The 288,358-nt window shown below is 36.3% G+C and overlaps 1 pseudogene; it reads right to left on the bottom strand.

Annotated features, from left to right (window-relative positions):
* Nucleotides 1-96,506: 96,506 nt before the first annotated feature.
* Nucleotides 96,507-215,095, bottom strand: LOC145127457 (patatin-like protein 2; annotated as a pseudogene).
* Between the last annotated feature and the right edge of the window lie 73,263 nt (nt 215,096-288,358).

Here is a 288,358-nt window from a genome sequence, read left to right as displayed (position 1 = left end):
TACACTTCAAAGTTTTACAGCTCCACCAACAACAACTCCAGTTATCGTCTCATCTGAACCTATCAGTGAAGGTCCTAGTACCTTCTATGAAGCTGGTGGCTCTTCCTTCCCCACGGATTTCTCTCCTCCCAGGCCAGAGCATGATGCTGCCTCGGTTAAGTTAGCCAGGCTTTTGGCCAGAGAACAACTCACAACGCCTCCCTCACGCGGCAAAGGAATTTCTATTGGGGGTGGCAGCTCCGGAGAAGAGAATCCTTCACTTCTTGGACTCCAGAAAGAGATCGATGCTCTGAATCAGAAAAATATTGATTTAGATCAGAGAAATATTGAGCTGGATATCAAGGTCGCAGACCTTCAGACTGAAAATACAAAGCTCAATATTCAAGTGGCCGAACTTATCGAAGATAAAGCTCTGAAGATGAAACAGATTACGGATCTTCAGACATATTTTGGCTTACTGACCGCCAGCTACTACGATCTAAAGAAGAAGATGGAAGAAGAATTTGGCGACAAATTCAAGTCATCCGTTGACGAGCCAAAGATCTATCTTCCCCACCAAGATGCTCCTACAGTACAAGAACAACCACCGTTGTTGACCGTTTTGAAAAGGAACCGGCTCAGGCTCCAAGTATAATGGCATTAAAACGCGCTAAATTGGCCAAGTCAGTTGAAAAGGGTCAACTTCTATTCAAAAGGAGCGCAGATCATAATGGCCCCTGGGATCAACCACAGATCATTGTTACGGATCTGGGCGAACATCGTTTCAGAGACGTTTATGGTGATAGGTCAGGAATCATCTCGTGGGGATTCCATGACACTATGAATATGTTTATGGTGAGAAGAAAGAGCGGCAATACTGAATTATACAAAGATGCTCACAATTTCCATTCCTTTACCAGGTATGATCTTACAGAGCTGTCTAAAGCTCCTTTCTCAAATCCATCAAACAATCCCAGGGCGACTCAGTTCAAATCATTTTTGGAAGATCAAGTAGCTAAGGGTTTACCTTCAATGAAGACTGCAGAGTCTATTATCAAGATTTATCCTAGCGTCATTGATCCCAAAACAAGTCAGCCACTTCGATCAGTGATGTGGCCCGCTACTGCTCAAGTAAAGCAGGTTCCCGTTCTTCAAAATTATCCAGATGGATCTCTCGCATCCATGCGATACTGGGTGTTTGATGAATCTGCTGCTGTTGCTGTCATCAAGCTTAAAGACGATTGTATCTGCTTGTATGACAAGAGGGATTTGCTTCAATTTGGCAAGTGGGACATACATCAGCTCTCCATTCATCAGATCAAGGTGGCTGAAGACATTTTTGAGCCCATTGCAAAGGAATACACTTCGATGGTTGCTGAGATTATCGAGAAGGAGATGTGGAACGGAGCTATGGGAAAATCTGATGTGCTGGTGGTCGAAAAAAGCTGAGTCCAAGCTAGCACCAAACCAAGGGGGAGATTGAAAGGTCCAGTTAATGTGGTTTGGTCTAGGCTTTCAATGTAATAGTTCAGTATGAGTCTGTAATACATTTTGAGAGTTGTTTAGGTGTTTACTGTTGGAAAGTGTGTTTACGGCCGTAAACAGAGTTTACGGCCGTAAACATGTTTACGGCCGTAAACCCAGTTTACGGTCGTAAACCCTGTTTGCGGTCCTGTCTAGTATAAATAGCAGAGGTATAGGTATATGTGTGGTTGTTGATGCCATTGCGTTTACAGAGTGTTCCATCGAGTTGTACCTGACGTTTTTCTGAATATAAACGTGTGCAAGCTCGATTTCTTTTCTTCTTATTCTTCTATCTGTGATTGTTTGTTGCTTGATCATTGGTAAAGATCCTTTTCAGGACCTTACAGAAAAGGACTAGAATCGGTTTTGACTAAAATAATTAAACAACTATCAAAGGACGATCCAAAGTTCGCTGAGGATTGGTCACTTGTGAGTAGTTGGAAGTATAGTACTGGATGGACCATATCGGCATTATTATGAATATATAAGATTCTATTTAGAATGTGATGTCATATGGCAAATATGGAAATGTTTCCATTAATAGGAGTTGGATATTAAGAAATATGTCTAGATTAGAAACTTTTATGCGAGAAGGATGTTCGAAGGAATGTACTTTGAATGTGAGACTTCACGTCTATGGAATTGTCTTGTAACAATTTCTGATAGAGTACCTTGTGATTTCATTGGCCGAGTCTTTGTGACTTTTGTGTTGTGACTTCACAAAAGGATCGTTGCATAAAATGTTAGAATCTGACATATTCTAAAAGTGGCAAGAATTTGGTATTCTTATACTAATAATAAGGATGGGGGATTGTGAAATGAGTTTCATTGGAAAACTTTTTCAATTGACCTATTTCACAAAGTATGGACCATAGGAAACCAAAGTGTGCATGCTTGGAGCATGGGTCAATTATGGTTATAATTCGAGTAATAAGTTGATTTTCTGAAACGGTAAGCAATGAATAATGAGTAATCAATATGGTGTTTAAATAAAAGTGTTTTTATTTACGCTCAAAAGTTTTGGGGCCATATAGGATTAATATTATTATTGCGTTTCACTTTGCATGTTTTGACTTCCAGAATAACTGGGTTATTCGAATCTCCACAGTCGGTCATACGTTGGAAGTAGGTATGAAGAAAGACTGTCATGAATCTGTCTGCAGATTGTCTAAAGTGTTTAGACATAGCACAAGTTTGTTGCAGAGTTCATGAGTGCTTTGGTAAGATTAAAGTATTGGATTAAACCCACGCTCACTTGAATCACTTCATGGATTTATCACGGGTGATTAGTGAGACGATAACATTGTATATTCTTGAAACCGAGACGTGTGAGTTGTTATTTGCTGGTCGGTTGCACATTGATGATAAGTAAACGCACCAGTAACTTGGTGTTATAAAACTTATTGTTGTGTGTGATTCGATTAGTAGGTGCAAGCAAGCATTTGAGTCGAAGTTTATCCATTCCTTTTACCCAAAGTGGGATAAAAGCGATATCTGTGGGCTCCTCGATGATTTAGTGATGACACCTAAGCGCTTGGCTAAGCCGGGACTAAGTTGATGTGTTCAATTGTAGTCTGTTGTCAGTCGTCATGAATCGGAAGTCGGGAAACAATACATAGACAGAGAGAATGATTTAACTCCATGTCTCATGTCTATACGATATCTTGAGAATGGAGGAATATATGATCCCTTATCTAAAGGACACGCGTATCTGATAAGATCAGAGTTGAGAGCGGCTTTTGAAAGCTACGATTGCTGATCAGGTTCTGAAGTTATGCAAAATAGTTATTAGACTTATCCAAGTGGGAGACTGTTGGATTAGTGTCTAAGTCCATAACTATTTTGGTATGTACTTGACCCGATTATGAGCATGGTCCTTTTGGGTTGCCTTCACCATAGCAATATGTAGGATGAATTAAGGAGAGAAAGGTTTAATTATGATTTATTAATATATTATAAGAATAACATATTAAAGGAGAAATCGTATTGTTTAATTAATATTAGTCAAGAATTAATTAAGAATTAATTTTGTGACTAAAAGAGATTAATTAAACTTAGGGGACTGGAATTGTAATTATAGGATAATTGCAATTGGGCTATGGATCACCTTGGAATAATAGGTTGGACGAATTCTATGGGGAAGCCCATTAGAAATCGTCCAAGGCATGTTCCAGAAGGGTCTATGGGCTGCTTAGGGCTTAAGCAATCAAATTAGGGTTTCCTTGTTGGATAACCCTAATAGCCTAAGTATATAAGGAACCCTTGGGCACCAAAAACGTGGCTAACACTTGGATTAGGGTTTCCAGCCGTTTTTTGGTGCCTCCTCTCTCTTCTCTCCTTCATCCAATTGCTTAGTGGTGTTTGTGACTCCATTTGAGGTGCAACACTTGAGGCACTAAGCTTTCTAAAGCCAATCAAAGCAAGGAATTGATTGTTATTACTATATAACAATCAATGGTAATTACTAAACCCTTATTTCAGTTCTTATATGATAGATCTAGGGTTTATAGCTTTGGATATTCAATTGCATGTTCATTAGACAAACTAGATCCAAAAGCTATTAGGGTTTGCATGTACACCATAGGAATGATGTATTGCTCGAAACCCTTCACATCTTTCATTGGCTGCTATGAAGTGTGCACTCTTAGTGAACCGATCAACGACCACCCAAATCATGTCATGACCGACATTCATTCTAGGCAGTTTAGTGACAAAATCCATGGTAATGTCTTCCCATTTACCCATGGGTACAGGTAAAGGTTCTAAACTCCCATACAGTTTCTGATGTTGTGCCTTAACTCTCGCACATATTACACACTTGGCCACATACTTTGCAACATCGAGCTTCATCGTCGGTCACCAGTAGTAGGGTTTCAGATCCCTATACATTTTAGTGCTGCCGGGATGAATCGAGTACATGGTCTTGTGAGCTTCTTCCATCAAAAGATATCTTACTCCTCCTATCTTAGGTACCCAAATCCTATCTTGGAATACCTTCAATCCTTGATTATTTGTACCGAACACCAACATTTTGCCCAAACGTTCTTCCTTTCGGTGATAATTCTCTGAAGCTTCTTCCTGAGCTTTCTTGATGCTTTCCACAATCGTTGAGACAACTTCAATTCTTAACGCTCTTGGCCTTCTCTTTTCAAGTTACTTTTCGACTTAGAGCATCATTTACAACATTTTCTTTACCAGGGTGATAAAGTATCTCACAGTTGTAATCCTTGAGTAACTCTAGCCAGCGTCGTTGTCTCATATTCAATTATTTTTTTTATCAAAGAGATACGGGAGACTTTTATGATCAGTGACGAGTTTGCACTTCGTGCCGTAAAGATAACGCCTCCATATCTTTAATGCAAATACTACCACTGCCAACTCCAAATCATGAGTGGGGTAGTTCTTCTCGTGCTCTTTCAGTTCTCTCGATGCATATGCTATCACCTTATCCCTTTGGGTCAGAATACAACCTAACCCAACTCTAGATGCATTTCTATAAACTGCGAAGTCTTCAACTTCGTCAGGTAAAGAAAGAATCGGTGCTTCACACAACTTCTTCTTTAGCTTCTTGAATGCTTCTTCGTGTTTCTCACTCCAAGTATAAGTAGCTCCTTTACGTGTCAAAGCCGTTAATGGAGCATCTATCGAAGAAAAGCCTTGGATAAATCTTTGGTAATATCCAGCTAATCCCAGAAAGCTTCGAATCTCCGTGGGGCTTTTTGGTCGTTCCCACTTCATCACAGCTTCAATCTTTGCTGGGTCAACCATTATTCCTTCTTGGTTAACCACATGACCCAATAATTGGACTTCTCGAATTCAGAAATCACATTTGGAGAACTTTGCGTACAACTTCTCATTCTTCAAAACTTCCAACACTTCTTGCAGGTGCTTGCCATGCTCCTGCTGGCTCTTTGAGTAGACCAAAATGTCATCTATGAACACAATCATGGATTTATTGAGGAATGGTTTACAAACCCCGTTCATTAAATCCATGAATGTTGCTGGAGCATTGGTTAGTCCAAATGACATAACCAAGAACTCATAGTGTCCATATCTCATTCTAAATGCGGTTTTCTCAATATCCTGCTCTCTTACTTTCAGCTGATGATATCCTGACCTAAGATCGATCTTTGAGAAATAGCTCGAACCTTGCAGCTGATCGAATAGGTCATCAATCCTTAGAAATGGATACTTGTTCTTCACCGTTGCCTTGTTCAGCTCTCTATAATCTATGCACATCCTCATGCTTCCATCTTTCTTTTTCACGAATAACACCGGAGCTCCCCAGGGTGATTAACTAGGTCTAATGAAACCGTTGTCCAACAACTCCTGAAGTTTCATCATAAGACTCTTCATCTATGTCGGTGCTAATCGGTATGGTGCTTTCGCTATTGGCGTTGATCCTGGCAACAATTCTATTCGAAACTCTATTTGTCTATCAGGGGGCAATCCAAGAAGATCTTTGGGAAAGACTTCTGGATAGTCACACACCACTGGTATTCTTTGCATCTCCTTCTTCTCCTTCTTAGCATCTATCACAAATGCCAAGTATGATGTGCATCCTTTAGAAAAACATTTTCTTGCTTTCATCAGGGAAATGATTCCAGAATTTACTCTGCGTTTGTCCCCGTACACCATAAATGACACTTTTCCAGGTGGGTTTACTCTCACTATATTCTTGTTGCACAGTATCTCGACATCATTAGCGCTAAGCCAATCAATTCCCAGTACGATGTCGAAACCATTCAACTCAATGGGTAACATCTCCTCATGGAATTTGTTTCCATTCAAGTCAATGACGATGTTCTTAATGCAATCGCTAACAGTTATGAATTTTCCACTGGCAACTTCTACAACTAGAGCATTATCAAGTTTATCTACAGGTAATGCTAGTCTTCCACCAAACTTGTGTGATATAAAGCAGTAATTTGCTCCAGAATCAAATAATATATTGGCAGGCAGTCCATTTACAAGGAAGGTACCTGAAGCGACATCTGTTGCATCCTTTGCGGCTTCCAGGGTCATTTGGAAAGCTTTGGCTTTCGGCTTCGGTGGAACATTGGGCCTTGCTGCCTCCTTCTTCTTCGGACAGTCTTTCGAAATGTGCCCTTCTTCGTTGCATCCATAGCACACCTTCTTTTTGGATGTGCACTCATTGGTGTAGTGCCCTGTCCTTCCACATTTGTAGCAAGTCACCTCATCACTACATTTCCTAAAGTTTTTCTTTTTACACTTCTCACACCACTTCGCTTCGTTTCCTCCTCCTCCAGACTTCCTTGAACAAGACTTGCTCTTTTTGTTGGACCTTGAAGATCCCTCAAACTTCCTCTTTTCGGAAACCTCAACCTTGCTGGCGGCTCTTCTCTTGATCATTTCCTCAACAAACTTGGCAGCCCAGATAGCTGCCTACAGAGTAGGTGCCTGACGTACTGGCACTGCGTACTCCCATGTAAGTCCCTTTGTGTACTTGTCGACTTTCGTCAGCTCGTCTGGGATGATGTGCAAAGTAAACTCCCTTTTTTCTGTGAAGGCATTGGTGTATTCATCAATGGACATGCTTCCCTTATTTAATGTCAGGAATTGGTTATCTAGCTCAAGAAGATTTTGAGTCGAGCAGTACTTGCGCTTGAAGTGCACTAAGAACTCTGCCCAAGTCAGTTGCAGGGGCTCATTGGGGGTTATGGTCTTCCCCAAAGTGTTCCACCAGCGAAGAACGCCACCTCTGAACTGACGCACTACAAATGTGGTTTGTAGCTTGCCTTTGCAACCACATGTCATGAAGGTTAATTCCATCTCCGAGATCCAATCCATTATTTCGATGGGATCCTCCTTTCCAGTGAAAGTTGACGGCTTGCAAGTAGTAAAGTCCTTCTACTTGCATTCGTTCCTCTCGACTCCGTCCTCTTGGTTATTCCTACCAACCACTGGCTGTTCAGGTTGACCAACGGTCCTACTGTGACAACCCGAAACTTTGTCCGTTTTCGTTACGCGATTTCCGTTAATAAAATTTCGAATTCATTAACTTTTCCGTCAAACTTCTTGGTTTAGAAAATAATCTAGTTATATATAATTAAACTATTTACGAGTCGGAACCAAAAATCGCACGGAAAACCGAATATCTCGAAAAATCAATCAAATCTGGCCTAAGTGAGTTTACAACCGTAAACTCGTTTACGACCGTAAACTCGTTTACGACCGTATACCTGTTTACGGTCAGCAAAGGGTGGACCCCCCACCACCGACCACAAAACCACTATAAATATGAGACCTCCACCTTCATTTGAACATTTCTGGCCAAAAACTCTCTCCCTCTCTCTCTCTAAGAACCTTGACCGTAAACACCTAAAAACACCTTCAAACTTCGGGAAACATCGAGAAACACCGTTTGGAGCCACTTCGGAACGTCTGGAAACGCTTATCTCTTCGAAATCAGCACCATTGTTCTTGAGTTTACGGTCCATCTTCAAAAACCGTAAACCCTGTTCTTGAGTTTACGGCCGTAAACTCACCAAGCCTTCAGAAACCGTAAACCCCAGTTCACTGCCGTAAACCCTGTTCACGGCCGTAAACTATCAGTCGACCGTAAACCCTTGTTCACGGCCGTAAACAGCTTTTAAGTGGTGCTTTTGGCTGAAAACCCACTTTCATCGATTCGATGAAGTCCCGGTAACATTCCTCAACCGAATACAAGTGTTCTTCTAACACTTTATCTAACGAAATCGCTAATTTAGATACATATATATATTTATTTGATAATAGGATTTCGTTAAGTGTCACGTGCAACAACTCGAGGATCTTCATTTCAGTCAGCGCTTTCACGCAAGAACTGTGAGTTCATACCCCTACATTTTCTGTATTTTTAATGTTTTCAGGGGGGGGGGGATACAAGCTAAACATAAATGTTTTCAAAAACTTGTGCAAACCTCATACTTTAACCCTTTTGTACTGTGTTGAGCATTAGGGACGTTTTCACAAAAATTGCATAGTTTTTCCGGACACGCTATTCGCTACGTTTTACATGCAAACTATAATCGGTATAGTTTGGAATTTTTCTAAAACATATCAAGTATAGTAACTTTCACTACTAAACATATGCACTAAGACAGAAATCGTTTACAGTTTACATCACTACTTTATCATGGTATTCATAACGGTAACTATCACTACATACAGTATACATACGGATTTTCACTACGGTAGAACGCTACTACACTACATGTAAACTAGATTGTACGATACTGTGAGGCGCTACTTCACTACTGTACCCTTAGGTGTACAGGGATAAATCCTACCATAGTATAACCAAAGTCTCCTGGAGGGAGAGCGTGAGATTTGTGAATAGATCTATTCGAGACTGACAATCCCACATCTGCACTGCTAGCTACAGTTAGGCGGGCACGCCTGACATGTACAAATGTCATTTAACTCGACGCCTGAAGAACGTTGGAAAGGTCTCTAGTCATATCAAGCATGGTTATACGACTCACAATATGTATAAATCACCTTTAGTTTACAACTTGACACTCTTCAACATTTTTATTTACACTAAATAGAACTAATACACACTTCAACTGGAAAACTTTCAAAGTTTACAAAAAGAACTAAACATACAATGGTTTCACGTACGAAATAATTATACATCATGATTAGCATTTGCTAGTCACATGAAGTATTACTTTCGCGCATCACTACAGTCTTCAGTAACAAACATTCACGATTTCATACAGAATTGAGAACACTACATTTTCACTAAAGAAAATATCGGATTTTCTTGAAATTATACAAAACACTTTTACGAACTCATCAACGATTTTCATTACAAACTACCGCTTATGAACTCACCAGCTTTATGCTGATATTTTCAAACTGCTTGTATTCTCAGGAAATCAGTAGACAGGTATTTGCTGGATTTTTGAGGAACTGGAGCAATAAGAGTTTATGTTTATACTATACAGAGCTATTGAATGTAATTCAAACCAAGTTTCAGACAAAGTTCCAAACTGATGTAAACATTTTTATTTAAGCATTCAATGTAATGGTTGTGTTGCTATGATTGCTATTATTCATTGGTTGTGATGCTACACATGACGTCCTCCACCCCAGAACGTTTCCGCCATTCTAGTTTTGGGGTGTGACACCTACCGTAGTTCCCTTCTTCCGACTGTCCATCATTCAGTTTGGGCTGTTCAACAGGTATCAAAGGTTCATCCCTATTATTCAGCAACATTTGCCTCATTTCTGCCCTATGTTCGGCCATCATAGTGTAACATCCCTAAAATTCATGAAAAATTTTAAACTTTTCAAACAATTTCAAACCATCCATTATTTACAAATTGTTTTCAAAATAGTTTAACATTAGAGAAATCCTAGAAATCATAACATAAAATATGAGGAGGTGCACGATCAAGCCTTCGCCTTCCCCCGATCATCAGATGTACCTGAAACAAAATCCACAATTGTAAGCTAGAAGCTTAGTGAGTTCCCCCGAAATAATCGCACAACAATAACACACATATAATAACAACATACTATGGGCCCAATCAACCATCGGGTTGGAATGCCCCAGGCCCTCAACCATTGGGTTGGAATGCCAACATACTATGGGTCCAATCATCCTCGGGATGGTATACCCTCGGCCCATAACCATTGGGTTGGAATGCCCACATACTATAAGTCCAATCATCCTCGGGATGGAATACTCTCGGCCCACAACCATCAGGTTGGAATGCCCACATACTATGAGTCCAATCATCCTCGGGATGGAATACTCTCGGCCCACAACCATCGGGTTGGAATGCCCACATATTTTGAGTGTAATCATCCTTGGGATGGAATACTCTCGGCCCACAACCATCAGGCTGGAATGTCCCGGTCTGTTGGCCCATACACAAAGCAGAAAGGCCTCAACCACCAATCAAACATATGCACATATATCAGATAATCATATAGCAATCTACAGACAGTCAAACCGATCTACAGATCACTAAGCATAGCAATATCCTATCTACCAGGATACCGATCTAACAGATCATAACCACATAGAAACATCCTATCTGCCAGGATAACGATCTAACAGATCATAACAGTAATAAAGCAGGATAACAATCCAAAGGGCCGGCCTTGGTGCCTTAGAACCTTGAGTATAGTGAGGAAAACTCACCTCACAATGTTGAACTGAACTAAAAACCTTCGGCTGCTGACTCACCGAAATCCCGAACTATCACAATAACATACACTAATCAACAGTTGGAATATCAATCTTGGCTAAGGGCCCAAACATAGGGTAATAGTCTATTTTACCCTTTCCCTAATTTGGGCCAAGGCCCAACTCCAAATCCTTAATCCAAAGGTCCAAATATACAAGGCCCATAATTGGCCCAATTTTCTACATTAGGCACAACTCTTTAATTGGGCCTCATCCTAACGTCTATTTCCATAATTAGCCCAAGACACTTCTATTTAGAAAGTCCAGCAAGGGCCCAAGCCAAACTGGCCCAAAGATAGCTCAAATCCAAAGCCCAAATCACAAAAGCCAAACAGAGGGCGTACGTTGGGTGTACCCCTGAGTTACGCACCGCGTACGCGAGCCTTGCGTTGACTGGAAAACGGGACACTAACTACGTATGCGGGGCGTACTGCTCTCTACGCGGGGGGTACCCTCGTTGTCTTCAATACTCCAATAAGTGCTTAATGACTTAAGCACTTAAGCCCAAATTCCAGATCCATTGACCAAATGCATCTCAGAACCATAAAGTCTCAAACTTTGAGACTTTGGATGTCCAGAAAGTCCTTAATAGATGGTCTTAATCCATTAAGACCTTTCTACCAATTGCATGGGACATTTCTAGCCATTGGGACTTCATTTTTATCACTTAGAACCCTTCCTAGGGTCTGAAAGGACAACTCAAAACGTCCAAAATGAATCATGCATTATAATGGGACTTTATGGGACAAAAGAATGCAAATAAGCTACCAAGGAGAGATCTAGAAAAGATAAACACAAATGTAGCAACTTTGTACCTTCTAGAGCTCCTAAAACAGATGATGAACCAAGATCTACAAGCCAATCTTCCCTCCTTGACTCCTTGATGCACAAGCTTCTCCTTTAGGGCACACAAAACACACTTATAAGCTCAAAATGCTCACTATGAGGCTAGGGTTCTCTCAAGACGGCTAAGGGAGGTTTGGAGGATGAAAGACTGAGCCACATGTTCCATAATGATTCTTAAATACCCCACAAACCCTAAAAATTAGGGTCTTATTCGGACACACGTACGCCCAGAGTACATGAGTGTACGCCCAACGTACTAGGGTGTGCCCTAATACGTGTGGCGTTCCCAAATGTACGCCTAACGTACTACTCAACTTCCCAAAAATTACCTCTTTGCCCCTAGGGCTACGTTCAAACCAATATCATGGGCCAAAATTGACTTATTAACATACCAAGGAAGGATTCAAAAAAATACCTGAAATCCAGAATGTTACACATAGCCCGAATCATGGCTTGTACTCCAGCCATCGTGACTGGCTAAGGTGCAACTTCTACTATCGGCACCTACTCAATCCCTTGGGGATGAGGCTGCTGATTTATGTTCCTATTTGCGTTTCCGAGTCTACTTCGGGTTCCCACCATGTTGATCTATACACCAAAGTAGGTGAATTTAGATCTTTATTTTTGATAGACGTTTAAATCCTCCTTATCACTCTGAAACATTACATGCTAGTTCTAATATCGTAATCGAACGCTTAGAATCCTGAACACATAAGATTTCCAAATCCGGTTGGAAATAGACCATAGATCCGAACAAATAATTGCATATAAGGAAAGCATAAAGCATTTAGCACATAAAAGCATTTTAGGCATCGTTCCGAAAATAAACTAGTGTTCATGTCTAAAATATGGTAGACACTCATCTCACGATCATCGCTTAACATTCTAAGTTTAAGTATATAAATCCTATAAATTCCTAGTTCGCTTAAACTAATATTCTAATACGAACTGTGACATCCCCAAATTTCACTGCCAGAAAAGACCAATTTATTTATTCTTTATTTAAAAATCAGAGTATACTTTTAAAGAAAAATGTTGTGGAATTTGTTCCCAAAAGAAAATATGATAAAGATTTTATCTGTCACACCCCCAAACCAGAACGGTGGAAACGTTCGGGGGAGATCATGCTTAGTATCATAACCATAGTGAAGAAAGTAAAACACAACCATCATAGATATAATTTAAAAGGTTACATTGTTTCAAAAATACATGTTTCCAAATAAATTACATATGATGATAAAATGTAGAAAAAGAATATACGCCTTAGCGTCTTGACTTTAAAAATCTTGTGGTTATCTGTATTACTGATTACCTGAGAATACAAGTTGTTTTGAAATAGTATCAGCATAAAGCTGGTGAGTCCATAAGCATTTTATGAAAAATGAATGTTTTTTCCTTAAATTTTGTTACAAGTTTGTTTCCAGAAAATCCAATATTTTCTAAAAGGTTTGTTGTAGTCTTAACTGAAACAAGGCTTAATATGTAAGTAAACCGTCATACTTATGTGTGTGTTTTATATTTAAATAAAACTCATTTGTATAAAGCCTTAGAATTTCCGTGAACTGTATGTTTTGTTAATACCCCATGTGAGATGTTATAACCATACTAAAGACTAGAAGGCCTTGTATGCGACGTTCTTCAGGCGTCGGAATGTTACGACACTTGTCACCCCAGACCTGCCGGTCTAGCCGTTGCAAGCAGCTTAGGTGCGGGTTTGTCAGACCCAGTATGGATCTATACACAACTATCACGTTCTCCTTCCAGGAAATTCTGATTTTAACTAAAAGACTTTTCTGTGGTGTTAACACTTGAGTTTAGATGGAATACTTACCAAAAAGTGCAGTAGCAACTCAAGAACACTTTCACAAAGTGGTGGGAAGTAGAGAGAAAATGAAGTTCTCAAATATAATAGTTTGGAATGATCAAGTAAGCCAAGAAGTTCTCCAAGGACTTCTATATATATTGAAGGTTGCTGGAGCAACTTGTAAGTTTGAAGTGATGTTTACATTGGTTTGTGTGATGTGGATAAGGTTGGCTAATGAGGAGATGACACATGGAAGGCAAGTGGGCACACTTGACCCACTTGTGGGGTAAACATCTTTAGATATTTATTTTAATGTAAAATATTGATTTATAATTAATAAATCCTTGAGAAATGAATAAAATATGAGTTTAGGGGGTTAAAAATGGTAAAAATATGAATTTGGTGAAAAATCCCCGTCAAAAAAGTCAAAACGGGCTTAGGAAGCGAAAGTAGTCGAAAACCGGGTATTAAGGACCGAACCTGCGAGGTTCGGCTCTTAGAAGATGAGAACGGAGAGTGGGAGAAGGAAGGGACCGAAGATACGAGAGGAGGAACCGAAGGTAGAGGATCGGTCCGAAATTGCTATGGAACCGAAATGGACCGAGGGCTCGACCTATTTCGGTTGTAGGAAGGTTTCGTTCCTGCATGCTTAGTTCGGCTCTCAGGCTTCGGTTCGGATCTTGGGTAGTTCGGTTCTGAGGAGCTTCGGTCCTAATAGAAGGGTTTCGGTTCTAAGAGGTTCCTTCTAAGAGGTTCGGTTCCTAAGAGGGGTTTCGGCCCTATTTAGCTCTTTTTCGATATAACTCCCCGATTCAAGCGATTTTTGGCCAAGTTAAAGGTCGGGATGACCCGGATGACTATAAAAAGTTTGAGAGAGATTTTGGGAGAGATTTCACATACTTGGAGAGATTTGGGAGAGATTTCACATACTTGGAGAGATTTGGGAGAGATTTCACATACTTGGAGAGATTTCATATACTTGGAGAGATTTGGGAGAGATTTCACATACTTGGAGAGATTTGGGAGAGATTTCACATACTAGGAGAGATTTAGGAGAGATTTAATCTTAGCCATTATTATCGTATAATCTCGTAATGCAAGGTTCGTGAACCACGTTATGCTTCGTTTATGATTGTTTTAAGTTCCCAAAAGGGTCCATAGTCGTGTTTTGATGCGTTTTACTCCCTTTTTAGGGTTTTTACATTGCTAAACACATAGATTCTCCGAGACACTTGAATTCTTGACATACAAATGCACATTTTTTTTATACATAGAATAACTTTTAACATACAAGTACTAGTTAAGTTTGACCGGTTTGACTTGTTGACTTTGGCTTTGACTTGTTAACTTTGACTTGTTGATTTTGACTTTGACTTGGATTTGACGGTTGTCACATTATCCCCCCGTTAGAAGGAATTTTGTCCCGAAATTTGCATTTTGAGTGGGACTTCAAGGGTTGGGGAATAGATGTGGGTACTTTTGTTTCATTTGGTCCTCACGTTCCCAAGTAAATTCGGGTCCTCGCTTGGCGTTCCACCGGACCTTTACGATGGGGATGCAGCTTTGTTTCGTAGATTTGACCTCTCGGTCCATAATTTCAACAGGTTCCTCTACAGAGTGGAGGTTCTCGTTGATCTCAATTTCTTCCAAAGGAATGACGAGGGTCTCATCAGACAAACATTTCTTCAGGTTTGACACATGAAAGGTAGGATGAACATGGTTGAGTTCCTGTGGTAATCGTAGCTTGTATGCCACCGGGCCAATCCTGGTGAGGATTTCGAATGACCCGATATACCTTGGATTTAATTTCAGACGTTTTCCAAAACGTATTAATCCTTTCCAAGGTGATACTTTCAGAAGTACTCGATCTCCAACTTGGAAATCCAAAGGTTTTCGTCTCTTATCCGCGTAGCTCTTTTGTCGGTCTTGCGAAGCCTTCATTCGCTCTCGAATTTGGACGATCCTTTCGGTTGTTTCCCTTAAGATTTCCGGGCCAGTAAGTGCGCTGTTAGGGACTTGCCCTCTTGCTAGTTGCGTCTCACCCACCTCAGCCTAGCACAGGGGTGATCTGCACTTACGGCCATAGATGGCTTCGAATAGAGCAACTTTGATGCTAGTGTGATAACTATTATTGTAGGAAAACTCAATAAGAGGTAAATGAGTATCCCAAGCTTTACCAAAGTCTATCACACAAGCTATTAGCATGTCCTCTAACGTTTGAATGGTTCTTTCACTCTGTTCCTCTGTTTGTGGGTGGTAGGCAGTGCTCATGTCCAGCCTAGTCCCCATAGCTTTCTACAGTGACTGCCAGAATCTTGATGTGAATCTACTATCTCTATCGGAGATAATGGATATCGGTACTCCGTGAAGGCGCACTATTTCTTTAATGTAGATCCTTGTCAGCTTCTCCATTTTGTCTGTCTCTTTTATTGGTAGGAAGTGTGCGGATTTGGTTAATCTGTCAACGATTACCCAAATGGTGTCAAGTCCACCCGTGGTCTTAGGTAACTTGGTAATGAAATCCATTTTAACCCGCTCCTACTTCCACTCGGGTATCTCTGGCTGTTGAAGTAGTCCCGAGGGCTTTTGATATTCCACCTTAACCTTGGCGCAAGTCAGGCACTTGCCCACAAAGGTAGCTATTTCGGCTTTCTTGTTCGGCCACCAATACAACTTCTTGAGGTCTAAGTACATCTTGTTTGAGCCGGGATGCACGAAGTAGCGAGTTTTATGAGCTTCGTTCATGACAACGTCCCTGAATCCACCAAATTTTGGTGTCCAGATCCGGTTCATGAGACAACGAACTCCGTCATCCCTGACTTCAAGATTTTTGTCCATTCCTCTCAATGCTTCACTTGCCACGTTCTCTGGCTTCAAGGCTTCTTCTTGTGCTTCCTTGATTTGTGCGGACAGGTGTGAGTGGATGGTCATGGTTAATACCTTTACTCGGCGGCTCGAATACTCCTTTCTGCTCAAAGCGTCTGCAACCACGTTGGCTTTTCCGGGGTGATAATGAATCTCACATTCGTAATCGTTTAGTAATTCCACCCACCGTCTTTGTCTCATGCTAAGTTCTTTCTGATTGAGGATATGCTGGAGGCTTTTGTGATCGGTGAAGACGGTGCACTTGGTGCTGTAAAGGTAGTGCCTCCAGATTTTCAGGGCGAACACTACTGCTCCCAATTCAAGGTCGTCCGTCGTGTAGTTTACCTCGTGCGTCTTCAGTTGTCTTGAGGCGTAGGCAATGACTTTTCCTCGTTGCATTAACACACACCCTAGACCTTGGTTTGATGCATAGAGTTTGTTTTAGTGTTTGGAATGTAGCCTCTTGCTTACCTCCCCAGACGAACGTCACTCCTTTTTGAGTCAAGGTGGTGAGGGGTTTTGCGATTTTGGAGAAGTTTTGAATGAATCATCGATAGTAACCGGCAAGTCCTAAAAATTGTCGGATTTATGTGGGTGTTCTTGGTGCTTCCCAACTTTTGATTGCCTTGATCTTCGAAGGGTCCACATGAATCCCTTCCTTGCTAACTACATGTCCAAGGAAATTCACTTCTCGAATCCAGAAGTCGCACTTTGAGAAATTCGCGTATAATTTCTCCGCCCTCAGCGTCTCAAGGACTTGGCGTAAATGCTGGCCGTGTTCTTTCTTACTTCAGGACTAGACTAGTATATAATCGATGAAAACAATTACGAACTTGTCTAAGTAAGGTCGACACACCCGATTCATCAGGTCCATAAACGCTGCGGGTGCATTTGTTAAGCCGAAAGGCATCACTACAAATTCGTAGTGACCATAGCGCGTTCTGAAAGCTGTCTTGGGAATATCCTCCTCTTGAACTCGTAGCTGATGGTACCCAGATCTAAGGTCAATCTTCGAGAAGAAACTCGCTCCTTGTACCTGGTCGAAGAGGACATCGATTCGAGGCAAAGGGTATCAGTTTTTAATGGTGAGATTGTTTAGTTCGCGGTAGTCAATGCACATACGGAACGATCCGTCCTTTTTCTTGACGAACAAGACCGGTGCTCCCCAAGGTGAGAAGCTTGGTCTAATGAAACCTTTGCTTAGTAGTTCGTTTAATTGACTGGACAATTCCTGCATTTCGGCTGGGGCTAGACGATATGGCGATTTGGCTACGGGGGTAGCTCCAGGAATTAAGTCGATTCGGAATTCGAATTGTCTAGCAGGGGGCACTCCTGGGAGGTCTTCCGGGATACATCAGGGAAATCACAGACCTCCGGAATGTCCTTGATGTCTTTCATTTCTTGTTTCTTGTCTACGACGTGGGCTAGGAAGGCGTGGTACTCCTTACGGAGATACTTTTGAGCCTTGACACAAGAGATGATCTGAAGGTTTGAGCTAGGTTTGTCGCTATAAACGACGAGAGTTTCGCCACTTGGCAGATTAAGGCGAACAGCCTTTTCGTGACATAGGATCTCAGCTTGGTGAGCGCATAACCAATCCATGCCAATGATCACATCAAAACTTTTTATGGTGACCGGCATCAGGTCAATTTGGAAAGAGTGATTGTTTAAGGTGAGGGTACACCCGATGTAAATATCGTTAGTGTTCTCTGTTTTTCCGTTGGCCATTTCTACGGTGAATGTGTCTTTTAGTGTTTGTGGTGTTTGATTGAGCAAGCGTTTGAATTGGTCGCTCAAAAAGCTTTTCTCCGCGCCACTATCGAAAAGAATGTATGCATATTTATTGTTGAGGAGAAACGTACCGGTAACCACAGTTGGATCTGCGACGGCTTCCTCATGACCTATCGCCAGAACTCTTCCCACTTCATCGGGGTTGGGGTTTCTTGCCTTCGGGCAGTTACGTTTGAGGTGTCCTGCTTCTCCACATCCATAGCAGGTTCGGCTTGCTCCGGCGTTGGCAGCTTGTGCGTTTTGTTGGGCTGGAGTTCTACAGAATCGGGCGGTGTGCCCCTTTTTGTTACAGTTGGTGCAATGCATTTCACGGAATGCACCGTTGTGGTGGTAGCTGCATTTGTTGCACTTGGGCAGGTTCCCGGCGTATTGCCTTATCGGAGTGGGGTTGGCAGTGGTTGTGGCAGTGTGCACATCAACCACTTGTTGTTTCTTGGCAAGGTCTTGAGTAGGTTGGCCCTTCTTCTTATCCTATAATTTTCTTTTGTTGTTTCCCCCTTTTGCTTGCTCAGAGGTGGTCGTTACAGTGTCATGGCTGGCGTTATGGTCAATGAGTTGTTGTGCCAGTTCCTTGGCACTGTCGAAGGTAATTAGCTTTGAGGCCAATACGTGTCCTTGGACTTGGGGAGAGAGTCCCCATATGTACCTTTCCACCTTCTTGCTTTCCGTCGGAACCATTCCGGGACACAGCATGGCCAGATCATTGAACCTTGAGGTGTAAGACAGGATGTCAGAGCTTGTCATTTTGAGACCCCAAAATTCTTCTTCCAGCTTCTGTATCTCTCCCCTGGGGCAGTACTCATTCATCAACATGGTTTTTATATCTTCCCATGTTATTGCATTAGCCACCGGGAGTGTTAGTGCTTTGACATGCCCCTTCCACCAAGTGAGGGCTCTTTCGGAGAATGTGCATGCAGCAAATTTGACCTTCCTTGCCTCAAGGCATGTGCATATTTCGAAGATGGTCTCGGTTTTCTCGAACCATTGCAGCAAGGCTATAACACCTCCGCTTCCGTTGAAGGTTTTGGGTTTGCCGTTCGTAAAGTCTTTGTAGGTACACTCTCTCGAGCGTCCCTGGCCGTCCCCGTTGTTAGAATTCGAGGCACCACTACGCGCACCGCCAGAATTAGTGGGGTTGATTTGAGCTATCGCGGCTGCCACTGCAGCCGCCACCGCAGCCTGGAACATGGCTGGGTCGAACTGAGGAGGTGGGGGGGGGGGGGGTGGTGCAGTCCCAGCTGCGCCGTCGCGTCTAGGATTTCTACGAGGTGGCATTTTCTGCCATTATCAAGAATGAAAAGACAATAAGTCTTTGATACAAGTCGAGTGTTAAACTAAACATTATTAGTTCTTTATATGTGTCATGATTCCGACTTGTAAAAATGTTGTAAGAATCCATTCATACCAGAAGTCTATAAATATAGACTTTATGAATTTTGATAGTATCGATTCTCGTGAAATGTATGTAATAGTATCCATACCGGGTCCATCCAACAATCGCTTGATGTATAATATTTACATGTAATTAAGATTTAATAAACTTTCAAATCTAATGGGTCTGCCCTGGGCCCACAACCAAACAAGGAACAGGATCCAAGGCGGAACCACCATTTCTAGGTCGACATGGTCTCAATTACGTATAACTTTGATTTATACATCGGGCGATCATAGGTTGACCACCAATAAATTTTATCTGAAAAATAGTTCACGTTATGATTTTTGGATGTAGTGTTATCAATAAAACAAATAGCGTGTCAATGTTATTGATATAACTTAGTATACAATACTTGGGAAAATTTGACCCTACTAGGATCTACGCTACATCAATGTACGGAAAATTTTGACCGCCTAACAGATCCCGAAAGGGTAAACACTTAAATTGTGGGATCGGACATAAAATTCTAGAAAATATTAGTAATATTTATCCGCAAACTAGATTAAACTGAAGCGAGCAGTGCAAACACTACTTGCGACGGTTGAAGTTCTGAGGATCACGAAGTGAAGACACGAAGTTCCTCATTTCGGCTCTGGACTCTGCCGCTTGGCGCTCCGCTTCTGCTAGGCGTCCTTCAAAAGTGGCTCGGTGTTCTCAGATTTCATGCACTTCGGCTCGGGTCGTGGCCATTTCCCGTCAAAGAACCTCGGTGCGATCTCGAGTTCGATCGTGATCATCATCCAAACAACGAATGCGAACGGAGTTAACTTGGCTGGTTGCGCCAACTTCCATGAGGTGGCGAGTGTTTACCCTTGTTTGCTCCTCGTGGTGTGCGACACGGCGAACCATGACAGGGAGGGCTCGGTCGGCTGACCCTCCTCTACTGAGGTCGTAGAAACTTCGTTCCATGCCATAGGGAGGACGTTGACCTTGTTCTCGGCTCCATCGATGTATAGTCTCGGCCCATTGGGGCGTCGGGCCCTGGAAGTGTTGTGGAGGGATAGGGGCAGGGTGTGGATTGTAAACTTCGGGTTTCGAATTGGTTCCATCTGAGTCTTCTTCTTCTTCTTCACCGTGAACTGATTCTTCCTCTTCCATGGGTTCCTCATCTTCCATGGGTTCCTCGTCTTCCATGGGTTCCTCTTCGGGATCTTCCTCTGGGTCTTCCACAATCCAGCCGACATTCCCTTGGTTGGGGAAATAGGGATCACCCGGCAAATGAAATCCTGCCATCGTACCTGTGGGAGAATAGGGATAAGGAGGAATGTCGCGAGAAACTTTAGGAATAAGAATTTAGTTATCGCAGTTGTGATTATTACGACTTTTTGTGTTAAAATACTCCTATAGTATTTTTAAGTTTGATTCTTGAAATCTTTGGTGAGTTGTAGACTTGTTGTTCATCATGATCCTTCTTCGGCATACATTGGTCCTACCTTGGATAAATATAGTTAATCAGACTATATTCATTCAAGATCTGACTACATACCCCGAAGCTGAGTCATGATGTCCAACTTGTCTCGATACTTTTATGTTATTGCCTTTATGATACTGAATTAATGAGTGCGATTGTATGTGTACTTTTTACAAAAATACAAATTTTTATTTTTAAAAGTACTTTTGAAAAGCTACGTCAGAGAATTTGTCGTGTTGTGTTTATAGTTTGTATATCTTACGTGGTTCGATATACTTAGTTCACTATAAACAAAGCTCTGATACCAATCTGTCACACCCCCAAACCCGAACGACGGAAACGTTCGGGGGCGGAGGACGTAATGCTCATTATCATAACCATAGTGAAGAAAGTAAAACACAACCATCATAGATATAATTTAAAAGGTTACATTGTTTCAAAAATACATGTTTCCAAATAAATTACATATGATGATAAAATGAAGCAAAAGAATCTACGCCTTAGCGTCTTGACTTTAGAAATCTTGTGGTTACCTGTATTACTGATTACCTGAGAATACAAGTTGTTTTGAAAGAGTATCGGCATAAAGTTGGTGAGTCCATAAGCATTTTATGAAAAATGAATGTTGTTTCCTTAAAGTTTGTTACAAGTTTGTTTCCAGAAAATCCAATATTTTCTAAAAGGTTTGTTGTAGTCTTAACTGAAACAAGGCTTAATATGTAAGTAAATCGTCATACTTATGTGTGTGTTTTATATTTAAATAAAACTCCTTTGTATAAAGCCTTAGAATTTCCGTGAACTGTATGTTTTGTTAATACCCCATGTGAGATGTTATAACCATACTAAAGACTAGAAGGCCTTGTATGCGACGTTCTTCAGGCGTCAAAATGTTATGACACTTGTCACCCCAGACCTGCCGGTCTAGCTGTTGCAAGCAGCTTAGGTGCGGGTTTGTCGGACCCAGTATAGATCTATACACAACTATCACGTTCTCCTTCCAGGAGATTCTGATTATAACTAAAGTACTTTTCTGTGGTACTTAGAGTACCCCGAAGTAGAATGTCTCATAAATATTCATTAACAAGTTCACTTAGCGTGTAGTGAAATATTCGTTTTGTAAATCGATAGTGTTACCGTTTTCTTTGTTAAATGAAGTGTTCAAAACTATACCTATTATAGTTTATCAAAAGTGTTGTATGATGGTATGACACCTTGTTATGCGTGTCTATGTATTTCAATAATATGACATTGAAAATACTAAGTGTAAATCTTACACACCTTGCTCAACATGTTACAAGGTGTGAATAATCCCTTTTTGTTTGTTTTGACAGTTTTACCCTTAACTGTCACTGTTTTTGAGTATTTATAGAAAAATCATCGTAAGTCAAAAACTGCATCCGTAAACTCGGAGAGTTTGGAAAAAGAGTCTACTGTGTTCATAAATTTTCCCATAATTTTTGGTGGTCTCAAACCAGTGTGAAAATGTTCATCTTTACAACCTGGTCCGATTTTGTTGCTGCAGTGATAGGCAGTTTTGTTTAGAAAAATCGTATGGAGATGTGAAAGTAGTCTTTTTCAAGGTATAAACCTCAACTACTTGCATATTAAACAGTTTTGAAAAATATTAAGTTTAAGTTGAGTAAAACAGTTCGTGAACAGGTCACAACTTTACTGTTGTAAGCTGTCAAGTTAAGTTTTGAATATGTTTTGGTTTTTTAACTTGTATCCCCCCCCTGAAAACTGAAGAAAACTAGAAAATGTAGGGGTATGAACTCACCTTGAGTGATTTCTTGAAGAGTGGAAGGTTGAAGACAAGGAGTATCAAGTCAAGAACACTTGATGAACACGTGAAAGCTTGGATGATCCTAAGAACGATTTTTGGTGTTAAGATATGAGTCAATGATCCAAGAGTGTTATGAAATTATGGAATAACACTTGAGTTTATATGGAATACTTACCAAAAAGTACTCCAAGGACTTCTATATATATTGAAGGTTGCTGGAGCAACTTGTAAGTTTGAAGTGATGTTTACATTGGTTTGTGTGATGTGGATAAGGTTGGCTAATGAGGAGATGACACATGGAAGGCAAGTGGGCACACTTGACCCACTTGTGGGGTAAACATCTTTAGATATTTCTTTTAATGTAAAACATTGATTTATAATTAATAAATCCTTGAGAAATTAATAAAATATGAGTTTAGGGGGTTAAAAATGGTAAAAATATGAATTTGGTGAAAAATCCCCGTCAAAAATGTCAAAAACGGGGTTAGGAAGCGAAAGTAGTCGAAAACCGGGTATTAAGGACCGAACCTGCGAGGTTCGGCTCTTAGAAGGTGAGAACGGAGAGTGGGAGAAGGAAGGGACCGGAGATGCGAGAGGAGGAACCGAAGGTAGAGGCTCGGTCCGAAATTGCTATGGAACCGAAATGGACCGAGGGCTCGGCCTATTTCGGTTGTAGGGAGGTTTCGGTCTTGCATGCTTAGTTCGGCTCTCAGGCTTCGGTTCGAATCTTGGGTAGTTCGGTTCTGAGGAGCTTCGGTCCTAATAGAAGGGTTTCGGTTCTAAGAGGTTCCTTCTAAGAGGTTCGGTTCCTAAGAGGGGTTTCGGCCCTATTTAGCTGTTTTTCGATATAACTCCCCGATTCAAGCGGTTCTTGGCCAAGTTAATGGTCGGGATGACCCGGATGACTATAAAAAGTTTGAGAGTGATTTTAGGAAAGATTTCACATACTTGGAGAGATTTCACATACTTGGAGAGATTTAGGAGAGATTTCACATACTTGGAGAGATTTGGGAGAGATTTCACATACTTGGAGAGATTTGGGAAAGATTTAATCATAGCCATTATTATCGTATAATCTCGTAATGCAAGGTTCGTGAACCCCGTTATGCTTCGTTTATGATTGTATTAAGTTCCCAAAAGGGTCCATAGTCATGTTTTGATGCGTTTTACTCCCCTTTTAGGGTTTTTACATTGCTAAACACATAGATTCTCCGAGACACTTGAATTATTGACATACAAATGCACATTTTTTTATACATAGAATAACTTTTAACATACAAGTACTAGTTAAGTTTGACCGGTTTGACTTGTTGACTTTGGCTTTGACTTGTTGACTTTGGCTTTGACTTGTTGACTTTGACTTGTTGATTTTGACTTTGACTTGGATTTGACGGTTGTCACATTATCAAAGCATTTCCGAAGAAATGTGTTTTCATTACATTACAAACCTCGGGATGCCATTGTTAAAACAGATCAAAAGCATAAACAAAACAACATCGGGCTTACAATATTCTGTTTATTTCTACTAGCCTATAAATCCATAATCTCTCATCAGATCTTCGCAGCTATGCTCTTGTGTCATGACCTGTAATACAAGAAACTGAGTGGGTCAGGCTGGGGAGCCTGGGGAGTACATAGGGGTTTCAACCCACAATAAATAAGTTTATTATTTTTATCAAATCATTCAACCCGATTACTCGTTCCCGTTATCCTCAATTTACATCTCTAAAGCATCTATTATAAGGGATCTAGCCTAAGGATTTTTCATTGAGATGGACAACATTGCTTAGGGGATTCTTCAACAATACATGTCAAATAAGGGAACCATGTGGGGATGGGGTACATCTGGTGAACACGTAGTTCAAATAAACAGTACAGGTTGCGAGCCTGCTAGCGTTCCACTAGACTGTCTAGAAAAGTTCATGGTCGTCATCCATACTCCGCTAGATGACTGGATCATCGTCAACATTGAGGCCTATCATTATTTTATTTCATCGCACGTCAACTATTTCATCTACCCATGTTTTACCCAACATATTTGTAGATATAAAATACATATATAGTCTAGATCTGAAAAACAAAGTTTAAATCTTTAATCCGACATAGATCTCAGGATATAAAATACATATACAATTTAGATCTAAAAAAGTTTAAATATTTCATCCAACATAAATCTTAAGATAGACAAATAATATGCACACATAGCACGTAATTTTTATAAAATACTTCATATCTATGTGTAAGATGAAAGTAACTATGCACTCACTTGATAAGGTGGTGATTCAACTTGGACAGCGCTTCGCTTCGACGAAACCGGGGGGGGGGGGGGGTTGCTTGAAAACCGGGCTTTGTGGGGGCAGTGTTTCTGAACCGAAAAACTCTTTTTATCGGAGCCTCCAGGCACTCCGGGGCTTTCTTTAAGTGCTAGGGAAGTTTCCTAGGCTTTTGGGGGTGTTTTGCGAGGTTTAGAGAGCGAGTAGAGAGAAGAAGAATGGGTTTAGTGTGTGAAAAATGAGGAAACTCTCGGGTTGTATTTATAGGATGAAAAGTGATGAAATCGTCGAGTTTCTGGCCCAACTCGTCGATTTTCTGGCCCCCAACTCGTCGAGTTGGTGCCACGTTTCGTCATCTGGTGGGGAGAAAGCAATGGCTCAGATTGCGCCATGTCATCCACTTCGCTGCAGCACCCTTGCGACTTCTAAACCCCGTAACTTTCGCATATAAGCTCCATTTTTGATGTTCTTTATATCCACGCATAGGTATTGACAAAGTCTATAACTCTCCTTTTGACTCCGTCAGCTAACTCTCCACCGATTTTAAATTTAATAGTCTGAGAAGATTGCACTGTTTAACGACCGTGTAAAATTCATAACTTCTACATACGGATTCCATTTTCGACTGTCTTTTTATCGTTGAACTCCTATTAATGAGATCTTCAATTCTCATACGAAGTCAGATTTGAATGTTCTTTTTATGCACGCTCTCAGTTTAACGTATACTATGACTTTTGTTTAGATCGCTAAGGCTAAAAAGAACTTTATCGTAAACTAACTTTTTACGTCACACAGCGTCGTGCCGGTTTTGTCGCGAAACTTCGACAGATCATAACTTCTTCGTTACAAATCGGATTTCGGCATTCTTTATATCTTCGGAATCCTTGTCACGACCACTACAACTTTCTTCATAGATATCGGGTTTATCTATATTTTTATTTTTGGCTCTTATTTTCATTCTTATTTTATTATATCTTATAATTAAATAAAATGCACATAAAATCACATAATTCAAATAATATTCAAGTAATTCCTCTTTATTTCATCAAAATGAGTTACAATTATTGACCTTAACTATTACATCATCGTATTAATTCTTAGCCTCTAAACATGGGCGTTACATAGCTTTGGCGCCAACTTTCCTCAACTATATAAGGAGCCTCCTAGCCCCTTGATTTCGTGACTCCTTCTCTTCCTAAGGCTTGGACGAAATCTTGCCTCCCCTCTCCTCTATTTTATATTATCCTCTTGCTAGCTTGGGTGTGATTCCATTAGAGGCACGACACTTGTGGTGCTTGCTTCCAAGAGATCGACAAAGAGGAATTCTAGTTTGTGACATCCCCATTTTCACGGCCAGAAAAGACCGATTTGTTTATGCTTTATTTTTAAAATCAGAGTAACCTTTAAAAGAAAACTGTTGCGGAATTTGTTCCTAGTAAAACATGATAAATACGTTATCAAAGCATTTCCGAAGAAATGTATTTTTTTATTCATTTTTAAAAACATTTGGGATGTCATCGTCAATACAGAAACATAAGCATAAACAGAACTTACATTCATTTACACTAGTGATCTACATCTCTTTTAAATCTCTCAGTGTAATGTAACTTCATATCGACACCTATGATAGAAATAAGCTGGAGTGGGTCAGGTTGGGAAACCTGGTGAGTACATAGCGATTTCAATCCCACAATGTTATATCATATATATAATTTAGAACTCACAAAATATACAATTTCACCATATATATAAGCAATTCTTACCCCACCACGTTAATCCTTACAACGAGGCTATCCATACTCTCGGACCTTCAATTTTACCTCTTACTTAACCCATACTCTCGGATCTAATTTATGCTCTCGGTTCAATAATTGTGCCCATTCCATACTCTCGGATTAGGAACAAGTGTCTATGTGAAATCCATTCTCCCGGATTAACGACGAATGACTATGTCCTATCCATACTCCCGGACTGAGGACAACTGACTGCGTCTTAGTCCATACTTCCGGACTAAGGACAACTGACTATGTCTTAATCCATACTCCCGGATTAATGATAGTTGGCTATGTCCAATCCATACTCTCGGACTAGGGACACTGACTATGTCTAATCCATGCTCCCGGATCAATGACATATACTAAAGTTCTATTCTCTGAGTATAACTCACTTGTACTCGTAAGAAAATACTTCGTTATAACTCGGATTTCGGCGTTCTTTATATTTACGGAAACCTTGAGACATATTCTACAACTCGGTTAATATTATTTATTCTAAATAATATTTTGTCGAAAAGTCGTTTTTGACCCCTATTATCTCTAAATTGACTAGCCCGGATCTACAGGCGTTACAATTATCTCCACCTTAGGATGATTACATCCCGGAATCATCAACGAAACAGGGCTCACATGATGACTCCATATGTTATCTCTTCATCCTAAGTAATAACCGTAACTTTTATCTTTCTTCGAACAAATATCGAACTCTAAGACTTCCTAACTACAGGCGGTGCCCGATCTTGGACCCGCTCTCTATCTCATGTTAGACTTCCAATCCTCATCTTCATGTCACGATCTCGATCTTTATTGGAGACTCCTTCTTTAACAAACTTGAGATAATTTTCTTCCTTCGATCATCATAATAGAACGATGGGCCATGTTCTAATGATCTCTCATCGTATGATGCATTGCTTGGACTCAGGTCTTTTAGAGTCAAATTCCAGAACTGACTATACCTTCCTTCATGTTCTATTCATATCTTAAATGTTAGCATTTCTAGATACAAGCAACTATTGCAATACCTCTACCGATCGCTTTGATTTATCTTTTATTTCAATCTTCCGGCATAAGTCAGATGTTACATCAAAATTGGTTCTCCGAACCACGTAACATACTCCTCGTATTCAGACTCAATTCGATATGACCACTAGGGTCGGAATAACAACCATCTTCTTAGTCATTACCGAAACGATGGTAACGACATACTTGAATAAAACGAAAGCAATTACTAGCTCCTTGATAACCTTGTGACTTTCCTTGATCCAAGTGTGAGTCCTGTGCTTCCGGTAGTATAGGCCTCTACTACCATTCACACCTACTCATACTCGTCCCAAGTATTGTCTCGCAGTCCCCAAGTTCTTATTTCTTAAAAGCACAAAACAATTTAACACATACGAATGTGTCCAAATAATCATAAATATTTCCCTAGACTCTACTAGGACTTCTTCCATGCATATCTTTAACAACACTTCTGCTTCAACTCGGTTGGTGATGGAAACATCAGACGATAGGACAACTTTAGGAATTACACCAGTCGTTCTATCATCCCACCAATCAAATTTGTAGATTCGTACGTACCATACTCCTCTATACATAACGTTATTTTATCAAACGTATTCTAAAAGAAAGATACCACTCTTACGATATCTTCCGATAGGTATCATTCACTATTGTAAGCCTTCTCATTTCCTCCATTTATTTAATTCGCTACGAGTCCTCACCATGATGTTCTGTACACCAAAGCAATCGTTTGGTGTATTGAGACGAGAATAAAGATAGAGGAAGGTTTAGACGCGTATTCCTCCTTATTACCTCGAAAATTTATATGCCAGTTCTAATATCGTAATTAAACGTTTAGAAATCTGAACACATAAAATTTCCAGATCTGGTCGGCAACAGACCAAAGATCCGATCATATAATGCATATCATAAACCATTTAGCACATAAAAGCATGTTAGGCATTTTCCCTAAATAAGCTAATGCTTGTGTCTATTCAGGTGTATTACCTGCATTTTATTAGACACACTCTTCACAATCATTGCTTAGCATTCTAAGTTTAAGTCTAGAAATAAATCCATATTCCTAGTTCGCTTAAACTAATGCTCTGATACCAACTGTGACATCCCCATTTTCACGGCCAGAAAAGACCGATTTGTTTATGCTTTATTTTGAAAATCAGAGTAACCTTTAAAAGAAAACTGTTGCGGAATTTGTTCCCAGTAAAACATGATAAATACGTTATCAAAGCATTTCCGAAGAAATGTATTTTTTTATTCATTTTTAAAAACATTTGGGATGTCATCGTCAATACAGAAACATAAGCATAAACATAACTTACATTCATTTACACTAGTGATCTACATCTCTTTTAAATCTCTCAGTGTAATGTAACTTCATATCGACACATGTGATAGAAATAAGCTGGAGTGGGTCAGGTTGGGAAACCTGGTGAGTACATAGGGATTTCAATCCCACAATGTTATATCATATATATAATTTAGAACTCACAAAATATACAATTTCACCATATATATAAGCAACTCTTACCCCCACCACGTTAATCCTTACAACGAGGCTATCCATACTCTCGGACCTTCAGTTTTACCTCTTACTTAACCCATACTCTCGGATCTAATTCATGCTCTCGGTTCAATAATTGTGCCCATTCCATACTCTCGGATTAGGGACAAGTGTCTATGTGAAATCCATTCTCCCGGATTAACGACGAATGACTATGTCCTATCCATAATCCCGGACTGAGGATGACTGACTGCGTCTTAGTCCATACTTCCGGACTAAGGACAACTGACTATGTCTTAATCCATACTCCCGGATTAATGACAGTTGGCTATGTCCAATCCATACTCTCGGACTAGGGACAATGACTATGTCTAATCCATGCTCCCGGATCAATGACATATACTAAAGTTCTATTCTCTGAGTATAAATCACTTGTACTCGTAAGAAAATACTTCCCAATATTCCTCATAATTAATTTAGGTTTACTCTTTATCCTAAATCATCATATATAATCAGGTATGTTCTTTAACACGTATTTCAGGCAACATCAATTAACTCACACATAAACATATAATTAATACTTCAATCAATACTTGTATTAAAATCATGTTCATGAAAGGGACTATGCACTCACCTGATAAGGTGGCGACTCGGTACTCGGACAACGCTTCGTTTACTTAAAACAGCTTCGTTCGACAAATCCTAGTATCATTACCACTAGGGTTTAGTCTAATATTCACCAAGACTAATTAATAGTCTAGCTATTATTACTATTATATAAGCATTAAACAACACTCTTATATAACTCTTAATAATAGCCCAAATAATTATTTTAAGGTCGTAATAACATTACTATATTGAAACATAAGTTATACTAAAGATAGGTTAGGCGTAGCTCACTTACAACAGGTTTTTCTCAAAACCGGGCTCCGCTGGAGCAGCATTCCCGAGCCGAAAGGCTCTTCTTCTCGGAGCCGTCGGGCGCTCCGGGGCTTCCGCCTCGTGCTAGGGAGGCTCCCTAGGCTTTTCGGGGGGTTTTAGGGCTAGAGAGAGGTTCTAGAGAGAAAGGGAAGTTATGGGAGGTGTGAGGAAGAATGGAGGCTTCAACTCTTATTTATAGGGGGCTGGAGGGTCACTCACGTCATGACTTTTATGATTCTCACGTCGTGAGCCAACTTGGGCACCAAGTCACAGCCTGGTGCTGACACGTGGCATCGCACACATGGTGGAAATCAACCGATTTTCAAAAATTCATAACTTTCGTATACGAGCTCCGTTTTCGACGTTCTTTATATCCACACGTAGGTAAAAATACGATCTACAACTTTCATTTTGACTCCGTCGGCTAGTTCTCGACCGATCTTAAATTTAACAGTAGGAGGAGATTAGACTGTTAAATGACCGCGAAGAATTCGTAACTCCTTCATACGGACTCCGTTTTTGTCTGTTTTTTTATCGTTGAGTTCGTATTAATGAGATCTTCAACTCTCATTTAGGTCGCGTAAGCCAAAAACCGCTCGAACTAAAATTTGAGTTTCGGGCTGTGCACTGCTATGCCAAATCTTACAAAATTCATAACTTCCTCATACGAAGTCAGATTTGGGCGTTCTTTTTATGGATGCTCTTGGTTAAACATATTCTACAACTTTCGTTTAGATTTCTAAGGCTAAAAAGCCCTCTATCGTAAATTCACTATTTACGTTTCCCGGTGCCGTGCCGGTTTTGCCGTAAAACTTCGACGGGTCATAACTTCTTCGTTATAACTCGGATTTCGGCGTTCTTTATATGTACGGAACCCTTGAGACATATTCTACAACTAGGTAGATTATTTATTCTAAATAATCTTTTGTCGAAAAGTCGTTTTCGACCCCTATTATCTCTAAATTGACTAGCCCAGATCTACGGGCGTTACATAGTTGTTTGTTATAACAACTAAATGGTATGTAATCCTAAAACCCTCTCATTTTAATTTCTAAAATACCCTAGGGTTTCCAGATTTCTTTTTGGTGTTCTTAGTTATAGGTTCAATAGAGAAAACATAGATCCTATTTAGGTTGCATGCAAACTTAAGGGTTTTAATTTTGTTTGTTTACCTAAATCCCATCAATAACAACATACTTATGAAAAAAAATACAAACTAAACCCTATGAATCAAAATCCATGGTTAAGAATACATACCTTTTGTTGATTCTAATCAAGTTATTCAAATCTTGTTGTGTCCTTGGAAAACTTAGCTCCAATAGTATGCGAGCCTCTAATCTTTCACACCCACAACACAAGAAACCCTCAGATTGAAGGAGAGAGGGGAGATGAGGAGGATAATTTCGTTTGAAGGAGAGAGAGAGGAGATGAGGAGGATAATTTTGTTCTCCACCTTTAGGTATGAGAAAGGAACGAAATTAAGTGTATGAAGAGTGCTATTTATAGTTTAGGTAACTTGCACATGAATCCAAATTTGAATAATAAATAAATTATTTAATCCCAATTTGTATGTTTTCCTTATCTGTTATCAGGATCCTTCCAGAAACCCTAGGAAAGCCTTCAAAATCATCTATACCATGGATGGTTCTAAAATTGCTTATTTTATTCAACTATTGAACAATTACAATTCACCCATTTCACTAGTACAAAAAGGACCTATGGCAACGATTTTAAAAAAAGGGTGGTCACGGTTTTGGTTATTTGTGTCACCAAAGGTCATTATCAAATTCTAGTAATGTTTTGGTCACATATTAACTAAAAACCATCACACAATGTTACCAACACAAGTAAAAAACGTCACCATTGCAAACTATTTTCACACATTTTGTCATTGTTTTACATAAAAAAATGTGACAAATACTAGCAAATAGTCACGGTAGATCATTGTGACTGTAAGTATTTGATTATGACATTTTAAAAAAACATGTAAGTATAAGTGTTTTATGATAACAATTTAGTTTCATATGTATTGCTAAAATTAATGATTTTGAATATAAAAGAATAACATCAAGTGACTGTAAGTATTTTATTATAACATTTAAAAAACATAAAACATGTAACTAAAAGTATTTTATAGTCACATTTTATTAAATGTAAAAAATAGTAACAATAAAAAGGAAAAACAAACCATGCCATTATTTGGAGTGAGTTTAATTTTTTCCATAATCTAAAAATTTTCAATTTCCCTCTTTATTAAAATTTCATTATTTTTTACCTCTATACCAAAAATTAAATATTTTTATTTCTCTCTATCTTAACAAAAAATAGACCTAATCCCTTCTTCTCTCTATTGCAACCTTCGTCCACCAAACCTTCTATACGCTCCATCTTTTTTCTTCTTCGTCATTACAAACCCTACACATCTTGAATCCATTTTTTTTTGCCTTCTTGCTTCGACTGAAGAACTGTACAGCTTGGAAATTATTTTTTGCTACTACATGTAATCACACGAGGATAGGTTGTATGTATGTGAGAGGCGAGCGTCTGCCTCCAATCAATTTGATGTCTCGATCAATCGCTTCAAATCTACAGGTAAGATCTACATGTTAAGGTATATAAGATGGGCGAATTTCATAGGTCTACTGTTTCTGACTTCTTTGTAAACCATTTACACACCTCATTCTTTCCTGCTGCCAATGTATGTTTCTCGCTTCGCTTTTCATGATTAGAGGTTCGGAACCACTGAAGTTAAAAACAGAAAGTTCAAAAACCAGGGGTTTTGTTTTGGAGATTTTCAAATTAAATCTAAGTAAGGAGTCAAATCTTTTCTGTTTAACTACATACATACAAAGTCTTTAATGAATTCAATATTTTTTTCATCTTAGAGAAACAAAGCATCGATATGAAAGAAAAGACCCTCAATTTGATCAATCGGGTAAACTATTTGATTATAACATGTCGCTTTTGTGTTTTGGGTTTGGTCTCAAAAGGATATTTAGTTACTTTGTTGTGTAAAGGATATTTAGTTACTTTGTTGTGTAAAGATAATAACTTCATTTATGTATTACTCTTTTGTTCAGATTTACAGGTCTTCCTTGCCTATTGCAGCCTGCATCATTTAATCTTAACCTAATTGATGTTCAAGGGGCATAAATTCAGGATTCCATGCTTTCATATGAAACATATGCACAGTGAGTTGGAATTACTTGAGCTTAGTAGCCATAAATTAACTTCTCTGTTAATTTATGACAAAATGCTTTTATAACACTTTGTTCTGTTCAACCACCAGGGGATGTGATTGCATTCTATATTTCCTAATTGTATATTATTATATGAAAAAATGTTCAGGGCTAGTGACAATTATAGATAGGACGAGTGGAGAAGCCTTAGTGGTGATGATCTAGTAGAGGCAATGGGGACAATGGGGTCTAGTTGATCACATGGTAGTATTCCTACACAGTTCACTCATATTTTCATACGGGTGTTCAATCTTGCATTGCCTTATTGACTATTGTTGGCCTTGTTGAACTAGAAAAGAAAAAAGGACAAAAAATCTGGTGAATAACTATTCTTTATCAGTTATTATTGTTATTGTTGTATCAATTTTTACTAGTGTTTGAGATTTTTTTTTATGTTTTTTTACAGTGAGCTAGATTTCTTGAAAGTAATTTCGTTAAAAGACATGAAACAAGGTCATTTAACACATTGGTGTCATTTTGGTCAATTTGAATCTCCTTTGTTACATGATGATTGAACTTGGACATCATTATCTCTGACAAAATGCTTCATGTTTCAAACTCTACACAGGAATAAAGAAACAATAACAATCATGTATGTAAGTTTTGACTAGAAAATGGTACATATAGAAAGGTAAGTACTAGGTAGCTCACACAATCAACCCGTTGCAATTATGTGTAAAAGATAAAGTACGTTGCTTTTATTGGAAAAGAGAAAGTATGTAGCCTATATGAAGTGATTAATTTTTTATTTTTTTGGAGTTCATGCATATGCATTTATTAAAAGGACTAATAGGGATGGTGTATATGAATGTGAGTCCATTTGTAATATTGCATTTGTACATGTTATGGCTTGACAGTTGGAGCAACAGTTGCTATTATCAACTTAGGGATGGTGCTTGTGACGAATAGGCTGAACTATGGACAAGTACTTGTATTAGATAGTTGTTATCATTTTTATTGAACTTGTATTGGATTTTTTTAGATTAATGTTTACTATCATTGTGGTTGAAATTGCAGTTAGTTTTTTATATATTATATTTTTCTGTAAAAAAACTTGGCAAAAAACCATGTGACTAAAGGTGGTTTATGGTCATTGTTTAATATATTAGGTGTCACTAACAGTGAATAATAGCCATGAAAAATGAAAAAAATTGTGACTAATAATAGTTTATAGTAATGTTTTAATATATTATGTATCGCTAAAAGTCAACAATAGCCACTTTAAATGAAAAAACATGTGATAAACATTAGTTTATGGTCACGTTTTAATATATTACGTGTCACTAAAAGTCAATAATAGTCACGAAAAATAAACAAAACATGTGACTAAAAGTAGTTTATGGTCATGGACTAGTAGAATAGTTGTCACTAAAAGTCAATAATAGTCATGACAAATGAAAAAACATGTGACTAATACTAGTTTATGGTTACGTTTTAAATATTACGTGTCACTAAAAGTCAGCAATGGTTATGAAAACAAAATAACTTGTAAGGGAAAGTAACTTATGGTGACAGTTATCAAAAAATGATTGAAAAAACTACAAAAGTTGATAACCTATGGTGACAGTTTTTACCTATAGTAACGGTTTTTACAGGTTATAGTTATCACAATTAAACGTCATCATAACTTTACCTTTAATGATGCAACCTTTCCTTTCACATTGAATGAAGAAAATATGTCATAAAATGTCTATTATGATAGGTTTTTTGCGTATCCAAAGACCAATTTTGTACTAGTGCTTGCACCTTGAATTAATTTCAATTAATCCCAAATTGAATCCAGATTAATGATGATTAATAATTAATCAATTATGACTATCTTTAATTAATTCATATTAATTATTAACTATTTCTAATTAATTTATTAATCATATAATAAATTAACAAATCATTTATTTCTCTCTTTTGATCAATCTAAGCCATTTCTTGGTTATGAGGGCAACCCAAAAAGAACTTTACTTTTATTCATCAACATTATACTAATTTAGTTGGCACCTTAGACACCTTAATCCAACAATACTAACACTGCCCTTCAGAGTTAGAGGCTCGATGTGGATGGACAAGGATGTGTTGAGCCACGGGGGTGTGGGATACCAGCTTTGATACCATGTAAATATATGTGGAGCCCAAGATTATCTCCCCAAAAGAGCCCTTGTGGAGAGAAGGGGGACACCAACATATATAGTCACTTATAAGACTGTGTTGCACCGATGTGGGATATACTAACATTTATAACAACATACTTTTTATGTATTTTTATATAAGCCTACTTTCTATTTATGTCATCTTATCGTAGTTGTTGCTTTAAATAGAAAGTAGGTTACTATTATTGACTAAATTGTTCTGTTTTATATCATTTTATAGTAGCATACTTTTCATTTATATCAATTTATAGCAACTATCATTTTATAACAAATTATATACTCGAGCGGATTATCATATAGAAGAGTTATATTATGATGGAGCATGTCACCAAAATTATTCATGATCAAACAAAAATCATCATCCACGGGAATTTTGTTGTGCATCTATTAAATGGCGCATTCTTTAAATGAACTCCATATCTTAGTATGACAAAAATTATGAAGAAATTAAACGAATCCATATATAAAATATACTCTAAAAGTGACTACAACACATTTGATTTACTTACGTCATTAATAGGAAATCCAATTAAAGTACCCATCGATTAGCCATAAAAGATTCTGAAATTGTTAAAAATTAATTTCATATACCAAGTGTGTACGCATTTATCTTTAATCTATTTTAAACGTCATTTATCAAGACATATTTGATTAAATTAAAACAATAACAATGTACTTTTAACTCATTTGTTTATAATAGCATTCTACTTTAACTTTCCTATTATAACATGGTACTTTGTAAATTTATTCCAAATATATCAATTTCTATTAATTACAAATCAATTTTAAACTCTATAAGAGGGTCAATTTTGCAATTAGAATGGTGAAATAACGTGAAAACATCGTGTTCTCGGGTATAATAGATGGATGTTAGTTGTCCCAGACCTCGTCTCCGATATACAGTGAGGAAGGCGAGAGATCATCAACGATGTTTGGGGTGAAGGGGATTACAAATTAAAATTGATCTTCATCCTGTTAGCCTAATAAGATTTTGGGCTTTATCTTGTATTGGGTTTTATGATTGGGACTTTTAGCTAGGAAACCCTAATTAGCTAGTCTATAGATTATGTCGTTCCCTTTCATTGTATTTGTACTTCTATTTGATAATAATACGAAACCCTAGCCGTTATATGTCTTTCACTTGTTAGTTTACATGGTATCAGAGCATGTAACAAGACGTTGGTTGTCGATCTTTTACAGAATCTGAGTATCGAGCCATGACTATCGCCACTTGTGAGATTATTTGGTTGAGATGGATTCTTGCAGATATGGGCATTCGCATCTCTCAACCTACCCCTTTGTATTGTGACAACAAGAGTGCGATAATGATTGCCAAGAATTCAGTGTTTCATGAGCGCACAAAGCACATTGAGATTGACTGTCATTTCACACATCATCATCTCCAGAAGGGCAATATCTCCCTTCCTTATATTCTTTCCTCTTTGCAGATTCCTGATATTCTTACGAAGCCGTTGACTGCTCCTCGATTCCATTTTCTGTCTGACAAACTCTCAATGCTTATTACTGTTGCATTGTGAGTTTGAGGGGGGATGTTAGCCTAATAAGATTTTGGGCTTTATCTTGTATTGAGTTTTATGATTGAGCCTTTTAGCTAGGAAAACCTAATTAGCTAGTCTATATATTATGTCGTTCGCTTTCATTGTATTTGTGCTTCTCTTTGATAATAATACGAAACCCTAGCCGTTATATGTCTTTCACTTATTAGTTTACACATCCCATGAAAATATTCTCATTTTGCCTTTGTTTTCCAACCACTTCACACACTCATACATGTTATTCCCCATTACCGCGTATAGTTGACACCGCTAAGAAATTTATTTTCAGGTTATAAGGTAGATTATAAAAGTCGGCATATCGTGCAATCTCCTTGAATGGTTAGAACAAGGATTATGCAGACCCCATAAGTGAAGATTATTAAGTAGTAATAATAATAATAGTTAAGAATATACATACATTACACATACATACCTGGAAATGTATTATTTGGTCTGGGATTGCAAAGTTCTTGATTAGTCAAAAATGAAGCAACTCTTCTTATATTCAAACCACCTACAAGAACCGTTGTTGTAAAATCGATAGAGAACGAGGTAAATCTGTAAAACAAGAAAAAACTAAATACACCAACAAACGTCTTTTTGAGTATAATTATTTTATGTTATATACCACTAATCTTCGACAGGTGGAGGGTTAATCTCTTCAAATTTCTTAATAGGGAAGAAAATAAACAAAATCAGTTATGCGAAAGTCATTATGATTAAACAAGGAATTCAATAAAAGTAAGAAATTTATTCAAGGGTTCGGTTTTTAATCAAAACTTGTCTTTGTTGTTCAAGCTCATTACCGAGAGTAGAGAATTCTTTGTAACCTCCAAAATATAATTTTGCTCAAGTCATCTTCTTGATAGCAGCTTTATGAAAAAGTTTGCAATAAGGAATTGGAAAAAAATAAGACACATGGGAAATGGGAAATTGACTTGGAATTGATTGCAAAATGTGAGGCTATTATAAGCAAATAAATATAAATATTTAGAAGTATCTATGGTTAAATAACTTAATTCACATAATAATCAATAAATGGCCACATAGATATTGTATAATCAAGATTTCAATGTATTATCTAATTACCTTCATTGGTAACTTGTTGTTAATGTAATAAGCTACTTACAGTACACATTGGTCCTTGCTTTTTTCCATAATTATCTTAATGCCCTTCAATTTAAGCAAATACATTCTGAAATTTCATTCAATGAAATAACCTAAAAAAGGGATTCCCTTGTGAAGCTTTGATTTAGAAAAACGGGAAAGTAGACACGTCGAGGCATCAGATGTGACAATACAAATATCTGAAAACTTAACATAAAAGACTCGGGTTTTTCTTCAATTGAAGATGAAGTTATAACACTTATTCGTTGATTTTTCTATAAAAACACGAATCAAATTCTGATTGAATGGAAAAATATTTTCGTCAACTTGATAGTTTGAGAAAATAATACGATTGAAAAGTTTGATGTGATATGTCAGGATAACGACATTATAATGTATGTTTGATAAAGTCGCTTCTGCAAATAATTCTTTAACATGTTTATGTAGATATACTCAATCCTATATTTGTAGTCATGTTTGACTAGCCTTCGAGTTAATCAATACCTAGATGTTATAAGCAAAAATTTAGACACTGAAAAATAAAGGGTTTCGGTCATTTTTGGTCACTTAACTTTTGGTTTTGTGCTCATTTAGTCACTTAACTTCTTTTACGTTTTAAAAGGTCATCAAACTTTTGGTTTTGTGCTCATTTAGTCACTTAACTTCTTTTACGTTTTAAAAGGTCATCAAACTTTTGGTTTTGTGCTCATTTAGTCACTTAACTTTTGATTTGGTCACATTTAGTCATCTAACTTTTAAAATTGTGCGCATTTAGTCACTAAACTTTTAAATTTTTTTAAAATTTTTGTTGACTAAATGAGCACAATTTTAAAAGTTAGGTGACCGAATGAGCACAAATCTAAAAGTTAAGTGACTAAATGTGACCAAACCAAAAGTTAAGTGACTAAATGAGCACAAAGTCAAAAGTTTGATGCCCTTTTAAAACTTAAAAATAGTTAAGTGACCAAATAAGCACAAAACCAAAAGTTAAGTGATCAAAAATGACCTAAACCCAAAAATACACACAAACATTTAAAAAAAATAACTTTATGGCCAAGGATGTTAGTTTCAAAAAAATTGATGGAGTCTTGTGTTTCCCATTCTTCCCCATCACATATATATATATATATATATATATATATATATATATATATATATATATATATATATATATATATATATATATATATATATATATTATAATCCGTGAGAACCATGATTATAAAATTAATTAAACTTTCATATTAAAAATTTAAAATTATTAATCAATGATTTCAAATAAATTATTAATTAAGAGATATTTTTTAGCTATATAAAATTATAATCGTTAATTTAAATAAATACATGAAATTATATCACCTTATAATATATATAATTTTATTTTCTTTTTTAATCCAAGGATATTAATTAAATGTGATTAAAGCGTAAAATTTGAATTTAAATTTGAAATGAAGAATCAATTATCAATTATTAATTTAATATAATTAGAGTGAGAAATTTAAAATTTAAAATTTAAAATGGACAATTAATAGGTTGACATATGGCATATAATATTAATGAGGATTTATAATATTGTGACACTTGTCAATATGGAGATAAACTTATTCATTTACTAGGTTATAACCAGGCCCGTCCCAGAAGGTAGGCGATAGGGGCGACCGTCCATGGCCCATCTTTTAAACGGGCCCAAATTTTTTATGGAAATTGTTATATTTAAAAGATTGTACAAGTAATTTTCTTTCAATTATTGAGTTATTATAAAAAACTTGATGACATTTGTGTATTTTAAGAGCCCATTTTTTTCTCTCGCCCTGGACCCAAAATATGTTAGAAACGGCCCTGGTTATAACCCGTGGAAACCACGGTTGTCAAAATAGACAATGTTATTAGTTCAAATTCATAATCATTAATCAATTCTTTTGAAACACTTATTATTTAACATATTTATATGATTTGTGTTTAACTTTATAATGATTTTATTCAAATTAATATGTTAAATGTTTTGAAAATACGGGGGACATTCTTTATAATAGTTTATTCAAATTAATATGTAAAATGTTTTATTCTTTATGTGTAAATTAATGAAAAAAATGATGATATTGTATAATGAAATATAAAACTGAATAAACTAAAAAAAACAACCACAATCAATCATTGAAATGCAATTATTATATGGAAAATTAAAATTTAAGTTACGAAATATATATATATATATATATATATATATATATATATATATATAAATTGGGATAAAAAATGTCATGGGAAATGCTCGACGTAATAGGCATGGTCATTTATTGTCATGGTTATTTATGGATTTCGAATTATAGCAGTGTACTTTGAAAGTACATTGCTATAATTGGGATATTCTTTGACATGGAGATTTTTTTTAGAAAAAAAAAACATGTATTTTATTTGCTATTAAAATACCCACAAGATATTCATATTATGGATACCTAATTATAACAATGTAAACAGAATGTAAAATAATCTATATGCTTCGTCGCCAACATTAAACAATATTTGTAATCTTAGAAAACGTGGATTGAGGAATAAATATGGTTAAGATATGCCATATATTGGATAAAGTTATCAAGTATTTAAACTTTCGAATTTTATATCTGGATTTAATGGTATTTACCAAAACTAACGGGATTTTATAATATATTAATGATAGCTGTCAAATTTGTGAAGCAAGAGAAAGGAAAAATTGTTTAAACGGTGGCTTGATTTAATGTGATTTTATCCTTTATAAACCGATATAGCATTGACATAACGATTTAAAGGGTATTTTGAATAAAATAATAGAAAATGGTAAGAAATCAATGTGTCTTAAATTAAGGGGATTAAAATGGAAATAAATTAATTGTCAAAGTATGTTTAACAATGAACCAATAATTACGCAAATTAGTTTTTTACAATTATACATATGATGAGGCTAGAGATAGAAAAATAATTTGGGGAGCTCTAAGAAAATGCCACGTGACAGAAAGGGTTTAAAAACATGACATGTGGCACTTTAAGTTTCATTTATTCGAAAAGGTATATATATATATATATATATATATATATATATATATATATATATATATATATATATATATATATATATATATATATCGAGAACATTTTTTATTGCGAGAACATTTGAGAACAAATTTGGATCGCATAAAATTTAAATTAAAGTAAAATAATATTAATATAAATCAAAAAATAAGTAAAAAAAATTAAAAAACTCACTAACCAACATCACTCACCACCGAAATAACACCACCACCCACCTCCACCACCACCACCCACCCCCACCCCCACCCACCACCATCATCACCACCCGCCACCGCCAGCCACCCCTCCCGCTTACCACCCACCAAAACCACCACCTGCCACCACCACCCACCACCTACCCATCACTATCACCCACCCACCACCCACCATTATGACCACCACCCGCCACTACCACCACCCACCACTACCACCAACTGCCACCTATCACCACCACCTGTCTCCACCACCCACCACTCACACACCGATTCCACCCAACACCACCACCCATCACCACCACCCGTCTCAACCACCCTCCATAACCACCCTACCTACCACCCACCAAGACCACCACCACCTACCACCATCACCACCAAACACCACCACCACCCATCACTACCATTATCCACCTCCAACGCCTATCACCACCACCCACCACCCATCATCACTACCACCCTTCACCACCCCTCACCACCACCTACTAACACAACTACCCACCCACTACCATCATCCCTACCACCACCTACCAACATTACCATATGTAACGACCACTCATTGCCACGACCTTATATCACAAACCCATCAACACTACCACCACCGACCCACCCACCACCTATCACCCCCACCACACTTCACCACCACTACCACCCACCACCCATAACGACCATAAACCAACTATCAGCCACAACCCTCATCACCTACGACCCACAACCACTACCCTCGCCCACTTCACCGCCAGACACTACTACCCATCTTCACCACACTACCACCACCTACTATATGCAACCAAATGTGATTGAATGCATATAATCACATAAATCATGTTTGATTATATATATTTAGTCACATACATTACATGTGATTGAATACATATAATCATATATGATTATATGTATCTAATCATATATGATTTATTTAGACAAGATTCAATTTCACGTTTTCCATTCAAAAATTTTTTCTCATGTATTAAATCAAATCTGATTATATAATATTTAATCACATATGATTATTGTGGAAAAATATTTATTTTTGCCTTTTTGATTAAATAGTTGTTCTCGTGTATGTAATCACATGTGATTATATATATTTAATCACATATGATTTATATTGGCAATATTCCTTTTTGTCCATGAAAATCATATGTGATTAGATTCATATAACCACATATGATTAAAGTTGACAAAGAAAAATTATTAAATCAATAACGCGATAATGAATCTTGTCCACATAAATCATGTGATTGGATAAATATAATCATATGTGGTTATATGCATTTAATCATATATGATTTATATGGACAAGATTTGTTTTTGCGTCATTAATTAAATATTTTTTCTCGTGTATATAATCACATGTGATTATATGCATCTAATCACATATGATTTATATGGATAAATTTTGTTTTTTCCAAATAAAATCATATGTGATTAGATACATATAATCACATGTGATTAAATGTATTTAAGCACATATTATTAAAGTGTACACATAACAATTATTGAATCGAGAACGTGAAAATGAATATTTTCCACATAAATCATATGTGATTGGATACATATAATCACATGTGATTAAATAACTTGTACTTGCATTGAATGTGATTTATATGTATATAATCACATAAGATTTATATGGAAATGATTCGTTTTCATGTTTTTGATTCCATAATTTTTTTTTCTCATGTATTTAATCACATCTGATTAATATGGACAAAAAACAACTATTGAATCGAGAACGTGAAAACGTATCTTGTGCAAATAAATAATATGTGATTAAACATATATAATTACATGTTATTAAATACATATAATTACATGTGATTAATGAGGAAAAGATTTCTTTAGGCCTTCTTAGTTCAAAAATATTTCGCATGTATTTAATCACATGTGATTATAAATATTTATTTTCGTATTCTCAATTCAATAATTTTGGATGTGATTTATATGTATCTAATTAAATATGATTTATATGGACAATATTCGTTTTCGCATTCTAAATTCTATAAATTTTCTTATGTATTTAATCACATGTGATTTTAAGTAAGTATTTCATCACATATGATTAATGTTGATAATGTTTGTTGTGACATTCTCGATTTAATAGTTGTTATTGTGTATTAATCACGTGTGACTATATGTATTTAATCACATATGATTTATATAGATAAGATTATTTTTCGTGTTCTCGATTCAATACTCGTAGTCGTGTATTTAATCAAATGTGATTATATGTATTAATCACATATAATTATATGTATTTAAAAATTAGTAATTACATTTATATAATATCTCTTTTATAGATGCAAGCTGTTGCAGAAATGGTGTTTTCTATTTATGAAAAAAAAAATTGAACGAATATCCTATTTAATGTATATAATTTTATTTGTCTTATTTATTTTTCAAAATTTAAATAAGTTTAACTGTTTGAATTTATTAGTAGTTCGCTATAAAAAGACGTATATCATAAATAGTTGCTCTCATTATTGATATTCAAATAGTGAAGTTATACATGTCCAGTTTATAAAAATTCGTATCATAATAAAAAAAATACAAAAACAATAATTATACTAATATGGATATGAAAACAAAGATTAGATTACGACTAAATAAAATATGATATATCAGTAATAGTAGTTTTAAAAAATAATTAAAATAGACAAAAATACACTCAACATGACAACACATGAGAAAGAGAAAATGGCATAATACAATAGGAAGTCTAGGAGAAATAATTAAAAAATATTTTAGGCGTTGTTGTGACTGGCTAGCAAGTTTTCGAAGAAAGCAATCCTCGAATATATTATAATAACAAATTAAAGCAAAAAGTAATATGAAATCCAAAACAAATTAAAGTAAACAAAAGAAGAATTAAAAAAAGCGGTACCTTCGTTACAATCATCTTCATGACAAGAAACACACAGTTCCGAAATAGAGCCGGGCCGACATGGCGACTTGGGAAGCAAAAAATAACGAAACTGGAGACTCAGATCCTCCTCGAACTTCTTCAGCTCGTCGGTCTCATGTAGCTGCCTGAACTCATCCGCACCTCAGACATACCTACCGCCGATGAAAACCCTAGGTACAGTTAGTTTGGTCTTTTCGATCTCGTCGTCACCGCCTTCAGCTATGATATTCTATATCTCGTCTAGGAACCGGAAGTCCATCGATAGATCATGCTCGATCAAGAAACGAAACCCTCGTAAGATTGATTGAACGGTGTTGCAAGCCTCGAATGTCGGTCGGACCACACGAAGTCGCATCATGCATACCACCACTTGCTTTTTAGCTCTCGAAATCAAAATCACGTAGTTAGATCTCCCCAGTTTTACCCCCGACGTTACAACATTTAATTCCGATGGACATTTCTTCGGATTCCCGATCTGTATCATGGACACCGCGAACCAGATCTGGTGGCCTTCAACTTCAAATCCAGACCCGATGAAACTAGATATGACAGGCGGTTCAGATGAGACAATGAGGTGAATCAGATTTGTAGAGAGTGGAGAAACAACATTTTCGGCAGTGGTCCGACAGTTAGACGGTCGACGGTGGCGATATGGCGGTTTAGACAGATATCCGGTGTTTTTAATGGTCGTCCGGCGAAATGAAAGGGATGTAACATCTATACTGGTGGAGTGGGTGGAGTGGAGTTGGGGGTAGGTAGTGTAGATAGTTTTTATTTGTTTATTAATAAATTATAAAATTATAATAAATAATTAACAAAAGAACAAATAATAGATTTTTTATAATAATACTTAAATTAGTGGTCCAAAACTGTTCTCAAATGTTCTCACAATAAAAAATGTTCTTGATTGAACATATATATATATATATATATATATATATATATATATATATATATATATATATATATATATATATATATATATATATATATATATATATATATATGTCGCACCCCCAAACCAGAACGACGAAAACGTCTGGGGGCGGATTACTTCATTTACAGTATCATAACAATTGAATAGTAGCGAAATAAATCATTACAACCAGTGCATTGAATATTTAATAAGTTACATTGTACTCAAAAACATTGTTTTCTTGACATCAAATGTACATGACAACATAAATAATGTGATGTGACGACGTCCCATCCACCAAAAACTTCTGAGGTTACATGTTTACTGATTTCTTGAGAATACAAGTGATTTTGAAAAAGTGTCAACAATTAAGTTGGTGATTTCATAAGCATTTTGTATGCGAATGATTTCGTAACTCTTTCGTGTAAAAATGATAGAATATACTTCCAGAAAATCCAATATTTTCTTAAAATGAACTGTAAGTCTTAATCCAAAGACTAAAAATGTAAGAAATGTTGTACTGAAAACTTAGTATTATGAAGTTATTTCTTTATATAAAACTACTTGAATGTATGTTAACTCGTAAATCAAGTGTGTTGTCGATACCCTATGTGAGTTATTATAACCATACTAATGCGACTAGTGGCCTGCACGACGTGCTTCAGACGTCGGAACTGTTACGACATTTTTCGCCCCAGACCTGCCGGTCTAACTGTAGCTAACATTTTAGGTGAGGCGTTGTCAATCCCGTGTAGATCTATACACAAATGTCACGCTCTTCCTGCAAGAGACTCTGGTTATAATGCAGGTCTTAGTATGTGTACTCTGGTAGGTACGGTGAAGCCAATTGTCTCATAACCAGTATCAATCGATTTACGTGAACTGAAAACTCATTTTTCTTGTAAATGGAATAATTATACCTTTAAATAGTTATATGTTTCTTTTGTAACGATAGTATCGTTTTGTGACTCCCAACCTATATACCAATTACAGTTTATCATGTTTGTTTGTCAAGAACATTTATATAATCATTTATATAGATACATAGTAGTCATCTTTTTTAGTTTCAAAATGTAAGATCAAACTCCATATTTTTGGGTGGTAACCCACAAAATAGTGAAATAACTAAAATGTACTCCTTTTTCTTAGAAAAGGTATATTTTGGGAAAAAGCTTCCATTAACCTTATAGTTTTACAAATCAAAATTTTTCCCATGATTTTTATAACATAGATCATGTTTTATTTTTGTTAGTTTTGCATTTGAAAGCTAATATATCACAATTATTTGTACAAAAGCTAGTAATAATCACATCATATGCAAATAATGGCTTATACTTTAACATAAAGATGAAACATGCAATTATTTCTGCGATAAACTGTCAGTCCCGATCTATAGATCCAAATCAGTGATCAATGAATTGCAAGCAATCAATCAGAGTGTAGAAGGAGTAGAAGAAGAATTAATCCAAGAATGCACACATCTATTACGTATAAATGCCAGGTACACCTTGGGAAACACACACACATACGTCACTACATACGTCCCCTAATACTGACACAGACACCTACTATTTATAGCACACCCAGCAGCACACCAGTGTACAGCCACACACGCGTGTGCGGCCGCACACAGGGTGTACGGCCACACACACATGTACGACCACACACAGCCACACAAATGTTACAACCACCATAACAAATCCCAAAGCCTACCAAGACCTATACAAGATGAATGCCTAGCTCAAACCACAAAATTGTGACCTAACAGTCTCCCCCTTGGTTTGAGCTAGCATGGACTCAGGTCTTCTTCGATCAGAAGCACGTCAGACTTATACAGATAAATGCCTAGCCCAAACCAACAAATTGTGACCTAACAGTCTCCCCCTTGGTTTGAGCTAGCATGGACTCAGGTCTTCTTCGTCAGTGTCACAAGGATGTGTATGTATCGCATCCTGAACTGCAGAAGATCCTTAGCATCAAACAAGACGAATAGCGCAATCGCTATCTTGAAACTTGATCACTGTAGTGGCACACGCCTCTTCGATTGTGGTCTTGAACTTGTCACCAAATTCTGCAATAAGCTTGTTCTTCAAGTCAAAGTAGCCTGCTGATAGGGCACCAAGATTAAGCTGGAGATCGGAGATCTGTTTAGACTTCTGAAAGTTTTCTTTTTCAAGCTCGGAAACTCGAATATCGAGGTTTCAGATCAGAATGTCTTTCTCGATGATCTTCTTTTTAAGAGTAGTGATCTCCTCCTTGAGCTCTAAGATAGATGGGTCTGCTCCCCCTGAACTTCCTTCACTTGGTCCTTTTAGGGTCGGTTGAGTTGGTGTAGCAGTTGTGGCGGGTTGTTGGACTGGTGGTGCTTGTTCTTGGATAATTGCTCCCTGCCTCGGATCAAGTTGTCTTCTTTTCACAAGAGGCGGGAGGTTTGTGTCAGTATCTGATCACTCATCAAATGGCAATGAAGTTGGAATAGCAACTGGAGGGGGAGGAATCCTTGATGTTGTATCCATATCGGTTGAAAGATGTCGGCCATCTGATCAAAAGTTGGAGACTTCACTTTGAGAACACCACTAACTCATTCTTTCTAGGTTGCACAACATCATGTACATTATCAAAGAAAGCATCGAGGTCTTCACTGCTTAACCTTATATCATTATCCGTAGTCCATAAGCTGATATGTGAGACACTCAACAAGCTACATTTTAACTCAAGAGCATATATGACGTTCTCAAAACTCAGCACTCCATTTATAACTATTCCTTTTTTAGTGATCTTCCCTCCATATCCTCCCGCGAAGGAAACATAGCCCCCATTAATAGTCTGAATGACGTGCAGTTGGGAGATGTCTCCTGTCAATGTGCCTGGAACAACCGCTGTCGACGTACCAAGGTTTGACGACATTCCTCCGCAGCTGTTCCTGCACAATGAGTGGGATTATTTAGGTTTGGGAACCCAGGTCATTACAAGCCTAGGTTGACCAACAACTGAGAGGGTCTACGGCCGCACAAGGGATTACTGCCGTACACTTGATTACGGTTGTACACGGGTGTACGGCCGTACACCCGTGTACGGCCGTGGACCGGATCACAACCGTACACGCCAACCGTACACACCCAACCGTACACACTTCAACCGCACACACCAACCGCACACTCAACCGCACACTCCAACCGCACACTCAACCGCACACTCCAACCGCACACACCAACAGTACACTCAACCGCACACTCCAACCGCATACTCAACCGCACACTCCAACCGCACACACCAACAGTACATTCAACCACACACACCAACCGCACACGTTCAAAGACCTAACCGCACACCTTCAAAGTCTCAACCGCACACCTTCAAAGTTCCAGCCGCACACCCAAAAATACTCAAAAACAACAACTATCTTCAACCGCACACTCTTATGATTCTTCAAATTGACACTGATTAGGCTCTGATACCAATTGTCAGTCCCGATCTATAGATCCAAATCAGTGATCAATGAATTGCAAGCAATCAAACAGAGTGTAGAAGGAGTAGAAGAAGAATTAATCCAAGCATGCACACATCTATTACGTATAAATGTCAGGTACACCTTGGAAAACACACACACATACGTCACTACATACGTCCCCTAATACTGACACAGACACCTACTATTTATAGCACACCCAGCAGCACACCAGTGTACAGCCACACACGCGTGTGCGGCCGCACACAGGGTGTACGGCCACACACACATGTACGACCGCACACAGCCACACAAAAGTTTCAACCACCATAACAAACCCCAAATCCTACCAAGACCTATACAAGATGAATGCCTAGCTCAAACCACAAAATTGTGACCTAACATAAACAACATTTGACTTGTATCCCCCCCTAAAACATGAAAAACTCGAAATGTGGGGGTATCAACTTACCTTGAGTGGATTTGTTGTTTGTTTGTGGAGATAGTGTGAAGATTTCCTAGCCTAAACACTTGAATGTCGTGGCTGAACTTCCTTGGAAAGAATATTATCCTAAGAGTTTTAACACATAATAATATGTGTGAATATGATGAAACTGTTGGATTAATGTCTAAGTCCATAACTATATTTGGTATGTACTTGACCCGACCCGGCATGGTCCATTTGGGTTGCACTTCACCAGCACAATTTATATGGATAGTCTTTTGAGAATAGTATATTTATGATTTATATTAATATATTATAAGTTCTAATATATTAATATGGAATCATATTATTTAATTAGTATTGATCAAGAATTAATTTAGAATTAATTAAGTGATCAAAAAGAACTAATTAAATATGGACTCTTATATATATATGGAATGGGCCAAGTTCATTTAGGTTGGGCTAAGCTTTCATGGATGGTCCATGGAGCTTTTAACCCATGGATCCTATGTAAATGAAAGGTCATGGGTATTAGGGTTTACATGGATGTAACCCTAATCCTCCATAATATATAAAGGGGTCCTTGGCTCACAAAATTGGCACAAGTGTGTGAAAATAAGAGTGGGTCGATTTTAGTGTGCATACATATTCTCTCAAGTTCTTCCAAGGTGTTTTGGTGATTTGTGATTCCATTTGAGGCTTCCACACTATTAGGGCTAAGCTCTTAAAGCTTGAAGACATCAAGCTACATCAAAAGGTATGTCATCTAACTAGAACTTTGTAGTATAGGTGCTTCATAATATGCTAGTTAGGATGAAACCTTGGAATAGTTAATATTTGCATGTATAATAGAGAAAAACATAGATCCAAGGTTTATAGGGTTGCATGTACACCATAGGAGTGTTAGAATGCTCAAAATCCAACAGTGGTATCAGAGCCATGGGTTGTTTTCTGTTATATTAATGCAAATGTTTTATTTTCAAGTTGAAAAAAAAGGAAAAAAAAAACATGACGTTTGTCAAATTTTAAGATAATTACTTGTTTTGTGAAAAACGAATTATTTGTAAAATTTGAATCATTTGTTATATGAGTTGAATTAGGTAAAATTTAGTAAAAGATAAAATGATATGATTATTTTATTAGTTTTAAAAGTTTGATCTAAATGTTTTAAGGAGTTACATATTTTGTCATAAAATTTTGGAGCTCAATTTTTTTTTTTAGAGTTGTGATCTTAAGGGTTTTTAAACTTCCATAAATTATGGATATGAAAGTTTTTTTTAAAAAAAAAAATTTGATTCAAAGTTTTTATGGAGTTACAAAATTTGGTGTTAATGTTTTAAAGAATTTCATAACTTGTTCTTAAGTTATGGAACATGGAAAGTTTCATCATAAAACACCATTAATTCCATAAGTTATGGAATCCAAAGGTTTTCAAGAATTACAAAACTTGCCCTCAAGTTTTGGAATTTGAGAAAAGTTTTTTATGAAAAAAAGAATTGAATTCTAAAACTCTTGGGTTCATAACTTAAACAATTAATTAAATGGTTTTAATTTTGAGTTTAATAATTGGAATTATGATGTTTTGTTGAATAGTTCAAATTAACTCTTATGGACTTTATTAATAGTTAATTAAAAGAGTACTATTAATCCATAAATATATGGTTTGAGTTTAATTAAATTAAAAGTCTAGTTTAATTTATAGATTAAACCACCAAGTATTTTAAATGTCTAAAATACACCCTTATACTATTATAATATTAAAAGTTTAATATATTATATGTATAAGAGCAAGTCGTCTTACCATTAGTAGGCCTCATTCACGAAGCCAGTCTATAAGGGGGTATAAGGTTACTGCCTATAAAATGGCAGTTTAATGGGTGTCCACTCTCACTCACCGCTTCCTTGACCGGTGGAGGGTCGTTAGCCGAACAGGTAGGACAAGGACTATAATTATCCCTTCATTATAAGTATAATGATAAATACTAAGTAACTAAACACTTATAAATTCACAATCTTAGTTACTTAGGAAAATGTGAATAAGGTGCTAATCCATGAAATTACACTTTGCACTTTGTTTAAGCTGTTAGTGGAGCGTGTGTGGTTAACCGGCACACTAACCTGGACTTAACAAGGTAGGCAAAGGGTAACTTAATGTTTATCATAGTATCATTGGAGCGTGTGTGGTTAACCGGCACATCGATTGAGGGGTAAATATTAAGGGTACCAAGTATATTTGCATGGTTACTTCACACCTTGTTTTGTGATCCTTAGCATCCCAGTCACAAAACCTGAAGGGCACACTCGAGATTGAAACATGCCATTGAAAAGTTCAATGAATCTCAAAAGAATCTAGGAGTTTCAAAACCAATTAAAACCTAATAATACATTTCGTTTATCTTGGTGGAAATTGGTGAATCGTCATTCACCTACCTTCAAATATTTTATAGCTTGGATTACGGCATCCCTCTTCCAAGTTATAAAATAGTTTGTTGGGTCCTAGCCTTAATATATCATATTGGGTGTTATATTAAGGACTTAAATCAACTTTACGTGAATTTCTCCCATTGTTGATGTCTGGTTTAGACAACAATGATCTTCCCAAACCAAGCTTTCCTAATGAATATGACTTCCCGAGTTTGGCTCATGGAAGTCATACTTCTCTTTCTCCACCTCCTCCAATTATTCTCCCTAACCCACAAGTTCAAGGTCACTCAAGCCCTAATGGCAAGCAAGGTCTATGTGTGATCACATCTTAGAGATGAAGTCACATATTGACAAGCCGGGAGAGTTGGGTGTCAAAGTCTTGAGAAAGTTGGATGTTCAATCACTTTCTAAGTCACATAGTGAGTTCCTTTGGGACTACTATGAAACAGACTATGACATGAACCTTAATGATCATATCTATTTGCTTGGTGCTGCTGAATCAGCAATGATTTGGAACGATAGTAAAGCAAATTTGATTAGAAGATCAACTTCCCAAAAACTTTATGGACAGTGACAATGGTGACACTGGAAATCCAGAAAAAGCATTCTCTTCCCAATGGAAAGGGATTGGTCATAGTCAACCCGGTTGACCAAATGGTAAAGAGAAAGGCTAAGTCTGAGATAGTCCCATTACCAAAGGGTCCATATGTTTATTTTGCCAAAGGAAGGGGCGTTGATTGCAAAGCTGCCAAATTTACCTAAGGATGTTAAAGTCAATAAGTTTGACTCTACATCAGGTAGAGCCCATTATCTAACTCTGTTAAGTTCTATTCTGAGATCCTCATTACATGATGTGACTGGGTCACATGTTGATGTTTTAAGAATAAAAGAATAGAGAGAAATCTTAAAGGAAGTATATGCTGATTCTGATCGCGAAGGTGGATTTCGATCGCATCAGAATTTTGAGCAGTTGCTTAAGAAGTTATGATATATTGCTAAGGAATAGATAACAACAATTTTCCATGTGGATTGTAAGGATAAGTTTTTCCGCAAAGTTTTAAAATAAAAGAAAATTGTTTAATTTTATTTATTTGAAGTATCCTTACAATGGCATTTGTGGAAAATTGTTGCTTAATGATTCCACTGACAGCAATATTGGAAAATGGATTTGATTCTTTCATTTGTGGTAGTGTCTAAATTTACCAAATCAGGAAAGTTCCTCATCACCCAAGTTTCAATTGGACCGAAACTTGGAATCATGCAAGTTGAATAGTATGATGAATGAGAACTTTCAAGCATTGGAAAATTAAGACTAATTACTTGTTCACATGGATGTATGAGTCAAGTGAAGGACTAAAGGGATCGAGTACACATTCTTGTGCACTGGTCATGTCCACCACAAAGCTCGTTAAGACTATTTGATTTACTAAAGTTTAGTAAATATGGTTATACTTACAAGTTTAAGTATAATTCTGAAACATTGGAAAAGTCTCAATGTATGGCAGAACGAATGGGAAGAATCAAATTAGGCAGAAAGATAAAAGTTTCTCAAATCTGAAAAGATGGGAGAGTACTTTAGTATCATGTTTGTGATCATCTTAATGATTTAGAAATCATATCACAATTAGTCCTCTAAAGGTCATCTTAGTGCATTCTTATGACTAAGAAGAGGAGTCATGAATTGTTGAAATGGTTAGATCAGGAAGATGAGTCATACTTCGTTCCAAAACAATTCTTAGAGTCATACTCCAAGATTGTAACTTGAGTGACATATCTTAAAGAAAGGTTTAAAACACTTGTCAAATGTAAGAGTAAAAGTGTCATACTCTTGTACATATAAAATTGGTAAGTTGTGATGTTTTGGATAAAACAAAGACCAACTAAGGCCAATTGTGTGAAGTGTTTGTCTTGATAAAGAATCCGCACTATCTCTTGAATATTTGGCAAGATAGTCTTATATGTCAAGAGGATAGTGGGAGTCTTAAAGATCCTAAAAAGAATTTCAAGAACTAATCAAGAATAAAACCTGAGGTTCTTCACTAGCACACGACTTGAGGTTTATAACCTATCGTGTTGACATATTCTGTGCCCATTCCAGTTAAAGTTGGCTTTGCATAGGAGTTCTGAAAGTTCTCAATTGGATGCATAACAACTTGGAAGCAATGGCAGGCCCTGTACTGCCAGGTGGCAAGAAGTTAAGATTGCATAAGTTCAGTCCATATGAGTTTGGATTTGTCATTATCCTTGTCTTGTGACTATGGTTTTGACGATTCACATGGATAAGAACACATACACCATAAAATCTAAGGGTCATAAGGTTTCTCTCCGATTCATGAAAATGATGGTGAGGAAACACTTCCACCAAGTAGATTTGAAGCAGATGGCAAAAGGTCTAAACAATTGAGACTATGATTACGGCATCCCTTTTCATAGTTCTGAAATTGTTTAGACACACATGCATGCTATCTAAGGAAAGGTGTATGATTTTGATAAAGTTTTATCAATGCATCTCGTATCAGAAATCTGAACTTTGGTAAGAAAGTCAATAAAGTATTGATTTCTAGAAGTCCAGCTGATTTCTGAGTACATGTCAAAGCTAGTGGGAGCATAAGTGTTATGCTAATAATCATCATGTTAGTGGGAGCATGATAATTATTGTTAGTGTTGCAAGTTAGCAATGTTAATTATAGAAAACAAAAGTTTCAATTTGTGAGGCTGCAGGGATTGAAAAAGTTGTTTTGCTATAATTAAGGGAGAGGATATACTTCATTTCAGTTCTAAAGGCTTAGATTGAGACCTTAATTATCTTTAGTCAAGAATATATATATGAATTTCATGTTGGATTGGTTCAACTTAAGGAAATTCTATATATTGCGTTCTCAAAATTCGATTATGATTACGGCATCCCTCTTCATAGTCAAATTTTGAAAACATGGCAAATAAAAATATTGTAGCAAAAGACTGGTCTAGAATCATGTCTTTATGTGAGACATCATGAATCGTGTACCATTTGCTTTGGGTACAGGATCGATTGCATGTGCTATAATATTTGTCATTTCTAAATTTTTCCAAATGCCCAGAGGCATTAAGAAGGGAAAAGGTCTAGAATTGGATATGACTAAAATGATTAAGCAATTGTCGAGGACAATATGAGGTTTACCAAATATTGGTTGCTCAGGGGCAGTTGGAAGTATAGTGCTAATTTTGGAAGGACCATATTGACATATTCTGAAAAGAGGCATCTCTTGTTCAGAAGTGATAGTCAAAATGAGAATATGGAGTTGTCTCCATAGGTGGAAGTTATCTGTGTAAGATTAGAAAACTTAATGCAAGAAGCATGTCTAAAGCAATATACTTTGAATATGAGACTTAGTTTCCATGGGGTTGATCTCCATTGGAATACCTTATAATGACTGTTGACAAGTCTTTGTGACTTTGTACATATTCATTACAGGAGGGTCAGTGCATATAAGTTTAAAATCTAAACAGATTTCGATAAATGATAGGAATTTGAAATTCTCACATTTTTCAATAAGGATTTGGGAGTGTGAAATTAGAATCATTGAAATTATGTTCAATTGGTTTATTTCACAAAGTAAGGATCATAGACAAACATAGATAGCATACTTGGTGTATGGCAAAGCTATTGTTTAAGAAAAACATAGTGTACATGCTTGGAGCATGGGACAACTAGTGTTTTTAATTCAAGTATAAAGTTGATAAAACCGAAACAATGAATAATGAGTAATCAGTATGGTGATAAATAAAAGTGTTTATTTATATTCATAGGGTTTGATACTATATTTGATTCATTTATTCTTGTGTTTCACTTTGCATGTTTTGACTTCCAGAATAACTAAGTCGCTCTTCCTGAATGATTAAGTTATTCAAACCATCCACAGTCGGTCATATGTTGGAAGTAGATATGAATCAAGACTGTCATGGGTTGGTTTGTAGAGGTCCAAGTTGGTGGACAAAGTGGTGCTACAACACTCACGAGTGCTCATAAGTTCTGAGTATTGGATTCAACCCGCGCTCATTTGAATCACTTCATGGATTTTATCACGAGTGATCATGAGACGATAATATCTTATATTTTTCAAACCTAGAGATATGAGTTGTTACTATGAGTTGGTTATACATTGATTGCACGAAAACGCATTTGGTAACTCGATGTTATAAAACGTGCCTTTGTGTATGATTCAACAAGTAGTAGAACAAGCCATATGAGTCGAAGTTTATCCATTCCTTTTACCTTCGGGATAAAAGCGATATCTGTGGGCCCCTCGATGATTTAGCGATGACACATGTGAGTGCTTGGCCAAGCCAGGACTGATTTGATTTGTTCAATCAGTCAGTCATCATAAATCGAAAATCGGGAAACAACAAATGGACAGAGAGAATGATTATAATCCATGTCTCAGTCCATATGATATCTAGAATGGAGGAATATATGATCCCTTATCTAATGGACAAGTCATTGACAAGGTCAGAGTTCGACAGCGGCTTTAAGAGCTACGATTGCCAGTTAGGTTTTGAAGTCATACTCAATAATAGTTTTAGACTTATCCAAGTGGGAGACTGTTGGATTAATGTCTAAGTCCATAACTATATTTGGTATGTACTTGACCCGACCCGGCATGGTCCATTTGGGTTGCACTTCACCGGCACAATTTATATGGATAGTCTTTTGAGAATAGTATATTTATGATTTATATTAATATATTATAAGTTCTAATATATTAATATGGAATCATATTATTTAATTAGTATTGATCAAGATTAATTTAGAATTAATTAAGTGATCAAAAAGAACTAATTAAATATGGACTCTTATATATATGGAATGGGCCAAGTTCATTTAGGTTGGGCTAAGCTTTCATGGATGGTCCATGGAGCTTTTAACCCATGAATCCTATGTAAATGAAAGGTCATGGGTATTAGGGTTTACATGGATGTAACCCTAATCCTCCATAATATATAAAGGGGTCCTTGGCTCACAAAATTGGCACAAGTGTGTGAAAATAAGAGTGTGTCGATTTTAGTGTGCATACATATTCTCTCAAGTTCTTCCAAGGTGTTTTAGTGATTTGTGATTCCATTTGAGGCTTCCACACTATTGGGGCTAAGCTCTTAAAGCTTGAAGACATCAAGCTACATCAAAAGGTATGTCATCTACCTAGAACTTTGTAGTGTAGGTGCTTCATAATATGCTAGTTAGGATGAAACCTTGGAATAGTTAATATTTGCATGTATAATAGAGAAAAACATAGATCCAAGGTTTATAGGGTTGCATGTACACCATAGGAGTGTTAGAATGCTCAAAACCCAACGGAAACTAATATGAAAGTGTATAAATACACTAGATTAACAAGGAAATCTTACCAAAATTCTAAGGATGAACTTGGGGAATTTTGAACTTGGAAGCTTGGAGTTTATTTTTCTTGAGAGGGAATAGAGTAATCTTTAGAGAGAATGGAATGGGTGGGGATTTTAGGTGCTTCCTGTTGTGTTTAAGGAGGAAGGGTGATGGGACTTTTACTTGGTTAAATGTTGGATAATTGCTTGGATATATGCTGGGTATTGTTTTGCATGGGAAAAGAGTGAAGTTTATAATCATAAAGTCAACTTCTTATCCCTTTATGCTAACCGAAATCACCATGGAAAAACTCACTGGAAAGCATCCAAGACACATGAGATTCCAGCCATGTTCCAACCGAAATCACATGATGATTTCGATATTATGCAAACCGAAATCACATGTGATTTCGGTCTAGGCAAACCGAAATCCCATGTGTTGGGGTCCTAGACAAAATCTCCACAATGAAATGGTACCATTCTTGATTTATTCTAGCTTGTTGACTTTTCAAAGGTTAATTACAATATTCACTTATATAATTAATACCCCTTTTGGTTTACAAAGATTTATTGCAACAAATTACATTGTAATTTCACTTGTACACGATTACAATTTAGATCTTGCTTGTTCCAAAATTTTCCAGTTGTCACATCATCCCCCGTTGGAGGGAATTTCGTCCCGAAATTTACATCTTGGACGAGTTCTTGAAACTAGCAGAAAAGTTGTGGGTACTTCTGCTTCATCTGATCTTCCCGTTCCCAAGTGAATTCAGTCCCTCACTTGGCGTTCCAGGGACCTTCACTATTGGTATACGGCTTTGTTTCGTTCTCTTGATCTCCATGTCCATTATTTCCACAGGTTCCTCTACGAAGTGTAAACTCTCGTTTAATTCGATTTCGTCGAGTGGGACTACAAGAGTCTCATCTGACAGACACCTTTTTAGGTTGGACACATGAAAGATGGGATGTACGTTGCTGAGTTCCTGTGGTAGTCGTAGTTTGTACACCACCGGGCCGATTCTAGCAAGGATCTCAAATGGCCCGATATACCTTGGATTTAGTTTTCCACATTTCCTATAACGTATCATTCCCTTCCAGGGTGATACTTTCAACAGAACACGGTCACCAACCTGGAATTCCAAGGGTTTTCGTCGCTTATCAGCATAGCTCTTTTTCCGATCCCGGGATGCTTTTAATCGTTCTCGGATCTGAAAGATATTTTCTGTAGTTTCTCGTATGATTTCTGGGCCGGTGAGTGTGCTATCCAACACTCGTCTTTTTGCCAGTTGCGTGTCAGCAACCTCAGCCCAACACAGAGGGGATCTGCACTTGTGTCTGTAGAGGGCTTCAAATGGTGCGACTTTGATGCTAGTGTGATAGCTGTTATTGTAGGAGAATTCGACGAGTGGTAAGTGGGTATCCCAATCCTTACCAAAGTCTATCACACAAGCTCTCAGCATGTCTTCTAACATTTGTATGGTTCTCTCGCTTTGTCCGTCATTCTGAGGGTGATATGATGTACTCATGTCAAGTTTGGTTCCTAAGGACTTTTGTAGTGATTGCCAAAACCGTGAGGTGAATCTACTATCATTGTCAGAGATAATAGATATTGGCACACCATGTAGTCGTACAATTATTTTTAATGTAAGTCCGTGTGAGCTTCTCCATCTTGCCGGTCTCCTTTATTGGTAGGAAGTGTACAGATTTGGTTAACCTGTCAACGATCACGCAGATGGTGTCAAGTCCACCCGTCTTCTTGGGAAGCTTAGTTATGAAGTCCATGGTTATCCGCTCCCACTTCCACTCGGGTATATCCGGTTGCTGAAGCAAACCCGAGGGCTTTTGATATTGTACCTTGACCTTGGCACAAGTCAGGCACTTGCCCACATAGGTAGCGATCTTTGCCTTCATGTTTGGCCACCAATAAAGTTTCTTTAGGTCCAGATACATCTTGTCTGAACCGGGATGAACGGAGTATTTTTCTTGTGAGCCTCGTTCATGACAACGTCTCTGTACCCGCCGAATCTCAGTGTCCAGATTCAATCCATGAAGTAACGAGTTCTGTCATACCTGACTTCGAACTTTTTATCCATTACCCGCAATGCCTCACCTGTGACGTTCTCGGGTTTCAATGCTTCTAACTGTGCCTGCTTGATTTGTGTGGACAGGTGTGAATGGATAGTCATGGTTAATGATTTTACTCGGCGGCTCGAGTATTCTTTTCGACTCAGGGCGTTTGCTACTACGTTGGCCTTTACCGGATGATAACGAATTTCGCATTTGTAGTCATTTAGCAGTTCAACCCATCGTCGTTGTCTCATGTTAAGCTCCTTTTGATTGAGAATTTGCTGAAGACTCTTATGGTCTTTGAAGATGGTGCACTTTGTGTCGTATAGGTAGTGCCTCCAGATCTTCATGGGAAACACCACTACTCCTTGTTCGAGGTCGTGCGTGGTGTAATTGACCTCATGATTCTTGAGTTGTCTTGAGGAATAGGCCATGACCTTTTTGATGGGTTATGAGCATAACATCAATCCTATGGTGTTCATGCAACCCTAATTGCTTTGATCTAGGTTTTTCTAATTTGAACATACAACATTGAATACCAAAGCAATAAACCCTATGAACTAGCATATAATTCGAAATTGACATATGATTAGGGTTAGAAACATTACCTTGATTGTTATGTAGCAATAACAATCACAATCCTTCTTGATCTTGACTTCTGAAAGCCTAGTGCCCCAAGTGTTGCACCTCTAATGGTGTCACAAACACCATTAGCAACAAGGATGAACAAGAGAGATAGGAGAGGCACCAAAGCCGTCCAAGATACTCTTAGGAATGCTTAGCTACGTGTTTGGGAGCCTTAGGAGTCCTTATATAGTTGAGGCTACTAGGATTTTCAACTTAGAAACCCTAATCCAGTTGCTTAGTCCTTATGCAACTCAAAGATCCTTCAGAAGGCTCCTTGGACGATTTCTATATGGACTCCCATATAGAATTCGTCCATTGCTTCCTTATGGATCTTAAGCCCATCTCTGTAACTATCTTATAATTACAGTATCAGTCTCCTTAATTTAATTAATCTCTTTTGACCATAAAATTAATTCTAAATTAATTCTTGATCAATATTAATTAAACAATATGATTTCTCTTTTAATATATTATTCACATAATATATTAATAAATCATAATTAATCCTCTTTCTTCATAATTCATCATATCAGTTACTATGGTGAAGGCAACCCAAAAGGACCATGCTCATAATCGGGTCAAGCACATACCAAAATAGTTATGGGCTTAGACACCTAATCCAACAGTCTCCCACTTGGATAAGTCTAATAACTATTTTGCAAGTACGACTGCAGAACCTGATCAGCAATCGTAGCTTTCAAAAGCCGCTGTCAACTCTGATCTTATCAGAAACGCGTCCTTTAGATTAGGGATCATATATTCCTCCATTATAGATATCGTATAGACATGAGACATGGATTATAATCATTCTCTCAGTCTGTATGTTGTTTCCCGATTTCCGATTTCTGACGACTGACAATAGACTAGAATTGAACACATCAAATTAGTCCCGGCTTGGCCAAGCGCATAGGGTGTCATCACTAAATCATCGAGGGGCCCACATATATCGCTTTTATCCCACTTTGGGTAAAAGGAATGGATAAACTTCGACTCAAATGCTCGCTTGTATCTACTCATCAAATCACACACAACAATATGTTTTATAACACCAAGTTACTGGTGCGTTTACATATTATCAATGTGCAACCGACTTGTAAATTACAACTCACATGTCTCGGTTTCAAGAATATAAGATATTATCGTCTCACTAATCACTCGTGATAAAATCCATGAAGTGATTCAAGTGAGCGTGGGTTTAATCTAATACTCAAATCTTATTTTAGGAGTACTCGTGAACACTACAACAGACTTTTGCTATGTCTAAACGCTTTAGACAATCTACAGTCGGATTCATGACAGTATAGCTTCAATACCTACTCCTAAAATATTTATCGACTGTGGATGGTTTGAATAATCTTATTATTCGGGAAGTCAAAACATGTAAAGTGAAACACAAGAATAATCGAATCCAATATGGCCTCAAACGTGTGAGTATAAATAAAACACCTTTTATTTAGTCACCATATTGATTACACATTATTCATTGTATAATGTTTCGAGTAATCAACTTATTACTTGAATTATAACAACAGTTGTCCCATGCTCCAAGCATGCACACTGTGTTTACCTATGGTCCACGCTTTGTGAAGTTGATCATATTTCCAACGATACTCATTTCACAACTCTAAATCCTTATCGTAAGTGTAAGAATACTAAATTCTTGCCACTATTAGAATAAGTTAGATTCTAACATTTTATGCAACGATCCTTTCATAATGTCACAGCACCAAAGCCACCAAGACTTTGCCAATGATATTACAAAGTGCTCTATTGGAGATTGTTACAAGGCAAATTCATAGATATGAAGTCTAACATTCAAATTACATTCCTTTGAACATCCTTCTTGCATAAAAGTTTCTAATCTAGACATAGATTCTTGATATCCAACTCCCATTTATGGAAACATTTCCATATTTTCCATATGACAACTCATTCTAAATAGAGTCCTATCTATTCATAATAATGTCAATATGGTCCATCCATTACTATACTTCCAACTGCCCACAAGGACCAATCCTTGGCGAACTTTAGATTGTACTTGACAATTGTTTAATTATTTTAGTCATATCCGGCTCTAGTCCTTTTTCCCTCTTAATTCCCTAGGCATTTGGAAAATCAGAACGGACGAATATTACAACATATGCAATCGATCCTATACCAGAAGTGTATGGGACATGATTCACGAACGTGATACTTTACCAATTTCTTGCTATAATATTGTCAAATATAGAATTCCCTTATGTTGAATCTTTTCAACATAACATCCATATATATATATATATATATATATATATATATATATATATATATATATATATATATATATATATATATATATATATATATATATCTTTTGACTAAATTTGATTAAAATTTCTCGATCTAAGCTTTTAGATTTGAAATGAAGTATAATATTCTCTCCCTTAATTTTAGCAAAACAACCTTTCAACCCCTACAACTTTGCAAAGTGAAACCTTTTGTTTTCTATAATTAATATTGCTAACTTGCAACACTTAAAATAATAATCATGCTCCCACTAACATGATGATTATATCCTTACCAGCATAACACTTATGCTCCCACCAGCTTTGACATGTATCCAGAAATTAGCTGAACTTCTAGAAAACAATACTTATTGAATTTGTTAACAAAAGTTCATATTCCTGATACGAGATGCTTTGATAAGCCTTTATCTAAGCTTCTTAAACTCATACACCTTTCCTTAGATAGCTCATATGTGTGTCTAAACAATTTCATCATTTATAGAAATTAGTCTTAAATGTTTAAACTAATTGCCAAATCTCATAATTCGAACTATGAAGAGGGATGCCGTAGTCATAATCGAATTTGAGAATGCAAATATCACAAATGCTATTTTCTTAAAATCTCTCTTAGTGAAAGCGTTTCCTCACAATCATTTTCATGAAAATGGAGAGAAACCTTATGAAACTTAGATTTAATGGTGTATATGTTCCTATCCATGTGAATTTTTCATAACCATAATCATAAGACAATGTTTGTGACAAATCCAACTCATATGGATAGAACTAGTTCATCCTTAATTTCTTGCCATCAAGGGTCCCACCATTGCTTCCAAGTATTTGAGAAGCTCACCCTACCTATCAATGTACTTTCCATTGATCAGGGTGCCTTACCTCTATGCAATCAATTGAGAAGTCATAGAACTCACATGCATAGTTGACTTAAACTGGAATGGCACAGAAACAAGAACATGCCAACACAATAGGTTATAAACCTCAAGTCGTGTGCTAGTGATAGACAATAGATTTACTCTTGATAAGTTCTTGAAATATTTTTCAATATCTTTAAGACTCCCACTGACCTCTTGACATATAAGATTCTCTTGTCAAGAATCATTTCTTGATAAACAAATATTCAAGAGTTAGTGCGGATTCTTGTCAATATTTAACACTTTACACAATTGGTCTTGGTTGGTTTTTGTCTTATCCAAGACATCACAACTTACCAATTTCAAATGTGCAGAAATAAGAAAACTTTTCCTATTCCATATTTGATAAGTGTTATAAACCTACTTAAGACTATGTCACTCAAGTCACAATCTTGGAGTATGACTCTAAGACTCGATATTGGAACGAAGTATGATTCACCTTTTGATTTAACCATTTTAACAATTCATGATTCCTCTACTTAGCTACACTAGTGGACTAAGTTGTCCTTGTAGGATCAATTGTGATATGATTTCATAATCATTCAGACGATCATAAAACATGATACAAAAGTACTCTCCCTTCTTCTCAGATTGGAGAAACCTTTTATCTTTCTGCCTTATTGATTCTTCTTATTCGTTCTGCCATACATTGAAACTTTTCAATGATTCATAATTACACTTAATCTTGTAAGTATAACCATATTTACTAAACTTTTAGCAAATCATGACGAATAATCTCATCGTTCTTTGTGGTGGACTTGACCAGTTCACAACATTGTGTACCAGACCCTCCAGTACTTCACTTGACTCACATTCTTATGTGAACAAGGAATTGGTCTTAATTTCCCAAATACGAAGGTTTTCATTCATCACACAATACCAGTTGTATGATTCCAAGTTTCTGTCTTATTGAGACTTGGGCGATGAGAATCTTCCTTATTTGGTAAATTTTGACACTACCACAAATAACATAACTAAGAATCACATCATTTTCAATATTGCTAACAATAGAAATATATAAACATCAATTTTCATAAATGTCATTGCAAGGAAATATAAATAAGACAAAAAACAAAATTTATTTTATTTATAAAAATACGGAAAAAACTTGTCCATACAATGCAATATCAAATGAAAACTATGTTACTAAATATTCCTAAGCAATCTATCATAACTTTAAGAAGCAGATCAAAAATCCGATCATCGAATCATGCGATCGAAATCCATTTCTTCACGATCAGACCCAACTCACTTCTTCCTTTAAGCTTCTGTTCTTTTCTTCAATCCTACAACACATCAAAATGCAATCTTATCACATCATGTATTAAGAATCTAAAATAGAAAATTTAATAGAGTTAGATAGTGGGTTTTACCTGAAGCATAGTCATACATCTTGACTCTCCCATCTTCACGATCTGTCAGGTAAATCTGGCAGCTTCGTATCCAATGCCCCTTCTCTTGGCAATAGAAACAAATGGAATCTTTTGGAATGGTACATGGGACAATCTCAGACTTAGCCTTTCTCTTGCCTAGAGAAACCTTTATGGACTTCCAATGTTGCCATTGTCAATGTCCATGGAAGTTTGGTACATTGATTTACCAGACAGATTTGCTTGACCAGTGTGCCAAATCATCGTTGATTCATCAGCAATAAGCAAATAAGCCAAATCAATGAGGGTCATGTCGTGGTCCATCATATAGTACTCTCTAATGAACTCACTATATGAGTCAGGAAGTGATTGAAGAACCCAGTCAACAGTCAACTTCCTTGAGACTTCGACACCCAAGTTTCCCAATTTGTCAAAATGCAACTTCATGTCCAAGACGTGAGCACATACAGACTTTCCATTTTCATGTCTTTTTGCCAATAGGGTTTGAGTGATCTTGAAATTTTCAAGTCTTCTAACTTGTGGGTCAGGGAGAATAGTTGGAGGAGGTGGAGGAAGTGAAGTTTCACTTAACCATAAACAAGGGATTGATCTTTCACCTTGATCATTACGTGGACTTCCACTTTTATGAGGAAAACGTTTTTCCAAAGGATTTGGGAAGACCATAGTTGTCAAAACTAGACATCTACAAGGGGAGAAAATTCAAGTTAGTTGATTGAGTCCTTAATAAAACACCTAAATGAGATATTAAGGCTAAGACCCAACACAATATTCTACAACTTGGAAGAGGGACGTCGTAATCCAGTTGCAGAATATTTGAAGGTAGGTAAATGACGATTTACCAATTTCTACCATGAAAAACGAAAGAGAATTTAGGTTTTAGATGAATTGAAACTCCTAGATCTTTTGAGATTCATTAAAATTTTCAATGGCATGTTTAATCTCGATTATGCCCTTCAAGTTTGTGGCTGGGATACCGAGGATCACAAACAAGGTGTGGATAACCAAGCAAATTAGCTTGGTACTCTCGAAGATGTCTATCACCTAATCAATGTGCCGGTTAACCATACACGCTCCATTGATCTATGATAATCTACGAGCTACCCATTGCCATCCTTGATTGGTCCCATATTAGTGTGACAGTTAACCATACACACTCCACTAACGACTAACAAGATGCAATGTGCAATTTCATGGATTAGCACCAACTCCACATTTTTCCTAAAGTAACTAAGATTTGGGAATTTATAAAAGTGTTTAGTTACTTTGTATTTCATTATACTTATAATGGAAGGTTTTGTCTTATCCTACCCACTCAGATAACGACCCTCCACTAGTCAAGGGTGCGGTGGGTAAGAGTGGATACCCATTCAATCGCCATTTTAGAGGCAATTTTCTTAAACACCCCTTAGAGACCAGGTTCGTGAATGAGGCCTACTAACGGTAAGACTGATTCTTTACTTATATATATATAATATATTAAACTTTTAATTTTATATAGTATAAGGGTGTATTTTATACTTTTAAAATACTAGGTGGTTTAATCTATTAATAAATTAGACTTTCAATTTTATTAATCTTAAACCATATTATTATGGATTTATTAATTCTCTCTTTTAATTAAACTTTTAATTAATCTTAATGAAATCAATAAAGGAGTAATTTTGAACTTTTCAAAATTCTAGGGTTTTAGAATTTAATATTTCAAAATTAACACCTTTTAATTAAATTATAAATTCCAAAACATGAGGACAAATTTTGAAACTTTTCAAAATATTAGGGTTTAACTATTTAAATTTCAAAAACTAAAACTTTTTAAGTTCAAATTTAAACTATAAAACCTAAATGGTGTAAATTGAAACTTTTCAAGCTTACTAGGCCAAATATTTGAATCATAATAATCCTATATTATCCATATGTAACCAAATCCATTAATTTTGATAAGGATAACCATACCAAACATGAAAAAAAGATTTTAAGAAAGAAAAACGAGTTTTGATAATTATCCTTAAAAAAATCTGCTCAAAAAATCGAAAATCCCGTCAACAGCACCCTGGACTCGCTGAGTTCATGCAACTTGCCGAGTCCACTGATGGACTCACCGAGTCGGCTTCGCAGACATCAAAAATTTGATTTTTGGATCAGTTGGCAGTTCACTTTTGCATCTATTCAACTAGAAAAACAACCAGGCTCTGATACCACTGATGGTTTATGAGCATAACATTAATCCTATGGTGTTCATGCAACCCTAATTGCTTTGATCTAGGTTTTTCTAATTTGAATATACAACATTGAATACCAAAGCAATAAACCCTATGCACTAGCATATAATTCGAAATTGACATATGATTAGGGTTAGAAACATTACCTTGATTGTTATGTAGCAATAACAATCACAATCCTTCTTGATCTTAACTTCTAAAAGCCTAGTGCCCCAAGTGTTGCACCTCTAATGGAGTCACAAACACCATTAACAACAAGGATGAACAAGAGAGATAGGAGAGGCTCCAAAACCGTCCAAGATACTCTTAGGAATGCTTAGCCATGTTTTTGGGAGCCTTATTGGTCCTTATATAGTTGAGGCTACTAGGGTTTTCAACTTGGAAACCCTAATCCAGTTGCTTAGTCCTTAAGCAGCCCAAAGATCCTTCCAGAAGGCCCCTTGGACGATTTCTATATGGACTCCCGTATAGAATTCGTCCATTGATTTCTTATGGATCTTAAGCCCAACTTTGTAACTATCTAATAATTACAATATCAGTCCCCTTAATTTAATTAATCTCTTTTGACCACAAAATTAATTCTAAATTAATTCTTGATCAATATTAATTAAACAATATGATTTCTCTTTTAATATATTATTCACATTATATATTAATAAATCATAATTAATCCTCTTTCTTCATAATTCATCCTATCAGTTGCTATGGTGAAGGCAACCCAAAAGGACCATGCTCATAATCGGGTCAAGCACATACCAAAATAATTATGGGCTTAGACACCTAATCCAACACTTTCCTCTTTGCATAGTCACACACCCTAGGCTCTGCTTGGATGCATCACAGTAGACCACAAAAGTCTTCGGTCCCTTTTGTGAGAGGCAAAATTGGAGCGCTGCACAGAGCTTGCTTAAGCGTTTGGAAGGCAGTTTCTTGTTTATTCTCCCAGCTAAAATTCACTCCCTTCTGAGTCAAGGTAGTGAGCGGCTTCGCGATCTTAGAGAAGTTTTGTATAAATCTTCGGTAGTATCCATCAAAACCCAAAAACTGGCGGATCTCTATCGATGTTCTTGGTGTTGCCCAGTTTTCAATCGCCTTGACTTTGGAAGGGTCCACATGTATCCCTTCCTCACTGACTACGTTCCCCAAGAAGTCAACTTTTCGAATCCAGAACTTGCACTAGGAGAATTTTATGTATAGCTTTTCTGCCCTTAACGTCTCCAATACCTGTCGTAGATGCTGACTATGTTCCTCCTTGCTTCGTGAGTAGATTAGTATGTCGTCGATGAATACTATTACGAATTTATCAAGATAAGGCCGGCACACACGGTTCATTAAGTCCATGAACACCGTTGGTGCATTAGTCAGGCCGAATAACATCACCACAAACTCGTAGTAACCGTAACGAGTTCTGAATGTCATCTTAGGAATATCCTCCTCCCGAATTCGTAATTGGTGGTACCCCGACCTTAGATGAATATTTGAGAAGTAGCTTGAGCCTTGCAGTTGATCGAATAAGTCATCGATTCGAGGTAGGGGATAACGATTCTTGATAGTGAGCTTGTTTAGTTCTCGATAGTCTATGCACATACGGAAAGATATGTCATTCTTTTTCACAAACAAGACCGGTGCTCCCCAAGGTGAGAAGCTCGGTCGGATGAATCCTTTGCTGAGTAGTTGGTTCAGTTGGCTGGACAGTTCCTGCATTTCAGCCGGTGCTAAATGGTATGGGAATTTGGCTATGGGGGTGTCTCCGGGGATTAAGTCGATTCTGAACTCGACTTGGCGTACGGGTGGGATTCCCGGAAGGTCTTCTGGGAATACATCGGGAAAGTTGCAGACTTCGGGAATATCCTATATGTCTTGCACTTCTTGTTTCTTATCAACAACATGAGCTAAGAAGGCGTGGTATTCATTGCGTAGATATTTCTGAGCCTTGATGCAGGAGATGATTTGTAGGTTCGCGCCGGGTTTGTCGCCATAAATGACGAGGGTTTCATTATTTGGTAGGTTAAGGCGAATAGCCTTTTCGTAACATAGAATATCGGCATGGTGAGGACTCAATCAATCCATGCCTATGATAACGTCAAAGCTACTTATTATGACCGGCATAAGGTCGATTCGGAAGGAATGATTGTTTAGAGTTAGTGTGCATCCTACGAATATATCTTTAGTGCATTCTGTCTTTCTATTGGCCATTTCAACGGTGAATGTTTCATTTAGTGTTTGGGGTTTCTGTTTGAGTAAGTGTTTAAACTGGTGGCTGATGAAGCTTTTCTCCGCACCACTATCAAATAGTATGCATGCATATGAGTTGTTTAGGAGGAACGTACCAGTAACCATGGTGGGATCTCTCACTGCCTCCTCATGTCCCATTGTTAGAACCCTTCCTACACCTCCATTATTCCTGTTTTGTGCCTTCGAGAAGTCCCTCTTGAAATACCCGGTTTCACCGCAACCGTAGCAGGCGCGGCTCACCCCAGCATTAGCGGCCTGGGTGGTTTGTTGTGCCGGTGCTTTGCAGAAATGGGTTGTGTGCCCCTTCTTGTTGCAATTGTTACATTGCATCTCTCGGAAGGCTCCGTGGTGGTGGAAATTGCACTTGTCGCATTTTGGGAGAGTTCCAGCATATTGCTTGGCTGGTGCAGGAGCAGTAGGGGCGATAGGGGTGGTGATTGCATGGACAACCACAATTTGTTGCTTCTTGGTTGGGTCTTGAGCGGGATGACCCTTCTTTTTGTTCCAAAACTTCCTCTTGTTGTCACTTCCCTTTGGCTGTTCAGGCGTGGGAGTTATGATGCCTTAACGAATTCCCTGATCGAAAAGAGTTTGTGTCAGGCGCTTGGCACTGTCGAGGGTGCTCGGGTTGGCAGATATGACCATCCCCTAGATCTGAGGGGATAGCCCCCAAATGTAACGCTCCACCTTCTTGGCCTCTGGAGTGACCACTCCCGGGCACAGAGTTGCCAATTCGTTGAATCGAGAACTGTAAGTGGTGATATCAGAACCCTTCATGGAGTGTTCCCACAGTTCTTGTTCAAGCTTCTGCATCTCGCTCCTTGGACAATATTTCTAGAGCATCATTGATTTCAAGTCCTCCCAACTCATAGAGTTGGCAACAACTAGAGTCAAAGTTTTAACGTGGCTGTTCCACCCCGACAAGGCTGAGTCCGAAAATGTACATGTGACATATTTGACCTTGAATTCATCGGGACATGCGCAAATTTCAAAGATAGACTCAGTTTTCTTGAACCACCTTCTCAAAGTAACAACCCCGCCGTTGCCATGATACGTCCTGGGCTTGCAGTTCATAAATTCTTTGTATGATCACACTCGCTGGTGCCCTTGGTTTTCTTCCTGATTGGCACTGTCAGTCTCGGTTCCGCTTCCATTGTTATTGCTGCTGATTTGGGCCACAATGGCTGTTACTGCAGCCCGGAACAGAGCAGAATCCATTTGTGGAGGTGGTGGTGGTGGTGGGGCTGTTAGTGTGTTGTTCTTGCGTGTTTTTGACTTCCTTGGTAGCATACTTTTTCCAAAAAGTTTAAAGGTGGAATGACGATAAGTCTTTGATAAGAGTTATGAGTCGGACATTACCGAAATGAAATGCCTTGTTTTGTATATCAAGTCTAGTTGTTATTGAAATTTGCAAGTAATTCATAATGAAATTTACTATAACAAGTAAACAATTGCATAACAAATAACAACATCCAATGAAATAAAAATGCATACCCATTTCATTGATATTATAGTACTAGTACATCGTTTTTGAAAATTTGACCTTTAAGAAGGTCAACATAAAAGAGTAGCACTAACGCTTACTCATAAATAAAAAAACAAGATATGAGTAGTACATGCCCTACTTACGGCGGGTAGTCTTCTGTGGGCCAGAGGATGAAGTCGAGGCTCCCTGTAACTCTGCTATCCGACACTCAACTGTAATCACCCTTTCCTCAAGAGTCGTGTGCCTCTCTTGATACTCTCGCACTTCTGCTTGAGCGGTGGTAAGGTCCTCACGAAGACTGTCAATGAGATGACATACTCGGGGGTAGTCCCTCTCCAGAAATCGAGCCCGTGCATCAGTGACCTCAGTAGCGGCCCCTAGCTCCATGATCCGATTGGCCGACGCCCTAATCTGATCTCCGAGGTGTGTGATTCGTTGAACCATGACAGGGATGGCCCTGTCTGCCGGTCCTCCATGGCTGAGGTTATAGAAACCTCGATGCATGTCGTATGACAAGCGCTGGTGTTGTTGCCTGCTCCACCTCTCCAAGTCTTCCGCCCAACGGGGCGTGGGTCCATGGTAGCCCAAGCAGTGTGCGGGAACTTGGGCGACGTAAGGAGGATTTATGACTTCGGACTTTGCGTCCGAGTCCTCCTCTTCCTCTTCCTCTTCCTCGTCTTCTTCTTCCTCCACCCCTGGATCCTCTTCGGGATCCTCTTCTGGTTCTTCCTCGGGTTCTTCTTCCATTAGTTCCTCAGGATCCTCTTCGGGATCCTCTTCGATCCACCCACCATTTCCCTGGTTAGGGAAATAGGGGTCTCCGGGCATGTGAAATCTTGCCATGAAGTCTGTGCGAGAATGGAGATATGAGAAATACATGAAAAAGATTAAGTGTATGATTTTGTAGTATTCTAAAATACTCCTATAGTATTTTAATCTTTATGTTTGATTCTAGGGTTTCTTGGTATTTAGGGTTGGTAAGTTTTAGATTTGTTGCCCACCACGACCATTCCTAAACACATGTTGGCCATATCTCGTATAAATATAGTTGATCAGGCTATATTTATCCCAGATATGACTACATAACTGTCTAGGCTTAACCGTAGTGTTTAATTCCACTAAATACTTTTATACGGTTCGTATTATGACACCGTTTCTAGTATGTATGCACGTACGTATACTCTTGTGAAAATACTTATATTTTAAAAGTATACTTTTAGTCAGAGTGTTTTAGCCCCCATTGTATTTATAGTTTTATATCTTACATGGTTTGATATACTTAGTTCACTATAAACAATGCTCTGATACCAATTTGTCACACCCCCAAACCAGAACGGCGGAAACGACTGGGGGCGGATGACTTCATGTACAATATCATAACAATTGAATAGTAACGAAATAAAGCATTACAGCCAGAGCATTGAATATTTAATAAGTTACATTGTACTCAAAAACATTGTTTCTTGACATCAAATGTACATGACAAAATAAATAATGTGATGCGACGACGTCCCATCCACCAAAAACTTCTGAGGTTACCTGTTTACTGATTTTCTGATAATACAAGTGATTTTGAAAAAGTGTCAAGAATTAAGTTGGTGAGTTCATAAGCATTTTGTATGAGAAGGATTTTGTAACTGTTTTGTGTAAAAATGATAGAATATACTTCCAGAAAATCCAATATTTCCTGAACAATGAACTGTAAGTCTTAATCCAATGACTAAAAATGTAAGAAATGTTGTACTGAAAACATTGTATTATTATGTTATATTATTATATAAAACTACTTGAATGTATGTTAATTCGTAAATCAAGTGTGTTGTCGATACCCTATGTGAGTTATTATAACCATACTAATGCGACTAGTAGCCTGAACGACGTGCTTCAGACGTCAGAACTGTTACGACGTTTGTCACCCCAGACCTGCCGGTCTAACTGTAGCTAACAGTTTAGGTGCGGGGTTGTCAATCCCGTGTAGATCTATACACAAGTGTCACACTCACCCTACATGAGACTCTGGTTATAATGCAGGTCTTAGTATGTGTACTCTGGTAGGTACGGTGAAGCCAAATGTCTCACAACCAGTATCAATCGATTTACGTGAACTGAAAACTCATTTTTCTTGTAAATGGAATAATTATACCTTTAAATAATTATATGTTTCTTTTGTAACGATAGTGTATTTTTGTGACTCACAAACTATATCAATTATAGTTTATCATGTTTGTTTGTCAAGAACATTTATATAACCATTTATATAGATACATAGTAGTCATCTTGTTTAGTTTCAAAATGTACGATCAAACTCCATACTTTTGGGTTGTAACCCACAAAATAGTGAAATAACTAAAATGTACTCCTTTTTGTTAGAAAATGTATATTTTGGGAAAAAGCTTCCATAAACCTTATAGTTTTACAAATCATAATTTTTCCCTTGATTTTTATAACATAGATCATGTTTTATTTTTGTTAGTTTTACATTTGAAAACTAATATATCACATTTATTTGTACAAAAGCTAGTAATAATCACATCTTATGCAAATAATGGCTTATACTTTAACATAAAAATGAAACATGCAAGTATTTGTGTGATAAACAAATTTTGACTTGTATTCCCCCCCCCCCCCCCTCCCTAAAACATGAAAAACTCGAAAATACGGGGGTATGAACTCACCTTGAGTGGATTTGTGGTTTGTTTGAGGAGATAGTGTGAAGATTTCCAAGCCTAAACACTTGAATGTGGTGGATGAACTTCCTTGGAAACAATATTATCCTAAGAGTTTTAACACATAATAATGTGTAAATATGATGAAACTAATATGAAACAGTATAAATACACTAGATTATCAAGGAAATCTTACCGAAATTCTAATGATGAACTTGGGGAATTTTGAACTTGGAAGCTTGGAGTTGATTTTTCTTGAGATGGAATAGAGTAATCTTTAGAGAGAATGGAATGGGTGGGGATTTTGGGTGCTTCCTGTCATGCTTAAGGAGGAAGGGTGATGAGACTTTTACTTGGTTAACTGTTGGATAATTGCTTGGATATATGTTGAGTATTGTTTTGCATGGGAAAAGGGTGATGTTTCTAATCATAAAGTCAACTTCTTATCCCTTTATGCTAACTGAAATCACCATGGAAAAACTCACTGGAAAGCATCCAAGACACATGAGATTTCGGCCATGCTCCAACCGGAATCACATGGTGATTTTGGTCTTGTGCAAACCGAAATCACATGTGATTCCGGTCTAGGCAAACCGAAATCCCATGTGTTGGGGTCCTAGCCGAAATCTCCACAATGAAATGGTCCCATTGTTGATTTATTCTAGCTTGTTGACTTTTCAAAGGTTAATTACAATATTCACTTATATAATTAATACCCCTTTTGGTTTACAAAGCTTTATTGCAACAAATTACTTTGTGAATTCACTTGTACACGATTATAATTTAGACATTGTTTGTTCTAAAAATTTCCAGTTGTCACAATATATATATATATATATATATATATATATATATATATATATATATTACTGAATATATGGTTGTTATGTATCTAAACGATCGATGTTGTTTTGCTTTAAAGTAAGTAACTGACTCTAAATACGATCATATAAGAAGACGTTGGTTTTTTCTTTTTTTTTTGTTGGAAAAAAATGGTATTGGCATGCTTGATTTTTATTGATGACAGGGTGTATTTGGTTTTTGTTACGTATTTTCTTGAATAAATAATAGTCGGCCAAAACCATGATTAATATTCACATAATCAAGAATTCAAAGTTTAATATTTGACAACTTTTCCCAGATCTAAAACAGATCATATTTGTTTGATAAAGTTGTAAAATGATAAATATCATGGTTTTATTAAATCAAAGCTTCAAGCCTTAAACAATTGGTATCCAGCAAATAATGATATTTGTAATCTACCGGACTACCCTTATAATGATATCTAGCAACTCAAGATACTCATAGTTGACGCCAACCATTTGCAAACTTTTATCTGATATACCTTATTATCTCACATTAATGTATTTCTATATATAAAAAATATATAGCGATTCAAAAACTGGAACGGATATCCGTGTTAGGGTATTAGCGATAGCATATGTATTATATTTGTTATTATCTATACAAATAATCTAATCTTTGTTATCATCTGTAATGCTATCGCTTTGTGATATGTATTATATATATACGTTAATGAAATACAAAATCTTTAAGGGAAAACAATCTAATCTTTGTTATTATCTGTAATGCTATCGCTAATATAGGGCTATGACCGTATGGATATATTCCGCTCATTCTCCATTTATAAATATATCTCTTGCAACTGTAATATACCTTACAACCACTTAAGTTCAACGACTACAAGAAATGTGGGCAATAGGGTGACGTGGGTCGCCGCAAAAGGTATGGTCTGTCGCCGCTAATGGTATTAGCGGCGACGTATCCTTGCAAATGAGTCGCCGGTAATTGTTCGTCGCTAATGCGCAGATAGTCGCCGCTAATGCCCAACTGTCGCCGCTATTGCCCAGCTGTCGCCGCTAATAGTGAACCGTCGCCGCAAAAGATGTCACCGCAAAAATAATTTTCATTTTTTTTGTTTATTTAACATTAAAATTATAAAAAAACAATATAACATTTATAAAATCTGATAAAATTTTATAGAAATATTAATCCATACACAACCAATCCAAAATATTAATATTAATCCACAATCCAAAATATTAATCCATACCACAACCTAATGTATTCTTCCAAATTACAAAACATTTCACAAAATCCTAAAGTAGCTACTCGTCTTCATCATTCCCATCATTTCTTTCATTATTATTTGGTGGCGGCAATGAGCGAAACCAGTCTTCCAATGCTGCAGAACAGGCCGGGTCCTTTAGTATCGTTTGCAGCATTTCCAACTACAAAGAAAACAAAATATATTACCAACATATGATAATAACATTATACTTTTCAAAAATTACCAAAATAAAAAATTCCAACATATATTACTATAACCAACATATCATTATAGCATTCTACTTTCCAAATACACTTAAACATACATCATACACAACATATCGTTATAACATTCTACTTTCCATTATAGCATTTACTTTCCAAAAATTACGAAACTACAAAACATCAACATATCAAATCATAACCAACATATCATTATAGCATTCTACTTTCCATTATAGCATTGTACTTTCCAAAAATTACCAAACTACAAAATATCAACATATCAAACCATAACCAACATATCATTATAGCATTCTACTTTTCATTATAGCATTGGATTTTTCAAAAATTACCAAACTACAAAATATCAACATATCAAACCATAAGCAACATATTATTATAGCATTCTACTTTCCATTATAGCATTGGACTATATCCTAAACAAACAATTACCAAAATATCATTATAGCATCCTACTTTTTTTCGTTTTTTCCATTATAGCATTATACTTTTCAACTTAAACTAACAATTACCTGTGATTGTGATGGTTCTTGTGTCACCGGTTGTTCCTGATCGTACATAGACACAACGGTAGGAGGTTTACGCCCAATGCCTCTGATATGTCCGCGTCGAACACCCAATATTCTTTCAAAAAAGTTTTTTATATCAGTGGGTGTTAGACTACTTGCTTCAGAAGAAGCTTGGGTTTGTTGGTTGATCTCCTGGAGTAAAGCATTCTGTATTTTCAAAAAATGATAAAAATCATAAAAATTAGATTACTAAATACCCTTGACGATATAAACACTTATATGAAAATACAAATTAACCACTTACGTATTGTTGCTCGACTGCAAGACTACTAAATACCCCTTGGCGATTGGAGTTAGCCTTACGAAAAGCTTCGATTCGACTGATATCCTATTTAACATTAAAAATGAGATTACTTATACTTTAAATAAACATTTAAATATATCATAACTTACTTCTTTGAAACATGCATTGTTGTACGAGCTCGACCCCCCTCTGTTTACAACTACTTGTTTTGCACAGACTTCTGTGTTTGACGCCGAACGCCTTAAAAATTCTGGCATTTGAAAATGTTCGACTGCCTTCGCCCAATTTTCATGTGACATACCGTTGGGGGGGGGGGGTTGTTTAATGCGGCTGGGATATCTGCAGGCCCCCCGATTTTCTTAAAATAAAAATGGGCTTTACTTTTTCGGCCTCTGTAAACTTTTTCAAGACTCGAATCAATGCTCCGCAACAATTGAGCACGCTCCGGATCCAAGTTAACCTTATCCAAATCAAATTTATTCTACAAATACAAAAATGTTAGTTAATTAAATAACAATCACAACTAAATTTAAAATATTGTCCAAGTTACCTTTAGATGCACAACTGTTGTGTTCCTTAATACGGGGGAAACATTGTCCCAACCAGATACGTTGAAAGGGACGTTGTTCCACAAATACCTCCCAATTTCATGTGTAAACCAACTATCAGGCTTCCGGCTTCCCGATAGGGGAATATGTGATCTCCCCGTCGAAATCCAAATCCACGGGCTTTCCCTTATTTGCCCGTATCCACTTTCCTAGCTCGATATTTTTTGACAAGCCCCTTCGTTTTTTGGAAGCTCGGCTGAAAAAATACAATTAAAAATATTAGTCACGATAACTTATAATAATTAATAAAAATAGCTAATAAATATATCATAATAAAACTTACCATCCTGTTCGTTCTGACCACGACCAAAGCCTACTGGAGGTGGTGGATCCCCGGCTCCATCACCTCCATGTCCAAGCCCCATAACATCGGCCATCATGGCAAAGAGTATCGCCCAAGTAAACCTCATCTGTAGCATGTAAATTACAAGATGTACAATATAGAAATACAATATGAATAAAAGTTAGTTACCCTGCAAAATTATAAGAAAAGTTAGACAAAAAAAATATGAAAAAGGTACACTTCAAATAAAGTTTCTATTACAAAAAAAAACATTTGATTTTTTTAATCAGAATCTTCATCATATACTTCAATGTCTTCTTCATCAGTATCATAATCAGAATCGTCATCATCATAATCAATCTCTTCCTCGAAAACATTATCGATTCTACACGTTGGCGGATGTACTTCAGTCTCATCCCCATCTTCATAATCAGCATTCTTTTGATCTACATCAACATTGTTTTGAAAGTATTGTGAGAAGTCGATAAAAAGTCTAGCTCCAGATAAAGAGTTATTTTGAACTATGTCAACATTTTCGGCCTCCACATTGTCGACATCTTGGACAGAGTCACTGTAAGCATTTTGGACACGAGCATTGTCGGATGGTAGATCCCAAATACTTCGATGATTAACATGCTCGACGACACAATGATGATTGTTGTTTTGGTTTCTTCGATGATTAACATGCTCACAGATGTAGAACACTATTCGTCATGATTTACTAAAGTTTAGTAAATATGGTTATGCTTACAAGCTTAAGTGTAATTCTGAAACATTGGAAAAGTTTCAATGTAAGGCAGAACGGATGAGAAGAATCAAATTAGGCAGAAAGATAAAAGTTTCTTCAATCTGAAAAGACGGGAGAGTACTTTAGTATCTTGTTTTATGATTATCTTAATGATTATGAATAACCATATCACAATTGATCCTCTAAGGACATCTTAGTGCAATTGTTTGACTAAGAAGAGGAATCGTGAATTGTTGAAATGTTTAAATCAAAAGATGAATCATACTTCGTTCCAAAATTGAGTCTTAGAGTAATACTCCAAGATCGAGCCTTCAGTAACATAATGTTAAGAAGGTTTAAAACACTTATCAAATGCAGAGTAAAATGTTTTCTACTCTTGTACATTTGAAATTGGTGAGATGTGATGTTTTGGATAAAAACAAAGACCAACTAAGGCCAATTGTATGAAGTGTTTGTCTTGATAAGAATCCGCACTAACTCTTGAATGTTTGCTTTGTCAAGGAATGGTTCTTGACAAGAGAATCTTATATGTCAAGAGGTCAGTGGGAGTCTTAAAGATCTTGAAAAGTTTCAAGAACTAATCAAGGGTATTGTTTATCACTAGCAGACGACTTGAGGTTTATAACCTATCGTGGTGACATATTCTTGTTTCTGTGCCCATTCCAGTTAAAGTTGACTATGCATGTGAGTTCTATGAAATCTAAGTTGTTTGCATAACTACTTGGAAGCAATGGTAGGCCCTTGTGCTGCCGGGTCGCAAGAAAACTAAGATTAAACAAGTTCAGTCCATACACGTTTGGATTTGTCACTAACCTTGTCTTGTGATTATGGTTATGACAAATTTACATGGATAGGAACACATACACCATAAAAATATTAAGTTTCGTAAGGTTTCTCTCCAATTCATGAAAATAATGGTGAGGAAACGCTTTCACTAAGTAGATTTGAAGTAGATAGCAATTGTGATATTTGCATTCTCAAAGTCGTTAGTGGAGCGTGTGTGGTTAACAGCACACTAACATGGACTAGTGAGAATGGAAAAAGGTCTAAAAATTATGATTGCGGCATCCCTTTTCATAATTGTTTAGACACACATGTGAGCTATCTAAGGAAAGGTGTATGATTTTGATAAAGTCTTATCAAAGCATCTCGTATCAGAAATCTGAACTTTGGTAAGAAAGTCAATAAAGTATTGATTTCTAGAAGTCCAGCTGATTTCTGGATACATGTCAAAGCTAGTGGGAGCATAAATGTTATGCTAATAATTATCATGTTAGTAGGAGCATGATTATTATGTTAAGTATTGCCAGTTAGCAATGTTAATTATAGAAAACAAAAGTTTCAAATTTGTAATGTTGCAGGGTTTGAAATGTTGTTTTGCTATAGTTAAGGGAGAGGAAATTATACTTCATGCAAATTCTAAAAGCTTAGATCGAGATTTTAATCAAATTTAGTCAAGTATATATATTAAGGTTATGTTGGAATGGTTCAACATAAGGAAATTCTATATATGGGAACATTATTTGCGTTGTAAAATTTGATTATGATTACGGCATCCCTTTTCATAATCTGAATTATGAGAACATGGCAAATAGAAGTAAAAATATTATAGCAAAAGATTGGTCTAGTATGATGTCTTTATGTGAAACATCATGAATCGTGTCCCATATGATTCGGATATAGGATCGATTACATGTGTTGTAATATTCATCCGTTCTAATTTTTCCAAATGCCTAGGGCATTAAGAGGGAAAAGGGAATAAAACTGGATATGACTAAAATGATTAAGCAATTGTCGAGCACAATCTAAGGTTTACCAAAGATTGATTACTCATGGACAGTTGGAAGTATAGTGTTAATTTTGGAAGGACCATATTGACATGTTTTGAAAAGAGGCAACTCTTGTTCAGAAGTGATAGTCAAAATGGGAATATGGAAATGTTTCCATAAGTGGAAGTTATTCTTTAAATCTGTGTAAGATTAGAAAAACTTAATGCAAGAAGGATGTTCAAAGGAATGTACTTTGAATGTGAGACTTCATTTCCATGGAATTGCTCTCCTTTGGAATACTTTGTAATGTATGTTGCCAAGTGTTTGTGACTTTTGTGCATAGTCATTACAAGAGGATCATTGCATATAAGTTTAGAATCTAACAGATTTCAGTAAATGGAAAAGAATCTTGTATTCTTACATTTATCATAAGGATTTGGAATTGTAAAATGAGTATCATTTGAAATGTTGTCAATTGATCTATTCCACAAACAAAGGACCATAGGTAAACATAGTGTGCATGCTTGGAGCATGGGCCAACTATTGTTTTGATTCTAGAATAAAGTTGATTATTTGAAACATTATACAATGAATAATGAGTAATCAATATGGTGATTAAATAAAAGGTGTTTTATTTACTCTCACAAGTATTGGGGCTATATAGGATTAGTATTATTCTTGTGTTTCATTTTGCATGTTTTGACTTCCCGAATAACTAGGTTATTCAAACCATCCACAGTCGATCATACTTTGGAAGTAGGTATTGAGGCAAGACTGACATGAATGAGTCTGTAGTTTGTCTAGGTGGCCTAGACATAGCTGCGGTATTCATGAGTGCTCTTGGAATAAGATTCGAGTATTGGATTAAACCTACGCTCATTTGACTCACTTCATGGATTTTATCACGAGTGATCATAAGACGATAATATCTTATATTCTTCAAATGGAGAGATATGAGTTGTAGTCTACAAGTTGGTTACACATTGATAATGTGAAAACGCACCAGTAACTTGGTGTTATAAAACACATTGTTGTGTGTGATTTGATGAGTAAATAGAGCAATAATATGAGTCAAAGTTTATCCATTCCTTTTACCCTTGAAGGGATAAAAGCGATATTTGTGGGCCCCTCGATGATTTAGTAATGACAAACGTAAGTGCTCGGCCGGGCGTGGACTGATTTGATTTGTTCAATTAGTCGGTCGTCATAAATCGGTAATCGGGAAACAACAGATTGACAGAGAGTATGATTATAATCCATGTCTCAGTCCATATGGTATCTAGAATGGAGGAATATATGATCCCTTATCTAATGGACACGTCATTGACTAGGTCATAGTTCGACAACGGCTTTTAAGAGCTACGATTGCTAGTCGGGTTTTAGAGTCGTACTTGCAATAATAGTTTTAGACTTATCCAAGTGGGAGACTGTTGGATTAGATGTCTAAGCCCGTAACTATTATTGGTATGTACTTGACCCGAGAGTAGCATGGTCCATTTGGGTTGCATATCATCAGGACAATTTGTTAGGATGGATTCTTGAGAGAAGGTTATATAAATGATTTATTAATATATTATGAGTTATTAATATGAAATCATATGTTTTAATTAATATTGATCAAGAATTAATTTGGAATTAATTTAGTGATCAAAAGAGACTAATTAAATCTATGGGGACTAATTATGGTAATTAGTTATATTTATATGTGTTGGGCTTATGATCCATGTTGGACCAAGTTTATGTATGGATACATAAAGAGTTGGGCCACATGAACCATGGATCATAAACCCATGGGTATGGTTTTGGGTTATACCCATGACTCTTGAAATCCAACATATAAATACATGTTCCTAACCTAAAAAACGTGTATATGCATGTTCTTCGAGTTCATGGGTGTTTTATGGTGCATGGAATTATCTCTCAAGTTCCACCTTTGTTCATGATGTGTTGTGACTTCATTTGAGGCTTCCACACTATTGGGGCTAAGCTCTTAAGGCCAAATACATCAAGAATTCATGCTACATAAAAGGTATGTTACCCTAACTAGTATCTTGTATGGTATATGTCAATTGCATGCTATTTATAGGCTTAATACCTTGGAAACATCATTGCATGTATAATTAGTGAAAACATAGATCCAAGGTATTTAGGGTTGTATGTGCACCATAGGATGTTGTAGTACACAAAACCCAATAGGTCCTTCTACCCGTGTCCTTGAGTTGCTTCTACTCGTCGAGTTATCCTCCTTGCACTCGGTGAGTACACTTTCTTTACTTGGGGTTTTTCTTACTTTAATTAACCTTCTGGATTCCGGGTGTTACAACTCTCCCCCACTTAAACTAGACTTCGTCTTTGAAGTCATATGTGGTTACCTATCTCAGATACTTCCCCACGCGACACGCCCTCGGCTTTTGCTATCTATCCCAGACTAACTGAGGCTTCTCACGGGACACTGTAGTCATTCCAAACTAGCCTGAATGCTCACAATAATCTTATACAACACATAACCTTGTCTTCTTGGTCCGATCTCCGAAAGGACCGCTACACTTGACATCCTGGGGGTTTAACCATTTCCCTGCATAGTCGATGGCCTTCCCAAGGCAACTGTACAATAGCGACAAAACACTCTTCTACTTTTATGAAGGATAAATCCTCCATCGCAACTGAGTCCCAACCACTCCCAACGTTGGTCATTTCGTCGTTACCCACTGGGTGCTTCCACTTACTATATCCAGATGTTGAACACTCAATTCAACATGTAAACCAGATAATATTTCGAGTAAAAGATCTGTCCCTACAATGGTTAGACTCAAACAAGAGCTGCGCAACAAAGTCAAACCCCTTACTCTGATATTATTTAATCCTGTTGTGAACGACTTAACATCTCTCGGTCAACTAGCTGCTCCATACCAGAATTCTCTTATCACTACCTATCCGAAGATCCTGCTGTCTCTTATCCGCTTTCCGGATGAACCGAAACCACCCTGGTCCCCACTGATCTATTATTATCTGGAATATCGGACTCTCACCGGTTACTGAACTAAAGAACACTTTCTCAGTCGCTCCCAGCGACTTCCGAAAAAACTTCGGCTATCGAAAACTACTCTATCCACATTGCCACTCATGGCTCCATTATTCCTACTGATCCTCCCGATGACAACGTCCGACTACCCGTTGTCACCAAATCTACTTCAAAAGGTGAATGCTACCAGAACCGATGTAGCCTTACATCACTCCTGGTCTCCAATGACCTACAGCTTCCCGAATTTAACCTTATTGTGGCCTACTCACATCTGTGCAGGCTGTCCTGCCCTGGTCTAAACCACCTGAAGAAATCCACAAGTGAATCACACATCTGATACATTCTCACTGTCGAATAGGGACCGACGAATGCTACGGGCCACCCTTCTGTCTACGCTCCCATACTAACCGACCATTAATGAATGTTATGGGCCACCCCGCAGTCTTTCTATACCAATACACTAACGGCTAACTGACGAGTGCTACGGGCCGCCCCACAGTCTTACTATACCAATATACGAATGCTACAAGCCACTTCGCAGTCTTACAATGTTTCTACTCTATCTGCCAACTAGTGAACACTACGGGCCACTCCATAGTCTTACAACACTTTTACACTATCTGCTAACTAATTCTACGGGCCACCCCACAGTATTGTCACACTTCTCATGCTATCTAGCCACTGGTGAATGCTACGGCTATCCCACAGTCTTACAACACTTCCCCCACTGACTGGCTACTAGTGAATGCTACGAATATCCCGCAGTCTTACAACACTTTCCACGCTGACCGTCTACTAGTGAACGCTACGGCTATCCCGTAGTCTTAATTCACTTTCCATACTAACTCAACCGCTGACCATGGTCTTTCATACTAATCTAAACTCATCCAATCTGGTTCCATAAACCTGATATCGAACATTACTGGAACTTGATCTCAATGTTGGCAAGTCTCCCGAACTTCCAACTTACACTACCCTCAATCCACACAGCCGCTTGGGTCGTCTTTTCTTCCTGACAAAGACGCGAAACTTATCTCAGTTCCAATCCGCTTCCGCTTTTGGATGCATGATCGTTTCTCCCCTACTTGGATTCAACTACGTCTTCACGACACGCGAGAATTTAAGGATTCCCATTCCTTCTTCCCTTGCGCGACAGACACGCTGACTACCAACTCTTAACCTAATGTCCCACTCGACCTTAAAGTCCAATTAGCCGATGCTCATAGCAACTTCTTCAGCGATAGACTGCTTCTCTTGATGCTTTCAAAAGCTAACCCTAGCACAAAGACTGAAATTCACAAAATCCTGACGATGGTGGATAGCCACCCTGCTGAACCCTGACCGCAGACTGACACGTAATGCCCCTGAACCGATCTCGATCGTGACCAAAATAATACTAAACACTTCTGGACCAGCAAAAGGAAGAATGACCTTACTCTACTACTAATAATTCTCGGTATGCAATTGTCATATGACATTTCTTGAAAATATAATTCAAATACAAGCTGAGAGATAAACCCATAGGTACACTACTCTCAACCAATGCAAAAAAAAACAAAATCTCTAAGTACCGATAGTATCAAACTGAGCAAAAGATACATACCTGCCATATGGCCTGCTAGAAGCCTGATCTCCCTCGTCTATCACTACATGGACCTACCCTCTCGTCCATCAGTAATCCTCAAAGTAGCTGGGACAGACGCACTCCCCGCTCCTCCCCTCATCGTCGGGCAGTCGACCTTCTTGTGGCCCACCTGATCGCAGAGAAAACACAATGGGCTCGTCCCCTGAGGGCAATCCCTGCTGACGTGACCAACACTGCCACACTTGTAGCAGCCTACACCCCTAGAACGACAATCTCCCTTGTGACTGGCTCCGGTCCTTCTGACCTCTCGCATGCTGGTCAGAAGTCGTGGGTCTCTTCCCGGGACCCTCCAAAACTTGCACCTGATATGAATTCCTCTTCTCAATGTGTTCCAAGTCAATCTCTCACTCTCGGGCTCTAGAGATCATATCATTCATGGTGTCGCACCCTGAAATACTCACAAACTTCCTGATGTCATCCCGCAACATGTCATGATACCTCACTTTCTTCATCTCCTCGTCTGCTACATATTGCGGTACTAATAACGCCCTCTCCCGAAACTTGGCAGTGATCTCTGCCACAGTCTCCGTAGTTTGACGGAGATCCAGGAACTCTTGCACCAACTACTACACCTCAATTGCCAGTGCAAACTCAGCTCGAAACCTGGTCGAGAAGTCGGCCCACGACATATCATCGACCACATCATTACCTAATTCACTACTGACCTCTTCCCATCAATCCCGTGCCCGATCCTTCTACACGCAGGAAGCATATCTGACCTTCGCCTCCTTGGGGCAGAAACTCGTCCTGAATGCACTAGCCATATTTGCCAACCACCTCCTACTGACAATGGGGTCCCTCTCTCCATGAAACGCAGGAGCTCCACAAGCACTAAACTCCCAGAAGGTCAATGTGCGAGCTCCAATGATAGCCATAACCTCCGTACGAAATGCACCCAAGCGCTCATCCACTATCTCCGAAACACAGCGAGAAATCTCTGATGAAATGAACTCTCGCAACTGCTCACTAATCGGGTCAGCATCTGCACTTGAGCCAGAACCCGAACCTGGACCATCCCCCTGAGAGCTCATCTCCAACTGAAATACGACATTCCAAAAGTCAAAACATAACCAAAAGTCCTTTCTCTATAAGCTTCTTAGATTCTCCAAGACTCTCACCGATTCGAGTATGGATCCTGTACTTTTAGTAGTACGGGCCCAATACTACCTTCCACACCTATCCATACTTTCCTCAGCAATCCTCTTGAATCCTCTAAGTCACTTCTTCTAACCATTCTACCAGTACTCACTGAACCATGCTACTAACCCACTGAAACATATCCTTGGCTTTCCTAGGTTCCTGAACCCACCCAGTCCTTAGCTGCTGAGGGACTATTCACAATGCCAATTAACCACTACATGAATACCATCACATGCGGCGAGGCTCGGATAATCCTTCGAGTAAAGGACTCGTCCCTACAACGGTTAGAATCCAACGAGATTTGTGCAATAGGGTCAAATACAACACTCTGAGATTATTCAATCCTGGTCACATGTGACTTAACGTATTCATCTTGTAGCTAACTCCCATCACTCGAAGTCCCACAAAGCACAAAGCAAGCAGCATTCAGACAAACAGAAAATCTAACCAAATAAACCATTCTATCCTCTTATCAGGAATCTATACTAGCATGTAATTCAAAGGCTCATACAATCAGACATAACATAAACAGTCCATTCTACTACTGGCTGATCAGTTCTAGCAAGCAAATCTACAAGCTCATATAAGCATACAAAGGCATCTCTCCTAGATCCTTAGCTCTAATCTATCATGCGAATCACATAATCATATTATATCACATAATAACATATATTGGTATTTTAGGAACCACTTACTTGAGCTCGGCCGATTGCACGCATCACACACCTTCTTCTTTTCAAAGTTCTTCTCTCTTTTCAAATTCTATTCAAACTTCTTTTTATAAAATGATTTTACTTTTGAAAATTTTCATACCAAGTCCTTATTTTAAGTTCAGACACACCCGAGAGTGTGCCCGAATCCCTCAAACCAAGGCTCTGATACCAACTTGTAACATCCAAAATTTCAGACCAAAAATTTCATTTTTAATATAAGAAAACACTTAATAACTTTGTTCCAAACATTGAAAACATTTCATTTAAAATAAATATTAGAGTATAATCCCAAAGATCTCATATGCAGAAAACATAGTGTGATGCGCTACGATCGCCCCGAGCTTCTTCATTTGAAACATAAGTACCTGAAACAAAAGCTGAAAGCTGTAAGCACAAAGCTTAGTGAGTTCCCCAGATACCACATACCATACATATCAACTGATCCATACATTCCATACATAACCATGAGCCACACATATATCATAACCAGATAAGGTGCTATGTGCCGCGCATAGTCTTTCCATTTTGCCACGGGCCGCCACGTGGTCTTTCTTGCCAAACCGGGGCCACCCCATGGGTCTTACAGACAAGTGCCAAGAGCCACCTTCTGGTCTTCCATGCAAGCATCACAAAGACAACTAGCATACATACCACTCTACTTGGCTAATCAGCATACAGAGTGCGAGGATCCGCCTCCTGGTCTTTCATACATAATGCCTAGGGCTAACCCCCGGGTCTTCCTACCATACATAATAGCATACAGTGTGCCAGGAGCCACCTCCTGGTCTTTCATACATAATGCCTAGGGCTAACCCCCGGGTCTTCCTACCATACATAATAACATACAGGGTGCCAGGAGCCTCGTCCTGGTCTTTCATGCATAATGCCTAGAGCCAACCCCCGGGTCTTCCTACCATACATAAAAATGGGCCGACATTGTGGCTATAGACCCATACAAACAGTGAGGAGACTCACCTCACAAGCTGACTACGGAAATCTGCGAATAAACCCCTTGCTGCTAGCTGGAAGATCCCCGAACTGCTGATCTCTCGACTCCCCGAGCTACCAATCATCATACAACTTAGATAAGTCCGGGATTCTTACAACTTAACCATAAGTCCTCACTGGGGTAGAAGACCATTCCACCTCTCATATACTCTTTTCCAAAGGTTTTCAAAAGTCAAACTAGGTCAACCTTTGTCAAATTCCAAGTCAACGGTCAAGTCAACGCTCCGAGTTGACTCAACTCGTCGAGTCACCCCCTAACTCGCCGAGTTCCCAAGCTACTCATAGTCGCGAAACCACGAACCAACTCATCGAGTCCCTTCACAGACTCGTTGAGTTCCACCATAAAAGAAAACGAGACAACTCACTTCGACTCGTCGAGTTCCTCCTTGGACTCGCCGAGTCCCTTAGTCTGTTTGGGCTACCTTAATGGATTAACCCCTATATTTCAGATCCCAACTCCAAACTTCGAATACACTCTGGAAATGACCTTAGAAGGGTAAAGTTTCCAACTTTACCCGTTAATACCTCACTTAATGGATTTTAGTCAAACCCTAACTCTTTAAGACATAAATCTTTGTCCAAAATCCTTATTACTCCAATCCAAAACAGGAGAACCAAGATCTAGGCCCTAGTCACCCAATAAGCACGTAAAGTCTCAAAATGTACTTCCATGCATGGCCCTTTGGAGCTTAAAAGGCCATAACAACATCCTTAGGGTTTGCATGGGACTCCAATGGCATAAAGTTTGCACCTTTATGCCTTCACAACCCTCAAAGACTTCAGATCTGAAAGTATAATTAACTTGGGACATCCATGACCCATAACTCAAGCTCCTTGGTCAAAAACCCCATACAAGTGACCACAAGAAGATCTAAGAAACTACAAGTCAAGTTAGAAGCTTGATTACCAGAGAGTAATGAGAATGGGACGAGATTCCTGGATCTACAACTTCTCCTTGAACCTTCAAACTCCTTCTTCTCCTCCTAAGCTTCAAGAACACTCCAAATCACTCAAAAATGGCTTACACACTCAATAAAAGCTCTAGGGTTTTGTGGATTAGGTTCTGGACAATGGGAGCTGTTAATGAGGCCAAGGGAGGGAGAATATGATGCTTAAATAGGGCACAAAGTGTTGGATTTAGGGTTTCCCAAACCCAGACCAACTCGTCGAGTTGGTCCTCCCGACTCGGCAAGTAAGTCCTTCCACCCGCGTCCTTGAGTTGCTTCTACTCGTCGAGTTATCCTCCTTGGACTCGGCGAGTAGACTTTCTTTACTTTGGGTTTTTCTTCCTTTAATTAACCTTCTGGATTCTGGGTGTTACAAGTAGACGACCTAGTTGCTCTTGTATGTCTACATTAGTAAAGTGTCTTGAAGCGGGTCTTGTCTCGGGTTGCCCATTCAATTTCAATCTTATCCTTAATGGATCATCAGCATCTATGAACCGATGATGACCGATATAAATGACTTCATTTACTGCACGGTACGAGGGAGTGTCTTCATTTCAAGTTGGGCTTGCTCTATACCCTTTTCCGCTCCAGCCCGATAAACTACTACGAGCTGGAAAGTCGTTTATTGTCCATAACAACATAGCTTTCATCGTGAAGAATGTGTTTGTCGCTACGTCTTTAATACGTACGCCTGATTGCCAAAAAAACTTAAGCTCTTCCACAAACGGCCTAAGGAAAACATCTATGTCCTTTCCAGGCGCTTTAGGGTCGGGAATCAACAAGGCCAACATGAATGATGACTCTTTCATACAAAGCCATGGTGGCAGATTGTATGTGGTGAGTACAACCGGCCACGTACTATGCAGATTACACATGTTACCAAATGGATTAAAGCTATCAACTTCCAGCCCTAGTCGTACGTTGTGCGTTTCACTCGAGAAGTCAGGGTAATCTACATCAAACTTTTGCCAAGACTCTCCGTCAACGGGATGACGCATCACACCATCTTCTGATCTCCCGGTACTATGCTATATCATATTTTTGGAAGTGTACATTGAATAATACAAACGGTGCGGTCTAGGGGTCATTGGAAAGTACTGTAACACCTTATGAGCCACCTTCTTACCATTGGTGTTTTTATCAATCCACCGACTCTCTTTACAAACGGGACCCGGTAATGAGTGTAGGTCGCTGGTAAACAAGGTGGCGGCAAGTGTGTGGCAGCAATGGAGGCGGTCGCTGGTCAGAATCGGAATGATGCGTAGGGGAAGAAAGCTTGGACTTTTCTGAGAGAAAGAGGCAGACGATACAGGAAAGAACGAAGACAGGGGGTTATCTGACGCAACGCAATAGCGGCGATGGGCATTAGCGGCGACGGCTTCTTATTAGTGGCGACAAGGAGGCATTAGTGGCGATACCCCTGGAGGGAAAAGTCAGCGCCTTTTTTAGGCCTTTACTACCGTAGGATGGAATATAGATCGAACGGCCAGGGTTCATTTGACGCGGATCACCACTGTGTTAGCAATAGCGGTGATACCTTTAGCGGCGACACTAGGCAATAGCGGCGACATGTAACACGTCAATTACATGTCGCCGCTAATGCCTAGTGTCGTCGCTAAAGTCGTCGCCGGTATTGCCAACATTTCTTGTAGTGAACTCAACAATATGCTTGCAGTCATCACCAGATGTGATGTGCCAACATCTGTAACCCTTGGGAAATGCTCTAGGTGCTAATGGGAACCTGCAAACTGAAAATTGGATATTCATTTACAAATAACAATGGTACGATTTTTACATGTAATTTATGAACTATAGAAGTAATATCCTATTCGCAAAGAATCAACAAACAACTCACATAATTCACACAGATCAACATTGAAAATTACTAGTGTCATAATCGGCGATAGGATTTTAGAATAAGTAAAAATCGACTTTTCGATTAAGTCAAAAATTGAAAGTACAAGTGTTATTTTCTATAAAGTTATGAACATAAATGTAACTGAGATGTAGTAATGAAAAGTGGAATAAAAGCGTGAAAAACAATAGAGATCAAATATCCTCCTACTTTCCTAGTAATCTTCCTACTATCACTACAAGAAATGCGGGCATTAGCGGCAACGCCTGTCGCCTCAAAATATAGGGGGTGTCGGCGCTAAAGGTATTAGCGGCGACATCTCGCTGCAAATACTTCGCCCCTAATGCTTCGTCGCTCATGTCCTGCTAGTCGCCGCTAATACAAACATGTCGCCGCTATTGGTTTGTCGCCGCTAATACTTCACAGTCGCCGCTTAAAACACATCGCCGCTAGTACTTATATGTCTCCGCTAAAGGCGTTGCAGCAAAAACTGTTTTCATTTTTTTTGTTTATTTAATATTAGTTATAAAAAACAATATAACATTTATAAAATCTGTTACAATTTTATAAAATATTAATCCACTATTTTATAAAATATTAATCCACATTTTTATAAAATCTATTACACATTTATAAAATATGTTACACTTAACCCATACACAACCAAAAACAATAGAACTTTTATAATATATTGATCCACAATCCAAAATATTAGTCCATACAACCTAAAGTATTCTTCTAAACAAACATTTCATAAAATCCTAAAATTCCTACTCGTCGTCATCACTCTCATCATTTCCTTCATTATTTGGTGGTGGCAATGAACGAAACCACTCTTCCAATGCCACAGAACATGTCGGTTCCTTCAGTATCATTTGCAGCATTTTCAACTACAAAGAAAACAAAATATATTACCAACATATCATAATAGTATTATACTTTTCAAAAATTACCAAAATAAAAAAATACCAACATATCTATAACCAGCATAACATTATAGCATTCTATTTTCCAAAAATTACCAAACTACAAAATATTAACATATCAAACCATAACCAACATATCATTATAGCACTCTACTTTCCAAAAATTACCAAACTACAAAATATCAACATATCAAACTATAACCAACATATCATTATAGCATTCTACTTTCCAAAAATTACCAAACTACAAAATATCAACATATCAAACCATAACCAACATATCATTATAACATTCTGCTTTCCAAAAATTAACAAACTACAAAATATCAACATATCAAACTATAACCAACATATCATTATAGCATTCTACTTTCCAAAAATTACCAAACTACAAAATATCAACATATCAAACCATAACCAACATATCATTATAGCATTCTACTTTCCATTATAGCATTGTACTATATACTAAACAAACAATTACCAACATATCATTATAGCATCCTACTTTTTTTTGTTTTTCCATTATAGCATTATACTTTTCAACTTAAACAAACAATTACCTTTGATTGTGGTGGTTCTTGTGTCATTGGTTGTCCCTGATCGTACATAGACACAACGGTAGGAGGTTTATACCCAATGCTTCTGATATGTCCGCGTCGAACACCCAATATATTTTCATAACATTACCACTTGGCGTTAGACCGCTTGCTGAAGAAGAAGCTTGGGTTTGTTGATTGATCTCCTAAAGTAAAGCATTATGTATTTTCAAAAAATGATAAACAACATAAAAATTAGATTACTAAATACCCTTGACGATATAAACACTTATATGAAAATACAAATTAACCACTTAAGTATTATTGCTCGACTCCAGGACTACAAAAATACCCCTTAGCGATTGGAATTAGCCTTACGAAATGCTTCGATTCGAGTGATATCTTATTTAACATTAAAAATTAGATTAATTATACTTTAAATAAACATTTAAATATATCATAACTTACTTCTTTGAAGCATGCATTGATGTACGAGCTCGACCCCCTCTGTTTACAACAAGTTGTTTTGCACGGACTTCTTTGTTTGACGCCGAACGCCTTAAAAATTCGGGAGATTGAAAATGTTCGACTGCCTTCGCCCTATTTTCAGGTGACATACCAGGGGGTTGTTTAGTGCCATTGGGATATCTGTAGGCCCCCCTATTTGCTTAAAATAAGAATGGGCTTTACTTTTTCGGCCTTTGTAACTTTTGTAAGACTCGAATCAATGCTCCGCAACAATTGTGCACGCTCCGAATCCAAGTTAACCTTATCCAAATCAAACTTATTCTACAAATACAAAAAAGTTAGTTAATTAAATAACAATCACAACTAAACTTAAAATATTATCCAAGTTACCTTTAGATGCACAAATGTCGCATTCCTTAACGCGGGGGAAACATTGTCCCAACCAGATACGTTGAAAGGGACGTTGTTTCACAAATACCTCCCAATTTCATGTGTGAACCAATTGGCATATGTGATCTCCCTGTCGAAATCTAAATCCACAGGCTTTCCCTTGTTTGCCCGTATCCACTTTCCTAGTTCTATATTCTTTGACAAGCTCCTTCTTTTCTTTGGAAGCTCGACAAAAAAATACAATTAAAAATATTAGCCACGATAACTTATAATAAATTAATGAAAATAGCTAATAAATATATCATAATAAAGTTGCATAAGAATGTGATAGTCATGAGATTTCAACCCAATAATGTTAGTATCATTATTAACCACTTTCTTACTGATGTTAGATCTAAACCCATCTGGCAATTTAACATCTCTTATAAATTGACAAAAGATTTTGCGGTCAGGTTTCTTGAATGAGTAGCTTGCATGTGGTCTAGTGAACTTGTTACCCTTTTTTTTGCAACCATTGATTACGTCGGATATTCAGATTTCTCAAGTCCTCACGTGCATTTGATGTGTCTTTACTCTTATCATTCATCATAGAAGTACCCAAAAGACTCTCACCCACATTTTTCTCAACATGCATCACATCAAAGTTGTGCTTAAGCTGTAGAGAAGACCAATACTCGAGCTCGAAAAATATGCTACGTTTCGACCAGTTCAACTCGAATACTTGTTGATCCATGATTTGCTTGAGAGTATTAGGATGTTTACCCGGTTAACGAAGTAGTAGACGACCTAGTTGCTCTTGTATATCTTCATCAGTAAAGTGTCTCAGAGTGGGTCTTGTCTCGGGTTGCCCGTTAAACATCAAACTCATCCTTAATGGATCATAAGCATCTAAGAACCGACGATGACCGATATAAACGACTTTATTTACTGCACGGTACGAGGGAGTGTCTTCATTGCAAGTCGGGCATGCTTTATACCCCTGTCCGTTCCAACCCGATAAACTACTACGATCGGGAAAGTCGTTTATTGTCCATAACAACATAGCTTTCATCGTAAAGAATGTGTTTGTCGCTGTATCTTTAATACGTACGCCCAAGTGTCATAAAAACTTAAGCTCTTCCACTAACGGCCTAAGGAAAACATCTATGTCCTTTCCAGGTGCTTTAGGGCCGGGAATCAACAAGGCCAACATGAACGATGACTCTTTCATACAAAGCCATGGTGGCAAATTGTATGTGGTGAGTACGATAGGCCACGTACTATGCGGATTACACATGTTACCAAATGGATTAAATCCATCAGTTGCTAGCCCTAGGCGTATGTTGCGAGGTTCACTCAAGAAGTCAGGGTAATCTACATCAAATTTTTGCGAAGACTCTCCATCAACGGGATGACGCATCACACCATTTTCTGATCTCGCGGTACTATGCCATATCATATTCTTGGAAGTGTACATTGAACAATACAAACGTCGTAGTTTAGGGGGCACTGGAAAGTACCATAACACCTTATGAGCCACCTTCTTACCCTTGGTGTTTTTATCAATCCAACGACTCTTTTCACAAACGGGACAAATTTGCAATGACTCGTTTTCTTTCCAGAAGAGAAAACAATCGTTTTTGCACACATGTATTGACTCGTACCCCAAACCTAACTTCTTTAGTTTCTTTTTGGCTAGATAATATGAACGAGGAACCTTATTGTCTTGTGGAAATGCTGAATGCAACAACTCAAGGAGTTGATCAAATGAACTATCGGTCCATTTGTTGTTGACCTTGATATGCATTAGCTTTGCTAGAAAATCAAGTAAAGAAAACGTACAACCAGGATATAACTTGGTTTCGACTGCCTCTAACAACTGTTCAAAATCATCATTACCCCTTGTATTCGAGGTTCCTTCATCGATGTTGGTATCATTTTCTCTCGACTCCCACATAACATCGACAATAACATCAGCCATCTCGTTACATGGCGACACGACATCTACAACCGGAGGAATTAAAGGTTCACCGTGATATATCCATGTTTAGTATGACCGACTGAAAACATATATACGAACATGACGTCTTATTGCTTTCGGATCCATGAAGTAACGCTTATCACATTGCTCACATGGACATCTGGTTTCACCTTTACAATCTAGGTGTAACATGGATCTCTAGACAAAAGAGTCGAGTCCTAGCTGGAACTCGGGAGTCCAGCTTTTATCAATAGACATGATGCAACTGAAACATAGTTTAATGTTTAAGGATTACTCTACGGGAAGCAATAATCAAGTAGAGTATTCATAAAGTCGATAATTTAAAAAGTATTCCAACACGGGAGTTATTTCTAGTATGATTTTTGTTAGTAGTCCAACTTTTATTAATATTTTCTTTTTATTGATTTTTGTTAATTATAACATCATAATTTGATTTTAACATTAATTTAATTTGATTTTATAATTAAGTTATGTTATTTTAATATTAATATTAATTTGATTCTTATTTTGATTTTCTAATTAATTTAATATTTTCTTTTTTGTTATTAGTTTAATTTTTTAAACTGATTTTATTTTATTTTAATATTAATATTAACTTGACTTTAAAACTAATTTAATTTGATTTTACAATTAATTTATTATTTTTTTATTGATTTTTTTAAAATTAAATTAATTTTATTCTATAATTAAATTAAAGTTACTAGAAGTACGTTGCTATTAATAACCTAATTGAGCTAAAGTTGTAACGACCAAAATTAAGTCACTAATAAAATTAAGCACTTTGGTTTTAAAATTAACTTAATTTTATTTTATAATTAATTTAATATTTTCTTTTTTTGTTATTGGTTTTTTTTAACATTAATTTAATTTGATTTTATAATTAATTTTATTTTATATTAATATTAATATTAATTTGATTTTATAATTAATTTAATTTTATTATGTAATTAATTTAATTTTATTCAAAAGGTAAATTAATTTGATTTTTTAATTAACTTAATATTTTATTTTTTGTTATTAGTTTAATTTTTTGAACTAATTTTATTTTATTTTAATATTAATATTAACTTGATTTTAAAACTAATTTAATTTGATTTTACAATTAATTTATTATTTTTATTATTGATTTTTTTAAAATAAAAACTATTAATAACCTAATTAAACCAAAGTTGTAATGACCAACATTAAGTCACTAACAAAATTAAGCACTTTGAAACCATATACAATACATTACTAGAAGTAAGTTGCTATTAATAACCTAATTAAGCCAAACTATTAATCCTAAATATCACATAATCATAAATGTATAAAATACATTCAATTCCAATTTTCATTTCATTTTAGACATACAATACAACTTGCATATTCCAATTTCATACAATTAAACATACAATTTCAAATAAATGTATACATCCAATTTCAAACAAATGCATACATCCAATTTCAATTTCATACAAATGTATACAACTAAATACAAAATCAAACAAATGTATATATACGTCCAATTTCAATATCCAATTTCAATTTCATGCCCAATTTCATTTTTAAGCCAATGTGGTATAAACATAAATCAGAAAAACATATACAATGCATAAACACTTCCCACAAATCTGAAAAAACATATATAATCCCACAAAATGTATAAACACTTCCATATTCATCAATCCAAAGATAACCACACAACAAAATTGAATAAACACACAGCAAAATTGAAGAATACTACCAATTTACCATCCAAATTAGCACCAAAACAGAAAAATAATAGAAAATAGGTAGGAATTCGACCTTTAATGTCAAAAATTCGGAATTTGAGCTATAGGTTGCCTGTAGCGATTACCTCTAGGTCGCCGGTAATGGAGGTGGTCGGCGGTGTGGCAGTCTTGTGGTGGCAGGAGCGGCTGGGGACGCCGGATTGTCGCTTTTGTCGTCGTTCCTTTAAGTTCGTCGCAGGTTTTCACAGTGAGAGACGCACACACAAGAAATGAACGACACAGAAATTGAGAAAAGGAAGCTGATGGGGGATTATTTGTAAAGGCCTTTAGCGTCGACACCATGGAGGGAAAAGTCAGCGCATTTTTTCGTTCCTCTACGACCCTTGGATTGAAAACAAATCGGACGGATGGGGCTCTTTTGACGCGAATAGCTATTAGGTTGGTATTAGCGGCGACGCCTTTAGGGGCGACGCAGGGCATTAGCGGCGACATGTAACGTGTCAATTACATGTCGCCGCTAATGCCAACATTTCTTGTAGTGTATATAGACTAAGACAAATGTCAAAATCGAAGAAGGAAATTAGGAAAGAGAATTAAAAGAGGCCAAATATATAAATTCAAAATGTCCTACATGAATGCGTTCATAAAAACGAAAAACCAAATTTTTATTTATATTCGTTTAACTTTAGGAATAAAAATGGAAAACCATACTTTTATTTACATAGTTTATTGAGAGGAAATAATTACGACTAATATAATAAACAGCAACGACAGACGTCGCGGTTATAAGCATGCTTTCATTGCTTTTTCCTATGTAGTGATTTGCTGCAAGTTCGGGAGGGACCGAGAAACTGCCCTCAAATACATTCCCGTTCTCCTTGAAACTGAAGCATTGATCTGCACTTCTGGGCTATTGTTGTGTTCTCTCTTAATCTTTTCCTCTGACAGCATTTTCGCCAACCTGATCGATCATGGCATAAACTCAACGTATGAGCATTTTATATGTATGTATAAACTAATTACGTACCTTACTAGAGCTTTTTCGTTGGTACTGCTATCAGAAAAAGGTTGTCTGCCCAAGCCCAACATCGGTGGTTTTTGCAATAATTCTTTGCCAACTTGAACCAGATCCTCTAAGTTTTTTGTTGTTGCCAGATCCATCGAAGCGACGTCTCCTGTTAAAGTGTCATCCTGAACCATTTCAAACATAAGTGACATATATCGTTTTTTTTTTTTGCATGGTTATAGATAGTCATAAAACAGTCATTAATTTAATTATACCTGAATTCGAAGGTACTTCCCTTCCAAATGAAGAGCTTGCAAGAAGGTGGAGGTATGATAGTCGGCTATTCCGCTACTTGCTTGAGTAAATACATCTATCAGTGGAATCGAGCCACCACCCGCCAGCCACCAGACAACACCCCAATGAGACGATGTATTACCGTCATACTTCTCTATGAATTTTGGTGAGCCTGTCCCCAAGGACAATACTAGAAAACCACCTGTTTTAATGCCTCCTTTTATCTCCTGTGTCACTTCATTTATTGCGACTAAAGTCTGCAAATTAACATACATGCATCCATTAGAATTAGCTTTACATACGTCTTTGTTAAAAGATCAGTGCAAATGTAGATACCGGATTATTTGCAGTCACCCCGCTATCAATGAGATCGAACTCTCCAATTAGATTCCCTTCAGAATCTTCGTTTCTGAAAGTATGGCAAGGAAGATAAGTTGGCGCCGCTGATGTTCCGATGCATATATCTGACAGCATCACATCTAGACTTGGGGTTTTCTTCAGCTGAAACATGCATCAAGTGTAGGACACACGAGTAGGTCATTTTCTTCTGAAAGGAAAACACACACATATGCAGACACACACATCCCATGCACCTTGATTTGATCAAAAAGATTTTTTTTTTTAAATTAACCTGGTAAGTTGAGAAGATGACTGGCTGCAAGCGTTTGATATCGAAAGTTGGGATCACGACATTCGTCAGTGATTCATGGAGACGTGTACATGTTCCCCAGTATTTCTCGAACAAGTCTATGAAGATAAACTCCATCGTACCTTGGACCAGATAGAGCTTTCAACGCTTTTTCAGCAGGACCAAACGGATTCCTACAAGAAGAAACACTGTTAGCTAGCAATATTCTCAAAAAGCATGCATGCCTTTCTTTCTATACAATCAAAATATATACTTATGTTGTGGAAAGATCTTAGGACAATGTTCGAGATAGAAGTTTGTGATATCCTTGGCTGCGAATATAGGTCGCTTCTCTTCATTAGGGGAGGTTAACATTGCTGTCACTAGGCCTCCGGTGCTTGTTCCAGAAATCAAATCGAAATAATCCGCCAACCTAGCATTCTCGCCATCCAATTTCTGCAAATGTGTTTGGTTTCTTTGTTAAACTCTCTGTTGTGTTGTGTTTTCGTGCGTGAAAAGATGTTACAAACAACAATCAAATTTCAGTCTTGTTTTTGAAGTAAAACAGGGATTGCCTAATACTTGTACTTTTTGTTATTGAGTTGTCAATATTTTTTTAGCTTAAGCAATTTCCCCGGGTAAAGTTTGTTAAGATAAGAAAATTATACAAGATAAGAACACTACTAAAGCTAAGGCAAAAGCAAAAGACTAAGAAGCTAGAAGAAAAGATTTTACGTTAATTAGTGATGTCCAGGCATGTTAATATACTAATATTTTTCTTCATTGGTGTTGTCCATAAACAAGTTTTGTGTTATGAATAGTTGAAATCTGCACGTTGATCTTTGTGTAATTGAGATTTCCAACTAAAGATAGCAAATTTGTACCTCAAGTTCGGTTTCTAGGAAGTCGAGTATAACACTCGGAATTTCCCATATATATATATGGGAAAACTGTAATAAAGTCTTTACATATTAGCTCCATAATCGATTTAGTCATAATATATTTTTTTTAATTCAATTAACTCTCAAATACCGGTAATCGTATTCAATTTAACCCTTTGATTCGGCCAACAGGTCATCCAACTTTCAAAAATTACATTTTTGGCCCACATTTCAAAATTTATTACATATTTGGTCCAAAATTTACACTTTTGGCACTGATTTTAAATTTTGTTACAATTTTGGTCCAAACTTTACCCTTTTTGCCCAAATTTTAGAATTTTATTATGAATTCATCCTAACTTTAGTTTTTTTACAACTTTGTTTCTCAAAAAATTGTTTCTAATATGTTTTTTCTTTATAAAATCATATTTATAAAAAAAAACATATTTTCACATAAAAATCTTATATTTTCTATATAAAAACTTTTTTTAAAATTTTTTTTGTATATGAAATATCTAGTTATAAAAATATGTATTTATTAAGTATATAAATATATACAAATCCGTTTTTATAAAAACAAATGTATGCAAAAACGTATTTTACAAAAAAATATATACAAACACCTATCACCTTGATATATATATATATATATATATATATATATATATATATATATATATATATATATATATATAGGTGTGTATCTATATTTTTTTTATAAAATCGTGTTTGTTTATATTTTTTTTATAAAAACGTGTTTGAATAATTTTTTATATAATACGTGTTTGTATACATTTTATAAAATCGTGTTTGTATATATTTTATAAAAACATGTTTGAATAATTTTTTATATAATACGTGCTTGTATATATTTTATAAAATCGTGTTTGTATACATTTTATAAAATGTATACAAACACGTATTATATTGTAATGGTCGAAGATCTGTTGTAATATGTCGAAGACCTAATGTTATTTTACAAGGCATTTTTGTAACGAAGCTTAGATGTTTAGTCCTTGTAAATTTTTGTGTGCTTTCATGTTTCCTATAAATAGGGACATTACTTAGAGATACAAGTAAGATTGCGTATGAACTTGTAAACGTTCTCTGTGTAAGAATTGAAAGCATAATGGAGCTGAAACCAGATTATATTTACATCTCGTGTTCAAACTACATTTGTTTTACTCTGATTTGATTCATACTTGATTCATCACTTCATCATATATAAAAAACTATTCAAACACGTTTTTATAAAAAAATGTAAACAAACACGATTTTATGAAAAAATATAGATAAAATAGGTGTTTGTATACATTTTTTTTTTGCAAAATACGTTTTTGTAAACATTTTTTTTATAAAAACGGATTTGTATATATTTATATATACTTAATAAATAACTTTTTTTATAACTAGATATTTCATGTACAAAATACTTTTTTAAAAATGTTTTTATATAGAAAATATAAGATTTTTATGTGAAAATACATTTTTTTGTATAAATATGATTTTATAAAGAAAAAACATATTAGAAACAATTCTTTGAGAAAAAAAAGTTGTAAAAAAAACTAAAGTTACGATGAATTCATAATAAAATTCTAAAATTTGGGCAAAAGGGGTAAAGTTTGGACCAAATTTGTAACAAAATTTAAAATCTGGGCCAAAAGTGTAAATTTTGGACCAAATTTGTAATAAATATTAAACAATCTGGGCCAAAAATGTAATTTTTGAAAGTTGGATAACATGTTGACCGGGTCAAATGGTTAAATTGAATACGATTACCGGTATTTGGGACTTAATTGAATAAAAAAATATATATATATATAAGGACTAATAGTTTCCCGAGAACCCGATAACTAAAAGTGGAGTGTTGGATTAAAATTAATTCATTAAGGACATGATTGTCATCTTACCAATCTCATTTAATGTTTAATATTTTGTGTTATTGAATTTATTAATATAAATGTTTAAAAATTTACATAATAAATCAAATTTTCGGATTTTTTTAAAAATAGTATTTTTCAATTTTTTTAAAAAAGTGCAGATTTTTTAATTTTTTATAGAAAACATAAATTTTGGAAAAAAAATATTTTTTTCAAAAAAAACTGCATTTTTTTCAAAAAAAAAACTATAATTTTTTTAAAAAAATTGCAATTTTAAATAAAAAAAACTGCAATTTTTCAAAAAAAAAAAACTGCAAGTTTTTTAAAAAAAGCTGCAAGTTTTTTAAAAAAAGCTGCATTTTTTTCAAAAATAACCGCAGTTCTTTTCTAAAAACAGCATTTAAAAAAAAACAGTAATTTTTTTCACAAAAACTGGATTTTTTTAAAAAAAATAAATTTTTAAAAATCAATATATTAAAAAAAAGAAATAGAATATTAACTGTAACTTTTTCAAAAAAAACTGCAATTTTTATTAATCAAAACTGCATTTTTTTTTCAAAAAAAAACTGCAATTTTCTTGGAAAAACTGCATTTTTTTTGTTCAAAAACAGCTACAATTTAAAAAAAAAACCGCATTTAAAAAAATACTGCAGTTTTCTAAAAAAAATGCAATATTTATAAAAAAAATAATTTTTTTTTAAATTAAAATTTTAAAAATCAGTAAATTAAAAAAAAAAACCTATAATATTGAATTCATTAAGGGAATGATCGTCATCGTACCTATCTCATTTAATGTTAAAATTTTTTAGTATTGGAAATATTAAGAAAAAGTTCTAAAAATTAAAAAAATAGATCAAATTTTGGATTTTTTTAAAGTAATTTTCAATTTTTTTTAAATTGAGATTTTTTAATTTTTTTTTCAGAAAAATGAATTTAAAAAAAATGAAAAAAAAATATTTATTTAAAAAACTGCAATTTAATTTTTAAAAACTGTATTTAAAAAAAACTACAATTTGTTCAAAAAAACAATAATTTTTTCAAAAAAACTGCATTTAAAAAAAACTGTAAAGATTCACAGTGTTATCATTTATTAATATCAAGATTTCCATATTTTTCTTCAATTTATCACTTTTCTCTCTTCAATATTTTCCAAAAATTCTTCAAAATCTACATGAAAATTAAAAAAAAATTGATTAATACAAGAACACGCACAAAAATGCACATGTATATATCATTTATGATTTATATGTGATTATATAATGTGATATTCACATATGATTGTATTATTTAAGATTTAAATATGAAATTCACAAGAAAATTTAAAAAAATAATTAACGAAGAACACTCACACAAAATGCATGTGTGCATATAGACGTAATTCATATGTGATTTACATGTGAATCATATGTAATCGATATGTGATTCACATGTGATTTACATATGAATTACATGTGATTGATATGTGAATTACATGTTATTTACATGCGAATCACATATAATTCATATGTGATTCACTTGTGAATCACATGTAATTCATATGTGATTCACTTGTAACTTACATGTGAATCACAAATTCATCATATGTGAATTACATGTGATTTACATGTGAATCACATGTAATTCATATGTAAATTACATGTTATTTACATGTGAATCACATGTAATTCATATTTACATGTGAATCAAAGTGAATCATATGTGAATTACATGTTATTTACATGTAAATCACATGTAATTCATATGTGATTCACTTGTGATTTACATGTGAATCACATGTAATTCATATGTGATTCCTTGTGATTTACGTGTGAATCACATGTAATTCATATGTGATTCACTTGTGATTTACATGTGAATCACAAGTGAATCATATGTGAATTATATGTGATTTACATGTGAATCACATGTAATTCATATGTGAATTACATGTGATTTACATGTGAATCACATGTAATTCATATGTGATTCGTTTGTGATTTACATGTGAGTCACATGTAATTTATATGTGATTTACATGTGAATTACATGTAATTCATATGTGAGTTACATGTGATTTACGTGTGAATCACATGTAATTGATATTGTAATTCACTTGTGGTTTACATGTAAATTACATGTGATTCGTATGTGAATTGCATGTGAATCACATGTAATTCATATGTGATTAACTCGTAATTTACATGTGACTCACATTATGATCAGGAAGATTGTAAAGTTTGAAACCAAAATACTTCAATAAAATTATACTTTTATTTATATGTTATAATAATGGATTAGTTTATTGGATGTTAATATAACCTTTAGCTCCTCTTCTATTGATAACTTTTTAGGCTTGTAAGCTTCAATGGGCCCTGTTCTTGAAAAGGATTTTTTAGTTTCAAGAATCTCCCACTCTTGGTCATCTTTCACCTTTGTTATATCCATGCTAAAGTACAAAAGTTGACATCAATATGATGGAAAAAGGTAATGAATTTATTTGATTTAGTAAATGAGTTAACTCACCTAACCTGTAAAAAGATGACCTAGCCCAAGTGCTCCAAACACATTGAGTGAAATCATAAGAAACCCATATCTGATAAATGGACCTTTTCTTCCCCATCTTTTGAACCCTAAAGCTGAATTCTGAATTTTACCAACATTTGTAGATTCAGTTTTGTTAATAGTATTAGGTTGTTGATCCATTGTTGTTCTAATTGTTGTCATCCTTAAATGCCACAAAATGACATGTATTGTAGTGGCAAAATGTAAAAATGATGCAGAATTTTAGATCAGTTAAACACTTAAATTTGTATTGATAAGAACCAAATATCATCATTTCTTATAACAAGCCTATACATCATGATTTGGTGAAAATCAGACCAACTTAGGTTTAGTTTACTGATGTTGTTCAAAATATGAAATTTACAGTCATAGATTACTAGCATGTCCCATTTGTAACATACTTTTGACAAAATGAGTTCAATCATTGTTGAAATTTTAACATTTTTGTAGAGCTAGCTAATTCAACCTGTGCTTTTGTTTTGTTTGTTTCCAAATTGCTATGTTTTGTAATCTTTCTGGGTAATTTGATAATTGTTATCTGAGGCAACAATGTATTCTTTAGATACGTATATGAGAACAGATAATACTCATTCAATTAGACACTGTAAATGTCCGTATTCTAAGATTTATACACATGGATTAGGATTTGATATGGTTTATCTCCATGATGATTTATATAGGAGGGCAGATATGCTAGTACACAAAGTCAAACACTCAAACTAATGTCATCATTATTATATTTTTTTAACCAATTAACAGTTTGGAATCAGAGGGTGAAATACTTGACTTAAGAATCTATTATTCCTCATTTCAAATGTAATGAACCTATTATACTTGACCAGGATTATTGCAGTTGTGGGAACAAGAGAGAAAGAAGTAAATGTTGTTTAGTAACCATGATTTGTAGGAGAATTAAAGATACCTTTCAGGAAACATAAAAGCAAATAAAGTATCTAATTTGGAGAATCATGTACTAGATAATAAGAGCAATTAACTAATTAGATAACATTTGAAGACACACATATATGTTTGATGTTATATAAAGAATGTATGTTGTTAACTCTGATTTGTGATTGCCTACTACATTATTATCTGTTGTGTCATACACCAGATAATCATGTTTTGCAACTTGTTTCATGACACGTTTCAATAAAGGATTTCATAATTGTGGATCAAAACTAATTATTTCACAATAGCTTTATAAAAAGTTAAACCATGTAAACTTTATCCTTTTGCTTGGATCTTTAATTAATTTACTGAAACTACATAAGTACTTTTGATATGATCTCTTCACACTTTTCTTTTTCTTTTCATATCTTGAAGGTTCAAATATTATCATTTCGATACCTGAATGAATTTCCATGGTTATAATCTTGACTTTTTGATCCCATGCAATGATCAATGATGACAAATCGAGGATACGATGTTGATGAAGATGAATATGGAGACGATGATGGACACAATGATATGGAATAAGATGAAGTCCATCACTTGGCGCATCTAGACACTGATCAATTCACAATCAATGCATCTTCAATGGAGTTTTTATGATGAAGAATATAACAAAGACTCATGAATCGATTAGATATATTGAAATTGAGGCACCATCACCGCCTGAAAATCCTCAATAAACACCGTAGTTGATCGGAACTCATCGAAGTATTTTCCAAATGCTTCATTTACATCAAGCGGCGAATTGGCCATTGTATCCCCATGGACTGTCAAAAATCGATGAAAATAAGAGAAGGGGATTACAGATTCTAGTATTCCAGATGCTGAGAGAAGATAGAAGAGACTCAAACCTACGATTCCGAGACCTTAGGGCTTAGAGCAGTCTTCCTGCGACTTCCAATTTGGTAGTAGTGATACGATGGTGGGGTTGCGATAACTGATGGGTTAGGGATATTTGTCTTCGTGGTCGTTATCCTCCATTAAAGCGATGACGAAATGAGGGGAGGAACCGCTCATCGATTGATGATCAACGACCATGAAAACTAGATCAGTTGTGGATCTATATCTGAAACGATGAAGAACGTATGTATAAGAGAGAGAGAGAGAGAGAGAGAGAGAGATCTGATGAGCAAATGTGATCAGGAGACATATGTATGGAATCAATTTCTATAACCCTAAAATACCCCTATGCCATTTAATTTCGATGCCCCCGTCTCTTGATTTTTCAACTTATTTACAAAAATGCCATCTTTAATCACAGCCTTCGGTTTTTTGATCTAACGCTCCACCTTTAGTTCTCGGGTTCTCGGGAAACTATGAGTTCTCAAATGATCATTCCTCTCTCTCTCTCTCTCTCTCTCTCTATATATATATATATATATATATATATATATATATATATATATATATATATATATATATATATATATATATATATATATATATAGAGAGAGAGAGAGAGAGAGAGGAGGGTTCAGTTGAGAGAAAAAAGGTTGAGAATGGGGGAACCATTCACAGCCAATCATTTAATAAGCTTAAAAAAACGCGCTGTGGCAAACTTGTAAATAATCCAAATACATTAATGAGCGATGACAAATTTGTAAATAACCCAAAAACATTAAACCCTTAGGGCACTTCAGTAATTTCATCACACATCAAATATCGACAGAAAACCATCATTTCCCTCTTCGATACCCCATAACACGAAAACCATTTGCAGAAACATTCAGTAACATAAAGGATTCTCAACATCGATAAGAGTAAAAACGAAGAAAAATGTCTTCCGAAGAAAACATGAACAAAACCATTTCCTCACTCTTAACTATGAAAGGTAACCATCGGTGTTTTTTTCTTCAATTTTTAACGGTTTCTAATCATTTCTAAAATTATCACTTGATTACTTGAAATTTTCCGTAATCTTCGTTCATTATTACTTGATTTAGAACTAAAAAATTTGTTTTCACAGTGTTCATTCTTCAAACTAGGTTGTTTACTTCAAATTTTGTGATAATCGTTCATTCTCGTAACCCTCCTACGTTATTACTTGATTTACTTGAAATTTTTGTAAGAATCATCCATTATTAGTTGATATATAAATGATTTTACATCTTCTCTTCATTTTTCATACTTATTCACAACTTTTCTGTCAAAATATAAACGTTATTTCACATTTCGCTTATGTTTTCCTAATATTAACTACTTACCCTTACAGAAACAACATCAACAGTGAAGCATACATATAAACAAAAAACAAAAACAAATAAAATAGGTAAATAAAATAGTTATTTCATTTAGATCTGATTAACTTAGATGAGATTTTAATTAAAAATACAACAAAAAATGAACATACTGAAGATAATTTTTTTTGATATGTTTTGTTTACTTCTGAACACAAGCAAAACTAATATTCATATATGCATAAAACAAAAATGACTTATATATGTTCTATTCACATATGAATAAAACATACAAATTCATATGTGAATAAAAAATATGAATATATATGTTTTATTCAAATATTCATTTGTGAATATGTATGTTATATTCATATATGAATAGAACATAATTTGCTGTCATGTATACAATATTCAAATATGAATACAACAAAAATGACTTATATATGTTCTATTCACATATAAATATAACATACATATTCATATGTGAATAAAAAACATGAATATATATGTTTTATTCAAATATCCATTAGTGAATATAAATATATATATATATATATATATATATATATATATATATATATATATATATATATATATATATGAATAGAACATAATTTGTTGTCATATATACATTATTCAAATATGAATACAAAAAAATGACTTATATATGTTTTATTCACATATGAATAAAACATACAAATTCATATGTGAATAAAAATATGAATATATATGTTTTATTCAAATATTCATTTGTGAATATGTATGTTATATTCATATATGAATAGAACATAATTTATTGTCATATATACAATAATCAAATATGAATACAACAAAAATGACTTATATATGTTCTATTCACATATGAATATAACATACATATTCATATGTGAATAAAAAACATGAATATATATGTTTTATTCAAATATTCATTCGTGAATATGTATGTTATATTCACATATGAATATAACATAATTTGCTGTCATATATACATTATTCAAATATGAATAAAACAAAAATGACTTATATATGTTCTATTCACATATGAATATATATGTTTTATTCAAATATTCATTTGTGAATATCAAACTCATTTATCTTCTACTCACTATTGAATGAAGGTAAGAACACTAACATTTCCGATAAAGATTCACCAACAATGAGAGAAACGCGATCAATGCAGAAAAATCAAAAAGGTATAAAATACATATCATATCTTTTATATCCCTGGAATAATTTATAAATAACTTGTATATCTCACCTATAATTTTCTTCTATTAACATATGAATAATTCAATATGTATATGTTTTATATTAAAAAAACTATTGAATTCTTGTATTCATATATGAATAAATATATGGCTTAGCTTTGTTTGTATTCAAAAGCTAATCATATGTGAATGGAAACAAGTATTCGTACATTTATGTTTTGTTTTGGAAGAACATAAATATGTATACATCTGTTATATTCATTTATGAATAACTTATATATCCCAGCTATAATTTTCTACTATTAACATATGAATAATTTAATCACAATCTATATTTTTTTTATAATAAAAAAAACTATTGAATTCCTGTATTCATATGATAATAAATGTATATGGCTTAGCTTTGTTTGTATTCGAAAGCTAATCTTTATTGAAACAATTATTCATACATTTATGTTGTTTTGTTTTGGAACATTTTTCTTTTGAAATTGGTGATTGATCTTTAGTATATATATATATATATATATATATATATATATATATATATATATATATATATATATATATATATATATATATATATATATATATATATATATAACTGTTATCTTCATTTATTCATTTATGAATATAAAATATTTTATTTGTAAAATGTATTCCAATATTATTTATCTTCTACTCACTAATTCATGAAGGTAAGAAGATTTGTATTTTTGATAAAGTGTAACAACGTAAATTTCAAAACAATTTTTCATTTTTCAAACATAATAAAACTCATATAATATTCTCAAAAATCTCATGTATCAATTGTCATCACAATAAAACATATCCCAGAATCTCAAAACATAATCCTCTGCCAGTGTGTACAAATCATGCCGGCGCCTTCCCGCGATCCTCACTAGTACCTGAAACACATATCACATAACACGGTAAGCATAAATGCTTAGTGAGTTCCCCAAAATACTACATACATCACATAAGCCACTCGAGGCTATAACTCGGTATGACCCTCCGATCAATGTGTCTCAGCGGGACCCTCCAGTCCGGTCTAGCTCGTTGGACCCTCCGGTCCGGTCTAAATCGTTGGAACCTCTGGTCCGGTCTAAATCGTTGGACCCTCCGGTCCGGTCTATATAACACATAGCATACATATATCACAATGCACATAGACTCAAGCATACAAATAACACACAAGACCCTCCGGTCTGCACATAGTTACCACACTAGGTAATGTATACTGAGAAGACTCACCTCGGGTAATCTCGAAAAGTCTCGAACTCGAATCACTGATCTAGCCTCTGCCTAATCACACAAAGTAATTATCTCTAATTAATACGGCTCTCAAAGGCTAGACTAGTCCCTTCCTATATTCTCTCAGAAGGGGAAAAGACCATTTTACCCCTCTAATGGTCCAATGTCCAAATGTTGATCAAACCCTAAAAGTCAACCCCAGTCAACGGTCCAACTTTGACCAGACTCGTCGAGTGCACTCGGGTGACTCGGCGAGTCCATGCATGTCCTCTGAATCCTTCCAAGGCCTCACTTGACTCGTCGAGTCAACCTTTCTCCGACGGGTTACCCATGAACACGAACCGTGGTGCAACACGATCTGACTCGTCGAGTCCGCTCATGGACTCGACGAGTTTCTTCCATGAGAATGCTCAAACGACCTTCTGAGGTCAGATCTGTTTCTCTAACCTATAGATCTGGCCTCCTAACCCTCGAAAGTTACGTAAAGGTCCAAACTTTATGCTCATGCAACACTCATATGGCTCTATATGATGATTTAGCCCTAAAATGACAACCATGCTCTAAAACTCAAGATGGAACTGCATAAAGCTGGATGTTGGGGGATCTCTGGACCTCTCAAGGTCCAGATCTATGGTCTATTTCACATTGGGACCTCTCATTCTCTTATTTCATCTCAAGAAAAGGGGTAAGAAACCCTTGATTCAAGAAGCCTGCGCAATAAAGAAGAACAGGGCCGAAATGCTACCTCAAAGTGAAGCCTCCTTGCCTGAAAGTCTCAGAATAACAACCTCTTCAGGTCCTTCTTGCTGAATCACTCCTCCTCCTAAGCAAAATCACAACAAAAGGATCAAGATGGCCCTCTCTCTCTCTCTATATGCGCTTAAATATGCTAGGGTTCTCTCTGATGGGATGGTGGCCGCCACTGAAGGCTATAAAGGCCTTTAAATAGGGCTCAGGCCCAAAATTTTAGGGTTTCTGCCAACAGCGCGGACTCGTCGAGTCGCCTCACCGACTCGTCGAGTCCGTTCATTAATCCGAGTCATCAATCGCGATCCTACTCGACGAGTTTAGGCGTCAACTCGTCGAGTACCTCTTCTCAACTAAAAAAACTACCCAATTCGAGATACCTGGAAATCCGGATGTTACAATTCTCCCCCACTAGAATCAGACTTCTCCCTCGAAGTCTCGCTCTACAAACAACTCTGGATGCTGCTCCCGTATCTCTGACTCCGGCTCACAAGTCAGCTCGGACCCTCTCCGATGTTGCCACTGGACTTGAACCAAGGGCACCTCCTTGTTCCTCAGAATCTTGACCTTCCGATCCAAGATCGCGATCGGCCTCTCAATGTAATTCAAACCCGCGTCCACCTGAATATCCTCTAACGGTACAACCGCCGTCTCATCGGCTATGCACTTCCTCAATTGGGATACATGGAAGGTATCATGGATCTGAATCAACTCCTCGGGTAGCTCCAGGCGGTATGCTACCTTACCCACCCTCGCGATTACCGTGAACGGACCAATGTATCGGGGCCCCAGCTTGCCCCTCTTCCTGAACCGGATCACTCCTTTCCAAGGAGATACCTTCAGGAGCACGAAATCTCCAACCTGGAACTCGAGCTCGGATCGCCGCCTATCCGCATAACTCTTCTGTCGGCTCTAGGCTGTCAGTAACCTCTGCCTGACCTGTTGAACCTGCTCAGTCGTCTTAAGCACTATCTCAGTGCTACCCATCACTCGCTGCCCTACCTCTCCCCAACAGATGGGGGTCCGACACCTTCTCCCGTATAAGAGCTCGAATGGAGGCATACCAATAATCGAATGGTGGCTGTTGTTGTAGGAAAACTCAGCCAAGGGTAGATATGTATCCCAACTTCCTCCGAAGTCCATAACACATGCTCAAAGCATGTCCTCGAGCTTCTGAATCGTACGCTCACTCTGCCCGTCCGTCTGTGGGTGGTAAGCAGTACTGAAATGCAATCTCGTACCCAACTCCTCATGAAACGTCTTCCAGAACCTGGAAGTAAAACGTACATCTCGGTCTGACACAATCGAGATCAGCACCCCATGCCGTGACACCACCTCTCTCACGTACATTTCTGTCAGCCTCTCCGCAGAAGAGCTCTCACTGATAGCAAGGAAGTGAGCGCTCTTCGTCAGCCGGTCGACAATCACCCAAATTGCAACAACACCCCTCGCGGTCCTCGGCAGTTTGGTGATAAAATCCATAGAGATCTGTTCCCACTTCCACTTGGGAACCTCTAGTGGCTGCAACTTGCCATGCGGACGCTGGTGCTCGGCCTTAACCCGACAACAGGTCAAGCACCTCTCTACTACCCATGCAACATCCCTCTTCATACAGGGCCACCAATAGTCTATCTTCAGGTCCAAATACATCTTTGTGGCCCCGGGATGGATCGAGAATCTCGATCTATGCGCCTCCTCCATCGGAGTGCTACGTGCCCCGCCCGTATATGACACCCAAATCCGACCACGAAAAGTCATGAGCCCACGACTATCCGTCACAAACTCGGACACCTGTCCAATCACCCGCTCCCTTTTGCGGTTCTCTGGTCTCACAGCCTCTGCCTGGGCCTCTGGAATAGTGTCTAGCACCGGAGTCATCACCGTCATCTTCATACATATGTCTCGAATCGGGGCAATCTCCACCCTGCGGCTCAGGGCATCGGCTACCACGTTGGCCTTGCCCGGGTGGTACAGGATTTCACAGTCATAATCATTTACCACATCCAACCATCTCCTCTGACGCATGTTCAGGTTGGGCTGATCCATCAGATACTTCAAACTCTTGTGGTCTGTGTATACAGTACACCGAACCCCATTCAGATAATGGTGCCATATCTTGAGGGCGAATACCACCGCCCCCAACTCCAAATCATGGGTGAGATACCTCGTCTCATGAGGCTTCAGCTGCCTCGATGCGTATGCTATCATGTGCCCTCTCTGCATAAGCACCGCACCCAACCCTGATATAGACGCATCACAGTAAACCACAAAATCCTCCATTCCCTCCGGAAGGGCTAACACTGGGGCTTCGCATAGCCTCTGGCGAAGGGTCTCAAACGAGGTCTGCTGCTCTGGACCCCAAGAAAAAGCAACGCCCTTCCGGGTCAATCTGGTGAGGGGAACGACAATCTTGGAGAAATCTCGGATAAATCTCCGATAGTAGCCGGCCAACCCCAGAAAACTCCTGATCTCGGTGGGGGATCTCGGCACCTCCCAACTCATGACAGCCTCAATCTTGGCCGGATTGACCAATATCCCATTCTGATTGACGAGATGTCCCAGGAACTGGACCTCTCGTAGCCAGAAATCACACTTGGAGAATTTGGCATAAAGCCTCTCCGATCTCAACACTCCAAGGATCTCCCTCAGGTGCTCCTCATGCTGCTCTCTGGTTCTCGAATACACTAGAATGTCGTCGATGAACACAATCACCGATCGATCCAACATCGGCCTCCATACTCGGTTCATGAGGTCCATGAACGCCGCTGGTGCATTGGTGAGCCCAAAATGCATCACCACGAACTCGTAATGCCCGTAACGAGTCCTAAATTCTGTCTTCTGGATATCCTCATCACGCACCCTCATCTGGTGATATCCAAACCTTAAGTCTATCTTGGAAAACCAAGACGCACCCTGCAATTGATCGAACAAATCGTCGATCCTTGGCAATGGATAACGGTTCTTGACCGTTAATTTGTTCAACTCCCGGTAATCAATGCACATCCGGTGTGAACCATCCTTTTTCTTGACAAAAAGGATCGGCGCTCCCCACGGCGAGCTACTCGGTCGGATGAATCCCTTCCCCAACAGCTCCTCAAGCTGTGAGGATAACTTCTGCATCTCCGGTGGCGCAAGGCGATAGGGTGCCTTGGCAATAGGTGTTGCCCCCGGAATCAATTCGATGCGAAACTCCACCTGCCTCTCGGGAGGCACACCCGGCAACTCCTCGGGGAAAACATCCAGAAACTCTCGTACTATCGATACGTCATCGACAGAACTCGGTCTCTCCGCGGCCACTCGTGTATCCATCACATAGGCTACAAACCCTCTACAGCCCTGCTGGAGACTCTGTCTTGCTCTGGCAGCCGAACAAAATGCTGACCCAGATCGGGTACCCTCGCCATACACCGTAATTACTCCCCCACCAGGGTCTCGCATGGTCACCAACTGTCGCTCACAGTCTATAACAGCTCCAAATCGGCTCAACCAGTCCATGCCCACGATGACACAGACATCACCCATCGCAATCGGTACCGGGTCTATCGGGAACTCAACACCAAAGATCTCGAATACACATCCTCGAATCACATCAGTAGCATAAACCGCTCGCTCGTCAGCTATAGAAACTCGTAGAGGTTGACTCAACACCTCTCGTCGGGCACTGATGTGCTGACTAAATGTTAATGACATGAAAGATCAACTCGCACCCGAGTCAAACAACACCAACGTAGGTACATAATTCACAAGAAAAGTACCTATGCATACCACATTATAAGCACAAAATCTCAAGCTCAAAATAAATAGATAGAGAATACATACCAGCCACGACATCGGGTGCTGCGTGGACCTCCTCCGCCGTCAACTGAAAGGCTTTCCCGCGAGCCTTCGGTGCCTCGGCCCTCGCTGGCCGGACCTCGGTAGCTCTAGCAGCAGGTGCAGATCCCTGTGCTGATCCCTGAAGTAGCTGTGGGCACTCTGCCTTCCAATGGCCTGTCTGGTTGCAATGAAAGCAAACCGAAAATCCCTTAGGGGAATCCCTCGCGATATACCCCTCCTTCCTACACTTGTAGCACACACCCGCCCTGCATACCCCATCATGGCTCTTGCCGCACTTCCCGCAAGTGCGGCCTTTCGGACCTCTAGATCTCGAATCAGCGGGCTTTGCCCGCTAGGCTGCCGGCTGAGACTATACCGGCCACCTATCCCTCCTTTGAGACTCGGCCTCCTCGCTGGCCTAAGTCTTTAGCTCAATCTCCCTCTTCCGGGCATTTGCCTGGAGCTTGGTAAATGTCCGGTATGTCGAGTTCGCCACGAACTCACGAATGTCCCTTCTCAGTATGCTCAGATATTGGCTCATACGTGCCTGCTCGGTAGACACGTGCTCAGGGCAAAACAATGCCCTCTCATGAAACATCCGTGTAATCACAGTCACGGACTCCATCCCCTGCTTGAGGGACAAGAACTCCTGCGCCAATCGTTCCCTCTCCACCGGGGGAACATACTCATCTTGGAACATGGTGGTGAACCTCTCCCAGGTCACCGTTGTAATCTCTGCAGGAGTGAAGTCTGACGTAACAAACTTCCACCAGTCCTTCGCTCCTAAGCGAAGCTGGTTCAGCGCGAACCGAACTCTCAGATGCTCCGGACAAGAGCACGTGTAGAAGCATCCCTCAATGTCATAAATCCACCTCATCACGGTTATCGGATCCTGATTCCCATCAAACTCTAGTGGCTTCGTGTTGCTGAACTCTCTGTACAACAATGAGTCACCACCCTGTGGCCTGGCAGCGGCAACGGCTACGGTGGCTGTAGCAACAACAACGTCGGTAAGAGAAGCATACCGCTCGTCAAACGTCTCGATCAAAGTGGTCTTGATAGACCCAAACATCTCAGGAATCTCAGCTCGAATAGCTGCGGCCACCTCCTCATGAATCAACCTGCAGATCTCCTCATCACTGGCACCACCGGTACCACTGCCTCCTGGGTTGTGGCGCGTCCCAACCATGATGTCTCTGAAATACAACACAAAAGAAATCAGAGACTCGCTCGAGTATCCTCGCACTCGATACTCAACCCTACTTGTTCCTTAGTATCCTAAGGATTCTTACTTGGACTGCTCACCAATCCGGTGTTTCTAGTAGTACGGGCCCTATACTACCTTCCACAACGCATTGGTATTCACCCCAAGTCCTCCTCCTAGGATCCCAGATCACAAGTACTCTATATCTCAATAAACTCAGGCTACCCTCCAGTAGACCACTCATACGCTCCTCGCTGCTACCTACTCACTCCCGAAGTATCTCATAGTAGCAGAACTCCTAGGCTAAGGCATCACAAATTAGGCCCACTCTAGTCCTAAATATGATTACCTAGCCTACTCTCGCATGCATAACTCATCACATAATATCTCATAACACATAATGTAAGGGTATTTTGGGAAATCACCGTTCGGGCGCTGGCTGATTGTACACACTGCTCCGATCTACTTTTCTCAAAACCTTTTTACTCTTGTTAGAAAAATTGTTTCTTTTATGAAAAATTCCTCAAATCCTCAGTTTGAGTTCGGATGCGCCCGAAGGTGCATCCAAATCCCTCAAACCAAGGCTCTGATACCAACTTGTAACAACGTAAATTTCAAAACAATTTTTCATTTTTCAAACATAATAAAACTCATATAATATTCTCAAAAATCTCATATATCAATTGTCATCGCAATAAAACATATCCCAGAATCTCAAAACATAATCCTCTGCCAGTGTGTACAAATCATGTCGGCGCCTTCCTGCGATCCTCGCTAGTACCTGAAACACATATCACATAACACGGTAAGCATAAATGCTTAGTGAGTTCCCCAAAATACTACATACAGCACATAAGCCACTCGAGGCTATAACTCGGTATGACCCTCCGGTCAATGTGTCTCAGTGGGACCCTCCAGTCCCGTAGCTCGTTGGACCCTCTAGTCCGGTCTAGCTCGTTGGACCCTCCGGTCCGGTCTAAATCGTTGGACCCTCTGGTCCGGTCTAAATCGTTGGACCCTCCGGTCCGGTCTATATAACACATAGCCTACATATATCACAATGCACATAGACTCAAGCATACAAATAACACACAAGACCCTCCGGTCTGCACATAGTTACCACACTAGGTAATGTATAGTGAGAAGACTCACCTCGGGTAATCTCGAAAAGTCTCGAACTCGAATTACTGATCTAGCCTCTGCCTAATCACACAAAGTAATTATCTCTAATTAATACGGCTCTCAAAGGCTAGACTAGTCCCTTCCTATATTCTCTCATAAGGGGAAAAGACCATTTTACCCCTCCAATGGTCCAATGTCCAAATGTTGACCAAACCCTAAAAGTCAACCCCAGTCAACGGTCCAACTTTGACCAGACTCGTCGAGTGCGCTCGGGTGATTCGGCGAGTCCATGCATGTCCTCTGAATCCTTCCAAGGCCTCACTCGACTCGTCGAGTCAACCTTTCTCCAACGGGTTCCCAATGAACTCGAACCGTGGTGCAACACGATCCGACTCGTCGAGTCCGCTCATGGACTCGGCGAGTTTCTTCCATGAGAATGCTCAAACGACCTTCTGAGGTCAGATCTGTTTCTCTAACCTATAGATCTGGCCTCCTAACCCTCGAAAGTTACGTAAAGGTCCAAACTTTATGCTCATGCAACACTCATATGGCTCTATATGATGATTTAGCCCTAAAATGACAACCATGCTCTAAAACTCAAGATGGAACTACATAAAGCTGGATATTGGGGGCTCTCTGGACCTCTCAAGGTCCAGATCTATGGTTTATTTCACATTGGGACCTCTCATTCTCTTATTTCATCTCAAGAAAAGTGGTAAGAAACCCTTGATTCAAGAAGCCTACGCAATAAAGAAGAATAGGGCCGAAATGCTACCTCAAAGTGAAGCCTCCTTGCCTGAAAGTCTCAGAATAACAACCTCTTCAGGTTCTTCTTGCTGAATCACTCCTCCTCCTAAGCAAAATCACAACAAAAGGATCAAGATGGCCCTCTCTCTCTCTCTATCTGCGCTCAAATATGCTAGGGTTCTCTCTGATGGGATGGTGGCCGCCACTGAAGGCTATAAAGGCCTTTAAATAGGGCTCAGGCCCAAAATTTTAGGGTTTCTGCCAACAGCGCTGAATCGTCGAGTCTGTTCATTAATCCGAGTCATCAATCGCGATCCTACTCGACGTGTTTAGGCGTCAACTCGTCGAGTCCCTCTTCTCAACTCAAATAAATACTCAATTCGAGATACCTGGAAATCCGGATGTTACATAAAGACCCTCAACAATTATAGAAAAAGATTTGAAGAGGAAAAATGCGAAAGGTACAAAATTCCTATCATATCTAATATATTCATATATGAATAAAATTGTATATACTAGTTATATTTTTGTAATAAATATATATTAATAAATCAACGAGCATATATCATATTCATATATCAATAACTTATTCAAATATTATATGTTTTCATTTCCCAGATAAAAAAGAAACAAAAACACCAAAGAAAAGAAAGCATCAAAGCAGAAAAAGTCCATCAAAAAGGAAAACTCCTGAAAAACGACAACTACATGATTCAGAATCTGATTTTGAAAGTAGTCGTCCATCAAAGAAGGCAAAAAAAGGAGTCACCAATCAAGAAAGAGAAAAAAAACCAGTGGTAAAGGAATTTTACTCGATGAAAAACAAATGTTCACCAGAGGCATTACTATCTATAATCCTTGGGTTGAGCAAAAAACAAAAAGAGTGTGTAAGATCTATGGGTTTTGGAAGTTTGCTAAAAATGAAAATCACAAATATACCACTGAAGCTGGGATTTTATATTCTTCAAAATTTTGATTCTGAGAGAATGCTGATAGATGTTGAAGGAAAGGAAGTGAAAGTAACATCACTGTCTGTTCATGACATGTTTGGCATTCCAATAGGTGGAACCATACTCACAAAATTGGATTAATGCCCTAAAGATGATACTAGTTATGATGAATGGAAGCAACAGTTTCAAGAAGGATCAATCATTCGATTGAATGCGATCAAAAAAGTTATTGTTAGTACCACAGAAGCTGATTTCAATTTCAAATTGAACTGCTTAGTTCTTTTTGTCAACACATTTTGTGAGTCAACATCAATGGGAAGATGCAACCTGTTTCCTTTGAGTTATATTTCAAGAAAAATAGATATCAGCAACATAGATTGGTGCAGCTATGTTTGGACTGTCTTGTCAGAACAAAGAACTCATACATACCATACTTAGATAACAACTACTTTGTTGGACCTTCAGCTTTCTTGGTGGTAAGTTATTATACTCAATTTTTTATAATATTAATTATTCATAACTAAATATCACATATTCATATATGAATAAGAAAAATATACTTGTTCACATGTAATGCTTTACATTACTTATTCATATATGAATAAGTAAAAAATAATATTACTTGTTCATATATGAATATATATATATATATATATATATATATATATATATATATATATATATATATATATATATATATATATATATATATATATATTCATGTATGAATAAGTAATGGTTTGAATTACTTATTCATATATGAATATCAATTAGTTATCATTTATGTGCAGTTGTTCTATGCTGATAACATCCACTCAAAAGCTTTAACGGTAACACGTAAACGTCCAACAATTTGTTATTGGAGTTCAGAGAAGATTAGATATCGAGAGACATTTGAACAAGAAGAAGGTAGATTGGACTTGGAGAATTAAATGAAGAATTTGTTAATGAACAAGATGAAGGATATACAGATCTTGAAGACAGTGATTCTGATAAAGATGAAGATCATTATGTTGAGGTAATTAGTTTGAACATGTTAATAATATTATTACATTAAATTATTATATTAATCTCTAATCATACTTCTTTTTATTACATAGGCATATGAACCAAAAATATCTAAAATGCTTAATAGTTTTGAGAGGATGAAGGAAAAGCTGAATTCAAATTTCAATGATGCGATAACAAAGTTCCCTGAACAGGAAAGTTTTAGGATTTTCAAAGAAAATATGACAAATATAATTGTTGGAGAGAAAAACTAAAAGCACAACACTTTTTGAATTTCCAAGTAATGAAACTGGAGTTGAAGGTATCAATTTGACACCAATAATGTGTCAAAAAACAAATGATCAAAAAGAAAATGAAGATGAAGAAGGAAATCGTGAAGAAGAAAATGATAATGATGGAATTCAACCGGAAGTGGATTACTTGCTTGATTCAAATGAAGCAGAGAATGAAGGAATAAAGAATGATGAAGATAAGAATCAAAAAGAAGGTGAAACTGAAGTAAAAGAGAAAGATAGAAAGAACAATGAAAATGACAATGATGAAGAGAAAAAAGATGATGATGCTTAAGAAACAAATAATCATGAAGAGACTATTCAACAAACTGAAAATGAAATTTTGTTGGATAAAGTTGTTGACAACATTGTGGATAATGTCCTTGGAACTGGATTTTCAAGTTTAAATAGTCAAGAAGATGAAATCTGGAATGACCCTGAAATGAAAACTATTTTGGATAATATTGATATAGGTAAATTTTGTCTTACTTTTATTTTAAAAAATATATATATATATATATATAAAAATATTAATACACAATAACAATTTTGTTTATTAAATTTTGACCAGGGTCACCAGTGACTAGAAGTAAAACTAATACTCTGATCAGTCAAGTTATTCAAGGTATGTTACTATCAACCTATTATTTATTCACTAATTCATTAATTAATTATATTTAATAAATAACATTAAATGGATCTTGCAGAAAAGGAAAAATCAGAAGGTGTACATAAACAAGGAAAAGAAGTTGAAAAAAAGAAAGGGAGATGATACAGGTAAATGAATGATTTAAAATATATTACAATATTTATATTGATTTTTTTAATAACATTGTTTATTCATAAGTGAATAATACACTATATAAATGAGTAAAAAATATAAAATATTCATATATGATGTATATGTTTCAGGCAAGGAAAACTCTGAACATGGAAATAAAGGAGGAGCAGAAGCTAAGAACACGAAAGATGCAGGTGAAGATAAACAAACAGAAATTGAGAAAGGAAATGCAGAAGATAGAGGTAAATAGTTGATTCACTAATAAATGAATATAATAAGTTTTATTATTCACAAATAAATAACACAATATACAAATAAATAAAAAATATAGTATTACTTATTCATAAATAATGGTATGCATTACTTATTCATAAATGAATACATTACTTATTCACAAATGAATTACTTAATCAAATTTCTTTATCTTTCAGGAAAGAAAAAGTCAGAAAATGAAATCAAAAAAGGACAATGCATACCATTATTTATGAATAAGTAATGTATTCGCAAAGATCATACAATGGTATGCATTGAATAAGTAATGTATTCGCAAAGATCATACAAAATATAAAAAAAATATTATAATTAACTTACAACTATTAATATCATAAATCTCCTGGCATGCAGATACTCATCCAAGTTGTAGTTTAGGTATCAGTCAAGATTTAGATCAAACTTCAAGTAAAAATTCTAATGAATCTTCACCAAAAAACCACTTACAAAGAAACAAATCAAAGACGACCATCACAAGGTTGTTATCAGATTAGCAAACAAAAATGTTCTTAATCCAAAACCAATCTCTATAGCAATTCCTACTAAAATTGATGAACCAATGAATCGAGTATAAAATGAATCAAAGATGAAATTGAAGTAAGAATGCGAGATTGAACAACGAATGTAAATATGATCTTGTTTCAGCTCTATTACGCTTTCGAATGTTTACAGAGTACAAAGACAAGTCTGTAAAAACTCTTGTCTAACTCTAGTAAATGTCCCTATTTATAGGAAACAGAAAGCGTACAAAAAATATACTAAGGCATGAAACACTTAAGCTTCGAATCAAAAGCGCCTTAGTAAAATAGATTACAAAACATACGAAGAGTGCAAAACATACTTCGACTAATTACAACATATTTGACCCTTACAATCTCCCCCTTTGTAATCATAGTCGAACATCTTAATTCGTAAGAAGCTGGATGGAATACAGCATCACTCTTTGAATTTCTGTGTACGAGGATATTATCTTCTTTAGCTCTTTCTTATCTCCTTCATTGTTCTTCTTACAATGATTCATACGAACAATTAAGTTCGTATATTGAGACGTTGCATATCTCTCCACTTCACATGCCTGGAACAAGAAACTTTTTGCTTTTCCAGCTTTGTCCTTTCCTGCGAAGACTAACCCAAAAGGCTTCAAGCAGATTTCCTCATCAGCATACTTTTTCAATTCAGCTTGAGTCTTTGTAGGTGCCATTGGAGCTTTTATATCCATACCTTTAGCTGTAGCTAACTCCACATCAGCTAGAGCCAAGCATTCATACTAATTTTCGATGAAAATCTTGATGTGAGCAACTCCAAGCTTAAATTCATCAGGTTCAGTTTTTGAAGATATGAAAAATATTTGTCTTTCAGAATCAATGCAACTTGTATAAGATCATACAAGTTCATTAATGGAAAATCTACAATTGTGAATTCACAAATATTTTCATTTGCTCTGGCCACCACGTATTTAATATTTTGGACTGTGTTTTCGAACACCACATCCTTCTTCATACTGATAACTTTCTTGATCTTCACCAAAGACCAAACTTCCTCAGGGGCTTTTGCAAGAACAGCGTGAAATCTAATCTTCATATGAGTATCATCATCCTTCACTTTGAAATTTCCTTCAGCTTTGAATTGAGGCATGATAAACATCATCTCATTCACTGGAAAGTCAAGCTGACTTGTATCAGTATTCGTAACCATGTAACTCTACTTTGGTTTCTTCTCAAACGAATACATATGATTATATGCAACCTTTGCTTCAATTGTTTCGTAATTGTAGTGTTTGGAAGGATCACCTTTGTCCATACCCTTAGGATCACTAGCACGTTGAGTCATTATGCTTTGTATCAACCTTAGCCTTTCAAGTTCAGCTTCTGCTTCAGCTTTCCTTTCTTCTTTCGACTTTTCCACAACTATAGTCTTCCCTTTATCTTTCGAAGCTGAATCATCTATTACTTCTTTTGTTTTCGAACCACTCCCACTAGTATCAGCAGATTTACCAATCACAATTCCTTTCGAAATTGGCCTTGTAATTGGCACAGTTGTTACAACTGTTGAAGTAACTGGCCCAACAGATGCTATGATTGGCTTCGTTGTTGGGATCTTCGAAGAAAACATCTTTCCCACAACCTTCGCATCTTTATCACCAGCCTTCGTATCTTCAGTTTTTCTTTCTCCCCCTTGCACCCCTGTGAAAACAGGTGGGGCATCTGTTGTTGGAAGAAGGCTTGATATGCGAGAAAGAGGGGCCAGTTGCTTGTCTATAATAGCTTCAAATTGTGTGAACTTCTGGGATAAGAATTCTGGAGTAATCAGAGAAGACGAAACGGGCTTGTCAGATAGATCTTTTAACTCCTTCAACAACGTAATCACTTCCATAAAGTTTGTACTTTCCATTGTAGAAAGTTGAGTAAGTTGAGGACTCAAACTTTCGTACAACTTGACAAATTTCGTGACAGCATCACAAATAATGTCAATCTTCTGATTTAGAGACGCATAATCCTGTTGGACACTAGCAATCTCTTTTTGCATATCTTCGCGAAGTTCACGAATCTGCAAATTAACATCCTCCCTGAATTTCTTAACTTCCTGAACAAAAAGAACATGTCTTTCCTTTGCAACTGTCTTCAATGCTTTCAGGTCTCCTACAAACTTTGAATTTTGAGAATTTATTCTTAGCTCATTGTTTTGATCAATATGATCAACCTTCTCCAAAATTCTTGATTCTGAGTCTGTAATCATCCCAGAGACTTTACTCACTACCTTGGCTTCGAACATTTTCAACATCGTATCAACTTCCAAACTCGAAACCGACAAACCACCCCCCAGATTAGCTTGACATTGAATTATGGAATTCAACTTCTTATTCAAAATTTTAAACTGATTCATTGTCATCAGCATATGATCTGGAAAATCTTCTTCTTCGTCATCAAACTCTAATTCCTCAAACATGCCTCCAAAACCCACATTATCAGTTTTGGTTTCCATAAGAATGGTTTCTTGAACAGGCGAATTTAGTTTGGGTGGATCAGTGGATTGAGAAGAAAAAATGGAAGTAAAGGGTTGATTGATAATATTTTCGAATGTAGGTGAATCAGTGGTTGAAGTAATTGTAATGATTAGTGGAGGTAAAGAAACAATACTTTCAAAGGCAAGAGAAGTAGAATGACCTTGATCTTCTTTCTTCGAATCTCTTTCACTCATGGTGACATTTGCATCCGTATTAGATATGTTTGCAGTGATGCCTGAAGTTCGGACCTCCTCAGGAACTGATTTGGCAACCGAGACTTCGAGTGGTATGACAATTGTCTGCTCAGGAGTTGAACTTTGTTTGTTAAGAGTTGCTTCTGGTGTTTCAGGAATTCGTTCATCTTCATCTTCTGTGGACTCAGTGGTGATCACAAGCTTTCTTGTCTTCTTTTTCTTCTTCTTTGAAATATGTTTGGCCATATCTTCAGCCCTTCGTTTCTTTGACGATGGAGAAACAGGTGCTGGCATTTCACGAATTAAGACACCTTAATGAGTAACCTGAGGCTTTCGTACCACGTTAGTTGTTGGAGACTTTCGTATATGCGAAGACTTCATTTTGATTCTTCGAAACATACCTGTCTTCGAAGGAATGACCACTTTCTCTTGAGTTTTGTCAACAACAGGCTCAATCGATTTAGTCTCAGCAACCGACACTTCGTGTACCACAGACTCTTCAACTGTAATTGGCTTCTTCTTTGGAGATTTTGTAGATTTCAAATCCGTGACTTTCTTTTCAGAAGAATCAGGTTCATTCTTCTTTGAACGCTTGGATTTCTTCTCTTCTCTTGGCAATAATTTCCCTGTTTCAACAGTAGAATCAATGTTTTTCAAATAAGCCACCAAGACTGAATTCGTAGGATCAACTCGTTTTAGCATAGCATCAGGAATACGAGCCACAAAGGGAAACTCCTCAGCATTATCTGTTACATCCTTCAGATAGTGGTATGTATGAAAAACAGCTTTTTCTTCATCATTGGGTACCAAAATCCCCTCCTTGTTGTAAAAATATTGTAGAATCAAGCTCCAGTATCTCGCACACGAAATACCATGAAGAGCATTTGTGTTTTCTACACTCTTTTGGAATTCCTTCCATAATTGTGTAGAATAATCCACTTGAAGATCATAGTATAGCCCAGCAACCATGGCATATACCTCCATTCATCCTTTATCGAGTCCAACACTTCTACCAGTTAAGCACCTCAGAAAAATACCAAATAAGAAATTCCAGAGACTAGGAAGACCAGATTTCTTGAAATCACTGATCTTGGATAGTTGAGGTTGATAACCCATCTCATTAAACATATGTACAATTTGAGGGAATGTGAAATCAACATACGGTGGTGAATTTGGAATTTCAAGAATTTGGCAAAAGAGTTTCTTGGATAATCTGACATTTTTGTCATTCACCAAATTGAAAGTAATGGCATCAAAAGCTTTGGCGTATGTAGCTGTTGATCCTGCTTGAGAAAGCCATGACATTAGAACTGAAAACGAACTGAACATTGCCTTTGACAGAACAGAACTCTTCAAAGCAACAACTAACATCTTCAATTCTTCAGGGTATTGAGAAACATCGGCCTCCACTTGATAGTTAGTTCCTTGAATCTTCATAATCGGTAATGAAGACACATCATCAGTGGTATGAGAAGGATCAGCATCGACATGAATAGAAGTCGCCATTGTTAGGGTTTGAAAGTTTTGAAGATCAGAGAGAATTTGGGAATTTTTCCTTTTGAATGTGTAAACCGATAATAGACCCTTATATCCCCTTTTATATGTAACCCTTTAGTTTGAATTGGAAGCGGGATGTGCATTTAATGAGATCCGACGTGGCACCTTGAAATTCGGACCACTGCTGCGTAAAAGTAGCCATGCGTCAAAAAGTAACTGTCACTTCTCCTTGAAATCCGGACAGAATACCATACGTCATTGAAAAACGGCCTGTATTGTTAGCCCCAAGAGAATTGTAACCGTCAGAACCCTTCGGATGGAAGTAAGGCTCTTTCACTTTTGGAATGAAAAGTGAATTCATATGCCAGATGTTTGAAATCATCAGCCTGAGTTGGTATTACTCAGAACCTCAACGATTTCATGAGTGCAGTGTGACAAAGAATTTAGACGAGAAACAATAATAAGAAAATTTTGGGATACTGTGATGTCAAAATATCAATCTGACACGAAGGCAGATAAAACCCCTGGCAAAGATTGCTTTGTTAATCATCAAGAGACACGATCAACAGCTTGTGTATGTTCCCGTGAAATACAATCGAATACTTGTAGAGAAGTATCGAAGGGCTTCTTTTTAAGGCTTCATGGGTAGTTATAAAAATTTCGTTACATATCAACCTAAACGTAAGGTGATAAATTGTAACAGAAATTACTTGTTTGACCAGTGTAGTCAGTGACAAGTTTGCTTTGAAAAATTCTAAGTGACTTTGGATTTCGAGTGAAACTCACACGGAAATCATATTCATGAAAAAAAAATTGTGCTGGATCTTGGTGGGTAACAAACATCATGGGTTTCGAATGTTTGAACAAGACCACTCATACGAGATGAATATGATTTGAAGTTTCGAATTTGGGTACTGAAATAATTTTTTCGTGAAAATCTTGAACAAAGTTCCCCGTCAATTCATTAAAAGTTTAGAAAATTGGGTTTCACTTTCATCACGGTCTCATGATGTCAGATCATAAACACAGATTTTTGATATGTCTAAGTCTCGATTGGTTTGATCAGAGACCTCTCGGACATATGTCTTCGTGTGTGATCGTGTAAGAACTTTTTGGATGAAAAAGATTGACGTAAGACACGAAATGTACCTCTATTATATTTGGACAAAACAGTAAACTCTTAACTTATTGTGAGAAGAGTCAGGTAGCTCGGTAGACTAATGTGAATACAAGCCTGATTGGGAAGAAATTTTCGTATGAAAGATTTCATTAAGGCTTTCGTACACACACATTGAGTCAATGGAGGCTTTGAACAACATGCTGCAGCATGCTTCTAGGGACAACTTAACTAGTTCAAAAAAAAATTAAAGATTCGTATGATAGATTTACGTGACCCTAGAACTGCAAGCATTAGCCACTGTGTTTCATCTTGAATATCTACAATAAAGTACTGCAAAGAAATAAGAAACAAAATATTTTTGTTGTTTTGATTTTTCGAAAATAAAGAACTAAATAAAGAGAAAATCTTTTTGATGTTTTTGATTTTTCGAAAATAAAGATAGAACAAACGTAAATCTTTTTGGATTTTTGATTTTTCAAAAATAAAGACAGAACAAACGAAAATCTTTTTGGATTTTTGATTTTTCAAAAATTAAATGACAAAACAAATGAAAATCTTTTTGGATTTTTGAATTTTTCAAAAAATAAATGACAAACGAAATGTACTTGTTGCAAAAACACGAAATTTTATCAACCCCTGAAAAGTGACAAATTTACGAATTCAAAGGGGTCAAAGCGTTGACTATGAACAGTAACCTCTGAACGCTGTATGAAATTGCTTTGTCTTTTATTCAGCGCCTCTGAATCATTCCTGCTCAACCATCATTCTTCTTTTTCGCATGGTACAGAATTTCCATCGATCATTCCAAGTCCTTCTAAAATTTTTACAAAGGATTTTTCATCTAAAGGTTTCGTGAAAATATCAGCTAACTGATCGGTTGTTTTCACGAAATGTACTTCAATATTTCCATCCTCTACATGATCCTTGATGAAATGATAACGAAGAGCTATGTGTTTAGTCTTCGAATACTGCACAGGATTATGACAAATTCTTATTTCACTTTGAGAATGACAATATAATGGAATCTTTTTCATATTAATTGCATAATCATGCAATTGACTTTGGATCCATATAATTTGTGATGTGCAAGCAGCAGCAGCCACATATTCTACTTCAGCCGTTGAAATTGATACACATGTTTGCTTTTTTGACTGCCAGCTCACCAATTTGCCATCGAGCAATTGACATCCACCGTTTGTGCTCTTTCTATCAAGATCACAACCACCGAAATCTGCATCCGAATAAGCTTGAACAAAGAACCCAGTTTTCGAAGGATACCACAATCCTAACGAAATTGTTCCCTTAAGATAACGAAAGATATTCTTCATAGCAGTGAGATGTGGTTCTCATGGATTTGACTGATACCTAGCACAATTCCACACAGAGAACATGATATCAGGTCTACTAGCTGTAAGATAAAGTAATGAACCAATCTTGCTCCTGTAAAGAGTTAGGTCAACTGCAGGTTTATCTAACGAAGGTGTCAACTTTATGCCAGTTGCCATAGGAACTCGTAACTTTATGCTATTCGTCAATCCAAACTTCTCTAGCAGATTCTTTGTATATTTTTCTTGATTGATAAAAACTCCTTCTCTGCTTTGACGAATATTTAGTCCAAGAAAATTATTGATTTTTCCCATCATGCTCATTTCGAACTTACTTTTCATCAGATCTTCGAATTCTCTAGACAAGGCAGGGTCAGTGGAGCCAAAAATAATATCATCAACATAAATTTGAACAAGCATTAGATGATTCCCAACTTTCTTTCGAAATAACGTGGGGTCAACAGATCCTTGTTTAAATTTAGATTGCTTAAAAAAATGAAGTAAGAGTTGCATACCATGCTCGTGGTGCTTGTTTTAACCCATAAACTGCCATATCTAAAATATAAACATGATTAGGATATTCTTCGTTAATAAAACCTGGGGGTTGTTCCATGTAAACTGTTTCTTCAAGCTCTCCATTTAAAAATGCACACTTCACATCCATTTGATAAACATCAAAGTCTTTGTGAGCTGCATAAGCCACAAATATAAGAACAGCCTCGAGTCTTGCGACAGGGGCGAAAGTTTCTTCATAGTCGATTCCTTCTTGTTGTGAATATCCCTTAACAACAAGTCTAGCTTTGTTTCGAATGATATTTCCATCTTTGTCGGTTTCGTTTTTGAAAATCCATTTTAACCCGACAATCGAAACATTTTCAGGTTTAGGAATTAATCTCCAAACTTTGTTTCGTTCAAATTCAGACAATTCAGATTGCATCGCAACAACCCAATCTGAGTGTTCCATTGCAACCTTAACTGTCTTTGGTTCAATTTTAGAGATGAAAACATTGAACATGCAAAATTCTTGAAGAGCATTCAATACCTCATTCTTTGCACGAATTTGAGCTCTAGTTAAAACACCCTCTTACGGATTCCCAATTACTTGATCCTTTGGATGATCTCTTGTCCATTTTTCCATTGGTGGATAAGCTGGATCAAAGTCCAAAGGCGCATCTTCGTATAAATCATCATTCTCTGAACCTGCAACCGAACAAACATCATTAAAATCATTATTATTTTCATTATGTTCTAAATACTCCCCCTCAACATTATGCTCCCCCTCAACATCAGCATCCAATCTCTCATTCTCCCCCTCGAAAGAATGCTCCCCCTCAACAAGAGTGTTTGAATCCAAGTGCTCCCCCTCCACTGGATTATTTTGCATACTTTCGCCTATCTTTTGAGAAGTTGATGTTGAATCATCAGTAAGCTTTGTTAATTCAGGGAGATGATTATTATTGGCATTAATTTCAGCATCAACAACATGATCTGAAATACCAAAAATTAAATCATAATCAATATCCAACGTTTGTGAAGGTTCAGATTCATCTTGTATTTCTTTTAGAATAAGATGATTTTCAAAATGCGTTTAAGTTTGTTTAATATAGTAATCATCAAATGTAAGATTAAAAGTTTCTTCCACTTTTCGTGTTCTTTTGTTCAACACACGATATGCAACTGAATTATGCGAATATCCCAAGAAAATCCCTTCATCTGCTTTAGCTTGAAATTTCGTAAGATTGTCCTTGAGATTCATAATAAAGCACCTGCATCCGAAAACATGAAAAAATTTCACATTAGGTTTTCGATTGTTGAGAATTTCGTATGGAGTGATGTTAAAACGCCGATGGATAAAAGATCTGTATTGAGTAAAACATGTAGTGGATACTGCTTCAGCCCAAAGGTATTGTGGAAGATTCGCATATGCCAGCATAGTCCTTGCCGCTTTGCATAAAGATCTATTTCTTCGTTCAACTACACCATTTTGTTGTGGTGTATATGGAGACGAAAAATTATGCGAAATTCCTTTGTCCACCAAAAATGAATCAAGAACATTGTTCTTAAATTCAGTTCCATGATCACTCTTAATTCTTCGAACTGTCTTCTTCAACGTTGTTTCCATCTTTTTGATAAATTAATCATGATTTGTGCGACTTCGGATTTAAGCCTGAGAAAATAAACCCACGTGAATCTTGAAAAGTCATCAACAATTACTAAAATGTACCGTTTCTTGTTGAGTGTTGAAACTGTCGAAGGACCACACCAATCAATATGTAAGAGCTCCAGTGGTTCGACAATTTTTAAATCTATCGTAATCGGATGACCTTGTTTATGTTGCTTGCCAACTTCACTAGCTGCACATAAAGAATCATTATCAAATTTAAGTACATGTAAACCTCTTACTACATCTTGTACAACAAGTTTTTTGATGTTTCGAAAGTTGAGATGTGAAAGTCTTCGATGCCAAAGCCAACTTATGTCTGATGAAGCTTTCGAAAGAAGACATACAACAGGTTTGCCTACTATCGGATTGATGTCCAAAGTGAACATGTCACCTTTCCTTTTTGATTTGAGCAAAACTTCTTTTGTGTTGAGATTCAAAATAATGCTTCCCTCTTCGTTGAAAAGAACTTGATTGCTAGTGCCGACAACAAGTTGTGAAACACTTATCAAGTTATGTTGAAGACCTTCAACATAAGCAACACGATTCACTGTGAATTGTCCGTTCGTGATCTTCCCATATCCTTTGACTTGGCATTTTTTATTGTTACCAAATTTCACAACTCCAACATTCTTTAGGCTTCGAAAATCTTGTAAATTCTCCTTCTTCCCAGTCATGTGACGAGAGCAACCACTATCAATATACCACTAGTTATCGTATTGCTCGTCACATAGTACCTTTGTCGTCATTGGAGATTTGTCTGCTGCCTTGGATACGAAGCATCTTCCTTTCACTTCGAATTCCTCTTCATCTGAGTCCTCCACCATCTTCGCATACATTGCTCCATGTGTGGGCTCCAAATGACCAGATTTGATAGGTTCCATCTTCCCCCTGTTCATCCCTTGCGACCAGCGACAAATTCTTAGCTTTCGCACGAAACTCCTCAAGCTTCTCTACGTAATAAGCCTCATCTTTTACTTTATTCTTCCTCTCATCCTTCTTTCTAAGCATACAATCATTTGCACGATGATTGGCTCCATTGCAATAATGAAAATCTATTCCAGCATCACCTTTCAACTTCTTCTCACTCTTCCCCTCAAACACCTTCGAATCTTTCTTCTCAACCTTCTTCTTCTCCTCAACAACAACTTTACTCACAGCACTTCCTTGTTGGATTTTGAGCATTCTAACACTCCTATGGTGTACATGCAACCCTATAAACCTTGGATCTATGTTTTCTCTATTATACATGCAAATATTAACTATTCCAAGGTTTCATCCTAACTAGCATATTATGAAGCACCTATACTACAAAGTTCTAGTTAGATGACATACCTTTTGATGTAGCTTAATGTCTTCAAGCTTTAAGAGCTTAGCCCCAATAGTGTGGAAGCCTCAAATGGAATCACAAATCACCAAAACACCTTGGAAGAACTTGAGAGAATATGTATGCACACTAAAATCGGCCCACTCTTATTTTCACACACTTGTGCCAATTTTGTGAGCCAAGGACCCCTTTATATATTATGGAGGATTAGGGTTACATCCATGTAAACCCTAATACCCATGACCTTTCATTTACATAGGATCCATGGGTTAAAAGCTCCATGGACCATCCATGAAAGCTTAGCCCAACCTAAATGAACTTGGCCCATTCCATATATATAAGAGTCCATATTTAATTAGTTCTCTTTTATCACTTAATTAATTCTAAATTAATTCTTGATCAATACTAATTAAATAATATGATTCCATATTAATATATTAGAACTTATAATATATTAATATAAATCATAAATATACTATTCTCAAAAGACTATCCATATAAATTGTGCCGGTGAAGTGCAACCCAAATGGACCATGCCGGGTCGGGTCAAGTACATACCAAATATAGTTATGGACTTAGACATTAATCCAACAGTCTCCCACTTGGATAAGTCTAAAACTATTATTGAGTATGACTTCAAAACCTAACTGGCAATCGTAGCTCTTAAAGCCGCTGTCGAACTCTGACCTTGTCAATGACTTGTCCATTAGATAAGGGATCATATATTCCTCCATTCTAGATATCATATGGACTGAGACATGGATTATAATCATTCTCTCTGTCCATTTGTTGTTTCCCGATTTTCGATTTATGATGACTGACTGATTGAACAAATCAAATCAGTCCTGGCTTGGCCAAGCACTCACATGTGTCATCGCTAAATCATCGAGGGGCCCACATATATCGCTTTTATCCCGAATGTAAAAGGAATGGACAAACTTCGAATCATATGGCTTGTTCTACTACTTGTTGAATCATACACAAAGGCACGTTTTATAACATCGAGTTACCAAATGCGTTTTCGTGCAATCAATGTATAACCAACTCATAGTAACAACTCATATCTCTAGGTTTGAAGAATATAAGATATTATCGTCTCATGATCACTCGTGATAAAATCCATGAAGTGATTCAAATGAGCGCGGTTTGAATCCAATACTCAGAACTTATGAGCACTCATGAGTATTGTAGCATCACTTTGTCCACCAACTTGGACCTCTACAAACCAACCCAAGACAGTCTTGATTCATATCTACTTCCAACATATGACCGACTGTGGATGGTTTGAATAACTTAATCATTCAGGAAGAGCGACTTAGTTATTCTGGAAGTCAAAACATGCAAAGTGAAACACAAGAATAAATGAATCAAATATGGTATCAAACCCTATGAATATAAATAAACACTTTTATTTATCACCATACTGATTACTCATTATTCATTGTTTCGGTTTTATCAACTTTATACTTGAATTAAAAACACTAGTTGTCCCATGCTCCAAGCATATACACTATGTTTTTCTTAAACAATAGCTTTGCCATACACCAAGTATGCACTCTATGTTTGTCTATGATCCTCACTTTGTGAAATAAATCAATTGAACATAATTTCAATGATTCTAATTTCACACTCCCAAATCCTTATCGAAAAATGTGAGAATTTCAAATTCCTATCATTTATCGAAATCTGTTTAGATTTTAAACTTATATGCACTGACCCTCCTGTAATGAATATGTACAAAGTTACAAAGACTTGTCAACAGTCATTATAAGGTATTCCAATGGAGATCAACTCCATGGAAACTAAGTCTCATATTCAAAGTACATTGCTTTGGACATGCTTCTTGCATTAAGTTTTCTAATCTTACACAGATAACTTCCACCTATGGAGACAACTCCATATTCTCATTTTAACTATCACTTCTGAATAAGAGATGCCTCTTTTCAGAATATGTCAATATGGTCCTTCCAAAATTATCACTATACTTCCAACTGTCCCTGAGCAACCAATCTTTGGTAAACCTCAGATTGTCCTCGACAATTGCTTAATCATTTTAGTCATATCCAATTCTAGACCTTTTCCCTTCTTAATGCCTCTGGGCATTTGGAAAAATTTAGAAATGACAAATATTATAGCACATGCAATCGATCCTATACCCAAAGCAAATGGTACATGATTCATGATGTCTCACATAAAGACATGATTCTAGACCAGTCTTTTGCTACAATATTTTTATTTGCCATGTTTTCAAAATTTGACTATGAAGAGGGATGCCGTAATCATAATCGAATTTTGAGAACGCAATATATAGAATTTCCTTAAGTTGAACCAATCCAACATGAAATTTATATATATATTCTTGACTAAAGATGATTAAGGTCTCAATCTAAGCCTTTAGAACTGAAATGAAGTATATCCTCTCCCTTAATTATAGCAAAACAACTGTTACAATCCATGCAGCCTCACAAATTGAAACTTTTGTTTTCTATAATTAACATTGCTAGCTTGCAACACTTACAATAATTATCATGCTCCCACTAACATGATGATTATTAGCATAACACTTATGCTCCCACTAGCAATGACATGTACTCAGAAATCAGCTGGACTTCTAGAAATCAATACTTTATTGACTTTCTTACCAAAGTTCAGATTTCTGATACGAGATGCTTTGATAAAACTTTATCAAAATCATACACCTTTCCTTAGATAGCATGCATGTGTGTCTAAACAATTTCAGAACTATGAAAAGGGATGCCGTAATCATAGTCTCAATTGTTTAGACCTTTTGCCATCTGCTTCAAATCTACTTGGTGGAAGTGTTTCCTCACCATCATTTTCATGAATCGGAGAGAAACCTTATGACCCTTAGATTTTATGGTGTATGTGTTCTTATCCATGTGAATCGTCAAAACCATAGTCACAAGACAAGGATAATGACAAATCCAAACTCATATGGACTGAACTTATGCAATCTTAACTTCTTGCCACCTGGCAGTACAGGGCCTGCCATTGCTTCCAAGTTGTTATGCAACCAATTGAGAACTTTCAGAACTCCTATGCAAAGCCAACTTTAACTGGAATGGGCACAGAATATGTCAACACGATAGGTTATAAACCTCAAGTCGTGTGCTAGTGAAGAACCTCGGGTTTTATTCTTGATTAGTTCTTGAAATTCTTTTTAGGATCTTTAAGACTCCCGCTATCCTCTTGACATATAAGACTATCTTGCCAAATATTCAAGAGATAGTTCGGATTCTTTATCAAGACAAACACTTCACACAATTGGCCTTAGTTGGTCTTTGTTTTATCCAAAACATCACAACTTACCAATTTCAAATGTACAAGAGTAGGACACTTTTACTCTTACATTTGACAAGTGTTTTAAACCTTTCTTTAAAATATGTCACTCAAGTTACAATCTTGGAGTATGACTCTAAGAATTGTTTTGGAACGAAGTATGACTCATCTTCCTGATCTAACCATTTCAACAAATCATGACTCCTCTTCTTAGTCATAAGAATGCACTAAGATGACCTTTAGAGGACTAATTGTGATATGATTTCTAAATCATTAAGATGATCACAAACATGATACTAAAGTACTCTCCCATCTTTTTAGATTTGAGAAACTTTTATCTTTCTGCCTAATTTGATTCTTCCCATTCGTTCTGCCATACATTGAGACTTTTCCAATGTTTCAGAATTATACTTAAACTTGTAAGTATAACCATATTTACTAAACTTTAGTAAATCAAATAGTGTTAACGAGCTTTGTGGTGGACATGACCAGTGCACAAGAATGTGTACTCGATCCCTTTAGTCCTTCACTTGACTCACACATCCATGTGAACAAGTAATTAGTCTTGATTTTCCAATGCTTGAAAGTTCTCATTCATCATACTATTCAACTTGCATGATTCCAAGTTTCGGTCCACTTGAAACTTGGGCGATGAGGAACTTTCCTGATTTGGTAAATTTAGACACTACCACAAATGAAAGAATCAAATCCATTTTCCAATATTGCTGTCAGTGGAATCATATAAGCAACAATTTTCCACAAATGCCATTGTAAGGATACTTCAAATAAATAAAATTAAACAATTTTATTTTATTTTAAAACTTTGCGGAAAAACTTATCCTTACAATCCACATGGAAAATTGTTGTTATCTATTCCTTAGCAATATATCATAACTTCTTAAGCAACTGCTCAAAATTCTGATGCGATCGAAATACACCTTCGCGATCAGAATCAGCATATACTTCCTTTAAGATTTCTCTCTATTCTTTGATTCTTAAAACATCAACATGTGACCCAGTCACATCATGTAATGAGGATCTCAGAATAGAACTTAACAGAGTTAGATAATGGGCTCTACCTGATGTAGAGTCAAACTTATTGACTTTAACATCCTTAGGTAAATTTGGCAGCTTTGCAATCAACGCCCCTTCCTTTGGCAAAATAAACAGATGGACCCTTTGGTAATGGGACTATCTCAGACTTAGCCTTTCTCTTTACCATTTGGTCAACCGGGTTGACTATGGCCAATCCCTTTCCATTGGGAAGAGAATGCTTTTTCTGGATTTCCAGTGTCACCATTGTCATTGTCCATAAAGTTTTTGGGAAGTTGATCTTCTAATCAAATTTGCTTTACTATCGTTCCAAATCATTGCTGATTCTGCAGCACCAAGAAAATAGATATGATCATTAAGGTTCATGTCATAGTCTGTTTCATAGTAGTCCCAAAGGAACTCACTATGTGACTTAGAAAGTGATTGAACATCCAACTTTCTCAAGACTTTGACACCCAACTCTCCCGGCTTGTCAATATGTGACTTCATCTCTAAGATGTGATCACACATAGACCTTGCTTGCCATTAGGGCTTGAGTGACCTTGAACTTGTGGGTTAGGGAGAATAATTGGAGGAGGTGGAGGAAGAGAAGTATGACTTCCATGAGCCAAACTCGGGAAGTTATATTCATTAGGAAAGCTTGGTTTGGGAAGATCATTGTTGTCTAAACCAGACATCAACAATGGGAGAAATTCACGTAAAGTTGATTTAAGTCCTTAATATAACACCCAATATGATATATTAAGGCTAGGACCCAACAAAATATTTTATAACTTGGAAGAGGGATGCCGTAATCCAAGCTATAAAATATTTGAAGGTAGGTGAATGACGATTCACCAATTTCCACCAAGATAAACGAAATGTATTATTAGGTTTTAATTGGTTTTGAAACTCCTAGATTCTTTTGAGATTCATTGAACTTTTCAATGGCATGTTTCAATCTCGAGTGTGCCCTTCAGGTTTTGTGACTGGGATGCCGAGGATCACAAAACAAGGTGTGAAGTAACCATGCAACTATACTTGGTACCCTTAATATTTACCCCTCAATCGATGTGCCGGTTAACCACACACGCTCCAACGATACTATGATAAACATTAAGTTACCCTTTGCCTACCTTGTTAAGTCCAGGTTAGTGTGCCGGTTAACCACACACGCTCCACTAACAGCTTAAACAAAGTGCAAAGTGTAATTTCATGGATTAGCACCTTATTCACATTTTCCTAAGTAACTAAGATTGGGAATTTATAAGTGTTTAGTTACTTAGTATTTATCATTATACTTATAATGAAGGGAGAATTATAGTCCTTGTCCTACCTGTTCGACTAACGACCCTCCACCGGTCCAGGAAGCGGTGAGTGAGAGTGGACACCCATTAAACTGCCATTTTATAGGCAGTAACCTTGTACCCCCCTTATAGACCGGCTTCGTGAATGAGACCTACTAATGGTAAGACGACTTGCTCTTATACATATAATATATTAAACTTTTAATATTATAATAGTATAAGGGTGTATTTTAGACATTTAAAATACTTGGTGGTTTAATCTATTAATTAAACTAGACTTTTAATTTAATTAAACTCAAACCATATATTTATGGATTAATAATACTCTTTTAATTAAACGCTTTAACTAACTATTAATAAAGTCCATAAGAGTTAATTTGAACTATTCAACAAAACATCATAATTCCAATTATTAAACTCAAAATTAAAACCATTTAATTAATTGTTTAAGTTATGAACCCAAGAGTTTTAGAATTCAATTCTTTTTTTCATAAAAAACTTTTCTCAAATTCCAAAACTTGAGGGCAAGTTTTGTAATTCTTGAAAACCTTTGGATTCCATAACTTATGGAATTAATGGTGTTTTATGTTGAAACTTTCCATGTTCCATAACTTAAGAACAAGTTATGGAATTCTTTAAAACATTAACACCAAATTTTGTAACTCCATAAAAACTTTGAATCAAATTTTTTTTTTAAAAAAAAACTTTCATATCCATAACTTATGAAAGTTTCAAAAACCCTTAAGAACACAACTTTAAAAAAAACTTTTGAGCTCCAAAATTTTATGACAAAATATGTAACTCCTTAAAACATTTAGATCAAACTTTTAAAACTAATAAAATAATCATATCATTTTATCTTTTACTAAATTTGACCTAATTCAACTCATATAACAAATGATTCAAATTTTACAAATAATTCGTTTTTCACAAAACACGTAATTATCTTAAAATTTGACAAACATCATGTTTTTTTTCCTTTTTTTTTCAACTTGAAAATAAAACATTTGCATCAATATAACAAAAAACAACCCATGGCTCTGATACCACTGTTGGGTTTTGAGCATTCTAACACTCCTATGGTATACATGCAACCCTATAAACCTTGGATCTATGTTTTCTCTATTATACATGCAAATATTAACTATTCCAAGGTTTCATCCTAACTAGCATATTATGAAGCACCTATACTACAAAGTTCTAGTTAGATGACATACCTTTTGATGTAGTTTGATGTCTTCAAGCTTTAAGAGCTTAGCCCCAATAGTGTGGAAGCCTCAAATGGAATCACAAATCACCAAAACACCTTGGAAGAACTTGAGAGAATATGTATGCACACTAAAATCGGCCCACTCTTATTTTCACACACTTGTGCCAATTTTGTGAGCCAAGGACCCCTTTATATATTATGGAGGATTAGGGTTACATCCATGTAAACCCTAATACCCATGACCTTTCATTTACATAGGATCCATGGGTTAAAAGCTCCATGGACCATCCATGAAAGCTTAGCCCAACCTAAATGAACTTGGCCCATTCCATATATATAAGAGTCCATATTTAATTAGTTCTTTTTTATTACTTAATTAATTCTAAATTAATTCTTGATCAATACTAATTAAATAATATGATTCCATATTAATATATTAGAACTTATAATATATTAATATAAATCATAAATATACTATTCTCAAAAGACTATCCATATAAATTGTGCCGGTGAAGTGCAACCTAAATGGACCATGCCGGGTCGGGTCAAGTACATACCAAATATAGTTATGGACTTAGACATTAATCCAACATTCCTTTTACCTCAGCTAGCTTAGCCTTCGAATTGAACGGCTTTTTGAAAAACTTCTTAACACGATTATTCGAGTAAAATGCTATTGCCTCATCATCCGAATTCATGATGAGTCCCTCTTCTTCCTCTAATTCACCATTTTCAGCTTCTTTCTCAGATATCTTGGACACAAGTGCCAATGGACCTCCCAAAATTAGCTTCGATTCCTCAGCTATTTCATTTACCTCACTTTCATGTGTCTTCAACAGATTGTACAGATCATTGAGAGATGATGTATCAAAACTTTGTTGATTCTTCACCATCATACTCATGCTTCTCCATTCTTTTCGAAGACCCATCACAAAGATGAGATTGAATTCCATTGAAGTCCTGGTGATTCCATAGCGATTATATCGGTAGATTAACTCGTTCAGACGATCATAGTATGCTTCAATTGTTTCACCTTCTTTTTGTCTGAAATCTTTCAGCTCAACCAAGCACTGTTTGACTGAATTAATTTTTGTCTTCTCACTTCCTTGAAACTTTTCTTTCAGATTGTTCCAGATCTCCTTAGCAGTTGTACAACTCTTTACGTAATTGTACACAACTGGAGGTCAAGCTCCTAGTAATTCCCTCACACATCTCTTCTCCAGTTTCTTCAGACGATCAGTTTGATTTTAACACCAGAACTTGCAGAAGATGATCTAATTTCTTGAACATTCGTCGGAGGATTGACATTTCAAGAGATACATGACCATAGTTCTTCATCAAGACCATTCAGATAATCCTGCATCCGATCAGCCCACTGATCATAGTATTCAGGGATTAGCATTGGAATTTTGGTCGATGATCCTAACAAATGAGAAAACGAGGTCATAGAATTGAGATTGAAGGTCGCCATTGTTGTACGGAAGATGATTTTGAGAATTTTGAAGAAAATTTGAGAATTTGAGAACAAACTAGTTGAATCAAATCGCAATTACTAGATAACACTCGATTCAACAATTCAAATGCAGAATCGAATCACAAACTAAAATCTAGACAAATTTTTCACTATCAAAAAGTGCGGAAACTTTTGAACCAAAAAATTGATTCAAAAACCTTTTGAATAGGTGAAAATCAGATCACAGATGTGATTCCTGCTCTGATACCAATTGATGAACCAATGAATCGAGTATAAAATGAATCAGAGTTGAAATTGAAGTAAGAATACGAGATTGAACAACGGATGTAAATATGATCTCGTTTCAGCTCTATTACACTTTCGAATATTTACAGAATACAAAGACATGTCTGTAAAAACTCTTATCTAACTCTAGTAAATGTCCCTATTTATAGGAAACAGAAAGCATACAAAAAATATATTAAGGCATAAAACACTTAAGCTTCGAATCAAAAGCGCCTTAGTAAAATAGATTACAAAACATACGAAGAGTGCACAACATACTTCGACTAATTACAACATATTTGACCCTTACAGAAATAGGACCATCAAAGCAGGATCTAGATGAACCAAGAGAGAAGAAGCTTGCCGATGCTTTCAAGTCACCTTTCAAATGAAGAGTAATAGACACAAAACCTAAACTGACACATCAGGAGAGTATTGTCTGTGAGTGGTTGTTCAACTTGCAAGGGAATACATCATAAGTAACTTTATTTTATAGACATTCATATATGATTATTATATAGATAATAATGTGTAACACCCCGTTTATTTAAATAAATTAATAAATGTAAGTCCCAGACTAATTTGTGAAGAAATTTAGAAGTCGGGGGTTAAAAGTGTAAAATACAGATTTAATTGGTAGGTATTATGCAAGGCAGGGACTAAATGCTAATTTATGGGACTTCATTTGAAGAATTTTAGATGTTAAGGGGCTGATTTGGAAATTTAAGGACCTATTGTGAAGAGATTTTTAGAGATAGGGGCAATATAGTAAATTTCGGATTTAATTTGAAAGGATTTCATAGGGAGGGACCAGAAATGTAATTATGGGGAAATAGTTATTTTGGATGGGTATATAATCTCTTATCGGCCAACCCTAACCCTAAACCCTTCCTTATGATGCAGCCGTCACCCACCTCCCTCCCGCCGCTGCCCTACCGCCACCCTATCTCCTCACTTCTCCGACCAACCAAGTCACCGGCGAAACCGTCCCCTTGCTGCTGTTTCCGCTGCCGACAAAGGCATCAACCTTGGTTCCGACGTACGATTAAGGAAGATCGGAGCTTAAGTCGATTGCCGCCACTGTTTCATCGCCTTTCCGTGTTTCCTTCTTCTTCCGCCTTCTTCTTCTGCCGCCGCCATGACACTGTAGCAGCCACTCCGAACGGCTGTTGCGGTTGGAGCTCTTCTTCAACTACCTTGCGCCACCACATGGGTGGCTGAGGTCGGGGTGCGTTTTGGTATTGGCTTTGCGACGATCTTGCTCGGGTGGTGCGTGTTGATAGGCCGAGACTTAAGGAAACTCGCCACCACCGTGAGGTGGTGGCAGTCGATACAAATCACCGCCAGCCGCCGTTTCTATTACCTCCTGCCGTCGCTGCCGTGTCTTGACACCACCAGCCACCGTGGTGGTGGCTGTGAGTTGGGTGGGTGTGTGATTCTGCTTCTAATGTATATTTGTGTGTGTTTATTTTAGTGAAACAGAGTAGTTGTTTGATTGGAAAAGTTAAGGAGAGGCCACCACCACCACCGTGAGGTGGTGGCTGCCGCTACGAGCCACCGCCGGTAACCACGGTGTGGCTATGTGTGTGTGCGTGTGTGAGATAGTTAGTGTGTGTGTGTTATTCTTGGATTAAGCATTGTAATTGTAAATAGCTTTGATTAATAATAAAAATAATAATAACCACCACCGTAAGGTCGTGGCCGCCGCCGTGAGCCACCATGGACCACCACTACCCGAGGTGGTAGCGGGTGGTGCCCCACAAGCAAACCCTAATTGACCTAGAAAAACCCTAATGGTCTTAAGGATTAGTTTTGGGGCTTATTGGGCCATGTTTGGGTGAAAAACCCTAATTAGGGTTTAGAAAACCCTAATTGTGAGTAATTGGGCCTTAGACTTATTGGACCCACTTTTGGGCTATTGAGATTGGATTGTGTATTAAGCCCAATTTCTCCATATCATTGATCTAGTAGAGTAAAGGACTTAATGGATTAAGTCCTTAATGGGTTAAGTAAGAAACACTTAACCCTAATCATCATTTTATGTGAAACCCTAGTTTCACTTGGGCCTTGAGTTGGGCCTTTCGATTGGGTTTTGGTAATTGGTTTATTAATGGGCCATCCAAGAATAGTCAAATGGACTAGAGTAATTAGTTGGGCTTTAGGGTAAGGCCCATATGAAGAATTGGGCCCAATTTGGAAAATTGGGCCATATATAGGGCATAGTTTGGGCCTAGATGGTTGTATGATATTGGGCCCTTAGAATGAGACATGTTGGACTGGACTGAACAATTGGGCCTTAAGGGAAGTCCATGAAGAGGTATGGGCCTAATTTGGAAAATTGGGCCATATGTTGGGCTTTAAGCCATAGTTGGACTTTTGGACCTTTGGATTGGCCTTGGGCTTGAATGAGTCAAGCTTGGGGTAATGTAGTAATTATCCAAAGAATGTACTATTAGTTATGTGTTGAGACCCAATTATTAATTGGGTGATGTTTTGATGTTGACAGTTCGGGAAGCTGTCATCCAGCAGCTGGGATTGTGTCTACGGGACTTCAGCAGTGTGAGGTGAGTTTCTTCCTTTAGGAACGGGTCTACGGCCACAATGTCGGCCCGTTTATATATTAGTAGTTCCGGACTTCGGTCCGATGCCGGGGTTAGCCCGATGCAGTTTATATGTTTCCGGACTTCGGTCCGATGCCGGGGTGGTCCCGAGAAGTAGTATGTATGCTTGATGTCTTTGTGATTCATGCATGTTTATGTTATGTGCCTTATGTTCCGGACTTCGGTCTGATGAAGTAGTTATATGTTTATGTTACATGTTTATGTATATGATATGTTCAGTTATTCTGGGATGCGGTCCGATGCAATGGGCAAGGCCTAAGTTAGTTCCGGACTTCGGTCCGATGCACTGGGCAAGGCCCAAGTTAGTTCCAGACTTCGGTCCAATGCAATGGGCAAGGCCCAAGTTAGTTCCAGGCTTTGGTCTGATGCAGGGGGAAAGGCTCAAGTCAGTTCTGGATTTTGGTCCAATGCAGGGGGCAAGGCCCAAGTCAGTTCCGGACTTCGGTCTGATGCACGGGGCAAGGCCCTAGTTAGTTCCGGACTTCGGTCCGATGCAGTGGGCAAGGCCCAAGTTAGTCCGGACTTCGGTCCGATGTAGTAGGCAAGGCCCAAGTTAATCCGGACTACGGTCCGATGCAGTGGGCAAGGCCCAGTATGTGTTTTATGTGTTATTGTATGGTATTTGGTAGTTTGGGGGAGCTCACTAAGCTTTGTGCTTACAGTTTTCAGTTTTGGTTTCAGGTGCTCAGTTTTCAAAAGAGGAGCTTGGGAAGATTGCAGTGCACACACCATTTGTTCAGTCTGCGATGTTTATACTCTGATATACATGACAGTTGTTGTATTATTCTGAAGATACATTGTTGTGATTCTTCTATGACGTATGATGACTATGGTTTTATTACTGATTTAAAAACGAAATTTTCAGACTGTGTTTTTGGGATGTTACATAATGTATGACATTTTGATTATATATTTGCAGAGATGTGGTTGTCCAGACAAAATATGGTCAGATAACAGAAAGAGAAATTATGGAAAGTCTATATGCAAGAACAAAGATTTTTGGAGAAGTTTTTGTGACAACCCGAAATATACTCCGTCACTGTAACCCGTTTCCGTTAATAAAAGTTGGTTCTATTAAAATTTTCCGTTAACTTTTATTTATTAAAATAATTCATTTTGAGTTATTAAAATAATATATATTTAATGACGGAATAAAAGCATCTAAGTCGGGTTACGGTTAGTTTACCGGGTAAAAACATTTAGCTCCGTTTAAACGACAGTGTATGGTGGGTCCCCACTAGGCAGCCATATATAAAGGAGGAGTGTCCACCTTTAGAGTCTTTTCCTCACCTTGGAGCTTTCTCTCTCTACTCTCTCTCTCTAAAATCGGGTTTGGCCAAAAGATCACCTCATTCAAGCTCAAAAATCAAAGGTAATCTTTCTAACTTGTTGTTTAACTTAGTATTCATGCCACCTCAAGTTTGAATCATCCAAATACCTCAACATGCATGTGTTTACGGTTTTGGGGAGCCTCCCAAAACCGTGAACTCCCAAAAAGGGGTTTAGAAGCCCCAAAAACACTTCCAAACCTCCCCTAATGCTTAGATATGGCTTAGATACTTGCATGCATGGACTAAGGAACCCAAGATCATGACTTTTTGGCCATAAACTTGAGTTTACGGTTCTTGAACATTCAAGAACCGTAAACCCAAAACCGTAAACACCTCAAATGGTGTTTTGATGCCCCTAAACCCTTCCTTAGCTTGTTTGATGAACTAGAAACTAGTGTAGATGAGCTTAGGACCCTAAAACATGAAATGGTTGAAGTGGTCAAGGGTTTACGGCCGTAAACCCTAGAGTTTACGACCGTAAACTCCCAAGGAGTGGTCCAAGGACCATAAACTCCAAGGGAGTACCCAATTGAACCCTAATCACTTCCCAAGCCCTTGAATTGATCCTAGGAACCTTCCTTGTGATGCATGAGACCTTTAGACACACAAACTCACCATTTCCATGAGTTTACGGCCGTAAACTCATGGGGGAAATGGTCTCCCAACCGTAAACACACTTAAGTGTGGCCAAGTGAAGTGTAAACTCCATAGTGAGGCCATACACTCCTTAGATGCAACCTTTAGCACTCCTAACACTTGAAACAAAGTGTTTTCATACATTAAAGTGCCTTTTCTCACTTAATTAGTGATTACACAACTAATTAGATACTTTATACATCACTACATGTTACATAGGATCCGTGTGCGTGTTCAAGTCCTCACTTGACACCTAGCATCCTACCCGGCGTTTCCATCCACTTCACTCACTACAGGTGAGTTCATACCCCTAAATGAACCTTTTTAAATGTTTTTAACTGTTTTATGGGGGGGAATACAAGTTGAACCAAATAAGATATAGTAACAATCGCATGTGAATTATAACTTGCAACCAAAAGGATTTTCTACACTATTAACTGTTTTTACCACCAAAAAGGGATTTTCTATATTTTCAACTATATTGCCAATTAAACTGTTTTCAAATGCTTACCAAATTCATTTTCGTGTTAAATCACTATAAAACTATTTTCCAAAATTCGTTTAAACTAATTTTTATTCTCAAACCATATCTACACCAATATATCTATATAAGTAAGACTTGAAGGACTTAGGACTAATAGCTCACCTTATTCCCTGTTCTTGTTTGATTGTGGGCTTAGGGTATTTTGTTATTAGTCCGACTCTCGTTGAATTCTTAGTTATATATCTTATATATTTGTGTCAGATATAAAAGTTTTCATATCAGTTCAATGCCTTTGAATATCAAGGACATACAACCAACATTACTATTTAACTATAATAGGTATAGTTAAGGATTACTACTCAGTGCTGCTATTGCCATGACAACTACCAGAGTCAGTTCAGTTGTGAGTCAATATATGCTATGTACTATACAAGAGAACACTATATACTATACAAGGAGAACACTACATACCATACAAAGAGAACACTATATACTATACAAGGAGAACACTACATACTATACAAAGAGAACAATACATACTATACAAGAGAACTTACTAAAATAGAATGTGGCATACTATTTCTCGATACGACACATCTTTGTGCTATCACCGCGTAACCAGAGTCTCCTGGAGGGAGAGCGGGCATTATGTGTATAGATCTATATGGGACAGACACTCCCACATCCCGACTGCTAGCTACAGTCCGAGCCGTCTAGGCCCATGGGTGACAAAATGTCACATCACTACATATGACTCGGAGGGTCAAAGGGATTCGATCGTCAATCAGCATGGTTACGTACGAGTTCACATTCAAACCTTTAATTAATACTTTAAAAATTAAAGGCAACAGACTCCCTGAGGAGTATTGTACTTTTAATACTACCTGGAGCCTGCATTTCATTACATATGGCCGACAGTGATACTATTGGGGTAAAACATTTTTCTCATTACTATACATGGATAAAGTCTAAAACTATATTTTCAAACTAATAACTACTGGGAAAACTTGTACATTATCAAAGGAACAAACAAACCATCGGGTCTTGGTGAAGACTACTTTTTCTGGAAAACATAGGGTTTTCTAGGGCTCCTACTATTTTCGAACACCGAAACTTTCTTATACAATGTATAATTGGGAATATTTTTATACAGGAAATGACACTAAATACTTATGAACTCACCAGCTTTATGCTGATAAACGTTTTCAAAATAACTTGTATTCTCAGGTCATCAGTAGACAGGTACGGATGCAGCTTTTGAGAAGACGGAGCACACATAAGACTCCACTTTATTTTGATTGTATTCTTGGTGTCTAACATTTGTACTGAACACGTTTGTATTACAATTATTATCTTAATGCAATGGATGTTGTTGCTTGTCTTTACTATTATGCTTTGTTATGATACTGTACATGACGTCCTCCACCCCAGAACGTATTCCGCCGTTCTCGGTTTTGGGGTGTGACAGATTGGTATCAGAGCACTGTTTATAGTGAATCAAGTATATCAACCCATAAAAGATGTACGAACTATAAACACATCGGGACTAAAACACTCTGAACAAGAATATATACTTTTAAATAATAAAATATTTAACTAAGTATATATATACATTTATTCATACAAAGGGTCAGTATCATACTAGAACAGAACAAAAGTATTAAGATTGTTGAACAGCACAGTTAGGCTTAGAGACATATGGCCAAAACTAGGTGGATGTAGCCTGATCAACTACATTTTCCTAGGAGTGGCTAGCATGTGCCTAAGAATGGTTGCAGTGTTGCAACAAGTCTAAAACTTACCAATATTACTACAAGAACATCAGAACAAGAATACTATAGGAGTATTCTGCATTCTAGTTACAATTTATGTGAGAACTAAAAAGGTCGTTACTAGTAGGGCAATAGTTGCTAAGTGGATACACCACGGTTACATGTGACTAAGGCGTTATAGACTTAGAATCTGTGACCTTTGCTTCATTTCCTGTTCTTGTTTGATTGTGGGCTTGGAGTTAGGGTCACTTATTCGAAGGTCTATTCTACTTCGGTTACATGTAATTGGTATGCACTATGCAAGTATTGGGTCGACTAATAACGATCATCTTATAAGTATCATAGATTAGCGCGCCTATCAACTTTTCTTTCCCCATTCTCGCGTAGACAGCATAACTGCATCCCGAGCGGAAGTCTAGGAACTCCGAGCGCGTCAGAGGACGCACGAGCGACATCTTCAGGGAGTTGTGCGCCAACTGGCTAATCTTAGGGTTTGCCCAAAGGATACCCGTCGCCAGTAAGAGATGCCAACTCATCCTTCCCTTTTGATTAAGGAATAGCCTTCTTTTCTATAGTCAATAGAGTACATGCCTGTAAACATTCCTTACTTTGGAAGTACTCTAGCTAGACTACTAAACTGCCAACATTTTCCTTGATGGTTTGATGTAAGACCTCCTGCTAGGTCATTTCCTTTCCCGAACTCATTTTACATCAGTAATACCAGTAATATTGGCAGTATCTAATCGATGGGGAAGTTGTGCTTTTGGGTGTCCCTAACCTAGTAGTACATTCCCCTTTTGTTTGTCGGACTATAGAGATTTAGTCCAAGAAACACTCTTATCCTGTTTACAAACCAATTCTTACTATTGTCATCGTTTTCGTAATCTTTCAGTACAGGATGCCGCCTCGCAAGCGTCCAGCCAGGAAAACCCCCACAACTCAAGCTCCACCACCACCACCTCCTCCGCCACCGGTCCCTCCGCAGTTTGACCCCGTGTTGTTTCAGACGGCTGTGACTGCAGCCGTGACCGCTGCACTGGCCCAAGTCAATTCTGGTGGTGCCAGTGGAGGTGGACTGGGCACTAACTCTAGCCAGGGCGAAACCCACCCCCGTGCACGGGAATGCACCTACAAAGACTTCATCAGTTGCAAGCCTACCTACTTCAATGGGACCGGGGGAATCCTCGCCCTAACCCAATGGTTCGAACGAACCGAAGCGGTGTTCGAAATGTGCTCCTGCCCCGAAGGGAGCAAAATAAAGTTTGCTACTTGTACCCTTACCCAAAGGGCCCTAACATGGTGGAATGGCCATGTCAAAGCCCTCTCCCTGGTAGCAGCTAACGCCATGGGTTGGGATACACTGAAAGACCTAATGATGACAGAGTACTGCCCAAAGGGAGAAATTCAGAAATTGGAGGAGGAACTCTGGAGTCTCAAAATGCAGGGTTCCGATATAGTAGCTTACACAACCCGGTACTGCGAGCTGGTAGCCCTATGCCCTAACATGATCCCCTCGGAAGCCAAGAAGATTGAGCGATACATCGGGGGCCTAGTGCCTCCGTATCGTGGGAACGTTCTATCATCAAGACCAACGACCTTCGAAAGTGCCAAGGAGTTGGCCCAAATGCTTATCGATCATGAAGTTCCCCGTGCTCCATCAACAACCACAACCATCACTACTGCTCCAACTCACGCCTCCGACAACAAGAGAAAACGGGGAGATCGAAAGAAGGGGAAATCAGTCAAATCCTCTTCCAGTAACCAGCAAATAGTGGCTGTCCATGCTGCCACTACTCCTACTGCCCCTGTGCCCACCAAAACATATGCGGGGAATCTACCCAAGTGCGATAAGTGCGCCTTCCATCATAACGGCCCATGCCGTGAAATGCACTGCACCAATTGCGACCGGAAGGGCCACACCATTCGGTTTTGCAGATCACCTCCCAAACCCATTTCCCAAATTCCCAGTTCGGGAGCGAGCCAGGCCTGCTATGGCTGTGGCGAAGTCGGACATTTCAAAAGAAATTGTCCAAAGGCTGGCAACGTGGGAGGAGCAGGTAGACTACTTGCTATCGGCCATAATGAGGCTGTAGCAGACCCCACCGTAGTCATGGGTACGTTCCTTCTCGATAACTATTATGCTTGTATTCTATTCGATAGTGGGGCAGAAAGAAGTTTCGTAAATCAAAACTTTAAACACTTACTCAAACAATCACCGCAATCACTGAAAGAAACCTTCGTCGTAGAAATGGCTAACGGCAAGACGGAAAGTTCTAACGAAATCTACATAGGTTGTACCCTCACGCTAGATAATCATTCGTTTCCTATCGATCTCATACCAGTAGCGATCAAGAGCTTTGATGTCATCATAGGCATGGACTGGTTGAGTCTCCACCGTACCGACATCCTGTGTTTCGACAAAGCCATCTGTTTGAACTTGCCCAACAATGAAACATTGATGATCTACGGAGACAAACCCAGTACGAGCCTTCGCATCATCTTGAGCATTCAAGCCCAGAAATACTTGCGCAAGGAATATCGCGCATTCCTTGCACACGTTGTCGACACGAGCCGGAAAACAAAGGAACTAAAAGATTTCCCCGTCGTGTGCGACTTCCCTGACATCTTTCCAGAGGAACTGCCAGGCCTACCTCCCAAACGTCAAGTCGAGTTCAGAATCGATTTAATTCCAGGAGCTACCCCCGTAGCTAAATCGCCCTATCGTCTAGCACCTGCTGAGATGCAAGAACTATCCGGCCAACTTAACGAACTGCTCAGCAAGGGCTTTATAAGACCAAGCTTCTCACCCTGGGGAGCACCAGTCTTGTTCGTAAAGAAGAAGACGGATCGTTCCGCATGTGCATCGACTACTGAGAACTCAACAAGCTGACAATCAAGAACCGTTATCCCCTTCCTCGTATAGACGATTTATTTGATCAACTTCAAGGGGCGAGTTACTTTTCCAAAATTGATCTAAGGTCCGGGTATCACCAGTTGCGAGTGCTCGAGGAGGATGTTCCGAAGACAGCCTTCCGGACTCGTTACGGGCACTACGAATTCGTAGTAATGCCGTTCGGACTGACCAATACGCCCGCAGTCTTCATGGACTTGATGAATAGAGTATGCCGTCCTTACTTGGATCAGTTCGTCATCGTCTTCATTGATGATATACTTATCTACTCTAGGAGTGAGGAAGAGCATAGCGATCATCTGCGACAGGTCCTGGAAACTCTACGATCGGAGAAGCTTTACGCAAAGTTCTCAAAGTGCGAATTTTGGATCCGAAGTGTCGAATTCTTAGGACATGTGGTTAGCAAAGAAGGAATCCACGTGGACCCATCCAAGATTAAAGCTATTGAGAACTGGTCAGCACCGAAGACGCCTACAGAAATTCGCCAATTTCTAGGCCTCGCTGGCTACTACCGAAGATTCATTCAGAATTTCTCTCGGATTGCGAAGCCTCTTACGGCATTGACCCAGAAAGGCGTGGCCTTTGACTGGGAAGAAAAACAAGAGAAGGCATTCTGAACCCTGAAGCGAGCCTTGTGCACCGCGCCGATACTGTCCCTCCCCGAAGGGACAGAAGACTTCGTAGTATATTGCGATGCATCCAATCAGGGGCTCGGCTGTGTTCTGATGCAACGAGGTAAGGTCATCGCCTACGCCTCAAGACAGCTGAAGACACACGAAGTCAACTACACCACGCACGACCTCGAGCTAGGAGCGGTCGTGTTCGCCCTAAAGATATGGAGACACTATCTGTATGGTACAAAGAGCACCATCTATACCGACCATAAAAGTCTCCAACACATCTTCAACCAGAAGGAGCTCAACATGAGACAACGACGGTGGGTCGAGCTACTCAATGACTACAAATGTGAAATTCGTTACCACCCGGGTAAAGCCAATGTAGTAGCAGACGCCCTAAGTCGGAAGGAATATTCTGGGCGAAGAGTCAAGTCCCTAACCATGACTATCCATTCGCATCTACCCGCACAAATTAAGGGAGCACAGCTTGAAGCTTTGAAACCGGAAAATGTGGCGGGAGAATCCCTGCGAGGAATGGATAAGAATCTGGTAGTCAAGGATGACGGAGCTTATTACCTCATGGACCGGATCTGGACACCGCGACACGGTGGCTTCAGAGACTTGGTCATGAAAGAAGCGCACAACACTCGATATTCCATTCACCCAGGTTCAGATAAGATGTACCTGGATCTCAAGAAATCGTACTGGTGGCCTAACATGAAAGCGGAAATCGCTACCTTCGTGAATAAGTGCCTTACTTGCGCTAAGGTCAAGGTCGAATACCAGAAACCCTCGGGTCTTCTCCAACAGCCAGAGATACCTGAATGGAAGTGGGAGAGAATTACTATGGATTTCATTACCAAATTGCCCAAATCTCCGAGTGGGTACGACACCATTTGGGTAATTGTCGACCGGCTAACCAAATCCGCCCACTTCCTTCCTATCAAGGAAAAGTTCAAAATGGAGAGACTTACACGAATTTACATCCAAGAGGTATTCCGACTGCACGGTGTACCTGTATCCATTATTTCCGATCGGGATAGCAGGTTCACCTCGAGGTTCTGGCAGTCACTACAGAAGGCTCTTGGAACTAAGTTGGATATGAGCACAGCATACCATCCTCAAACCGATGGACAAAGTGAGAGAACTATTCAAACCTTGGAGGATATGCTGCGAGCCTGTGTAATCGACTTTGGTAAGGCGTGGGATACCCACTTACTCTAGTCGAGTTTTCCTACAACAACAGTTATCACACAAGCATCAAAGCTGCCCCATTCGAAGCCCTATACGGCCGGAAGTGCAGATCCCCTCTGTGCTGGGCCGAGGTAGGCGACACTCAATTAGCTAAGGGACGAGTTCCTGACAGCACTCTCACCGGTCCAGAGATCATCCGCGAAACCACCGAAAAGATCGTACAAATCCGAGCACGACTTAAAGCCTCAAGAGACCGACAGAAAAGCTACGCAGACAAACGGAGGAAACCCTTGGAATTCCAGGTGGGAGACCGAGTCCTTTTGAAAATCTCACCCTGGAAAGGCTTGATACGCTTCGGAAAGCGCGGAAAGCTGAATCCAAGATACATAGGGCCTTTTGAGATTCTCGCTAGAATCGGCCCCGTAGCTTACAAATTCAATCTACCCCGCGAACTTAGTAATGTGCATCCTACCTTCCACGTCTCGAACTTGAAAAAAATGCCTATCCGAAGAGACTCTCATAATTCCACTCGATGAAATCGAGATCAATGAGAGCCTCAACTTCGTGGAAGAACCTGTGGAGATCATGGACCGAGAGGTCAAACGAACGAAGCAAAGCCGCATCCCGATTGTGAAGGTTCGTTGGAACGCCAAACGAGGACCAGAGTTCACTTGGGAACGCGAGGATCAAATGAAACTTAACTATCCTCATCTCTTTGCTTAGTTGTGTTGTAATAATGTAACTACTCGAATTCTGAATTTCGGGACGAAATTCCCTCTAACGGGGGGATGATGTGACAACCCGAAATTTACTCCGTCACTGTAACCCGTTTCCGTTAATAAAAGTTGGTTCTATTAAAATTTTCCGTTAACTTTTATTTATTAAAATAATTCATTTTGAGTTATTAAAATAATATATATTTAATGACGGAATAAAAGCATCTAAGTCGGGTTACGGTTAGTTTACCGGGTAAAAACATTTAGCTCCGTTTAAACGACAGTGTATGGTGGGTCCCCACTAGGCAGCCATATATAAAGGAGGAGTGTCCACCTTTAGAGTCTTTTCCTCACCTTGGAGCTTTCTCTCTCTACTCTCTCTCTCTAAAATCGGGTTTGGCCAAAAGATCACCTCATTCAAGCTCAAAAATCAAAGGTAATCTTCCTAACTTGTTGTTTAACTTAGTATTCATGCCACCTCAAGTTTGAATCATCCAAATACCTCAACATGCATGTGTTTACGGTTTGGGGAGCCTCCCAAAACCGTGAACTCCCAAAAAGGGGTTTAGAAGCCCCAAAAACACTTCCAAACCTCCCCTAATGCTTAGATATGGCTTAGATACTTGCATGCATGGACTAAGGAACCCAAGATCATGACTTTTTGGCCATAAACTTGAGTTTACGGTTCAAGAACCGTAAACCCAAAACCGTAAACACCTCAAATGGTGTTTTGATGCCCCTAAACCCTTCCTTAGCTTGTTTGATGAACTAGAAACTAGTGTAGATGAGCTTAGGACCCTAAAACATGAAATGGTTGAAGTGGTCAAGGGTTTACGGCCGTAAACCCTAGAGTTTACGACCGTAAACTCCCAAGGAGTGGTCCAAGGACCATAAACTCCAAGGGAGTACCCAATTGAACCCTAATCACTTCCCAAGCCCTTGAATTGATCCTAGGAACCTTCCTTGTGATGCATGAGACCTTTAGACACACAAACTCACCATTTCCATGAGTTTACGGCCGTAAACTCATGGGGGAAATGGTCTCCCAACCGTAAACACACTTAAGTGTGGCCAAGTGAAGTGTAAACTCCATAGTGAGGCCATACACTCCTTAGATGCAACCTTTAGCACTCCTAACACTTGAAACAAAGTGTTTTCATACATTAAAGTGCCTTTACTCACTTAATTAGTGATTACACAACTAATTAGATACTTTATACATCACTACATGTTACATAGGATCCGTGTGCGTGTTCAAGTCCTCACTTGACACCTAGCATCCTACCCGGCGTTTCCATCCACTTCACTCACTACAGGTGAGTTCATACCCCTAAATGAACCTTTTTAAATGTTTTTAACTGTTTTATGGGGGGGAATACAAGTTGAACCAAATAAGATATAGTAACAATCGCATGTGAATTATAACTTGCAACCAAAAGGATTTTCTACACTATTAACTGTTTTTACCACCAAAAAGGGATTTTCTATATTTTCAACTATATTGCCAATTAAACTGTTTTCAAATGCTTACCAAATTCATTTTCGTGTTAAATCACTATAAAACTATTTTCCAAAATTCGTTTAAACTAATTTTTATTCTCAAACCATATCTACACCAATATATTTATATAAGTAAGACTTGAAGGACTTAGGACTAATAGCTCACCTTATTCCCTGTTCTTGTTTGATTGTGGGCTTAGGGTATTTTGTTATTAGTCCGACTCTCGTTGAATTCTTAGTTATATATCTTATATATTTGTGTCAGATATAAAAGTTTTCATATCAGTTCAATGCCTTTGAATATCAAGGACATACAACCAACATTACTATTTAACTATAATAGGTATAGTTAAGGATTACTACTCAGTGCTGCTATTGCCATGACAACTACCAGAGTCAGTTCAGTTGTGAGTCAATATATGCTATGTACTATACAAGAGAACACTATATACTATACAAGGAGAACACTACATACCATACAAAGAGAACACTATATACTATACAAGGAGAACACTACATACTATACAAAGAGAACAATACATACTATACAAGAGAACTTACGAAAATAGAATGTGACATACTATTTCTCGATACGACACATCTTTGTGCTATCACCGCGTAACCAGAGTCTCCTGGAGGGAGAGCGGGCATTATGTGTATAGATCTATACGGGACAGACACTCCCACATCCCGACTGCTAGCTACAGTCCGAGCCGTCTAGGCCCAGGGGTGACAAAATGTCACATCACTACATATGACTCGGAGGGTCAAAGGGATTCGATCGTCAATCAGCATGGTTACGTACGAGTTCACATTCAAACCTTTAATTAATACTTTAAAAATTAAAGGCAACAGACTCCCTGAGGAGTATTGTACTTTTAATACTACCTGGAGCCTGCATTTCATTACATATGGCCGACAGTGATACTATTGGGGTAAAACATTTTTCTCATTACTATACATGGATAAAGTCTAAAACTATATTTTCAAACTAATAACTACTGGGAAAACTTGTACATTATCAAAGGAACAAACAAACCATCGGGTCTTGGTGAAGACTACTTTTTCTGGAAAACATAGGGTTTTCTAGGGCTCCTACTATTTTCGAACACCGAAACTTTCTTATACAATGTATAATTGGGAATATTTTTATACAGGAAATGACACTAAATACTTATGAACTCACCAGCTTTATGCTGATAAACGTTTTCAAAATAACTTGTATTCTCAGGTCATCAGTAGACAGGTACGCATGTAGCTTTTGAGAAGACGGAGCACACATAAGACTCCACTTTATTTTGATTGTATTCTTGGTGTCTAACATTTGTACTGAACACGTTTGTATTACAATTATTATCTTAATGCAATGGATGTTGTTGCTTGTCTTTACTATTATGCTTTGTTATGATACTGTACATGACGTCCTCCACCCCAGAACGTATTCCGCCATTCTTGGTTTTGGGGTGTGACAGTTTTAGACACTTGGGCTGATTTACTTAACCACCAAGAACTGGAAAGGGATTTTGGAAATTCACCATACAGACTCTTCTTGAAAGTTGCAGTTTCTGTAAGTTTATGTTCTAACCTTAATTTCTTCTTTATTGATAAATGAATACACCAATATGATGTATTCATTTATGAATATTATATTTTTTTACAACTGAAATTCACATATGATTATACCAATATGATGTATTCTTTAATATAATTATGTATATTCAACTGAAATTCACATATGATTATGTATTCATCTTTGAATAAAAAAATCAAAAATAAATATCTTTAGTATATACTTATGATTATTATACCAACATGATATATTCATTTATGATTAACAATTTACTAATCCTTTAAAATTATATTGGTTACAGATTGCTTATCTAACTTCAACATTGTCTGATGAAAGAAAGTATGAAAAATTCAAGGAGAACTTTCATGACAGTACCGAAGGGTACAAAAAAATCTTGAACATAAAAGATATTGACATGGTATGTTAATTAAACTTGTTTTTTTATATAAATTTTATCAACAAAATACTTACCATTATATACATAAAAATAGGTATTCTTTCCAGTTGTTAGAAGTGCTCACATTTTTGTGTTTGTCTTCAACTTAAAGAAACCACCAATTGAAATTATGGACAACAGTGCAGTAGAGGGGGATTATGAAGGGAAATACGGAGTACTATTGAAACCTTTGGTATGTACCCAATTCACAACAACTTAAAAGAACCAATTTATTACATATCTAACTTTTATTTTATTTAATTATCAGAAAAATTTGTTTGTGAGATACTTTAAAAAAATAAACCATCCAAGAGTAAATGCAATCTCAAAAGAAAGTATCACACCCCAACGACTTGAAATGCCATGGAGAACAGTTAAAAACAAAGTTGATTGTGGGGTGTTCGCAATGAGACATATGGAGACCTATATGGGACAACCACTCTCAAAGTGGAAACCAGGTCTTCATAACGAAAGTGCAATTCAATAAACTACTTTAGAGAAGCTCAGGAAAAGGTATGCACACTGAATGCTAACTTATGAAATTAACATGTTGAAGGCTAAGGTGTTGGATCTTGCTGAAAAATATCAAAAAGTTGAATTCAAAGTGCGTACTGATCATGCATACAAGGCTATGCAAACAATTCTATGACAACCGTAAATTTATGGTAAAGCCAAAGTCAAATAAAGTCAACAAGTCAAACCGGTCAACTCAATTAACATTTCGTATATTAGGGTTTACATTATGCTTACTTTGTACAACTCGCTATCTTAATATAAAGTATCGCTTAGAGTTTTTTCAATGTTCAGAAAATCTAAAATTCTAAAAGGAGTAAGTGATGTGATAACCCGATAAGACACCTTTAAGTACCCTTCGGGGGCGTATAACACTCATAACAAGGCTTAACGAAGCCTACGATCCTTGTGCTACGAAGAAAAACACTAATAACGGCCCCCGGAAAAATCTCTCTATGAATCTCAAATCTCTCTATGTAGTTTTTCCTTAGTCAAACCAACTCAAAATGAAAGGAAGAAAAATTAGAAGAACAAGCCTAGTTCGGAACTCCCTCACTTAGGAATTTCTTCTTCTTCTGAAAAACTTCTCCCTCAGCTCCGGAATTCCTTCACTCCGGAAAGTAGTTCCGGAATACTCTGCTCCGGAACCTTCCTTCACTCCGGAAGGTAATTCCGTAATACTCTGCTCCGGAACCTTCCTTTTGCTTCGGAAGCTGCAGACCCACTCCGGATGTATGTGCTCTGGAACCTTCCTTTTTGTTCCGGAAATCCTTGTGCCACTCCGGAAGACTTCGCAGCTTCGGTCCGAACATGCTGTCTTCACCTTGACTACGGAAATTGCCAAACAACTCCGGAAATGAGACTATCTTCGGAACTTGGAGGTTGACTCCGGAATCCCACTCTGGAACACGGAGTAGAGCTTCGAAATTATTGAGTCGGTTCCGGAACTTAAGTATTTCCTTCGGAACGCACCTAAAGGCTTCGGAACTCATACTTTGGCTCCGGATTTCTCTATTTGACTCCGGAATTTGCCTTAGAGTTGATTATTCTCATGACTTCAACTCTCCAAACCCCAATTTTATGTCAACCTTGAAGAGTTAGGACACCTTTTATTACAAAATGTCTAAGACTCAGGACTTTGTTCAAGAGGTAATCACCCACTCTATGACAACTTTATGTCACTATTCACAAATTACCTAGTCAAATCCATATCTTTCTTCCAACACTCCACCAGATCCTCTTAAACAAATCTACTCATTAGATTTTCAACCTTCACCTATAAAACCTCACCCATATCCCCCAAAAGAACACTTTTTCCTCCTTCCATTTTTCTCTCTAGAATTCGAGATTATTCCCAGGAAGCAATTGTTCCTACTTCAAACTTGGTAATTTCTTCCTCATTACTCTTAAATATTCTTCACTTCTACATTCAAATCTTGGATTTCTTATTCAAATGTCATCCTAATGGTTCTTAGGATCTTCAAGTCCTCAAGCTTTCTCCAAGTGTTCTTGACTTGGAAATCTCATTCCTCCAACATCCATCTCAGGGAACCACTCAAGGTGAGTTCATACCCCCAAATTTTCATGTTTTTCTTCAAGTTTTAGGGGGAGAATACAAGTTAAAACACCAAAAACTTAACTAAACTCAAACATCAGCTTTCAACAGGAAAGTTTAGTTCCATTCACGGACTGTTTTGAACATCTTAGACTTAATATCTTTCAAAACTGTTTAATATGAAAATAGTTCAAGTTTATAACTTTCTAATGACTACTTGCACATCTTTATACGATTTTTCTACGATTTATGGTGATTTTTACAAAACTGCCTATCATTTCAGAAACGAATTCGTACCAGTCTGTGAATATGAACATTTTCACACCAGTTAAAGACTTCTAAAAATCATAATAAAAATTGTGAATAAACTAGACACATTTTCTAAACTCTCAGAGTTTACGGATTCAGTTTTCGACTTCGTTTGATTTTTCTAAAACAGTGCATTAAAGTTAAAAGCTAGTTACATAGCTTACAACATTAACAACACTTTGTAGCATGTTGAGCAAAGTGTATAACAATAAGTTTCTAAATTTTGAATGCATTTCTTGTTAGTTTAACATCATAAACAGAAATGATAAGAGTTTCATACATTTCGAATGAGTACAATAAACTATAATAAGCATAGTTTATGGATTTTTACAATACAACATACCATGTAGAAAAGGGATTCAATTCTCACACAGAAAAGGTTTTACTCGTATACTACACGTAAACTTGCTATCGTAAATTGTGAGACACGTCTTCATTGTACTCTTAGAGTACGGGTTAAAAATTTATGAATAGTTATAACCAGAGTCTCTTGTAGGGAGAGCATGATAATTGTGTATAAATCTATATTGGGATTGACAACCCACACCCATGCTGCTTGCATAAGTCCGATCGGCCGATCAGGAGTGACAAATGTCATTTCGATTCCGACGCCTGAAGAACGTCGCGGCAGGCATCTCTGTTATAGTATGGTTATAGCGACTCACATAGGGAGATAACGACACATATAGTTTACGGAAATTTCTACTTTAAAAAGGGGTTTTATCTCTTTTGAAACTGCATACAAACACGTTACAAGTACAAAACACACTCTTACACTCAGTCTTGGGATTTAAGACTACATAACATTTTATAAGGAAAATATTGGATTTTCTTGAAGTATACATTACATTTACAAACAAAGGTTTTCAAACTTGGGATACAATACTCGTTTTATTTCAAACAGAAACTACTATACATACTGGTAGTAACCATGGTTTTCAAACTCTGCGTCCAAAAGCTTATGAACTCACCAACTTAATTGTTGACACTTTTTCGAAACTACTTGTATTCTTAGGAAATCAGTGAAACAGGAAATCAACAGCTTTTGAGGATGAGACTTTGAATCGTCAAACATTTAATTTTTGTCATCATATTGCAATTGATTTTGAAACATGTAAACTCATACTATGGTGTAACTCTTTCAATTGTATTTATGATGGTTGTACTTACTTTGAGCACTATTATACTCGTTGTTGTGATACTATACATGAAGTCCGCCACGCCCGGACGTTTCCTCCATCCTTGGTTTGGGGGTGTGACAGATTGGTATCAAAGCATTGTTTATAGTGAACATAGTATATCAAACCACATCAGATATACAAACTTTAAAGACAAAGAGACTTAGATTCTCTGATTTAAATGTTTTCCCTACAAATATACTTTTAAAAATCATAAAGACGTTATTTTTATGAAAAAGTATAAGTACACACATGCATACCGGTATAGTGTCACGTCTAAGGAAAACGCGAAAGTTAAAAATAGAGGAGTTGTGCAATGTGATTATACCTTGGGATATGAAATCAAGTCTGGGAGGAATATAGCCTGATCAACTATATTCGTCCGAGAAGTGACTAGTATATGTCGGGGAATAGTCATAGTGGACAACAAGTCTAACAACTTACCAACACCAATACAAGGAACACGTTAAGAATCAAACACAACCGTTAAAATACTATAGGAGTATTTTATGATGCTTAAGCACAATATTTCTAAGATTCATTATGTGCCTCTTACACCCCTATTCTCGTACAGACAACATGGCAGGATTTCATTTACCCTGGAGACCCCTACTTTCCGAACCAAGGGAATGGTGGTTGGTTAGAAGCGGAACCGGAAGAGGATCCCAAGGAAGTATTCGAAAAGGAGCCCGAAGAAGACCCCGAAGAGGACGAAGAAGAAGAGGAATTGGAGGACGAAGAAGAAGAGGAGGAGTCGGAGGAGGAAGTCATCAACCCTCGTTACATCGCCAGGGTGCCTGCGAACCGTTTTGGCTACAACGGGCCTGAGCCCCGTTGGGCAACAGTGATAGAGAGATGGAGCCGTCAGCAACGACAACGATCACCATTTGGCGATCAACGGGGTTACTACGACCTCATTCATGGGGGACCGGCTGACAGAGCCCTCCCAGTCGTAATCCAGCAAATCACGAACCTAGGGGACCAGAATAGGGAAATGGCGAATCAAGTTCGGGGTCTCAACGCTGTTGTAGAAGCCTCAGATGCTCGTACCAGGGACTTCGAAAGAGACTTCTATCCCATGGACCAACTCATCGAGGACCTTACCACCGCTCGGGCGGAGGTAATGGAGTATCAGATAAGGCATGCGGCTCTCGAGGAGAGAGTGATCACGGCCGAACGCTAAATTACGGAGCTACAGGGAGCCTCGACCTCGTCTCAAGGCCCGCAAGGAACCACCTGATACCACCGGCCTCGAGTAGTGCTTTCACTACTCACATTTTGTTATAAATTAGGTTTACAAGTATGTGTTGGGGCTACTCTTTCCTGCAAGTAGTTTTGACCCTGCGTCTAAGTGATTACACTAGTCAAAGGGTCTATGTGCTGTCAAAATTTTCCATTACGTTGATATAATGTAGACCTTCTATAAGGTCAAATTTTCCTAAAAACATGTACTAAATTATATCAATGAAAATTGGCATGCATTTTATTTTATTGGGAGTTCACCTCGGATTGCGTAACATAGCATTACAAACGATTTGCTTATGGTAACTATGAGATTATTTAATATATACCTCAAGGTTATATGTAATTAAGAGGCAATCGACTTAGAAATGGTGAGTCCGCCTTGGATCCTGTTCCTTGTTTGGTTGTGGGCTCAGGACAGACTCAGTAAGTTCGACGGCCTATTGAACCTTACTTACACACAAATAGTATACATTGAGTGGCCTTATGAGTGGATCAGGCATGGAACAAAGACTACAAGATTTCATTTGAGTCATTACTACTAAATTCATAAGTTTATTCATATAGACTTCTACTATGAATTGTTTACAACATTTGAAAAATCGGGAAATACTATACTTGAAAACTAATAACCAAGTTTTACGACACCCAACTAATAACCATTACTAAAAGACTTATACTCATTTCGTCTTTAAAATTCTATGACAGAAAGATGCCACCTCGTAGGTCTGCTAAACGCACTGGCAGAACACAAACAAATCCACCACCGTCGCCTCCCCAGTATGATCATGTTCTGTTCCAGGCTGCGGTTACGGCCATAGTGGCAGCTACTATGTCCCAAATCAGCACTGACGGTGCCAGGAGGACAGGGAGCGGTACTAATAACTCCACTCAAGGAGATAGCCAAGGGCGTTCGAGAGAATGTTCTTATAAGGACTTCACAAATGGAAAACCCGATCCTTTCAATGGAAGCGGGGGCGTCATCGCCTTGATGCAGTGGTTCGAGAAGACCGAATCCGTCTTCGAGATCTGTGTATGCCCTGAAGCAAGCAAAGTCAAATTTGCAGCTTGCACTTTCACTCACAGGGCCCTTACTTGGTGGAACGGCCACGTGAAATCTCTAACACTCGTTGTGGCTAATTCGATAAGCTGGGAAGACTTGAAAACTATGATGCTGAAGGAGTATTGCCCAAGGGGTGAAGTGCAAAAATTAGAGCAAGAACTGTGGAGTCTCAAGATGACGGGCTCTGACCATGCGGCTTACACTGCCCGATTTAACGATCTAGCTCTCCTCTGTCCAATGATGGTCACTCCGGAAAGCAAGAAGGTGGAACGATACCTATGGGGACTATCTCCCCAGATTCAAAATAGTGTGTTGGCCTCAAGGCCAACTACCTTTGACAGTGCCAAGGAGTTGGCACAGCAACTCATTGATCATCGGGTCAGCCATGTCACTGTGACAACCACTTCCGATCAAGCAAAAGGAGGGAACAACAAGAGGAAGTTCTGGAACAATCAAAGAAAGAACCGGCACAGGACCCCGCCAAGAGGCAACAAATTGTTACCATCCATGCTGCCACTACTCCTTCCACTCCAGCACCGCTGAGGCAATATGTTGGAACCCTTCCCAAGTGCAACTTTCACCACAACGGCCTTTGTCGAGAAATGCACTGCAAAAGTTGTAACAAAAAGGGGCATACCGCCCGTTTCTGCAGGGCATCTGCCCAACAAGCCAACCCGGCCGCCAACGTCAGAGCAAGCCGAGCCTGTTACGGCTGCGGGGAAACTGGGCACTACAAGAGGGACTGCCCAAAAGCTAGAAATGTAAACACCGGCAGTGTCGGAAGGGTCTTGGTCTTAGGGTAGGGAGAAGCAAGGGAAGATCCCACGGTGGTTACCGGTACGTTTCTCCTCAATAACTCATATGCATGCATATTATTCGATAGTGGAGTGGAGAGGAGTTTCGTTAGCCACAAATTCAAACAATTATTAAAACAAAATCCCCAAACACTAAAAGATACATACGTCATAGAAATGGAAAATTGAAAGACAGAAAGCACTAACGACATACACTCAGGGTGTACCCTCACTCTAGACAATCACTCATTCAAAATCGATCTATTGCCGGTATCAATAAAAAGTTTTGACATCATCATTGGCATGGATTGGTTAAGCTCAAATCGTGCTGACATTCTGTGTTACGGAAGGGACGTTCGCCTTAATCTGCCAAGTAGCGAAACTCTTGTCGTCTACAGCGACAAACCCAGTGCAAACCTACAAATAATCTCTTGCGCCAAAGCCCAAAAGTATCTCCGCAAGGAATACCACGCCTTCTTAGCCCACGTAGTGGATAAGAAACAAGAGGTGAAGAACATCAAGGACATTCCGGAGGTCTGTAATTTTCCTAACGTATTCCCAGAAGACCTTCCTGGAGTTCCACCCGCACGACAAGTCGAATTCTGAATCGACCTAATCCCCAGAGCTACCCCTGTAGCCAAAGCGCCCTACCGTCTAGCGCCAGCCGAGATGAAAGAACTATCCAGCCAACTAAACGAACTGCTGAGAAAAGGGTTCATTAGACCCAGCTTCTCGCCTTGGGGAGCACCAGTTCAGTTTGTGAAAAAAAAAGGATGGGTCATTTCGCATGTGCATCGACTACCGCGAGCTAAATAAGCTTACCATCAAAAACCGATACCCTTTACCCCGAATCGACGACCTATTTGACCAACTCCAAGGAGCATCTTACTTCTCAAAGATCGATCTGAGATCGGGATACCATCAACTACGGGTTCAGGAGGAGGATGTTCCCAAAACAGCGTTCAGGACACGGTACGGTCACTACGAGTTTGTAGTGATGCCCTTTGGGTTATCAAACGCACCTGCAGTGTTCATGGATCTGATGAACCGGGTGTGTCGGCTTTACCTAGACAAGTTCGTGATTGTCTTCATAGACGACATCCTGGTCTATTCAAGGAGTAAGGAAGAGCATGGCCAACATCTACGACAGGTATTAGAGACACTAAGGGCGGAGAAATTATATGCAAAATTTTCGAAGTGTGAATTTTGGATCCAAGAAGTGGACTTCCTCGGCCATATGGTTAGAGAGAAAGGGATACACGTGGATCCCTCCAAAATCAAGGTGATCGAGAACTGGTCAGCACCAAAGACGCCTACAGAAATCCGCCAATTCTTAGGCCTCGCTGGCTACTACCGGAGGTTCATCCAAAACATCTCCAAGATTGCCAAACCACTTACCACCCTAACCCAAAAGAGTGTGACTTTCAGCTGGGGAGAGAAACAAGAAACCGCTTTCCAAACACTAAAGCATATTTTTTATCCCTACCCGAGGGAACCGAAGACTTTGTGGTCTACTGCGACGCATCAAACCAAGGTCTTGGGTGTGTGTTAATGCAATGAGGAAAGGTCATTGCCTACACATTGAGGCAATTAAAAATGCACGAGGTCAACTACGCCACACATGACCTCGAATTGGGAGCAGTAGTGTTCACCCTAAAGATCTGGAGGCACTACCTTTACGGAACAAAGTGTACCATCTTTACCGATCACAAAAGCCTTCAGCACATCCTCAATCAAAAAGAGCTCAACATGAGGCAGAGACGGTAGGTAGAACTACTGAATGATTACGAGTGTGAGATTCGTTATCACCCAGGTAAAGCCAATGTGGTAGCTGACGCGTTGAGTCGAAAAGAATACTCTGGTCGCCGAGTAAAGTCATTGACCATGACAATCCATTAACACTTGTCCATGCAAATCAAAGAGGCCTGGCTGGAAGCTTCGAAACCTGAGAATGTTATAGGTGAGGCATTAAGAGGAATGGATGAGAATCTAGAAGTCAAGGACGACGGAGCTCGTTATCTCATCAACCGAATTTGGACTCCGAAATTCGGCGGGTTCAGGGACCTCGTCCTGAACGAAGCACACAAAACTCGATACTTCGTACATCCTGGTTTAGACAAGATGTACCTGGACCTGAAGAAACTCTACTGGTGGGAGAACATGAAAGCCAAAATCGCTACCTACGTGAGCAAGTGTCTAACTTGCGCCAAGGTTAAGGTGGAATACCAAAAGCCTTCGGTTCTACTACAGCAACCCGCGATACCCGAATGGAAGTGGGAACGAATAACCATGGACTTCATAACCAAACTACCTAAGACAACGAGTGGTCTTTATACCATTTGGGTAATTGTCGATAGATTGACCAAATCCGCGCACTTCCTGCCAATAAAGGAGACCGACAAGATGGAAAAATTGACTAGGACGTACATCAAAGATATTATATAACTACATGGTGTGCCGATATCCATTATCTTTGACAGAGATAGTAGATTCACTTCACAGTTCTGGCAGTCCTTACAGAAAGCTCTAGGGACCAGGCTAGACATGAGTACGGCCTAGCACCCACAAACCGGCGGGCAGAGCGAAAGAAATATCCAAACCTTGGAAGATATGCTAAGAGCTTGTGTTATTGACTTCGGTAAAGCGTGGGATACCCAGTTACCACTTATTGAATTCTCGTACAACAACAGCTATCATACTAGCATCAAGGTCGCACCATTTGAAGCTCTTTACGGCCGCAAGTGCAGATCACCACTGTGTTGGGCTGAAGTGGGAGATACACAGTTAGCAAAGGGGCAAGTTTTGGATTAGTGTCTAAGCCCGTAACTATATTTGGTAAGTACTTGACCCGGTTATGCATGGTCCTTTTGGGTTGCCTTCACCATAACAACTTGACAGGGTAATTTATGGAGAGAGAAGATATTATGATTTTATTAATATATTATGAGAATAATATATTAAAAGGAATAATCATATTATTTAATTGATATTAGTCATAAATTAATTAAGAATTAATTTGGTGACTAAAAGAGGTTAATTGAATAAAGGGGCTTAAACTGTCAAATGTGTGATAGTTGCTTTTTGGGCTGGGAAGCCTTTATGGTTAAGGGGTGGACGAAATTGTGGGTAGGAACCCATCTAGATTTCGTCCAAGGCCTTACTCTAGAAGGTTCCATGGGCTTCTTGGTGAATAAGTTGTCCAAGGGTTTTGACTGAAACCCTAACTGCTCACAGTATAAATAGGACCCTTGGGATATGATTTTCGGCCACTTGTTCTCCTGGAAACCCTAGAGCCGAAAATCATAAGTCCTTACCCTCTCTCATATTGCCCTCTTGCCAATTGGTGTTTGTAAGCCATTAGAGGAGTGACACTTGTGACTCTAAGCTGCAAGAACAAGAAGTTTCAAGCAAGCAACAAAAGGTAATCATCTAGATCAGACTTTCTTATGTCAAATTCGAATTATATACACTAGATATAGGGTTTCAAAGTCTTGGATGAATGCATGTACAATTAGAGAAACCTAGATCCAAGCATTAGAGTTTTCATGTGCACATAGGAAAGTTCTTATGGCTCAAACCCATCAGTGGTATCAGAGCTTTGTTTGGTTTCTATTGTATTGATGCCTTGTATGTTCGTCTTGCTGAAAAAAAACGTTTTTTGGCCCTCTACTCGACCTGACTCGGCGAGTCACTAGCTGCACTCGGCAAGTCGGCCCAGCTCGGCCAGTCCAATGAGTGGCTCGGCGAGTCGGAGCGTCAAACAGAGGGATTTTCGGGATTTCTTGTTGTTTTGTTTAAGGATAATTACCTAAACCGTTTTTTACCAATAAAATCCGAATTTTATTACTGTTTTATGATTATCCTTACCAAATCAAAAGATAATTACCAATTGTTTAAATAATAAATTCCTTATATGATAATATTTGATTATTTGAATTAATTGTTGAATTATCTTGTAAATAAAATTGATTAGGTCAAATTTAGATAATCATTAAATTAGTTGTTTAATTTAAATTATTTTCTATTTGATCCTTTGTGTTTTGAAAAGTTCAAAACTTGTCCTCAAGTTTTGAAATTTAAATTGTGTGATTAAAATGTTAAATTTAAACTGTTTAAATTTCAAACCCTAGAATTTTACAAGTTTAAAATTCACCCTATACTATTATATCATTAAAAGATTAATATATATATATATATATATATATATATATATATATATATATATATATATATATATATATGTATAACTTAAATGCTAGTCTTACCGTTAGTAGGCCTCATTCACGAAGCCGATCTTTAAGGGGGGTATAAGGTTATGGCCTATAAATGGCCGTTTAATGGGTGTCCACTCTCACCCACCGCTTCCTTGATTGGTCGAGGGTCGTTAGCCGAACGTGTAGGATAGGGAAAACCTTTCCTCATTAAAAGTATAATGAATATAAATAAAGTAACTAATTTTTTTTTCAAAATTCACAATCTTAGATACTTTAGGCAAAAGTGAATTTGATGTAATTCCATGAAATTACACTTTGTACCCTTGCTAAGACGTTAATGGAGCCTGTGTGGTTAACCGGCACATTAATTGGGTTCTAAGAAAAGGTGGCAAAGGGTAACTCATTGTTTGTCATAGTTCGATGGAGCGTGTGTGGTTAACCGACACATCGAATAGGTGACTGTAACAATGAGGGCACCATGTATATTTGCATGGTTATTCACACCCGCTTTGTGATCCTCAGCATCCTAGTCACAAACTAGAGGGGCATATCGAGATTTAAACATGCCATTGAAAGGTTCAATGAATCTCAAAGGATCTAGGAGTTTTTCAATACATTTAAAACTTAATCTCTTTTTCATTTTTCATGGTGGAGAATTAGTGAATCGGCATTCACTTACCTTCAAATTATTTGCTTGTTAGATTACGACATCCATTTTCTAATTTGTGAATAATGTTGTTGGTTCCTAGCCCTAATTTCTCATTTGGGTGTTTAATTGGGGAATTCGTTTCTAATCAAACTTTGTTCCTTTTCCTTCTCAGATGTCGAACGCAAACAACAACACTTCTGGTTCAAACTCCTCTGGTTCGTTCTCACTCATGAACTTGTGTGGGAAAGTGATCTTTGATGGGACCAATTTCAGTAATTGGATCCACAACATTCGCATAGTCACTCGCTGCAAGGACAAAGAATATGTCCTCGATGAGAAGCTGAAGGAGATTGACATCGACACTACCTCCGCTGAAGAGATCACGGACTATGAGGCCCACGAGCGTGATGCCACGAAAGTCCATTGCATCATGCTGGCGACTATGACTGCAGAACTCCAGAAGTCCTATGAGGACAAGTACCCCTATGAGATGCATCAAGATCTGCTGGAACGCTACCACCAGAGCGCTAGGCAAGAAAGGTACGAGATCATCACTTCGATGATCACTACCAAAATGGGTAGTGGAGAGTCCCTTACTTCTCATCTGCAAAAGATGCAGAGATATGTCGATCACCTGCTAAAGTTGAATGTGAACTTCGATGAAGAGCTGGCAATTGATATCATCCTTCATTCCTTGGCTCCCTGCTATAGCCAATTTCGCATGACCTACCACATGAATAAGGAGGAGGTCTCTTTGAGCAAGCTTCAGGGCTTGTTGAGGACTGCTGATAGCAACCTCAAGGACAAATCTGTTGCATCAACTCCAACTCCCGTTGTTGCCCCTGTCCTGGCAATAGGGCAAGGGAAGGGTAAGAAGAGGAAGGCTCCCTCAAGGAGCCACCACAAGGGAAAGTCCCAAGATGGTGCCTCTTCTAGTGGAACCAAAGTTGGTTCTGCTAAACCCAACTCTAACCCTAAGGAGGCAGAGTGCCACCATTGCCACAAGATAGGGCATTGGAAGAGAAGCTGCCCAGAATATCTGCAGGCCATCAAGGATGGGAAGATCAAGCCATCTTTCGCAGGTATTTACACAATTAAATCTAATGGTTTATCACATGCTACTTCTTGGGTTCTTGATACAGGATGTGGTTTTCACATATATTCTAATTTGCAGGGACTAAAAAGAAATAGGGATGTGGAGCATGGAAGGATGAATCTGATCAAGGGAAACAGAAGATCGTCGCCTGTGACCAAGATTGGAGTTTATTCCTTGGTGCTTAGTAATGGATTAGGTTTAGATTTAAACAATTGTTTCTATTCACCAGATATGGCAAGAAACATCATTTCATTTCATGGTTTATATAGACAAGGTTTTAGATATTCATTTGATAATGAAAAGGGTTCTATTTATGCTTATCTTAATAATGTTTTGTATTTTGAAGCATTTCCTTGTAATGGAATATATGAAACTGTGATGGTTGTAGATAACTTAGGAAATGATGTGTTGTATGTCGATTCTTCCAATATTATGGATAAAGCATGCTTGTGTCATTTTCGTCTTGGACATGTCAATAAGAAACGCATAGCCCAGCTCCAAAAGGGTGGAGTGTTGGAGTCATTCGACCTAAGGGACGATGACGTGTGCGAGTCTTGTTTACTTGGAAAGATGACCAAGTCACCCTTCATTGGCACTTGTGCGAGGGGTGAGGGTTTATTGGATCTCATACATACAGATGTATGTAGACCCTTTAGATCAACCACAAGGGATGCGAACCGCTTCTATGTGACTTTTACCAACGATTATAGCAGATATGGGTATATCTACTTAATCAAGCACAAGTCAGAAACTTTTGAAAAGTTCAAAGAGTTTAAACAAGAAGTGGAGAATCAGTTGGGCAGGAAAATCAAGATGCTTCGGTCTGATTGAGGTGGAGAGTACCTAAGTCTTGAATTCCACGACTATCTCAACGAATGCGAAATAGTTTCGCAATTGACGCCACCTAGGACACCACAACTGAATGGTGTAACAGAGAGGCGTAATCAAACCTTGCTAAACATGGTTCGTTCCATGATGAGTCGTGCTTCACTACCTATCTCATTCTTGGGGTATGCCTTAGAGACTGCCGCCCATATCCTTAACTTAGTCCCTACGAAGAAGGTTGCCAAAACACCTCATGAGATGTGGACAGGGAAAGCTCCCTCGTTGGCACATATCAAGGTTTGGGGTTGCAAGGCTTTCGTAAGATGAGAGACTCACAAAAAGCTCGAACCTCGTAGTGAGCGATGTATTTTCATCGGCTACCCGTAGAAATCTTTTGGATATCTATTCTATAGACCGAGTGACAATGTTGTCTTCGTTGCGAGGAGAGGGGTTTTCCGAGAGCGAGAACTCATAAGCCAAGGAGACAGTGGGAGGAAAATCGATCTTGAAGAGCTTCAAGAGTTGAGCGATGAAGGAACCTCTAACACTGGCCCTTAACCCGAGGAGGAAACTCTGGTTGAACCGATTGACGAGTCCTTACCTCTTAGACGTTCCGAAAGGGTTAGTGTTCCACCCCAGTTTTATGGTTTTCATATTACTACGGAAGGGGATACGTTCATTAGTGATAGTACACTAGTGAATTTGGACGAACCTAACAACTATAAGGAAGCCATGGCAGGCCCGGAGTCTGCAAAATGGAAGGAGGCTATGGACCACGAGATTCAGTCCATGTATGACAACCAAGATTGGAATTTGGTTGAAAATGTACCAGGTCGTAAGACGGTCGGGTGCAAGTGGATCTTCAAGAAGAAGACCGACATGGATGGAAATGTGCACACTTACAAGGCGCGATTGGTTGCGAAGGGTTTCACTCAAACTCCTGGAGTTGACTACGATGAAACCTTCGCACCAGTTGCGAAGATAAAGTCTATCAGGGTGATGCTGGCCATTGCTGCATTTCATGACTATGAAATATGGAAAATGAATGTCAAAACCGCTTTCCTTAATGGGAAGTTGGATGAGGATGTTTACATGGCTCAGCCAGAGGGTTTTGTCAATTCAAAGCATCCCAATAGAGTGTGTAAGCTTGAGAAGTCCATTTATGGACTTAAGCAAGCGTCTCGGAGATGGAATCTTTTTTTTGATGATAAAGTCAAAGAGTTTGGTTTTCTGCGAAGCGAGGATGAATCGTGTGTATATGTCAAAGCCAGTGGTAGTATAGTTAGCTTCCTCGTATTGTATGCTGACGACATACTACTCATAGGCAACGACATCCCGGCACTGCAGGAAGCTAAGTCCTGGCTCGGGAAGTGCTTCGCTATGAAGGACCTCGGAGAGGCTTCCTATATTTTGGGAATAAGGATAGTGTGAGACAGAAGTAAGAGACTAATAGGACATAGTCAGAATACTTACTTGGACAAGGTACTAAAACGTTTTAGTATGGAGAACTCAAAGAAAGCGGAATTACCAATCCAAAGTAATGCCAAGTTGTGTAAGACTCAAAGTCCGAGTACCGAAGTCGAGATAGCAGAGATGAGCCGAGTACCTTATGCTTCCGCAGTCGGCTCGATCATGTATGCTATGACTTGTACTCGCCCTGATGTGGCCTTCGCTTTGAGCATGGTCAGCAGATATCAAGGGAACCCTGGCAAAGCGCATTGGACCGCAGTCAAGAATATTCTTAAGTACTTTCGGAGGACCAAGTAATGGTTTCTAGTCCTCGGGGGGAGTGATGACTTAAAGGTGCAAGGGTACAGTGACGCCAGTTTTCAGACCGACAGGGAGAACTACCGTTCGCAGTCGGGCTGGGTCTTTACCCTTAATGGAGGTGCAGTGACTTGGAAAAGTTCCAAACAGGAGACTGTAGCTGATTCAACGTGCGAATCAGAATATATAGCGGCGAGCGAAGCGTCAAAGGAGGCGATATGGTTGAAGAACTTCATTGGAGACCTTGGAGTTGTGCCAGCCATAAAGGAGCCCATGGAAATTTTCTGTGATAATGAAGGAGTGGTTGCCTTGACCAAGGAACCCAAGGATCACGGCAGATCTCGACATATCGACAGAAAATATCACTTTATTTGACATCGGGTGGAAGAAGGACTCCTCGTGGTAAAGAGGGTATCGTCAGAAGATAACCCAGCAGATCCGCTTACGAAGGGACTAAGCAGGGTTAAGCACTTGCAGCATGCTAGGAGCATCGGGCTGAAGGACGAAATTAGTTTAGATTAGATAGTTTAGAAACGTGTAATAGATAAATTGTAATTAACATTCGATGATTAAATAAAAGAGTATTATTTATTAGTAATGTTACTGTCTTATGTTAATCATTTACCTATTGTTTCATTTTGCATGTTTTGACTTCCTGAATAACAAGATTATTCAAACCGTCCACAGTCATTCATATGTTGGAAGTAGGTATGAATGAAGACTGTCATGAATTGGTGTGTAGATTGTCTAAAGTGTATTAGACATGGAAAAAGTTTGCTACAACGTTCATGAGTGCTTATGAACAAGTTTTGAGCATTGGAATAAACCCACGCTTGCTGGAATCACTTCATGGGATTCATCACGAGTGATCGCAAGACGATAATATCATATGGTCTTAAAACCTAGATATATGGTTTATTGTTTGCTAGTTAGTTGTGCATTGATAATGTGTAAACGCATCAGTAACTTGATGTTATAAAACGCATTGTTGTGTATGATTTGATTAGTGGATAGTAAATGCATATAAGTCAAAGTTTGTCTGTTCCTTTTATCCTAAGAGGGTAAAAGCGATATCAGGGCCCCTCGATGATTTGATTTGACTTATGTGTTGGGCCCGGTCAGGACTGAATTGATGTGTTCAATTAAGTTCTATGTCAAATGAATCCGAGATCGAGAAACTAACTGTTGTACAATAAGTATGACTATGTTCCATGTAATTGTCCGCATGATATCTAGAACAGAGGATTATATGATCCCTTATCTTAAGGACAGGTTACTGATAAGATCAGATTTCGACAGCATCTTTGAGAGCTACGATTGCTAATCAGATAGTGCTTGCATTTGTAGTTACTAGACTTATCCAAGTGGGAGACTGTTGGATTAGTGTCTAAGCCCGTAACTATATTTGGTAAGTACTTGACTCGGTTATGCATGGTCCTTTTGGGTTGCCTTCACCATAGCAACTTGACAGGGTAATTTATGGAGAGAGAGAGAGAAGATATTATGATTTTATTAATATATTATGAGAATAATATATTAAAAGGAATAATCATATTATTTAATTGATATTAGTCATAAATTAATTAAGAATTAATTTGGTGACTAAAAGAGGTTAATTGAATAAAGGGGCTTAAACTGTCAAATGTGTGATAGTTGCTTTTTGGGCTGGGAAGCCTTTATGGTTAAGGGGTGGATGAAATTGTGGGTAGGAAACCATCTAGATTTCGTCCAAGGCCTTACTCCAGAAGGTTCCATGGGCTGCTTGGTGAATAAGATGTCCATTAGGATTTTGACTGAAACCCTAACTGCTCACAGTATAAATAGGACCCTTGGGATATGATTTTCGGCCACTTGTTCTCCTGGAAACCCTAGAGCCTAAAATCATAAGTCCTTACCCTCTCTCATATTTCCCTCTTGCCAATTGGTGTTTGTAAGCCATTAGAGGAGTGACACTTGTGACTCTAAGGTCCAAGAACAAGAAGTTTCAAGCAAGCAACAAAAGGTAATCATCTAGATTAGACTTTCTTATGTCAAATTCGAATTATATACACTAGATCTAGGGTTTCAAAGTCTTGGATGAATGCATGTACAGTTAGAGAAACCTAGATCCAAGCATTAGAGTTTTCATGTGCACATAGGAAAGTTCTTATGGCTTAAAGCCATCAGCAAGTCCCTAACAGCACCCTCACTAGCCCTGAAATCATAAGGGAGACTACGGAAAGTTCTTGTGCCTTGTGTTCCGGACTTCGGTCCGATGTAGTAGTTATATGTTTATGTTACATGTTTATGTATATGATATGTTCAGTTATTCCGGGCTGCGGTCCGATGCAGTGGGCAAGGCCCAAGTTAGTTGCGGACTTCGGTCCGATGCAGTGGGCAAGGCCCAAGTTAGTTCCGGAATTCGGTCCGATGCAGGGGGCAAGGCCCAAGTCAGTTCCGGACTTCGGTCCGATGCAGGGGGCAAGGCCCAAGTCAGTTCCGGACTTCGGTCTGATGCAGGGGGCAAAGCACTAGTTAGTTCCAGACTTCGGTCTGATGCAGTGGGCAAGGCCCAAGTTAGTCCGCACTTCGATCCGATGCAGTGGGCAAGGCCCAAGTTAGTTCCAGACTTCGGTCCAATGCAGTGGGCAAGGCCCAGTATGTGTTTTATGTGTTATTGCAGTGCACACACCATTTGTTCAGCCTGGGATGTTTATACTCCGATATACATGACAGTTGTTGTATTATTCTGAGATACATTGTTGTGATTCTTCTATGACGTATGATGACTATGGTTTTATTACTGATTTAAAAACGAAATTTTCAGACTGTGTTTTTGGGATGTTTCATAATGTATGACATTTTGATTATATAGTTGCAGAGATGTGGTTGTCCAGACAAAATATGGTCAGATAACAAAAAGAGAAATTATGGAAAGTCTATATGCAAGAACAAAAATTTTTGGAGAAGTTTTAGACACTTTGGCTGATTTACTTAACCACCAAGAACTGGAAAGGGATTTTGGAAATTCACCATACAGACTCTTCTTGAAAGTTGCAGTTTCTGTAAGTTTATGTTCTAACTTTAATTTCTTCTTTATTGATAAATGAATACACCAATATGATGTATTCATTTATGAATATTATATTTTTTTTACAACTGAAATTCACATATGATTATACCAATATGATGTATTCTTTAATATAATTATGTATATTCAACTGAAATTCACATATGATTATGTATTCATCTTTGAATAAAAAAATAAAAATAAATATCTTTAGTATATACTTATGATTATTATACCAACATGATATATTCATTTATGAATCAAGACTGTCATGATTGGTTGCAGAGGTCTAAGTTGTTGGACATGGCTACAACATTCATGAGTGCTCATAAGTTCTGAGCATTGGACTCAACCCACGCTCACTGGAATCACTTCATGGAATTTATCTCGAGTGATCGTGAGACGGTAATATCATATAAGTCTTCAAACCTAGAGATATGATTTATTACTTATGAGTTGATTATGCATTGATTGTACGAAAACACATTGGTAACTCGATGTTATAAAACGTGCTCTTGTGTATAATTCAATGAGTAGTAGAACAAACATATGAGTCGAAGTTTATCTGTTCCTTCTTGGATTAGAAGCTGATATCTGGGCCCCTCGATGATTTTGTTTTGACCTATTTACCGGGCCCGGTCAGAACTAAGTTGATGTGTTCAATTAAATTCTATGTCAAACAAATCGGAAATCGGGAAACAAACTGCTGAACAATAACCAAGACATTGTTCCATGTATTTGTCCGGCTGATATCTAGAACAGAGGATTATATGATCACTTATCTTAAATGGCGTATCATCATCTTCTCAGTTCCGAGAGACCTTGAAAGAGCTACGATTGCTGATCGGTTCCTGAAGTCATACTTGCAGTTATAGTTATTTGACTTATCCAAGTGGGAGACTGTTGGATAAGGTGTCTAAGTCCATAACTATTTCCGGTATGTACTTGACCCGACCCGGCATGGTCCATTTGGGTTTCATGGCACCATGCAATTGGATAAACTAAAATGAGAGAAATAACACTTATGGTTTATTAATATATTATAAGTTCTAATATATTAATAATATTATTTAATTAGTTTGATCAAGAATTAATTAAGTGATCAAAAGATAACTAATTAAATATATGGGTAGATTATGTAAATCTTCCATATCTTATATAGTGGGCTAAGAGGCTCCATGGATTATCAAGTTGGGTTCCACCCATAGGATGCTCCATGGAGTTAACCCATGGATCATGGAAATGAAGAGTCATACCACATTAGGGTTTACATGGTGTAACCCTAGATGTGACACACTATATAAGCAACATGTTCTCCACCAAAATCGGTGACACTAAGAAACAAGAGGGCTAGAGCCGATTTTGCAAGTGTAAGATTCTCTCAAAGTTTACTCCTTTGCATTTGGTGTTGTGTGAAGCATTTGAGGCATCACACTTGGGGTTCTAGGCTCACAAGGTTTCAAGGATCATAATCAACAACAAGGTAAGTTATTCTATCTTTCATTCAAGTTAGAAAATGTTCCCCATGTATGCTAGATAGGAATATAACCTTGGAATTCAACTTTGCATGATAATTAGACAAACATAGATCCAAGGTTATTAGGGTTGCATGTACACTTAGGAAGTGTTAGAATGCTCAAAACCCATCACATGATATATTCATTTATGATTAACAATTTACTAATCCTTTAAAATTATATTGGTTACAGATTGCTTATCTAACTTCAACATTGTCTGATGAAAGAAAGTATGAAAAATTCAAGGAGAACTTTCATGAAAGTACCGAAGGGTACAAAAAAATCTTGAACATAAAAGATATTGACATGGTATGTTAATTAAACTTGTTTTTTTATATAAATTTTATCAACAAAATACTTACCATTATATACATAAAAATAGGTATTCTTTACAGTTGTTAGAAGTGCTCATAATTTTGTGATTGTCTTCAACTTAAAGAAACCATCAATTGAAATTATGGACAACAGTGCAGTAGAGGGGGATTATGAAGGGAAATACGGAGTACTATTGAAACCTTTGGTATGTACCCAATTCACAACAACATAATAGAACCAATTTATTACATATTTAACTTTTATTTAATTTAATTATCAGAAAAATTTGTTTGTGAGATACTTTAAAGAAATAAACCATCCAAGAGCAAATGCAATCTTAAAAGAAAGTATCACACCCCAACGACTTGAAATGCCATGGAGAACAGTTAAAAACAAAGTTGATTGTGGGGTGTTCGCAATGAGACATATGGAGACCTATATGGGACAACCACTCTCAAAGTGGAAACCAGGTCTTCATAACGAAAGTGCAATTCAACAAACTACTTTAGAGAAGCTAAGGTGTTGGATCTTACTCTCAAAGTGGAAACCGAATGCTAACTTATGAAATTAACATGTTCAAGGCTAAGGTGTTGGATCTTGCTGAAAAATATCAAAAAGTTGAATTCAAAGTGCGTACTGATCATGCATACAAGGCTATGCAAACAATTCTGTGACAACCGCAAATTTATGGTAAAGCCAAAGTCAAATAAAGTCAACAAGTCAAACCGGTCAACTCAATTAACCTTTCGTATGTTAGGGTTTACATTATGCTTACTTTGTACAACTCGCTATCTTAATATAAAGTATCGCTTAGAGTTTTTTCAATGTTCAGAAAATCAAAAATTCTAAAAGGAGTAAGTGATGTGATAACCCGATAAGACACCTTTAAGTACCCTTCGGGGGCGTATAACACTCATAACACGGCTTAACGAATCCTACGATCCTTGTGCTACGAAATAAAACACTAATAAAGGCCCCCGGCAAAATCTCTCTATGAATCTCAAATCTCTCTATGTAGTTTTTCCTTAGTCAAACCAACTCAAAATGAAAGCAAGAAAAATTAGAAGAGCAAGCCTAGTTCGGAACTCCCTCACTTAGCAATTTCTTCTTCTTCTGAAAAACTTCTCCCTCAGCTCCGGAATTCCTTCACTCCAGAAGGTAGTTCCGGAATACTCTGCTCCGGAACCTTCCTTCACTCCGGAATGTAATTCCGGAATACTCTGCTCCGGAACCTTCCTTTTGCTCCGGAAGCTGCAGACCCACTCCGGATGTATGTGCTCCGGAACCTTCCTTTTTGTTCCGGAAATCCTTGTGCCACTCCGGAAGACTTCGCAGCTTCGGTCCGAACATGTTGTCTTCACCTTGACTACGGAAATTGCCAAACAACTCCGGAAATGAGACTATCTTCGGAACTTGGAGGTTGACTCCGGAATCCCACTCTGGAACACGGAGTAGAGCTTCGAAATTATTGAGTCGGTTCCGGAACTTAAGTATTTCCTTCGGAACGCACCTAAAGGCTTCGGAACTCATACTTTGGCTCCGGATTTCTCTATTTGACTCCGGAATTTGCCTTAGAGTTGATTATTCTCATGACTTCAACTCTCCAAACCCCTATTTTATGTCAACCTTGAAGAGTTAGGACACCTTTTATTACAAAATGTCTAAGACTCAAGACTTTGTTCAAGAGGTAATCACCCACTCTATGACAACTTTATGTCACTATTCACAAATTACCTAGTCAAATCCATATCTTTCTTCCAACACTCCACCAGATCCTCTTAAACAAATCTACTCACTAGATTTTCAACATTCACCTATAAAACCTCACCCATATCCCCCAAAAGAACACTTTTTCCTCCTTCCACTTTTCTCTCTAGAATTCGAGATTATTCCCAGGAAGCAATTGTTCCTACTTCACACTTGGTAAGTTCTTCCTCATTACTCTTAAATATTCTTCACTTCTACATTCAAATCTTGGATTTCTTATTCAAATGTCATCCTAATGGTTCTTAGGATCTTCAAGTCCTCAAGCTTTCTCCAAGTGTTCTTGACTTGGAAATCTCATTCCTCTAACATCCATCTCAGGGAACCACTCAAGGTGAGTTCATACCCCCAAATTTTCATGTTTTTCTTCAAGTTTTAGGGGGAGAATACAAGTTAAAACACCAAAAACTTAACTAAACTCAAACATCAGCTTTCAACAGGAAAGTTTAGTTCCATTCACGGACTGTTTTGAACATCTTAGACTTATATCTTTCAAAACTGTTTAATATGAAAATAGTTCAAGTTTATACCTTTCTAATGACTACTTGCACATCTTCATATGATTTTTCTACGATTTATGGTGATTTTTACAAAACTGCCTATCATTTCAGAAACGAATTTGTACCAGTCTATAATATGAACATCTTCACACCAGTTAAAGACTTCTAAAAATCATAATAAAAATTGTGAATAAACTAGACACATTTTCTAAACTCTCAGAGTTTACGTATTCAGTTTTCGACTTAGTATGATTTTTCTTTGATTTTTCTAAAACAGTGCAGAAAAGTTAAAAGCTAGTTACATAGCTTACAACATTAACAACACTTTGTAGCATGTTGAGCAAAGTGTATAACAATAAGTTTCTAAATTTTGAATGCATTTCTTGTTAGTTTAACATCATAAACAGAAATTAGTATTCATGATAAGAGTTTTCATACATTTCGAATGAGTACAATAAACTATAATAAGCATAGTTTATGGATTTTTACAATACAACATATCATGTAGAAAAGGGATTCAATTCTCACACAGAAAAGGTTTTACTCGTATACTACACGTAAACTCGTTATCATAAATTGTGAGACACGTCTTCATTGTACTCTTAGATTACGGGTTAAAAATTCCAGAATAGTTATAACCAGAGTCTCTTGTAGGGAGAGCGTGATAACTGTGTATAGATCTATATTGGGATTGACAACCCACACCCATGCTGCTTGCATAAGTCCGATCGGCCGATCGGTGGTGACAAATGTCATTTCGATTCCGACGCCTGAAGAACGTCGCAGCAGGCATCTCTGTTATAGTATGGTTATATCGACTCACATAGGGAGATAACGACACATATAGTTTACGGAAATTTCTACAAGTACAAACATGTTACAAGTACAAAACACACTCTTACACTCAGTCTTGAGATTTAAGACTACATAACATTTTATAAGGAAAATATTGGATTTTCTTGACGTATACATTACATTTACAAACAAAGGTTTTCAAACTCGGGATACAATACTCGGTTTTATTTCAAACAGAAACTACTATACATACTGGTAGTAACCAGGGTTTTCAAACTCTGCATCCAAAAGCTTATGAACTCACCAACTTAATTGTTGACACTTTTTCGAAACTACTTGTATTCTCAGGAAATCAGTGAAACAGGAAATCAACAGCTTTTGAGGATGAGACGTTGAATCGTTAAACATTTCATTTTTGTCATCATATTGCAATTGATTTTGAAACATGTAAACTCATACTATGGTGTAACTCTTTCAATTGTATTTATGATGGTTGTATTTACTTTGAGCACTATTATACTCGTTGTTGTGATACTATACATGAAGTCCGCCACCCCCGGACGTTTCTGCCATCCTTGGTTTGGGGGTGTGACAAATTCAAAAAAGGTTAAAAGAATATTGATGATTGCTTGTGATGAAGTGTGATGCTATAGAATAGTTTGTGTTGAAGATGAATGAATTCGAAGTACATCTAAGATGATTCTGCGAAACAAGTTTTACATGGTTTGTTAAATGTTATTGAACATCGTTTAAATAGTTTGTGAAATGCTTATGAACAGGTTTTATTATCTTGTGTTGAATGATTATGTAATAGAAACAAATTTGATTATTTCTATCATTTTTTTATATTCAAATATTTTCAAAGTTTATTTCTGTTTATTCATAAATGAATACGAATATGATATATTCATTTATGATTAACTTAGGAGTAATATGTCGGTATAACAAAGTTCATATATGAATATAACAAATTTTATATATGAATATAACTTATTTATTAGTAGAAACAAGTTAGCATATTTCTGTCATTTTTTTATATTCAAATATTTTCAAAGTTTATTTCTGTTTATTCATAAATGAATACGAATATGATATATTCATTTATGATTAAGTTAGGAGTAATATGTTAGTATAACAAAGTTCAGATATGAACATAAAAAAGTTCAGATATGATATAACTTATTTATTAGTCTAACAAAGTTCACATATTTGTGTTCATTTATACTAGTTTCAATTTTATTTAAGTTTATTCATAATTGAATACCAACATTGTATATTCATTCACCTTTAATATGTAAATAATAACATCTTCAATGATAAATGAATCCACATATTATGTATTCATTTATGAATAATTTACAAATAATATGTGTATTTCACATATAAATTTATCATATCAATATAACTTATTTATTATAACTTATTTAAAAAACAAATATGATATATTCATTTTAAAAGAACATATATTTCAAATCTCAATTTACCATATCAATAGAAATGTGTATTATTTTCATATACTACTTCACCTGCACTTGGAATTCTTTTCTTGATTCCAGAACCTTTATTGCTTTGAACTTGAGGAACATAAATATTAATCTCTTTTGGAATAGGAATAGAAACATCCATAAGCTTGCATACGACTTCACCATCCGTCTTTATTTTCAATCCAGCAGATGTATAATCACTCTCACTCTCAAATTCCTTCAAGTTGTTTCTCAGCAAACAAAGCCAATTTCTTTTTGTCATCTCTTACAATATCCAAACATGATTCAAATTTATAATATGAATCATTGACTAGCTTCACATTCTCACAATCCCCTGAATCAGATTAAAGAGAACAAAAACGATAATTTCTTGATATCACATCCTTTCTCCATATTTTCATAATGTACCTTTCAGGAATTTCTTTCACACCACATCTCATCTTTATTGTAAAAGCATGTCTGCATAAAACACTCATACGATTGAAATGTTCACAGCTGCAATTTATTTCTTTTTCTTCAACTTTTATTTCAACCTGATACAAAAACATAATAAAAAAATGAAAAAATAATTTAAACAAAAATTACACATTTACATTCATATATGAATACTCATATATGAACAATCATATATAAGTATTCATATATGAATATATATAAACATTACATTTTTCATAAAAAAACTATTAAATTACCATAAATTCATTTTTAAATTCGCTTTTAGTGTTGTTGTGTTGCACAATATAAACTTCCCACCCATCTTCAATACCAACATACGAGTATGTACATAAAAAACTTGCTTTGTATATTTCCTTTTGCACCTCAAAAAATAATGTACTTGTATAAACCTTTGATGCTTGTAGTTCTATTTCTCGAGGTGTTTGCATTTTATATGATGCTTTCTTTGATTCCTTATCAAGCTCTCGTTGAGTATTCCTTTGCTTTTGAATGGCAGTGTCGTAATTCATCATGAAATTCAAAAGTAAATTACCACTTTCTGAGTAGGTATTAAAGAATGAATTCATACTATCTGACCTCGACGTAGTCTTCATCAACCCACACATTGCAATATCATTAAAATATCTAGGTATCCATGAATCATGTTTTGTAAACATGTCTTTAAACCATCTCGTGTCTTTCAGATTGAATTCCTTCATAAGCAAACCCCATTTCACCTCATATACCTCAGGTTTCATATTAATGTCCCAAACAAGCTTCGAGAATCTTTTTCTAAAGTCTGTGTTCATAAATAAATCATCTGATATCTGTATTAAAACAAAAATAATATAAACTTCTATATTTATTCGTAAATGAATAAATATGAATAAGTAAAATATCAATAAATATTCATAAATGAATAAACTAATATTTGAAAAAATTAGTATATTCATCTATGAATAACTAAATACTATGTAACATATTTGAAATATATTAAAATAATACCTTGTTTTCAACTTCTTCATTATATGCCACATACATAATCGGTGCTTTGAATTAAGAAAAACATTCTCAATAGCTTGTTTTATTGCAGCATCTTGATCGGTTAAAAAAAAGTGTTGGTTCTTTCTCATGAGTTTTAAGTAATGCTTTAAGCAACCAAGAGTATGACTCAATATACCTCAGGTATATGAAACCTCATATACCTCAGGTTTCATATTAATGTCCCAAACAAGCTTCGAGAATCTTTTTCTAAAGTCTGTGTTCATAAATAAATCATCTGATATCTGTATTAAAATAAAAATAATATAAACTTCTATATTTATTCGTAAATGAATAAATATGAATAAGCAAAATATCAATAAATATTCATAAATGAATAAACTAATATTTGAAAAAATTAGTATATTCATCTATGAATAACTAAATACTATGTAACATATTTGAAATATATTAAAATAATACCTTGTTTTTCAACTTCTTCATTATATGCCACATACATAATCGGTGCTTTGAATTAGGAAAAACATTCTCAATAGCTTGTTTTATTGCAGCATCTTTTGATCGGTTAAAAAAAAGTGTTGGTTCTTTCCCATGAGTTTTAAGTAATGCTTTAAGCAACCAAGAGTAGGACTCAATGCTTTCATTGCTTAGCAAACCCGCTCCAACAGTAACTGATTTTTTTTATAGTCAATAGCAGTAAATGGAACAAAAACCATTCGATACCTAACACACATAAAAAAAAGTGTTCATTAAAGTCAATTTTTGATGTATTCATAAGTAAAAATAAAAATATTCATGTATGAATACAATTACAGTATATTATTAGAATAATTTCAACAATAAAAAATGAACATGAAACGTAAATGTTAAAATATTCATATATGAATAAGCAATAAAAAAGTAGATAGAATAACTTACTTGTTTGTTCGGAAAGTCGCATCAAACGAGATAACATCACCAAATTCAGCATAATATGCCTTCTCCATTTCATCAGCCCAAAACATACAGTCCAAAACATTATCTTGACAATTAAACTCAAATGAGTAATTTGGATAGTGAGCTTGACAGTCATTCATTTTGTTTACTATCATTTGAGCATCTTTATAACCTATAACCCTGTTGATATCACTCCTTAAATTTTTATTTTCTACTACTTTGGGCTTTACAAACTCATACCCACCTCTCAGACTTGCCCTCAACTTATGAGCCATAGTTGGGCCTATTTTTTATGTGGAAGCACGGACTATAAACTCTTTTTCTGAACATGAAATTTGTCTCGCTTTATTTAAATCACTTCTCTTATCAAGTGGATGGTTGTGAAGTTCATCAAACTGAAAAACTTTATAACCTGGAGTTCCATACACAGATTCAAATATAATTTTTGCTTGACAACCAATAACTCTTGAATTTGAATTTCGTTTCCTCATAACACCACTTATACCCAATGTGCCATAAGATTTCTTTTTCTGTTTGTCACCACGATTACATATAACATGTTTCTTCTTTATAATCTTATTATCAAACCTTGACTGCGTGCTCAGTCTCACATCAAAACCACCAATTTCAGCATACTCGGAATACATTTTGATGGCCAACTTTAATGATTTGAAGATTAAACCTTTAAATGGAATAAGTTGAATATGTACATCTGGCTTATAGACATGTTCTCCAATTATATCACCACAATATTGCGCATCATCTACTGAACTCGAAGATTCACCACCTAAAAAATTATAAATCTAAATCAATATAATAATGCATGAATAAAACAATCATATATGAATAAAACAATCATATATGAATACATGAAATTTATATGAATAAAACAAAAAACAATGTTTATTAATGGATTAATAAAACATTCATATATGAATACATAAAATTCATGAGGATGCAAAATATATAAAATAAACATAACTTATTCATATATGAATAAAACGAAAATAATAATAAATTCGAAATTACAATTATCACACGTTTATTCATATATGAATAAGACAACAATTTATTCATATTATCATATTCATATGTCAATAAATGATAATCAACAAAACTAAAAACAACCAAATAATTCAATAACTGATACCTTCAAAAAATGAGTTCTCAACATCTTCTTCTTCACTCTCACACATAGAAGAATACAAATCACCATCAATAACACTAGAATTCGACATAATAAACCAAATGATTTGTATAAATAAACAAAAACAATCTTAATATCGAATATATCTCACAAAAAGAGTCGTAAATAAGAAAACCTGGTTAATTTCGAATATATCTCACCTCAACGTACAAAATATCTTAAAGAAACTTAAATCAGCTCGATCAGATGATGTAATCTCTCTCAGTTTAGAGCGTAAAAACTACAACGATATATCCGATTAAAAATTAAATCAACTCCGATTTGAAATAAATATCTCAAACTACATAACAAAAATCCGATGAAACAACTCCAATACATATTCGAAACTTGATAATCTTGATAATGAACTCCGATGAAACAACTCCAAAACGAAAATAATACGCGTAATTCCAAACAAATCATATAAAGCAATAATCTTGATAATGAACTCAAATATATCCGATTCAAACGATATACATATCTGATCAAATCGGAAACTGATTACGAAGAAGAAAACTGAAACACAGATGCGAAACTTCACGATTAATGGAAAAAATACGTATAATTGCTAACGATTTATATAAAAAAAGAATCTTGATAATGAATTCCTCATATCCGATTCAAACGAGCTAAAGATATCATCAAACTGGAAACTGATAACAACGAACAAGAAAGTTTTATATAAAAAAGTTGCTGATTTACAAAGATACCCTTAATGAAAAATGACATGCGTATTTTTTTAAGGTAAACATGTTAGATAAATGATTGGCTGAGAATGATTCCCTCATTCTCAACCTTTTTTATTTTCTCAATTGAACTTACCTCTCTCTCTCTCTCTCTCTATATATATATATATATATATATATATATATATATATATATATATATATATATATATATATATATATATATATATAACATTGGTTTGCCACGACCAAAAGTCCAAAACTAAGGCGGAATGGTATATTTTTCTCGAGCCATTCACGAGCCATGTTACTAGAATCATAGATAAATCAAATATAATGTCCAAATAAATGTAACAAAATCCGATATATATATATATATATATATATATATATATATATATATATATATATATATATATGAAGGATCATTTGAGAACTGATAGTTTCCCGAGAACTTAAGAACTAAAAGTGGAGCGTTAGATTAAAAAAAAAGGGATGACCATAATGCATTGTGGCATTTTTGTAAATAAGTTGAAAAATAAAGGGACATAGGCATTGAAATTAAATGGTATTAAGGGCATTTTAGGGTTAAAGAAATTACTCTATACACACACGTCTCCTGGTTACCATTCCTCATCAGATCTATCTCCCTTCTTTGTCACACGTCTCTACTGTATCTTTTCCCTTCCATTGATCGTCTTCGTCCTCCGCCAATCGATTGCCTCTATCTCCATCGACGATCATCTACCGGAGAATTTGCCAGTCACAGCGTTTGTTTTTTGACATTCAACACTTCGTCTTCAGTCTTCCCCATTCTCTGTTGCCTCGTCGGAAGGCGCCAATCGATCCAAAGTTTCAAAATGGAAATGCAAATCAGAGTTAGCACCTCCAAAGTTCTGATCTTCGTCGGAGCAGGTTCGTTTTTGTATATGCAATTTTTTTTACCAACCCTAGAACTTCGAGATTCGAAATTATATGCTTATTTTAGGGTACTCTTATTGAATGGTTGGAAATTTCAATGATCGGAAGTTAAAAGTATGTTCGGCTGGTTATTGTTGAAATGTTTTAGTCTTTATCCTAATAACAAGTTCTGCTTCTCATGAATTATGCATGACCGTTTTGGTCTTTATCCTGATAACAACTGAACCATTTACAGTTGCACATGCCTTTCCATCAATTTCAACATGTGGTTTCTGAACCTCACCAAACCTTTAAGAAAGAAGAAATGTAAAAGATCCAAAAGATTTACATATTGATAATACATTAAGGTGATATATAGTAAAATAAGTTAGTGAAAAATAGTAAAATATAACATATAAGTACCGGTTGTTGATTAATTTTATGTGTCTAAGGCGTTGCTGTGACAACCGTCAAATTCAAGTCAAAGTCAAAGTCAAAGTCAGCAAGTCAAACCGGTCAAACTTAACTAGTACTTGTATGTTAAAAAGTTACTCTATGTATAAAAATGTGTATTTGTATATCAAAAATTCAAGTGTCTTGAAGAATCTAAGTGTTAACAATGTAAAAACCCTAAAAATGGAGTTAAACGCATCAAAGCACGACTAAGGACCCTTTCGGGGACTTAAAACGATCATTAACGAAGCATAACGGGGTTCACGAACCTTGCATCACGAGATTATACGATAATAATGGCTAAGGTTAAATCTCTCCAAGTATGTGAAATATCTCCCAAATCTCTCTAAGTATGTGAAATCTCTCCCAAATCTCTCCAAGAATGTGAAATCTCTCCAAGTATGTTAAATCTCTCCCAAATCTCTCCAAGTATGTGAAATCTCTCCCAAATCTCTCTAAGTATGTGAAATCTCCCCCAAATCTCTCCAAGAATGTGAAATCTCTCCAAGTATGTGAAATCTCTCCCAAATCTCTCCAATTATGTGAAATCTCTCCCAAATCTCTCTAAGTATGTGAAATCTCTCCCAAATCTCTCCAAGAATGTGAAATCTCTCCAAGTATGTTAAATCTCTCCCAAATCTCTCCAAGTATGTGAAATCTCTCCCAAATCTCTCTAAGTATGTGAAATCTCTCCCAAATCTCTCCAAGTATGTGAAATCTCTCCCAAATCTCTCCAAGTATGTGAAATCTCTCCCAAAATCTCTCTCAAACTTTTTATAGTCATCCGGGTCATCCCGACCCTTAACTTGGTCAAAAATCACGCAAAACGGAAAGATTTCTCGAAAAACAACCATATAGAACCGAAACCCCTCTTAGGAGCCGAACCTCTCAGGAGCCGAACCTCTTAGGAGCCGAAAGTGTCAGAGCCGAAAGTGTCAGAGCCGAAAGTGTCAGAAGCGAAAGTGTCAGAGGCCTCCTCGAACCGAAGCCAGCAGGACAGAACTGAACTTCAGCCCCCATGCGAGACCTCGGACCCTCGCACCCCCACTTCCGACCTTCGGTCTTCCCTTCCTACTCTCGGTTCTCACACTCCTAAGAGCCGAACCTCGCAGGTTCGGTCCCTAATGCCGGTTTCGACTACTTTCGCCTCCTAAGCCCGTTTTTAACGGAATTTTTTCACCAAATTCATATTTTTATCATTTTTAACCCCCAGAACTCTTATTTTATTTATTTTTCAAGGATTTATTAATTAAAAGTCATTATTTTATAATAAGAAGAATATTCTACACCACAAGTGGGTCAAGTGTGCCCACTTGCCTCCTATGTGTCACTTTCTCATTGGTCCAACCTTATCCACATCACACAAACCAAGGCAAACATCCCTTCACCTTAGCCACTTGCTCCAGCAACCCTCCATATAAGGAAATGCCTGGGATTCCCTTGATCATCTGCTTCACCATCAAACATTATACACTTCTTAAACCATTAAGAGGGCCTCTTTTCTCTCAACTTTCAGCCACACTTTTGATGTGTTCTTGAGTCATTTATTCACTTATTGGTAAGTATTTCCTTCTAACTCAAGTGTTATTACATGTTTTCATAACACTCTTGGATCATCGACTCATATCTTAACACGAAATCGTTCTTAGGATCATCCAAAAACTTCGTGTGTTCATAAAGTATTCTAGACTTGAAACTCATCATCTTCAACCTTCCACTCTTCAAGAAATCAATCAAGGTGAGTTCATACCCCTACATTTTCTAGTTTTCTTCAGTTTTCAGGGGGGGGGGAATACAAGTTAAAACACCAAAACATATTCAAAACTCAACTTGACAGCTTACAATAGAAACGTTGTGACCTGTTCACACACTGTTTTACCCAACTTAAACATAATATTTTTCAAAACTGTTTAATATGACAGTAGTTCAGGTTTATACCTTTAAAATGACTACTTGCACATCTCCATATGATTTTTCTACGATTTATGGTGATTTTTACAAAACTGCCTATCATTTCAGAAATGAATTCAGACCAGTCTGTGATTATGAACACTTTCACATAAGTTAGAGACTTCTAAAAATCCTAATAAAAATTATGAATAAACTAGACACATTTTCTAAGCTCTCAGAGTTTACGGAGTTAGTTTTCGACTTCATATGATTTTTCTATGATGATTTCAAAACAGTGCAGAAAGGATAAAAACCAGTTACATAGTTTACCATATTAACAACACTTTGTAGTATGTTGAGCAAAGTGCATAACGATAAGTTTCTCAATGTTTGGATGCATTATTGTTAATTTATCATTATAAACAGAAATTAGTCATTCATGTTAAGGTTTTTCCTCCATTCATTTCAAATACATATAATAAACTACATTAAGTATAGTTTATGAATTTTCGATAAAAGCATACTACATGGAAAATGATTTACTCTCAAAACAAATGGGTTTTTCATATACTACTTGATAAACTATAATAGTAATAGTTTATGGATTTATATCACAAATGTATTTTCATAAAAGGTGATTTCACTTCCTCCATGGAAGAGGTTTTATACTCAAAACTATATGTAAACTAGTTAACGTAAGTTGTGAGACATTCTCCTTCGGGGTACTCTTAAGTACCACAGAAAATCCTGAATTAGTTATAACCAGAGTCTCTTGTAGGGAGAGCGTGATAATTGTGTATAGATCAATATTGGGATTGACAACCCACACCCATGCTGCTTGCATAAGCCCGATCGGCCGATCGGGGGTGACAAATGTCATTTCGTTTCGACGCCTGAAGAACGTCGCAGCAGGTTATTCTGTCATAGTATGGTTATAGCGACTCACATAAGGAGTTAACAATCTTTCAAGTTTACAGGAAAAATTCTAAAAATGAAAAGGGGTTTTACTTCTAAATTAAACGAGTTTATGCCGATTTAAACTTGCATGAATTACTTTAAGTATAGAAAAATACTTGTATACTCTCGGTCTTGACGTTTAAGACTACATGACTTTTTATAAGGAAAATATTGGATTTTCTTTGGAAACACATTACCATTATGAACATTATAAGTACAAAACACACACATATTCTCTGTCTTGACATTTAAGACTACATGACTTTTTATAAGGAAAAATATTGGATTTTCTTTGGAAATACATTACCATTATGAACATTATAAGTACAAAACACACACATATTCTCTGTCTTGACATTTAAGACTACATGACTTTTATAAGAAAAATATGGGATTTTCTTTGGAAACATATTTCTATCAAAACTACATTTCATCTAGAATTGTTAGACTTCAGCTATAATTGCTAAGTGTATATGCTAGAGTTATATAAGAATCTAGTCACAATCAACTTAGAATTGGTGGGTCCGCCTTACTTCCTGTTCCTTGTTTGGTTGTGGATCTAGGGCAGACCCATTGTAATCGATAGTTTATTTAACTTAAATTTTATATAACTTATATACACTGGGTGATTGTAGAAGGAATCTACAGGTCTTTCTAGGGTACATTATTGCATAACATAGGAGAGTTCATTTCGCATTTAATAAAGAAAATATTGAATTTTATGAAATCATACTCTATCGCTTTTTACAAGGAAAACGGCTTCTTTCTCAAATAAAACTCTTATGAACTCACCAACTTAATTGTTGACGCTTTTTCAAACTACTTGTATTCTCAGGAATTCAGTGAAACAGGAAATCAACCGCTTTTGAGGATGGGACGTTAAATCGTCAAACATTTCATTTTTTTGTCATCATAAGTGTAATTGATTGGAAACATGTAAACACATACTATTGTATAACTTTTTCAATTATATTTATGATGGTTGTATTTACTTTGGGCACTATTATACTCGTTGTTGTGATACTATACATGAAGTTCTCCACCCCCGGACGTTTCCGCCATCCTTGGTTTGGGGGTGTGACAGATTGGTATCAGAGCATTGTTTATAGTGAACTAAGTATATCGAACCACATAAGATATACAAACTATAAATGCATTGGGACTTAAGTCTCTGATTTAAACATTTTCAAATAACTATACTTTTAGAAATAAATAGTTTCTTGTTAAAAGTATAAGTACATACATGCATACCGGTTTAGTGCCACATCTAAGGAAAACACAAAAGTTAAAAATAGAAGAGTTGTGCAATGTGAATATGCCCTGTGATATGCAATCAAGTCTGGGAGGAATATAGCCTGATCAACTATATTCGTCCGAGAAGTGACTAGTATGTGTCAGGGGATAGTCATAGTGGACAACAAGTCTATCAACTTACCAACACTCATACCAGAAAATCGTTAACAACCAAACATAACATTTAAAATACTATAGGAGTATTTTGTGGTAGTATAACTTATGTGAAAACTAAACTGATTCATGCTAGTAGGTCTACAATCACTAAATGGATACGTTGAAGTTATATATAACCTAGATATGTAACTGGTATGCACCATGTCATCATAAAAGTATCTAAAGAGGATCAAACCCCTATAAGTATTTCTAGGAATATAATTATTATATGCCTCTTACCTCACCCCTATTCTCGCACGGACATCATGGCAAGATTTTACTTACTAGGAGAACCCTACTTTCCGAACCCGGAGAGTTAGTGGATGATTAGGAAAAAGAATCGGAAGTGGATCCAGAGGTCGACAACTCTCCTTACATAGCCAGGGCTCTCGCGAACCGCCTCAACTACATCGAACCTGTGCCCCGTTGGGCAGCATTGATCAAGGGACAGAGTCGCCATCAGCAACAACAATCGCCATTTGGGGACGAATTGTCGTGAGCAGAGTTCATTTTACTCACAAGACCTGGTAGATTAGGCCTATGAGTATGCGGTAGTGTTACTCCCCTCCATGTGTAGGCCTGACCCCACGAGTTAGTGATTTCACTAGTCGAGAGATTTATTTGCGGTCCAAACTTTTCCTTGCAATAATGTGGTGTAGACGTGCATCAGGCTCAAAACCTTTCTCTAAAAAACTAAATATACTAGAATCATACAAATGAAAGGGGCATACGTATTATTTCATTGGGAGCAATACTACTAAGAATTCATAAGTTTATTATATATAGACTCTCATTATGAATTGTTTTCAAAGGACACCAAAAACATTGGAACACGATACACTCAGAACTAAGATAAACTTAGTGAGATAACTCCCGACGTATAAACCCTTATTCAATACTCATTATCATCTATTCTTTTTAAACCTGATGGTTGAAAGGTGCCTTTCCATAGACCTATAGGGTGTGATCATACCAGCACTAATACACCGGATCCCATCAGAACTCTTCAACTAAGTGTGTTTGGACAAACATAATCCTAGGATGGGAAAAACTTAACGCCCGTACAAAACCTACTTCTACCCACTACCATAAACTCCGTCTCCGGAACGTTAGCAGAAACATCAAGAATAGTTCAGTAAAGTGCGAAATTTATATATGTGTATATAAATGATAAGGGTATAATTAGAATCATCCCCACTCACGAAGTTGCTTCTCCCCATGCAACAGAGTTATGTCTTCACAAGAAGGTAACCAACCAACAAGCAAGGCAGCAATCCTGCAGATAGACTCTGCTACTTTCCAAGCTGCGGTCACGGCAGCCGTGACAGCCGTCATGGCGCAACTCAATACTAACAACGCCAGCAGAGTTGAAGGCGGTGTTGGCAATTCTAACCGCAGTAACAGTCAAGAACACCAACGGGTGTCTACCCACGAAGACGCCTCAGACCACAAGCCCAAGAGCAAGAAGCGAAAGTTTTGGAACAAAAAGAAGCGCAACCTATCTCAAAAACGAGCTAAAAGACAACAATCCGTGGCTGCCCCTGTAATTACAACATCAGTCCTGATTCATGCCTCGATACTATCCACGACGTCTGTCACTCAAGCACCGGCCAGACGATATATGGGAACACTCCCAAAGTGCATCAAGTGTAGTTACCATCACAATGGGGTTTGCCGGGTGATGCACTGTAAAAACTGCAACAAGGATGGACATACTGCCCGGTTTTGCAGGAAAGAGACCCAGCACATCGCTTCAATCACCAACATCAGTGTAAGTCCAGTATGCTACCTATACGGTGGAACGGGACACTTCAAGAGAGACTGTCCAACTGAGAGGAATGACGGGGGAACATGAGGAACGTGACAAACAAACCAGTAGGAGCAACAAGAAACCTGATTAGGACTTTTGTAATGTTTCCAACAACAAAAACGTTTAAGTACCATATGTTTGTAATGAATTTGGTATGTTTGCTAAAATTGTCGTATATCAAAAAGTAGTTAAAATACTCTCTCGTTCAATCAAATCAAAGACACTTATATATGATCTTAGGATCATTACCAGTGAGCTAGGATAACTTGGTATATACATCAGGGTTAATCATAATCAAAATACTATAGACTTTAAGCAAATAATTCTATCCTGACTCCTATTCCATGTCTAGTAGTGAGATTAGGGTAGAGCCACCCACTCGACGGGTTCATCAATACCAATTTATATACGACTTGCATATACCGATCGACCATAGAATGATCGGTCGGGGATCATGATATAAAGTATCATTACTAGCTATCAGAACACACTTACTACCAGTGCTAGCTGTTGTGGTATGAATCATTTGCAGTAACAATAACACCGATTGAAACGGAACACACTAACAAGAATCACATGATACTCTATCTCCTTAACGAATAATTCGTATGAATACAACCTAACACATGTGTTACTAAAAAGATCTGTTGTCGTCATTCGATGTCGATTGGTATAGTCCTCACTTACCCGATTAAACGGCTACGAAAAGACCCTTCACCTAACCTCGAAACCCTCGTCTCTTATAAACGCAAATCCGACACGGACCTCCAGGCCATCTCTCGCTGTGAAACCTCAAAACACTCACCAGAGGAGTATTATACCTTCCACACCTTTTCAAATTATTCCTAGTAAACCCTTCGAGAATATCACACGTATAACAGGACAAGATCAAGCACAGAAGCTTGGGACAAATACGATGGACCAGGTACGAGTCCTACCATGAACTTCGGGACAAGGCTACCCAGGAGTACGAATGAACGTTCTACCATCTGCATAAGTCTAGTCTCGAAAACCGAACCCATATGCTCCTTACCGACCTAATCAAACGAGAAACACTAAAGCAGACCCTATGCAGCGCTCCGAGGGGAAGTTATTACTTACGACTTAGTATAAATTCGAGAAAGGCTGAAAGCATCTCGAAGCCGACAAAAGAACTACACAGATAAGCGATGCAAACCCTCGGAATTGCGGGTTGGTGATCGAGTTCTACCGAAGGCCTCACCATTCAAAAGAATGATATGTTTCGGTAAACAAGGGAAACTAAATCCAAGGTACATCGGACCATTCGAAATCCTTGCTAGGATTGGCTCGATAGTATACAAACTTCTACTGCCCCAAGAACGTAATAATGTAAATCCAACCATCCACGCGTCGAATTTAAAGAAATGTATGTCCGACGAGACTCTTGTGATTCCTCCCGACGAAATCAAAGATGCATCCCTGTTGTGAAGGTTTGTTGGATCATAAAACAAGGACCCGAGTTCACCTGGGAACGCGAAGACCAAATGAAGCAAAAATACCCACATCTATTCCCCAACCCTTGAAGTCCCACTCAAGTGCAAATTTCGGGACGAAATTCCTTCTAACGGGGGGATAATGTGACAACCATCAAATTCAAGTCAAAGTCAACAAGTCAAACCGGTCAAACTTAACTAGTACTTGTATTAAAGTTACTCTATGTATAAAAATGTGTATTTGTATGTCAAAAATTCAAGTGTCTTGAAAAATCTAAGTGTTAACAATGTAAAAACCCTAAAAATGGAGTTAAACGCATCAAAACACGACTAAGGACCCTTTCGGGGACTTAAAACGATCATTAACGAAGCATAACGGGGTTCACGAACCTTGCATCACGAGATTATACGATAATAATGGCTAAGGTTAAATCTCTCCCAAATCTCTCCAAGTATGTGAAATCTCTCCCAAATCTCTCTAAGTATGTGAAATCTCTCCCAAATCTCTCCAAGAATGTGAAATCTCTCCAAGTATGTTAAACCTCTCCCAAATCTCTCCAAGTATGTGAAATCTCTACCAAATCTCTCTAAGTATGTAAAATCTCTCCCAAATCTCTCCAAGAATGTGAAATCTCTCCAAGTATGTGAAATCTCTCCCAAATCTCTCCAATTATGTGAAATCTCTCCCAAATCTCTCTAAGTATGTGAAATCTCTCCCAAATCTCTCCAAGAATGTGAAATCTCTCCAAGTATGTTAAATCTCTCCCAAATCTCTCCAAGTATGTGAAATCTCTCCCAAATCTCTCTAAGTATGTGAAATCTCTCCCAAATCTCTCCAAGAATGTGAAATCTCTCCAAGTATGTGAAATCTCTCCCAAATCTCTCCAAGTATGTGAAATCTCTCCTAAATCTCTCCAAGTATGTGAAATCTCTCCAAGTATGTGAAATCTCTCTCAAACTTTTTATAGTCATCCGGGTCATCCCGACCCTTAACTTGGTCAAAAATCACGCAAAACGGAAAGATTTGTCGAAAAACAACCATATAGAACCGAAACCCCTCTTAGGAGCCGAAAGTGTCAAAGCCGAAAGTTTCAGAAGCGAAAGTGTCAGAGGCCTCCTCGGACCGAAGCCAGCAGGACAGAACCGAACTTCGGCCCCCATGCGAGACCTCGGACCCTCGCACCCCCACTTCGGACCTTCGGTCTTCCCTTCCTACTCTCGGTTCTCACACTCCTAAGAGCCGAACCTCGCAGGTTCGGTCCCTAATGCCGATTTTCGACTACTTTCGCCTCCTAAGCCCGTTTTTGACGTTTTTGACGGGATTTTTTTCACCAAATTCATATTTTTATCATTTTTAACCCGCAAAACTCTTATTTTATTTATTTTTCAAATATTTATTAATTAAAAATCATTATTTTATAATAAGAATAATATCCTACACCACAAGTGGGTCAAGTGTGCCCACTTGCCTCGTATGTGTCACTTTCTCATTGGTCCAACCTTATCCACATCACACAAACCAAGGCAAACATCCCTTCACCTTAGCCACTTGCTCCAGCAACCCTCCATATAAGGAAATGCCTGAGATTCCCTTGATCATTTGCTTCACCATCAAACATTATACACTTCTTAAACCATCAAGAGGGCCTCTTTTCTCTCAACTTTCAGCCACACTTTTGATGTGTTCTTGAGTCATTTATTCACTTATTGGTAAGTATTTCCTTCTAACTCAAGTGCTATTACATGTTTTCATAACACTCTTGGATCATCGACTCATATCTTAACACGAAATCGTCCTTAGGATCATCCAAAAACTTCGTGTGTTCATAAAGTATTCTAGACTTGAAACTCATCATCTTCAACCTTCCACTCTTCAAGAAATCAATCAAGGTGAGTTCATACCCCTACATTTTCTAGTTTTCTTCAATTTTCAGGGGGGGAATACAAGTTAAAACACCAAAACATATTCAAAACTCAACTTGACAGCTTACAACAGAAAAGTTGTGACCTGTTCACGAACTTTTTTACCCAACTTAAACTTAATATTTTTCAAAACTGTTTAATATGCAAGTAGTTCAGGTTTATACCTTTAAAATGACTACTTGCACATCTCCATATGATCTTTCTACGATTTATGGTGATTTTTACAAAACTGCTTATCATTTCAGAAACGAATTCGGACCAGTATGTGATTATGAACACTTTCACATAAGTTAGAAACTTCTAAAAATCATAATAAAAATTATGAATAAACTAGACACATTTTCTAAGCTCTCAGAGTTTACGGAGTTAGTTTTAGACTTCATATGATTTTTCTATGATGATTTCAAACAGTGCAGAAATGATAAAAACCAGTTACATAGTTTACCATATTAACAACACTTTGTAGTATGTTGAGCAAAGTGCATAACAATAAGTTTCTCAATGTTTGGATGCATTATTGTTAGTTTATCATTATAATCAGAAATTAGTCATTCATGTTAAGGTTTTTCCTCCATTCATTTCAAACACATATAATAAACTACCTTAAGTATAGTTTATGAATTTTCGATAAAAGCATACTACATGGAAAATGCTTTACGCTAAAAACAAATGGGTTTTTCATATACTACTTGATAAACTATAATAGTAATAGTTTATGGATTTATATCACAAATGTATTTTCATAAAAGGTGATTTCACTTCCTCCACGGAAGAGGTTTTATACTCAAAACTATATGTAAACTAGTTAACGTAAGTTGTGAGACATTCTCCTTCGGGGTACTCTTAAGTACCATAGAAAATCCTGAATTAGTTATAACCAGAGTCTCTTGTAGGGAGAGCGTGATAATTGTGTATAGATCTATATTGGGATTGACAACCCACATCCATGCTGCTTGCATAAGCCCGATCGGCCGATCGGGGGTGACAAATGTCATTTCGTTTCCGACGCCTGAAGAACGTCGCAGCAGGTTATTCTGTCATAGTATGGTTATAGCGACTCACATAAGGAGTTAACAATCTTTCAAGTTTACAGGAAAAATTCTAAAAATGAAAAGGGGTTTTACTTCTAAATTAAACGAGTTTATGCTGATTTAAACTTGCATGAATTACTTTAAGTATGGAAAAATACTTGTATATTCTCGGTCTTGACGTTTAAGACTACATGACTTTTTATAAGGAAAATATTGGATTTTCTTTGGAAACACATTACCATTATGAACATTATAAGTACAAAACACACATATATTCTCTGTCTTGACATTTAAGACTACATGACTTTTTATAAGGAAAAATATTGGATTTTCTTTGGAAATACATTACCATTATGAACATTATAAGTACAAAACACACACATATTCTCTGTCTTGACATTTAAGACTACATGACTTTTATAAGGAAAATATGGGATTTTCTTTGGAAACATATTTCTATCAAAACTACATTTCATCTAGAATTGTTAGACTTCAGCTATAATTGCTAAGTGTATATGCTAGAGTTATATAAGAATCTAGTCACAATCAAGTTAGAATTGGTGGGTCTGCCTTACTTCCTGTTCCTTGTTTGGTTGTGGATCTAGGGCAGACCCATTGTAATCGACAGTTTATTTAACTTAAATTTTATATAACTTATGTACACTGGGTGATTGTAGAAGGAATCTACAGGTCTTTCTAGGTTACATTATTGCATAACATAGGAGAGTTCATTTCGCGTTTAATAAAGAAAATATTGAATTTTCTGAAATCATACTCTATCGCTTTTTACAAGGAAAACGGCTTCTTTCTCAAATAAAACTCTTATGAACTCACCAAATTAATTGTTGACGCTTTTTCAAACTACTTGTATTCTCAGGAATTCAGTGAAACAGGAAATCAACCGCTTTTGAGGATGGGACGTTAAATCGTCAAACATTTCATTTTTTTGTCATCATAAGTGTAATTGATTGGAAACATGTAAACACATACTATTGTATAACTTTTTCAATTATATTTATGATGATTGTATTTACTTTGGGCACTATTATACTCGTTGTTGTGATACTATACATGAAGTCCTCCACCCCCGGACGTTTCCGCAATCCTTGGTTTGGGGGTGTGACAGTTGCCTACCAGCTCCAATAGCACCTGATGAGATTTCAACATTTCTTATATTATCTGATGTCATTTCTTATATACATCATGAAGACATTCAAATTAATTTATGGATTTTCATGGACACTGCTTCAGCATGCAGATGTCAACCAAGATTCTGTTGATTTCAACATTCAATAAGAAAATGTGTTGTAGTAATTATCAACATGTGTATGTTTATGACAGGTTTTGAAATTTATTTTATTCCTTACATTTTTTGTATGCTTTTTTGAGCCTGTTCATGGTTATTTCTTTTCAGTAGTTGATAATAATTGTTTTAGAAAAATCAGCTTCAGAAGCCACTTGATCAAATATTTGCATATGGGCAGGTTTGTGTTTCCTGTTACGTACATTCTATCTGTTACTTTTAATTTGTAAATTGTTTACTTGTTTTGATTGATGTATTTACCTGTTCTATTTTGTAAATAAATTATTTAATTGTTTACTCAAGTTAATGAAATATATTTATATCTTTTACGAGTTAATTATATGATTTGATTTTAAATAAGTTTTATGTTCATAAACTCTCTTGTGTCAAGGACATAAGTTATGGTTTACTTTGTTTTGAAATTTTACTTTTGGTGACAAGTTTTCTTGCCAACACTTGCTTTTTTATTACGTACTTGTGTTATCGTGTTATCGCTTACTTATGGATATTTAGTTTCTGTCTTTTGTATTTATGTCACATTTTTGGTATTCTTACTTTTTTTGTTTAAGTTGCTTGTAGCGACATGAATATTTGTAGTATCTATTTATTTTTTTGCCTCATTTTATACTGCTATGTAGTTAGAAATGCAAGTGTAATTCTTATTAAGAGTTTTAGAATATATGATCTTTAAGAACAATCAACACATCATTTTAGTTCTTGTTTTGCAGTGTTTTCATCAAGTCATTTGTATATGGTGTTTTGTAAAAAGAGGTAGGTAGTCTTGTAGTTTTTATATTAAAATCCAATACAACTTTTTCTTGGTTAGAGTTGATTTTTTTACAACTGAAAATATCTTGTTTACATTTTTATGTTTATTTGATTTCAGATATATTATTATTGTCTATTAGAATTATTGTGTCCTTGTTAGAAGCCTGATCATAGTGTTATTTTTGTACTTTTGGTCGTTTAATTTCACCTGTATATGATTATCGTCTTATAGACTTTTTTTCCTAATGTAGTTTTACTTTAAAATATCCCTCGCCCACTTGGGCTACTTTTATATTTTCCATTTAATATTACTTAAATAGTGTAACTGCTTATTGTTATAAATTTATCATACATATGAAATGCAAAAAGCTGTCAGTTCAAAACTTACACCATTTATGGCTTTAATTATTTATTTTATTGGTCAAATTACTCACTTTTAATTTATTTATTATTAGTATTTATCAAGACTCACTTTTGATTTTTTTCCTCTCAGTTTCTTACTGGGTCTAGTAGTAGATTCAAATAATCACCTGATCAAAACTTGCACCATCTATGGTAGGTTAGGTTCATCATCACTTTTAGTTTATTTATAGATTTTTTTGCTAACCAGATGAATATAGATGGTGGTTTCCTGTTGATTTCAACCTATACATATTATAATAATGATGATGGACAAGAAGCCATGTCAGATATATGAGTTACATGTGATTCATATGTAATATACATATGAATCAAATGTAACTCATAAGTAATTCACTTGTGATTCACATGTAAATCACATGTAATTCACATGAAAATCACATGTGATTCACATATGAATTATATGTGATTTACATATGAATCACATGTAATTCAGAAGTATATCACAGGTGCTTCACATAGGAATCAAATGTAACTCATATGTGATTCACTTGTGATTTACATGTGATTCACATGTAAATCGCATGCGATTCACATGTGATTTACATATGAATCATATGTAATTCACAAGTAAATCACAAGTGCTTCACACATGAATTATATGTGATTCACATGTAAATCACATGTAATATTCACATGTAAATCACAATTGAATCACATATGAGTTACATATGAATCACAAGTTATTAACATATGAATTACATGTGATTCACATGTAGATCACAAGTGAATCACATAAGAATTACATGTGATTCACATGTAATTCACATATGAATTACATGTGATTCACATATGATTCACTTGTGATTCACATGTAAATCACAAGTGAATCACATGAGTATTCTTGCATTAATCAATTTTTTTTTAAAATTTCAAGTAGATTTGAAGAATTTGTGGAAAATATTGAAGAGGTGAAAAGTGATAAATTGAAGAAAATATGGAAATCTTGATATGAAGAAATGTTCACACTGTGAATCTTTGTAGTTTTTATTATTTTTTTATATTTTATTTTGTATCGAATAAAATACTTGTAGTATTTTGTTTATATATTGATTAATAAAAATGAGAATTTTTATGATTTAGTTAAAAATATTATAATATAAGAAATATGTATATATGCATTTAAAAAATATGCATATACACACCTAAAACGTTGATTTTTTTTGTTAAAAAAGTTAAAGTTTTTTTTTTAATATTCTAGTTTTTTTTTAATTTATTGATTTTTAAAAATTTACTTTTGAAAAAATGCAGTTTTTTAAAAAAAAAGTTGCAGTTTGTTTTTAAATGCAGTTTTTTTTAAAACACATTTTTTTTTAAATTATAGTTTTTTAAATGCGGGTTTTTAAAAAAATTGCATTTTTTTTAAAGAAAATTGCAGTTTCTCTCACTCTCTCTCTCTCTCTCTCTCTCTATATATATATATATATATATATATATATATATATAGAGAGAGAGAGAGAGAGAGAGAGAGAGAGAGAGAGAGCGAGAGAGAAAAAAAACTGCAATTTTTTTTCAAAAAAAATGCAATCTTTTTAAGAAAAACTGTATTTAATATATATATATATATATATATATATATATATATATATATATATATATATATATATATATATATATATAAATTCATGTTTTCTGAAAATAATTAAAAAATCTCCATTTTATAAAAAATAATCGAAAATTATTTATTTATTTTTTTAAATCCGAAATTTGATTTATTATGTTAAATTTTAAAACTTTTTATTAATATTTCCAATAACAAAAAAAAGTATTTAACATTAAATGAGATCGATAAGATGACGATCTTGTCCTTAATAAGTTAATTTTGATCTAACAGTCGACCTTTATTTCTCAAGTTCTCGAGAAACAATGAGTTCTCAACGGATCTCACCTATATATATATATATATATATATATATATATATATATATATATATATATATATATATATATATATATATAGTTAGGTTTATGTGAGACGGCCTAATTTTGTGAGACCGTGAGACGTAATCCTAGCCACTCATTTGGTAGATAAAAAAACATTTTTAAAATGAAAGATAATTGAAAATATTCGAAAAAAATTTCAAATATTATTTTCAAAAATTTCAAATATTATTTTCAAAAAAGAATTAAAAAATTAAAAAAAAAATACATTTTTTTTACATATTCTAGTATAATATTAGAATATTCTACATATCTAACAAATCTAGTATAATATTCTAACATTATAAAAATCATATTAGAATATTTACAGTGTAATATTCTATAAGAATATTTCACGTATTTTTCAGAAAAAAAACGATAATTTTTTTTTATTTTTTTTAGGTAATTAAAGTGACGGAAATAATAATTAAAAAAAATTTGGATTTTTCCTATTATTTTGCATTTTAAAATTATTTTTAGATTTTGTCTCACGGTGTCACAAAATTAGCATGATCTCAAATGAACCTAAACCTATATATATATATATATATATATATATATATATATATATATATATATATATATATATATATATATATATATATATATATATATATATATCTTCAGGTTCATTTGAAACAATACTAATTTTGTGAGACCGTGAGACGCAATATAAAAATAATTTAAAAATGCAAAATAAAAGGAAAAATCCGAAAAAAAAATTAACTATTATTTTCGCCACTTTTACCTTAAAAAAATAAAAATAAATAAAAAAAGAATTACCGTTTTTTTTTTTGAAAAATACATGAAATATTTTAATAGAATATTACACAGTAAATATTTTAATGTGATTTTTAGAATGTTAAAATATTTTATTAGATTTTTCAGTAAAATATTTTAATATTCTACTATAATATGTAAAAAAAAAAACGGTATTTTTTTTGTTTTGTTTTGGTATTTTAAAAAAAAAATTTGGAAAACATTAATGACGAAAATAATATTTGAAAAAAAAATTCGAAAATTTTCATTTATTTTGTATTTTAAAAATGTTTTTCTTTATCTACAAAATGAGTGGCTTGGGTTGCGTCTCACGGTGTCACAAAATTAGGTCGTTTCACATTAACCTAACCCTATATATATATATATATATATATATATATATATATATATATATATATATATATATATATATATATATATATATATATATAAAGGTTTAGGTTCTATGGAAAACAAAAAAAACCCTAAAAATCATAAAAATGCATAAAAAAAATACTTAGAGATTACAAAAAATATTTTTGAATTTTTTTTATAAAAAATGGCAGGTTTTTGTAAAAATTCGCTGAAAAAAAAATAAAAAATCATTTTGTTTTTGTAAAAAAAAAAATTTCATAAAATTTTTCACCGATTTTGTATAAAAACTGCAATTTTTTCAAAAAAAATTTCAAAAAAAAGTTTTGTGATCTCTAAGTATTTGTTTTATGCATTTTTATGATTTTTAGGGTTTTTTTGTTTTCCAAATAACCCTTCCCTATATATATATATATATATATATATATATATATATATATATATATATATATATATATATATATATATATATATATATATATATATATATATATATAGGGTGAAGTTCAATAGACAAACATAATTAACATAGAACTAAGGAACCACTCGTGAGCGTCGGAAATCATAATGATCAACTGTCAAGGAAATAGATGTACACTTGTACATTGGACGCATATACACTGGATTATACAAAAAAATCCATCTCTTACCGAAAAACCAACCTCTTTTTTTCGTTTAAAAATTTTTTGGGCCACATTTTTTATCGAAAAAAAACCGAATATACCGTTGTTCTCGATTTTCCGTCATCTTTCCATAGAGATCCATGTTAATATATATAAAAACTATTTTTTTTTTCGAAAAAAACCCACTTCATTGTGTCAGCTTTTTCAATATTTAAGTTTATTTTTATCAAAAAAAAAAACTAATTATAACAAAAATATTAATTTTTTGTACTTTATTAATAAGCACCAACACCGACTAAAAAAAATCTCGCTCATTGTAGATTCACACTGTGAATCTAAACTGTAAATATTTCAATTTTTAACATTCACAATGTGAAAAAATTCGATCAGTTCAGATTCACATTGTGAATCTGACTTACTATTATACACATTGTGAATCTGAGAAGGTTCACAATGTGAATCTGAGCTGAAATATCGATTTTTTTTAACATCAATATGAATCTATGTTTAAAGAGTACCAAAAAGTATGAATTTTGATATATTTATTAACTTTTTTCTATAAAAAAATAGACCTACTTTTCATCAAACAAAGAAAATGAAGTGAGTTTTTTGAAGAAAAAAATCATTTTATAATAATATGGATCTTTATCACTCTATGGAAAGAGGACGAAAAATCACGAACAATGGTATATCCGGTTTTTTTAATAAAAGACATGACCTAAAAAAAATTAAACTAAAAAAAAATGAGTTTTGTGATAATCCGGTGAATGTGCGTCCATTGTAAAAGTCTACAACCGTTCCTTTTGCCATTGATAGCTTTAAATTTCGATGCTTTGGATTGGTTCTTTGGTTCATTTATTAATAATGGTTCTCTATTGAACTTTTCCATATATATATATATATATATATATATATATATATATATATATATATATATATATATATATATATATATATATATATATATAGGGCTTACGGAATATGTGGTTATTATGTACCTAAGCATATATATAGAACTCTCCAAACTATGTAATTTTGATCAATTATATCTAAACTAATCATGATATCTTGTTTACTATTCTTCTTTAATCATGTGACTTGCTAAACTGATCGAATTTATGTTCTTTTTTTCATTGTGTCTAAGAACTTAAAACATTAAAAGGCATGACCATTTAATCAACCCTACTAAATTTTAAATAAAAACTAATAGAATAAAAGATAAAAGAAGAACATGCAATAGTTCAGTCAAGGTTTTTACAAATCATTGGATATAGTTTGTCAATTGAAAGACAAAACATTTGAGTTATATTCGTTAAAAATATATTTGTTTTTTTACTTTCCCTATAAACTTTAATGATTTTTTTTGCAATAAAAATATATATAATTGATGTTTTTCATTCCATAATTTAACACAATTCAATGTTATTATACTAAAACAAAATTAAGTGAAAATAAATTTGGATTTGTTTTGTTTAAAACTATGTCATTTAAGAGGTTCTATGCCTAAGCTTAGGTACATAACAACCACATATTCATTTTTCCATGTATATATATATATATATATATATATATATATATATATATATATATATATATATATGAGTGAGATCCGTTGAGTACTCATAGTTTCCCGAGAACCCGAAAACTAAAGATGGAGTGTTAGATCAAAATTAACTCATTAAGGGCATGATCGTCGTATTACCAATCTCATTTAACGTTTGTTATTGTAAATATTAATAAAAATGTCTAAAAATTAACATTGTAATTAAAATTTTCGGATTTTTTTAATAAAAGTAATAATTTTCATTTTTTTTAAATGTAGATTTTTAACTTTTTTGAAAAAAATAATTTTTTTAAAAAATTGAAAAAATATATATATTTAAAAAAAACTGCAATTTTTTTAAAAACAGTAAATTAAAAAAAAAAACTTGAATATTTAAAAAAAACTATAATATTCGTAAGTAAATCATTAAAAAAAACTCATTTTTATTTACTAACCAAAAACACAATAGTATAAGTATTTTATTCGATAATACAATACAAAAAACAAAAAATGCTACAAAATTACAAAGCGTTTGCATGTCTTCGTGTCAAGATTTCCATATTTTCTTCAGTTTATCACTTTTCATCTCTTCTGTATTTTCCACTAATTATTTCAAATCTACAAAAAAAAATTTAAAAAAATTGATTAATGCAAGAACACTCACAAAATTACATACATACATATATATATATATATATATATATATATATATATATATATATATATATATATATCATGTAAGATTCACATTTGATTGTATAAAGCGATATTCACATGTGATTGTATCTTTTAAGATTCAAATGTGAAATTCATAAGAAAATTTAAAAAAATAATTAACGTAGAATACTCACATAAAATGCATGTGTGAATTTATATGTGATTCAAATATAAATCACATGTAAATATGTGATTTACATGTGATTCATATGTCAATTACACGTGATTTACATGTAAATCAAATGTAATTCACATATGAATCACATTTAATTCACATGTAAATCACATATAATTCACATGTAAATCACATATTTACATGTGATTCACACGTGAATTACATGTAAGTCACATGTAAATATGTGATTTACGTGTGAATTAAATGTGATTCATATGCGAATTACACATGATTTACATGTAATTCACATATAAATCACATGTAAATCACATATAATTCACATGTGAATCACATGTAAATCACATATTTACATGTGATATACACGTGTATCACATGTAATTCATATGTGATTTACATGTGATTCATATGTGAATTACACGTGAATCAATTTAGATGAATCTACACATTGAAAAAACAAACCCTAATCATCTTCAAAACCATGGATAACTTGAATAAGACTGAATTATCAAGAGAAAATCCTACAGAAGCACCCAAAAATGGCAGTGAAGTTTGGATCAATAGATAGATATAAAATCAAACTTAGAATCTAAATGACCCAAAGCAACACCTAAAAGTGACAATGAACTCAAGGATAATAGATGTATATGGAAATAAAGTTTGATCGTTAATCTTTGAGTATTATTTTTTGCTACAAAAACTCCAACATAAATATATACAAGTATACAACTGAATGCTATTGTAACAAAAACAAAGCTTTCTACACTATACAATCAGAATAAGCACAAATTTCACAAAACCATTGGTCAATTAGTTTTTGCAATCCATCAATGAAAGGTTGGAGAAATGAAAAGTTCAAATCCATTGTATATATTGTATCGTATTCTTAAAATGTGTAATATAATATTATAATGTAGTACCTGTATCAGCTGTAGTTCCAGCTCCACAACAATATATATTTGGTGCCATGTAATGAATCTTTTAACAGTTTATGTCAATAACAATTGGCCCTTCTATTTCTTTGGTATCTTGCTACAAGAATGACACCATTCTGAGGAAGAATGTAGTGAATCAGAGGTAATTACATCTCAGGAGAAACTATTGAAATCATGGTGAATAGATTAAAGCTGTAAATTATGGTTCTATCTACTTCTGTTAGGTCAAATTTCAGATGTGTAATGCCTAAAACGAGAATCAATTTGATTATCAAGTGAGATAGAGGAATCAAATAAGATAACTTGCAATTCAAATTTTTCCATTGATGTTAAAAGTTTTGAAGAAGTATAAGCTGATAAGAGATGCTACAGTAACAACATGATGAAAACTAAAAAAAAAACCCTAATTGATGATTATTCCAAAACAACGAAACCAATCACCATTATCTCACTTCACGCCAATGTGAGATGCAAAATGTAAACAGAACAAACAAACAATTGAAGAAACATAGTAGAAGCGCCAACGTACCTCAAAAATTAAACCAACGATGGTGGTTCCTGTTTTCAAATACGATGGCGATTTTAATCCTTTCTTCGTCAACACATTGTTTCTTCAACGACTGAAGACGACAATAAGAATGCGATGAGATGAAGATGTGTGCAAGATAGATAATGGTGCTTTAAGGAGAGATCGACTGAAAGGTACTGTAAACCTTTGATTTATCTGTTTTCATCTCTAAATCTGGGATGAAGATGACCATGAGGGAGAGAGAAAGACGATGGGAGAGAGAGAGATTTGTATTTTCAAAATTAATTTTGATTATATACATGTAATTACATATAATCACATGTAGTTTATGTGACTAAATATATATAATTACATATGATTATATGTAACTATATGTATTTAATCGCATGTAGTTTATGTGACTAAATACATATAATCATATGTAATTATATGTATTTAGTAACGTAAACCACATGTGATTAAATACATATAATTACATATGATTATATGTATCTAATCACATATGATAAATGTGGACAATATTCATTTCACATTCTTGATTCAATAGGTGGTCTCGTGCATTTAATCACATGTGATTTATATGGATAAAAACAAATCTTTTCCATATAAACCATATGTGATTAGATACATATAAATACATGTGATTATATGTATTTAATCACATATGATTTATATGGACAATATTTACTTTTGTGTTTTTAATTCAATAGTTGGTCATGTGTATTTAATAACATGTGATTATATGTATCTAATCATATATGATTTATGTGGAAAAATTTTGTTTTCATTTTCTTGATACAATAGTTGTTTTCGTGTAAATGATCACATGTGAGGTTCTTTTTAGGATGTTAGATTATTGTGTGCGAAGGTCATCTAACAGATCAAATAGAGAAAACCTTTTGTGGTTTCGTGATCCTTGGATGATGATTTTTACTTTATCCAAGTTATCATCCAAACCATCAAGAATTTTTAGATTGATTTCCAAGTTAGACTTAGTTGTACCAACTTTGGACAATTTGGGCATGATGATTTGAAAACGTTTAAAACAAGAGTGAAGACAGTAATTTTCAAAACAAAAAAGTTGTTGAAATCATTTATAGAAAAAGTAAGTTGTGTGTCTTTTGTAAGTTCAGTTCCTTAAAAGATGTTGATATTAGATCAAACAGATCAGGTGGGACACCAAAAGATAACTCATTAAGAGTGATTTCATCAACTTCTAGTTTTTGAAGATAATATATAGTAAGATCCGCCATGACAGGTTCACCGCCATAGGCTCATTCAGCTACGTCTACATTGATGGGAACAAGCATCGAAATGTGTGGGCCTTATTCAACGGATCGCCAGACATCTCTACCTTTATTTCATAAAGTTTATCATTCTTATAGACTAGTGAGAATACTATTCAGCAATGAGCATGAGGGCTTTGTTTGGACCACCCACAATATTATCAACGTTAATTGAGTACATAGATGCTATATTTGAAGTTGCCATGGTTTTAACAAGTTTAAAATTCAATTGGAAAACTGAAGTTGAGATGTAAGACTTCTAAACTACCCAAAAATGTAAGAAACAAGGATTTTTCACAATGATAAACTGGTGGTTTAGATGGTTTACTACCAATGCTCTGATACGAATTGTTAGGATCAACTTAAGGTCCAACAATCATGATAGATGATTTGCAGAATAATTAAATAACATTTAATTTAACAAATAACTAAGATTAAGACATTATAAGAATAAATATGAAGAACAAGATGTTTAAATATCAGTGAAAATATGAGTTAGTTAGCAAGAAGTTACTGTTGGAAATAGGTGTCCAATGTCATAACTAAATTGGTATAACTTTGAAAATAATAGCAAAGTCCTTTTTGGGTTTCCCTTTAGAGCTAAAATATCTAAAAACGAATTTAAGGGAGTAAGGAAAATAGTATATTGATTTATCATGGCTTGATAAATTAAATAGAACATGTTAAAATTAATTTAGAATTAATTAGAATTAATCAGGAATTGAAAAGAAAGGTGTAGGGGATGAATGTTAATTGTTTAATAATTGAGCAATAGGAGCATTCTAGAAATCTTAAAGGGGGTGAACGGTTTTGGAGGCTCTATAATCCTTCTAGAATTGTTTCAGATAATAGATAAGGAAAGGATTTGAATCTGGACTAAATCTGATTATTTAATTGATTCAAATATGCTTAATTTGAAAGTTACCTCATCTATATAAAGAACCTCTGGCCTTGAGAGTTCGTTCGTAACAATTCCTAAAGTGAGAATTTCTTTCTCGTAGACTTCTTTCCTCTCTCCTAAATATTTTAGGGTTTTAGAATTTTAGGTGTGAGCCATTATAGGCATTCTACTTTGGGTGCTAGTCCTTCCAAGTGATTGCAAGGAATTCAATATCTTCAAGGGAACCACAAGTATATACAATTATACTTGAAAAGTTAGTAAATGCTTTTTTATAGCTTAAATTCATAGTTTTGAAAGTAGGTTGTCATAATAGTAAAACCAAGATCTAGGGAGTATGTACACTTAGGATTGTATGTAAATGCTTTTGTTGCCTAAATCTAGTGTAAATATGTATAGAAAACCCAATATTGATATCAAAGCCGTTAGGTTTTAGTTATGAGCACTAAACTGAAAAACTGTGAAAATCGAAAATATACTTGTTAATCACATGCACGAAGCGTCGTGTGCAGTTTTTAGGGTTTTGGATTTTTGCTTAAAATTTCGATTTTTAGGGTTTTTATTTAGTTTAAATATTATTTTAATGCGTTAAAATTGGATAATTAGACTAAGAAGATAAATATGCCAAAATAATTTAAAATTGTAGATAATGATTTATAATTAATTAATTAAAAGATTAATTAAAGATAATTTGTTTACATCATATGATTTTAAATTGGTTATAATTTATCCTACATATAATTATAAAAGGTTATAAAAGAATATGTAATGAAAGCACAAGAATTTATATATGTAATATGATTACTATATGTAAAAGAATAATACAACATGTGTCCTCACATGTTTAATTAATGATTATTAGTCGAATCAAGACTAGGTCTCATTCATGAAGTCTTGCTAAAAAGGAGATTTAAGGAAATAGCCTATAAAGTGATCATTGGATGAGTTTTCTTTTCACTCACTGCTTCTTTATATAGTGGATTATCGTTAGCCGAAAGGGTTCGATAGGACGATGTCTCATTAAAAGTATAACAAATAAAAGTAATAAAACCAAAATTCTCATTCTTATTAATTTTAGGAAAATGTGAATAATTGATAATCCATGAATAATGCACATTTGGTCTCTATAGTCTATTTATGGAGCATACATGGTTTACCAGCACACAAATTTGAGATATAAGAATAATGTGAGGTGAAGCTTGTGGTCGTGGTCTTGTTGGCAAAGCGTGTCTGGTTAATCGGCATGCCAATTTGAGGACCATGACATAATCATGGGTCATGCATTATTGAATGCTTTATTCACCATCTTATTTGTGAGACCTCGGTATCACAGACAAAAAATAGAGGATGTGCAAATCCAAGATGAACATGGCATTTAATAGTTTCAATGGATATAAAAAAGATCTACAAATTGCATAGCGATTGGAACCGGTAAGTGCATTACATACCTAAATAACTTTGTGGTGTGGTGACGACATCCCTCTACATCCTAGTCTTCGTAAATAATAAATTAGGGTTAAAAAATTATTTATAGGATCAATAAAACAAACAAGAATGGAACTAACTGAAGGATGATCAAATTCGTATTTTGGAATAGTTCTTATTTATGAATAGAAATGTAATATCTTAGTTAAAGCTCTTCCTAAGGTTTATCTAACGACTACATTCCAAAACTATTAAGAACAGTTATCAAATTAACATATTGAAGTGAAATGAAATTTCATTTACTTAGGATCTGACTATGGTTATAAACTAAGCCAACCATGTACATAAATCAGTTCACTATGATTTTGATATGAACAACTTAGAAATGTCCATTAAGGAGTTGAATGGATGTAGATACTATTTAGGACTAACATATCCAATCAGAGAAACTCTGATTTCAAATAATCCCATATTCAATATCATGAATAAAATCGTCAAAAAGAAAGAAAGATAATTGCCCATACGATTTGTGGTGACAATCCTAATCGGGCCCCAAAAGCTAAGGACAATGGGAAGGCTTGTTCTGAGACTTGTTCTGATAAATTATTGTTTCCAAAATAAGAAAAGGACTAAGAAAGAATTAAAGCCCAATATGTCTGATAAGTAAGAAAAAAACATAGAAATGATAATTTGACCATGGATTATGAGCCCATGCTACTATCCGTACGATTAGGTATGATGATTCATAATGCCAACTGAACATTACTTCTAATCCTTAAGTGTTTTAATAAAGGATAAAGTACTGAAATTTGCGAGAATGTGCAGTGACTATAAAGGAGTAAAGAGGACTAAAACAAGGAAAAGCAAATTTAATCATGAATATCGGGCTCTTGTTACAATTCCTAGGATTAAAAGACAACTTGTTCTTTCCTAAAGGTTAGTCTATGGTTTTATGATTCAAAACTGTTTACAAAAAATTCATGGGGTTATTCTGACTTATTTTAATGTAGAACATTTCATATGTTTTGTATTTAAAAGAAAAGTCATGAAATCTATCAAACTGGTAAGTTGGCAATAGTTGAAAAGGTTGACTCGAGTATTTGAATAAGATGTAATATTGTGGAATCACATTCTTGAAACTAAGAATTTTATTGCCAAAGATCCAGTTGGATAGGATTTTGGAACTCATTTGACCACAAGTCTTATGATTAATGCGACTCCTATTAGTCAAGAAATATGATAAAAGCACTATATGATAGCGTGAATATATGTTGTAGTTAGTTTTAACTAATGGTTCATTCAGACTATCCACAATATGTACTAATTCGAATACATCCAAAAGTTTGGATAAAATGTATTTAAGGAATCGTTATCTTGAACATGTGAAAAATATATGCATTACCAAGTATCTAGTTGGATCGGATATTGGATATCATTAGACTGTGTAACACTCGCAAGATAGGGCTAGATGATTAAAGTATAATAAGAAAATTATTCATCACGACGATAAACAGATGTTTTTGATAGAATATTATTTAGGATAAATAATCTAAATGAAATTCGTAGTAACTGTAAAAGCGAACTCGTGCATATAGAGAACGTCCAAATCTGACTTCATATGAGGAAGTTATGATTTTACAAAGTTTCAATATAGCAGTCTGCAACACAGAAACCGAATTTTAGATCGTTCATTGTTAGGTAAAATAATCTAAATGAGAGTTGAAGATCTCGTCGATATAAAGACAGTCGAGAATAGATATCGTATGAGAAAGTTATGGTTTTTATACTGACTTTAACAGTCTAAGCCTGTTAAAAATATAACTTTAAAAATAAAGTGAGAATTAGCCGACAGAGTCTAAATGAAAGTTGTAGTACTCGTCGATAGCTACACATGGATATAAAAAACGTCGAAAATGGAGTTTATACGAAGAAGATATGAACTTTTGAAAAACTAGAAAACTTGTGCATGCGTGGCGCGTAAACGTTCTAGAAGATGGTGACGCGGACCACAGAGAGCTTGACATATGGTAGCATTTCGGAGGAGTGACGTCGACCAAAGTGTGTGGCACTCTCCTTGATAGGCATTGCATGCCTGCTAAATTCTCCTATAAATAAGCTGCGAAGCAGCCCCATTTCTTATTTTTCTCTTTGAAAATCTCTATGGTCCATAAGGTCCGAATTTTCCGGACTTCTGAACATTTTTAGCTAGGTCTGAAATAGCTAGGAGCCCAACGAAAAAGAGCTATCGAGTCAGAGTTCTGCCCGCGTAATTCCCCGGTTTTCGCCGGAATCCCTATAAGTTAAGCTACACTTATCTTATGTTAAGTGTAACTTATATTTATATTCATAGTCGTTGTTATGAATCTATAAATAAGATTTATCAGTGATTCCAAGTCAAAATACTGATTGATCTACTTACGAGAATGATGTCTAAGCTAGATTTAGTGAGGTGTTTAAAGTGGTATTTCCAAACAGTATACTCTATATACCAAACGGACCCTACCTCCGATATGATCTTACCTGGTTATTCCTTACTGGATAGATCTTGATGTAGACATTGGGGTTATTGAGGAATCTAGATTATCATTAGTCACAAGGAATATTAGGCTAAGACTTGGTGACATTGTACCTAGGTCACATCAAAGGAAAAGACAAGGTGTTAGGCGGAGAGTTGCCGAATTCACTAGTCATCCACTTTTTAACAAGTGACTACATAGTTACTTTCAGCTTACACGTAGATATCAAGTATTTAATTGTCTTAGATGCCCTATGTGTTTATTATGTGTGTTCCTGATATTTGTGCTAAATGAGATTATGATTTTTTACTCAAAATAAATCATATATGTATTTTTATCATACTTATATTGTATTAGGTAAAAAGGGTAGTGAGAAAGATATGAGATAATGGTGAGAGACCATACTAGAGAAAATATAGTTGTGAGAGACCATACCAGAGATAATATAATGGTGAGAGACCATGCCATAGATATAATAATGATGAGAGACCATGCCCACTCGAGAGCAGATATCTAGTAGAGTATTGATAATGACCACAAACTCTTCTAGATAGTCCAGTGGAACATTAGCATACTTGCAATCTGTATGTGGTAATGAATCATGCAATCCAAGAGTATGGAGAGTATGGATTTTATGTTCATTCGAGTAATCTATCCTCCTCACGGTTACCTTATTAACACATATTGCTAAGGAATCCCCGATACAGTATTGTCTACTCGTTGTTACATGTGAGCTTATCTTTGACAAAAATCCATTTAACAAGTTTAGGGGCTAATTTGTATTTTCCTAAATGAAAAACACATGTATTTTCCAACAAAGAGAATATGTAATAACCAAACACAAGAGAACTCATTGTATGAGTCCACCAACATAACTTAATGATCTATTTTTTATTTATGCATATAAATCCTTAGCCCAAAATCATAATTAAAACATTAAATATAAAAGTGAGCCCACCTAATAGTCTCTTATCCCACTAAAGAACATATGCTTATTTACAAATAATATATCTACTATCTAAATGGAAATTTTCTAAATAAGAAAACATACATAAGGAAGATCTTGGGGCAATGCTCAAGGTAGAACTCCATAATGTCTTTGGCTTCAAATATGGGACGATTCTATTCATTAGGCGTTTTTAGCAAAGCTATGACAAAGCCTCTGGTGCTTGTTCTAGAAATCACATCAAAATGAGTCTCGCATGTTCCCCATCAGGTTTCTACAAAACAAAAAATTAAAGAATTTCTTAAACCTTTATTATTTTGTTGAAATTATATGATATTTAATTACCTGGAGCTTTATCTCTAAAAATTCAAGGATTATGGTTGTAATGATGCCCCTTACACCACCTTCATCGATACTTATCAGGATAAGTTTCCACTTGCTGAGACGAACATGGTACTTCTCTGAAGGTCATGTGTTTGTGTGTGATGAAGTTTATGTAAATGTAGTGATTGGAATAGCTTTCTCTCTATCTCTCTCTCTATGTGTGTGTGTGTGAGAGAGAGAAAGAGAGAAAGAGTGTGTGTTTGTATATATGTATTTATGTGTGTGTGTGATAGTGAGATGAAGGTGGTGCTTTTGGTAGTATTTTTGGATATGTGTGTGTGTGTGTGTGTGTTCGTGTGTGTTTTGTGATGAAGATGAAACAAAATAAAAGTGTTTTTTATCGTTGGAACTGTGTGAGAGAAAGAGACAGAGATATGAGGCATTAAGTGTTATAAAGAAAAGCAATTATGAGATGTCTTGACGTATGATGTTGACAAAAAACTTCTTAGTTATTTAGTAGCTTTATGTTTCTTGTAATCGGTTCAAAATATTATGTGTAGTACCTATTTTTAGAAATATTTAAAGTAAAAAAAATGCTAATGTGGGACCACTATCTTAGTCTCATATTTACTCTAAATTTATTCTTAATTAAAATAAAATCATGATAATAGTTTAAATGGTAGTTAGAAAAAATTAATGTTGAATCTATAACATCTAGAGTTTGATGCTAAAAAGTGACAAAATGGTGAAAGCATGTTTTCCTAAGTGAGTGATGACTTAATAATATAAATTTATATATACTTAAAACATAGATATAAAAATATAAAATATATAAATATATAGACTATACAGTTAGATCGATTACCAATAATTAATAAAATACATAAATAAAATCACATTATTTTTTAAAAGCTTATTTTTCATATAATTTTTCTTTGGTTAATAGATATATTTCTATTATTTATATCACCAAGTTTCAACGTATTTAAATTACAAATAAGTATATGTATAGAATACGGATGTTCCACCTTACTCTTTTAGTTCTTATAATGGTGCAAAAACTGGATGATACATTGCATTTTAACCGAAACCTATTATTAGTTTTGTAGGAGTGAGTGTTTAACCCTCTATTGTGGACTCTACTCCTAATTAATTTTCATTATCCTAATTAATTTTCAAGTAATGACATGGCCAACCTTGTCATCAATCTGCATGTCATGTTAATAAAACCAAGATATGTGCCATAATTTGTTGATAACCTTCAATAAAATAAAGGTCACCCGAATTAATGGCAAATGGAAACCTAAAAAAGTTGAGGTTTTTGGTAAACTTCATGGGGGAATGGAAGGAGGGGCAAAGTGGATAGTTGCTCTTAATTTTTTTGGGTTAATTTTTTTTATTATGTTATATATGTATATATATTTATTTAAAAATAAAAAACTTATAATAGAGATAAGGGCCCTTTTTTCTAACTCATCAGGGCATTTGAGGATATTTAAACCCTTATAACCGGCCATGGTAAACTTGGTTTAAAACTTAATGCTTTATGACATTAACTCTAACTATTGAAGTGCGTATAAAAAATAAAATATCAACCATTAGAGAAATTAAATATCCTCCTACTTTTGTTCCTACAAATCCTCCTACCCAATTAAATGATGACATGTGTCATATTAGTATACTAAAATTTCATTAAATAAGCATTAAATGTTACACATGTCATTATTTAATTGGATATGAGGATTTGTAGGAATAAAAAGTAAGAGGATATTTAATTTCTCCAACCATTATGACTATACAAATTTGGAAACAATGAAGTTATATTTTCACAAAATTCCATTTAGCAAGTTTAGGGGCAAATTTGTATTTTACTAAAAGAAAAACACATGTATTTTCCAACAAATAGAAAATGCAATAATCGAACCCAAGAGAATTCATTGTATGAGTCCACTAACACAACCCAATTATATGTTTTTCGTTTACGCATATAAATCCTTATCCCAAAATCATAATTACAACATTAAATATAAAAGTGAGTTAACCTAATGGTCTCTTATCCCACTAAACAACAATTTTTGTATTTTCAAATAATATATCTACTATCCGAATATAATCTTTCTAGCTAAGTAAACATACATAGGGAAGATTTTGGGGCAATGCCCAAGGTAGAACTCTATAATGTCTTTCGCTTCAAATATGGGACGATTCTCTTCATTAGGTGTTGTCAGCATAGCCCTGACAAGGCCTCGGATGTTTGTTCCAGAAATCACATCAAAATTAATCTTGCATTTCCACATCAAGTTTCTGCAAAAAAAATAAAAGAATTTCTTAAACCCTTCTTATTTTGTTAAAAGCATCTTATATTTAATTACCTAGAGCTCTTTCTCTAAGAATTCAAGGATCACGCTTGGAATGATGCCCCATACTCCACCTCCATTGATACTGAGTATCAAGATAAGTTCTTCCCCTTGCTGAGACGGACATGGTACTTCTCTGAAGTACATGTGTTTGTGTGTGATTAAGCTTAAGCAAATGTAGTGAATAGATTTTAGTGTGTGTGTGTGTAAGTGAGTAAGTGAGATTAAAGTGGTGCTTTTGATGGCAGCTTTGGATGTGTGTGTGTGTGTGTGTGTTCGTGTGTGTTTTGTGATGAAGATGAAATGAAAAAAAGTGCTTCTATCGTTGGTAATGTGTGTGTGTGTGAGAGAGAGATATGAGGCATTAAGTGTTATAAAGAAAAGCAATTATGAGATGCCTTAGACATATGATGTTGGTAAACGGCTTCGTAGTTATTATAGTATCTTTATGTTTCTTGTAACCGGTGCAAAATATTATGTGCAGTACCTATTTTTAGAAATATTTAATGTGAAAAATGCTAATGGGACCATTATCTTAATCTTATATTTAATCTAAATTTCTTATAAATTAAAAGGAATCATGATAATAGTTTAAATGGTAGTTGAAAAACATTTAATGTTAGAATTTATTACATCTAGTTTGATGGTAAAAAACAACAAAATGATGAAAGCATGTTTGGCTAAGTAACTTAATAATATAAATTTGTATAAACTTACAACAAACATAGATATAACATATACATTTATAACTTATATTAATAGTAAGATAATAATATAAGGTTTACATACTTAAATCAAACATAGATATAAAAATTTAAAATATATAAATAAATAAATATATAAACACTATACAATTAGAACGATTACCAATAATTAATAAAATACACAAATAAAATTACATTATTTAAAAAAAACTTGTTTTTCATATAATTTTTCTTCGGTTAATAGATAAATTTCTATTATTTATATCACCAAGTTTCATCGTATTTAAATTACAAATAATTATACGTGTTAGTAGTGTGATCATAGCTAGAATGTTCAATGTCTAGCTAATACGTTCAATGTGGGAACTGCAGGTCAAAGTTTGTGTGATGACAATTTGAGTTCTATTAAGATGAAAGTCCATTCTTTTAAAGGCAAATCAGACCAGACACATAAATTAAGTGAGAGACAAAAATGGAATTCATATTTCATTGTCATGAATATTCCAATCGTAAGAAGGTAAAACTAACCATAATTGAGTTCTCTGATTATGCACTAACATGGTGGGAGACAAAAATAGAGTTCATATTTGATTGTTGCAATGTTCTTTTCATGGAATCCACAATGAGGTCGATCTCACTAAGAAACAATAACCTATATTAAATGCACAAGTTAATGGGAAAAACTATAGCCAAATTATAATAGTAAAACATACTACAAACAAGCTTTTTAACTTCATATATTGAAATTAATGTTATTTCACTCCAACCTGTTCATCCATCTCGAATTGTTTTAAAAAAAACTCTCATCTGATTAATAACATGGAATTAGCAACTAAGATAACTCCACCTAAAGAGAAATCAATTCCATTCATGTCACAACAACTACACTGCATCAACAATTGCTTGGAACTATTTTGATCTTCCTGTCAACAACATGAATAATAAATCAGTTTATGAGAGCAAAAGATAAACACCAAACAGGGGCAAAATAGTCTATCTAGTTTGGGCAAGTATCATCATATTCTGATCTCAGCAGTGTGAGGTAGAGGCATACCTCTTGAAGGGCAAATCAGTAAAAGAACCTTTCTGGTATAGATCACCAAGATTCCTAATAACAGAAGCAACTCAAAACAGAGATACAAAGAAGTTGTAAGGAGACACAGGAGGTGAAAAACAATGATCAAGGGTATAAAGGTAAACACAATTGCATGCTCTTTCATGTCACCAAACCCAATAAGAAATATATTAAAGTGGTACATTGCAGCTATGTTAAAGTGGTACATTGCAGCTATGTCACAACTTGAACATACTTCTATTTTCTAGTTTGGTCATTGAACTTCAAAAATACTAAAAACCTTCCAGCTTTTGAAAACCAATCAAATTATATTATTATGTTTTCCCAATAAAACCATGTAATGTAGTTATATGTTTCTTTATTTAGCTACTAAAGTGAATATCTCACTTTCTTTTTTAAAATCTAGTCACCATTGGAAGTTTGTTTCAAAATCAAACTCCTTACTGAAACTATGAAAGTGAAACACACATGGAATTAAATCAAATTTCATGGGCACAGAGCAGATAAAAAAAAATTTCATTTAGCTTAAGGCTTTTAAAGGTTTTATTCGTGAGGAAAACTCAGCCACATCATTCCTATTACACATGCCAACATATAGGATATAAAATCTTTAAATGAAATAAATCTAAGTAAATAAGTATATAAAATAAATACATGTTGAATATATGTATAAGGAACTTGGAGCAAATTTACCAAAAAGGAAATCTGTACAGTTCCATATCCAACACTCTAAGCATAATTACCTCCAACATCCTACAGAGTATTAGGTTATATAATAAATTTATATATATTATTTTTTTAATGATTCAATTGAATTATATAATTAAACACTAAACCCAACAAACCATTGTTTTTCCATGAATGCTCTACAAGAAAGGCGAAAGACCATACAAAGTTATGTTATAAAAAAAAATACTCCATAGATAATTATATAGAATAGCGATTTATTTATCCAAGAACTTACCATAGCTACAACATGATGCTATATTAGACAAAAACTGTAATTATATAATAATATTTTTTTCGACAGAAAATGTATTTTGCAACATAGTATACAACATTAAAGTATGATGCTATATTAGACAAAAAATAAAAGTAAATTGTCATTTCTTGCATTTAGCCCACTCATGGACTAAATGCAAGAAAAATCAATTTACTTTCATTGTTTTGTCTAATATAACATCACACTTTCATTTATGTTTCCTATTTTTTTCAACTTTCAATCAAACAATGAAAATAAGTTGATGTAATGCACAAAGTAAGAAATGTATATTGCTATTTTTTGGTTGTTCTGGACAGGTACTATACCGGAAACACACACAGACAAACACAAAAGAAACATTGGTCGTAGGAATGAAAAAAATAAAAGACTAAATGAAAGTAGTTTGTTGTAATGCACAAATATAGAAAAAATTAAATGTTATTTTTTGGTTGGAAAGAAAATGAAATTAGGTTGTCGTCATGTACAAATAAATAAAAGAATAAATGCTTTTTTTGGTTGGAAAGAAAATGAAAGTAAGTTGTAATATATAAATAAAGAATGTACTAAATGCTATTTTTTTATTGTTCCGGACAAAAAACAGTTAAATACGTATAAAACTATAACATTGTCCTTCAAAGCACAATGCTTAAAAAAATTAAAATAAAACTGAAAATAGGAAATAGAAATCAATGTAAAGATGCTATATTAGACATAAAAATGAAAGTACAATGATATTTAATGATTAGTAGAAGAAATAAAAATTTATTTTCATTTTTTGTTTAATATAGCATCACACTTTTATTTCCGCTTCCTTCTTTTTTTCAACTTTCAAACATAAAATGAAAATAGGTTGCTGTGATGCACAAATAAAGAAAAACACATTTTTCTATCTAATATGCCGTTTGATTGAATTTGATTACATTCATGGGCAATGGCTTTTTATTTTAGTTTAATCAAAATTTCTTAATCGATGGACAATTACTATTGGTTGAATTAGGATTTGTTTTAAATACTAGTTTTTCGATTTTATTATAACAATCTGTTGTTAATAAATCCATATGATAGGGAATTTTCCATTCATGTTCCTCTTTTATTGAGAGCATTTAGATTATATATATATATATATATATATATATATATATATATATATATATATATATATATATATATATATATGTATATATATGATAACACTATTCTTTTTTTCACGAATTTATTAATGTAATTGTTTTCTAATTGATATCTAATTAACTTAAACTTTTTTATTAGATTATGATGTTAACACTCGAATCATCTTAATCATGAAGAATGACAAACCAATTATGAATATTACATATAATTAGGGTCGTAAACGAACCAAACGAACACGAATGAGGGCTTGTTCATGTTCGTTTGTTTAAGTTAGCCGAACAAATAAACGGACACGAACAGATAAACAAACGAGTTTTCTTGTTCATGTTCGTTCGTTTAACAAATTACATTGTTCATGTTTGTTCGTTCGTGAACATGTTAAACGAACATAAACGGATGAACATAAATGAACAAAGATAAACAAACATAACTGAAAATATATGAACATAAATGAGAATATAATATAGTAATGTAATCAAATACAATTAAACATATATGAACATAAAAGGAACTTATATGAATGACCATTAACGAACGTAAATTAATAACATAAACGAACGTTCACGAACATAATCGAAAGAGGTTTTCAAAAAGATTTTTTCACTTATATGTCGATATACACATGTGCATACATCTACATGTACACTTGCATTATCGCATATGGAACGAAATGATATTTTTTGTTTAAAAGATACATTTTTTTTACAAAAATTAAGGTTTTTAAAAAAAGTACAGTTTTTTTTAAATACTGCTTTTTTATTAAATTACATCTTTTAAAAAAATTAGTGTTTTTTTTTTAATTTTACAGTTTTTTTTAATTACAGTTTTAAAATGATTTTAAAAAAATCTATGTTTTAAAAAAAAATCAAAAATGTAATTTTTTTTTAAATCCAAAAATTTTATTTTTTATTCTAATGTTTAGGAATAATTATTAATGTTTCTAAAAATACAAAAACTACAATGATGATCATAACCTTAATAAATTTTTTTTGATCTAACGCTTCACCTTGAGATAAGGAAGACTAGAAACAGAAACAAGAGTGATTTAAAGGAAGAAGACGAAGACGCTTCACCTTGAGATAAGGAAGACTAGAAACAGAAACAAGAGTGATTTAAAGGAAGAAGACGAAGAGCGTCTGATATAACGGAAGATGAGCAATAACTAAAAGATTTTTGCCAGGAACTAGGGCTTCAAGAAGACTTGGCCAAGGATTAAAGGAATGAGTCAAAAGCATGTGGGGCGATAAGGAAGCATATGCATTTGATAATTGTACTTAAAGATTTAAGATTTGGACGACTTAAAATTCAGTATTTTTTGTTCTAAAAGTGTGTGTATGTGTGTGTGTGCATGCGTTCGTGATGGAATATATCTAAACGGTTTATTGTGTGTGCGCGTACGATGTGCATAAGCAATTATTTCTTGATATAAAATCAAACTTTTTCTAAATGTTTTACTGTATTTTTCCAATGTCTCAATTTTTTTCTTGTAATATCTATGTATCAATTATGTCTAACGATTAAAGCTATGACCGGACCACGATACGATGGGATATATCTACATAAACATGTCAATGAGTTATTAGGAGACACACGATACGATGGGATATATCTACATAAACATGTTAAAAAATCAATGCAACATATATATCTGATTATTCGCAGCCAGCCCACCGTCAACAAGACTAAATTATCCATGTTCATTTCTTTCGAAAACTTTTTTTTGAAAAATAATGAGAAGATAGATATATAGAGGCATCGGATGTGCCAATACATATATCAATAAGCTTTACATCAAGACTTGAGTTTAGCTTAAACGGCAACAAGAGTTATGACACTTATTCATTGTTTTTTCAATAAAAAAAATACAAATTACATGGGAAAAAGTAACATCATAGCTTGAGAAAACCATGGGCTTCAATAGCTTTACGTCGAATGTTAGGGATTACAACATTGGTCAGTGTTTAATTGAGTCATCTGTCTCCTAATAACTCATTGACACGTTCATGTAGATATATTTCATCGTATCGTGGTCCGGTCATAGGTTTAATCGTTAGATTTAATCGATACGTAGATATTACAAGCAAAAAATTAAGACGATGAAAACCAAACACAATAAACAATTTTAGAAAAAGTTTTATACCAACAAAAAATTGCGCACACACACACACATACACACACACACACACACATATATATATATATATATATATATATATATATATATATATATATATATATATATATATATATATATATATATGTGTGTGTGTGTGTGTGTAAAAGATAAAATAAAACCAAAAAAGATTAAGAACCCTAGGAACCATCATTTTTAGCTTATAATTAAAGATATATTTGTCATTTCTCAAATATATGTTTATAAAATTTAAAAGGACCATTTTTGTCAATCTTACTTTGAGTTTTATATTTTTTTTAATTTAATTTAAAATATCTTCTTTTTAAGCATTATAGAATGTTTTAACTGTGTATGTTACTTTGAATTTTGTTTCCTTTTTTTAATTTAATTTATTTTTTTTCTTTTTAAGCATTGTACTTTGAAAGTACAAGGTTATAATTGTGTAAGTATTTGATTGTGTAGGTTTCAAGTACAAAATCGTTCGAGAAAAACAAAAAAATAATAACAATGTACTTTTCTATATTTGTGCATTACAGAAACCTACTTTCATTTTATGTTTGAAAGTTGAAATAAAAAAGGAAGTAGAAATAAACGTATAATGCAATGTACCTTCATTTTTATGTCTAATATAGTAACTCTAAGTTAAGTTCTATTTCCTATATTACGTTTTGTTTTAATGTTTTTAAGCATTGTACTTTGAAGTACAATGTTATAATTTATATGTATTTGACTGTGTTTTGTCCTTTATCCTGAACAACCAAAGAATAACATTTAGTATATTCTTTATTTATATATTACAACAACCCACATTCATTTTTTTCCAACAAAAAAAAGCATTTAGTCTTTTATTTATTTGTACATTACGAGAACTTAATTTCATTATCTTTCCAACCAAAAAATAGCATTTAGTCTTTTCCTTATTTATGCATTGCAGCAACCTACTTTCATTGTCTGTTTGAAAGTTGAAAAAAATAGGAAACATAAATGAAAGTATGATGCTATATTAGACAAAAAATGAAAGTAAATTGTTTTTTTGTTGCATTTAGTCCATGAGTGGCCATTGCAGCAACCTACTTTTTATGTTTTAGGAATATTATTAGTTCTTGCTCGATATGCTCTGGTAGTACGGATCCTATGAGGACTTTGTCTTTAGGATCCTCGAGGTTCAGAGGCACTTCCTTCACATCCTGCTCTCTTGTTTCTAGCACACGTCATGTCCCCTGAATTAATTGCTATGCTTGTTGTTAAGGCCAGGATCCTGAAATTACATTCAGGATCCTTAAGCATACTTTAGGATCCTGATTATTATCATTTATTTTCCTAAGATATATAATGGTTATATGCTTCTTTATTTTCCTCACATGTGCAGGAATAGTCAGCTAAAGACATATTCTCAACGAAGAATCATCTTGACCATGCAAAAGACCCGGAATACCAAGTCAAATAACATCTATAAGCTAATCTCGTAAGATCCCGGAATTATCAAAATTCTTGTTATTTGCTTTAGATTATAAATAACACTTATATTACACGCACAACAAATACACTTAGCTGATATACGATACTTGTACTTTGATTTTTACATTCATCTCTGTAATCAACCTTTCTTATCAATAAAATCATCAAGGCAGGTGATCATTATCACCTCCCAAGGTTTTGTGTTGGAGATCCTAGCAAGGATCAAGGGCTTTCATTGTAAACCACTTGTGTCACTTTGATCATCATCTTATACTTGCTTTATTCTGAATATCACAGCCTCTCATACAATTTGGTTGAGTTTCACTTGTGTAATTTTTAACCAAAACAATTTAGTGCCCACCGTGGGGTCATGGTGTTCAAAATCCTTTGAAAAATCATGTCTACACAATCGACCTTGTCCTCTTCCTCAATTCCTCCTATTTCCTCCAAAAACCTTCCACCATCTCCAGCTAGAACTCCCAAGAAAGCCTCAGAAGCACCTAAGAAAAACACATCTTCAATAGTTACCCAAGGACTCCAGGATCCTCCTGTGCTGATTTCCAACAATAAAATCTTCGCTATGATGAAGAGAATAGAACGAAGAGTTGCCCAACAATAGGAGGATAACAGGACAATTCTCAGGGAAGTGGAGAGAATAAGGACAAAATTCCATAAGCCTCAAGAAGCAGCACCCTTGATCTTGCAGTCCAAGATCCTGAACTTCGATAACACGGAATCCTCAGCGATTCATCATGAGATCGGATCCTCGATACCAGTCTCTGTTCCTGTCGGGGAACAACTCCAAGAGAGCAAGCCCATACAACCCAAGATCCCAACGAAACCTTCGTTATTCCCAATAACAAGGATCCTGGTAACCCTATCAATAATAATATATTTACCACTAACTCAATGGATCTTGATACAGGTTTAATCCCGATCATGGCTAAGGAGATTTAGCAATTAAGACAAATGATCTCGAGCGTGCCTGGAGTAGTTCAACCTGTACTGGAAGTATCCCCCACAAGCCATAGGATCTCAATATTTGTTCCATCAATAGTTGATACCGAAGTCCCAAAGCGCTTCCAAACCCCCAGCATGAAGCCTTATGACGGGACTACAGATCCTGAGGAGCACGTGGCACAATACAGGGAAAGGATGGAGATCATTCATATCCCCACTCACTTGAAATAAGCTTGCCTATGCAAGGGTTTTGGTTCAACCCTCACAAGATCAGCTTTAAATCAATGATATATATTGTTTGGGCTATTGATCCATGTTGGGCTAAGTTTATGTAAGTATCCATGAAGAGTTAGCCCACATGAGATATGGATCATAACCTAAGTGTATGGATTAGGGTTTACCCATGACTCTTTGAATCCTACACTATATATGTAACTCCCTAAGGCTAAAATCAGACTAATGAGTTCTAAGAGAACCCTAGCCGATTTTGGTGGTGCTTAACCTTTCTCTCAAAGTCCTCCTTTGTTCATGGTGTTTGTGAACCATTTGAGGCATCACACTTGAGGCGCTAAGCTCTTGAAAGGCCAAAACTACAAGCTATAATAAAGAGATATTCTTTTAATTTGATTTTATGATTCATGTACCAAAATTGTATGCTAGTTGTAGGCTTCATGCTTTGGAAATTTTATTGCATGTATAACTACGAAAACTTAGATCCAAATCTATTAGGACTGTATGTGCACCATAGGAGTGTTATAGTACACAAAACCCAACAGTGGTATCAGAGCCATGGGTAGTTTTCTATTATATAGTTGTATTGTTCATTGCTCAAAATTGAAGCAAACTGAAAATGGCCTTCTGCCAGGCTGAACTCGCCGAGTCCATTGATGAACTCGACGAGATCATGATGAACTCGACGAGTTCAAAGCCTGGATCGACGAGTTGCACTGGCAGATGGCTGATTTTCGGGATTTTTGGTCTGGAATGGATTGGAATCACTACCACAAACTGTTTTGTATCATAAAATCTGTTTTTTCTGATATGGTAGTGATTATACTCATCCAATTAAAAGAGAATTGTCAAAGTTTTAAGATAATTATTGCTTTATATGATAAACAAAGTTACTTGTAAATTGTTGATTTGATATTATCTTGCTATATGAGTTTAGTTGGATCAACCATGAATTATATGATAATTTTATTTGTTGAAATTGATCTAAATGTTTTTTAATGAATTCCATAACTTGTCCTCAAGTTATGGAACATGAAAAGTCTCATCCATTAAAATAACATTAAACTCATAAGTTATGGAAATGAAGAGTTTCGAAGAGTTTCAAACTTTGCCCTCAAGTTTGGGAATTTGAAAATTTTAATTAAAAGGTTTTAATTTGTAATATTGAATTCTAAAACACCTAGTAATTGAAAGATTTCAAAAGATGCATCTCTTGGGTTCATAACTTAAAAATTAATTAAATAGTTTTAATTTTGAATTTTTAATAACCTAGATGCTTTGAATAGTTCAATTACACCTTATGGACTTTATTAAATTAATTAAAGTGTTTAATTAAAAGAAGATTAATAAATCCATAATAACATGGTTTAAAGTAATCAAATTAAAAGTTTAATTTATTAATAGATTAAACCACCTAGTATTTTAAATGTTTAAAATACACCCTTATACTATATAAAATTAAAAGTTTAATATATTATATATGTATAAGTAAAAGGTCGGTCTTACCGTTAGTAGGCCTCATTCACGAAGCCAATCTATAAGGGGGTATAAGGTTACTGCCTATAAAATGGTGGTTTAATGGGTGTCCACTCTCACCGACCGCTTCCTTGACTGGTGGAGGGTCGTTAGCCGAACGGGTAGGATAGGCCATTAATTCTCATTAAAAGTATAATGAAATACCAAGTAACTAAATACTTTTATAAATTCTCAATCTTAGTTACTTAGGAAAAATATGAATTTGATGCTAACCCATGAAATTGCATATTGCACCTTATTAGTCGTTAGTGGAGCGTGTGTGGTTAACAGGTACACTAATCTGGGACTAATGAAGGATGGTAATGGGTAGCTCGATGTTAATCATGGATCAATGGAGCGTGTGTGGTTAACCGGCACATTGATTAGGTGATTTGTAACATTAAGTGTGCCAAGCTAATTTGCATGGTTATTCACACCTTGTTTGTGATCCTCGGCATCCTAGTCACAAACTTGAAGGGCATAATAGAGATTTAAACATGCCATTGAAAAGTTCAATGAATCTCAAAGAATATAGGAATTTCAATTCATTTAAAACCTAAAATTCATTTTCGTTTTTCATGGTGGAAATTGGTAAATCGTCATTTACCTACCTTCAAATATTTTACAATTGGATTACGACATCCCTCTTCCGAATTGTAGAATATTGTGTTGGGTCCTAGCCTTAATATTTCATTTTGGGTGTTATATTAAGGACTTGAATCAACTAACTTGAATTTCTCCCATTATAGATGTCCAGGTCAGACAACTATGGCCTTCCCAAATCTTTTGGAAAAAGCTTTCCTTATGAAGATGATGTCCCACGATTGGATCGTGGAAATGGAAATATACTTCACTTACTCCACCTCCTCCAATAATTATCCCTAACCCACAAGTTCAAAGACTTGAAAAGTTCAAGGCCACTCAAGCTTTATTGGCAAGCAAACACCAAGATGGAAGGTTTGTGTGCGCACATGTCTTGGAGATGAAGTCACACATTAACAGGCTGGGAATGTTAGGAGTCTTTGTGTAAAGGAAGTTGGCTATTGATTGGGTTCTTCAGTCACTTCCTGATTCATATGGTGAGCTCATTAAATATTACTATATGACAGACCGCGACATGTCCCTTATCGATCTTACATATTTGCTAATTGTTGTTGAATCAGCAATGATTTGGCGCACTGGTAATGCAAATTTGATTGGAAGATCTACTTCCCAAACTTCCATGGACATTGACAATGGAAACATTAGAAGTCCAGAAAAGATTTCTCTTTCCAAGGGAAAGGGAAAGGCTAAGTCTGAGATTGTCTCGTGTACCGTTCCAAAAGAATCTGTTTGTTTCTACTGCCAAGAGAAGGGGCATTGGTTGCGAAGCTGTCGTATCTACCTGAAGGACCACAAGGATGGTAAAGTCAAAATGTATGACTCTGCTTCAGGTACGTCAACTATCTAACTCTACTAAGTTCCTATTTGGAGATTCTTAATACATGATGTAATGTAATTACATTTTGATGTTTTGTAGGATCGAAGAAAAGAAAGGAAGTTTAAAGAAAGAGCATTCTTAGTCTGATCGCGAAGAGATGGACTTCGATCGCATGATTCGATGATCAGTTTTGTGAGCTGCTACTTAAGAGTTATGATAGATTGCTTAGAAATATGTAGCAACATAGTTTTCATATGTATTTGCATTGTAAGGACAAGTTTTTCGCGTTTCATAAATATATAATAAAATTTTGATTTTATCTTATTTATATTTCCTTGCAATGGCATTTGTGAAAATTGATGTTTGTATATTTGTATTTTTAGCAATATGTATTTGATTCTTTCGTTTGTGGTAGTGTCAAAATTTACCAAATAAGGAAAGATTCTCATCACCTAAGTTTCAGTTAGATAGAAACTTGGAATCATGCAACTTGTATTGTGTGATGAATGAGAACCTTCGTCTTTGGGAAATTAAGACTAATTCCTTCTTCATATGTATATGTGAGTCAAGTGAAGGACTATGGGATCGGGTACACTCGGTTGTGCGTTGGTCAGGTCCACCACAAAGAATGATAAGACTATTCGTCATGATTTACTAAAGTTTAGTAAATATGGTTATAATTACAAGATTAAGTGTAATTCTGAATCATTGAAAAAGTTTCAGTGTATAGCAGAACGAATAAGAAGAATCAAATTAGGCAGAAAGATAAAAGTTTCTCCAATCTGAAAGAAGGAAGAGTACTTGAGTATCGTGTTTTATGATAATTTTAGTGATTATGGAATCATATCACAATTTATCCTCTAGAGTGCACTTGTATGGCTAAGAAGAGGAACCGGGGATTGTTAAGATAGTTAAATTAAAAAGTGAATCATACTTTGTTCCAAGAACAAGTCTTAGAGTCATACTCCAAGATTGTAACTTGAGTGACATAATCTTAAGAAAGGTTTATAACACTTATCAAATGTATAGTAAAATGTTTCTTACTCTTGTACATTTGAAATTGGTAAGTTGTGATGTTTTAGATAAAACAAAGATCAACTAACACTGATTGTCAGAAGCGTTTGTCTTGATAAGAAACGACACTAACTCTTGAATATTTGTTTTTCAAGTAATTTTTCTTGACAAAGAGAGTCTTATATGTCAAGAGGTCAGTGGGAGTCTTAAAGATCTTGAAAAGTTTCAAGAACTAATCAAGAATAAACCTGTTATTAATCACCAGCACACGACTTGAGGTCTGTAACCTATCGTGTTGACATATTCTTGTTTCTGTGCCCATTCTAGTTAAAGTTGACTATGCATGTGAGTTCTATGAGTTCTCAATTGATTGCATAAGGCAAAGCACCTTGATCAGTGAAAGTTCATTGATTAGTAAGGGTGATCTGCTCAATAACTTGGAAGAGATGGTAGGTCCTTGTGCTGCCAAGTGGCAAGAAATTAAGATTGAACAAGTTCAGTCCATATGAGTTTGAATTTGTCATAGATCTTGTTTTATGATAATGGTTGGAAATGAAAAATTCACATGGATAGGAACACATACATCATAAAATCTAAGTGTTATAAGGTTTCTCTTAAATTCATGAAAATGATTGTGAGGAAACGCTTTCACTAAGTAGATTTTAAAGAGTTAGCAATTGTGATATTTGCATTCTCAAATTCGATTATGATTACGACATCCCTCTTCATAGTTCGAATTGTGAGAAATGGCAAAAGGTCTAAACATTTGAGACTTATTGTTGTAAGTTCTAAAATTGTTTGGACACACATGTGAGCTATCTAAGGAAAGGTGTATGAGTTTGAGAATCCTAGATAAAAGTCTTATCGAATCGTATTGTATCATAAATCTAAAATTTGGTAAGAAAGTCAACAAGTATTGATTTCTAGAAGTCCAGCTTATTTCTGGGTACATGTCAAAGCTAGTGGGAGCATAAGTGTTATGCTAGTAAGATAATAATTTTTATGCTAGTGGGAGCATAGGTATTATGGTAAGTGTTGCGAGTTAGCAATGTTAATTATAGAAAACAAATGTTTCAATTCGCAAAGTTGCAGGGTTTGAAAAGTTGTTTTGCTATAATTAAGGGAGAGGAACTTATACTTCATTTCAATTCTAAAAGTTTAGATTGAGATTTTAATCAAATTTAGTCAAGGACATATATGAATGTTATGTTGAAAAGATTCTACATAAGGAAATTCTATATATGGAAATGTTATAGCAAGAGAGTGGTAAAGTATCGGGTCTTTATGTAAGACGTTATGAATCGTGTCGGATATAGGATCAATTGTGTATGCTATAATATTCACTTGTTCTAAATTTTCCAAATGCCTTGGGCATTAAGAGGGAGAAAGGACTAGAACCAGATATGACTAAAGCTATTAAACAACTGTCAAGGAAGATCTGAGGTTCGCTAAGGATTGATCGCTTGTAGTTGGAAGTATAGTAATGAATGGACCATATTGATATAATTCTGAATAGATAGGATTCTACTAAGAATAGATAGTCATATGTTAATATTGGAAAAGTTTGCATAATGGGAGTTGGATATCAAGAATCTATGGGTAAGTTAGAAACTTTTATATATGAAGGTTTTTAAAATGAATGTGCTTTGAATATGAGACTTTGTATCTATGGAATTGTCTTGTAACAATATCCAATGGAAAATTTTGTAATTGGAAAAGTCTCTGTGACTTGTGTACATAGTCATTACAAAAGGATCATTGCATATAAGCTTAGAATCTAACAGATTACAGTAAGTGGCAAGGACTTGGTATTCTCACACTTACGATAAGGATTTGGAATTGTGAAATGAGTGTCATTGGAAATGTTTACAATTGATCTATTTCACAAAGTAAGGACCATAGGTAAACATAGTATGCATGCTTGGAACATGGGATAACTGTTGTTTTAATTCAAGTATTAGTTGATAAATCGAAACATTATACAATGAATAATGTGTAATCTATATGGTGATTAAATAAAATGTGTTTTATTTTTATTCAAAAGTTTTGAGACCATATTGGATTCGATTATTCTTGTGTTTCACTTCGCACGTTTTGACTTCCCGAATAATAAGATTATTCAAACCATCCACAGTCGATCATACTTTGGAAGTAGGTATTGAGGCAAGACTGTCATGAATCCGTCTGTAGATTGTCTAAAGTATTAGACATAGCACAAGTTTGCTGCAGTATTCATGAGTACTCTTGGAATAAGATTCGAGTATTGGATTAAACCCACGCTCATTTGAATTACTTCATGGATTTTATCACGATGATCATGAGACAATAATATCTTATATTCTTGAAACGGAGAGATATGAGTTTCAGTTTACAAGTCCGTTGCACATTGATAATATGAAAACGCACCAGTAACTTGGTGTTATAAAACGTATTGTTGTGTGTGATTTGATGCAAACAGAGCAAGCATATGAGTCGAAGTTTATCCGTTCCTTTTACCCTAAGAGGGATAAAAGTGATATATGTGGGCCCCTCGATGATTTAGTGATGACAACCCTAAGCACTTGGCCAAGCCTGGACTGATTTGATTTGTTCAATTAGTCGGTCGTCATAAATCAGAAATCGGGAAACAACACATGAATAGAGAGAATGATTATAATCCATGTCTCAGTTCATACGATATCTAGAATGGAGGAATATATGATCCCTTATCTAATGGACGCGCCATTGACTAGGTCAGAGTTCGACAGCGGCTTTTGAGAGCTACGATTGCTAGTCGGGGTTTTGGAGTCGTACTTGCAATAATAGTTATTAGACTTATCCAAGTGGGAGACTATTGGATTAGGTGTCTAAGCCCATAACTATAATTGGTATGTACTTGACCCGAGAGTAGCATGGTCTATTTGGGTTGCCTTCACCAGAATAATCTGATAGGATGGATATTTGAGAAAGAGGTTATTTATGATTTATTAATATATTATAAGTAAAATATATTAACTGTAAAATCATATTATTTAATTAGTATTAATCAAGAATTAATTTGGAATTAATTTAGTGATCAAAAGAGACTAATTAAATTAACGGGGACTGATTATGTAAATCAATGATATATATATTGTTTGGGCTATTGATCCATGTTAGGCTAAGTTTATGTAAGTATCCATGAAGAGTTAGCCCACATGAGATATAGATCATAACCTAAGTGTATGGATTAGGGTTTACCCATGACTCTTCGAATCCTACACTATATATGTATTTCCCTAAGGCTAAAATCGGAATAATGAGTTCTAAGAGAACCCTAGCCGATTTTGGTGGTGCTTAACCTCTCTCTCAAAGTCCTCCTTTGTTCATGGTGTTTATGAACCATTTGAGGCATCACACTTGAGGTGCTAAGCTCTTGAAAGGCCAAAACTACAAGCTACAATAAAGATGTATTCTTCTAATTTGATTTTATGATTCATATACCAAAATTGTATGCTAGTTGTAGGCTTCATGCTTTGGAAATTTTATTGCATGTATAACTAGAGAAAACTTAGATCCACAGCTATTAGGGATGTATGTGCACCATAGGAGTGTTATAGTACACAAAACCCAACACATGCATCCACGAAATGAAGGCCATTCCATCGACATATCATCAATGTGTGAAGATGCCTATCCCATGGGGGACAGTGAAGATCATAGGAGATAAAAAAGAATCCAAAGAATGCTACAAGACTTCGATGAAAGCCTCGACGATACCACGACAAGCATAGAAATTAAAGCAGGGGCACAAGATGTATTGGAAACAAGAGAACAAGATATAAAAGAAATTCCCATGAACCTTGAGGATCTTGAAGCCAAAATTCTCATAGGATCCTCAATGCCTAAACAAATCGAACATGATTTAATAGAGTTCCTCACAGCTAGAAGCAAGACATTTACATGAAAGCATGAGGACATGACAGGTATAGACAAAAATATAATAACCCATAAACTTAACATTGATCCATCTTTCAGATCAATACACCAAAAGATAATGAAGTTGCCACCAAAGAGAAACCAAGTTATACAAGAAGAAGTAGAAAAACTTCTCAAAACAGGGATGATCAAGGAAGTGAAATTCCCAAGGTGGCTAGCTAATGTGGTCATAGTACAAAAGAAGAATGGTAAGTGGAGAGTATGTGTAGATTACATGGATCTTAAAAAGGATTGTCCCAAGGATCATTTCCCTCTACCACACATAGAGTCCATGATAGACGCGACAGCGGGTCATGAATTATTAACATTCATGGATGCATCAGCGGGATTGCAACAGATCCAGATGGAACCATCTGACCAAGAGGATACGACATTCATAACTCCAACATGTATCTATTGTTATACCGTCATGCCATTTGGTCTTAAAAATGAAGGTGCAACATACCAAAGGCTAATCAACAAGATGTTCAAAGAGAAAATGGGGGACACCATGCAATTCTACATAGATGACATGGTGGTCAAGTCCAAGAAAGTTGAAAATTGCCTCAATAATATTAAAGAGCCCTTCGACATACTGGACGAATATAACATGGAGCTGAATCCCCACAAGTGCCATTTTGGAATGAGATCGGGAAAGTTCCTTGGATACATGGTGACCAAAAGAGGAATTGAATCAAGCCCGGAACAAATCAAGGCCATCCTCAATCTGAGATCACCATCCTCGACAAAAGATATTCAAAGACTGACAGGAAGAGTGGAAGCTCTAAACAGGTTCATCTCAAGATCCTTAGAAAGATGCAAGCCTTTCTACGACATCTTGAAGAAAAACAAAAGGTTCGAGTGGACCAAGGAACACGAAGATGATTTTAGGAACTTAAAAAATATTTAAGTTCAACACCCTTATTGGTAAAACCATTAGATGGCGAACCACTTCTTCTCTACCTTTCAGTATCCTCAAACGCAGTGAGTGTAGTCTTAGCTAAGGATCTCAAAGGGGACCAACATCCCATCTACTATGTAAGTAAAAGTCTCTTAGATCCTGAGACCAGTTATTCCCACCTTGAAAAACTCATACTTTCATTAGTAACTGCCTCTACTAAATGAAGACACTATTTTGAAACACATCCTATAAATGTAAGAACTAATTATCCCATTAAGAATGTTATGAGAAAACCAGAAATGTCAGGAAGGATGGAAAAGTGGTTCGTGAAATTAAGCACATATGACATAAAGTATGATCTGATATCCACTATAAAGTCTCCAGCATTAGCAAACTTTGTGGCTGAATTTAGTGATGATCTACAAACTAAAGTAGAAATAGAAGCCAAACAACTGCTAGAAGAAGAGAACATGGGAAGATGGACACTATTCACAGATGTAGAACCAAACCAAAAAGGAACCGGCCCAGGGATTATACTAAAATCACCACAGGGGGACATCCTACCCTAAGCAATCAGTTGTGAGTTCAATGCAACCAACAACAAAGCAGAATACGAGGCACTAATCATAGGATTATAGTTAGCCAAGGATCTTTGAATCAAGGATCTTCAGGTATTCATCGATTCTCTATTATTAAATAACCATTTTAATGGATCCTATGCAGTGAAAGGAGAAATATTAGCACTATGTCTCCAGATCCTCAAAAGCTTTGCTTCAGAATTCGAAGCATTTAGCCTAAACCAGGTTCCTAGAGAAGACAATGCTGAAGCAGATGCTTTAGCGAATCTAGGAACTTCTCTTAGGATCCCGCCAGAAACCAGGGTCCCAATAACCCACATGTTGATCCCTGCGATCGAGGATCCTGCCATAAGACTGAAGGATCCCAACGATCATGAGGAAACTACTACAATCGAAGATACTGATTCTCTACTTCCTTATCGGGATCCTAACATTAATGATCCTTCTCTAACCTTAAGATCCTGGATCCAACCCATTATAAAATACCTGGAGAATGGCACGATTCCTAATGAAGAAAAAAGTGACAGGGCATTCAAAACAAGGATTTCAAGGTTTGTTATAATCCAAGGTAAGTTATAAAAAAAATCTATGGCAGGTCCATACCTTATATGCTTAGAAGATCATGAAGTTGCAAAATTCCTAAAAGATATACATGAAGGAGACTACGGTAACCACACTAGGGGTAGATCCTTATATTCTAAAGTGTTGAGGAAGGGATACTATTGGCCAACCATGAAGAAAGATCCCTTCCTTCATGCTCAAAAATGTGATGCTTGTCAAAGACATAGCAACATCCTACATCAACCGGAAGAACCTCTACATCCTATCATCTCCCCTTGGCCATTCATGAAGTGGGGGATGGATATAGTGAGAAAATTGTCGGTAGCTCCTGGAGGAAGTTTCTTCATGCTAGTGATGACTGACTACTTCTCAAAGTGGATAGAATCCGAAGCTTTTGTCCAGGTAAGAGACAAAAAGGTAGTTTCCTTTATTAAATGCAATATATTGACCAGGTTCGGGATCCCTGTTGAAATCATATGCGACAACGAATATCAGTTCATAAGCAAAAGGAAAAGAGACTTCTGCACAAGTTAGGGAATCAAGATGGTAATGTCCACTCATGTCCACCCTGAAGCCAACAGGCAAGCAGTATCTAGCAACAAAATCATAGTCAATAACTTGAAGAAAAGGTGGGACGAAAAGAAAGGAAGATGGGCAGAAGAACTTCCTTTCATACTGTAGGTATATAGGACCACTTCCAAAGTAGCCACAAGCCAACCCCCATACTCCTTGGTGTTTGGAGCAGAAACAATGATTCCCATTGAAGTGGAGATCCCAACAACAAGATACCTATTTAAAAACCAAGAAAACAATGATAGGATCCTGGCCCAGGATCTTGATACTATAGATGAACTTAGGGATCTTGCCAAGATTCGCATTGCTGCTCATCAACAGAGAAACACCAAGGCGTACAACAAAAATATAAAAGTAAAAAGATTCCAAATAAGAGACTTGGTACTAAGGAAAACATTCCAAAACACCAAGGATCCTAGTGCAGGTAAACTAGCACCTAAATGGGAAGGACCACATCTCATAAATGCCAAGGCATGAAAAGGGGCATATTGGTTGGCTACCCTCGATGGAAATGTCCTGCCAAGATCCTGGAATGTTATAGATCTTAAATCTTATTTTATGTAAGGAAGATTAGTTATTTTCCAACACACTCAAGGTACACATGCTCTTTACATTTTACCCTTTATTTTTATTACCATTTGCTCTCTTCGAATACTATTACTGAATTAAGCATCGGAGGGGCGTTAGCTAGACTAACGCCCACCCCTAGCTAATGTTTGTTGTATGTAGGGACTCAAGGATCCTAACACACAAGGATCTTGACATACAAGGATCTTGGTATATGAAGATTCAAGGATCCTTATAAACAAGGATCCTGACGTTTGGAAACCCCAGCACCTAAGAGTTGCATAACTACAACGTCCTATAATTCGTAACACAAGTATCCTAAGAAAAGAGACTGATCATATCTCCTATGAATAAGTGTACTTAATCCCGTCTAAGGTTTAAAGAGTTAATTACCTCTTTCACATGAGATAAGGTTTATACACCTCGCTTGGACGCACGCTATCTAACTATGGGATGTGAATAAGGGGATCATTTCACGCTGCAGTGACTTGGAAACCCTCTTATTTTTTAACATCAGTTAAGATCCTAAAAGTTGAAATATAAGGTTTATAACACTTTCATGTTATCTCAAGTTGGGATACTCCCCAGATAATTCCTAAGTTTCATAACATTTTCATGTTATCTCAAGCTGGGATCTTCCCCAGAAAATACACAAGGTTCATAACATTTTCATGTTATCTCCAAATTGGGATCTTCCCGAGAAAATAACTACACTTTAGCAGGATTTTCCCCAGTAATTAACTAAAGTTTATAGCACTAACGTGTAAATCTCAGACTCGGATTCTCTCTTGAGATTTTCCAAAGATAATAAAACTAACGTGTTGCTTGAAGTTGGGAAGTTTTCCAAAAAATATACAAGACTTGTGGCGCTATTATGTTACAAAACAAAAGCTACCTTAGTTACTTTCTAGGTTGGAGCCATTTCCAATTGATTCCTAAGGAGAGATCATCCTTAAAGTTTACTAAGTTAAAGACAATCAAGGATCCTCTTTGATGAACAAGGATCCCTCCATGTGCGAACTTTAGGATCCTATGGAATGAAAATAATTGTAACTTTACACTTCTCCTATAGTGAGCCAGAGGATAATCATGTTCTATCTATCCTTATTTCTCAAAAATTGTCTTTTCTTATATGATATTTATTATCCTAAATGGACCTCAACTCTTTTTTGGATCCTAAATGGATTGCTAACTGTTTTCATGTTGTTCGGATCCTGAGGGTTCTTGCAAACTCTGAACTCCATAAGATCCTGATTATAAGGATCCTTGGAAATCCTACAGCTACAACCACGCAATTCAATCAAGCATGCAGAGAAATATAAAACAAGCATAGAATTAAAGGGGTTGCCCACCTACCCCTTAAAAAAGAGAGATAAAATAGTAATATTGTATTACATCCCTTAAAACCAAAAACTACTTAAACCAAATTTTTCCAGGCCTAAACCGTTGATTGGTTATCATCGCTTGTGGTCTTCTCCACCTCGTCCACCTTTGGAGGATGCCTTGCAGGATACTGACTGATATTTACAAGCTTACCAGACAATTTTTAGATAGAGCTTCACGCCACGTTGTCAGGTTCTAGGATCATGCATTGGCCACATCCTCAGCTAGTTTGATCTTGGTTTCCCAGACGTCCATAGCAGCACTGGACTTTGCCTCGGCGATCACATCCTCCATCTCTACAGCGTGATATTCCTCTTTCTCAGATTTATCCTTGCGCAACACCTCTACCATCCTAGAAATATCCTTATTGGTCGTTGTCACACCCCAAAACTGGAACGCCGGAAACGTTCTGGGGCGGAGGACGTCATGTTTAGTATCACAAGTCATGCATCATAGTAAGCAAAGTAATAGACAACCATTTCATTAGAAAGAAAGTGTTTACAAAGTATGTGATTCACATAATATAGAATACACAGAAAATAACAAAAAGACATGAAGCTATACTGCTCCCTCTTCTGAATCCCAGAGTGCGTATCTGTCTACCGGTCTCCTAAGAATACAAGTTATTTTGAAAGCGTAGATTAGCATTTAAGTTGGTGAGTTCATAAGATTTTAGTGATGTAAGTAAGTAGTAAGAAAGTTGTAGAAAGTTATAGTAAGTTCTGTTTAGAAAAGTTTGCCTGTTCCTCCAGGAAATCCTATATTTCCTGCTTTGTTGAAAGATAAGTAAAAATGACTCTATAGTCCTTTCTATGAGTATTAGATGTATACAAGTTATATAAAACTCAGAGTAAACAAACAATCGGTTGTGTGTATCTGCCCTAAGCCCACAACCAAACAAGGAACAGGAAATGAGGCGGAAGGCACACATCCCATTGTTTGTTAGATCGTAGTTGTATATAACCTTGGCGTATTCACTTGGTACTCACGGAGTTAACTGTAATAGTTCCTTTATATTTGATGAAAAGATTCTTTAAGAAAACCCTTATTTCTTATAATAAAACTGGTAACCACAGTGGTTCCTTCTATAATCACTTAGTTTATACTAGTCATATATAATCTAATATCAAACATATAGTTAATTGTGTGAATCTGCCCTAATCCCACAACCAAACAAGGAACAGGAAATGAGGCGAAAAGCACACATCCAACTACCTATCAGATATTAATTATATATAACCCTGACGTATAAACTAAGGTATTATAGAATTAACCACCTAAGGTCCTTTAAGTTATACTGGTTTAATAAAATGAATTAAACCCTTTACTTGTAAGTTTCTAGTTTTGTATCCAAAAGTTCTTTATTTGAAAAGTATGATTTGTACTAGAAAACGGTGCATTGAATTAGTGTCCTATGACCTGGCCCATACCTGGTACCCCTTATGATTACTTGGTGTATACGAGAACATATATATATATATATATATATATATATATATATATATATAAACTCGGATAGATAGTAGGCTGGGTGAATCTGCTCGAAGCCCACAACCAAACAAGGAACATGAAATGAAGCGGAAAGCACACATCCTACTACCTGTCGGACCCGATTAATATATATCCCTAAATGCATACACTAAGGAATCATAAAGTTGGCATTATAGGCCCCCTTTCTACTGAATGTACTAGACCCGACTGTTCTGTTTTTAGTTTGTAAAATGTAAGTTTCCCCTAGTTTATAACTATCTTGACTCGAAAACAGTTTGCATTAACTTTCAAGTGGAACTGTCACAAAATGAAAGTAATAGGCAAATATAAGTACTCAGTTGTCTTTTGAACTAATATCCAGCAGTACTGATTACCTTTAACTTATTAGATTAATTAAGGTAAAATGTGATATGATTGTGTCACACCCCGCTAAAGCGGAAACACGAGGCGTGGCAGTGTAAAGGGTTTCATAGCAAAAGTTAAAAGACAACACCAACCATAGTATTAAAAATCATTACAAATTTACAATGGGTTTGAACAACTTTTAAAAGAAATTACAATGTAAATTGAAATATAACACATGCGAATGCTCCTAAAAGTGATGTGTCCCTAAGTGCCACTTACTCGATGATTCCTGAAAAAGCATGTAAAATGAGCGGCAACTATAAAAATAGTTGGTGAGTACTCACAAGTTTATAACATAATATAGTTTGAAATTCATGATAATCTGAATATTGATAACAGTTTCCATAAACAAATGTTCATTGCTAAAATAAGTAAATAAGTTTTCATGAATAGAAGTTCGTTGCTAAAGCGAGTAATAAAGTTTCCATAAATAGAAATATATTGCAAAAATGAGTATTAAGTTTGCATAAACAAAGTTCGTTGTCATCATGAGAGATAAAGTTGATGGGTTTTCAGCATTCTAACACTCCTATGGTGTACATGCAACCCTAGAAACCTTGGATCTATGTTTGTCTAAGATACATGCAAATAATTATTTTTCCAAGGTTCTTATCCTAACTAGCATGGCATGGGGTACTTGAATCAAATAAAACTAGTAGAATTACTTACCTTGTAGTAGTAGTTGATTGCTTGGAGTTTGAGAGCCTAGCACCAATAATGTGGATGCCTCAAATGGAAGTCACAAATCACCACAAACTTGGAAACTTGAGAGAATAGTCACAAACTTCTTGAAATCGGCCCTCTTAGTTTACACACATCAACTTGTGCAATTTCAAGAACCAAAGCCTCCTTTATATAGTGTGGTGGATTAGGGTTACATCCATGTAAACCCTAATACCCATGTCTTTTCATTTCCATGAGATCCATGGGTTAAAGCTCCATGGAGTTGTTGGGTTATGAGCATTCTAACACTCCTAAGTGTACATGCAACCCTAAATACCTTGGATCTATGTTTTCTCTATTATACATACAATTATGAACATCCAAGGTATTATCCTAATCTAGCATACAAAATAATAAATATAACAAGATAGAATACATACCTCTTTGATGTAGAATGTCTTCATGAAGCTTGAGTGCCTAGTGCCCCAAGTGTGACACCTCAAATGGTTCACACAACACCAAATACACTTGGAATAACTTGAGAGAAACTTGAACACTCCTTGAAATCGTCTAGCCCTCACACTCACACATTAGTGCACGATTTCTTGAGCCATGGGATTCTTTTATATGGTGGCTATTAGGGTTACACCATGTAACTCATAACTTTACCCATTCCTTATGATCCATGGATTTTAACCTCTATGGAGTATCCATGGGTCACCCCATGGACTTAGTCCAACATAAGGAATCTTGGATCACAAGCCCACATATATAAGAATGAATGATTTACACAATCAACCCATATATTTAATTAGTCTCCTTTTGATCACTTAATTAATTCCAAATTAATTCTTGATCAATACTAGTTAAATAACCTTATTAATATATTAGAACTTATAATATATTAACCAACGTTAAGTGTTATTTCTCTCATTATAGTCTATCCAAATGCATGATGCCATGCAACCCAAATGGACCATGCCGGGTCGGGTCAAGTCTTACCAATTATAGTTATGGACTTAGACATTAATCCAACAGTCTCCCACTTGGATAAGTCTAAAACTATTATTGCGTATGACTTCAGGAACCGATCAGCAATCGTAGCTCTCAAAAGCTTCTGTCGAACTCTGACCTTGTCGATGAACTCTGACCTTTGTCAATGACTTGTCCATTAGATAAGGGATCATATATTCCTCCATTCTAGATATCATATGGACTGAGACATGGATTATCAATCATTCTCTCTGTCCATTTGTTGTTTCCCGATTTCCGATTCATGATGACTGACTGATTGAACAAATCAAATCAGTCATGGCTTGGCCAAGCACTCACATGTATCATCTTTAAATCATCGAGGGGCCCACAGATATCGCTTTTATCCCGAAGGTAAAAGGAATGGATAAACTTCGACTCATATGGCTTGTTCTACTACTTGTTGAATCATTCACAAAGGCACGTTTTATAACATCGAGTTACCAATGCGTTTTCGTCCAATCAATGTATAACCAACTCATAGTAACAACTCATATCTCTAGGTTTAAAGAATATAAGATATTATCGTCTCATGATCACTCGTGATAAAATCCATGAAGTGATTCAAATGAGCGCGGGTTGAATCCAATACTCAGAACTTATGAGCACTCATGAGTGTTGTAGCACCACTTTGTCCACCAACTTGGACCTCTACAAACCAACCCATGACAGTCTTGATTCATATCTACTTCCAACATATGACCGACTGTGGATGGTTTGAATAACTTAATCATTCAGGAAGAGCGACTTAGTTATTCGGTTTTATCAACTTTATACTTGAATTTAAAACAATAGTTGTCCCATGCTCCAAGCATGTACACTATGTTTTCTAAACACTAGTCATGCCATACACCAAGTATGCATACTATGTTTGTCTATGATCTTTACTTTGTAAAATAGATCAATTGAACATCACTCCAATGATCCTCTTTTCACAGTCCCAAATCCTTACTGCAAATGCAAGAATTCCAAATTCATGCCATTTACTGAAATCTGTTAGATTCTAAACTTATATGCATTGATCCTCTTAATGATTATGCACGAAGTCAGAACGACTTGACAACAATCATTACAGAGCATTCCAAAGGAGATCAGCTCCTTGGAAACATCCTTCTTTCATTAAGTTTCCTAATCTTACACAGATTGAATAATTTCTAACTTTGAAACATTTCCATATTCCATTTTGACTATCACTTCTGAACAAGAGTTGCCTCCTTACAGATTATGTCAATATGGTCCTTCCAAAATTAACATTATACTTCCAACTGTCCTTGAGCAACCAATCTTTGGTAAACCTTAGATTGTCCTCGACAATTGCTTAATCATTTTAGTCATATCCAATTCTAGACCTTTTCCCTTCATAATGCCCTAGGCATTTGGAAAATTTTAGAAAGGATGAATATAGCACATGTAATCGATCCTATATCCGAAGCATATGGGACACGATTCATGATGTCTCACATAAAGACTAAACCAGTCTTTTGCTATAATATTTCCATTTCAATTTCCCAAGTTCTCAAAATTCAGATTATGAAAAGGGATGCCGTAATCATAATCGAATTTTAGAACGCAAATAATGGACCCATATATAGAATTTCCTTATGTTGAGCCATTCCAACATGAAATTCATATATATATCCTTGATTAAATACGATTAAAATCTCAATCTAAGCTTTTAGAATTGAAATGAAGTATAATTTCCTCTCCCTTAATTATAGCAAAACAACTTTTTCAACCCCTGCAACCTCACGAATTGAAACTTTTGTTTTCTATAATTAACATTGCTAACTTGCAACCTTTGTCATAATTATCATGCTCCCACTAACATGATGATTATTAGCATAACACTTATGCTCCCACTAGCTTTGACATGTACTCAGAAATCAGCTGACTTTCTTACCAAAGTTCAGATTTCTGATACTAGATTGTTTTGATAAAACTTTATCAAAATGATACACCTTTCCTTAGATAGCATGCATGTGTGTCTAAACAATTTCAGAACTATGAAAAGGGATGTCGTAATCATAGTCTCAATTGTTTAGATCTTTTGCCATCTGCGTCAAATCTACTTGGTGGAAGTGTTTCCTCACCATCATTTTCATGAATCGGAGAGAAACCTTATGACCCTTAGATTTTATGGTGTATGTGTTCTTATCCATGTGAATTGTCAAAACCATAGTCACAAGACAAGGATAATGACAAATCCAAACTCATATGGACTGAACTTATGCAATCTTAACTTCTTGCCACCTGGCAGTACAAGGCCTGCCATTGCTTCCAAGTTGTTATGCAACCAATTGAGAACTTTCAGAACTCCTATGCAAAGCCAACTTTAACTGGAATGGGCACAGAATATGTCAATACGATAGGTTATAAACCTCAAGTCGTGTGCTAGTGAAGAACCTCAGGTTTTATTCTTGATTAGTTCTTGAAATTCTTTTTAGGATCTTTAAGACTCCCACTATCCTCTTGACATATAAGACTATCTTGCCAAATATTCAAGAGATAGTGCGGATTCTTTATCAAGACAAACACTTCACACAATTGGCCTTAGTTGGTCTTTGTTTTATCCAAAACATCACAACTTACCAATTTCAAATGTACAAGAGTAGGACACTTTTACTCTTACATTTGACAAGTGTTTTAAACCTTTCTTTAAGATATGTCACTCAAGTTACAATCTTGGAGTATGACTCTAAGAATTGTTTTGGAACGAAGTATGGCTCATCTTCCTGATCTAACCATTTCAACAATTCATGACTCCTCTTCTTAGTCATAAGAATGCACTAAGATGACCTTTAGAGGACTAATTGTGATATGATTTCTAAATCATTAAGATGATCACAAACATGATACTAAAGTACTCTCCCATCTTTTCAGATTTGAGAAACTTTTATCTTTCTGCCTAATTTGATTCTTCTTATTCGTTCTGTCTCACATTGAAACTTCTCCAATGCTACAGACTTATACTTAAACTTATAAGTATAACCATATTTACTGAACTTAAGTAAATCATGACGAATAGTCTTCTTGATCTTTTGTGGTGGACTTGACCAGTGCACAAGAATGTGTACTCGATCCCTTAGTCCTTTCCTTATTCACATAAGGAATTACTCTTAATTTTCCAAGCTGAAAGTTCTCATTCATCATACTATACAACTTGCATGATTCCAAGTTTCGGTCCAATTGAACCTTGGGTGATGAGAATCTTTCCTTATTTGGTAATATTAGACACTACCACAACCGAAAGAATCAAATCCATTTTTCCAATATTGCTATCAATGGAATCTTATAAGCAACAACTTTTCACAAATGCCATTGTAAGGATACTTAAAATAAATAAAATCAAAACCTTTTTCTTTTATTTTAAAACTTTGCGGAAAAACTTATCCTTACAATCCATATGAAAACCTTGTTGTTATCTATTCCTAAGCAATATAAATATCATAACTCTTAAGTAATAGCCCAAAATTCTGATCACCGAACCATGCGATTGAAATCCATCTTCGCGATCAGAATCAGCATGTACTTAATAGAATTACACAATGGACTTTACCTGAAGTAGAGCCAAACTTATTGACTTTAACATCCTTAGGTAAATTTGGCAGCTTCGTAACCAATGCCCCTTCCTTTGGCAATAGTTACCTATGGACCCTTGATAATGGGACTATCTCAGACTTCGCCTCTCTCTTTACCATTGGGTCAACCGAGTTGACTATGGCCGATCCCTTTCCATTGGGAAGAGAGAGCTTTACTGGATATCCAATGTCATCATTGTCAATGTCCATAGCGTTTTAGGAAGTTGATCTTAGCAAATAGATAAGATCATTAAGGGTCTTGTCTTAGTCTGTTTCATAGGATTCCCAAAAGAACTCACTATGTGACTTAGAAAGTAGTTGAGCCACCAACTTTCTCAAGACTTTGACACCCAACTCTCCCGGCTTGTCAATATGTGACTACATCTCCAAGATGTGATCACACCTAGACCTTGCCTTGCCAATAGGGCTTGAGTGACCTTAAACTTTTTAGGAACTTGTGGGTTAGGGAGAATAATTGGAGGAGGTGAAAGAAGTATGATATCCATGGGACATCATCTTCATTTAGGAAAGCTTGTTTCAAGAGATTTGGGAAGATCATAAATGTCTAACCAGACATCTTTTTGGGAGATATTCAAGATAGTTGATTTAAAGTCCTTAATATGACACCCAATATGAAATATTAAGGCTAGGACCCAACAAACTATTTTATAACTTAGAAGAGGGATGCCGTAATCCAAGCTATAAAATATTTGAAGGTAGGTGAATGACGATTCACCAATTTCCACCATGAAAAACGAAATAATTTATTAGGTTTTAATTGGATTTGAAAGTCCTAGATCTTTGAGATTCATTGAACTGTTCAAAGGCATGTTTCAATCTCGAGTGTTCCCTTCAGGTTTTGTGACTGGGATGCCGAGGATCACAAAACAAGGTGTGAATAACCATGCAAATATACTTGGTACCCTTAATATTTACCCCTTAATCAGTGTGCCGGTTAACCACACACGCTCCACCAATACTATGATAAATATTAAGTTACCATTTGCCTACCTTGTTAAGTCCAGGTTAGTGTGCCGGTTAACCACACACGCTCCACTAACGACTTAAGCAAAGTGCAAAGTGTAATTTCATGGGTTAGCACCAAATTCACATTTTCCTAAGTAACTAAGATTGGGTATTAATAAGAGTTTAGTTACTTAGTATTTATCATTAATACTTTTAATGAAAGGAGAATTATAGTCCTTGTCCTACCCGTTCGGCTAACGACCCTCCACCAGTCAAGGAAGCGGTGGGTGAGAGTGGACACCCATTAAACTGCCATTTTATAGGCAGTAACCTTATACCCCCCTTATAGACCGGCTTCGTGAATGAGGCCTACTAACGGTAAGACTGACTTTACTCTTATACATATATATAAATATTATTAACTTATAATATTATAAAGTATAAGGGTTGAATTTTAACTTTTAAAATTCTAAGGGCTAACTTGGAATTAAAGTATTCATAAGTGAAAACTTTTCAAATTCCAAAACTTGAGGGCAAGTTTTGAAACTATTCAAAACTAATTAATTCCATAACTTATGAGTTTAAAGTAGTTTTAATTAAAAAAAAAAAAAAAAAAACTCTTTAAGTTCCATAACTTGAGGACAAGTTATGGAAGACTTTAAACTAATTAATAAAAAAATAACTTTTTTTTATTGTAACTTATGGAACTAATTAAGGTTACACTTTTTTTTTAATTTAATGAAGACACTCTTGAACCTCCATAACTTGAGGACAAGTTATGGAGTCATAAAACCATTTAATTAGAACTAGACTCTTCATTTTGTAACCTTTGCCAACTTTTATGAGTTTTATGATTCTTAAATGTGACTTTTCATATAACTTGAGGACAAGTTACAAAAACACACTTTGGAATCAACTCTTAGATTAAAATGGATTGAAAACAACTATTTCACACAACTTTTCTATTAATCTAAGAACCTCATAAGAACAAGATAATTCAAATCATCAATCTTCAAGAAATTAGCATGAACATACAAACTAATACAAATCTTGAAATTATGACAATTATCTTAGAAATTGGATTAGCATGAACATTACCACATCAAAAACAAGTTTATAAGTCCAAAAACATCTTAGGGTAATGTTCCTAGTCCAATTCCAGCCAAAACAATCGAATATATGCATCCAACTCGATTTTTCAGCTACTTTTGCAAGTATAACAAGAAAACAAACCTGGCTCTGATACCACTGTTGGGTTATGAGCATTCTAACACTCCTAAGTGTACATGCAACCCTAAATACCTTGGATCTATGTTTTCTCTATTATACATACAATTATGAACATCCAAGGTATTATCCTAATCTAGCATACAAAATAATAAATATAACAAGATAGAATACATACCTCTTTGATGTAGAATGTCTTCATGAAGCTTGAGTGCCTAGTGCCCCAAGTGTGACACCTCAAATGGTTCACACAACACCAAATACACTTGGAATAACTTGAGAGAAACTTGAACACTCCTTGAAATCGTCTAGCCCTCACACTCACACATTAGTGCACGATTTCTTGAGCCATGGGATTCTTTTATATGGTGGCTATTAGGGTTACACCATGTAACTCATAACTTTACCCATTCCTTATGCTCCATGGATTTTAACCTCCATGGAGTATCCATGGGTCACCCCATGGACTTAGTCCAACATAAGGAATCTTGGATCACAAGCCCACATATATAAGAATGAATGATTTACACAATCAACCCATATATTTAATTAGTCTCCTTTTGATCACTTAATTAATTCCAAATTAATTCTTGATCAATACTAGTTAAATAACCTTATTAATATATTAGAACTTATAATATATTAACCAACCTTAAGTGTTATTTCTCTCATTATAGTCTATCCAAATGCATGATGCCATGCAACCCAAATGGACCATGCCGGGTCGGGTCAAGTCTTACCAATTATAGTTATGGACTTAGACATTAATCCAACAGGAGTATCCATGGATTAGCACACGCTCCACTAACGACTTAAACAAAGTGTAAAGTGTAATTTCATGGATTAGCACCTTATTCACATTTTCCTAAAATAACTAAGATTGGGAATTCAATAAAGTTTAGTTACTTTAGTATTATCATTATACTTTTAATGAGAATTTATAAGTCCTTGTCCTACCCGTTCGGCTAACGACCCTCCACCGATCAAGGAAGCGGTGGGTGAGAGTGGACACCCATTAAGTTGCCATTTTATAGGCAACAACCTTATACCCCCCTTATAGACCGACTTCGTGAATGAGGCGTACTAGCGGTAAGACGACTTGATCTTATACATATATAAATATTATTAAACTTATAATATTATAAAGTATAAGGGTTGAATTTTAACTTTTAAAATTCTAGGGGTTTGAAATAAAGTTTTTAATATGACTTTACATGTTCCAAAACTTGAGGGCAAGTTTTGTAAACTTTCAAAACTTTTCATTTCTCATAACTTATGAGTTAATGGTTATTAAAAATGAAGACTCTTCATTTTTTGTAACCTATGTGTTCTTTTAATGGTTATTTATAAATGTGACTTTTAGTTATCCATAACTTAAGAACTAGTTATGGACTCCATTAAAACACATAAAGATCAAGAATTAATCTAATCAATTATTAGCACATAATTTCTATGATCTTCTAAACTCATATGTTTATGAATGTTCATATCAAAATTTTCAAGAATCGTAAGTACATATACAAAACTTGAAATTTTGATACGAGCTTTTGAACAAAACTTCGATTTTCAAGTTTTTTTTTTTGCATCAAGTATCAAATAAACAAACCAGGCTCTGATACCACTGATGGGTTTTCAGCATTCTAACAATCCTATGGTGTACATGCAACCCTAGAAACCTTGGATCTATGTTTGACTAAGATACATGCAAATAATTATTTTTCCAAGGTTCTTATCCTAACTAGCATGGCATGGGGTACTTGAATCAAATAAAACTAGTAGAATTACTTTCCTTGTAGTAGTAGTTGATTGCTTGGAGTTTGAGAGCCTAGCACCAATAATGTGGATGCCTCAAATGGAAGTCACAAATCACCACAAACTTGGAAACTTGAGAGAATAGTCATAAACTTCTTGAAATCGGCCCTCTTAGTTTACACACATCAACTTGTGCAATTTCAAGAACCAAAGCCTCCTTTATATAGTGTGGTGGATTAGGGTTACATCCATGTAAACCCTAATTAATACCCATGTCTTTTCATTTCCATGAGATCCATGGGTTAAAGCTCCATGGAGTATCCATGGACTTTCCATGCAAGCCTAGCCCATTCCAAATAAGCATTAGCCCACACTATATAAATACAAGAGCCCATATTTAATTAGTCATACTTTTGATCTCTAAATTAATTCTAAATTAATTATAGATTAACACTAATTAAATAATATGATTTTATATTAATATATTAAAACTTACAATATATTAATAAATCATAACTTATACTATTCTCAAAAGATTATCCATAAATTGTTCGGGTGAAGTGCAACCCAAATGGACCATGTCGGGTCGGGTCAAGTACATACCAAATATAGTTATGGACTTAGACACTATCTCCAACAAAAGTATGTTGCCCAAATGAGATGCAACGTTCATATTTGTCACACCACGAAACCGATGGCGGAAACGTTCCGGGGCAGAGGACGTCATGTGTAGCATCACAACCAATGAATAACAGCAATTATAGCAACACAACCATTACAGTGAATACTTAAATAAAAATGTTTACATCAGTTGAAACTTTGTTTGAATTACATCCAATAGCTTTGTATAGTATAAACATAAAACTCTTATTGCTCCAGTTCCTCGAAAATCCAGCAAGTACCTGTCTACTGATTTCCTGAGAATACAAGCAGTTTAAAAGAGTATCAGCATAAAGCTGGTGAGTTCATAAGCAGTGGTTTGTAGTGAAAATCGTTGATGAGTTCGGAAAATATTTGTATAGTTTCAAGAAAATCCGGTATTTTCCTTATTGAAAATGTAGTGTTATCAGTTCTGTAATAAACCATGAATATCTGTATGTTTACAAGAAAATCCGATATTTTCTTTAGTGAAAAGGGTAGCGTTATCGATTTCGTATAAAACCATGAATGTTCGTTACTGAAAACTGTAGTGATACGCGAAAATACCACCTCATGTGACTAGCTAGAACTAATCATGAAGTATAAGTATTTTGTATGTGAAACCGTTGCATAATCGGTTTTGTTTGAAAACCCTGGCTTTAGCCAGTATACGTAGTGTATATCAGTCCTATTTAGTAAAAATAAAACTGTTGAAGAGTGCCAGGTTGTAAACTAAAGGTGAATTATACATAATGTGAGTCGTATAACCATGCTTGATATGACTAGAGACCTTTCCAAACTTCTTCAGGCGTCGAGTTAAAAGACATTTGTACATCTCAGGCGTGCCCGCCTAACTGTAGCTAGCAGTCCAGATGCGGGATTGTCAGTCCCGAATAGATCTATTAACAAATCTCACGCTCTCCCTCCAGGAGACTCTGGTTATACAGTGGTAGGATTTATCCCTGTACACCTAAGGGTACAGTAGTGAAGTAGCGCCTCACAGTATCGTACAATCTAGTTTACATGTAGTGTAGTAGCGTTCTACCGTAGTAAAAATCCGTATGTATACCGTATATAGTGATAATTTCAGTTATGAATACCATGATAAAGTAGTGATGTAAACTGTAAACGGTTTCTGTTTCAGTGCATATGTCTAGTAGTGAAAACTTCTATACTTGATAAGTTTCAGAAAATCCCAAACTATACCGATTATAGTTTGCATGTATAATGTAGTGAATAGCGTATCCGGAAAAACTATGCAATTTTAGTGAAAACGTCTCTTATGCTCAACACAGTACAAAAGGGATTTAAAGTATGAGTTTTGCATAAGTTTTATGTATATTCTTGAAAACATTTATGTTTAGCTTGTATTCCCCCCCCCCCCCCCCCTGAAATCATTAAAAATACGGAAAATGTAGGGGTATGAACTCACAGTTGTTGCGTGAAATGGTTGACCGAAATGAAGATCCTCGAGTTGTTGTACGTGACACTTAACGAAATCCTATTATCAAATAAATACATATATGTATCTAAATTAGCGATTTCGTTAGATAACGTGTTAGAGAAACACTTATTTTCGGTTGAAGGATGTTACCGGGACTTGATCGAATAGAAGAAAATGAGTTTTCAGCCAAAACCACCACCCAAAAAGATGTTTACGGCCGTGATCTATAGTTTACGGTTTCTGGAGGCTCGGCGAGTTTACGGTTTCTGAAGGCTTGGACCGTAAACTCAAGAACAGAGTTTACGGTTTCTGAAGGCTTGGACCGTAAACTCAAGAACAGAGTTTACGGTTTCTGAAGGCGGACCGTAAACTCAAGAACACTGGTGCTGGTTGCTGATTTCGAAGAGATGAGCGTTTCCAGACGTTCCAAAGTGACTCCAAACGTGGTTTCTCGATGATTTCCGAAGTTTGAAGGCGTTTTGAGTGTTTACGGTTAAGATTCTTAGAGAGAGAAAGAGAGAGTTTTTGGCCAGAAATGTTCTAATGAAGGTGGAGGTATCGTATTTATAGGGGTGTTGAGGGGGGTCCACTCTTCACTGACCGTAAACAGGTTTAAGGTCGTAAACGAGTTTACGGTCGTAATCTCACTTAGACCAGAAATGTTTTGATTTTTCGAGATAATCGGGTTTCCGTGCGATTTTTGGTTCCGACTCGCAAATAATTTAATTAAATATAACTAGATTATTTTCTAAACCAAAAAGTTTGACGGAAAAGTTAACGAATTTGAAATTTTATTAACGGAAATCACGAAACGGAAACGGACAAAGTTTCGGGTTGTCACATCATCCCCCCGTTAGAGGGAATTTCATCCCGAAATTCGAACATAGAATACAAATCATGGATTAGGAAAGAGATGGGGATATTTCTGTTTCATCTGATCTTCGCGCTCCCAAGTGAATTCAGGTCCCCGCTTGGCATTCCAGCGAACCTTCACTATCGGGATGCGACTTTGTTTCGTTCGTTTGATCTCTCTGTCCATGATTTCGACCGGTTCTTCCACGAAGTTGAGATTCTCGTTGATTTCAATCTCGTCGAGAGGAATCACTAGTGTCTTATCGGACAGACACTTCTTTAGGTTCGATACGAGGAACACAGGATGGATGTTGCTGAGCTCTCGGGGTAACTGAAGTTTGTATGCCACGGGACCGATCCTAGCAAGGATTTCAAATGGTCCAATGTACCTTGGGTTTAGCTTCCCACGCTTCCCAAAATGTATCATGCCTTTCCAGGGTGAGACCTTCTGAAGGACGCGGTCCCCAACATGGAATTCCAAGGGTTTTCGTCTTTTATCGGCGTAGCTCTTTTGTCTATCTCGTGAGGCTTTCAGTCATTCTCGAATTTGCACAATCTTTTCAGTTGTCTCTCGGATAATTTCAGGACCAGTGAGAGTACTGTCGGGGACTTGACCCCTGGCTAGCTGCGTGTCACCCACCTCAGCCCAGCACAGAGGGGATCTGCACTTACGACCATAGAGGGCTTCAAACGGCGCAGCCTTGATGCTGGTATGGTAGCTGTTGTTGTAGGAGAATTCAACCAATGGAAGATGAGTGTCCCATGACGAGCCGAAATCGATGACGCAGGCTCTCAACATGTCTTCCAACGTCTGAATTGTTCTCTCACTCTGTCCATCAGTTTGCGGATGATAAGCCGTGCTCATATCCAACTTAGTCCCAAGAGCTTTCTGTAGTGACTGCCAGAATCTCGATGTGAATTTGCTATCTCGATCGGAGATAATGGATGCGGGTACACCATGAAGACGAACTATCTCTTGAAGGTAGATCCGCGTGAGTCTCTCCATCTTGAAGCTTTCTTTGATTGGCAGGAAGTGGGCGGACTTCGTCAACCGATCGACAATTACCCAGATGGCATCGTGCCCACTCGGAGATCTAGGTAACTTGGTGATAAAATCTATGGTTATCCCTTCCCACTTCCACTCAGGTAATTCCGGCTGCTGAAGTAAACCTGAGGGCTTTTGGTATTCTACTTTTACCTTGGCACAAGTCAGGCACTTGCCCACGAAAGTAGCAATTTCCGCTTTCATGTTTGGCCACCAATAGAGTTGTTTGAGGTCCAGGTACATCTTGTCCGAACCTGGGTGAACGGAGTATTTCGTCTTGTGAGCTTCGTTCATGACCACTTCTCTGTAACCACCATACTGTGGGGTCCAGATTCGGTTCATGAAATAATAGACTCCGTCTCCCTTGATCTCTAGATTCTTTTCCATTCCTCTCAAGGCTTCACCCGGTATGTTCTCTGGTTTTAAGGCTTTCAGCTGAGCCTCCTTGATTTGCGCGGATAGATGGGAATAGATAGTCATTGTTAGTGCCTTCTCCTTACGCCCTGAATACTCCTTTCGACTGAGGGCGTCTGCTACCACATTGGCCTTCCCGGGATGATAGCGAATTTCACACTCGTAGTCACTGAGTAACTCTACCCATCGTCGTTGTCTCATGTTTAACTCCTTTTGATCGAAAATATGTTGCAAGCTCTTATGGTCGGTGAAGATAGTGCACTTGGTTCCATAGAGATAATGTCTCCAGATCTTTAACGCAAAGACCACTGCTCCCAACTCTAAATCGTGAGTTGTGTAATTGACTTCGTGTGTTTTCAACTGCCTCGAGGCATAGGCGATGACCTTTCCTCTCTGCATGAGCACACACCCTAGGCCCTGATTGGATGCATCACAGTGGGTGTCTTTGGTGCAGACCAATTCTCAATCGCTTTGATCTTGGAAGGGTCCACGTGTATTCCTTCCTTGCTAATCACGTGTCCTAGGAAATTTACCTTCCTGATCCAGAATTCGCACTTCGAGAATTTCGCGTATAGTTTTTCTGCCCTTAATGTTTCCAACACCTGCCTTAAGTGCTGTTTATGATCATTCTCACTCCACGAATAGACAAGTATTGTTGGAGATAGTGTCTAAGTCCATAACTATATTAGGTATGTACTTGACCCGACCCGGCATGGTCCATTTGGGTTGCACTTCACCCGAACAATTTACGGATAATCTTTTGGGAATAGTATAAGTTATGATTTATTAATATATTATAAGTTCTAATATATTAATATAAAATCATATTATTTAATTAGTGTTGATCTATAATTAATTTAGAATTAATTTAGAGATCAAAAGTATGACTAATTAAATATGGGCTCTTGTATTTATATAGTGTGGGCTAATGCTTATTTGGAATGGGCTAGGCTTGCATGGAAAGTCCATGGATACTCCATGGAGCTTTAACCCATGGATCTCATGGAATGAAAAGACATGGGTATTAGGATTTACATGGATGTAACCCTAATCCACCACACTATATAAAGGAGGCTTTGGTTCTTGAAATTGTACTAGTTTATGTGTGTAAACTAAGAGGGCCGATTTCAAGAAGTTTGTGACTATTCTCTCAAGTTTCCAAGTTTGTGGTGATTTGTGACTTCCATTTGAGGCATCCACATTATTGGTGCTAGGCTCTCAAACTCCAAGCAATCAACTACTACTACAAGGTAAGTAATTCTACTAGTTTTATTTGATTCAAGTACCCCATGCCATGCTAGTTAGGATAAGAACCTTGGAAAAATAATTATTTGCATGTATCTTAGTCAAACATAGATCCAAGGTTTCTAGGGTTGCATGTACACCATAGGAGTGTTAGAATGCTGAAAAACCATCAGTGGTATCAGAGCCTGGTTTGTTTATTTGATACTTGATGCAAAAAAAAAAAAAAAAAAAAAAAAAAAACTTGAAAATCGAAGTTTTGTTCAAAAGCTCGTATCAAAATTTCAAGTTTTGTATATGTACTTACGATTCTTGAAATTTTTTATATGAACATTCATAAACATATGAGTTTAGAAGATCATAGAAATTATGTGCTAATAATTGATTAGATTAATTCTTGATCTTTATGTGTTTTAATGGAGTCCATAACTAGTTCTTAAGTTATGGATAACTAAAAGTCACATTTATAAATAACCATTAAAAGAACACATAGGTTACAAAAAATGAAGAGTCTTCATTTTTAATAACCATTAACTCATAAGTTATGAGAAATGAAAAGTTTTGAAAGTTTACAAAACTTGCCCTCAAGTTTTGGAACAAGTAAAGTCATAATTAAAACTTTAGTTCCAACCCTTAGAATTTTAAATATTAAAATTCAACCCTTATACTTTATAATATTATAAGTGAATAATAATTATATATGTATAAGATAAAAGTCGTTTTACCATTAGTAGGCCTCATTCACGAAGCCGGTCTATAAGGGGGGTATAAGGTTGTTGCCTATAAAATGGCAACTTAATGGGTGTCCATTCTCACCCACTGCTTCCTTGATCGGTGGAGGGTCGTTAGCCGAAAAGGTAGAACAATGACTATAATTCTCATAATAAGTATTATGAATATACTAAAGTAACTAAACATTTATAAATTCCCAATCTTAGTTACTTTAGGAAAATGTGAATAAGGTGCTAATCCATGAAATTACACTTTGTACTTTGATTAAGTCGTTAGTGGAGCATGTGTGGTTAACCGACACACTAACTTGGACTTATCAAGGTAGGCAAAGGGTGACTTAATGTTTATCATAGTATCGTTGGAGCGTGTGTGGTTAACCGGCACTTCGATTGAGGGGTAATACATTAAGTGTACCAAGTAATTTGCATGGTTACTTCACACCTTGTTTTGTGATCCTCGGCATCCCAGTCACAAAACTTGAAGGGCACACTCGAGATTGAAACATGCCATTGAAAAGTTCAATGAATCTCAAAGAACCTAGGAATTTCTAAACCAATTAAAACCTAATAAGATTTATTCCGTTTTATGGTGGAAATTGGTGAATCGTCATTCACCTACCTTCAAATATTTTATAGCTTGGATTACGGCATCCCTCTTCTAAGTTATAAAATATTGTGTTTGGTCCTAGCCTTAATATAGCATTTGGGTGCTTTATTAAGGACTATCCTGAAATCTAATCTAAACTTATTCTTTCATTTCAGATGTCTTCCAATAACAATGCTTCTGGCTCAAAACCTACTGGCTCCTTCTCTCTCATGAATCTTTGTGGGAGAGTCATCTTTGATGGATCCAATTTTATGGATTGGATCAGAAACATCAGGATGGTCACTCGCTATGAGGACAAAGAATATGTCCTTGATAGGGAGCTGAAGGAGATTGATGAGTCAACTGCTACCCCAGAGGAGATTGCTGCATTTCAAGCACATGAAAGGGATGCTACCAAAGTAGCATGTATCATGACTGCCACAATGACAGCTGACCTCCAAAAGTCCTATGAGGACTATTACCCTTTTGAGATGCACATGGACTTGATGGAGCGATACCATCAAAGTGCTCGTCAAGAGAGGTATGAAATAATCTCCTCCATGATAACCACCCAAATGAAGGACAATGAGTCCCTCACGACCCACATGCAGAAAATGCAAAGATTTGTGGATCGCTTGAAGAAACTAAATGTTGACTTTCCTGAGGAGTTAGCAATAGATATCATTTGGCACTCCTTACCTTCATGTTATGATCAATTTAGAATGACATACCACATGAATAAGGAAGAAGTTACACTTAGTAAACTTCAAGGACTCTTAAAGACTGCAAAAAGTAGTCTTAAGGGTAAGTCGGGTGTTACTCCTCCTCCTACTCCTACTGCGGCTAATGTCTTGGCAATCGGGCATGGCAAAGGTAAGATGAGAAAGAACCCTTCTAAGGGTACCAAGGGTAAAACCCTTGAAGGCTCCTCTTCAAGCAAAACCAAGAAAGGTTTTGTCACTCCTTCTGCTAACCCTAATGAGGCTGAATGCTTCTATTGCCATGAAAAGTCGCACTGGAAGCGAATCTGCCCTAAATACCAGCAAGATCTTAAGGATGGGAAAGTAAAACCCAACCATGCAGGTATATACACTAGATTGTCTAATAAATCACCTCATTCTAAGTCTTGGGTCCTTGATACAGGTTGTGGAATTCACTATGTTCTGATCTGCAGGGACTAAGAAGAAGTGAGGATTTGGAGCATGGAAAGATAAACCCATCATGGCGAATAGGAAAGTTTCACTTGTCACCAAGATTAGAGTTTATTCCTTGTTACTAGATAGTGGGTTTGCATTAGACTTGAATAAATGTTGCTATTCGCCAGAAATGGCAAGAAATGTTATTTCCTTTCATGCATTGTATAAACAAGGTTTCACCTTTTATTTTGATAATAAAAGTGGTGGTATTGATGCTTTCTATAATAGTGTTCTTTATTTTAAAGCATTACCTTGTGATGGTGTGTATGAAACTGTATCTGTTGTAGATAACTTAGGAAATAATGTATTGTGTATCGATTCTTCCACTAGCTTAGATAAAGCATCCTTATGGCATTGTCGTCTTGGACATGTAAGCAAGAAACGCATAGGCCAACTCCAAAAGGATGGAGTCTTTGAATCATTTGACCTAAAGTCGGATGATAGTTGTGAATCTTGTCTACTTGGAAAAATGACAAAGAGACCCTTCAGAACCGCCACTAGAGATGCTAATCGCTTTTATGTGACTTTTATTGATGTTTTTAGTAGATATGGATATGTCTACTTAATCAAACATAAGTCTGAAACCTTTGATAAATTCAAAGAGTTTAAGCAAGAAGTGGAAAATCAGTTGGGCAGGAACATTAAGATGCTTCGATCCGATCGAGGTGGTGAGTATCTTAGTACCGAGTTCCTTGACTATCTTAAGGAATATGGGATAGTCTCACGATTGACACCTCCCAGAACACCACAGTTGAATGGTGTAGCTGAGAGGCGCAATCGAACCTTGTTGGACATGGTTCGTTCCATGATGAGTCGAGTTTCGCTACCAATCTCATTTTGGGGGTATGCCTTAGAGACTGCCGCCCATATCCTTAATCTAGTCCCTTCAAAGAAGGTTGCCAAAACTCCTCACGAGATGTGGACTGGAAAAGTTCCAAATCTAGACCACATCAAGGTTTGGGGTTGTGAGGCTTTCGTGAGACTCGAGACTCACGACAAGCTCAAACCTCGAAGCGAAAGGTGTATTTTCATCGTCTACCCACAGAAATCCTTTGGTTACATCTTCTACAGACCCAGTGATAATGTGGTCTTTGTAGCAAGAAGAGGAGTCTTTCGAGAGAGAGAACTCATAAGCCAAGGAGACAGTGGGAGGCAAGTTGACCTTGAAGAAATTCAAGAGTTAAGCGGTGAAGGAACCTCAAACCCTAGCCCTCAACCTGAGGAGGAAACTCCTGTTGAGCCGAATGAAGAGTCCATACCTCTGAGGCGTTCCACCAGAGTTAGGAATGCACCTGAACATTATTATGGTTTCCATATTACTGCAGAAGGTGATACCCTTATCAGTGATAATACACTGATAAATCTGGAGGAGCCTAACAGCTACACGGAAGCCATGGCAGGCCCTGAGTCTGCTAAATGGAAAGAGGCTATGGATAGCGAGATACAATCCATGTATGACAATCAAGTTTGGAACTTGGTTGACAATGTACCAGGTTGTAAGACAGTAGGGTGCAAATGGATCTTCAAGAAGAAGACCGACAAGGATGGTAATGTACACACTTATAAGGCACGACTGGTTGCAAAGAGTTATTCTCAAACTCCGGGAGTTGATTATGATGAGACCTTTGCACCAGTGGCCAAGATTAAGTCTATTAGGGTTCTGTTAGCCATTGCTGCATTTCATGATTATGAAATATGGAAAATGGATGTCAAAACCGCTTTCCTTAATGGAAAGTTGGCTGAGGATGTTTACATGGTTCAACCAGAGGGTTTTGTAAGTACAGAATACCCTAATAGAGTGTGTAAGCTTGAAAAATCCATATATGGATTGAAACAAGCACCTCGCAGATGGAATCTTTGCTTCGATGAGAAAGTCAAAGAGTTTGGCTTTTCGAGATGTGAAGATGAATCATGTATATATGTCAAGGTTAGTGGGAGTATAGTTAGCTTTTTGGTACTGTATGTGGATGACATACTGCTCATAGGAAATGACATCCCAACCTTGCAGGAAGTGAAATCCTGGCTTGGGAAGTGTTTCGCTATGAAAGACCTAGGAGAAGCTGCCTATATCCTCGGGATAAAGATTTTGAGAAACAGGAGTAAAAGACTAATTGGACTTAGTCAGAATACCTACTTGGACAAAGTGCTGAAGAGGTTCAGTATGGAAAATTCCAAGAAAGGAGATTTACCTATTCAGTATAATGCCAGACTGAGTAAAACTCAGAGCCCGAGTACAGATGAAGAGATAGCTGAGATGAGTCGAGTCCCATATGCTTCCGCTGTAGGCTCGATCATGTATGCTATGACTTGTACTCGTCCTGATGTTGCTTTTGCTTTAAGCATGGTTAGCAGATATCAGAGTAATCCTGGCAAGGCTCACTGGACTGCAGTAAAGAATATTCTCAAGTACCTGCGAAGGACTAAGGACTGGGTCCTTACCCTTGGTGGGAGTGATGACTTGAAAGTAGCAGGGTATAGTGACGCTAGCTTTCAGACTGATAGGGATAACTTCCGCTCTCAGTCGGGCTGGGTCTTTACCCTAAATGGAGGGGCAATTACTTGGAAAATTTCCAAGCAAGATACAGTGGCTGATTCCACTTGTGAATCAGAGTATATAGCAGCAAGTGAAGCAGCAAAGGAGGCTATATGGCTAAGGAACTTCATCGGAGACTTTGGAATTGTACCAGCTATTAAGGAGCCCATGGAAATTTTCTATGATAGTGAAAGTGCAGTTGCCTTAGCAAAGGAACCAAGGGATCATGAGAGATCCAGGCACATCGACAGAAAATATCACTTCATCAGACATCGAATAGAAGAAGGAATCCTCGTGGCAAAGAGGGTATCATCGGATGAGAACCCAGCAGATCCCCTCACGAAGGGACTGACTCGGGTTAAGCATCTCCAGCATGCTCGGAGCATAGGGCTGAAGGATGATATTAGTTTTAGTAGTTAGATAATCTTGAAATTTGTAAAATGTAATTGACATTTGATGATAAATAAAAGTTGTTATTTATGAGTAAAGTGTTGCTATCTCTTGTCAATCGTTTACTATTATTTCTTTTTGCATGTTTTGACTTCCAGAATAATTATGTTATGGTTTATATCATATTATTCAAACTCTCCACAGTCGGTCATATGTTGGAAGTAGATATGAATCAAGACTGTCATGGGTTGGCTTGTAGAGGTCTAAGATGTTAGACAAAGCGGGGCTACAACACTCATGAGTGCTCATAAGTTCTGAGTATTGGATTCAACCCACGCTCACTTGTATCACTTCATGGAATTTATCTCGAGTGATTGTGAGACGATAATATCATATAAGTCTTCAAACCTAGAGATATGATTTGTTGCCTATGAGTTGGTTATGCATTGATTGCACGAAAACGCATTGGTAACTCGATGTTATAAATCGTGCCTTTGTGTGTAGTTCAACAAGTAGTAGAGCAAACATATGAGTCGAAGTTTATCTGTTCCTTCTAGGATTAGAAGCGATATATGGGCCCCTCGATGATTTTGTTTTGACCTATGTACCGGGCCCGGTCAGAACTAAATTGATATGTTCAGTTAAGTTCTATGTCAAACAAATCATAAATCGGGAAACAAATGTTGGACAATAAGCAAGACCATGTTCCATGTATTTGTCCGGCTGATATCTAGAACAGAGGATTATATGATCACTTATCTAAAATGGCGCTTCATAGTTCAACAGAGTTTTAAGAGCTACGATTGCTGATCGGTTCCTGAAGTCATACTTGCAACTATAGTTATTAGACTTATCCAAGTGGGAGACTGTTGGAGATAGTGTCTAAGTCCATAACTATATTTGGTATGTACTTGACCCGACCCGGCATGGTCCATTTGGGTTGCACTTCACCCGAACAATTTACGGATAATCTTTTGGGAATAGTATAAGTTATGATTTATTAATATATTATAAGTTCTAATATATTAATATAAAATCATATTATTTAATTAGTGTTGATCTATAATTAATTTAGAATTAATTTAGAGATCAAAAGTATGACTAATTAAATGGCTCTTGTATTTATATAGTGTGGGCTAATGCTTATTTGGAATGGGCTAGGCTTGCATGGAAAGTCCATGGATACTTCATGGAGCTTTAACCCATGGATCTCATGGAAATGAAAAGACATGGGTATTACGGTTTACATGGATGTAACCCTAATCCACCACACTATATAAAGGAGGCTTTGGTTCTTGAAATTGTACTAGTTGATGTGTGTAAACTAAGAGGGCCGATTTCAAGAAGTTTGTGACTATTCTCTCAAGTTTCCAAGTTTGTGGTGATTTGTGACTTCCATTTGAGGCATCCACATTATTGGTGCTAGGCTCTCAAACTCCAAGCAATCAACTACTACTACAAGGTAAGTAATTCTACTAGTTTTATTTGATTCAAGTACCCCATGCCATGCTAGTTAGGATAAGAACCTTGGAAAAATAATTATTTGCATGTATCTTAGTCAAACATAGATCCAAGGTTTCTAGGGTTGCATGTACACCATAGGAGTATTAGAATGCTGAAAACCCATCAAGTATATCGTCGATGAACACAATCACAAACTTGTCTAAGAAAGGGCGGCACACCCGATTCATCAGGTCCATGAATATTGCCGGTGCGTTGGTCAGACCAAAGGGCATTTCTACAAACTCGTAGTGTCCATAGCGAGTCCGGAATGCTGTCTTCGGCACATCATTCTCGTGAACTCGCAATTGATGGTATCCTGATCTTAGATCTATCTTTGAGAAATAGCTGGCTCCCTGAAGTTGGTCAAAGAGATCGTCGATTCTGGGTAAGGGATATCGGTTCTTGATGGTAAGTTTATTCAACTCTCGGTAGTCAATGCACATCCGAAAGGATCCATCTTTCTTTTTCACGAATAAGATCGGAGCTCCCCAGGGTGAGGAACTCGGCCTTATGAATCCTTTGCTGATCAGCTCATTGAGCTGACTGGATAATTCTTGCATTTCCGTTGGCGCTAAGCGGTAAGGAGATTTAGCTACAGGAGTAGCTCCGGGGATTAAGTCGATACGAAACTCGACTTGGCGCTCGGGAGGGATTCCTGGGAGATCTTCGGGAAAAACATCAGGAAAGTTACAGACTTCGGGGATGCTCTCGAGGTCTCTAACTCCTTGCATCACGTCTATAACGTGAGCTAGAAATGCATGGCACTCCTTTCGCAGATACTTCTGAGCTTTGATGCATGAAATGATACGGAGGTTCGAGCTAGGCTTATCTCCGTAAATCATGAGAGCTTCGCCAGAGGGAAGATGGAGACGGATAGCCTTCTCGAAGCAAAGAATATCAGCATGATTGGAGCTTAACCAGTCCATGCCGATAATGACGTCGAAACTCTTGATGGACATAGGCATAAGGTCGATGGGAAACGAATAATTGTCTAGAGTAAGAGTACAGCCTATGAATATGTCGTTAGTGCTCTCCTTCTTTCCGTTAGCCATCTCAACGGTAAATGGTTCGGTTAGAGGTTGGGATTTACATTTGATTAGATGTTTGAATGTATGACTAACAAAACTCTTCTCCGCACCAGAATCGAAGACAATGCATGCATAAGAGTTGTCAAGGAGGAACGTACCCGTAACCACGGTAGGATCAGCAACTGCTTCTTCCTGGCCCATCACCAGAACTCTTCCTGTATTGCCACCAGTTGTTGCCTTGGGGCAGTTTCTCCTGAAGTGCCCAGCCTCTCCACATCCATAACAAGTTTGACCAGCGCCCGCTCCCGGAGCCTGGTTGGCCGGTTGAGCCGGCGTCTTGCAGTATCGAACTGTGTGTCCTTTCTTTCCACAGTTGTTGCAAATCAACTCATGGCAGGGTCCGTGATGGTGAAAGTTACACTTGTTGCACAGGGGTAGTTTTCCAGCATAACCACCGGTAGGAGATTAGGTGGTTGGAACAGCAGTGGAAGCAGCAACAGGAGCAGTAACAGCATGAACTGCCGCTATTTGTTGTTTCTTCGAGGGCTCCTGCGAAGACTGACCCTTTCGTTTGTTACCAAACTTCTTCTTCGTCCCACCGCTTTCCTTTTGTGGCTCGAAGACAGCTGCCACCTCATCCAGATCGATTCCATGATCGATCAGAGTCTGTGCCAGATCCTTGGCGCTTTCAAAAGTAATCGGTCTAGCAGCCAAGACATTCCCCTTGGTTGGTTGTGTCAGTCCCCAGATGTACCTTTCGATTTTCTTGCTTTCCGGGGTGACCATTCCCGGACAGAGGAGGGCCAGATCACAGAATCTAGCGGTGTAGGCAGCGATGTCAGAACCCTTCATCTTCAAGTTCCAGAGTTCGTGCTCCAACTTTTGCACGTCGCCCCTCGGGCAGTACTCCGCGAGCATGAGCTCCTTCAGTCTTTCCCAACCCATGGCATTAGCCACTGGCAGGGTTAAGGTTTTGACTCGACCATTCCACCAGGTCAAGGCTCTGTCGGTGAAGGTGCAGGCGGCGAACTTCACCTTGTTTTCTTCAGAACAAACGCAAATTTAGAAAATGGATTCGATCTTCTCGAACCATCGAGTTAGGGCGATGACACCTCTATTTCCGTCGAAGGACTTGGGTTTCGCAGTCATGAAGTCCTTGTAGGAACACTCTTTTTGATGTCCCTGACTTCCACCTTGTCTCTGTGGGTCAGTTCCACCTCCAGCCCCACCAGCATTCACTTGTGCCATTGCTGCAGTCACGGCGGCGGTAACTGCAGCCTGAAACATGACAGGGTCGAACTGAGGAGGTGGTGGTGGTGGCGGTGGCGGAGTGTCTTCGTTCCTTCTGATGGGTCTTGGTCGAGGAGGTATCTTGTTCTAGAAACAATCAGGAAGAAGAGGATGGTAAGTCCTCGAGATGTATACAAAACAAGATGTATCTCATCCTGAAAATAAAAGTATACTACCGAGTGATAAGCACAGAAAGGTTACTGACGCAAGTAAGTTATCGCTTAAGGGAGAAGAGGTAGCAACACTTAGAGTGAATCTGTATACTGAGTTTGGCTCTAGCGAAAATACTCCTATAGTATTTTATGTGAGATGATGTGTGGTAAGTTTTAGGCCTACTGTAACACCACAGTCACTCCCAAGCACATGTTGGTCATGTCTCGACTGAATATAGTTGATCAGGCTATATTCACCCTAGACATGATTACATAACTGCCCAGGTTTAACCGCAACGTTCCAGCATCCAAATACTTTTGTTCTTTTCTACTAGCGACACGAATTTTGTTATGTATGCATGCTCGTATACTTTTTATAAAAATACTTTATATTTTGAAAGTATACTTTTAGCGTAGAGCACTTAGGCCCCTTAGTGTTTATAGTTGTATACCACGTAAGGTTCGGTATACTAGTTCGCTATAAACAAGGGCTCTGATACCAATCTGTCACACCCCGAAACCGATGGCGGAAACGTTCCGGGGCGGAAGACGTCATGTGTAGCATCACAACCAATGAATAACAGCAATCATAGCAACACAACCATTACAGTGAATACTTAAATAAAAATGTTTACATCAGTTGAAACTTTGTTTGAATTACATCCAATAGCTTTGTATAGTATAAACATAAAACTCTTATTGCTCCAGTTCCTCGAAAATCCAACAAGTACCTGTCTACTGATTTCCTGAGAATACAAGCACTTTAAAAGAGTATCAACATAAAGCTGGTGAGTTCATAAGCGGTGGTTTGTAGTGAAAATCGTTGATGAGTTTGGAAAATATTTGTATAGTTTCAAGAAAATCCGGTATTTTCCTTAGTCAAAATGTATTGTTATCAGTTCTGTAATAAACCATGAATATCTGTATGTTTACAAGAAAATCCGATATTTCTTTAGTGAAAAGGGTAGCGTTATCGATTTCGTATAAAACCATGAATGTTCGTTACTGAAAACTGTAGTGATATGCGAAAATACTACCTTATGTGACTAGCTAGAACTAATCATGAAGTATAAGTATTTTGTATGTGAAACCATTGCATAATCGGTTTTGTTTGAAAACCATGGCTTTAGCCAGTATACGTAGTGTATATCAGTCCTATTTAGTAAAAATAAAACTGTTGAAGAGTGCCAGGTTGTAAACTAAAGGTGAATTATACATAATGTGAGTCGTATAACCATGCTTGATATGACTAGAGACCTTTCCAAACTTCTTCAGGCGTCGAGTTAAATGACATTTGTACATCTCAGGCGTGCCCGCCTAACTGTAGCTAGCAGTCCAGATGCGGGATTGTCAGTCCCGAATAGATCTATTAACAAATCTCACACTCTCCCTCCAGGAGACTCTGTTTATACAGTGGTAGGATTTATCCCTGTACACCTAAGGGTACAGTAGTGAAGTAGCGCCTCACAGTATCGTACAATCTAGTTTACATGTAGTGTAGTAGCGTTCTACCGTAGTGAAAATCCGTATGTATACCGTATATAGTGATAATTTCAGTTATGAATACCATGATAAAGTAGTGATGTAAACTGTAAACGGTTTCTGTTTCAGTGCATATGTCTAGTAGTGAATATTTCTATACTTGATAAGTTTCAGAAAATCCCAAACTATACCGATTATAGTTTGCATGTATAATGTAGTGAATAGCGTGTCCGGAAAAACTATGCAATTTTAATGAAAACGTCCCTTATGCTCAACACAGTACAAAAGGGATTTAAAGTATGAGTTTTGCATAAGTTTTATGTATATTCTTGAAAACATTTATGTTTAGCTTGTATTCCCCCCTGAAAACATTAAAAATACGGAAAATGTAGGGGTATGAACTCACAGTTGTTGCGTGGAATCGTTGACCGAAATGAAGATCCTTGAGTTATTGTACGTGACACTTAACGAAATCCTATTATCAAATAAATACATATATGTATCTAAATTAGCGATTTCGTTAGATAACGTGTTAGAGAAACACTTATTTTCGGTTGAAGGATGTTACCGGGACTTGATCGAATCGAAGAAAATGAGTTTTCAGCCAAAACCACCACCCAAAAAGATGTTTACGGCCGTGATCTATAGTTTACGGTTTCTGGAGGCTCGGCGAGTTTACGGTTTCTGAAGGCTTGGACCGTAAACTCAAGAACAGAGTTTACGGTTTCTGAAGGCTTGGACCGTAAACTCAAGAACAGAGTTTACGGTTTCTGAAGGCGGACCGTAAACTCAAGAACACTGGTGCTGGTTGCTGCTTTCGAAGAGATGAGCGTTTCCAGACGTTCCAAAGTGACTCCAAACATGGTTTCTCGATGATTTTCGAAGTTTGAAGGCGTTTTGAGTGTTTACGGTTAAGATTCTTAGAGAGAGAAAGAGAGAGTTTTTGGCCAGAAATGTTCTAATGAAGGTGGAGGTATCGTATTTATAGGGGTGTTGAGGGGGGTCCACTCTTCACTGACCGTAAACAGGTTTACGGTCGTAAACGAGTTTACGGCCGTAAACACGTTTACGGTCGTAATCTCACTTAGACCAGAAATGTTTTGATTTTTCGAGATAATCGGGTTTCCGTGCGATTTTTGGTTCCGACTCGCAAATAATTTAATTAAATATAACTAGATTATTTTCTAAACCAAAAAGTTTGACGGAAAAGTTAACGAATTTGAAATTTTATTAACGGAAATCACGAAACGGAAACGGACAAAGTTTCGGGTTGTCACAATATTCTCAGGGGAAATAAAGTTTGTTACTAAAATGAGTAAACAAGTTTCATTGCTATAATGAGCAATCAAGTTCATTGCTACAAGGAGCAAACAAGTTTGTTACTATAAGAAGCAACCAAGTTTGTTGCTAAAACAAATAAATAAGTATTTAGTAACAAAATTTCGTTGTTATAATGAGATACAAAGTTTATTGCTATAATGAGAAACAAAGTTCATTGCCATAATTAATAAACAAGTTTATTGTCATAATAAATAACAAGTTTGTATGTGTATGAGCAAACAATGAGTTCCCAACCAAGCCTATGACTGATGCCCTATCAAGATCTATGCTTATCGTTCCATAGATTATATGGTATCATGCACTCAAGCAATCGGGCGAGTGAGGAGTTGTCAAATCCTAATAGCGCTATCCACAATTACCATTGGCTCAAAGAGTTAATGGTTGGAGTAAAGTATAAGGGAAGGGACTTAAGATGATAAGTTCTCATGTTTCGTGTTGCATAGACATACATAGCAGAATATAGCAAATTATAGCAAAATATAGCAATCGAGTTTGATACGAATCAATTTATATACAACGAACAATAAATAGTTTTTCAGACATGCTTTTCCACCCCAAAACATAAAAACCGAAAATAGGGGAGTGCATGAATACTCACAATGCATTGAGATGATGCAAATGGTGCCTTGAACTACGTTCCACGTGTACCACTACCGATTCCTACAATAATGGTATTCGCTAGTGAGTCTCTCATCGAAATCTAACACTAGTATACTTACTACTACAATAGAATTATACTAATATTGTGTCAAAATTTAATATTGATAAGTTACAAACATTTTTCTGTGAAAATTAAATTTCAATGAATCAATTGTTATATAACAATTTAAGTGGAAAATTCTCATTATTGAAATGTTAATATTTAACATTTTAAGAGGTGTTCTAATGATTAAATATTCAAAAACTAAATCAATTTAGTTCTAAATTTCCCAAACTTTGTATTTCAGTTTTAATTGAAGTCAAAGACATTAAGATAAATTTTCTTGAATTTTTGATTTGTCTAACTATTTTTCACCATTTGATTCCTTGAATAATCATAAAATCATGGAAAAATAGTAAATTATTATGAAATATCTTATAATTTTTGTGTAACTGTTTTACAGTGTACATAATCTGGGAAATATATTAATATGTGTTTTCAAAAAGTTTAACACAATTTTTCTGATTTTTGTGTATTTATTCTATAAAAATAGAAATAAATAGATAACAGTTTCAAAAATTCACAAAACCTTTTTTACAAGTGTTATTACACATACTTAAGCTGGGAAAAATATAAAAATGGATTTCTAAACTGTTTAACCTAATTTTATGATTTTTGTACATTTAAGTGTATTAAATCTTGGGAAAATAGAAGAAAAATAGCATACAGAAGATAAAAATCATAAAACAATTTATGTATCATTCTAAAATATGGTAAGAGTTTCTGGTAAATTTGCATGAATTTTGGATGAATAAAACTATTTTTCCTGTTTTTAATCCATTATAAATACAAAAATAATGGAAAAATAGATATACATTTTGAAAAATTCCCAAAATATTTTTCTGAGTCTTAAATGTAAGGTACAAGCTACGAAAAATAAGAAATAATATTTTCACATTACCTAAAGTGGTTTTATGATTTATTGAAGCTAAATAAAAAGAAAATTAAAAACATACTAAACAGTAACAAAAATCGATGAAACTTCATGAGAGATGTTTTGGTAACTTAAAGGGTAATCTACAAATATTTCCAGAATTTATTTACAAGTGTAAGTATTTTATATTCATTAACACTCTATTTTCTTATTATTTTCATGTAAAAATAAAGAAAATATATATTGAGCTGAAAATTTCCAGAATGCATCTTCAAACAATTTAATAACAATAAATTTTTTTTTCTTATTTTTGATGTCGAAAAACATGCTTAAAGGCTCAAACAATTATAGAGAAAACTTGATTCTTGTGATTTTGGTAAAGATTATTGATGTTACTTTGAGAATTTTTGCAACATGTTCCAAAGACTTTTGAATCAAGATCTTTTTATACCTCTTAATACATGATGTTAAGTGCTCAAATTAATTTTTCCTTTATTTTTAGTGATGAATAAGACCTTTGAACATGCAATAAAAAAAACTAGTATTCACAAAAAGGTGCTGATTGATCAACAGTTTTGTAACACTTGCTAAAAATCGAAATATTGGAATTTTCAAGTGAGGTCAGATGGGTTTGAAAGCTAACTCAAAATATTATATTTCAGAAAAAGAATCTCGAATTTTGGTTAAGAAATGAGTGAGATATGGCAGTTTAAAGTCAGGTAAAGAAATCTGGCAGATTGCATGCATGATGATTGGTTAGAAAAGTGGGTTTTCATCATTTCTTTGAGTAAATCTTTTGAAATATTTTATGAAATCATGATCCATGCATGTTATGGTCATGTTTCCAGAGATCAAAAGATTGAAACTTATAAAAATGAATACATGCATTTATGAACAAAGTTTTGTTTCTCAAGAACTCTTAACTTGAGTTTTATGTTTTAGATCCTTAAAATCGATTTTTGCACTAAGATCATGAACATGCAACCTTGTTTATCATACATGCATGGTGTTAAAACACATCCATCATGTTCTAAAAACCATTTTAACCAAAAGAAAACAAATTTGAAGAAGATCAAGAAGTAGAAGTTGGTTTTTGAAGTAATATGCACATAAAATCATAAGAAAATAGTGGAAACTTGCATGCATGATTTAGTTAGGTGTTTTTACCTTGATGAGTCCTTATGGATGATGGATATTTTTGTGCAAAATGGTGGTTTTTGCTGGAAATTTTCATGGGTAAAAGGAAGAGAAGGAATGGAGGTTTTGGAGAGAAGAAAAGAGGGATTCTATCTCTCTGGATAGCTCATCTCTCTCGTCGTCTCTTTGGGGTTATACTCCACCAAAATCGTTCACCAAAATACTGAGATTCAAGTTGACTCATGAATTATTTACTGTGAAAATCTCTCCCAAAAATTCAGCTTCTATGTTCTTCAGTTTTAGAGAGAAGTGAGAGAGAAGTTTTTAGAGAGAGAAAGAAGAGATGTGTGTGTGTTGGAGAATGAGAGTGAAATGAGGTGAGGGGGGCCGATTTTTGAGGTGTAATACCCCTTTCTCTTTCATTTTCTTTTATAAAAATCTCAATTTTTATATAAAATGTGCACTAAAATCAAGTTTTTATTCATAAAACCTTGATTTTTGATTTATAAATTAAGGGTAAATGTTAATGAGTTAAATTTTATTTTCCTTGAATGCATTTTCATAATTTTAATTATTATAAGATCATATTATAAGGTTCATAACTATTTTTATAGAATTTTTAATGTTAAATTTCATAAATTTAGGTTTTTAGGGCATTTAGGGTTTTTGAGAGTTTGTAAATCTTTGGATATCAAAATAAATATAATCTTTGAGACTTCAATTTATCTTATGGTATTATAACTCTTTTATAGCTATAAATAATGTTTGTAACTTATTTTATCGGTTTATTGGCATTCTATGTAGTGGTTCCGAGATTCAAACGAAATTGAGGAATCAAGTATACTAGTCCTAGTTTTCAACTTTGACTTAAGTTTCTATGAGGCTCCAACCTAATTTCTATTACTAGGTCAAGTGCATAATGTGTGTATATGATTCATGAAAAGGTGTTCGAGTCAAAGAGTGACCCGAATATGGATAGTCTCTACAGTTAAGTAGTTATAGAATTCACATATCAATGTGAAATCTAAGTACACCATCCATTGTTTCTATCTGTTTCCAAGTTTCTACTAGGTTATAACTTAACTTCTAATTACTAGGTCTAATATGTGTTGTGCCTATATGTGCAACTAAGTCTAGTCAAATCTAGAACCGACTCGAATTTTCACGGTTGTCACAGATTGTTACCATACTTGATTTGACTAGTATAACACGACATTCGAGACGTTGAAAAGATATGACATTCATCACCCGTAGACCTGCAGGACCCACTGTAGCTAGCAGCAAGGTGTGGGATGTTCAATCCCGTATAGATCTATACACAAATTCAAGCTCTCCCTCCAGGAGACTGTGGTACAAAACGTGACACAGCAGAATATGTCGCGACACGAAGTAGTATCTCACATTAATGTTATAGTATTTAGTAAGTTCGTTCTGTTATAGTATCTTAGTATGCTCTTTCTATTATAGTGTATAGTGTGTCTCTCTGATGTATTGTTTCTACCTCCTTGTTTCTCTTTATAGTATGCTCTAGTATCTAGTATGAACTGAACCCCCAAACTATACCCCTTATAGTTTACTAGTGTTTTACTTGAACTGTTACTGAAAAGACTCATTTCTCTACTAAGTTATGCTTGTACTTTAAAAACGGAGTTTTGTTAAAGTATAAAGTAACATAACTTTAAAAGAGTTTTTGAAATGTTTTGATCACTTATAAAAGACATAAGCAATCTTTTGAAAGATGTTTATAACAAACAATTACACAATTATCATTGTGTTCAACTTGTATTCCCCCCCTTAAAAGCATTTAAAACTGTTAAAAGATTCATTATAGGGGTATGAACTCACCTTATGTGGGTGATTCAAACGAATATGTGCGTAAGGATGAGAAGTTCCACGAATGAAGTCCCGAGACACAAACGAGTCCTAAATGACATATATGGCATGATATGGCATGAATATAGTGTTTATAAGCAACTATATGAAAGGAAACACCCTTAGGGACTTGGACTAAGTGATGGAATCACATGTGATTCATCAAAGGGATGTTTATGGCAACTAATTGGTGTTTACGGCCATGGGTTTACGGCCATGGAGTTTATGGCCGTAAACTCATGGTAAAATGTGCATAAGAGGGTGTTTGAATGATAGGGAAGCTTGTGGGACTATTGCTCTAAAAGAGGATGAGCAAAACTAACATTTTAGTAGGTGTTGAGGTGTTTACGGCCACACTAAAAAGTGTATGCTCGTAAACTCTCCAAATGGTCTCATTTTGGGTCTTAAAGGCAAGGGGTTTCAAAGGTTCAAGTGTTCCAATTGATAGCTAGTGTCTAGAAGTGTTTAAGGCTCAAAACATGACAAATACAAGGGTTTACGGCCAAGGGAGATGCTCTTTGGCCGTAAACTCTCATTGATGTTGAGTTTGGTGATGTTTCAAGGCTAGGATCTAGTGTCTAACATAGCTAACTAGAAGATAGATGGAATACTCACACTTTTGAGGGCCTTAGAGGAGTTTGCAGCCACCAAGAACAAGTGTGTGTTCTTGGTGTTCTTGGTGAAAGATGAAGATCTAGCAAAAAGTTGATTTCCATGGATGAAATCAAAGGGTGATTCATGAGTAAGAAGGATAACAACAACTAAAGAGAAGAATCACTTACTTTTTGGAAGATCGGGAATGAAAATCTTGATGATACTTGAGAGAGAAATCAAGTGTTCTTGAGGTGAAAGTGTAAGAATGAAAGGAAAGTGAAGGGAATGAGACTTTAAGGGGAGTTTACGGCCAACCTTGAGTTTACGGCCGTAAACTCATGTGTCTTGGCCGTGAACTCCTTTTTGGTGGTCTTAAGGCTTGAATGTTGCACAGTGTCCCTAGCAGGTACTTCCTAACACTCATTCCTTGAATGTACTAGGCTTAGAACACTCAAACAGACTCTATATAGTGCTAAAATATAGCAGGAGTGAGTCTGACTTAAGGTTGATTGTACTGACTTTACGAAGCAAAATTTTTTGGGTTGTCACATCATCCCTCCATTAGATGGAATTTCGTCCCGAAATTAGCTTTCTTAGTAGTACTACTGGGGTTGCGCTCCTCTGATTGGCATAATACTCACTCGTAGACCTGGCAACTTTGCCCTACTGTTCATGATAGGATTCATACTTGGTCCATCTATCATTATCTCGTGTATACAAGTCGTATATAATTAGGATTAGTAAGACGGTCGAATGTGCGACTCTGCCCCAGGTCCACAACCAAACAAGGAACAGGAGATAGGGCGGAAACACACATACTAGATCTACGTAATCATAATCATATACCACCCTCGTGTATACACTTAATAGTAGTAGGTGGGCTGTATTCATCCTTAGCCTCTGTGCTTGAACTTGGTCTGTTGGACGAGTGGTATTTCGGAAAGGTCTGCAGACATACGACGGTAAGGCTTCGGAGGACAAAGTACCCTTCGCACGAGTACCTCGGGGTTTAGAATTCGAAAGACAAAACTGAGGTTTAGGTCAGACTGTCGTTACAAATGACGAAGGTTTCGTGAACTTGACGGTCGAGGCGATAGAAACATATGAACTTAGTATGGTGAAGACCACACCAACTCATGACGAATGATAGTAACGGACTCTTTACTGAACAAAAGTTTGGCCGATTAGAAAGAAACGTTTGTTATACGATGATGTACTCCCCTAGTGTGCTTGAAAATGTACTCTTTGTAAATGTTCTAGGGCTTTCTGTTTTCCCTTGTTGTTAACACTTCTACGTATCGTACCGCGATGTGCTCGTACATACTGCGAAAGTGCCTTGTTAACTAGTGTCAATACTTTAAACTACGATCCCCCTTGGTACCACTACGATCGCCTAGAATATACAAGTTATGAATAATTAAGATGAATTGGACGGTCGACTGAGTAACTCTGCCTCAAATCCACAACCAAACAAGGAACAGGAATTAAGGCGGAATCACTCACTCTAATTCTACAAAATCTTAGCTATGCACAACCCTAATGTACATACTAAGCCATCATAGCTTCTCAGAACGGATCTCTTAGTTCTCTTGAATATTGTGACTTGTTTCATTAAGTGAGTTATTATAATTACTTTTAAGTGTTTTCCCCAAGCTTTAATCTTATATATATATATATATATATATATATATATATATATATATATATATATATATATATAAATTAATTTTCAAAGTAATTACTAGTTCGAAAACGTATCGCTGCTCGATGGTGACTCCGAGGTCGATTCTCCTGCGGTGATCATCAGAATTCGCCCATCTGCTCCTGAGTTCTTTGTTATCGGGCAGTCCCTCTGGTAGTGCCCATTCTCACCACATCCATAGCAGGTTTGGTTTTCTTCAGCTCCGGGGACTTGGGAGATCGGTTGAGTCGGTGCCCTGCAGAAACAGACTGTGTGTCTATTTATGTGGAAGTTCAAACACTGCATTTCCCGACATACTCTGGTGTGGTGATAGTTGCACTTTCCACACTTCGGTTGGGTTCCAGCATATCGACTGGCAGGTGCTGGAGTAGCTGGTGTTGTTGCGGCGTACATAGTAGTCGTTTGTTCCTCCTGCGGGGTGTCCTGTGTTGTTCGCTTCTTATTCCTCTTGTTCCCCGACTTCTGTTTATAGTCCTCTTCCCTCAATGGCTCGGGAACGGGGACTTCCACACCATGGCGGACTATGTGGTCAATGAGCCGCTGAGCCAGGCGTTTAGCACTATCGAATATGGCTGGGTTAGAAGACAGCATGTCTCCTTGGATCGGGGCAGTTAGACCCCATATGTATCTTTCTATCTTCTTGCTCTCCGGGGTAACTATCTTGGGGCATAGAGCTGCTAGGTCGTTGAACCGGTCAGTGTAGGCCACTATGTCTGAGCCGACCATCGTGAGCTCCCATAGTTCTTGTTCCAGCTTCTGAACTTCGCCCAAGGGGCAGTATTCTTCCAGCATTAACTCTTTTAGGTTCTCCCAACCTATTAAGTTAGCCACTGAGAGGGTCAGTTACTTAACATGGCTGTTCCACCATGTCAGGGCTCTGTCAGAGAAGGTGCGGGCAGCAAACTTCACTTTGCTCCCTTCAGGGCACGAACAGATTTCGAAGACCGAATCTGTTTTCTCGAACCATCGCATCAGAGCGATGACTCCACCATTTCCATCGAAGGAATTGGGTTTGCAGTTCATGAAGTCTTTATACGAACACTACCTTGGGTGTCCGTGAGTAACTCCGGGGTTGGTTAAGTGGGTACCGCTACCAAATCCGAGGGTACCACCTTCACCGAAGTGAGCTAGAGCAGTTGCCACTACGAAGGATATCGCTGCTTGAAGAGCAGCAGGATCGAATTGTGGTGTTGGAGTTGGAGTTATCGGAGTAGTGCGTCTGTTTGATCTGTGAGGAGGCATCTTTGCTAAAAGAATACAAAGATGATATGGAATAAGTCTAAAGCAGTGGACATAAGCCGAAATCTGAAAAGACAAGATTATCCTATTTCTGAGTGTATCGGGTTCTGACTTCCACAGGGTTCTGGAAACAATTCATAAAAGAGTCTATACCTAATAAACTTTATAAATTTGGAATAGCTATCCTCGAATGAATACCTGTTACCTGAATAACCGTTACCAGCAGCATGTAAGAAAATAATCCTAACACATAATGTGAGCAGTGTTCCCATTAACTCATTAAGTTAAACAAGATTATTATTTATTAGTGTGACACATGTAACATACACGTTTTGAAATCGTGTTATGTAATTCAAAAAGTTAAAAATATTATGTGAAATTGAGTGTTGAGCTCTAACAGATAGATTTTACGAGAAATGAAGTAAAACTATGTTTAGAATCACTCATAAATTATTGGAAGTCTTATGAGATTCCAATTAAAAGCCAAATAGTGAAATTTAGCGAAAATATAAAATTTGAAATAAGTAAAATTTTATTATTGAAAGTTGTAGATAATCTCGTTAGAAACATATAGGCGAAAACCTCATCGAAATCCGAGTTATAACGAAGAAGTTATGACCAATCGAAGATCCGCGATAAAACCGGCACGATGCTGAATGACGTAAAAAGTGAGTTTTTGATAAACTACTTTTTAGCCTTAGTGATCTAAATCAAAGTCGTAGTATTCGTTAAACCGAGAATTTTGATAAAAAGAACGCCAAAATCTGACTTCGTATGAGGAAGTTATGATTTTTACAAGTTTCAACTTAGCAATAGACAGCTAAAAACTCGAATTTTAGATCGAGTGGTTTTTAGCTGACACAACCTAAACGAGAATCGAAGGTCTCGTCATTAGTAGTACAACGGTAAAAAGTCTGACGAAAACGGACGTCGGATGAAGAAGTTATGAATTTTTTAACGGATTTACCAGTCCCGGTCTGTTAAAAATAATAATATAAAAATAAAGTCAAAATTTTCCGACGAAGTCTAAACGAAAGTTGTAGAGCATAATTTTCTCTACGCGTTCATATAAAGAACGTCAAAAACGGAGCCCGTATGCAAAAGTTATGAATTCGGAAGATTTTTGCACAAAAACCGAGAAATTGTGGATAAGACCCGGGGAATCTCGCATGAACAGTGCCGGCCACCGCGATCAGCCACGTATCCGATGTCGATGAGTCATGCGCGCCACGTATCACCGGTTCCTCCCACGTCCGATGCGTGCCGCTTCCGGATTCGACCAACGTCGCGACCAGTAGCCATCCGACGCGCTGCTGCTTCCGTGTCGCATCCGAGCTCGCTCCGCATGCCTTCGCCTCCTGATGCCACGTCGTTGCTGACTCGCTACTTCTCGGATCAGAAGACTCCGGCTCGCACACTATAAATAGTGCCTGCGAGCCTTGCCGAGGAAAAGTTTATTTTTGCCACTTTTTCACCCCTTTTCAATATTTTTACCATTTTGAGTTCTCCCGAAGCCCCGGTATCAACTTTAGCACCCGAAACGCGCCCCGAGATTCCCGAGAAGCCCGAAAAATTTATCTTTTCGGTTTCGAAGCTCTACCTTCGCAGAGCCCGGTTTTCAAGAAAACTCCCGGTTTTCAACGACGAAAGTCATATTTAGAGCCGAAGTGCTGCCCAAATTATTATTTTGACCCCCGGTTAATTCACGGTGAGTTTAATATGTAGAAACAATTGTATGTTATGTGTTATATGTGCTATGTGCTTTTCCATGTTATCCTCTCGAGTTGTTGTATCCGCTATTTTTATAGCAAGGCTGTACCTCTGACTTGAAGTGTATGACATAGGCATCACTTGGGTATTGGTATGAACCGTTGACCATGAAGTGTATGACATAGGCATCACTTTGGCTTCGGTAGAATGATATTCCTGAGTATTTTCCCGTGTTATTTTTATTTCTGCTATTTATGATAGCAAAGCTATACCTTTGACCATGTGATCAGTTTAAGAACTCAGATTCACAGTGGTACTGGTATGTAGCCTCTGGCCATGTAGAGCATCTCCCCCAGTAAATGAATGACTCTATTCTATGGCATTGGCAGATGGTTAGACAGGGCGTGAAAACCTGAAATCTACCAAAATGTTAATCCGAAGTTGTATGTCTTCTGTGCCATTTGGGCCAAAGCGTTATTGATGTATATCAAGTATGGAAATTGTTATGTCTCAATGATTGTATATCTTTGAATAAAATCAATGATTGTTAGGGAAAGCTTATCACATTATGTCTTTGTTGTTCCTTGCTCCTATTTGCTTCTGCCATATTTGTATATATATATATATATATATATATATATATATATATATATATATATATATATATATATATATATATATATATATATGGCATAACGTTATATTGTATCTATTATTGAACTCACTAAGCGTTATCGCTTACCCCTCCCAATGTTTTAACATAATGCAGGCAATAAGCACCCAGTATAGTTGGAAGACTTAGAATAGTTGTAATATTATTTTTTTGTATTTTGGTTTAGGTTTGTATAGATTTACAATATCCTGGGTAGTCATGTAAAATCTTAAAACATAGTCGGTTTGTATCCAATCTTTTGTAATGACTTTATCAATGTAAAAATATTATTTTATGAATATGCATGTAGCATGTTTTGGAGTAACTATATTGTCAAGTATGAAAGTTTGGGTCTTTCAGAAATATGAAAGTATAGAAAGGGGTTCTTTCAATCATGGTATCAGAGCAGTGGTTTAAGTGAACTAAATTCCATGGATTGGTATTTAGACTTAAACTATTGGAAGTTCAATATATGAACGGATTCATTAGGAGTATATGGATACAAACCATAGGAAATACTTAAGTGGGGTATTGGGTAGTGATAAATCCTAGTATTCTAAGATATTAAGTTACTTCAAAAATTTTAGAGAATTAGTTTATGTGAACTAGGAATTTTGAGAATTTCTAGACTTAAACATGAATTGTTAAGCGAAGATGATACGATATGTATCTGGTATACTTAGGTTAAATACCTAAATGGAAATAAGCACTAGAATATTGAGAGGAGATATGCCTTATATTCTAATATGTGCTAAATGATAAGTAAATATAGCATGCTTTAGGTTTCATACCTATATTATTTAAGAAAGTTTAAGATCTGTTGCCGACCTTGGTTTAGAAAATTTTATGTTTAGAATTCGAAGAATTTTCATAATAGAATTTACATGAAATTTTTCGAAGTAATAAAGATACTTATGATAATTGATATTGATAAGTTTATTGATAAACGATCGAAGGATATCGTGAAATAATAAATATGGAATGTTATCGTAAATAGTGTATTAATACCTATAAAGTGGTATTATGCATTTAAAATATGTAAGATAATATAATAACATCTTTGGAAGAAAGATGTGCGTTTGAAATACATTTGGATGAGATAAATGTTTTGGCATAACCGATGAAGTTGTTCAACCGTTGTCCAGATTAAAGCAGTGATAGTTTATAGAGTCGGAAGAACCGAGGATGGTGATAAATACTTCAACAGTATTGAAATTAATGTAGTAGAAGATTTAGAAGAATTAAATGAAGATCAAGGAAAAGGCTAATGATGTTTTCAGACTCAATAGGCCAAGGCCTTGTGATGTGGTATGTAGTTCGAGTAGTAACCCTATACAGGATGCTCAGACTTAGTATTTAATAATACTGAGTGATGATTGATTTCTATCACATCCTTATGGAAGTTCCATTGTGTGTTAAGCCGACATTTAACATACAAGATTGGGATAGTGAAATAGGTTATTTGGTCGTGAAAAGGCTGAGTGGCTTACTTGTTAGAGTAAGATAGAGTATTTAGTTGAAGAAGATATACACTAATATTATTGTATGAGAAGAAATGTAGTAGTTAGGAATGATAGAGAATCAAGTTGAAGCTAGTAGAGCTTGCTGAGATGCAGCTATAATGCAGACTTCTGAGGATAGACTCCTATGAAGCAGACTTAAAAGATACAACCATGAGAAGAAGACTTACTCAGATACAGGAATGACGATGTCATGAAAGGATAATGAAACCAACAAATATGCATGATGGTTTGCATGAGTTAGAAGATGATGTAAGTAGTTGGAAACTATTTGTCTTTACACTGCTAGAGGAAATTTTGGGTGTAGTAAGTCTTGCAGAGTAGACACTACCTGAGAAAGAATTTATAAGAAGAAATGGAAGTAAAATTTCTATCGACCTATGGAAAGGTATTGGGATATACTAAATCGAGCTTATACATAAAAAGAAGGTGAATTTAAGTAACCCAAGATATGTTTGATAGAAACGCGAAAACCCTAGTTGAGTCTAGGAGAAATTGTTGTATGTACTTGTTTGAACGCACTTAAGTGTGAAAATTTGCTTTGTGAAAACTTTTGAATGCTGACTTGGGAACTGCGAGACAATACTTAGGACGAGTATGAGTAGGTGTGAATAGTAGTAGAGGCCTATACTACTGGAAGCACAGGACTCACACTTGGATCAGGCAAAGTCACAAGGTTACCAAGAAGCTAGTAAATGATTCCGTTTTATTCATATGTGTCGTTACCTTCGTTTCGGTAATGACTAAGAAGAAAATTATCGTTCAAATCTTAATGTCATAAAGAATCGAGTCCGGTTAGTATAAATCCGCGAAAGGAGTTGATTGGTTCAGAGAACCATGTCTTGTATAGTGACGAAACTTCAGTAGGAATACTGAAGAAGTAAACGGTCGAGGTAGTCGATAGAAATATAACGATCTTCATTAAAGGATTGAGCAATCATTAACCAGAGATGTGACTTGCTATGTGGTGTTACTGGCCACAAGAAATGTTTCCGCCCTACTCTTACTAGTCAAATAACGGGGAGTCAAGTTTCCGATCAACAATCAAAGAATACTCCAATTAAAAAAGGGGAGGTGCCAAAAGCTAAAAGATGTATATGTCCGAAAGCACGAATTGGAGATACGTGGTGCTATTCTTTCTATTTCGAAGCATCCACGTGTTGTTCAAACTCTTATTGTTTTCTTTATTCCATCAGCTTGATTTATTCGATCTGGTTCTAATACAAGAGTTTGGTTCGTTACGTGTCTTGTGCGTTATAAAATCAAAGGTCATTAGAATAAGACCATTCGAGTTGTTGTTATAGCAAAAGTAAAGACCTTATCTTGGGTTTAGTCTATAAACCAAGAAGGAGCAGGAGTCTGCAATGAGAATTGAGTTTTAACTCAAAGATTAGGATCGAAGGCCCAATAGAGAATGATGAGCGGGTGCAGGTTTGAGCACCGCTAATAATTAAGAAATTTGAAGAGTTTGACAATCGTTTGGCAAACCAAAAGTTAAAAATCGTACATTTTAGATTACCACAGAGGAAGTAAGTTAGGACACGAATGTTGTGACTAGTAATTTTCTCGTAAACTTTAGATCTGCTCACATCTTATTTGATTGTGATGCCTCAGATTCTTTCGTGCCTTATAAAGTCGCATATTCTTTTCAAATTGCTTGTTACGCAATTGTCCAATCATTTCATATAGATAACATAGGAAATATATCATTACTTGCTGATAAAGTCTATAGAGATAGTGTCATAGGAATTGAAGGTTATAATCTTCCTGCTAACCTAATTCCTATCTCTTTGCCCAACTTTGATATTATTCTCGACATGAATCGATTGTCAAAGAACTACGCAGATCTCTTGTGCTATGAAGAGATGATATGCATCCCCATCGAAAGGGAAGATTCTATTTATATCTACGGTGAAAATAATAAATTTCTTTCTTAAAAACTCATAAATTTATATCGAAGGGATATTCTACTTATCCGGCTTATACAGTTAATATCTTGAAAGAGGAGAAGAAAATTGTGAATGATAGCATTTGGATAATTATCGACCGGCTGATTAAGAGTGCATATTTTCTCGCCATACGTACAGCGGTTCTAATGGAGAAATACGCACAAGTTTACTTAGACGAAATTATGGCGACTCATGGTGTGCCACTAAAGATTATTTCCGATCGTGATACCATCTTTACTTCTCACTTTTAGGCAAGTATGAAAAGTGAATTGGGATCTCGAGTTACTCCCAACACAACTTATCATCCCCTGACAGATGGTTGGACGGAGAGAACAATCCAAGTAGTAGAAGATATGCTTCGTGTATATATCTTAGAGTTCGGTAGTAAATGTGAACACCATTATGTTGGCATAATGTAGGACAGAAAATCCTTGGTGGTCCTGAAATGATTCAAGACACCACTGATAAGATTCAAATCATACGAGAAAGAATGAAAGTAGCCCAGGATCGACAAAAAGACCTGTGTAGAAATGGAGGAGACGATCCATAGAATTCCAAGTGGGTAATACTGAAGGTAACCCCGTGGAAAGGTATTATGAAATTTGAGAAGAAAAGGGGATTGAGTCCTAGATTTGTTAGAGTTTTCAAAAATTATTTAACAAGCATACCGCTTGGAATTGCCTGAAGATTTGGCAGGTATTCATGATGCATTTCATGTAAGATATCTACGTAAATGCTTGAGCATATATATGATGAAACGGTTCCATTATCCAAGGTGAAACGGGATAATAAACTTATACTTAGGGAAAATAAGAATGAGATAAGAGCGAAATATCCTCAATTGTCCAAATCGTTGTGATTTCGGGGACGATATCCTCAAAAGGAGGAGGTATTTGTAACATACACGTTTTGAAATCGTGTTATGTAATTCAAAAAGTTAAAAATATTATGAAATATTATGTGAAATTGAGTGTTGAGTTCTAACAGATAGTTTTTACGAGAAATGAAGTAAAACTATGTTTAGAATCACTCATAAATTATTGGAAGCCTTATGAGATTCCAATTAAAAGTCAAATAGTGAAATTTAGCGAAAATATAAAATTCGAAATAAGTAAAATTTTATTATTGAAAGTTGTAGATAATCTCGTTAGAAACATATAGGCGAAAACCTCATCGAAATCCGAGTTATAACGAAGAAGTTATGACCAATCGAAGATCCGCGATAAAACCGGCACGGTGCCGAATGACGTAAAAAGTGAGTTTTTGATAAACTACTTTTTAGCCTTAGTGATCTAAATGAAAGTCGTAGTATTCGTTAAACCGAGAATTTTGATAAAAAGAACGCCAAAATCTGATTTCGTATAAGGAAGTTATGATTTTTACAAGTTTCAGCTTAGCAGTAGACAGCTAAAAACTCGAATTTTAGATCGAGTGGTTTTTAGCTGACACAACCTAAACGAGAATCGAAGGTCTCGTTATTAGTAGTACAACGGTAACAAAGTCTGACGAAAACGGACGTCGGATGAAGAAGTTATGAATTTTTAACAGATTTACCAGTCCCAGTCTGTTAAAAATAATAATATAAAAATAAAGTCAAAATTTTCCAACCAAGTCTAAACGAAAGTTGTAGAGCATAATTTTCTCTACGCGTGCATATAAAGAACGTCAAAAACGGAGCCCGTATGCAAAAGTTATGAATTTCGGAAGATTTTTGCACAAAAACCGAGAAATTGTGGATAAGACCCGGGGAATCTCGCATGAACAGTGCCGGCCACCGCGATCAGCCACGTATCCGATGTCGATGAGTCATGCGCGCCACGTATCACCGGTTCCTCGCACGTCCGATGCGTGCCGCTTCCGGATTCGACCAACGTCGCGACCAGTAGCCATCCGACGCGCTGTTGCTTCCGTGTCGCATCCGAGCTCCCTCCGCATGCCTTCGCCTCCTGATGCCACGTCGCTGCTGACTCGCTACTTCTCGGATCAGAAGACTCCGGCTTGCACACTATAAATAGTGCCTGCGAGCCTTGACGAGGAAAAGTTTATTTTTGCCACTTTTTCACCCCTTTTCAATATTTTTACCATTTTGATTTCTCCCGAAGCCCCGGTATCAACTTTAGCACCCGAAACGCGCCCCGAGATTCCCGAGAAGCCCGAAAAATTTATCTTTTCGGTTTCGAAGCTCTACCTTCGCAGAGCCCGGTTTTCAACGACGAAAGTCATATTTAGAGCCGAAGTGCTGCCCAAATTATTATTTTGACCCCCGCTTAATTCACGGTGAGTTTAATATGTAGAAACAATTGTATGTTATGTGTTATATGTGCTATGTGCTTTTCCATGTTATCCTCTCGAGTTGTTGTATCCACTATTTTTATAGCAAGGTTGTACCTCTGACTTGAAGTGTATGACATAGGCATCACTTGGGTATTGGTATGAACCGTTGACCATGAAGTGTATGACATAGGCATCACTTTGGCTTCGGTAGAATGATATTCCTAAGTATTTTCCCGTGTTATTTTTATTTCTGCTATTTATAATAGCAAAGCTATACCTTTGACCATGTGATCAGTTTAAGAACTCAGATTCACAGTAGTACTGGTATGTAGCCTCTGGCCATGTAGAGCATGTCCCCCAGTAAGTGAATGACTCTATTCTATGACATTGGCAGATGGTTAGACAGGGCGTGAAAACCTGAAATCTACCAAAATGTTAATCTGAAGTTGTATGTCTTCTGAGCCATTTGGGCCAAAGCGTTATTGATGTATATCAAGTATGGAAATTGTTATGTCTCAATGATTGTATATCTTTGAATAAAATCAATGATTGTTAAGGAAAGCTTATCACATTATGCCTTTGTTGTTCCTTGCTCCTATTTGCTTCTGCCATATTGGTATGTATATATATATATATATATATATATATATATATATATATATATATATATATATATATATATATATATATATATATGGCATAACATTATATTGTATCTATTATTGAACTCACTAAGCGTTATCGCTTACCCCTCCCAATGTTTTAACATAATGCAGGCAATAAGCACCCAGTATAGTTGGAAGACTTAGAATAGTTGTAATATTATTTTTTTGTATTTTGGTTTAGGTTTGTATAGATTTACAATATCCTGGGTAGTCATGTAAAATCTTAAAACATAGTCGGTTTGTATCCAATCTTTTGTAATGACTTTATCAATGTAAAGATATTATTTTATGAATATGCATGTAGCATATTTTGGAGTAACTATATTATCAAGTATGAAAGTTTGGGTCTTTCAGAAATATGAAAGTATAGAAAGGGGTTCTTTCAACACATAAGACATTTTGGTTACTCCAGCTGATCCTTCTTTCAAAACTTCTCATGAACTTGTCCTTGCTCCTCCTAAATCTTATGTTGACTACTATGAGGAAGTGGCTACATCTATCTCGGTTTGTCGTGCGAGAATGGAAGTGTCTATAGAATATATGAGATTTAAGTGAAACATTATGGGGTGATCCTTACAGAGTCCTCCTATAATTGCACAATGTATAAAAGTTGTATATAATTTAAGACTAAATAGACCTTCAAATAAGTGGTCCTACTCCAAAACCACAACCAAACAAGGAACAGGTAGTGAGGCGTAGATCACAAATTCTAAGTCTATAAAATCTCAATTATATATAACCTTGGGAGTATACATTGCAAGATTATAGACCTATCCTTAAGGGTCTTTTAAGTTATCACATAAGTTATTTATATAGTGCCTAAAATACTCCTATAGTATTTTAATGTAATGTACTTGGTATGTTTTAAACTTGTTATCGCATTATAGTATCATAAAATACTCCTATAGTATCTTATCTTTATGTTCTGATCTAGAATTTCCTTGAATAGAGTTAGGTAAGTTTTAAGACCGTTGCAACACCACATCACCCCCAAACACATGTCGGTCACATCTCGAATGAATATAGTTGATCAGGCTATATTGATCCTAGCTATGATTAGATAACTGTCCAGGTTTGACCATAGTGTTCAACCTTTAACTTCTTCTGTTCTGTTCTTCTTGTGATACTTGTTCTAGTATGTGTATATGTATAAGCAAGTATGTATACTTTTATAAGGTATCATTATATATTTAAAATATATTCTTATCCATAGCACTTCGGCCCCATTGTATTTATAGTTGTATATCTTTTATCGGTTGATATACTTAGTTCACTATATACAATGCTCTGATACCAATCTGTCACACCCCAAAACCGGAACGGCGGAAACGTTCTGGGGCGGAGGACGTCATGTTTAGTATCACAAGTCATGCATCATAGTAAGCAAAGTAATAGACAACCATTTCATTAGAAAGAAAGTGTTTACAAAGTATGTGATTCACATAATATAGAATACATAGCAAATAACAAAAAGACATGAAGCTATACTGCTCCATCTTCTGAATCCCAGAGCGCGTACCTGTCTACTGGTCTCCTGAGAATACAAGTTATTTTGAAAGCGTAGATTAGCATTTAAGCTGGTGAGTTCATAAGATTTTAGTGATGTAAGTAAGTAGTAAGAAAGTTGTAGAAAGTTATAGTAAGTTCTGTTTAGAAAAGTTTGTCTGTTCCTCCAGGAAAACCTATATTTCCTGCTTTGATGAAAGATAAGTAAAAATGACTCTACAGTCCTTTCTATGAGTATTAGATGTATACAAGTTATATAAAACTCAGAGTAAACAAACAATCGGTTGTGTGTATCTGCCCTAATCCCACAACCAAACAAGGAACAGGAAATGAGGCGGAAGGCACACATCCCATTGTTTGTTAGATCGTAGTTGTATATAACCAAGGCGTATTCACTTGGTACTCACGGAGTTAACTGTAATAGTTCCTTTATATTTGATGAAAAGATTCTTTAAGAAAACCCTTATTTCTTATAATAAAACTGGTAACCACAGTGGTTCCTTCTATAATCACTTAGTTTATACTAGCCATATATAATCTAATATAGAACAGATAGTTAATTGTGTGAATCTGCCCTAAGCCCATAACCAAACAAGGAACAGGAAATGAGGCGGAAAGCACACATCCAACTACCTATCGGATATTAATTATATAGAACCCTGACGTATAAACTAAGGTATTATAGAATTAACCACATAAGGTCCTTTAAGTTATACAGGTTTAATAATATGGATTAAACCCTTTACTTGTAAGTTTCTAGTTTTGTATCCAAAAGCTATTTATTTGAAAAGTATGATTTGTACTAGAAAACGGTGCATTGAATTAGTGTCCTATGACCTGGCCCATACCTGGTACCCCTTATGATTACTTGGTGTATACGGGAACATATATATATATATATATATATATATATATATATATATATATATATATATATATATATATATATATATATATATATATATAAAATCGGATAGATAGTAGGCTGGGTGAATCTGCTCTAAGCCCACAACCAAACAAGGAATAGGAAATGAAGCGGAAAGCACACTTCCTACTACCTGTCGGACCCGATTAATATATATCCCTAAATGCATACACTAAGGAATCAAAAAGTTAGCATTATAGGCCCCCTTTCTACTGAATGTACTAGACCTGACTGTTCTGTTTGTCGTTTGTAAAATGTAAGTGTTCCCTAGTTTATAACTATCTTGACTCGAAAATAGTTTGCATTAACTTTCAAGTGGAACTGTCACAAAATGAAAGTAATAGGAAAATATAAGTACTTAGTTGTCTTTTGAACTGACATTCCTGCAGTACTGATTACCTTTAACTTATTAGATTAATTAAGGTAAAATGTGATATGATTGTTACCATACTTGATTTGACTAGTATAACACGACATTCGAGACGTCGAAAAGATATGACATTCGTCACCCGTAGACCTGCAGGTCCCACTGTAGCTAGCAGCAAGGTGTGGGATGGTCAATCCCGTATAGATCTATACACAAATTCACGCTCTCCCTCCAGGAGACTCTGGTACAAAACGTGACACATCAGAATATACCACGGCACGAAGTAGTATCTCACATTAATGTTATAGTATTTAGTAAGTTCGTTCTGTTATAGTATCTTAGTATGCTCTTTCTGTTATAGTGTATAGTGTGTCTCTCTGACGTATAGTTTCTACCTCCTTGTTTCTCTTTATAGTATGCTCTAGTATCTAGTATAAACTGAACCCTTAAACTATACCCCTTATAGTTTACTAGTGTTTTACTTGAACTATTACTGAAAAGACTCATTTCTCTACTAAGTTATGCTTGTACTTTAAAAACGGAGTTTTGTTAAACTATAAAGCAACATAACTTTAAAAGAGTTTTTGAAATGTTTTGATCACTTATAAAAGACATAAGCAATCTTTTGAAAGATGTTTATAACAAACAATTACACAATTATCATTGTGTTCAACTTGTATTCCCCCCCTTAAAAGCATTTAAAACTGTTAAAAGATTCATTATAGGGGTATGAACTCACCTTATGTGGGTGATTCAAACGAATATGCGCGTAAGGATGAGAAGTTCCATGAATGAAGTCCCGAGACACAAACGAGTCCTAAATGACATATATGGCATGATATGGCATGAATATAGTGTTTATAAGCAACTATATGAAAGGAAACACCCTTAGGGACTTAGACTAAGTGATGGAATCACATGTGATTCATCAAAGGGATGTTTATGGCAACTAATTGGTGTTTACGGCCATGGGTTTACGGCCATGGAGTTTACGGCCGTAAACTCATGGTAAAATGTGCATAAGAGCGTGTTTGAATGATAGGGAAGCTTGTGGGACTATTGCTCTAAAAGAGGATGAGCAAAACTAACATTTTAGGAGGTGTTGAGGTGTTTACGGCCACACTAAAAAGTGTATGCTCGTAAACTCTCCAAATGGTCTCATTTTGGGTCTTAAAGGCAAGGGGTTTCAAAGGTTCAAGTGTTCCAATTGATGGTTAGTGTCTAGAAGTGTTTAAGGCTCAAAACATGACAAATACAAGGGTTTACGGCCAAGGGAGATGCTCTTTGGCCGTAAACTCTCATTGATGTTGAGTTTGGTGATGTTTCAAGGCTAGGATCTAGTGTCTAACATGGCTAACTAGAAGATAGATGGAATACTCACACTTTTGAGGGCCTTAGAGGAGTTTGCGGCCACCAAGAACAAGTGTGTGTTCTTGGTGTTCTTGGTGAAAGATGAAGATCTAGCAAAAAGTTGATTTCCATGGATGAAATCAAAGGGTGATTCATGAGTAAGAAGGATAACAACAACTAAAGGGGAGAATCACTTACTTTTTGGAAGATCGGGAATGAAAATCTCGATGATACTTGAGAGAGAAATCAAGTGTTCTTGAGGTGAAAGTGTAAGAATGAAAGGAAAGTGAAGGGAATGAGACTATAAGGGGGAGTTTACGGCCAACCTTGAGTTTACGGCCGTAAACTCATGTGTCTTGGCCGTGAACTCCTTTTTGGTGGTCTTAAGGCTTGAATGTTGCACAGTGTCCCTAGCAGGTACTTCCTAACACTCATTCCTTGAATGTACTAGGATTAGAACACTCAAACAGACTCTATATAGTGCTAAAAGATAGTAGGAGTGAGTCTGACTTAAGGTTGATTGTACGGACTTTACGAAGCAAAAAATTTCAGGTTGTCACAGTCGTTTTCCACTCCTTCTCCCGCTCCTTTAGGGATCACTCAACTCCCTTGGCCCGGATCCTTAGATCGGATACAGACTGGGAGACATGAGTAGAAACCTGAAACAAACGTGGCATCAATAAAAGCAAGGAAGAGTCAGAAACTAAAATCATACGAATATTTATGGCTTCGGAAAACGAAAGCAACTTTTTGAAGTGTCTCCTCGGCTCTAAGATTCTCTATGTTCAAATCTATGGCTTCTGCGGTCATCCTCTTCCGAGAGTTTGGGGTCTTCACAGTAAGATCAATCTGAGATTTCTTGAGAGGGAGAGGAAAGGCAGTTTTTTCCTTCTTGACTACAATCAGGTCGCTGGACATATCGTCTTAAAGATCAGACAAACCAAACCGAGCATTTGAGCAAGTAACCTTGGATCCTACACATCACACAGGATCCTCATTAGTTCAGGATCCTTGTCAATTCCAAATCATTATAGGCAAAATAAGAATTCTTACCGATATCCATTGAAGCGGTGGTGGAAGAACCTTATTGAAGACTAAAGAAATCAAATTTTAAATGCCTATCAGCTATACAAACAACGAGGAACTTCTCTATATTCTCTTTGGTATCCTCGGCAATAGGAACGAGCTCTTCAAACTTGAACGTTGCAAAATATCAAACAAAATAATGAAATGTGAATTCCAGGATCCTCAGTGCAAGGATAAATTATTCATACCCTTTTTAACCCAGGTCTTCGACAAGGAATCCCCACCAAGGATAAAATCAAGTCTCACAAAAAATTACTTTTCCTTCCAAGATCTGTCATTGTGTTTTGTTTTCAAAACGATAGGGGACATGTGGGATTTGAGTATGAGAAGAAAATGAGAAATTCCAAATGTAGTAAGATCATACGCATGAGCCAACTCAGCTAAACCTATGTTTAGGTCTTTGGATCGGTTCAATCCGTCGATCCAAAACAAGATCCTCCAAACAATAGGCATGGCTTGGATGTAGGAGATTTTAGTAACCTCAAAGAACTTGGAGATGATTCCAGAAAAATGGTACTTCAAACCCAAAGAAAATGGGTATTTGGGGAAGCAGACCCAATAGGAGGAAACGAAATCAAGTTGAAACTTCGGGTTGAAAGGTTTGAAAACAACATCATCAGAAAAAGCATCAGCCGATTTCAACGACTCAATATCATCCTCATCAAAAGAACAAATCTCTTTATACGACAGGATCTTTTGACCGATAAAGTCATCCTCAGGAGGAGCGAAAATGTTCTTATGAGAAAGGGTCATTTTATTGCCCATGCTCAGTGAAAAGAAAACTAAGGAGAAAAGGTGAGAAGTGTACCTTCTAAGATGACTGGTAAACCCTTGGATGAAAGCTAAAATACACGTTTAAGAATAGCTCAAATCGATTGCCTCTATTTATGTTGATGGCAGAGGAGATAGAAAGGTCGATTTGACCGGTTAATGATGGTTATCGAACCGATAAATTCTATATGTTAGGGTTTAAAATTCAAATCCCTTATCACTTTTATTTCTTTTTTATTTTTAAATTGCCCCTTTAAATATTGGTAAACTAACTTCAAAATATTTCGCAGGAATAATTTGGGGGCAATTGTTAGGGCCAGGATCCTAAAATTACATTCAGGATCCTCAAACCTCAGGATCCTTAAGCATACTTCAGGATCCTGATTATTATCATTTATTTTCCTAACCTATA

Source organism: Lactuca virosa, chromosome 1 (assembly GCF_052849685.1).
Source record: "Lactuca virosa cultivar CGN04683 chromosome 1, Lactuca_virosa_CGN04683_v6, whole genome shotgun sequence".
NCBI classification, from domain to species: domain Eukaryota; kingdom Viridiplantae; phylum Streptophyta; class Magnoliopsida; order Asterales; family Asteraceae; genus Lactuca; species Lactuca virosa.
This window is presented reverse-complemented; position numbering and strand designations above follow the sequence as displayed.